A 287,815-nucleotide genomic window follows, 5' to 3' on the forward strand; every position below is an offset into this window, starting at 1 on the left:
ACAGAACTCTCAGGGGAGCATCCGGAAGGCAGGTGGGTGGGGTCCTGTTGCAGTCTGGGAACAGGGAGAAGGAGATTGTGAAGTTAGTTTTAGAGACACATGGTTGGTTGAAGTGTTACCTAAGTGGTACACTCTGTGACTAAACGTAGTGCTTTTGTCTTGAAGTAAAACAATAATCAATTGGCTCACACTCAAAAAGCAGTCTTTTGATAAATTGCTTAATTTTTCAGTTTAGAATTTAGAACATCTTCAACAAGACACAGAAAGTCAAAGTTTCCAGCTGAGTAACATCCTCTCTTGCCTTGACTTGAATCTTGACGTACCTGTTCTTTGCCGACGCGGCCCTGTCTCTCTGGCGTCGGTTCTTGAACCAGTTGCCGACCTGTGTAGGCGTGAGTCCCGTGGCCTGGGCCAGGTGCCGTTTCCTGGACGGGTTTGGGTAGGGGTCCTGGAGGTACCACTCCCTGAGCAGGCTACGAGTTCTCTCCTTGGAGACATAAAGGACACAACAATGGTCAGTTCCCTGCTTCATGTAACCAACAGTGTACCTAATAATCTATATCTTTCACAATCAGATATGACATATGCAGTATATGGGTGTGATATCTTTCATTAGGCTACTCCATTGATATTGTTAAGAGAAGATTTCCTGCAGGAGACCTAAGCCATGCTGAAAATAATCGTATTAAATTGGATTTAAGGGATAATAATTATAATCTACATTATCAACATAAATATGTTATACTGTATATTGGCTCAGGATAAAAGGGCTTAGTACTGGAGAGAGGGTTAGTAGAGGTTTATACTTTGTGGGGCAGCAAGATGATTTGCCTGCAGTATCTGACTCTACCACAAGAGGGGGATGTAACGGGGGAGTTGGGACATTACCTAAACTCCACTGACCTACTGTACGATCTATAGCAAAAGTCAGTGCTCAGCCTTAGACCCTTCACCAAATGGTCTTGCACAGACTTTACCCATTCAATATTGTCAACAACATCCTGGGCCAGAGAGTGACACACGGGGCCTTATGTTGTTTCTGTGGAAATGTGACCTGCTCAAGGCGTGTATCTGCCCAGCCTTAAGTCTAGGACTACTCAGTCGGTCACAATCTTTTTTTTTGTGCTGTGTGTAGCTACTGTATCTTCTAAAATGACCTATTCCTTGCCCTGATGCAAGTGATTTCATATGCATTTGGTAGTGATTTTGTTGGTTGAAGTGCATTTCGAAGCAACCAAAATCCTGCAATGGTTAACAGGAATAGGGATGCCTTATGCATGTGTTTTGTTGTTTTCTAAAGATAACTGATGATGTCTATACTGACATCCAAAAGGTTAAAACACTTTTAAGCCCAACATTTCCCCCTAGACCTAATGATTGTCAGCTTGGTTCCACAGACCTTTGCGTTGGAGTGATGTTGACTGCGACAGTAACCTGGGCGTGATCCAAAACGGAATATCTCTCTGTTTCACTTCAATAGTGAAAGGTTCCGGGTATTCAGTGGAATCGGCTCCTAAGCAAATATCAAAGACACTGGCCATCCAGCACCAAGGAGAGTGGTGCTTATTTTTTTTTACAGTTTGTTTCATGTTGCATTATCGTTGCCCCGTCCTCTGTTATTTGTGTAACCAAGTGTAGCCTAGTAGCTAGGTCTACTGTGTAGCATAACCTACAATGTTTATGTCTGTTCTTTTTCTGAACCACTCCAAAAATAAGTTCCTTTGCAGGAAAATAAAGTTCTTCTATTCTATCCCAGGCTAGGTGATTGCTCACTGCTGTTTAGTTGGTGGAAACTCCAGAGTAAAAGGGAGCTTGGCTTATACCGCCACGGGTGGTCTCTGACACGCAAGGTTTATACTGTAGCAAGCTGACTCCCTCTGTGACTGCATCCCAAATGGCACCCTATTCCCAATGTAGTCACTACTTTTGACCAGGGCCCATGGAGCTTGGGTCAAAAGTAGTGCACTATATAGGGAATAGAGTGCCAGTTGGGACACAAACACATGCACTATAACCTACAGCCCATAGCAGCACAGTCCCCATTCAACATGCTCTTATGGAGCTCTTTAACCACAGGATTACTGCAGGTTGAAGTAGCCTGAAATCTAGACCTGTTTTGTGCTAACACTTCCCCTCCTTGTACTCTGTGTCACATGAGGAATGGATTGTTGTCACAAAAAGATTGTTACCCAGGCTAAGGTTGAAGAGCAGAAGCATCTCTTCTCACCTATGTCATTTACATGATGAGATGTAAAAAAAAAAAAAAAATATGAAAATACTTTAAAAAACAAATATATATCTTGTGTAGCCTATTGAGTCTTGATTTGGCTGACATTGCTTGTTTCTTGGCTTTAACACTTATGTGCTTGTTTTTATGTTTTGTGAATCCACACAAAGACGCTAATGCATATTGCCAGTGGTTCAGCAGAGAGACTGTAGATAATCACGTATTGGTCTGTCCCTCAGTAAAGGAAGTGACATGTGCAGCCACATTACTACAGACAAGATATGTCCTCTTTGAAACTTTGCCATTGAACTTTGCCATCAAACTCAAAGCAGTGAATGGTAGAAAGTGAAACACCATAACATGACACATTAGAACATCATTTAACAGGATCTCTGTGGGAAACACCATTGCATTCATTTGTTTCTCTATAGAAATAGCCTACAGCCTTTTATGTGAAAATCTTTTACTATGTCTAACCTAACCTTGCAGGAGGGTATTGACCTCCTATTATCTATAGTCTGAGTTAACAGAGATCAGGACTGGAGAAAAAGAGAGAACCCTTGTCAGTGACTCAGTATCATTAGCAACTGAAGCGCTCAGGAACTATTGGGGACTTGATATGCCAAGGTGCCATAATGAGACCATCTGAAGTTATTTCAGATTTTTTGTTTTATTTAATTAACCTTTATTTAACTAGGCAAGTTAGTTAAGAACAAATTCTTATTTACACTGATGGCCAAGGAACAGTGGGTTAACTGCCTTGTTCAGGGCAGAATGACAGATGTTTCAGTATAAGAATTTCAAAATGTTTTACAAATGTACAATTAACAGTGAGTCAGCCCAGTAGGCTATATACATTATAGGTTACAGTCAGATATTAGTTACGGGTTTCGTTCATTTCTAATTTATAGCCAGTTAGTGTATATAGGCATGTATGCATGATGAAGGTGTGTAACTATAGGTATGGTGCGAAAGAATCATACTTACAGCTTGGTGTCTCACCTTAAAGCAGTGCGTCTTCTGCTCGCCGTCCCAGATGGTGCGAGGCAGTGGGAACTTCTTCCGGATACGGTACTTCTCCACCGGTCCCAGGGGACGGCCCCGGAGCCGCTCTGCCTCGCGGTAATGCGCGTCCAGCCACAGATCTTGGAGTTTGGCGTGAGACTCGCGTGTAAAGCGGTGGCTCTGGAGGATCTGGTAAAGCGCCTCGAAGTTTCCTCCGTGGAAGGCGACCAGCGCCCGGGCGCGCATCACTGACTCGTGGCGGTTGAGAGCCTCCCCGGCGGAGCCAGGGACAGCATCAGGCAGGGACCATAAGAACCGCCCCAGGCGCTCGATGTCGCCGGTCTCCTCGAGGTTCTCGCACACCCGAGCCACTTGTTCCGGGGTGAACATAGGCAAAGGGAACATCTTTCCCCTTTTTCGTTCTTCTCAGACTTTGTCAACAAATAAAATAGTCTATATTATCATATATCAAAAAAAAATAATGTTGGTTCAGCTAAATGGACATGGCCAATGGTCATATCATTCCAATTGTCTGGTGCGTGAAGTGTCCTTTTACGCACCACGTCCCAGTGAGCCTCCCAGTGATGCGGAAGTTTAGTTGAATCAAATATAGTTTTCTAGTAAAAATAAATCTGATTGGCAGCGAGTTCCTTATGTAAGTTGTTTCTCCTGTCTTTTCCCGGTATTGGCAAGCTATGCTATATGTGACAACTGTCGCGTCGGAGCCAGGCACTTCCTGGAGTTCTGTCGGTTCTAGTAGGCTAAAGAAAGAACGCCAGGAGTCGACCTGTATTTATAGATAGAAACAATTAGCATCTTTGTAGATGTTTTGAGAGGGATTATGCGCCTCGCAGTCATTAGCCACTTAGCGGGGGGTAATGTGTATAGAGGTGACAGCCTGATCAGATTGTTTGTTTTAGCCGAGGGATACATTGACTGTCAGGATGATTGGGAAGCTAACAACAAGGATATTTAATTGGTCTGATCTGCATGATTGGCCGGCCGGGGGAAATCCAATACAGGCCAAAGGACAGGGAGGAGGATGTGGAGAAGAGAAGAGAGGAGGAAAATGTGTGTAATCAAACGTTTTTTTTTTTACCCATTAGGCCTGGTTGCTATTTCCTAGAAAGTTAATTCACCTAAATAGAATGAAGTGATACATAATCAAAAACTTTTCTATAACCAATCACTCGATAATTGGAATAGTAGAATAGTGACATATTATTGTTGTGTTTATAATAATGTGATAAAATGTTTGGTTTAAAAACATCTATATTTGACTCGTACCTATAGTTTTAGTTGACAGTTTGTCAACAAATGATTATAGGTCTTCGGTAAATTGTGCATATATATTTGAGATAGGCCTAACCCAAACCGAAGTAATTGTATTCGGATATGGTTTTTTGCTTGTTGTTGTTTTTTAATCCTGGTGAATGGATGCACCCTGGCTCATAACATGTATGGGTTATAGATGACAGACCGCTTCACAGCTATAGTGTATGCTCTGATTTGAATGCGGTTTGAATCTGAGCGCCAGAGCTACCGCGCTAAAGCCTTGGCAATCTGTATCTGTATCACCTACGCGGCGGCCGCTTCCATTTGCCCACGGCGAAATCTCCCGAGATGCATGTTTGGCAAAGCTGCTAAACATCCTCTCAACGCTCCCGGCAAAAGTAATCGCCTTTTAATTAAAGTGGACACTCATACAGTAGACCTATCCTCCTCCACCCCGGTCCGTCCCCGGGTCAGGATAGTTTTTTTTAAACGTCTCTGGAGGCAGGGTGATGGACGGCAGTGTTACTCGGGGACACTGTATTATATGATCCTGCTTCATGGGTTCAATCCCTTTCTGATTTTATTAATCCGTCTTTAGGGGACACATTTTTTATTAATCCGGTTTAGAATAAGCATCTGTCCACGATTGCGGTACAACAAGCACACATAACAAACTATATTATATGAGTATAGGCTATAGGGAATTGATATATGCTCTGGGTCTTTAGGCACATTGCATATTATTTTTTAATTATTCATAATTGTATTTATTAGGCTACTGTTTTGTTTAGGGGAATAACGTTAATACGTTTGTGTATGGTGGTGGAGGTGGGTTGGGGTCAGTTCAGGAAAATCCTATTTGACAATAAACGTTTTTTTAAATTCTGGAATTGGAATTTCATTTAGTCTCCAGAATTGATGGAATTGAAATGGAATTGACAGTAACCCTGGACAGTTTACATCCATAGTCTCTAGACTACAGAACCACATCAATGCCGTGCCAATCCAGCAGACCATGCTTATGAATTTTGTGTGCATATAGGTTTTAAAATAGAAGTTGTGGTCATGCAAAGAAAGGGTCATGGTTTAGAAACAGGTCAAGTGGTTTAGTCTTGTCCAACAATCTTTCTACAAAACACAAATATGCGTTTACCAGACAATACAGGCTAAGCTGGAGACCTTCGAGGTCATGATTGATTATATAATTTAGACAACAGACAATTAATTCTGACTTTATGTAGAATTTAACTGTAATAGCTGAATAAATACTTTATTTTATTGGGAGATTTTCTTTCTTTAGTTTTCTTATTTTGTTTTATAACCTTAACCTCTGAAAATTACTAGCATAATTTAATTGACTACAGACACACTACATGTCCAAAAGCAGGTGGACACCTCCTCGTCTAACATCTCATTCCAAAATCATGGGCATTAATATGGAGGTGGTCCCCCTTTTGCTGCTATAACAGCCTCCATTCTTCTGGGAAGGCTTTCCAGTAGATTTTGGAACATTGCTGCAGGGACTTGCTTCCATGCAGCCACAAGAGCATAAGTGAGGTCGGCCACTGATGTTGGGCAATTAGGCCTGGCTTGCCTGGCTTGTGTTCCAATTCATCACAAAGGTGTTAGATGAGGTTGAGGTCAGGGCTTTGTGCAAGCAAGTCAAGTTCTTCCACATTGATCTTGACAAACCATTTCTGTGTGGACTTCACTTTGTGCATGGTGGCATTGCCCTGCTGAAACAGGAAAGGCCCTTCCCCAAACTGTTGCCACAAAGTTGGAAGCACAGAATCATCTAGAATGTTATTGTATGCTGTAGCATTAATATGTACCTTCACTGGAACTAAGGAGCAAGCCTGAACTATGAAAAATAGCCCCAGACCATTATTTCTCCTCCACCAAACTTTAAATTTGGCACTATGCAGTCGGGCAGGTTGCGTTCTCCTGGCATTCACCAAACCCAGATTCGTCCATCGGACTGCCAAATGGTAAAGCATGATTCATCACTCCAGAAATGCGTTTCCACTGCTCCAGAGTCCAATGGCGGCAAGCTTTACACCACCCCAGCCGACGCTTGGCATTGCCCATGGTGATCTTAGGCTTGTGTGCTGCTTCTCGAGCATGGAAACCCGTTTCATGAAGCTCCCAACGAACAGTCATTGTTCTGACGTTGCTTCCAGAGGCAGTTTAGAACTCGGTAGTGAGTGTTGCAACTGAGGACAGACTATTTTTAGCACTACGCACTTTAGCACCGCTTCAGCACTCACGGGTCCCGTTCTATGGGCTTGTGTGGCCTACCACTTCGCGGCTGAGCCGTTGTTGCATCCTTTGATGGTGTCACGTTGAAAGTCACTGAGCTCTTCAGTAAGGCCATTCTACTGCCAATGTTTGTCTATGGAGATTGCATGGGCGTGTACTCTATTTTAATCACCTGTCAGCAACGGGTGTGGCTGAAATAGCCGAATCCACTAAGTTGAAGGGCCGTCCACATACTTTTGGTCATGTGGTGTAAGATGTAATGTTCTAATCCTGATGTAAATGACCAAATACACTCAAAACCAAGACATATATAAACAAAGCTAGATTTAATTTGTAATAATGTCGGCGAGGGTCTGGAAGCAAGTTCAGGGAGTGAGTGTTTTAATAAATAAATGATAAACTATCAAAATAGAGAAAGTCGCACACTCCATGTATAATCTCCCAGCAATTTAATGGGTTTTTACCAACGTTTCGGCATCACTGTGCCTTCCTCAGGGATAAATCAATTAAACCTGGTACAAAACAAGAAACACGAACTACACACACAGACAAGAAACAGAAACATTGACGCCTGGGGAAGGAACCAAGGGGAGTGACAGATATAGGGAAGATAATCAAGGAGGTGATGGAGTCCAGGTTAGTGTCATGAGGCGCAGGTGTGCGAGACGATGGTGACAGGTGTGCGGGATAATCAGCAGTCTGATGACCAAGAGGCCGGGGAGGGAGTATACCTGACAATATTATTATTGATTTCAACAACTGTATACCTTCTGTGCAGAATACATGTTCAAGGGATACATTTCTTTGTCACAAAAAGGCAAATGGAAACTAAAGTAGCTTGTGAAAGTAACAATATAAGCCTAGGCAAGATCATTTTAAACAAAATTCTGCCAAGTTTACGAGGCCCCCGATGATGTGATGCTCTTGGTAATGGCCTGAGTTGCCTAATGGTGAGTCCGCCAGTGTGTACAGGAACATTGATATTTGAAATGTTTATACATTATATCCTTGTAAAAATATTCATTTTAACTTCAATATTATAATTATTTTTTAAATGACTCTACTAACACAATTGTAATGCTCGTCATGGGTGGAAGAAGAGGAGGACCAATGCGCAGCGTGGTAAGTGTTCATATTCTTTAATGAAACAACTGAACACTGGAAAAAAAAAAGACAAACGAACAGTCCTGTACGGTGAAGAAAAACACAGAACAGAAAATAATCACCCACAACTCAAGGGTAAAAACAAGGCTGCCTAAGTATGGTTCTCAATCAGGGACAACGATAAACAGCTGCCTCTGATTGAGAACCATACCAGGCCAAACACAGAAATACCAAATCATAGAAAAAAGAACAGACTGCCCACCCAACTCACACCCTGACCATACTAAAACAAAGACATCACAAAGGAACTAAGGTCAGAACGTGACAACAATGTATAAAAAACTGTGACAAAATTCTTATTTTTCAAATGGAAGTAAATCCAAACAGTCCATAGCTCAAGACAAAGGTATAGATTCCCTGTACAAACAGTGGGCAGAGGATGATAGCCCATCTAGATTATCAGGGCAGTGGGGTGCAATGTGTGTGTGCCTATGTGTGTGTGTGTCTGTCGGGAGGGAGGGAGGGATTGTACTGTGTGTGTGCAAGTGTCTGTTCACACAGCCAGTATAGAGGAGCACAGAAGGGGGGAGAAATTAGATGAGCTGGGGGAAGATCATACCTTATAGTTAATCTGACGCTGTTAGGTCTTAGACACTTCTCGCGTTTGAATGCACACTTGTACACACACTTGCGTAAACATACTCACACACACACACACCCCTCTACCCCCTTCCAAATCCCACCAATCTGTTAACACTTTGAGAGCAGACTGAGTGAGATTACCAATCTTCTTAATCATAGATGGAGATGGGATGAGGAGATTATGATGGTGTGTGCCAGTCAGTATCAGTGTGTGAGGGGTGTTTAAACTGTATTGATTTATTGAATACCGCACATCCTTATAGAGGCATCGTTTTGATATGATACAACACGATAGCGTGTCAATAAAGCCTGCTAAAGTTTATATTCCTGGCTGTGTTGTCAAAATTGCGCTCTTGCAAGCTTTGCAAGGAAAGTTTACAAGCTGAACCAAACACATAGTGTTTAACACATGCCCACTGAAGAGTGGTCATCAACCTTGTAGCAACATTTCCCATCTATTTGTCCTGATCATTTTTTTGTTACCAGAGTTATATAGTTACATACTTTTGTGTTCTAATTCATTCTGTGACCATATGCACATATCTAGCCCTCATTCCCCTCTTCCCCTCCCCTCCCTGCATCTCTTCCCCTTTCTGGACAAAACAAGGCCTGCATCCCAAATGGCTCCCTATTCCCTATAGTGCCTATGGGCCCGGGTCAAAAGTAGTGCACCACAGGAAATATTGGGATCCATTTGGGACGCAGGCCAGGACATGATGGTGGAGGTGGAACCCCACTTGGCATAATTAATTCGACTTAAACAAGAAGTCGCCTGCTTAAAAATGAGCTGTTGATTTTGCCAACACGCAAGGCAGGGGGTGGGGTCTGGGGCCCTGTGTGGCGGGGTATTACCCATCCAACCGTGCTGTATAAATCCACAACTCAACGCAATTAACAAGCAACTGGGAGGAGAACTAATTAGTGTTATCGTTATCACCGGCCCCAACCCCTATTCCTCCTAAAGAAAGGAGGTCAAACACACACGCAACGAGCTCAGGAAAACACACCGAAACAAATGAATTAAGCACACATGCACTCGCATAACACACACTGACACACACACACACTAATTCCATCCCAGCAAGTGAAGTAGGGGCTAATTACAAACTTGTTTGCAACTCAATACCAGTATCCTCTCAGACAGGTCGAGTGTCCCCCACCCCCTCCCCACATAGGAGGGTCTCCCAGGCAGCACCATATGCCCAGGGGTCATTCACCAAACAAACAATATATTCACTTCCCCTTCCGCTGTTGTGAGGTGCTATAGGAGGAGAAAGAGCAAAGTCTCTTGCCTCAATTGGCCCAGGGTGAGCACGGAGGATTGAGATAGCAGTCACTGTGGAGGCAAATATTTGTGGTGGATTGAAAGACAAGGAGTGAATCCCCGTCTAAATTTTTAGCACAGTTAGAAAGACCCCCACAAAGCTCTTATTTTAACCAGCATCTACCACGTCTTATTAACAACATAACTGTTTTTGTTGTTTGCATTATACTCAATCTCAGTTGACTGTTTTTAAGCGAGGTACAGTATATGACAGGATTATACAGTGCCTTCACGATCCCTTGACTTTTCCCACATTTTGTTAAGTTTACAGCCTTATTCTAAAATTGATTAAATTGTTGTTTTTTTCATCTATCTACACACAATGCCCCATAATGACAAAGGAAAAACAGTTATTTTAGAAATGTTTGTTAATTTATTACAAATCAAATGGAAATATCACATTTACATAAGTATTCAGATCCTTTACTCAGTACTTTGTTGAAGCACCTTTGGCAGCGATTAAAGCCTTGAGTCTTCGTTGAGTAAATACACCTGTATTTGGGGAGTTTCTCCCATTCTTCTCTGCAGATCCTCTCCACCTCTGTCAGGTTGGATGGGGAGTGTTGTGCACAGCTATTTTCAGGTCTCTTCAGAGATGTTCAGGCTCTGGCTGGGCTACTCAATGACATTCAGAGACTTGGGGTATTGTTTGTAGACTGATGAGAAAAAACAAACAATTTAATCAATTTTAGAATAAGGCTGTAACGTAACAAAATGTGGAAAAAGTCAAGGGGTCTGAATACTTTCCGAATGCACTATACATGGGATATCATCACCCAGAATAACATGCTGTACCCCCTCATTCTCTGGATGGCACATCAGCCTATCAATTGATGCTGAATTATTCATGATTTGTAGAAGGTTGTTCTCTAGGTTCAAGTCTCCATTCTCATGACCTTTGTATTGAAAGAGTCTGGCACTCTAATACGATGGGGTGACTTATGTTCTAAATTCAATTGTGTTATCTGTGTGTGTGTGTCCAACCTGTGTGCTTGTGTACTCTGTGTCTCTGTCTCTCGACGTGTATGTCTCTCTGCCTGTGTCCAACCCCAGGGCTATCTGATAGCGAACCACCTCCCCAAGGAGGACCTGTTTGACGTCTCTCTCTACTGCCAGCACTACTGTCTCCTCCCCCTGGATGGTTTTTTTTTCAGGTTCAGTTAACAAACGGCCCGTCCTCCTAACATAGTCCCAGACGGCACTCCACCACAGAATGTGGTCTTGGATGGGGATGCCTGCTCTAGTATTTCTATAGCTCCACCTAAGGAAGGTATCACTGTTGCTGTGTGTGAAGATGAGCTTACACAAGGAGATCTCCTTTTGATGACTTATAAGCCAACCAACCAACAATGTTGTCTAATTTATGCTCTCTGCACTAGAAAATAGACTTGAGGATGGATGGGTGGATCACTCTCAGGGTTTGTTTGCTGGGCTGGTCGTTGGCCCTTGTGCTTATGATTACTGTGATTCGTGACGAGCAGCAATGGCTGCTAGTGGTCATGGTGGTGATGTAAGGGGTTAGAACAATAGGAGGGCCAATGTCTGTCTGTCTGTCTGTGCCTGGCTGGCTGGCTGGCTGGCTTCACTGCCATGACATCATAGCCTAGAGAACTCAGAGAAGAGAACATAGAATCTTAGAATTCTTTGGAATCTTAGAAGCTCTCTGTGTCAAAGAAAGAACACTGTCCAATTCTGGATTCTGTCTGTAACTCAATAGGCACCTCTGTCAAATGTTGGTTTGTGGTCAAAATGTTATGACTCAAATTGCTATTGAGTTATATTTTATTTCTACCAATTGTAGTCAAATTGAATATCATACTCACAGAAATTGTGCTTAACATTTTAATTGACATTGTCTTTCAAGTCTCTTTACTTCCATGCCTGTGAACTCACAGAGAACTATCTGCATACCAGTTTGGCCATCATGTCTTAGGTGACTTAATAGAAGAAAAATAATTGAATTCTCACACCACGCAGCCTCGCTGCGATTCCTTGATATAACAGGTGTTATTGGAGTTGTTTAGGAATGCTAAAGGGCTTAAAAGGTAGGACTTATTCTCACCTAATACTTTAATACTCATTAATTCCTGATTCAGTGACTTACCTCTATTGAGCCCCCCCTCCCCCCCTCCCTGTCCCACCCTGCCCCACCTGCCTGCCCCAGCCCAGCCACTCTGCAGCTCCGCCAAATTACCCCCCGGGAGGGACAGGTGGATAAAGTGAGGGCTGGGGGAGGGATGAAGGGATGGAGGGTAGAGGATGGTTATTTAAGAGTGCTTAAAGGCTCAGTAAAGTTTGTTTGTTGTGTGCTAATTTTGTCTGCCTTCATGTCACCTAGATGTACTGATAGGAGTGCACTACATACACACTGACCTGAGCTTATAAATACTCTTTAGAGCACTGGATAGACTTTAATGATTGATTCATGGATAGTTGCCCATAGCGAGACACACATTCTGAGACATTGTTTGCAGCATGGTTATTATTAATTTATTGCAAGAAATGGAGAATAAGTGGAAATAAGCCACGGCAAAAATCAAAAACAACTCCTTCTAAAACTATCTCCTCTGCTTTTTCCTATGAGAAAATACATGTTGTATATCACTGTATGTACTGTACTGTGTACTGTACCAGAACTATGGATAAGCTCCTCTCCTCTGAGATTTAATGCAGATCCTGGGAGCCAAACTATGAGGGCCCAGGGAATGTGCAGCCAGTCTACAAACACAGTACAATAGGCCAATTGCATCATGCCATCCTTCATCTGTTACTAAATTATGGCGATAGAGGAGCTTGCATTAGCTCATTGATCGAGGAGACAGATTTAACTTAGCTCTATGTGGCTAGTGTCAGTGTCTGGTCAGTGGGTTCCCGACTCCAAGGTTCTGGTTCCTTGTTGTGTGTGTGTGTGTGTGTGTGTGTGTGTGTGTGTGTGTGTGTGTGTGTGTGTGTGTGTGTGTGTGTGTGTGTGTGTGTGTGTGTGTGTGTGTGTGTGTGTGTGTGTGTGTGCGCGCAACTCTGTGTGTTTGTGTATGTGTGTGACAGTGTGTGCGCGACTGTGTCAGAGGGGGATGCCCTGTCCAGCCTGCCCCCGTCCGTTTGTTCTCTCCTGGTGAATTCCGGCAACAGTGGGTAGGAGGAGTATACAAGCTGGGCACTGGGGAGGATAAAAGAGGACGGTGGGAGAAGGAGGAGGAGGCTATAAGCAAGGCGCTGGTGAGGCTCAGTGAGAGGGATTACCTAGATCCATTAGGCCTGATTTTTCTTCCCCCCCGGGCGGTGTCACGTCCTATTAGAACTGCAACCGCTAGCTGAGTACCACGGTGGTGGAGGGCGAAGGGAGACGTATTTAGCGGGATACGTTTAAAGAGCAGGTAGCCAGGGCGTCCAAGAACACTCGACTTAACTGGCCATGAGTGAACTGGATGCGTGCATCGGTGGGAGCTTGTTCCGTAAGCAGACAGGTCGCCTGCTCCTAAAGCTGGCATTGATGACTGATAAGCTCACACTCGTTTAAGTGAAACGGATGTTTCAGCTCACTTCTGTCCAGGCTGCTCTGCCTGGTGTTAAGTGTTACCAGAGGTGACCTGTTCCTGTTCCTCTCACCCCTGAGACACAAACATGTCTCACCTTTTCACTGAAATGCATTTTGGTTTCTACTTTTCACATTGCTTTGCATCTTTTTTTATTGAAGAGTTGCTTGTAGAGTTCACATAAAATGTTTTATTTTATAAGTATTTCATTTCATAAGTAGTTAAGTTGTAACATGTTGATCGTCATGACCTGACCTCATAGTGGAATCCAGGTGAACTCATCAGACATGTAACACTCAACAACTAGTTCTTGTTGGACACTATAGGGCAGTCATACTCAATAGGCAAACTTGGTCCCGGATCCAAATCAAGAACGGGGTCAATATGGACCGTGGGTCCTGACTTTAAACAGGTTTTCAGACTCAGTCTGACTGTGAACTTTCTGCTGTTGGGAGTTGTAATAGTGCATTGGCAGTTTTCCTATTTTTATCACATTCACTTACAGCTATTTATTTATAACCGGTCAAATAATATAAATCAAATAATATAATTCAAATAATATAATTCAAAAATGTCCAGTTGATCAACTTGCCCATGTTAGCTAAGTAGGTAAGCTAGGCTAACCCCATGGCAAAATGTGTAGATTTGCAGGAAATTTGCTTTACAGCTGCGAACTGTTATCTCCGCCAACAAGAGGCGTGTGAACAGTTTGGGGTCGCATGGGTAGCGAGGGGTTTCTTACTACGCGGATAAATTCAAATATCTATCTTTGCCACCTAGGAAATTTGTGTGACCGGACCTTCTCAAATATTATTTGAATACCGTGTACCGAAATCTTTTGGAAATGTTCAATGTGTTTCCATCACATTTTCAACTCTACTGATAGTTTTGTCACAGAAACTGTCACGTTAAATAGCAACATGTTGTTACTCTGGTCTTGGCATGTACTCTCTAGCCAACAGCTGGCAGATACAGTGCGGGTAGATGAAAAAAATTATGTTGAACTTCACAGGATGGTGAAAGTGCATGGTATGAGCTTGAGGCTCCTTTCCAATAAATTTCGCCGGTCTGATTATTTTTCTTCGGTACATGAAGTAACAGAAGTTATCATCAAGCACTGATTTCTATCTGCAACATATCCTTTTGGTGGAGACCCACCACTGGTGGGAAAATTCGCAAATGTTTACGTATGCAATACAAATCTGAAGCTAATTGGATGTAAACCTAACTTGTACTGAATAATTTGTTACAGAGTAATATAATTCAAGTAAACCCAACATACAGAGACGCGTTTGAAGTCAATTCGATACAACTTTATCTCCTCGGGGGCAATCAATTAAGAAAGGCATTGATTTCCAGTCAAGTGCTTTCCAATGGTCAATCAACAGGGGATGCCGTCATTAGCGCACAATAAGGTCCTAATGCTGAACATTTTCAATGACTGTCTGTTTAACATGCTGTGGCAATAGACAAAAGGTAATTCAGCTCTTAATACTTTGTCTGTGGGTGCGCCCCAAATGGCATCCTATTTCCTATATAGTGCACCATACAAAAGGGAATTGGTGCCATTTGGGACGCACCCGGGCTCTCCAGTCCTCCGAAGTTTTGGGGTCACTGCTACCTCACTGCAATTCTCATCCATGAAGTGACCCGCAAAAAAAGCCCCCCTCAAAAAGCCCCACTAGGCCGAAGGCTCCAGCATGTCTGGTCTTCCCTCGGTACACATACACCCCTCCTCTGCCTCCTCTTCTTCTTGTACACAGCCAATCTAGTGGTAGGCCTCCTGCTAGCTCCACACAGAGGCCAGCCCTAATTGCTCTTGTCGTAAAGCTCCCTGACCCTAATAAGCTGCAGCTCCCCAAAGCTGTCGAGATAAACCCCACTTTACCTCACCAAACCTGCTTAATGCCACTCCTTATCCGTACAACCCCCCCTCCCCCCTCCGTTCCCCCCTCTGCCTTCTGCCACTCAAACACCATCGACGGGACAGTGACGTACTGAGGAAGAGTGAAAAATAGGAGCAGAGGGAAAGCGCAAGAGAAAAATAAACAACGTAGTCCGAGTTATTGGTCTGGTGAGATGAAGAGAGGCACATAAAAACAAGAACGCCCTACGATCAGAATGTTGACAAAGAAAATCTGCTAATATGGTTGAAGGTAGAGTTGTTGGAGTGAGAGAGCAGGGACGAGATGTGTATCTGCTTAGATAGATCACTGGTGTGATAAGTTAAAGTGTTCGGATGATGAACCAAGTGCCCAGCAGCAGTGATTACGTGTTAGTCCCTTCCGTGTCTCACCACCAAGTTCAATAAATGAGATTACAGGGCTTTGTGGAGTTCACTTCAAAACAGGTTGTGTTAATTACTAAAAAAGATAGGATGTTAGGTCGAATCACCTTTTAACCCAGGCGTCAGCTTCTATTGGTTTAGTTAGTGACATCTTTTTAACCCAGAGACATGTTGTGTCCTCACAAGTTGTGAGCAACATCACACTACATACAGTGGGGAGAACAAGTATTTGATACACTGCCGATTTGGCAGGTTTTCCTACTTACAAAGCATGTAGAGGTCTGTAATTTTTATCATCGGTACACTTCAACTGTGAGAGACGGAATCTAAAACAAAAATCCAGAAAATCACATTGTATGATTTTTAAGTAATTAATTTGCATTTTATTGCATGACAAGTATTTGATCACCTACCAACCAGTAAGAATTCCGGCTCTCACGGACCTGTTCGTTTTTCTTTAAGAAGCCCTCCTGTTCTCCACTCATTACCTGTATTAACTGCACCTGTTTGAACTTGTTACCTGTATAAAAGACACCTGTCCTGTTCTCCCCACTGTATATGGTTTCCTCTAAAAGAAAGATAAAAGTTAATTTGTCAATTCAAAAATGTAAAATTGCCCATTGTTTTATTTGTGGATTTTTCCCTTCCTGAATTGACAACTGAATTCATTGAAAACTGAGAGAAATTGAGATCATGAATAAAAAAAACTGCCCTATTTAATTAGTTTTTTTTCAACTTGTTAATTACATTTCTTAAATTGACAACTAAATTCACCCCGAACCTGATATGCAACCCCTATCACCAAAATATTAGTGAAATGTAGAGAGAAATCTGTTGATTTCCTTCCCAATCATCATAGAAGTAAATTGGTTAGCATGAAAATCTACTAGATTGACGTACTCAGGAACTTGATTTAGACTCAACAGAATAAGAACTGCGATCCAACACAAGTCGTATTACCATAGGTAACCTTACTCCACTGCCTCCTACTTGGTTGAGTCGCTACTACACACAATTATACGTGCCAAAAGCATTTCATAGTAACGCCAACTGAAATTATCAAAACATTTTACTTTAAAAAAATGGTAATAACATAGGACAGTCAATTAATTTCCCCCCAAAAATACAACATGTAATGAAAAGTAATTTCAGAAACAAGTTGTAGTTTTTGTTGTATTTTAATAGGATATTTTAATATTTGAAAAATATCATAATGAATATGTAAACTTCCAACAACAAATATTTTTTTTCACTCCCAAATAACTAAAGAATATTATTTATTAGTGGTTGGAGAACAGAGTTCTGGCTATTCTGTGCTACATTTAGTCCTTCACAGGGCTAACAAGTCAGTGACCACTGCTATGCAAAATAGTAATACTGTACCATATATTCACAATGCAAAATAACCAGGATGAATACTATGGATACATCGTAAATGGCACCCCATTGTTCCGCAAGTAGTCTATAGGGAATAGGGTGCCATTTGGGACGTGACCTAGGGGATCATACTCTGTCGACATCCCTACTAAAGAGAACAACATACAGTTGAAGTCAGACGTTTACATACACTTAGGTTGGAGTCATTAAAACTCGTTTTTCAACCACTCCACAAATTTCTTGTTAACAAACTATGGTTTTGGCAAGTCGGTTAGGACATCTACTTTGTGCATGACACAAGTAATTTGTCCAACAATTTTTTACAGACAGATTATTTAACTTATAATTCACTGTATCACAATTCCAGTGTGTCAGAAGTTTACATACACTAAGTTGACTGTGCCTTTAAACAGCGTGGAAATTTTCAGAAAATGATATCATGGCTTTAGAGGCTTCTGATAGGCTAATTGACATAATTTGAGTCAATTGGAGGTGTACCTGTGGATGTATTTCAAGGCCTACCTTCAAACTCAGTGCCTCTTTTCTTGACATCATTGGAAAATCAAAAGAAATCAGCCAAGACCTCAGAAAAAAATTGTTCATTCTTGGGAGCAATTTCCAAATGCCTGAAGGTACCACAATCATCTGTACAAACAATAGTACGCAAGTATAAACACCATGGGACCACGCAGCCGTCATACCACTCAGGAAGGAGATGTGTTCTGTCTCCTAGAGATGAACGTACTTTGGTGCAAAAAGTGCAAATCAATCCCAGAACAACAGCAAAGGACCTTGTGAAGATGCTGGAGGAAACAGGTACAAAAGTATCTATATCCACAGTAAAAACGAGTCCTATATCGACATAACCTGAAAGGCCGCTCAGCAAGGAAGAAGCCACTGCTCCAAAACCGCCATAAAAAAGCCAGACGACGGTTTGCAACTGCACATGGAGATAGAGATCGTACTTTTTGGAGAAATGTTCTCTGGTCTGATGAAACAAAAATAGAACTGTTTGGCCATAATGACCATCGTTATGTTTGGAGGAAAAAGGGGGACGCTTGCAAGCCGAAGAACACCATCCTAACCGTGAAGCATCATGTTGTGGGGGTGCTTTGCTGCAGGAGGGACTGGTGCACTTCACAAAATAGATGGCTTCATTGACGGAGGGAAATTATGTGGATATATTGAAGCAACATCTCAAGATTAGTTAGGAAGTTAAAGCTTGGTCGCAAATGGGTCTTCCAAATGGAAAATGACACCAAGCATACTTCCAAAGTTGTGGCAAAATGGCTTAAGGACAACAAAGTTAAGGTATTGGAGTGGCCATCACAAAGCCTTGACCTCAATCCCATAGAACATTTGTGGGCAGAACTGAAAAAGCGTGTGCGAGCAAGGAGCCCTACAAACCTGACTCAGTTACACCAGCACGGTCAGGAGGAATGGGCCAGAATTCACCCAACTTATTGTGGGAAGCTTGTAGAAGGCAACCCGAAACGTTTGAACCAAGTTAAACAATTTAAAGGCAATGCTACCAAATACTAATTGAGTGTATGCAAACTTCTGACCCACAGGGAATGTGATGAATGAAATACAAGCTGAAATAAATAATTCACTCTACTATTAATCTGACATTTCATATTATCAAAATAAAGTGGTGATCCTAACTGACTTAAAACTGAATTTTTACTAGGATTAAATGTCAGGAATTGTGAAAAACTGAGATTAAATGTATTTGGCTAAGGTGTATGTAAACATCCGACTTCAACTGTATTTGTTCATAATATTAACTATTTGTACTTCAAACAAATGCAAACCATACAACTCCAATCCTTTAATAAATAAGTAACCATTTACATTAAATAGACATTTAATTTCTCTAAACGTTCAACAGTGTTTTGTTATACCTGCAGGTAAACACAACTAACCCTTTCCAGTTAACACACTGGTATCACAGCAGTGTTAGACTCAAAACACCTGTCACTCTTTCCCACTACATACATCTCTCTATGGGAGTGTCAACCAAACCCAGCTTCTATAGAACAATGAGTCTATTTACAAAAACAATTGTGGTCTTCAGCAGGCACTACAAATGACAGGCCCACCCTCACTGTCAATGCATAGGTAATGCTGATTATGATGATGATGATGTGAAAACCTTACAGTCAAGTGTCTACTATTGCCATCTAGTGGTTGACCGACTTGGACAAATGAGCAGAAATTCAGGGACCAGTGATCATTTCATGTTTATGTTGTAGTGCAGTTGGTAATTTGTTGATTTCTTGCTGGACAGAGGTATTGTGAACTCATAGGAATGCTGAACTCCAAATCAACACCTAGCCTGTACTTAGGGAGATGTGATCCAACGCTGATTCACACTATAGGGCCAAACCGTACTGTTCTGGCTTGGATATTTTCCTCTCACATGGTCCTACCCCGCAACAAAGATGAATGCGTAACCAGGCCAAACCCTAGTTTAACCCTATAGTGTCAATCAGTCACCAGTGTTCTCAACTTGTCTCCTCAGCAGCGTTGAGGGGAGGAGGGGTACTTGGTCTTCAGGCCCTCCTTGAAGCTGCGGAACAGGAGGCGGCTCCTTCGTTTCTCCTCATCCTTCCTGCTGTGGAACTCGCCATGAACTTTGAACCCTTTGTGCACCACGAAGGCAGAGTTGAGGACAGAGAATCCGTAGCCCGTCACGTGGAGCTTACAGGCCTGGGAGGGAAGAGGAGGAGTTAAGGGGGACAAACATGAAATGGTGAAAACTTTTAATTGAATGACGTGTCAGGACAAAGTATTTATTTATATTCGATTTGTATAATGTATGTTTTACTGCTGTGCAATAATCTCTGCAGTGTCCTTTGTCTGTTGATAATGTAATGTAGTCCTAATGGTTTTCAACCATACACACACACACCTGTCGCGTCCACTCCGCACTGTGAGTAACTGGCTACTTTTATCCGTACAATACATACCTGGCTGATGCGGTTAAAGCCGTACTGCCTGAAGCCGTCGTACAGGGGCACAGTGCGGAGCCCAATGTAGAAGGGCTCCCAGGGGTCCACCCAGGAAAACGTATAGGTCACGTCCAGGGGCCCCAAGCCTTGGCTATGTCTGTTCACCCACTTGGAGTAGTTGGTGGGTGCCTGGCACTGTGGGTACGGCATCTCATAGAAGGGCTGCACCTCTCCCACCTGGTACAGCTGTGCCAGCTCCGACTTGGTGGCAGGCATCTTGTGTACATGGCGGATCTCAAAGGTATGCAGGACGATGACCTCGGCTGTGGCAAACGTGGCATCTTGCCCATGTGGGAAAATGGCCACAGAGAGAGGGTTCTGCCAACGTTCCACCAAAGAGTCCAGGGGATGCAAGTTGTTGATGGATGTGTGCGTTGCTAAGGCCAATTGGTGCGAGCTTGCATCCGCTCCATTCTTCTGATTGGTGGAGAAATCGCTGTTGATCAAGTTATTGTACACACGGTATTTCCCGCAGGCATCAAATATAGCCCCCGTGGACAGAGAGTACATGAGACACTCTTTCCGTGAGTTTTTCTCAGAGTGGCCATTTTTCTTGCCAGAGCTCCGGAAAAGCTCAGAGTATCGGTAGCGCTGCTGCTTACCGTGCAGTTTCGATAGAAAGGAGAGGTAAAATCAGTTGCAAGACTGCTACCATTACCAGAGCAACACTTTAAACACGGAACATTCCTTATAGCAATGTATTCCCGGGCACTGCATGTACACCACATACAGCAAAATCCTTTAGCAATATGCCCCAGGTAGGTATAAAATTGACCACTGCTAGGTGGCTAAGTAGTTACACGGAGCTCATTTCGGAATGTATTTATGGGGGGCTCTCCTCGACTGTCTCATGCCGTTGACATCACGCAGTGCTGCCGTAGGATTAGATAAGATTTTCAGTAGTGAAATCATTGCACGGGCCTCCTTCATATTTGATGATATGCACTTTTGTCAATCTCATAGCATTAAAAAACACATTTGGAGAATGGTGGGTTTCCACTAGATAGCACATCCACAAAGTTGGCTATATCGTAAAAATTAATGAAAACAAAAACGTGCTTTTTGGCCATAATTTATTTTGATGTTAAAGGTAGACATAAGGTAAGCAGTGTGGTTATGGTTCAGTTTAAAATCAGATTTTAAGCAGATACATTGTATAAATAGACGGGGTTTATGACTTTGTGGCTGTGGTAACTAGTGACGACCTTGTGGCGCACGTCTACGCTTTTCTACCACAAACCCTAGTATAGAAGGGCACGTAGCTAGCTACTGCCCTTCTGGACCATTTATTGTGTTCGTAGCAAACAACTGTATGTTCAAATATGCTATTTGGTTTGCTTGCACTTTCATGAAAATGCTCTCTCGAATAACATAACCCAAATAAATTCATGACAGTAGTTATGGGGTGTGATTAGTTATGTGGTGTGACTCAGAGGACGAGGTGGCCGAGTGGTTAAGGCGATGGACTGCTAATCCATTGTGCTCTGCACGCGTGGGTTCGAATCCCATCCTCGTCGACAAATCTTTGTTTATGTATATTATACTGCTGTGCAAGAATCTCTGCAGTGTCTGTTGATAATGTAATGTAGTCCTAACTGTTTTCAACCATACACACACACACCTGTCGCGTCCCCTCCGTACTGTGAGTAACTAGCTACTTTTATCCATACAATACATACCTGGCTGATGCGGTTAAAGCCATACTCCCTGAAGCCGTGGTACAGGGCCACGGTGCGGGGCCCAATGTAGAAGGGCTCCCAGGGGTCCACCCAGGATAATGTTAGGTCACGTCCAGGGGCCCCAAGCCTTGGCTATGTCTGTTCACCCACTAGGAGTAGTTTTTCTACCACAAACCCTAGTATAGAAGGGCACGTAGCTAGCTAGTTCGACATAACATGGACCATTTATTGTGTTCGTAGCGAACAACTGCATGTTCAAACATGCTATGCTAGCACATTGAAATAACATAACCCCCGTAAGTTTAAGATAAAAAGGGGTTTTGGCTTATGATGTGACTCAGAGGACGAGGTGGCCGAGTGGTTAAGGCGATGGACTGCTAATCCATTGTGCTCTGCACGCGTGGGTTCGAATCCCATCCTCGTCGACAAAACTTTTCCTATCTCAGGAATAGAAGTGGTCTCCGGTAGCTAGTTAGAGGGAACAGTATCTGGCCAAATATCCTCCTCCGTGTGTGTGGAAAATGATATTGGTCAAAACTGAAACCCTGCCTAATAACCACATCAAATGGACACCTTCTTGCTCGAATACAAAGTCACAAGAAACAAAAACGTTCAAACCATATTTATTGTCCAGTCGTGCCCCACACGATACACTATCGTGTGCTGTTTTTTGGGTACTCTATAGCTTACTGCTCCAGAGGATGGCATGCCATAGCACTGCCGTTTATGACAGCCGGTAGGAAGGTCCTTTGTTGAGACCAGTGCATCGGAACTTTGCCTGCCACCATCCAGGTAGATTTCATGTTTTCTTCACCCATGAAATGGTCCCCACAGTATACTGACAGGCCAGCTCATAAATGCCCAAGCAAACCATATGGACTGAATAATATATTACTTATGTATTATTTAAATTATTTGTATTCCTAACATGAAAAAAATACATATTCACAAAACTACACAGTGAAAGTTAATATAGGCTAGGACAGTGTACTTCAGATCCTTTGGGGGCACTTAAGACTAGTACTGTATCAGACTGGAAGTCTGTCCCAAATGGCACCGTATCCTCTCAAAATTAGTGCACTATGTAGGAAATAGGGTGCCATTTGGGACTTGTATTTATGTTATCCATCTAAAACCAATGCTCAGAGCAAGGTTTCTTTCCAAAACAGATCAAAATGATGTGGTGAACAGTGCTTTCCCAATCAGATTAGCATTCCTTTTGCATGTGTTGTTCTATGGCATGCCAGAGACAAACCTCTCTAAGACAAAACACCAACAATATCATAATGTACATTGAAATATGACAGTATTAATAAACATCAAATAAATGTGACAGACAATATATGGTCATCAAGAAGGCATGTTGTTTAATACAACTATCATCCCGTAAGATTTTGATGAAACACTGCCTCGAGTAAAAGGCGAAAGGCTTGTTCATGTCTGAAGAGAAAATAAACCAGAGTAAGTAAATTGTTGGCTAAAGTTTTGTTTAACTATAGGTGAAAAAGATTCAATAACACATGGCTTCATTTATTTCAATTGAATGGTCTTGAGAATCTGGCCCTTGTAACATTGGTTTATAACCTTCATGCAAGACATACGTAAAACTCGGGCCCTTGAAATGCCTTTCAGGGTCTGTGCTGACTCGATGCTTGATGGCATTCTGCACAATTTCCTATTTTACTAAAGCCTTTTCACAAAGCTACGAAACTAGAACGCCGGCACCGCCTTTAGACGCGCTCCCTTCGCCCCCATTGGAGGACGCTGCAGATTTGCCCTGGCCTTCCTCCCCTTCTCCCACCAATCGGATGTTGTATTTTTCCCGGTACTCTGTGAGCTCCCGGCCTTTCGACTGCATCTGTGTGTTGAGGGATTCTACAATCTTTGAGATCTGTAAGGAAATGAGAGAGGGGAAAGCAGATAGTTAATCATAATGTCTGACCAGTAGTGATTTAGTTGTTGCAGTACTATCCTATACAACCTACAGCCTTGGTACCATAGCCTCGCACCATAACGAATATCAGTATTTTGCAGTAGATTACCTGCTGGGTGTCGACGAACGGTAACGATTCAACATGTAGAAGAATCTTTAAGAAATGAAAAGAAAATGACTCCCGATATTCTGGTCAGAGGCGATAGGACGTTCACTTGCTGTATAAGTACACTCGGCAATTAGTTGCTCAAGTCTGTTTCCTCTATTAAAAAACTTCCAAGCGAGTTTACCTCACCAGTCGGACTACAGCCAATGGCCACCACATTGCGTACATATTCATGGCATCTTACCATCAATCACAATTATTTTGGAATTCCCATTTTACACCAGCACTTCAAAGTGTTTTACAGTAACCTGAATTATACCCAAAAGAGCAAGCCAGAATAAAAATGTTACCTGTTCTTTATTGCTTTCCAGAGCTGGTAAGACTTCCTTAACTGTCCTCTCCACGAGCACCCCACCCACCAGCCGGAAGCACTTCCTTGTTGGGTCTACGTCTTTTAGGGTCTCAATGACTAGGCTGAGAAAAGAGGGAATTTGTAAAAGGAAAGTAACAAGGGTGAATCTTATCCTCTTTCTCAATACACATGGGAAGAGAAGATAAGGTTCCTCCCCTCATACCTTCTCCTCCAATGTATGTTGCGAGGGAGATGAGAAGAGAGGACAAGTGTTTTAGTACTATATCTCTTGACACAATGATGAAAATAATCATGGCCTCTAAACCTTCAAGCTGCATACTGGACCCTATTCCAACTAAACTACTGAAAGAGCTGCTTCCTGTGCTTGGCCCTCCTATGTTGAACATAATAAACGGCTCTCTATCCACTGGATGTGTACCAAACTCACTAAAAGTGGCAGTAATAAAGCCTCTCTTGAAAAAGCCAAACCTTGACCCAGAAAATATAAAAAAACTATCGGCCTATATCGAATCTTCCATTCCTCTCAAATTTTAGAGAAGGCTGTTGCGCAGCAACTCACTGCCTTCCTGAAGACAAACAATGTATACGAAATGCTTCAGTCTGGTTTTAGACCCCATCATAGCACTGAGACGGCACTTGTGAAGGTGGTAAATGACATTTTAATGGCATCGGACCGAGGCTCTGCATCTGTCCTCGTGCTCCTAGACCTTAGTGCTGCTTTTGATACCATCGATCACCACATTCTTTTGGAGAGATTGGAAACCCAAATTGGTCTACACGGACATGTTCTGGCCTGGTTTAGATCTTATCTGTCGGAAAGATATCAGTTTGTCTCTGTGAATGGTTTGTCCTCTGACAAATCAACTGTAAATTTCGGTGTTCCTCAAGGTTCCGTTTTAGGACCACTATTGTTTTCACTATATATTTTACCTCTTGGGGATGTTATTCGAAAACATAATGTAAACTTTCACTGCTATGCGGATGACACACAGCTGTACATTTCAATGAAACATGGTGAAGCCCCAAAATTGCCCTCGCTAGAAGCATGTGTTTCAGACATAAGGAAGTGGATGGCTGCAAACTTTCTACTATTAAACTCGGACAAAACAGAGATGCTTGTTCTAGGTCCCAAGAAACAAAGAGATCTTCTGTTGAATCTGACAATTAATCTTAATGGTTGTACAGTCGTCTCAAATAAAACTGTGAAGGACCTCGGCGTTACTCTGGACCCTGATCTCTCTTTTGAAGAACATATCAAGACCATTTCGAGGACAGCTTTTTTCCATCTACGTAACATTGCAAAAATCAGAAACTTTCTGTCCAAAAATGATGCAGAAAAATTAATCCATGCTTTTGTCACTTCTAGGTTAGACTACTGCAATGCTCTATTTTCCGGCTACCCGGATAAAGCACTAAATAAACTTCAGTTAGTGCTAAATACGGCTGCTAGAATCCTGACTAGAACCAAAAAATTTGATCATATTACTCCAGTGCTAGCCTCTCTACACTGGCTTCCTGTCAAAGCAAGGGCTGATTTCAAGGTTTTACTGCTAACCTACAAAGCATTACATGGGCTTGCTCCTACCTATCTCTCTGATTTGGTCCTGCCGTACATACCTATACGTACGCTACGGTCACAAGACGCAGGCCTCCTAATTGTCCCTAGAATTTCTAAGCAAACAGCTGGAGGCAGGGCTTTCTCCTATAGAGCTCCATTTTTATGGAACGGTCTGCCTACCCATGTCAGAGACGCAAACTCGGTCTCAACCTTTAAGTCTTTACTGAAGACTCATCTCTTCAGTGGGTCATATGATTGAGTGTAGTCTGGCCCAGGAGTGGGAAGGTGAACGGAAAGGCTCTGGAGCAACGAACCGCCCTTGCTGTCTCTGCCTGGCCGGTTCCCCTCTTTCCACTGGGATTCTCTGCCTCTAACCCTATTACAGGGGCTGAGTCACTGGCTTGCTGGGGCTCTCTCATGCCGTCCCTGGAGGGGGTGCGTCACCTGAGTGGGTTGATTCACTGTTGTGGTCATCCTGTCTGGGTTGGCGCCCCCCCCCCCCCCCCCCCCCCCCCCCTTGGGTTGTGCCGTGGCGGAGATCTTTGTGGGCTATACTCAGCCTTGTCTCAGGATGGTAAGTTGGTGGTTGAAGATATCCCTCTAGTGGTGTGGGGGCTGTGCTTTGGCAAAGTGGGTGGGGTTATATCCTTCCTGTTTGGCCCTGTCCGGGGGTGTCCTCGGATGGGGCCACAGTGTCTCCTGACCCCTCCTGTCTCAGCCTCCAGTATTTATGCTGCAGTAGTTTATGTGTCGGGGGGCTGGGGTCAGTTTGTTATATCTGGAGTACTTCTCCTGTCCTATTCGGTGTCCTGTGTGAATCTAAGTGTGCGTTCTCTAATTCTCTCCTTCTCTCTTTCTTTCTCTCTCTCGGAGGACCTGAGCCCTAGGACCATGCCCCAGGACTACCTGACATGATGACTCCTTGCTGTCCCCAGTCCACCTGGCCATGCTGCTGTTCCAGTTTCAACTGACCTGAGCCCTAGGACCATGCCCCAGGACTACCTGACATGATGACTCCTTGCTGTCCCCAGTCTACCTGGCCATGCTGCTGCTCCAGTTTCAACTTCCACCTGACTGTGCTGCTGCTCTAGTTTCAACTGTTCTGCCTTATTATTATTCGACCATGCTGGTCATTTATGAACATTGAACATCTTGACCATGTTCTGTTATAATCTCCACCCGGCACAGCCAGAAGAGGACTGGCCACCCCACATAGCCTGGTTCCTCTCTAGGTTTCTTCCTAGGTATTGGCCTTTCTAGGGAGTTTTTCCTAGCCACCGTGCTTCTCCACCTGCATTGCTTGCTGTTTGGGGTTTTAGGCTGGGTTTCTGTACAGCACTTTGAGATATCAGCTGATGTACGAAGGGCTATATAAATAAATTTGATTTGATTTGATTTGATTTGACTCCAGGGAAGACTTGAGATTCACCCCAAGTCTCAGAATCTCATCTCTAACACCTTAGACTGAACAATGATTATTCCTCTTTTTGGTTAAGTCCACTAAGGTGAACAGTGAGTGAATTGGTAGTGGTAATAGTAAAATGTCTGAAGTAAGCATAGCCACGGGAAGTAGGGATATGCTGCAGCAACCCCGGAAAAATCTGAATAAAGTATATTTTATTTTTGAAATAAGATTCTTGCACAGAAGTAGCGCACTGGGCCTTCACTAAACTCAGCAAAAAAAGAAACATCCCTTTTTGAGGACCCTGTCTTTCAAAGAAAATTCATAAAAATCCAAATAAATTCACAGATCTTCATTGTAAATGGTTTAAACACTGTTTCCAATGCTTGTTCAATGAACCACAAACAATTGATGAACATACACCTGTGGAACGGTCGCTAAGACACTAACAGTTTACAGACGGTAGGCAATTAAGGTCACAGTTATGAAAACACAGGACACTAATGAGGCCTTTCTACTGACTCTGAAAAAAAAGAAAGAAAGATGCCCAAGGTCCCTGCTCATCTGCGTGAACGTGTCTTAGGCATGCTGCAAGGAGGTAAGAGGACTGCAGATGTGGCCAGGGCAATAAATTGTGATGTCCATACTGTGAGACGCCTAAGACAGCGCTACAGGTAGACAGGACGGACAGCTGATCGTTCTCACAGTGTCAGACCACGTGTAACAACACCTGCACAGGATCGGTACATCACACCTGCGGGACAAGTACAGGATGGCAACAACAACTGCCCGAGTTACACCAGGAATGCACAATCCCTCCATCAGTGCCCAAACTGTCCACAATAGGCTGAGAGACTGGACTGAGGCCTTGTAGGCCTGTTGTAAGGCAGGTCCTCACCAGATATCACCGGCAACAACGTCGCCTATTGGCACAAACACACCGTCGCTGGACCAGACAGGACTGGCAAAAAGTGCTCTTCACTGACGAGTTGCGGTTTTGTCTCACCAGGGGTGATGGTCGGATTCACGTTTATCGTTGAAGGAATGAGTGTTACCCCGAGGCCTGTACTCTTTAGCGGGATCGAGGGTGGAGGGTCCATCATGGTCTGTGGCGGTGTGTCACAGCATCATCAGACTGAGCTTGTTGTCGTTGCAGGCAATCTCAACGCTGTGCGTTACAGGGAAGACATCCTCCCTCATGTGGTACCCTTCCTGCAGGCTCATCGTGACATGACCTTCCAGCATGACAATGTCACCAGCCATAGTGCTATCTCTGTGAGATATTTCCTGCAAGACAGTAATGTCAATGTTCTGCCATGGCTAGCGAAGAGCCCGGATCTCAATCCCATTGAGCACGTCTGGGACCTGTTGGATCGGAGGGTGAGGGCTAGGGCCATTCCCCCCCAGAAATATCAAGGGAACTTGCAGGTGCCTTGGTGGAAGAGTGGGGTAACATCTCACAGCAAGAACTGGCAAAGCTGGTGCAGTCCATGAGGAGGAGATGCACAGCAGTACTTAATGCAGCTGGTGGCCACACCAGAAACTGACTGTTACTTTTGATTTTGACCCCCCCTTTGTTCAGGGACACATTATTCAATTTCTGTTAGTCACATGTCAGTGGAACTTGTTCAGTTTATGTCTCAGTTGTTGAATCTGGTTATGTTCATACAAATATTTACACATGTTAAGTTTACTGAAAATAAACCCAAGTTGAGAGTGGGAGAACATTTCTTTTTTTGCTGAGTTTAGCATTAGCGGACCGATATAGACCTCTGTAGCAGGAAACACTGTCGGAGGAAACACTGTACACCTGGCGACAGTGTCAGCATGCATGCGCCCGGCCCGCCACAGGAGTCACTAGAGTGCGATGGGACAAGGACATCCCTGCCGGCCAAACCCTCCCCTAACCCGGACGACGTTGGGCCAATTGTGCGCTGCCCCATGGGCCTCCCGTTCACGGTCAGCTGCGACAGAGCCTGGACTCGAACCAGAGTCCAGATTTAACAAAACCCTGTCCACAAACATTTGGGCAAAGACAAAACATCCACATCAAATAACAAGGAAAACAACCACTTTTTGTGCGTATGACATTTACCATCCTTACAAACCACTTAAGTGTAAATGTACATTACTGTATTGTACATAGGCTGGTCATCTAGGAAGAAAAACAATGCACAATACAGTAATTGAGCACATTGCTACAGAGGTCTACAGTGGTTTGTGATGCTGTGGCTCAGTTGGTAGAGCATGGATCTCCGTGGCGGAGATCTTTGTGGGCTATACTCAGCCTTGTCTCAGGATGGTAAGTTGGTGGTTGAAGATATCCCTCTAGTGGCGTGGGGACTGTGCTTTGGCAAAGTGGGTGGGGTTATATCCTTCCTGTTTGGCCCTGTCCGGGGGTGTCCTCGGATGGGGCCACAGTGTCTCCTGTCCCCTCCTGTCTCAGCCTCCAGTATTTATGCTGCAGTAGTTTATGTGTCGGGGGGCTAGGGTCAGTTTGTTATATCTGGAGTACTTCTCCTGTCCTATTCAGTGTCCTGTGTGAATTTAAGTGTGCTCTCTCTAATTCTCTCTTTCTCTCTTTCGGAGGACCTGAACCCTAGGACCATGCCTCAGGATTACCTGACATGATGACTCCTTGCTGTCCCCAGTCCACCTGACCGTGCTGCTGCTCCAGTTTCAACTGTTCTGCCTTATTATTATTGGACCATGCTGGTCATTTATGAACATTTGAATATCTTGGCCATGTTCTGTTATAATCTCCACCCGGCACAGCCAGAAGAGGACTGGCCACCCCACATAGCCTGGTTCCTCTCTAGGTTTTGGCCTTTCTAGGGAGTTTTTCCTAGCCACCGTGCTTCTACACCTGCATTGCTTGATGTTTGGGGTTTTAGGCTGGGTTTCTGTATGTATGAAAACAAGTATGAAAACGTATGCACGTATGTAAGGTGCTCTGGATAAGAGCATCTACTAAAATGGAAATTGAATGAATACACCATTTCAGTTCACATAGAAATAAGTTGTATTTGCAAAGTATTTCACAAAACTAGAAAACATATCAAGAAAGTTTTTTTATATTCCACAAGTATTATCAGATTAACTGTTTTGTAAATACTCAAATAAGTTACATATTTTTTTCTTTTTTAAACACTAAAGTAGTGCACTGGGACTTTACTAGTCCTGTATTAGGGACCGATATAGATGTCTTAAGCGCGGGAATTTTTGTTTGTTCGTACCCCCCAACTACTTCCCGTGCCTATGGAAGTAAGAGGAAGAACTAAAACTGAGTATCTACTGAAGCAGGTCACACTAACTAGAGCTAGTTACCTATGCTCATTGATCTCCATCTCCAACTCTGCAGCCTTGGAGGCCATGCTGCGCTGCTCCGTGCGCATCCTCTGGAATGCAGCCACGACCTGTCAGACACATCGAATACATAAAATCAAACATTCACTCATAATAATAAGAAGAAGAAAATGCCATTAAGCAGACAATTTAGTCAAATGACTTAAATTTTATTTGGTGACCTACGGTTAAGAGCATTGGGGCTAGTAACCGAAAGGTCGCTGGTTTGAATCTGAGCCGACTAGGTGAAAAATCTGTCCATCTGCCCTTCAGCAAGGCACTTAACATTAATTGCTCTGGATAACAGCATCTGCTAAATGACAAAATAAACAAATGGAAGGCAACCAGTTTAGTCAGTGTAAAAACCCTCTTACAGTAGTGCACGCATACATTTTTGTAGGGGGGGGTCCTAGTTGGAATCGAACCCACAACCCTAGCCTTGCAAGCACCATGCTCTACCAGCCACAATACACACAGATTTCTCAACTTACATTAGATTGAACAAATTTTCAAAGAGCCTCGTTATATAGGCCTACCTGGACTATGAAATATCATTAGACCATGTGTTGGGTCGTTATGAGTAAATGCAATAGCTAGTAGTTTTTGTAATTTAAAAAAAACTGACTGCATTAGTTACTAATGCTGTTTTGTGTCTGACACTGCAGGACTCCAGACTGCAACCATTTAGTCGCATTAAGTGACCCTTGTACTTAGCTGTGCGAATAAAACATTTAACTGAGGGCCTCCCGGGTGGCGCCCGTACGGGAGTTGTAGCGATGAGACAAGATAGTAGCTACTACAACAATTGAATACCACGAAATTGGGGAGAAAAAGGGGTCAACATTTTTTTTTAAAACACTCACTCAAAACGACCCATTGTTTAGGAGGCTAAAACCATGACTTGGGTCAAACTGTAAAAGTACATTATACTCATGACTCCTGTAATGAAAGTGTCTGCCTGCCCAGGTGCCTGTATCACTGGGGCCCTGCTGCGGTGTAGAGCGAGCCACTTAAAGTGTTCTGATTGTATGACATTTTTAAATGTGCGGGGGAAAACAAAGCTATCCTGTTGTCACAGTTAAAAGAGAGAAGGTTCTCAGCTTTCTGTAGGTCTTATTTCTCAACTCTAAATTTGTTGGTCAATAGTAACTATTTTACCATTTGAATTTCATATGCCTTTGATATACAGAGCACACGAAAAGCGCTCTGTATATCTGTATCGGTCGACCGATTAATTAGGGCCGATTACAATCGGAAATCGGTATTTTTGGGGTGCCGATTTCCGATGATTTTTTAAATAAAAAAAACGTTATACCTTTTATTTAACTAGACAAGTCAGTTAAGAACACATTCTTATTTTCAATGACTGCCTAGGAACCGTGGGTTAACTGCCTTGTTCAGGGGCAGAACGACAGATTTTCACCTTGTCAGCTCAGGGGTTCCAATCTGGCAACCGCACAGTTAACTAGTCCAACGCTCTAACCATTGCACCCCACGAGTAGCCTGTCTGTTACCCGAATGCAGTAGAAGCCAAGGTCAATTGCTAGCTAGCATTAAACTTATCTTATAAAAAACAATCATAATCACTAGTTATAACTACTAATCCAGTTTAGCAGGCAATATTAACCAGGTGAACGTGTGTCATTTCTCTTGCGTTCATTGCACGCAGAGTCAGGGTATATGCAAGTTTGGGCTGCCTGGCTCATTGCGAAGTAATTTGCCAGAATTTTACATAATTATGACATAGATTGAAGGTTGTGCAATGTAACAAGAATATTTAGACTTAGGGATGCCACCCGTTAGATAAGGAACCGTTCGGTATTTTATTTCACTGAAATAATAAACATTTTGTTATCGAAATGATAGTTTCCGGATTCGATCATATTAATGACCAAAGGCTCGTATTTCTGTGTGTTATGTTATAATTAAGTCTGATTTGATAGAGCAGTCTGACTGAGCAGCAGCAGGCCCGTAATCATTCATTCAAACAGCACTTATGTGCGTTTTGCCAGCAGCTCTTCGCAAGCACAGCGCTGTTTATGACTTCAAGCCTATCAGCCTAATGGCTGGTGTAACCAATGTGAAATGGCTAGCTAGTTAGCTGGGTGTGCGCTAATACTGTTTCAAACTTCACTCGCTTTCAGATTTGGAGTAGTTATTCCCCTTGCGCTGCAATACTATACACTGGCAATACTATAGTGCAATACTATAGTGCCTATAAGAATATCCAATAGTCAAAGGTATATGAAATACAAATGGTAGAGAGAGAAATAGTTCTATAAATACTAAATTAACTACAACCTAAAACCTCTTGCCTTGGAATATTGAAGTCTCATGTTAAAAGGAACCACCAACTTTCATATGTTCTCATGTTCTGAGCAAGGAACTTAAACGTTAGCTTTTTTACATGGCACATATTACTTTCTTCTCCAACACTTTGTTTTTGCATTATTTAAACCAAATTGAACATGTTTCATTATTTATTTGAGGCAAAATTGATTTTATTGATGTTTTATATTAAATTAAAATAAGTGTTAATTCAGTATTGTTGTAATTGTCATTATTACAAATAAATAAAATATATATATATTTTTTTAAATTATTATTTTATTTTTAAATCGGCCGATTAAATCGGTATCAGCTTTTTTGGTCCTCCAATAATCGACATCGGCGTTGAAAAATCATAATCCGTCGACCTCTATTTTGGACATCACAATTTACAGTTAGATTAATACATGGCTACTAGCAGTGTGTTTTATATTGAGAGTTAGTGCTCTACACTGCCTTCAGAAAGTATTCATACCCCTTGACTTAACCCACATTGTTGTTAGCCTGAATTCAAAATGGATTACATTTTTATTTATTTTAAATCACCCATCTTACACACAATACTCCATAATGACAAAGTGAAAACGTGTTTTTATAAATGTTAACTCATTTCTGGAAAATGAAATGCAGAAATCTCATTTACATGACAGTATTCATACATGTTAGCATCACCTTTGGCAGTGATTACAGCTGTGAGTCTTGCTGGGTCTCTAAGAGCCTTGCACACGTGGATTGTACAATATTGGCAATATACACTGCTCGAAAAAATAAAGGGAACACTTAAACAACACAATGTAACTCCAAGTCAATCACACTTCTGTGAAATCAAACTGTCCACTTAGGAAGCAACACTGATTGACAATCAATTTCACATGCTGTTGTGCAAATGCACTAGACAACAGGTGGAAATTATAGGCAATTAGCAAGACACTCCCAATAAAGGAGTGGTTCTGCAGGTGGTGACCACAGACCACTTCTCAGTTCCTATGCTTCCTGGCTGATGTTTTGGTCACTTTTGAATGCTGGCGGTGCTTTCACTCTAGTGGTAGCATGAGACGGAGTCTATAACCCACACAAGTGGTTCAGGTAGTGCAGCCATCCAGGATGGCACATCAATCCGAGCTGTGGCAATAAGGTTTGCTGTTCCTTGGAGAACGTTCTGCTGCCTGCAACATCCTCCGGCATGACCGGTTTGGTGGTGGGTCAGTCATGGTGTGGGGTGGCATTTCTTTGGGGGGCCGCACAGCCCTCCATGTGCTCGCCAGAGGTAGCCTGACTGCCATTAGGTACCGAGATGAGATCCTCAGACCCCTTGTGAGACCATATGCTGGTGCGGTTGGCCCTGGGTTCCTCCTAATGCAAGACAATGCTAGACCTCATGTGGCTGGAGTGTGTCAGCAGTTCCTGCAAGAGGAAGGCATTGATGCTATGGACTGGCCCGCCTGTTCCCCAGACCTGAATCCAATTGAGCACATCTGGGACATCATGTCTCGCTCCATCCACCACAGCCACATTGCACCATAGACTGTCCAGGAGTTGGCAGATGCTTTAGTCCAGGTCTGGGAGGAGATCCCTCAGGAGGCCATCCGCCACCTCATTAGGAGCATGCCCAGGCGTTGAAGGGAGGTCATACAGGCACGTGGAGGCCACACACACTACTGAGCCTCATTTTGACTTGTTTTAAGGACATTACATCAAAGTTGGATCAGCCTGTAGTGTGGTTTTCCACTTTAATTTTGAGTGTGACTCCAAATCCAGACCTCCATGGGTTAATACATTTGATTTCCATTGATCATTTTTGTGTGATTTTCTTGTCAGCACATTCAACTATGTAAAGAAAAAAGTATTTAATAAGAATATTTCATTCATTCAGATCTAGGATGTGTTATTTTAGTGTTCCCTTTATTTTTTTGAGCAGTGTATATTTTTATTTAATTCTTCAAGCTCTGTCAAGTTGGTTGTTGATCACTGCGAGACAGCCATTTTAAATTCTTGCCATAGATTTTCAAGTCAAAACTGTAATGGTTCTCGAACTTTCAATGTCATCTTGGTAAGCAACTCCAGTGTAGATTTGGCCTTATGTTTTAGGTTATTGTCCTGCTGAAAGGTGAATTTGTCTCCCAGTGTCTGGTGGAAAGCAGACTGAACCAGGTTTTCCTCTGATTTTACATGTGCTTTCATTAGCTAAAACCTCCCTGCTATTTGTGGTTGAATCTGTGTTTGAAATTCACTGACCTTACAGATAATTGTATGTGTGGGGTACAGAGATTAGGTAGTCACAATATTATTGCACAGGAAGTCCATGCAATTTAAGCACATTTTTACTCCTGAATTATTTAGGCTTGCAAAAACAAAAAGGGATTGAACATTTAGACTCAAGACATTTCAGATTCATTTTTTGTTAATTCATAAAAATGTAGAGAAACTTAATTCTAAAGGAGGCCTCCTGAGGTCAATTTAATTTCTGTTTATTTATAATAGATTTGCATACATTTCTACAAACCTGTTTTTGCTTTGTCATTATGGGGTATTGTGTGTAGATTTTTTAAATCCATTTTAGAATAAAGCTGTAACGTAAAAAAGATCATGGAATTCATTATGCTAGTTGCTAGGGGCATCACAACTGACATTTGGAATAGCAATGTCAGCCCCATGAGTATGCCGAGTCTGACAGCACAGTGGGTCGAAGAGGATTTCGTACTGAGGAAAGCCGGATTGCATGCTCAAGAATGTGCTGGTTCTCATACCGCTGCTGCCAACTCAATGACAATTGGGAACATGTTTGAAACCTGGAAACATGAACACACTCCTAGCTCCATTCGAACAACTGACTGGAGAAATGAGCTCAACTGCGTCTGCAGAAGACGTGATACCCTCGGTCATGGCTTTGGAATGCCTGCCACAGACAGACCGAGCTGAAACTTCACTGCTTGACCTGTACGATGAAATCCTGGTTGAGAATGAAACGACTGAGCAAACGAAACAGCACAGCAAGTAAGTGAAAGAAATAGGTTTTGATGATGTTTTACTGGTAATTGGGACATATGTAAATGCCAACAAAATAACTTTTTGGTCAGTGTGGTGTGTGTAACCTTTATTAAACTAGGCAAGTCAGTTAATAAATTATTATTTACAATGACGGCCTATCCCGGCAATGCTGGGCCAATTGTGTGCCGCCCAATGGGACTCCCAATCATGGCCGGATTTGATGCAGCCTGGATTCGAACCAGGGACTGTAGTAATGCCTCTTGCACTGAGATGCAGTGCCTTACACCGCTGCGTCCGTGTGTGTGTTTGCTATACTGTACTAGAATGCTTAAAAGGCAGCTAAAATGTAAAAATCTCGCTAGTGGTTTTTTTTTTGCAAGGAAAATAATCGGATATTGTATCGGCCAAATCTGTAGTATCGGTGCACCCGTATACACTATTTACACACAAAAGTATGTGGACACCCCTTCAAATTAGTGTATTCGGTTGTTTCAGTCACACCCGTTGCGGACAGGTGTATAAAATCGAGCACACAGCCATCAAATCTCCATAGACAAACAATGGCAGTAGAATGGCCTTACTGAGGAGCTCAGTGACTTTGAACGTAGCACCGTCATAGGAAGCCACCTTTCCAACAAGTCAGTGATTCATATCTGCCCTGCTAGAGCTGCCCGGGTCAACTGTAAGTGCTGTTACTGTGAAGTGGAAACTAGGAGCAACAACAGAGGTCCATACAGAAAGCAAGGTCCATATAGAAATAGTTTGTTGAGATCAGCGTGGAAGAACTTGACTAGCCTACACGGAGACCTGACCTCAACCTTTGGGATGAATTGGAACTTCGACTGCGAGCCAGGCCTGATCAGTGCGACCTCACTAATGATTTGAAAAAAAAAAAAAAAAAAAATCCCGGCTGTCAAAATTAGCAAAATATAGTCCTCTATCCATCGTTGTTGGAATTTTCCATTCTCCCGACTGTCTAGTGATCATTAGTGAGGTGGACAGTCAAGAAACTCTGAATATAGGTCCATTATAATTTCAGGCCTTGCAGGTTGGATCCCTCCCACGGGCTGTATGTTTGATACCCCTGCGGTAAAGTTTACCCCATTGTATTTGGTACGTGACAAATATAAATGTGTTTGATGTAGTGGGCACAACATTTAGTAATCGCAATCCTCAGACAATATTGAAATCATTGGCTGGTGCCACCAACTAAAAGAATGTGGCACCTGGGGCAAATGTTAGTCTGGAGCCATACACTGGTAGACAAGGTAGAGGGACGCACTAACAGTGACAGGCAGAAATAGCATCTTATCTGCTCGAAGAGCACAACCATTCCCTTTTTCAGACATTCCCCCTGAAGTTCGTATGGCTAAGCTAAATCCAGAGAAACCTAGTCAGACTGACAGATTGCAGTTAGCTAACATTATTATTAACCCAATGTCAAAAGATATTGTTGTGAATCAATACGACCTATAACGTCACCATATTTTCTTCTAAATTATAACCTCAGTTGAGGAACACGCGAGTAGGAAGCAGACCATGGTGAGGGAGCGAGTTAACGTTCGCTAACGTTACTGTTAGCGTTAACTAGTTGGATGCGTGACTAACAAATCAGGGTTTGTATCTCAGTCCACAACGATTAAAAAGCATTTGCTAAGAAATCATGAATATTCTGATACGGAGTGACGATACCTGCTCGGCCGACGGCCCTGACTGTTTCCCCCCGGTACTGTTGCTGGGTTTGCTAACCGTGCTGCTACTGTTGGCTGCCATCTTGGAAAGGTGCCGCTGCTAGTGGGCTGAGGGCCCAAACTCGTCACTAGTTACCACAGCCACAAATGGATAACCCCGCCTATTTCTAAAATGTCTCTTCTTAAATCAGATTTTAAATCTAACCCTAACCTTCACCACACTGTTAACCTTATACCAAATCCTAACCTTAAATTAGGACAAAAAAGAGAATTTTGTTTTCATACATTTTTACGATAAATCCTATTGCAACTTTGTGGCTGTAATAGCTAGTGACATCCAAGTTTACCATATTGAGCTGTCTAATGTGATTGCCTGTTAGGAATGAGGAAAAGATAGCGGAAGCAGGCGCTTCTTCTTCAATGGGGTTTAACGGTGGTTGGCATCCAGTAAATGTTGCATTACTGCCACATACTTGACTGGAGTATAACTCCCTTATACTTCGCTTTAAAAAAAAAGTTTTACAAAAAAAGAAAATTCAACAAATACCCTACCATCTTACACTACACTCACAAAAAAATATAATAAATACCATACTCCACTATTTAAATGAATTTAGTTATACTTCAGGCCAACAGCCTGAATTAATGGGACACCGCCACTTAACACACCCTGTAACTCTTCTGATGTCAAGTCTCGCACACCCAAATACCTCTCTGAAGCTGCCACCACAACCTCGATTTTCTGCGACTTGCGTTCTATCCCTGCTGTACAGTTGATAACCATTACTAAAAATTATCAAATCCAATCTTACTGAAACATATATCACTTGTTGGTTTATCCCTCTGTATTGGTACAGATCTACTACTCACACCACTTCTCTCAGGATCCCTCCCCCTTGATCCATTTCCTCTACTTTCTTCACTGCCTCAGCATATGACAACTTCTGCACTACTCTAACCCTGGAAACCTCAACCTGCCTCTCTCGCACGGGACATTTCTGATCCCCAGCCCCATGGTCATCCCTACAATTAACACATACCCCTACTTTCCCCAATGCTACACATTCCTTTGTCTCATGCCTTTTGTTGGTCAATTCCGTCAACAGATGATCAATTCTATATAATTATCAAACGTATATATATTGGTAGTAGAAAGGAAACACAGACTCTTTGTTTAAGTATTACAATTCTCCTTTAGTAATACAAGTGTAGGCAGAAGTTGGTACAGAGTACAGTATACGATAGCTCTCCCAAGGTTCTGCAAAGTGTCTAAGACATCCTGTAACTTACATAGCCTCCCCAGTTCCCCTTGCGTGACTTTCCCTGGCAACTACATTATAATAAATCTAACCTCCCCTGACAGCAGCATCTTATCAGCAATTAAAATCTCAGAAGTGGGTTTGACCGAAACTTGACCTTTCATCACAAGTATAGGGTCATAACAAGGTGAACTGTTTTCATCAGGCCTGAGGCAGCCTTGTGTTCTCAGAAAACCAGTCGTATTTTCAGAACCTCAGACAGCCACGGTGGGGCCCAGATAGGAGGAGTATGAGCGTAGGCGGTTTCAGCCTTCTGATAGTGTCTGAAGGGCACAACACTCAAAACAGGTGTAAACACACACACACATATGTCTCCTAATTTATTAACCTTTTAGAAGGTATGAGGCCTTTGTTTAACCCCTTCACCTTCTGCACACTTCTCACACTTAGGAACCTCCCTCCTACACACTGCTGCCACATGCCCATAAGCTTGGTACCTGTAACAACGTAATGTAGTCGGCATAAAAGCTCATACAGGATAACTTAAATATCCTAACATCACTTTGTTGGGCAAAGACAACATCAAAACTCAAAAGAATAAACAAGGACTCTTCTGTTCCTCCACTCACACCAACCTGTCTACGTCGCACCAAACAACTTTCACATAGTAATCACTCCTTTCAATGGTGCCCTTTTCTTGAGAGCAAAACAATCTTTTGCCCCCATTCGTTTAACACGGAGAGCCTGCTCCCTCTGACCATCAGAAACACATACAATTATCACAAGACCACTTTAGGTTCCCCTCACCAATTCCACAGCACCCAACTCTATTTTCACCCACCCTGAAACCTCAAATGGATCAGCCAAAAGGCAAGGGTCCACTTTTTCAAAAACCTTCACTCCTACTGTCACAGACTCATCTTTATCCTGACCGTCAGTGCAAGCCTCGGGTGCCGAGAACTTCACCCCACCTACCACCTCCGATACTTCGCCCTCATTCACTTCCATTCCTCCTCCTGTTTTCAACTCTCTCTGCTTACACTTTCTACCATTCTTCTTTAACAAACCATCTCCTTTTCCCCACCATTTATAACTGACTCAAGCTCACTCTCTTCCTCCTGCTCTCTCTTAGACCTCCTCTGCCTCTCTTTTTTCCCTCCATTCCTCCTCCGTATTCCAAGTATAACTCTCCTTATGATAATGCTGCACTTCTCCTGACATGCATCTTGTTCTTGTCTTGTCAAGGGACGCCATTTAACCGACTGTCACAATCTCCGGTCCATCAGCGCGAACTATTGTAAAAAGCTACATTGATGAGAATGTCCCTTCCTTTATTTGAGTTTCCCTTCTTACCCAATGCAGTGTGATCATTGTAACGCTTTTGGACATGTTTCAAGTACTTGCAGAAGGGAGAATCCGAGATGTTCAAGTTGTGGAAAAGATCATATCATGTGTTTTAATAGTGGTGAAAATGTGACATGTTGCAATTGTGGTGGGAACCATAAAGCCCCATCTTTGGAATGCTCAACAAGGGTGAAAGACAATGAGGTGGCCAAAGTCAGGGCTGTCCAGAGCATTTCATGTGCAGCGGCTGTAAGGCTTGAGGGTTCGAATGGTGCTCCTGAAGTCCATGGATGTGGATAGGCCTTCACTGAAGGCTGCAGGGGTTGCCGTTCATCAGCAGGACCCAGATACAGTGAATTCCGAAAGTATTTAGACCCCTTGCCCTTTTCCACATTTTGTTACCTTACAGCCTAATTCTAAAATGGATCAAATAAAGACATTTTCCTCATCCATTTACACACAATTCAAAGCAAAATCCCGGGTTTTAGATATTTCTGGGATCATTTATATAAAAAAATTAATTAAAAAAAGAATATTATTATTTAAGTAATCCCTTTGATATGAGACTTGAAATGTAGCCTTTTTCCATTGATCATCCTTCAGATGTTTCTACATCTTGATTGAAGTCCACCTGTTGTAAATTCAATTGACTGGACATGATTTGGAATGGCACACACCTGTCTGTATACAGTGGCTTGCAAAAGTATTCACCCCCCCTTGGCATTTTTCTTATTTTGTTGCCTTACAACCTGGAATTAAAATGGATTTTTGGGGGGTTGTCATTTGATTTACACAACATGCCTACCACTTTGAAGATGCAAAATATTTTTCATTTTGAACCAGACAAGAAATAAAACAAAAGAAATGAAAACTTGAGCATGCATAACTAAGGCACTGAGGTCCCACAGTTGACAGTGCATGTCAGAGCAAAAACCAAGCCATGAGGACGAAGGAATTGTCCGCAGAGCTCCGAGACAGGATTGTGCCGATGCACAGATCTGGGGAAGGGTACCAAAAAATGTCTGCAGCATTGAAGGTCCCCAAGGACACAGTGGCCTCCATCATTCTTAAATGGAAAAAGTTTGGAACCACCAGGACTCCACCAAATGGGGGAGAAAGGCCTTGGTCAGGGAGGTGACCAAGAACCCAATGGTCACTCTGACAGAGCTCCAGAGTTCCTCTGTGGAGATGGGAGAAACTTCCAGAAGGACAACCATCTCTGCACTACTCCACCAATCAGGCCTTTATGGTAGAGTGGCCAGACGGAAGCCACTCCTCATTAAAAGGCAAATGACATCCCACTTGGAGTTTTCCAAAAGGCATCTAAAGGACTCTCAGACCATGAGAAACAAGATTCTCTGGTCTGATGAAACCAAGATTGAACTATTTGGACTGAATGCCAAGCATCACATCTGGAGGAAACCAGGCACCTCTCATCACCTGCCAATAACATCCTTACGGTGAACCATGGTGGTGGGAGCATCATGCTATGGGGATGTTTTTCAGAGGCAGGGACTGGGAGACTAGTCAGGATTGAGGGAAAGATGAACAGAGCAAAATACATAGAAATCCTTGCTGAAAATCTGTTCCAAAGGGCTCAGGACCTCAGACTGGGGCAAAGGTTCACCTTCCAACAGAACAATGACCCTAAGAACACATCCAAGACAACGCAGGAATGGCTTCGGGACAAGTCTCTGAATGTCCTTTAGTGGCCCAGCCAGAGCCCAGACTTTAACTCGATCAAACTTCTCTGTAGAGACTTGAAAATAGCTGTGCAGTGACGCTGCCAATCCAACCTGACAGAGCTTGAGAGGATCTGCAGAGAAGAACTCCCCAAATACAAGTGTGCCAAGCTTGTAGCCTCATACCTAAGAAGACTGGAGGCTCTACTTGCTGCCAAAGGTGCTTCAACAAAGTACTGAGTAAAGGACCTGAATAGTTATGTAAAGTGATATTTCAGTTTTTATTTGTAATACATTTGCAAAAATGTTTGCAAACCTGCTTTTGCTTTGTCATTATGTGATATTGTGTGTTGATTTATGAGGAAAACAAACCATTTTATCAATTTTAGATAAGGCTGTAATGTAACAAAATGTGGAAAAAGTCAAGGGGTCTGAATACTTTCCAAATGCAATGTAACCAAATTCATGTAGCCACCCAGATGAAAGGCACACGGACACCCACACTTCAGGTTGACTTGGTTTTTTATCTGCAATAAAAGTTATCAAACAGTGACGGCAGGCGTTGACAGGACCGTCACAGCCACACATTCACTTCTATCAGAATATCTCTCTCGGACTGAAGAGCAGGCAGACCAACTTTCCAAATAGGGGAGAAGCGCTCAAAAACCCACTAGCTGTTCTTTCAAGGAAAATAATATAAAAAAGGTAAGTCTGAAGACTTTTCGTATTGTCAGCCTTACTACAATGGCAGTAAATTGTTTTATGAATTCAATAACACATAATGATAGGTGACTTTATTGATATCACACCCTATTCTGAAGTGAATGGTATTCTTCGATATTGCATTGCTCGCAGCTTGAGTGAGGTTGATGGAAGCTACATTTTCCCTTTGCACAGAAACACACCACTAACTGGGTTTCCATACAATTGGATTTTCATGCTGAATATTCAACAATCCGCATAAAAACAAAATTCACATTTTCCCAACAGACATGATTCCATCAAATGTAATTGTTGTGGATAAAAGTCGGTGCAAAATTAAGGCCGTTTTTTTTTTCTACAATTTTAAAAACATTACAATACATTCACAGATTTCCCCAACACGCTGTGTGCCCTCAGGCCCCGACACTACGCCTCCCACATATCTACAGGACAAAATCCATGTGTACGTGTGTGTAGTGCATATATTATCGTGTGTGTATGCATGTGTCTGTGGCTGTTTGTGTTGCTTTAAAGTGCCCGCTGTTCCATAAGGTGTATTTTTATCTGTTTTTTAAATCAAATTTTACTGCTTGCATCAGTTACTTGATGTGGAATAGAGTTCCATGTTGTCATGGCTCTAGTACTGTGCACCTCCCATAGTTGGTTCTGGATTTGGAGACTGTGAAGAGACCTCATGTTGCATGTCTTGTGGGGTATGCATGGACTGCATTCAACATGTCAATACCTCTCATAAATACAAGTAGTGATGAAGTCAATCTCTCCACTTTGAGCCAGGAGAGATTGACATGTATATTATTAATATTAGCTCTCTGTGTACATCCAAGAGCCAGCCGTGCTGCCTTGTTCTAAGCCAATTGCAATTTGCCTAAGTCCCAATAAAGAACACCCTCTGTGTTCTGTTAGACAGGTAACTCTTTATCCACAATATAGCAGGGGGTGTAAAGACATAACACATACGTTTTTTCCAACAGAAGACTATGATTGATAATGTCAAAAGCCGCACTGAAGTCTAACAAAACAGCCCCCACAATCTTTTTATCAACAATTTCTCTCAGGCAATCATCAGTCAAATCAAATCAAATCAAATTTATTTATATAGCCCTTCGTACATCAGCTGATATCTCAAAGTGCTGTACAGAAACCCAGCCTAAAACCCCAAACAGCAAGCAATGCAGGTGTAGAAGCACGGTGGCTAGGAAAAACTCCCTAGAAAGGCCAATACCTAGGAAGAAACCTAGAGAGGAACCAGGCTATGTGGGGTGGCCAGTCCTCTTCTGGCTGTGCCGGGTGGAGATTATAACAGAACATGGCCAAGATGTTCAAATGTTCATAAATGACCAGCATGGTCGAATAATAATAAGGCAGAACAGTTGAAACTAGAGCAGCAGCACAGTCAGGTGGAAGTTGAAACTGGAGCAGCAGCATGGCCAGGTGGACTGGGGACAGCAAGGAGTCATCATGTCAGGTAGTCCTGGGGCATGGTCCTAGGGCTCAGGTCCTCCGAGAGAGAGAAAGAAAGAGAGAAGGAGAGAATTAGAGAACGCACACTTAGATTCACACAGGACACCGAATAGGACAGGAGAAGTACTCCAGATATAACAAACTGACCCCAGCCCCCCGACACATAAACTACTGCAGCATAAATACTGGAGGCTGAGACAGGAGGGGTCAGGAGACACTGTGGCCCCATCCGAGGACACCCCCGGACAGGGGGTCCTGGAAGGATAGTCAGGAAGGACAGTCATCAGTTGTGTAAGCGCTGTGCTTGTTGAATGTCCTTCCCTGAATGTTTGTTGTCAATTTGTTTACTGTAAAATAGCATTGTATCTGGTCAAACACCATTTTTTCCAAAAAACTAACTATGGGTTGGTAACAGGCTCATTGATCAGCTATTTGAGCCAGTAAAGGGGGCTTTACTAGTCTTAGGTAGCGAATGACATTTGCTTCACTCCAAGCCTGGGGGCACACACTTTCTAGTAGGCTTAAATTGAAAATATGGCAAATAGGAGTGGCAATATCTTCCGCTATTATCTTCAGTCATTTTCCCTCCAAGTTGTCAGACCCCGGTGGCTTGTCATTGTTGATAGACAACAATACTTTTTTTCACCTCTTCCACAATCAGTTTATGGAAATCAAAATTACAATGCTTGTCTTTCATAATTCGGTCAGATATACTTGGATGTGTAGTGTTAGTGTTTGTTGCTGGCATGTCATGCCTAAATTTGCTAATCTTGCCATTGAAAAAAAAGAAATAAGTAGTTGGCAATATCAGTTGGTTGTGTGATGAATGATCAATCTTATTTCAATGAATGATGGTGTCAGGTTGTGCGCTACTGGTAAGAAGTTAGGTGCAGTCATGACAGGTGGAGCTGAGTTTGCCTTATTTTTCCTAGAATTTCATTAAAGGTGCTCCAAAGCTTTTTACTATCATTCTCTATGTCATTTATCTTCGTTTCATAGTGTAGTTTCTTCTTCTTTTTATTCAGTTCAGTCAAATGATTTCTCAATTTGCAATATGTTGGCCAATCGGTTATGCAGCCAGACTTATTTGCCATTGCTTTTGCCTCATCCCTCTCAACCATACAATTTTTCAATTCCTCATCTATCCACAGGGATTTAATCATTTTTACAGTCATTTTCTTAATAGGTGAATGCTTAGTAACTGGAATAAGCCATTTCATAAATGTGTCAAATGGCAGCGTTTGCTCCTAATTACACAACACGGACCAACAAATATTCTTCACATCAACAACATAGGAATCACTAGAAAACGTATTGTATGACCTCTTATAAACTATATTGGGCCCAGCTTTGGTTTGGTTATATGGCTAATATATTGTGATCACTACATCCGATGGATCTGGATACTGCTTTCAAGCAAATTTCTGCAGCATTAGTAAAGATGTGATCAATACATGTTGATGATTTCATTTCTGTGCTGTTTGTAACTACCCTGGTAGGTAGACTGACCAGGTTGCAGGCACTGCTTACAGTTTGAAGCTTTTTCTTGAGTGGGCAGCTTGATCAAAGCCAGTCAATATTTAAATCACCCAGAAAATATACCTCTCTGTTGATATCACATACATTATCAAGCATTTCACATAAACTCAGCAAAAAAAGAGACGTCCTCTCACTGTCAACTGCGTTTATTTTCAGCAAACTTAACATTGTATGAACATAACAAGATTCAACAATTGTGACAAACTGAACAAGTTCCACAGACATGTGACTAACAGAAATGGAATAATGTGTCCCTGAACAAAGGGGGGTCAAAATCAAAAGTAAGTCAGTATCTGGTGCAGCCACCAGCTGCATTAAGTACTGCAGTGCATCTCCTCCTCATGGACTGCACCAGATTTGCCAGTTCTTGCTGTGAGATGTTACCCAATCTTCCACCAAGGTACCTGCAAGTTCCCGGACATTTCTGGGGAGGGAATGGCCCTAACCCTCACCCTCCGATCCAACAGGTCCTAGACGTGCTCAATGGGCTTGAGATGCGGGCTCTTCGCTGGCCATGGCGGAAAACTGACATTCCTGCCTTGTAGAACGAGCAGTATGGCTGGCATTGTCATGCTGGAGGGTCATGTCAGGATGAGCCTGCAGTAAGGGTACCACATGAGGGAGTATGTCTTCCCTTTATTGCACAGCGTTGAGATTGCCTGCAATGACAACAAGCTCAGTCCGATGATGCTGTGACACCGCCACAGACCCTCCACCTCCAAATCGATCCCGCTCCAAAGTACAGGCCTCAGTGTAATGCTGATTCCTTCTACGATAAACGCGAATCCGACCATCACCCCTGGTGAGACAAAACTGCAACTCATCAGTGAAGAGCACTTTTGCCAGTCCTGTCTGGTCCAGCGATGGTGGGTTTGTGCCCATAAGCGACGTTGTTGCCGGTGATGTCTGGTGAGGACCTGCCTTAGAACAGGCCTACAAGCCCCCAGTCCAGCCTCTCTCAGCCTATTGCAGACAGTCTGAGCACTGATGGAGGGATTGTGCGTTACTGGTGTAACTCGGGCAGTTGTTGTTACCATCCTGTACCTGCCCCGCAGGTGTGCTGTTTGTGTGTACCTATCCTGTGCAGGTGTTGTTACACGTGGTCTGCCACTGCGAGGGCGATCAGCTGTCCGTCCTGTCTCCCTGTAGCGCTGTCTTAGGCATCTCACAGCACGGTCATTGCAATTTATTGCCCTGGCCCACATCTGCAGTCCTCATGCCTCCTTGCAGCATGCCTAACACGGAACCCAAACAGGCTGCGCGCGTGCCCCATCGTGCGCTATCGTGCATACATTTATTTTGCCCCCCCCACCAAATGCGATCACGACACGCAGGTTAAAATATCAAAACAAACTCTGAAACAATGACATTAATTTGGGGACAGGTCGAAAAGCATTAAACATGTATGGCAATTTAGCTAGTTAGCTTGCACCTGCTAGCTAACGTTAATTTGTCCTATTTAGCTAGCTTGCTGTTGCTAGCTAATTTGTCCTGGGATATAAATATTGAGTTGAGAGGCAGGACTTGCAGCGTGATCTGTGTCAGAAATAGGAATGAGTTCTATTTTAGCCCTTGGCTTCGCAGACGCTCCCTGGCGCGCGCGAGCAGTGTGGGTGGAATAATTGAATAACACGGATTTCTACATTTATTTTGCGACGCTTGGGCACATGACTTGTCAGGTCTGGTCAGCTTGTGAGACATGTTCACGCAGATGAGCAGGGACCTTGGGTATCTTTCTTTTGGTGTTTTTCAGAGTCAGTAGAAAGGCCTCTTTAGTGTCCTAAGTTTTCATAACTGTGACCTTAATTGCCTACCGCATGGGAAACAGTGTTTAAACCTTTTACACTGAAGATCTGTGAAGTTATTTAGATTTTTACGAATTATCTTTGAAAGACAGGGTCCTGAAAAAGGGATGTTTATTTTTTTTGCTGAGTTCATGTTGTACAGATATTGACTGTTAGCACTTGATGGTTGATAGCAGCTTCCCACTAGAAGGGGTTTTAGGTGAGACAGATTAACCTTTTTCCATATTACTTCAACAGTATTTAACATGAGATCCTCTATAATGACATAGGGCAAATAAACATAAAAAATATAAGTTAAATGGGTTTCCATCGCCTTTTCAACTCTACTAATAGTTCTCTTACAAACATTTTTTTTGCATTCTTTATGAGCCCACACTGGTATTGGCACGTGCGCTCTAGCCAACAGTTTGCAGATACAGTGTGGGTATAGCCAACATGATGAGATTATTATGGAAAAATTAGCGGCAGCCAAGCATCGATGATCATGTCACCAGAATAAGACTCTCGATATATATTGGAAAGGAGCATCAGCTCATCACCTTGCACTTTCCCCCCCTGTGAAGTTCATCATAATGTATTCCATCCGTAGCCAAATAAACTGCATGGTTTTGACGACTCATAGTGGGAGGAACACACAACACGCGCAGCATGTCATCGCGTATCTCCAAGTTTACTTTGACATGATATTATATCAATACTTGCGCACAAAGCGTTTCCACCTACATTTCTGCAATAATTAATTTTACCGACACAAAACGATCCCACCTTGTATAGCGTTTTGTCGACATTTCGAATGTTAACCTACACATGTTCTGTTCCCATCTGGCCTGTCATGACATGTTTTATCCAACACGTAGGCAACTTAATGCGTATTATAAGGTTGGATGTAAACCTGGTGGTAGCTTGGTTTCCATCCGATTGGCACATATTTTCATGCGAATATTCTAGAGAAAATATGCGCATTTTCCCACCATTAGTATGTTTCCACCAAATTGATTTATTGCCGATGAAATGCAGTGCCTGTTAACATAGTGCACACGAAATGTTTTCAACTTTTTCGTTTAGATTCTCATGTAGTCTCCTGAATGAAAATCTGAAGTTCAATGTGTTTCCATCGCATTTTCAACTCTATGGATAGTTTTGTCAAAAAAAACTGTTGCATTAAATAGCAAATGTGCCTACTCTGGTTTTGTCTCCAGCGTTCTAACCAACAGCTTGCAGATACAATGCGGGCAGGCTGTGCGCCTTGTCCAGTCTACATAATGAGATTATTATGGATAAAAGCGAGAATATTTGTATTTGTCAAACGGCAGTCAAGCATCGATCATCATGTCACCAGTATAAGACGCTCTATATATTGGAAAGCTGCATCAAGCTCATCACCATGCACTTTCACCACCCTGTGAATTTCATAATTTATTTAATCTGTAGGCTAGCCTAATAAACTATATGGTTTCCCGAGTTGTAGTGGGAGGACGACACAACATATCATCGCGTGACTCCAAATTTACTTCGATACGATGGTTATTATATCAATTTTTGCGCATAAAGGCGTTTCCATCACCATTTCCCGCATAATACATTTAACCGACACAAAAGATCCCACCGTGTCGAACAAAATAATTATTTATAAAATTACACCGAAACTTCCTGTTTCCATTACAGCGGTGTGATTATTAAAAAATATGTATTATATGACTTTACTCGCATACAAAACTGTATGGAAACTTGGTTACTGGTAGGGAAAATATATTTTCTTTATTCAGATTTTAGAATATTCGCATGAAAATCTGTAAATTGGATGGAAAAATCAATTGGATGGAAAGCTAGCTACTGAGCCACTTTGAATGTGTTTCAGATTTCCTTCTCACTCTTCAAATAAAATAAAATGTATTTTCTAACCATAATCCAGTGTTAGCCATGATGATGATCCTGGAGGGACAAGAACATTCATGGATAACTACAGTGCCAAAACCTAATGCATTAGTTTTTTTTCTAGAGTCAACAAGTAGTCACCAACAAGTAGTCCATGGAAAAATATACTTTATTAATCCCCGAGGGGGTGTTTAATTTGTACTTGTATGTTCAGCAAACTCTTATTATGGATGAGGACATGGATAAAAGATAATCGTTTAATAATATTATATAATAGTATTATATATGGCAAAAAATGCACTCTTATTATTGCCAATCCAATTTCAAGGAGGCTAATTTTGTCTACTTCTAATTTAGAATGTTTTATTGCACGTTATTAAAATAAAAATATGTTCTATCCTGGCTCCTTGCCCCCATTTCGCGCTCCTTACGACTGCGATGGGGTGGGAGATCAAGAAACCGGAAGTAAACGTCATTGACACAGGAATGGGACAGAAAAAAAACATCATGGGGAGAATGTCAAATATATTTTTGTAAAAACGCAACGTTTCTACTCAAGAAAAGGATGATTCGTTTTGTCCGGGGTGGAATAGCGGCATCGAAAAGGTATGTGATGTTGCTGGTGCACAACGTTTGATGGTAAAAGTTAATAGTTTACCCACCAAGGCCACCATCGTATCTATGTAAAAAAAAAAAATATCTGAACACAGGTGCTCATCTCGTCATGCTTGCTGGACGGTAGGTGATAATTTTCACCAGTATGTTGCACATATTCCGCGCGTGGTGCATTTGTAGTGGATCCTGGTCAGTTATGCGTACAACAATAACATCGCTTTGTGAAATTCATCACGTCAAATGGTGTAGTAGTTGCATCAAAATCGAATCAGGCCAACTAACGGTAACTGACATTTTAAAAAGGAGCACTCGAGCCCCTGTCAGTCGTAGTTGGCTAACTAGCTACTAGCTTATTAGCTACATTCTAGTCGCCATATTACACTACAAAACACGTATCCTTTATCCACCGTACTTATTTGTGGTTGTAACTAGCTGGCTGCATTTTGTATGTGTTAAATGTAGGATGGTGTCAGCTGTAACGTTCGTTGTATCATCCAGAAACCCCTAGCTAGCTAGCTAGCAACAATGTCATGGCACCATGATACATCAGAAAGGCGCGTGACAGGCAGTGGAAATGTTCCTTTTCATGTTTGTTTAGTGGCCTTTCACCTTACACAGTAAAAGGGGAGATGCATATAGTTTGTATTGCATGCAGATTTTATGGCATAGATGTATATGAACATATTGCATAGTGTGATATGTATTTTCTCTTCAATACATGCACCCATTACATAGTCCTATGTATCACGTGACTATTACCGTATCATAACCATCTGAGTGGCTTGTGTGAGCTGTGATTTATACATCAAATATGTTGTTAGGGTGAATGGGGTACATTGGGGTTTATATGAGCAACAGGAAAGGACCACAGGTCTTACAATTGCTTTTGGTTGAAAAGTAGCTTCTTCTTTTTTAGGGTAACTCAGTGAGTGGTCTAGTTTATGCTCAAAATTAATTTTCTCTGTGCAGCTACATATCAAATCACATTGGCTACTGTTGGACTATCCAACCATTTCACCCATGTATCTCTAGACTCACTTATTTGGGATGTTCATTGGAGGGTGGTAGCCTACATTTAGTGATGTATGTAGAGCGACATACGGTCAGTGCATTCAACTCATTTAGGTTAAGGGCAATTCCACGATAATGGAGTTACGCTAGATTCAGATTTTTCACTTTAAAATGTATGCCAACCAAAAACCATTGATTTCAAAGTTTAACAAACCGTACAACTCTATTCACTACTTTGAACAATTTATACAGAACATTTCACAAAAACACATTTACTGGAAGAACTGTGCAGATTATGGTAACAGAAGTTTGGTAACAGATTTACAGGAAAATCTCCCTTTTTTTTTAACGCAACCACATTTTCCAAAAACTCTTAAATATCTAATCAAAGATGTCTACAGAAAGAATGGGATGTCAGCTATGGCATGGCACCTTAAGTGAAAATGTAATCTCTTTTGGTTATTGAACTACAATAAGTGCAGTGGATTTACACCTGGTAACAGACTTACAGTAACAGAATTTCATCATGGGTCCTTGATCAGTCACTACACAGAAATTCATAATTATGGATAGAAATATAATTCTCTTCATGGTGATGTATCCTGAATAGGTAAACAAAGTTAGAAATATGCAATATGCCCCTTTTGCATATTTGGGTATTATTCTAATGAGCTCCGCCCCCCAAACAAGACCAAATTTGGTTGTTCTGGACTGGATCAAATCTGAACCAATCATAGACGTCTATGTTTCACAAGTTTGGACATCACAGTACAGCACAGTAGAGTTCAGTATAGTAGAGTAAAATGCAATACATTATACTGTACTCTCCTCTAGTGTGTTCTACTGTACTAAAATGTACTCTACTTTTCTGTACTGTACTCTACTGTACTGTACTATGCTTGTCAAACTTGTGAAACACAGACGTCTATGATTGATTCAGATTTGGTCCGGTCACCAATCTTGGACGTCTGTGGTTGGGCCAAATCAACAAGAGAGAGAGAGAGGCAGAGAGGCAGAGAGAGGCAAAGAGAGAGAGAGAGGCAAAGAGAGAGAGAGAGGCAAAGAGAGAGAGAGAGGCAAAGAGAGAGAGAGAGGCAAAGAGAGAGAGAGAGGCAAAGAGAGAGAGAGAGGCAAAAGAGAGAGAGAGAGAGGCAGAGAGAGAGAGGCAAAAAGAGAGAGAGAGAGAGAGAGAGAGGCAAAGAGAGAGAGAGAGAGAGGCAAAGAGAGAGAGAGAGGCAAAGAGAGAGAGAGGCAGAGAGAGAGTGAGGAAGGAAAAGAGGTAGAGAGATGGAGGGGGAGGGAGAGAGCAAGCGAGAGAGGCAAGCAGAGAGCGAGGCAGGCAGGCAGAGAGCGAGCCAGGCAGGCAGAGAGCAAGGCAGGCAGGCAGAGAGCGAGTGAGGCAGGCAGAGAGCGAGCGAGGCAGGCAGGCAGGCAGGCAGAGAGCGAGCCAGGCAGGCAGGCAGAGAGCGAGCGAGAGAGGCAGGCAGAGCAAGAGAGGCAGGCAGAGAGAGAGGGGGAGTGAGGCAGGCAGAGAGAGAGGGGGAGGCAGATGGAGATGCAGAGAGCAGGAGGAGAGGGAGGGAGGCAGAGAGAGTGAGAGAGGCAGAGGGAGGCAGAGGGAGGCAGAGAGAGAGGGAGGCTGGGGGAGGCAGAGAGAGAGGCAGAAGGAGGCAGAAAGAAAGAGGGATGGAGGCAGAGAGCGAGAGAGGCAGGCAGAGAGCGAGAGAGGCAGGCAGAGAGCGAGAAGAGGCAGGCAGAGAGCGAGAAGAGGGAGGCAGAGAGAGAGGAGGAGGAGGGAGGCAGAGAGGGAGGAGGCAGAGAGAGAGAGAGAGGGAGGGAGGCAGAGAGAGGGAGGGAGGCAGAGAGAGAGAGGGAGGAGGAGTGAGGCAGGCAGAGAGAGAGGGGAGGCAGATGGAGATGCAGAGAGGAGGAGAGGGAGGGAGGCAGAGAGAGTGGGAGGCTGGGGGAGGCAGAGAGAGAGAGAGAGGGGGGGAGGCAGAGAGAGAGGCAGAAGGAGGAGAAGGAGGCAGAAAGAAAGAGGGATGGAGGCAGAGAGAGAGAGAGATGGAGGGAGAGGCAGGCAGAGAGCGAGAGAGGCAGGCAGAGAGCGAGAGAGGCAGGCAGAGAGCGAGAGAGGCAGGCAGAGAGCGAGAGAGGCAGGCAGAGAGCGAGAAGAGGGAGGCAGAGAGGGAGGGAGGGAGGCAGGCAGAGAGAGAGGGAGTGCGGCAGAGAGAGAGAGAGAGGGAGTGCGGCAGAGAGAGAGAGGGAGTGCGGCAGAGAGAGAGAGGGAGGAGGAGTGAGGCAGGCAGAGAGAGAGGGGAGGCAGATGGAGATGCAGAGAGGCGGAGAGGGAGGGAGGCAGAGAGAGAGAGAGGGGGAGGCAGAGAGAGAGGCAGAAGGAGGAGAAGGAGGCAGAAAGAAAGAGGGATGGAGGCAGAAAGAGGGATGGAGGCAGAGAGAGAGGAACAGAAAGAGGCAGAGAGATGGAGGGGGAGGCAGAGAGCGAGAGAGGCAGGCAGAGAGCGAGAGAGGCAGGCAGAGAGCGAGAGGGAGGGAGGCAGAGAGAGCGAGAGAGAGGGAGGGAGGGAGGCAGAGAGAGGGAGGGAGGGAGGGAGGGAGGAGAGAGGAGGAGAGAGGCAGAGAGAGAGGGAGGCCGGGGGAGGCAGAGAGAGAGGGGGAGGCAGAGAGGGAGGCAGGAGGAGGAGGAGAAGGAGGGAGGGAGAGGAATGGAGACAGAAAGAGGGATGGAGGCAGAGAGAGAGAGAGAGAGGGAGGAAAAGAGAGAGATGGAGGGGGAGGCAGAGAGCGAGAGAGGCAGGCAGAGAGCGAGAGAGAGGGAGGCAGACAGAGGGGGCGGGAGGCAGGCAGAGAGAGGGGGAGGCAGAGAGGGGAGAGGGAGGGAGGTAGAGGGAGGGAGGCAGAGAGAGAGAGGGAGGGAGGCAGAGAGAGAGAGGGAGGGAGGCAGAGAGAGAGAGATGGATGGAGGCAGAGGTAGAGCGGCAGAGAGAGAGAGAGGTAGGGGGAGAGGGGCAGAGAGGGAAAGGGAGAGAGAAAGAGGGGCAGAGAGAGCGAGAGAGAGGTTGTCCAGACTGTTTTCATACTTTCGCTTTGACCACCATGTGACAGAAAGAAACTGGTATGATCTGAATATAACACGCCATTAGAAGGTGACCCAACTTTGTGACTCAATTGCAGTAATTACTTTTGGTGAAAGAATTACAAGTTTTAATCACTTAATAATTCATAAACAACAATCTTTGTCAGTAAATACACTAACTAATTGGTAGGTCTACCTTTACCTGATACTTCTGTGAATTTTCATTTTCCTCCCTCATGAGGGAGAGAATATCAGGCCTCAGGCTAAGACCCAGAGGCAGACACAGGAGGCAGATAGTACGAGTCAGAGTTTATTATTGTTCAAGGGGCAGGCAAAATGTAAGTCAAGGCAGGCCAAGAGTCGCAATCCAAATCAGTCAGGCAGGTACAGGACGGCGGGCAGGATCAGGACAGGCAGAATGGTCAGAACTGGTTAGACTTAAGAAAAACTAGAGCACAGGGAACACGCTGGTAGGACAAGACAAACTGCCAACAGACAAATAGAAAACGCAGGTATAAATACACATGAGATAATGCAGACAAATGGTAGGCACCTGGTGGGGGGTGGAGACTAGCACAAGACCGGTGAATCAGATCAGAGTGTGACCGAGAAATTAGGAAATTACAAGGCACATGGCAATGTTTCTTAAACTTACAGAAGGCAAATAATTCCTCAAACTAAATATAAGTGGAAGACCCATTAAAAATAAGTGTTGGTATACCTTTTAAGACTTTTTTTCTGGTAGAGGTTCTCTAAAGACTTCGTTCCCATCTGTTTGACCAGAAATCAAAGCCATTACTTATGCCTAATTTTTAAGATGAGAAAATGGTTGAAAAATATATATATATGCATTATTTTCCCTAAAATATATACTCTTAAATATATACTCTTTATTCATATTATTTTAGGGACAATATTAATGTCCATATTCTGTGTTCCATCTGTGACAGTGCTGACCTCTTATTCAAGAATCTTAATTTTTTCCCCTTCTTACTTCTACAATGTCACAACACAAGTTCCTGGCACTGGTCTGGTATATTTCTCAAGACTTGGCTGACATTTTTTTTTTTTGCTTGGTCAGCTCTCAAAGTAAGCTTTTCTTACTCCTAAAATGTGCAGCATTAATGCAAGCTTAGAGAGCTTGAAAACAGTTTTTGTTTGAGGTTTTCACTACTTTCAGTTGAACGTTATTGCATTACTACACCCTAGTAAATTGATTATGATAGTAGGTAGGATTGGGGATCGATGTAGTTGAGGTGTATAAGTGGTGGAGGTAATGTATAAAGCAACTGTAATTGAAAAAAAGAGTGGTTTTGGAGGTGTGTCAACCTGTAGTGTTGGCAGTGGTGAGGCTGCCTTACAGGAGGTGTGATCATATCACTGAGCGGCGGGCAAAACGCTGAGTCATATCCCAGCAACAGTTTCCCCTGGCAACATCTAGGTCTTTGACTACTGAAAGAAGAGGCCCACTCCCAGGACGATACCAGTATTGTGATACTCGTAAGTACCGTGACAAGGAAACAAAACACGAAGCCGATTTAACTTCTTTAGGAAAACAGCCTTAATGTTGGAAACAAACATCAATATGTTGTCATCCAGAGTCACATTTGTTTATTTCCCAAGTGAAAGCACACAATATTTTTGACATACAGCAGGTTTTAAAGGACCGCAGAGTTTGACCTGCCTCGTGTTTTCATTTTTGTCATGGGAAAAACATTGCGATACTGATATCGTCCCGGCTCTAATAAGTTGTGTAACTGTCACTGCCAGGCCCGGCTCGTTTTGGCACCTCAGATAACGCTTTCCCATCATTCAAACACATCTATTCTCATCCATATTCTCAAATGTCAGGGTAAAAAATGATAGGGATCATGTATCCTTCATAGGAGCTGTTTTCTAAAGTAATATTCCTCTCAAATTCAGCCTGTTTGTATCGTTCCTCATCGAAACCGTAGCCTTGCTTTGCAGTAAGCAACTTCATGTATCGGATATCTGTTGCATGTGAGCTTATTTAAGATGGATCATTTCACACCCTTTCGGTCGGTTCTGAGACTAAATGAACCCACTTTCTCCTCGTCTGTGCTGAAGCCTGATGGTTGTGTAGTTTTACCAAAACGTTCACAGCTTCACCTCAACCTTGTGGAGAAGAAGTGAGAGAACAGAGGAACAGAGTAGACACTTCTCCAGACTGGGTGGGAACAGACAGTTCAGACTCCTGCAGTGTTATTCTGTAAATGTCAAAGATCTTTCCTTCAAATAGCTTACCATTTCTTTGTACCACAATTCAGGGAATACAACATTCACATTTTTTGTTAAATTTTCACTCTGAATGACCTAGGTCATCTTAAGTTTTTGTCTTCTTGAGAGTTGAATCTCCTGCTGAGCGTGTTCACAGCTTGGTGGGCACTGGGCCTAGCAAGCTCATGACCACAGTAACTGGTGCCAAGATGGAGGTTGAAAAAGGCTCACACTTGTTAACCAAGAACAAGAGCGCTCTTGGACTTGTTGGCATTCCTCCTAAAAACAATCAGAATAGAATTTCCTGCTTCAATTGAATACAGCTCAAAGGGATTTCCTGATTCAAGGTGAGAGGGGAAGTTGTTAGGCTAGTGGTCCAGTCTGTTGGTCTATGTCACGAAGAGTTAGTTACTGTATGTAAAGCTATGAGACCAGGCTTGTGAAATGTAGGCTCTCTAGTCTCTGGTGCGTTTTCTCCTCCATAGACACCTAGGGATGTGCTGTTTATGAGAAAATTATGAGTGTCTGTCTCACATTGTAGTCATTACAGAGTTTATATATTTGTATTTAACCTTTATTTAACTAGGGAAGTTAATTCTTATTTACAATGACTGCCTACCCCGGCAAAACCCTAAACCGGACGGCGTTGGGTCAATTGTGTGCCGCCCTATGGGACTCCCAATCACGGCCGGTTGTGATACAGCCTGGAATCGAACCGGGGTCTGTAGTGACGCCTCTAGCACTGAGAGGCAGTGCCTTAGATCTCTGTGCCATTCGGGAGCCCTGCAAGATTCCTATACTTGAATGGAACATAAGCTGTAGTGACATCAGTGACACTATCATCTCCTTTTGCTTTTGAACGTTGATGAGTGTAAATGAAACGGGAGGAAGCCTAGAAGGATTTTGACTCTATTTCCTCCTGTCATTATGAGCTCGTGACTTGTGGGACTTCCATTTCTCTGTCGAGAGAGGATACTTATACTACACTATCCATGGACTCTGGGAGAATTCATAATCTCCCCATAAGAGTCAGTGATACCACTGCCAGACAGTCAAATAAGTTTTCAGAGCAGTAAATTCAATCGAGGATACGGCCTACAGTCAGTTACTCTAAAGTAAAGGAGTATATCAAACAATATCCCTGTATAATGGGTTTAGGCTCTCTGGCTGTAAGTTGGTGACTCATATATAGATGAAATCATTTGCTTCCTGCCATTTGATTTAGTACTGTTCACTTTAGGATTAATTTAGTTCTCATCGCTCTGGGTCTGAATAGTATGATGATGATGATACACGGTTATATTAAGTTACTCTACGTGACTCAGACATATCATTAGCTCAACCTGCTTCCATTTCATCTCATAGGCCTACCTTTTTTTTTATCACGTAGAAAAAGATCACCTCTTGCTAGGTAAAGCCAGAAACCATTGTTAGAAGAATCATTAACCCACTTATTCACAGTCACATTGGCTAGCTAGTAGCTAGCAGGGAGTTTTCTGCCATTGAAATCCTCGGATGGGCCACCTAAGCGTTTGCCTACAGTTGAAGTCGGAAGTTTACATACACTTAGGTTGGAGTCATTAAAACTAATTTTTCAACCACTCCACAAATATTCCCAACAATTGTTTACAGACAGATTATTTCACTTATAACTCACTGTATCACAATTCCAGTGGATCAGACGTTTACATACACTAAGTTAACTGTGCCTTTAAACAGCTTGGAAAATTCCAGAAAATGATGTCATTGCTTTAGAAGCTTCTAATTGACATCATTTGTGTCAATTGGAGGTGTACCTGTGGATGTATTTCAAGGCCTACCTTCAAACTCAGTGCCTCTTTGCTTGACATCATGGGAAAATCAAAAGAAATCAGCCAAGACCTCAGAAAACAATCTGTAGACCTCCACAAGTCTGGTTCATCCTTGGGAGCAATTTCCAAATGCCTGAAGGTACTACGTTCATCTGTCCAAACAATAGTACGCAAGTATAAACACCATGGGACCACGCAGCCATTATACCGCTCAGGAAGGAGACGCGTTCTGTCTCCTAGAGATTAATGTACTTTGGTGCAAAAAGTGCAAATCAATCTCAGAACAACAGCAAAGAACCTTGTGAAGATGCTGGAGGAAACGGGTACAAAAGTATCAATATCCACAGTAAAATGAGTCCTATATCGACATAACCTGAAAGGCCACTCAGCAAGGAAGAAGCCACTGCTCCAAAACCGCCATGAAAAAGCCAGACTACAGTTTGCAACTGCACATGGGGACAGAGATCGTACTTTTTGGAGAAATGTCCTCTGGTCTGATGAAACAAAAATAGAACTGTTTGGCCATAATGACCATCGTTATGTTTGGAGGAAAAAGGGGGAGGCTTGCAAGCCGAAGAATACCATCCCAACCGTGAAGCACGGGGGTGGCAGCATCATGTTGTGGGGGTGCTTTGCTGCAGGAGGGACTGGTGCACTTCACAAGACAGATGGCTTCATGAGGGAGGAAAATTATGTGGATATATTGAAGCAACATCTCAAGACATCAGTCAGGAAGTTAAAGCTTGGTCGCAAATGGGTCTTCCAAATGGACAATGACCCCAAGCATACTTTCAAAGTTGTTGCAAAATGGCTTAAGGACAACGAAGGTAATCCTATAGAAAGTTTGTGGGCAGAACTGAAAAAGCGTGTGCGAGTAAGGAGGCCTACAAACATGACTCGGTTACACCAGCGCTGTCAGGAGGAATGGGCCAAAATTCACCCAACTTATTGTGGGAAGCTTGTAGAAGGCTACCTGAAACGTTTGACCCAAGTTAAACAATTTAATGGCAATGCTACCAAATAATAATTCAGTGTATGTAAACTTCTGACCCACTGGGAATGTGAAATAAATCTTTCTCTCTATTATTAATCTGACATTTCACATTCTTAAAATAAAGTGGTGATCTTAACTGACCAAAAACAGGGCATTTTTACTAGGATTAAATGTCAGGAATTGTGAAAAACTGAGTGTAAATATATTGGCTAAGGTGTATGTAAACTTCGAAATACATTTTCTGGATGTAGAAATGCTTTTAGTGTTAACTTAAACTATTAAAACCAAATATAAACTATGTAGAAAAGATAATGGACCTATATATTTTCAAATAATATAATCTTTGAGAATTCTCAATCACCAAAATTAAAGCTGTCAAGGAGAATTGAATTCCAAAAGCAATGAATTTAGCAGTATATATTTTGTTATTATGTTTGAGCAAAATAACACAGCATTAGCAATGGAAAAATGCATAGAATTGCAAGAGATTGGCATTAAAACAGCTAAATGTTTACTCAGCTGCGTATGTGTAGAATTACAGGAATTTTACTTTAAAATTGCAAGAAAATATCTCTGGTCCATGGAGAAATTTGTAGAATTGCAGGAAATTGGCTTAAAAATGCTAAAATGTGTCTACACCACCAAAATGGGGGCCTCTAAATTTCAGCTGCTCCCCCCCGCCACGCCCACTACCTAAGCCCCCTTTTGATCCAGAGGAAACCCTGAGCTAGCCCATCTTTTATGATCTAGCAAAGGTTTTGGTGTATCCTCCTTCCTCTATGGTTCTGGACTAGGTTTTGTTTGCCCCTGGTTCCACTAGGGGGGAAATAGTGAGGTTAGTGTGCTCTACTATTTTGTTCTACATCAGCATCACTCTGTTCATCCTAATCCCCAAACTAAAAATAGACATTAACACTACTGGCTGGTTCTTCCCACACATAAATGGTTTGTATTTATGTAATTCCTCAAAACGGATGCAGTAAAAATGTCCCATATTCCTGATGGACTGGAAAGGTAAACCAAAATGATTTCCAATAGGAATCAAAATCTCCTCCTGAGTGGGCACCAAACAGTCCAATTCCAAATTCAGACAGAGGTGTTGTGCAGGGTACAGGCTTATGATTCCAATCTAGCACACACTCTCAGACAACCAGACAGACAGAGGTAATGATATACATTTTTCACAGTATGGGCCTGAGGATGTTCACCACCAGGGTTCTCCATCATCACAGTCCTCCATGCTGACAGAAGCAACACAGCTGATGAGTTTACTGCTACTTCTCTGTCACCTCCGTCTTCCTCTTTAGTGAAGTCTCTGGGTCTGACATCTCACACTCATCATGTGTCCTAATGACCCTCCTCCTTCCTTCCCTATCCCTTCTTCCGCCCTTCTTTCCATCCTCCATCACCAACCAGAAACGACACTGCCGCAAGGCTGGTAACGAGGTTCGAGAATCAGAACGGATCTGAAACGGAAACCTTACCCACACTTAATTCCGCCTTCTGGTTACAGCCAGGCTGAGCTGTGGACTTTCCTGTCTGCCTGAGTGTACAGTGCCTTGCGAAAGTATTTGGCCCCCTTGAATTTTGCGACCTTTTGCCACATTTCAGGCTTCAAACATAAAGATATAAAACTGTATTTTTTTGTGAAGAATCAACAACAAGTGGGACACAATCATGAAGTGGAACGACATTTATTGGATATTTCAAACTTTTTTAACAAATCAAAAACTGAAAAATTGGGCGTGCAAAATTATTCAGCCCCCTTAAGTTAATACTTTGTAGCGCCACCTTTTGCTGCGATTACAGCTGTAAGTCGCTTGGGGTATGTCTCTATCAGTTTTGCACATCGAGAGACTGAAATGTTTTCCCATTCCTCCTTGCAAAACAGCTCGAGCTCAGTGAGGTTGGATGGAGAGCATTTGTGAACAGCAGTTTTCAGTTCTTTCCACAGATTCTCGATTGGATTCAGGTCTGGACTTTGACTTGGCCATTCTAACACCTGGATATGTTTATTTTTGAACCATTCCATTGGAGATTTTGCTTTATGTTTTGGATCATTGTCTTGTTGGAAGACAAATCTCCGTCCCAGTCTCAGGTCTTTTGCAGACTCCATCAGGTTTTCTTCCAGAATGGTCCTGTATTTGGCTCCATCCATCTTCCCATCAATTTGAACCATCTTCCCTGTCCCTGCTGAAGAAAAGCAGGCCCAAACCATGATCCTGCCACCACCATGTTTGACAGTGGGGATGGTGTGTTCAGGGTAATGAGCTGTGTTGCTTTTACGCCAAACATAACGTTTTGCATTGTTGCCAAAAAGTTCAATTTTGGTTTCATCTGACCAGAGCACCTTCTTCCACATGTTTGGTGTGTCTCCCAGGTGGCTTGTGGAAAACTTTAAACAACACTTTTTATGGATATCTTTAAGAAATGGCTTTCTTCTTGCCACTCTTCCATAAAGGTCAGATTTGTGCAATATACGACTGATTGTTGTCCTATGGGCAGAGTCTCCCACCTCAGCTGTAGATCTCTGCAGTTCATCCAGAGTGATCATGGGCCTCTTGGCTGCATCTCTGATCAGTCTTCTCCTTGTATGAGCTGAAAGTTTAGAGGGACGGCCAGGTCTTGGTAGATTTGCAGTGGTCTGATACTCCTTCCATTTCAATATTATCGCTTGCACAGTGCTCCTTGGGATGTTTAAAGCTTGGGAAATCTTTTTGTATCCAAATCCGGCTTTAAACTTCTTCACAACAGTATCTCGGACCTGCCTGGTGTGTTCCTTGTTCTTCATGATGCTCTCTGCGCTTTTAACGGACCTCTGAGACTATCACAGTGCAGGTGCATTTATACGGAGACTTGATTACACACAGGTGGATTGTATTTATCATCATTAGTCATTTAGGTCAACATTGGATCATTCAGAGATCCTCACTGAACTTCTGGAGAGAGTTTGCTGCACTGAAAGTAAAGGGGCTGAATAATTTTGCACGCCCAATTTTTCAGTTTTTGATTTGTTAAAAAAGTTTGAAATATCCAATAAATGTCGTTCCACTTCATGATTGTGTCCCACTTGTTGTTGATTCTTCACAAAAAAATACAGTTTTATATCTTTATGTTTGAAGCCTGAAATGTGGCAAAAGGTCGCAAAATTCAAGGGGGCCGAATACTTTCGCAAGGCACTGTATGTGCCTGTGTGTGATTTCCAGCAGCTCAAGTTCAACAGGGGCTACCACAGAAACGGCTACAACAGCATCTCCAGTGACCAGCCCTGTGATCTGAGAGTGTGTTTGTGTTCCCACGCAGGGCACTGCCTGCGTAGCACGTAGCTAAATGGAGTCGGAGCAGCTCTTCAACAGGAAGGGCTACTACAGGAACAGCTACAACAGCATTGCCAGTGCCAGCAGCGACGAGGAGCTACTGGATGGCGCCGGAGTCGTCATGGACTTCCACACCTCTGAGGACGACAACCTTCTGGACGGAGATGCCACCTCCCCAGGTAGGCCTACTGCTAATTGCTGCCGACTACGCCACCAGACACCCACTATCACCCCCCATAGTGCCGGGCTGTTGACCCCAGGGGAGAGAGGCTCTGGCTGGGCTATTTTGGTCAGAGGAAGAGGGTCTGGTCCAGGCCAGAAGCTGTGGGTCTATCCATGGATGGATATTGTGAGCTGTGTTATTGTGAGCTTCCTATCATGGCCGCCTTGCCAAATTTGCTGCATTGCTGATCAACCCACTCAATGCTGCCTCACCCACTTGGCCCCCTTGCTACCCTGTGATTTGCAGTTTTAGCCCTACTGTTGATGCTCTCTGCTGCTTCTGCCCCTGACACGTACCCATCAACCCTCCATCTATCCATGACACCCCATCCCAAACCACACCCTCCATCAGATGTCACCTGCCTGCCACCTCTTGACTTTAGTTCCGCTACCATTCATACCCTTTCACTTCCATCCATAACCGTGATTGGTTGGGTTCCCCTCCCGGCTGGCTGCCGCCATCTTGTTTTTGTGTTTGTTTTGTGCTTGCAGCCTCATTCATACTAGCCCGGTCCCAGATCAACCAGCATGTTTTTGTATGACAACAGCCATAGGAGCTGGCAAATACAGCACAAAGAAACAGATCTGGGACCAGACTATGTCCATTCCTGTAACCTTGTTTTATTTTCTTATTTTCCCTGCCATCGCCATCCATGTACCATATTCACTTCTCCATTCATGGTGCTTCAGTTCCTGTTTAGTTTGTGGTCATGACTCGTGGCTTTACTTCTTGCAGGTTTTGTGGTTGTGCTACTTTTGGCCTTTGCTGCTTTTCTAGGTGTGGCTTGTACCATGCGGCTTTGTGATTGGACACTTGAACTGCACACGTTGTGCTTTGTGGGTGTGGATTTGACTATTTACTGCTTTTTTTTAGTTGTGTATTGTAATATGCAGCTTTGTGATTGAACCCGTGCTTTGTAGGTGTGTTGCTGATGATATTCCACTCATCACTATGATGTAGACATAAAGGCATCCTTTCACATTGTTCCTGTGCCAACCGATGCTCCCTGTCTTTCAGTCCTGTACCAATCACCTGTTCCTTTCACACCCCCTCCTGCTTCCCTGGCCCAGTGTACTCTGCTCTGTAATAGCAGGTGTCCCGTGTCTACTACTGCCACATCCTGCTTGTTTCCTGTTGCTGCCTGCTGGCCTGACGCTTGTGCTGCTGATTCATGTCTTGTAACCATAGTTACGCTGGCTTCTGCAGGCTCCTCTAGCTTGGCCTTCTTGTGGCTGTTCAAAAGAACCAGCTCCCTCATAGCTGATATGTTGTTTAATATGGCTAGTCATTGTTGGCTGTAGCGACTGTGAATAGTAATTAGGGAAGCTTGTCGTATCTGAAGGTCTTTTTGAAATGCTACTTAATCGAAACCTACTTAATACATGTATTTGTGTGTGTGGCAGAAACTCGCTCATGCTGAGGAAGAACTTCGTGCTTAACTATTTGACACTTTTAACTGAGTTTGAACTTATGTATGCGTGTTTGTATGTGTGTTGGTTTGAGAGCAGATTTACAAACGGATTGCCAGTACTGAAGTACATTTGTCATACCATGGATGTAAGCAGAGCCCAAGGAAAGCCAAATAAAGAGAGTATTTTGTCTGAGTCTGATGGGACATAATAATATTCTAAAGTAGAGTTGTTCTTTTTCATTACCAGAGTTTACTTTAAGTTGTGCTTAAGGGTGCCAAGGGAGTTCTTGACATTTTTACTCTCTGCTGCACAATCCTTTCCTTATCATCCTCGTCTCTGGAGTGTTGTATACAAGCACAGAGCTCCTCGTGTGTGTGCGCCCTTGTGAATGCAGTACTATGAGTTTCTGAGTACAGGGCAAATTGTCTTCTGTTAGGCTCATCTACTTTAAGGATTTTTTTCATTGGCAAGATTAGCAAATTTAGGCATGACATGCCAGCAACAAACGCTGACACTACACAGCCAAGTATAACTGATCAAATTATGAAAGACAAGCTTTGTAATTTTGGTTTCCATAAAGTGAGTGTGGAGGAGGTGAACAAATTATTGTTGTCTATTAACAATGACAAGCCACTGTGGTCTGACAACTTGGATGGAAAATTACTGACGATAATAGCTGACGATATTGCCACTCCTATTTGCCATATCTTTAGTCTAAGCCTACTAGAAAGTGTGTGCCCCCAGGCTTGGAGGGAAGCAAAAGTAATTCCGCTACCCAAGAATAGTAAAGCCCCCTTTTACTGGCTCAAATAGCCGACCAATCAGCTTGTTACCAACACTTAGTAAACTTCTGGAAAAAATGGTGTTTGACCAGATACAATGCTATTTTACTGTAAACAAATTAACAGATTTTCAGCACGCTTATGGAAGGACATTTAAACCTCTTTGGGATAGGCGGGACGCAAATGTCTCAACTGGCCAATTGCCAGGGAAAATGCAGAGCGCCAGATTCAAATAAAATACTATAAGATTCAAACTTTCATTAAATCACACATGTAAGATACTCAATTAAAACTACACTTATTGTGAATCCAGCCAACGTGTCAGATTTTAAAAATGCTTTTAATGAGTTTTAATGACTCCAACAATAGTGTACGTAAACTTCCGACTGTGGCTGTTGAATGCGGAAACGGCTGGTAAGGAGAGTGAATCTAAATATTGTGTCATGTAGGCCTAGTGTAAAAGGCTCATAATGTTCTCATGCTGCATTGATTCAGCCTTAGGGCAGTTTTAGAGTACATTAGTTCTTGGCAGGATTCCTCACACCAAGCAATATGTATCTAGGAATGTTAAGGTTGAAATTCTTCACCATGCTCTGTGCTCTTACCTATCATAACTTTACTTTGGAATATGCTGTGTCGTGTAAGTGCTGTGTGCCCTACACTTAAGGAGACCAGACAGAGGCAGAGCAAACCCGACATATTAATAATTAATGACCCAGTGAAGGCTGGCTGTATAGTAGCGCTCCAGTGAGGGTGACCAGGCTTTGTTCAGTAGGACACACAGAGAAGCGGGCCATTGTGTGGTGTGTGTGTGTGTGTGTGTGTGTGCGTTTTGGTCGGTATTGGGTTACACACAAGGTCACTCTCAGTAATCTCTGTTCAATCAGTGGCCTCTAAGGTTGGGCGGTAACCAAATTTTCATATCGTCATACTGTCCTTCTCTCATCCCGGGATATACGGTATTACTGGTATTACTGTTTTTTTGCGCAAAAAATACAAAAAAAGCACATTAGGTGTCTATTACCAAAATGCTAACAAAATAAGCACAAGTACTAGCGGATTTTTATAGAAGCTGCTAGCTAAATATGCTAACGAGCATAAACGAAAATAAACTAATTGCAAAGACATGAAAACCCGTCACAAGTTATACATAGAGTGCCCTCAAAGTTTTCACACACCTTGACTTTTTCCACTTTTTGTTGTGTTACAGCCTTAATTTAAAATGTATTAAGTTTAGATTATTTGTCACAGGCCTACACACAATACCCCATAATGTGTAATTATGTTTTTAGAAATGTTTAATAATGAATTAAAATGAAAAGCTGAAATGTCTTGAGTCAAGTATTCAATCCCTTTGCCTAAATAAGTTCAGGAGTAAAAATGTGCTTAACAAGTCACATAATTATCAGGTATCAAGGTAAGACCCAGATGCAGACCGTGTCGAAGTAACAATGTTTATTACAGCAATGGGACAGGACGGCAGGCAGGCTCAGGCAAAGGTTGGTAATCCAGAGGAGGGGGGACAAAGGTACAGGACGGCAGGCAGGCAGAGTGGTCAGGCGGATGGGTACAGGGTCAGGACAGGCAAGGGTCAAAAACCAGGAGGATGAGATAAGAGAGACTGGTGAAAAGCAGGAGCTGACACAAAAACGCTGGTTGGCATGACAAGACGTACTGGCAACAGACAAACCGAGAACACAGGTATAAATACACATGGGATAATGGGGAAAATGGGCGACACCTGGAGGGGGGTGGAGACGATCACAAAGACAGGTGAAACAGATCAGGGTGTGACAATAATAAGTTGCATGGACTCACTGTGTGCAATAATAGTGTTTTAACATGATTTTTGAACAACTACCTCATCTCTGTACCCCACACATACAACTGTCTGTAAGGTCCCTCAGTTGAGCAGTAAATTTGAAACACAGAGTCAACCACAAAGACCAAGGAGGTTTTCAAATGCCTCGCAAAGAAGGGCACCTATTGGTAGATGGGTAAAAAAATAGACATTAAATATCCTTTTGAGCATGGTGAAGTTATTAATTACACTTGGGATGGTATATCAATACACCCAGTCACTACAAAGATACAGGCGTCCTTCCTAAATCAGTTGCCGGAAAGGAAGTAAACTGCTTAGGGATTTCACCATAAGGCCAATAGTGACTTTAAAACAGTTGCAGAGTTTAATGGCTGTGATAGGAGAAAATGAGGATGGATCAACAACATTATAGTTACTCCACAACACTAACCTAATTGACATATAGAAAAGAAGGAAGCCTGTACAGAATAAAATATTCTAAAACATGCATCCTGTTTACAATTAGGCACTAAAGCAAAACTGCAAAAATGTGGCAAAGAAATGAACTTTGTCCTGAATACAAACAATTATGTTTGGGGCAAATCCAACACGTCACTGCATCATGTTATGGGCATGCTTATCATCAAGAACTGTGGAGTTTGTTTATGATATAAACATAAATTGAAAGGAGCAAATCAGCTGGTTCAGTCTCCTTTCCAATGAACACTGGGAGACAAATTCACCTTTCAGCAGGACAATAACCTCAAACACAAGGCCAAATATACTCAGGAGTTGCTTATCAAGATGACATTGAATGCTCCTGAGTGGCCAGTGGCCTAGTTACAGTTTTTATTTAAATAGGCTTGAAAATCTATGGCAAGTCTTGAAAATGGCTGTCAAAAAATTATGAATCACCAACTTCACAGCTTGAAGAATTAAAAACATTATAATGTGCAAATATATGACAATCCAGGTGTGCAAAGCTATTATAGCAGGGGTGTCAAACTCATTCCATGGAGAGCCTAGTGTCTTCACGTTTTTGGTTTTTCCTTTCAATTAAGCCTTAGACAACACGGTGTGGGGAGTTCTTTACCACACTGAACAAAATATAAACGCAACATGCAACAATTTCAAAGTTTTTTGTGATTTACAGTTCATTTAAGGAAATCAGTCAATTGAAATAAATAAATTAGGCCCTAATCTATGGATTTCACATGACTGGGAATAAAGATATGCATCTGTTGGTCACAGATACCTTTAAAACAAAGGGTAGGGGCGTGGATCAGAAAATCAGTCAGCATATGGTTTGACGATCATTTGCCTCATGTAGCGGGACACAGTTCCTTCGCATAGAGTTGTTCAGGCTGTTGATTGTGGCCTGTGGAATGTTGTCCCACTCCTCTTCAATGGCTGTTTCGAAGTTGCTGGATATTTGCGGGAACTGGAACGCACTGTCGTACACGTCAATCCAGAGCATCCCAAACAAACTCAATTGGTGACATGTCTGGTGAGTATGCAGGCCATTGAAGAACTAGGACATTTTGATCTTCCAGGAATTGTGTAAAGATTCTTGCGACATGGGGACTTGCATTATCATGCTGAAACATGAGGTGATGGCAGTGGATGAATGGCACGACAATGGGCCTCACGATCTCGTCACGGTACACTTCTTCAGCATGCCAGTGGCCATCAAAGGTTCACATTTGCCTACTGAAAACTGTTACGACTCCAAACTGCAGTCAGGTCAAGACCCTGGTGAGGATGACGAGCACGCAGATAAGCTTCCCTAAGACGGTTTCTGACAGATTGTGCAGAAATTATTTGGTTGTTCAAACCCACAGTATAATCAGCTGACTGGGTGACTGGTCTCAGACGATCCAGCGGGTGAAGAAGCCAGATATTGAGGTCCTGTGCTGGTGTGGTTACACATGGTCTGCGGTTGTACGGCCAGTTGGACGTACTGCCAAATTCTCAAAGAAAAACGTTGGAGGTGGCTTATGATAGAGAAATGAACATTCAAATTCTCTGATAACAGCTCTGGTGAACATTCCTGCAGTCAGCATGCCAATGGCACGCTCCCTCAACTTGAGACGCCTGTGACATTGTGTTGTGTGACAAAACTGTACACTTTAGAGTGGCCTCAGCACAAGGTGCACCTGTGTAAAGACAATGCTGTTTAATCAACTTCTTGATATGCCACACCTGTCAGGTAGATGGATTGTCTTGGCAAAAGAGAAAGGCTCACTAACAGAGATGTAAACAAATTTGTGCACAACATTTTCGAGAAATAAGCTTTTTGCGAGTATGGAACATTTCTGGGATCTTTTATTTCAGCTAATTTCAGCTAATGATACATGGAACACTTTACATGTTGCGTTTATATTTTATGTTCAGTATAATTAGTGACCTTAATTCATCAATCAAGTAGAAGGGAGGAGTGATAACCCACAGACACTTTGAGACCTGTGTATGAGAGACTTAACCAGAAAGACTCACAACTGTAATTGCTGCCAAAGGTGATTCTAACATGTATTTACTCAGGTGTGTGAATACTTACACTGTATGTAAATTAGATATTTCTGTATTTCATTTTTAATAAATTAGCAAACAATTCTAAAAACATGTTTTCACTTTGTCATTATGGGGTATTTTGTGTAGATGGGTGAAAGAAAAACATAATCTATTGAATCCATTTTGGAATTCAGGCTGTAACACAACACAATGTGGAATAAATGAAGGGGTAACAGGGCTGCTCCTTGCATTTCTGCTGCTATAGGCAAGCCCAAAAAGCGGCAGCCACAGTGAAACTAGAATAGTCCCAGTAAGCAAAAGGATGTTTAAAAGATGTCTAAAATACTTATTTTTCAGACGTTGATGTTAGGTTAAATTTAGGTTCTGATTGAATGGTGAAAATATCTATTTTCCGGAAGTTTAAAATACATTTTTCAGGACGTTGAAATCAGATTCATTTTCGGTAATGAATGACAGTTGAAAATACTTATTTTCCAGACGTTGAAATTGTATTTTCCGAACTTCGAAATCAGGTTTAATTTTTGGTTCTGAATGAACAGTTGAAAATACGTAATTTATAGATGACTATGTTTGGCTGGTCTAGATCTGACCAAATCTGAACCAAACATAGACGTACGTCTATGATAGGTTCAGATTTAGACCATGTCCGTGGGCCAGATTTGGTTCGTCCAAACGGCGTCAGCGTCGGTCCTGCTTCTTGAAGTATATCCTATAGTGTTGCCTGAAATTGTGTTTTATGAATGCCCAACTGTGGTAAGCCTACCATTTGTAAAACACCAAATAAAGACGTCGGCTCATGCTTACTTGGGTGTAGCCTACCATGTCAACCAGCAATGGAATTGTATGAATGCCCATCCGTATGGTAGGCCCATCATTTTTAAAACAGGCGGTTGCATTGGCTTTGTGACGAATCAGTTGAGCTATTTAAGCCCAGAATTTCAGCTACCCAATTTTTTAGGAGTTATTATGAGCCTATTTGCATTGTTTTTACTTTACACAGCAGGAAATGCAGAACTATTTGTTTGTTTGTTGCTATGATCAGATTGATATCACTGATCATTAAAATGGGGTGAAACTCCTGGACAACAGTTGTGTGAGTCCATTCCACATTGTCCATTTTACTTTGACGTGACCTGTTTTTAGGATATGTTGTTTGCTAACGTGACAGTGCATTTTTGTTGTTGTTGATTGGGCACCATTTAGTTAGGCTATTTGATCGGAGAAACCTGCATGATGTAAAAAGTGTCTGCCAATACATTGTCATACATTTTATCTCCAGCCTGTAGGCTACAGTAAAGGCAACATGCTATTTTTACTATATCCTGTATCTGCTACATGATTTATGTTAGATATTTTTTGGGACGGAATGTTGATGGATCGCTGCAGCGGTGCGTCTCCAACAGCACACTGGAGAGGAGCGCTGGGAATGGACAAGAAAAATATTTTGCGCCCCTGCCTTTGACCAAGTGGTCACAGGGCGGCATCAGCGCTCACCCTAAAAAGCCCATATGCCACTTTTTGAGTGTCACTGTTTTGGGGCAGAATTATGTTAGGTTTTATATGTTGTTGGAGGTATGTCTTGGTCAGTTTAGTGTAGAAAATGCCGCCCTTGTCAATTTCCCGTCATAGGCGGCCGCCTAACGGCCTGTGTACACTAACAGGCTGTACATTTAATCGTGCGTCTTCGGGCGCCCAGAGTGGCTCCCTTGTGGTGCTGGCAGCATATAGCAGCAGTTCGGTTGTGCATCAAGAATTCAGCATTTTGTATTTTGTATAGGTCTGGTTATTAAATGGTTTAATCCATTCTACATTTCATTTATTTATTCACAGATAAATAGTAATATGCTCTAAACCGCTCTGGTGACAAACTTTGCTGCCCTGTTTCCAATCGTCAACATGGCTGGGAGAACCTATTGAAGTAAGTAAATACATTTTGAAAATGTAAAAATAATGATGTATTCTTAGCTAACTAGCTACAGTGGAGGCTAACTCAGATGAGCTGCTAACGTAGCTAGCTAGCTAGCTATCAACTTTACATACTGTACAGCTAGTTAGCTAAGTTAATTAAATATCACCAGCTACCTAACTTCATATTAGCTAGCTATTGTGATGTATTTATCATTGTAAAAAAAAATATGCATTTGTAGGAAGCTAGCTAAGGATAGCAGCTCCAACTGAATAGGTCAGGTACTTTGGTGTAGTTCCAGTCTCTAGAAAGGAGTGAGGACAGAGATGATAGTAGCACCATAATATTCAGTGCTGTCTAATTGGAGTATAAGGAAGTCTGGTTTTTGTGATGTTTTCTGTCCTCAGCTACAGAGAGCTGTGAACACCTGTTGTATGCAGATGAAGAGCGGTGGTTCTCAGTCTAGGTCCTGGGGACTCAAAAGGTGTGCACATTTTTGTTTTTTCTTTAGCACTACACAGCTGATTCAAATGATCTACTCATCAAGCTTCAAACAGTATTTATGTATTCATTTTTGATGCCATCCTTGATATGAACCTTCTGTTGTCACATTCTACACATGCATCTATCTATATTCTATGTTTTCATGATTTATTATAAGAGATATTATACTTTCAGTAATCCACAATGACCTGATGATGTAAAAGTCTAATAATGACATTATCTTCCATATTCCTACAGATACCTTGCAACTGGAGATTCCTCCTAAACAATTCCCTACAGTTACCGTGTAGGGCACCGCACGATTGGGTGTCCAGGGCCACCTGGGAATGCCTCGTGGGGAAATTCAGGCATGTGTGAAGGCTACCTGTGTCCTGCATAACTTCATGAGGATGGACGTGAGGACCAGGAGGGGACCTGCAGCTTGCCGCCGTGTGCCAGAGGAGAGGTCTGCTGCTCTGCAGGATGTTGCAAGGATGGGGGCCAACAATGCAGCACTGGAGGCAATCCGTGTGGGAAGGCCTTTACCTCCTACTTCCCTGGCAACACCATATACCACACTATGCATAACCAAAGGCTCTTTTAAGAGCCACCCACCTTGCAATAAGAGTATTCTTCCATTTACTTAGGTATGTCAACTGCAGTTATTCAATTTCCAGTTTCTCTCCCTTTGATTTATACTTCTTAAGTGAGGGTGCTGTTTAGGTCAAATTATATATATAAAAAAATGTTTACCTTCTTTAACGGTGCTGTTCAGGTAAGGGTGATGTCTGTACATAAACAAAGAGTCACCCATATTGAATTTTTTTTAAACAATAAGACACCCTACAACCCACACCTACATTGTTGTGTATCAAGTTTATAGGCTCAGGTGTATAACTGGCTCCTTCCAGCTTCAAAGAATAGGCAAGAGGACCAACCATGGAGAATAGTAAGGCACGCCACTATTTATATTTAAGTAAGTACTTTATATCGTTTGTCCTCGTGTGTCTGTGCATGTTTTTCAGTATAAAGTACTCTGCAGCCACACACACAGATTCCAGTTGAACACTCTCTTTTAACTACCTTGTTTTCTCAATAACAACCCCTTCTCCCTAAATCCTCTAGGTTAGATCACCTGTATCGGTGAACCCCTCCCGCTTCCGAACTGCCTGACACATAGAGGGCACAGCATGATCAGAGGTGAGAGGTCACTTGGTCGGGTCAACAGGCAGTGTTATTAAAGAGACGCTTTGCATTGAAATACAGATGGAGATGTAGTAGTCCCAGAGTTAATGATCCAAGGTCAGTTTTGCATTTCACCTGATTATTATGATGACTGACAGTGTTGGAATTGGAAAAAAACACAAGGCTTAATCATGCTATCTCTCTCCATCTGTCTCTCTTCTGCAGGTATGTTTTGGTGTGAGAGAGGATGCCAACCCCGCCACCTCACCGACTCTAAAATAACCCTCTGGCCAACTGGGGGCCCAATAATGGTTAGGAGACATTGTTAGAGACACTGTTATGTAATTGTGATGACCTGAGAGAATGTGTAGTTTAGTAGCACTGTAATTCATTAATCATATGCTGTCTTCCCTGCTCCTCCGGTCTTATCTCTTTCCCTTTCTGTTTATTACACTTTCTCTCACGCCTTTCTCCCCACCTCATCTTTCTTCCTCTGTTTTTAGAATGCCCACCAGATGTGCATTGAAGTACAGATTGAACTTATATTTATAATATTACGTATTATAACTTGGATAATGAACTTCTTCAATAAAGCTTTTCACATTCTCTACTGGTTGAAATTAAATCTCTCATTTGATGAAATACTACACCTATCCTGTGTCCTCATATCAGTGCAGATGAAGGAAATTAGATATTGATATGAACCTCAGAGTATTTGCATGATGCATAGGAAGTGTAGTGTACTGTACTGTTTTTTAAATTCTGGTTCTCTATATATGAATTACAACCCCCCCCCCCCCCAAAAAAAGACTGGAATTGGATATGACTGAATAAAGAATGTCTCACAGACATTCATACCTGAATCGCACCTTTTATTTGCAAAGTTGGTGTACACGATCAATGAATATATATTCAATGTACAGGATATGTGGTGAACTCATGCTTGGTAATAACTACACTAGCGTTCAAAAGTTTGGGGTCACTTAGAAATGTCCTTGTTTTCCATGAAAACGTACATGAAATGAGTTGCAAAATGAATAGGAAATACAGTGTAGTCAAGATGTTGACAAGGTTATAAAGTTTTAAAAAAAATTGACATAATTGTGTCCTTCAAACTTTGCTTTCATCAAAGAATCCTCGGTGAAGCTGCTCCCACAACAGCTCAATAGGGTTGAGATCCGGTGACTGTGCTGGCCACTCCATTATAGACAGAATACCAGCTGACTGCTTCTTCCCTAAATATTTCTTGCATAGTTTTGAGCTGTGCTTTGGATCATTGTCCTGTTGTAAGAGGAAATTGGCTCCAATTAAGCACCTTCCATAGGGTATGTCATGGCGTTGCAAAATAGTGATTCCCATCCTTCTTCAAGATCCCTTTTACCCTGTACAAATCTCCCACTTTACCACCACCAAAGCACCCCCAAACTATCACATTGCCTCCACCATGCTTGACAGATGGCATCAAGCACTCCCCCAGCATCTTTTCATTTATTCTGCGCCTCCCGAATGTTCTTCTTTGGGATCCGAACACCTCAAACTTAGATTTGTCTGTCCATAACACTTTTTCCAATCTTCCTCTGTCCAGTGTCTGTGTTCATTTGCCCATCTTAATAAAAAAAAAAATGTATTGCCCAGTCCGAGGTCTGCCGTTTTGTTTGCAACTCTGCCTAGAATGCCAGCATCTCGGAGTCGCCTCTTCACTGTTGACGTTGAGACTGGCATTTTGAAGGTACTCTTTAAAGGAAGCTGGCAGTTGAGGACTTGTGAGGCGTCTGTTTCTCAAACTAGACACTCTAATGTACTTATCCTCTTGCTCAGTTGTACACCGGGGCCTCCCACTCTTTCTATTTTGGTTAGAGACAGTTTGCGGTGTTCTGTGAAGGGAGTAGTACACAGCGTTGTATGAGATCTTCAGTTTCTTGGCAATTTCTTGCATGGAATAGCCTTCATTTCTCAGAACAAGAATAGACTGACAAGTTTCAGAAGAAAGTTATTTGTTTCTGGACATTTTGAGCCTGTAATCAAACCCACAAATGCTGACACTCCAGATACTCAACTAGTCTAAAGGCCAGTTTTAGTGCTTCTTTAATCAGGACACCAATTTTCAGCTGTGCTAACATAATTGCAAAAGGGTTTTCTAATGATCAATTAGCCTTTTAAACTGATAAACTTGGACGAGCTAACACAACGTGCCATTGGAACACAGGAGTGATGGTTACTGAAAATGGGCCTCTGTAACGCCTATGTAGATATTCCATTAAAAATCTGCCGTTTCCAGCTACAATAGTCATTTACAACATTAACAATGTCTACACTGTATTTCTGATCAATTTGATGTTATTTTAATGGACTATTTTTTTTGCTTTTCTTTCAAAAACAAGGACATTTCTAAGTGACCCCAAACTTTTGAACAGTAGTGTATGGACTGGCATCCTTGGCATAATTAGGTTATATTATATTCTACTCAACCCAAAGGCTTTATTGATGCCATTCAGACTGTCTTAAAGTCGATATAACCGGCTATGATAACTGAGGTTCATAGCTAGGTTCATACACTACGGCCCCACTCTGTGAGCTTGTGTGGCCTACCACTTTGTTGCTGAGCCGTAGTTTCTCCTAGACATTTCCACTTCACAATAACAGCACTTACATTGACCGGGGCAGCTCTAGCAGGGCAGAAATTTGACTAAATAACTGGAAAAGGTGGCATCCTACGACGGTGCCACATTGAAAGTCACTGAGCTTTTCAGTAAGGTCATTCTACTGCCAGTATTTGTCTATGGAGATTGTATGGCTCTGTGCTCGATTTTATACACCTGTCAGCAATAGGTGTGGCTGAAATAGCAGAATCCACTAATTTGAAGGGGTGTCCACGTACTTTTGTATATAAAGAGTATTTACAAACAAATACGTGACTAGCTCAACTGTTCTGGGGAACTACTGTAAGCTTCATAATATAAAATAATATGATAGGTGAAATGAAGAATGCAATCTTTTTTTCTCCTAACGTATTGCACGAGTTCATTGCATGCATTTATTTAAAAAGTAGCTACAAATATACTTAAATGTTTTGAAAAACTTTAAAAGAAATAGTTTCAATGGTATTGGCGGTTTTGAAAAACCATCCCGTTGTCAGGGATCAAGGTAAGGCTCAAGTGCATACTGTTTGAAGTAACAATGTTTATTGTAACAACAGGGGCAAGCAAACGACAGGTCTAAATCATCAAATCAAATCAAATCAAATTTTATTTGTCACATACACATGGTAAGCAGATGTTAATGCGAGTGTAGCGAAATGCTTGTGCTTCTAGTTCCGACAATGCCGTAATAACCAACAAGTAATCTAACTAACAATTCCACAACTACTGTCTTATACACAGTGTAAGGGGATAAAGAATATGTACATAAGGATATATGAATGAGTGATGGTACAGAGCAGCATAGGCAAGATACAGTAGATGATATCGAGTACAGTATATACATATGAGATGAGTATGTAAACAAAGTGGCATAGTTAAAGTGGCTAGTGATACATGTATTACATAAGGATGCAGTCGATGATATAGAGTACAGTATATACGTATGCATATGAGATGAATAATGTAGGGTAAGTAACATTATATAAGGTAGCATTGTTTAAAGTGGCTAGTGATATATTTACATCATTTCCCATCAATTCCCATTATTAAAGTGGCTGGAGTTGAGTCAGTGTCATTGTCAGTGTGTTGGCAGCAGCCACTCAATGTTAGTGGTGGCTATTTAACAGTCTGATGGCCTTGAGATAGAAGCTGTTTTTCAGTCTCTCGGTCCCAGCTTTGATGCACCTGTACTGACCTCGCCTTCTGGATGATAGCGGGGTGAACAGGCAGTGGCTCGGGTGGTTGATGTCCTTGATGATCTTTATGGCCTTCCTGTAACATCGGGTGGTGTAGGTGTCCTGGAGGGCAGGTAGTTTGCCCCCAGTGATGCGTTGTGCAGACCTCACTACCCTCTGGAGAGCCTTACGGTTGATGGCGGAGCAGTTGCCGTACCAGGCGGTGATACAGCCCGCCAGGATGCTCTCGATTGTGCATCTGTAGAAGTTTGTGAGTGCTTTTGGTGACAAGCCGAATTTCTTCAGCCTCCTGAGGTTGAAGAGGCGCTGCTGCGCCTTCTTCACGATGCTGTCTGTGTGAGTGGACCAATTCAGTTTGTCTGTGATGTGTATGCCGAGGAACTTAAAACTTGCTACCCTCTCCACTACTGTTCCATCGATGTGGATAGGGGGGTGTTCCCTCTGCTGTTTCCTGAAGTCCACAATCATCTCCTTAGTTTTGTTGACGTTGAGTGTGAGGTTATTTTCCTGACACCACACTCCGAGGGCCCTCACCTCCTCCCTGTAGGCCGTCTCGTCGTTGTTGATAATCAAGCCTACCACTGTTGTGTCATCCGCAAACTTGATGATTGAGTTGGAGGCGTGCGTGGCCACGCAGTCGTGGGTGAACAGGGAGTACAGGAGAGGGCTCAGAACGCACCCTTGTGGGGCCCCAGTGTTGAGGATCAGCGGGGAGGAGATGTTGTTGCCTACCCTCATCACCTGGGGGCGGCCCGTCAGGAAGTCCAGTACCCGGTTGCACAGGGCGGGGTCGAGACCCAGGGTCTCTAGCTTGATGACGAGCTTGGAGGGTACTATGGTGTTGAATGCCGAGCTGTAGTCGATGAACAGCATTCTCACATAGGTATTCCTCTTGTCCAGATGGGTTAGGGCAGTGTGCAGTGTGGTTGAGATTGCATCGTCTGTGGACCTATTTGGGCGGTAAGCAAATTGGAGTGGGTCTAGGGTGTCAGGTAGGGTGGAGGTGATATGGTCCTTGACTAGTCTCTCAAAGCACTTCATGATGACGGATGTGAGTGCTACGGGGCGGTAGTCGTTTAGCTCAGTTACCTTAGCTTTCTTGGGAACAGGAACAATGGTGGCCCTCTTGAAGCATGTGGGAACAGCAGACTGGTATAGGGATTGATGCAATATTTCCGTAAACACACCGGCCAGCTGGTCTGCGCATGCTCTGAGGGCGCGGCTGGGAATGCCGTCTGGGCCTGCAGCCTTGCGAGGGTTAACACGTTTAAATGTCTTACTCACCTCGGCTGCAGTGAAGGAGAGACCGCATGTTTCCGTTGCAGGCCGTGTCAGTGGCACTGTATTGTCCTCAAAGCGGGCAAAAAAGTTATTTAGTCTGCCTGGGAGCAAGACATCCTGGTCCGTGACTGGGCTGGATTTCTTCCTGTAGTCCGTGATTGACTGTAGACCCTGCCACATGCCTCTTGTGTCTGAGCCGTTGAATTGAGATTCTACTTTGTCTCTGTACTGACGCTTAGCTTGTTTGATAGCCTTGCGGAGGGAATAGCTGCACTGTTTGTATTCGGTCATGTTACCAGACACCTTGCCCTGATTAAAAGCAGTGGTTCGCGCTTTCAGTTCCACACGAATGCTGCCATCAATCCACGGTTTCTGGTTAGGGAATGTTTTAATCGTTGCTATGGGAACGACATCTTCAACGCACGTTCTAATGAACTCGCACACCGAATCAGCGTATTCGTCAATATTGTTATCTGATACATGTCCCAGTCCACGTGATGGAAGCAGTCTTGGAGTGTGGAGTCAGCTTGGTCGGACCAGCGTTGGACAGACCTCAGCGTGGGAGCCTCTTGTTTTAGTTTCTGTCTGTAGGCAGGGATCAACAAAATGGAGTCGTGGTCAGCTTTTCCGAAAGGGGGGCGGGGCAGGGCCTTATATGCGTCGCGGAAGTTAGAGTAACAATGATCCAAGGTCTTTCCACCCCTGGTTGCGCAATCGATATGCTGATAAAATTTAGGGAGTCTTGTTTTCAGATTAGCCTTGTTAAAATCCCCAGCTACAATGAATGCAGCCTCCGGATAAATCGTTTCCAGTTTGCAGAGAGTTAAATAAAGGTCTAGGCAGGCAGGGGTCGATAGTCCAGAGGTGGAGCAGGCAGGGTCAGGGGTGCCGGTAATGAGGGCCGGGTCCAAGATGTCTTTAGCGGGAACTCAGCACCTCTCCTCTGGGCCATAACCCTCCCAGTCAACCAGGTACTGGAAACCCCTGCCCCGTGGTCGAACCCTCAGGAGGCGTCTCACCGTGTGCGCTGGCTGGCCATGGATGGCACGGGTGGAGGGATGGGCCTAGAAACAGCAGAGAAGGGTCAGTCAGACATGGTTTTGACTCTAGACACAGAATAAGTAGGAAAAATACGAAGGGTACGGGGCAACAGAGGACGGCAAAGGAGCCTAATGATCTTGGAATGGGGGTGAAGGTCTCTGCTTCCCGGTGTGTAGCCACGGCACAATAGCAGCGTGCCAGAGCCTCAGGCTTGACCTTCTTGGATACCGGTCGGTACTGCGGAAGCGAAGTGGCACGGGCCTTACTGAACCCCTCCCAGTGGTCCTGGTACTCTGCGGAGCTGGCGGAGGGGTCCGGGGCAATTTCCAAGCCCCCAGGAAGACGCCCCGGTGCAGGCAGAGCTGACTTCAGGCAATGAGTGTTGCAGTACGGGCTCCAGCCCACGATGGCACCAGTAGCCCAGTCAATGGAGGGATTATGTCGCTGGAGCCAAGAGAATACCAATACCACAGGAAGCTGCAGAGATTCAACCAGCAGGAATTGGATCGTCTCACTGTGGTTCCCCGACACTCGTAGGTTGACGGTGGTGGTCTGGTGGGTGACCCAGCCTATAGAGCGCCCGTCCAGCGCTCTAACACCCATGGGAATGGAGAGGGGTTGAGTGGGGATGCCCAGCTCGGACACCAGGTTAACGTCCATGAGACTCACTTCGGCCCCCGAGTCGATAAGTACCTGGAGAGACTTGGACTGGTCACCCCACAGCAGGGTGGCATGGAGAGGGGGGCGAGTAGGGGAACAATTATCTTTAAGACCCACCAGTGTACTCACTCCAACGAATGAGCTAGGTCTCTTGAAGATACTGTAGACACAAAATAACTGGCAGTACCGCAATACAGACAATTCTGAGTCTCAAGTCTGCGTACGTGTTCTTCCCGAGCTGCATCGGCTCGGGAAGAGGTGAATCGGCAGTCTCCTGAGGCTCTTGGAGGGACTCGGGTAAGCTTGAATCGTCTCGGGGACATGGACACCGGGGATTTACGGACTTCATCAGCTGCAAGGTGGGATCCCTGAGTGAGCGATTGGGACCGAAATCGTACCTCTTCTCCCTCCCACGTTCCCGTAGCCGACCATCGATCCGGATGGTTAAAGGGTTGAGAGAGTCAAGATCTGTCGGTAGTTCTCGGGCTGCCAGTTCATCCTTTAACTCTTACAATAATCCATGCAGGAATGTGTCAAACAGTGCTTCCGGGTTCCAGGTATCCTCCGCTGCTAGCGTGCGGAACTCCACTGCATAGTCTGCCACACTGAAAGTGTCCTGCCGAAGCTGGAGTAACTTCCGGGCAGCCTCTCCCGGACACCGGAGCCTCAAACTTCCCAGCTCCGCCACGAATACCTCCAGACTGAGGCAGACGGTGGATTGTTGCTCCCACACTGCCGTGGCCCAGGCGAGTGCCCTCCCAGACATCAGCTTAATAATGTACGCTATCTTCGAGCGGTCCGAGGGGAATGAAGAAGGCTGCAGCTCGAAAATGAGGGAGCTGGGAGAGAAAGGCCCGGCAGGTTCTGGAATCTCCATCGTAGTGCTCCGGGGGAGGTAAAGGGGGTTCCCGGGAAACCAGGGTGATGGTGCTGCTACCAGCTGGGTTACAGAGGGGCCGGGAGGTTACCGTCGTGGTAGGCTGCCTAGTAGGCAACCCCCGGAATTGCTCCCGCAATGCCTTGCATCAGACCGCGAAGCAAATCCTTGTGCCTACCAATGGTGGCTCCTTGGGAGGAGATGGCATTATGGAGCTGGTCCAAGTCTGCTGGGTCAGTCGTGGCCAGTTCGTGCTATCAGGTATCAAGGCAAGACCCAAGTGTAGACTGTGTGAAGTAACAATGTTTATTGTAACAACAGGGGCAGGCAAACGACAGGTCAAGGCAGGCAGGGGTCGATAATCCAGAGTAGGAGCAAAGGTACAGGACGGCAGGCAGGCTCTGGGTCAGGGAAGGCAGAGTGGTCAGGTGGGCGGGTACAGGGTTAGGACAGGCAAGAAAAGAGAGGCTGGGAAAAGACAGGAGCTGACAGGACCAACGCTGGTAAACTTGACAAACAAGACGAACCGGTACAGACAGACAGAAAACACTTGCAATAGCCCATTCCGCTGTGATTCATATACATACGCCTACATGTTAATTAGGAACTGGGCGAAGACATGCCCAGTTGAGTGAAGGGACAAATTCCCATGAACCAGTTTGGCAGCTTGGTGTCCAATAAATACCTGTATCTGTCAGTGTCCCTCCCGTAGGATTGTCTTTACACTACAGTACACAGTGTTTGCATGTTAGCCTGACTGTCTGTCTGCCTGTCCGTTAGTCTGCTTGGTGCTATTTATATGCACTGTGCTTTGCGGCTGGTGGTGGTGTATTATGTCAGGCAGCTGTGGGAATGTTCTGTAGTGGCACAGAATGGAACTGCCTGAACCAGGCTTAGAATAGAGGATTGGGACATATTGGAAATTGGAATTAAAAACTGTGGAATTAAAGCATCACTGGTTCTAGTTCTAGATTTCTAGAACCCTGGTGCTATGTTAATTGGGTACTCTGTTGAACAGTCTGCTGGATTTACTTCCAAGCTCCAGATGGGTGACATCATCACCTGTGCCATCGTCGCCTAGCAACAGGAGCAGTGCTGAAAGCCAGGTAGGGGCTTCGTTAGTTGGTTTGATGGTGCCAACACCAAAGGATACTTCGGGATTTTGGCAATGAGGCCCTTTATCATCTTCCCCAGAGTCAGATGAACTCATTGATACCATTTGTATGTATGCAGTATGAAGGAAGTTGGAGGTAGTTTTGTGAACCAATGCTAGTTAGCATTAGCGCAATGACTGGAAGTATGGGTATCTGCTAGCATGCTACCACAATGGCTTGAAGACTATGGGTATCTGATACCCGTATAATTCCAGTCATTGCAGCAGATACCCATAGAATTCCAGTCATTGCAGCAGATACTCATAATTTTCCAGTCATTGTGCTAATGCTAGTTAGCATCTTCCTTCAAACTGCACGCAGAGACAAAAATGCTATCCATGAGTTCATCTGACTCTAGTGAAGTAGATGAAGGGCCTCATTGCCAAGATCCCGAAGTATCCCTTTAATAATAACAAGTGATAGTGTGAATACACATTTCATGTGCAGAGCTCTAGTGACCAAATTGATACAGTTGTTGCATTATTGAAGTGTGACAGTTTCACACAAGTGTACGCCAGTGGCGGTCAGTGTCGTTTATGATGAGGGAGGACGATTTTTTTTCATGAGCATGGCCTTATTTCTATTACAGCATTCACCCAGTTCAATGTAACATTTATGGTTTAGGCTACTACATGATACTTGAATTTTCCCTATACCCATCATGAGGTTGCTTCAAATCAAATCAAATTTGATTTGTCACATGCGCCGAATACAAAAGGTGAAATGTCCTCACCTTACAGTGAAATGCTTACTTACAAGCCCTTAACCAACAATGCAGTTCAAGAAATAGAGTTAAGAAAATATTTACTAAATACATTTGTGAAAATGAATAAATAAAATCATGAAGTATCAAGAAAATTAGATAACAATAACGAAGTTGGAAGTTTACATACACTTAGGGTGGAGTCATTAAAACTCGTTTTTCAACCACTCCACAAATTTCTTGTTAACAAACTATAGTTTTGGCAAGTCGGTTAGGACATCTACTTTGTGCATGACACAAGTAATTTTTCCAACAATTGTTTACAGACAGATTATTTCACTTGTAATTCACTGTATCACAATTCCAGTGGGTCAGAAGTTTACATACACTAAGTTGACTGTTTCTTTAAACAGCTTGGAAACTTGAAAATTATGTCATGGCTTTAGAAGCTTCTGATGGGCTAATTAACATAATTTGAGTCAATTAGAGGTGTACCTGTGGATGTATTTCAAGGCCTACCTTCAAACTCAGTGCCTCTTTGCTTGACATCATGGGACAATCAAAAGAAATCAGCCACGACCTCAGAAAAAAATGGTTCACCCTTGGGAGCAATTTCCAAACACCTGAAGGTACCACAATCATCTGTACAAACAATAGTACGCAAGTATAAACACCATGGGACGACGTAGCCGTCATACCGCTCAGGAAGGAGACGCGTTCTGTCTCCTAGAGATGATCGTACTTTGGTGTGAAAAGTGCAAATCAATCCCAGAACAACAGCAAAGGACCTTGTGAAGATGCTGGAGGAAACAGGTACAAAAGTATCTATATCCACAGTAAAAACGAGTCCTATATCGACATAACCTGAAAGGCCGCTCAGCAAGGAGAAGCCACTGCTCCAAAACCGCCATGAAAAAGCCAGACTACGGTTTGCAACTGCACATGGGGACAGAGATCGTACTTTTTGGAGAAATGTCCTCTGGTCTGATGAAACAGAAATAGAACTGTTTGGCCATAATGACCATCGTTATGTTTGGAAGAAAAAGGGGGAGGCTTGCAAGCCGAAGAACTCCATCCTATCCGTGAAGCACGTGGTGGCAGCATCATGTTGTGGGGGTGCTTTGCTGCAGGAGGGACTCGTGCACTTCACAAAATAGATGGCTTCATGAGGAAGGAAAATTATGTGGACATAGTTAAAGCTTGGTCGCAAATGGGTCTTCCAAATGAACCATGACCCCAAGCATTCTTCCAAAGTTGTGGCAAAATGGCTTAAGGACAGCAAAGTCTAGGTATTGGAGTGACCATCACAAAGCCTTGACCTCAATCCCATGGAACATTTGTGGGCAGAAATGAAAAAGCGTGTGCGAGCAAGGAGGCCTACAAACCTGACTCAGTTACACCAGCACTGTCAGGAGGAATGGGCCAAAATTCACCCAACTTATTGTTGGAAGCTTGTGGAAGGCTACCCAAAATGTTTGGCCCAAGTTAAATAATTTAAAGGCAATGCTACCAAATACTAATTGAGTGTATGTAAACTTCTGACCCCCAGGGATTGTGATGAATGAAATTCAAGCTGAAATAAATCATTCAACTATTAATCTGACATTTCACATTTTTAAAATAACGTGGTGATCATAGCTGACCTAAGACAGGGAATTTTTACTAGGATTAAATGTCGGGAATTGTGAAAAACTGAGTTGAAATGTATTTGGCTAAGGTGTATGTAAACTTCTGACTTCAACTGTAGGTATTCATTTTGTCCAGGTGGGTAAGGTCAGTGTGGATTGCGTTTGAGATTGCGTCATCTGTGGATCCTTTGGAGCGGTATGTGAATTGGAGTGGGTCTAGGGTTTCTGGCATGATGGTGTTGATGTTAGCCATGACCAGCCTTTCAAAGCACTTCATGGCTACCGGCGTAAGGGTGGTAATAATTTAGGCAGGTTACCTTTGCTTTCTTGGGCACAGGGACTATGGTGGTCTGAAACATGTAGGTATTACAGACTCGGTCAGGGAGAGGTTGAAAATGTCAGTGAAGACACTTGCCAGTTGGTCCGCGCATGCTTTGAGCACACGTCCTGGTAATCCGTCTTGCCCTGTGGCTTTGTGAATATTGACCTGTCTGGTAGGCTTGCGTCACTGGGCAGCTCGCAGCTGGGTTTCCCTTTGTAGTCCGTAATATTTGTCAAGCCCTGCCACATCCGACGGGCATCAGAGCTGGTGTAGTAGGATTCTGCATCGGTTTGTGGTGTAAAATTGATGGCTATGAATAATTTAGATGAGAACTCTCTTGGGAGATAGCGTGATCTACAGCTTATCATGAGGTATTCTACCTCAGGCGAGCAATACCTCGAGACATCTTTGATATTAGACATTGCGCATCAGCAGTTATTGACAAATAGACACACACCCCCGCCCCTCGTCTTACCAGACGTAGCTGCCCTTTCCTGCCGATGCACCGAGAAGCCAGCCAGATCTATATTATCTGTGTCGTCATTCAGCCACGTCTCGGTGAAACATAAGATATTGCAGTTTTAATGTCCCATTGGTAGGATAGTCTTAATAAACCTAGCCTATGAATGAAAGTTTAGGTCAAAAGAAAAATTTGAGATGACAGACAGTGACACATGGACAAACAGTGACACATTCAATACTGCCTTGCACATTCTTGCCTGCATCTAACTTATCTAGAGAATAATCATTAGTCAAACAGTTGGAAATGAGAGTTTCTATTGGACAAATTCAGGTATTTTTAACCCCGTTTCGTTTGGTTCTGTTTAAGAAAAGTTTTTCAACAGAGTCGGCGGATTGAATACACCCCTGATCAACATAAACACAGTTCACTTTCATAGCAGCCACGTTGTATTCCTTCTTTCGTCTATGCACTCTTCTCTTCTCACCTTTTCCCTTTGTTTGTGGATTTCAATGAACAACACATCAGCTGTATGTGACAAGGCGAGAAAAACGTCCCAAACCATGTCATAACCGCTACACACAGCCTACATCGTTGTCCCCATATTAGCTAAAGTAACTTCCTAGTCAACATAGCTAATAGAACTAATGCGTTAGTTAACCCGCTACAATCATGCAGTAACATTACAGTGTATAGTCAGTTACACCGGCAGTTACACCAGTGGGACCCGGGGCAGTAAATTAATAAAAACCTAAATCTTACCTAGACTTGGAAGAGTTACAGTGTTGTGTTGGATAGTCATAGCCAGCTAGCTAACATAGCATCACTCTGTTTGAGTAACTAAACTAGCCAGCTGCATTTAGCTAGTTATGTAAGTAAGTGAAAGTGAAAAAAATGACAATCTCTCTCTCTCTTGCTTCTCCTTCATTTTTGAAAAACTGTGTTTAACAATTGTCCTTCTCTTTTTGAGTCAACTACTCATCACATTTTATGCACTGCAGTGCTAGCTAGCTGTAGCTTATGCATCCAGTATTAGATTCATTCTCTGATCCTTTGATTGGGTGGACAACATGTTGCAAGAGCTCTGATAGTTTGGAGGGCATCCTCTGGAAGTTGCCATAATTAATTGGCATAATTACTGTGCAAGTCTACGGAACGGGGTGAGAACCAAGAGCCTCCTAGGTTTTGTATGTAAATCAATGTACCAAGAGGAGGACGGAAGCTAGCTGTCCTCCGGCTACACCATGGTGTTACCCTCCAGAGTGCTGTTGCGACTACTGTAGACCTTCATTGCAAAACAGTGTGTTTTAATAAATTATTTGGTGACGTGAATATATTTAGTATAGATTTATCTAAAAAGGACAATTTTTTCAATGTTTTACCATTTGTATTTTTATGAGGAGCTTCCACTGGTGTACTGCTACATGATACATAGCTATGAACCCTCAGATGAAATCTCACAAATGGTTTCATATCCTGTCTGGGAGAGAGAAAGAGGGAGAAAGTGTTTGTGGAAAGAGAAAGAAGAGAGAGTCAGTCTCAGTACTGGTTTCACTGACATGTTTATGGTGGTTGCTAATGCCATGTTCTGGCTTTTTCTCTCTCCCGTGCTGTGGCTTTTGCTTTCACAACATTTGATTTGAGTAGTACTTCAGTGTGGTGTATGTCTGTACAAACGCTGTTCTTTTTCTATGCGAGATTGGGTTTTCCTCAACTCATTTGTTGATGATTGTGCACTAACACCTATATTAATTAGTTATGCATGGTAAGCAGCAAATTAATAGAGTCATTGACTGTATAGCGTTCAATACAGATCAATATTGGCGTAGCACTACAGTACTGATATGCTACTGTATACCACAGCCTTTTATTCTTCGTTCATGAATACATATTAGGCCGAGTACTAATATTATGCATCAGACCGACCGGCACACCTTTCAACAGGCTCTGCCAGCCTGGCCTGATCACTCTGCATTCTTACGCATTATCGCTCCTCTGCCCCCCCCCCTCCCCAATCGTCTCCCCTAGCAACCAACCAACCAGGCTTGCAATTCGTCATGCGATGACATCACCGGCTCCTTAGCAGTCAGCTGCTGCAGTGGAGAGGGAGGGGTAGAGAGCGAGAAAGAGAGGGAATTAGGGAGGGAGGAGAAAGACGAAGGGGGGGAGAAAAGACAGAGGGAGCTCAGCTTGTCTCACACACACACACACAGCAAGTCTCTCCGAGGCTGTTCGAAACACGGAGGCTGCTCCCGGATAAGCAGTTAGCCTAGCGACGAGGAGCTAACACTTGGTGAGACAGCTAAATTAGTTTAGCGACCGACTGTCAGTCAACCATGGATGATATCTCAACCGAGGCCGACCCCTATCTACCCTACGACGGGGGAGGGGATACCATCGCACTGCAGGAGCTGCCTAAAAGAGGTACGCCATGATCCCCCTCCCCTTCCTTTGAATGGAGTTTGGAGGTTCGGTCTGTTCGGTCTGGCTACAGTTACAGTCATGGCGCTGGATAATCTAATGCTGTAGCGCCCTACTGTTGTTATAATAGACTAAAATGGTGTGGAGTTGATGACTTAGGTCAGACGGGAGGACTGTCATGGTGAACGTGTTATCTAGCTAGCTGCCATTCTGCGACCATTCACCTGCTCGTCGATGATTAACCTTGACACCCACAATCAATGTGTCTGTCTCTCTCTGTGTGTGTGTCATATCTGCGTGGTTAATTAGCAGGGTGTGTATTCTCCGGGTTTAGCTGAGCTCGTAGAATCAATAAATGGCCGAGGAGGAGCAATGTGTACTGCCTCCATCTTTATTCTCTTAGAATAAGCTGTTTGATGTGTGTGTGTGTGTGTGTGTGTGTGCGTAGGAACACCTCTACAACAGCGTGGTGCTGATCCATTTAACGTGCAACAGTGTTTCTGTGACAGGGAGGAGGACCTGTTGGGTTGATCTGTGTTGTTCTCTGCCAGATCTCACCAGTCAGTACACCTCCTTCTGCACACGCACGCACGCACACACACTAACATCTATAAAAGCATCTGCTATATCCTTCTCATTGCCTTTACAAAACCTATACATTTTCAACGGGATTCAATTATTTATTCAGTGTTATGTGGCTATATCCTGGGTCCTTCTTTCACAGTTAGCTAATATGTTGTGTAATCGTCCCTAAGGCCTAAGCTATTCATGGCCCCACACTGAATAATATGCTTTCCTTTAACATAACCTACCACGTCACATGGTTGACTGATTTGATTCAGCTCAAAAGACAAGAAAACGACCAAACATCAGTCCTATTCCATCCACTTTCAGTTTGCAGTTGAGCTCCTTCGTGTGTGTACATTTCCCTCTCTTTCTTATCTTTATTTTTTTTATTCCGAATGGAGGTTGGAAGTTTGGTTATGTCTGTCCTTCTGGCTACAGTTACAGTCATGGCACTGGATAACCCGAATGCTGTAGCTCCCTGCTGTTGTTATAATAGACTAAAATGGTGTGGAGCTTATGACTGAGGTCAGACGGGAGGACTGTCATGGTGAACATGTGTTCGTGGACGACAATGTTATCTAGCTGGCTGCCATTCTGCGACCATTCACCTGCTCGTCGATGATTAACCTTGGCACCCACTATCAGTGTGTCTGTGTGTGTGTGTGTGTGTGTGTGTCTTATCTGCGTGGTGAATTAGCAGGGTGTGTATTCTCTGGGTTTAGCTGAGCTCGTAGAATCAATAAATGGCAGAGGAGGAGCAATTTGTGCCACTGCCTCCATCTTTATTCTCTTAGAATAAGCTGTTAAGTGTGTGTGTGTGTAGGAACACCACTATAACAGCTTCCAGATGTTACTCAGCGTGGTGCTGATCCATTTAACATGCAACAGTGTTTCGGTGACAGGGAGGAGGACCTGTTGGACAGATCGGTAGTGATGTCTCACCTAGTCCATACATCTCATTCTGCACAGTCACACATACATATGAACACACAAACTATAACATCTATAAAGCATCTGCTATCCTCATTACCTGTACAAAACCTATACATTTTCAACAGGATTCAGTGTTATGTGGCTATATCCTGGGTCCTTCTTTCACATTTAGCTAATATGTTGTGTAATCGTCCCTAAGGCCTAAGCTATTCATGGCCCAGCACTGAATAATATGCTTTCCTTTAACATAACCTACCACGTCACATGGTTGACTGATTTGATTCAGCTAAAAAGACAAGAAAACATTCTAACATCAGTCCTATTCCATCCACTTTCAGTTTACGTTTGAGTTTCTTAGGGTGTGTATATTAGTTAGGGTACGTCCCTGTCTGTAAATCTGAGATAATGGTGTGTGCGCGCGTATTCCTCTTGTTCATTAGATTCCCATGTTAAATGACCAGACACAAAAGACACTGCCAAAGGATCCCCTCTCTCTCTCCTCTCGTGCTTGCTCGCTCTCTCTGCTCTCTTCTTGCTCTCTCTGCTCTCCGCTCTCTCTGCTCTCCTCTCTCGCTCTCTCTGCTCTCCTCTCGCTCTCTTTGCTCTTCTCTCGTTCTCTGCTCTCCTCTCGTTCTCTGCTCTCCTCTCGCTCTCCCTCTCCTCTCGCTCACTCGCTCGCCCTCTCCTCTCGCTCGCTCGCCCTCTCTTCTCGCTCTCTCTCGCCCTCTCCTCTCTTGCTCTCTCTCCTCTCGCTCGCTCTCTTCTGTTGTATTGTGTAATCTGTGGCCAATACATTTAATTAAATAAAAATATGGTTATAAAAAGAAAAAGAATGGCTAATAAATATAAATACACTATGTATTACAGTCAGTTATATACAATGTAAATACTTCAGGAATTAATGGTCATGGGATGGCAATCCTATACATATCTGGCAGTAATATTTACGGTTTCTCCCTCACCCAGAATAATTCCCAGCTTTATGTTATTTTTAAATGCACAGAATTTGGGAATTGATTGAGATATTGTCTTGAAAAAAATATTCTCTTATTTGGGAGTATTTCTCACAGTAGAGGAAAATTGCATCTCTGTCTCCACTTCCTCTGCCGTGCAGTGACCACACAGACGCTCCTCTTTGAGTAGCCATCTCTTTTTGTCTCTCCCTGTTTCTATAGCCAATTGGTGGTCGCTGAGCCTGTATTTGTTCAGGATGTGTCTCTGTTTTGTATCCCTGACAGAATAGAGAGATTCTGCCAATTTCTATTCTCTGTTGAGGGTCAAATAGCAATTTAGTTTATTCAGAGTTTTAATTTTTATATGAGGTTTTAATTTCTGTAACAATTTAATTGATGTCCCTGTGTGTTTTGGATAATAAGGTTGTTTAGTGTTTTTAACAGCTGACGGGAATCTTTTCAGGGTTCAGCTCTTGGATTTCCAGTGCTTTGAATTGTAAGAATGTTTTGGCATAATTTCAAATGATGTCAAAAAGTTTGTCCTTTTCTTTATATTTACAATTAAAGGGAATCGTCCGAGTTCCGCTCTGCATGCATTATTTGGTACTTTCTTTTGGATATTTAGGATAATTCTACGGAATTCTGTATATAGATTTTCTATTGTGTTTTTCTCCCAATGCTTATAATCGTAATTATAGGTTGAAACCCAAACCTCGCTTCCATCTTGTGGTAAAATTACACTAATATTTTGCACGATATTTGGATGGGAATATTTCCTTTTTATGGAGTAGTGCATTCACTGCCAGACCAAATCCACCAGAGACACATTTTTGTATTGTCCCAGGTAGTTGTACCACTGGCCATGTTCAACCATGGTATTTCCTCATTTGAAGGAGTGTCGACTGCTCTGATTCTTGGCATTTTTTCCCCCTTTATCTCTCTTCTCTCGCTCTCTCTCTACTCTCTTGCTATTCTCGCTCTGCACTCTCTATTTGCTCTCTCACTTTTCTCTCTCTCCCTCTCAACCTGCCTTTCGGCCACATGATATTCCCTTAGCAGCACCGGTGCAGGCCAGGGTTAGTGTTGGCTTACTGGTCTCCAGCCCCAGTCAGTCCTGTTGCTAAGCTCAAGCGCCTTGATCTGATTTGCAGGACTGTAGTGCTGGAGTAGCCTGATACTGCATTAATGCACAGGAAGCTCCTGTGTGTACTAAGCCCTTGCACTGAATGGTCACACTTTATCGGCATGTAGTACCTGAACACACAAGGTGTGTGCGCATGTGTGTGTCGTGAACTCGTTGATCCATGTTGTGGTTGAATCAGTCCCTGCAGGCTTCTGTTTCCACAGTGTCATCATTCAGCTGGATGCTGTGTGTCAGCCTACTGTGTGACAATCTACAGTAAAACCTTCCAAACCATCCAGTCCTCCACATAATGAAGCAATTGATATACATTATGTGTCTCTGTGTCTATAATCTTACCATCAAGAGGAGCAACCTGTTATTACGGTCCCAAAGACCAATTCACTGTCCGCCTCTATCTAATTCAGACCTCACCCACACTACGCACCTACCTGGCTACCCCAGTACCAGCTCTACGCACTGTGGTTCGAAACCCCACCTCCACATAGAGTCCAGTCATCATTTCTGACTCATCATCAAATAAAATTTTATTAGTCACATGTGCCAAATACAACCTTAGAGTGAAATGCTTACTTACGAGCCCCTAACCGACAGTGCAGTTTCAACAAATACGGATAAGAATAAGAGAAAAGTAACAAGTAATTAAAGAGGAGCAGTAAAAAATGAATAGTCTGGCTAGCCATTTGACTAGATCTTCAGGAGTTTTATGGCTTGGGGGTAGAAACTGTTTAGAAGTCTCTTGGACATAGACTTGGTGCTCCGGTACCGCTTGCCGTGTGGTAGCAGAGAGAAGTCTATGACTAGGGTGGCTGGAGTCTTTGATCATTTTCAGGGCCTTCCTCTGACACCGCCTGGTATAGAGGTCCTGGATGGCAGGAAGCTTGGCCCCAGTGATGTACTTACTGGGCCGTTCGCACTAGAGGTCGACCAATTAATCGGAATGACCGATTAATTAGGGCAGATTTCAAAGGGCAGATTTCAAGTTTTCATAACAATCGGAAATCTGTATTGTTTTTACACCTTTATTTAACCTTTTATTTAACTAGGCAAGTCAGTTAAGAACACATTCTTATTTTCAATGACGGCCTAGGAACGGTGGGTTAACTGCCTTGTTCAGGGGCAGAACGACAGATTTTTACCTGGAACGGTGGGTTAACTGCCTTGTTCAGGGGCAGAACGACAGATTTTTACCTTGTCAGGGGATTCAATCTTGCAACCTTACAGTTAACTAGTCCAACGATCTAACCACCTGCTTTACGTTGCACTCCACGAGGAGCCTGCCTGTTACGCGAATGCAGTAAGAAGCCAAGGTAAGTTGCTAGCTAGCAATAAACTTATCTTATAAAAAACAATCAATCAATCATAGTCACTAGTTAACTACACATGGTTGATGATATTACTAGTTTATCTAGCGTGTCCTGCGTTGCATATAATCGATGCGGTGCGTATTCGCGAAAAAAGACTGTCGTTGCTCCAATGTGTACCTAACCATAAACATCAATGCCTTTCTTAAAATCAATACACAAGTATATATTTTTAAACCTGCATATTTAGTTAATATTGCCCGCTAACATTACTCTTTGCGAACTGTGTGAAGACTATTTCTTCCTAACAAAGACAGCCAACTTGATGATTTAACATTTGCGAAAAAAGCTCAATCGTTGCACGACTGTACCTAACCATAAACATGAATGCCTTTCTTAAAATCAATACACAAAAGTATATATTTTTTAAACCTGCATATTTAGCTAAAAGAAATCCAGGTTAGCAGGTGAAATTGTGTCACTTATCTTGCGTTCATTGCACGCAGAGTCAGTGTATATGCAACAGTTTGGGCCGCCTAATTTGCCAGAACTTTACTTAGTTATGACATAACATTGAAGGTTGTGCAACGTAACAGGAATATTTAGACATATGGATGCCACCCGTTAGATAAAATACGGAATGGTTCCGTATTTCACTGAAAGAATAAACGTCTTGTTTTTGAGATGATAGTTTCCGTATTCGACCATCTTAATGACCTAAGGCTGGTATTTCTGTGTGTTATTATGTTATAACTAAGTCTATGATTTGATAGAGCAGTCTGACTGAGCGATGGTAGGCACCAGCAGGCTCATAAACATTCATTCAAACAGCACTTTCGTGCGTTTGACAGCAGCTCTTCGCAATGCTTCAAGCATTGAACTATTTATGACTTCAAGCCTATCAACTCCCGAGATTAGGCTGGTGTAACCGATGTGAAGTGGCTAGCTAGTTAGCGGGGTGCGCGCTAATAGCGTTTCAAATGTCACCTGCTCTGAGACTTGAAGTGGTTGTTCCCCTTGCTCCGCATGGGTAACGCTGCTTCGAGGGTGGCTGTTGTCGATGTGTTGCTGGTTTGAGCCCAGGTAGGGGCGAGGAGAGGGACGGAAGCTATACTGTTACACTGGCAATACTAAGTGCCTATAAGAACATTGAATAGTCAAAGGTATATGTAATACAAATCATATAGAGAGAAATAGTCCTATAATAACTACAACCTAAAACTTCTTACCTGGGAATATTGAAGACTCATGTGAAAAGGAACCACCAGCTCTCATATGTTCTCATGTTCTGAGCAAGGAACTTAAACGTAAAAAAGCTAACATGGCACATATTGAACTTTTTACTTTCTTCTCCAACACTGTTTTTGCATTATTTAAACCAAATTGAACATGTTTCATTATTTATTTGAGGCTAAATGTATTTTATTAATGTATTATATTAAGTTAAAACAAGTGTTCATTCAGTATTGTTGTAATTGTCATTATTACAAATAAATGTAAAAAAATAAAATAAAATCGTCAGGTTAAACGGTATCGGCTTTTTATGGTCCTCCGATTATCGGTATCGGCGTTAAGATCATAATCGGTCAACCAGTAGTTCGCACTACCCCTTGAAGAACCTTGCGGTCGGAGACCAAGCAGTTGCCATACCAGGCAGTGATGCAACCAGTCAGGATGCTCTCGATGGTGCAGCTGTAGAACCTTTTTGAGGATCTGAGGATCCATGCCAAATCTTTTCTCCTGAGGGGGAATAGGTTTTGTCGTGCCCGCTTCACGACTGTCATGGTGTGCTTGGACCATTTTAGTTTGCTGGTGATGTGGACACCAAGGAACTTGAAGTTCTCAACCTGCTCCACTGCAGCCCCGTCGATAAGAATGTGGGCGTGCTCGGTCCTCTCCTCCTCCTTCCCCGGTTCTCCCTCCTCTGCCGCCTCCTCTCCCCCTGCCAGCACAGACTGTGGGTCACTCACAAATCAGGTTGGTTGGAAGGTTACAATATCAAACTGGCTTACTGCTTCTGGCTGGGTGAGACTGTGGATGTGTCCCAAATCCCTATTCCCTACAACAGTGCACCCTATTCCCTACAACATTGCACTACTTTTGACCAGAGCCCTGTCAAAAATAGTGCAGTAATATAGGGAAGTAGGGTGCCATTTGGGATACAACCACAGTCTCACCCAACCAGAAGCGAAAAAAGCACAACTGGCAGTCAGCCAGTTCGATGTTGTCACCTTCCAACCAACCTGATTTGTGAGTTGCGTTTGGGGCTGTGTTTTTAGCTGACTCTACAAGAACAAATGATTTCCCATTGGTCTTCCTCAGGAAGGGAAACACTGCCTTGCCTGGTTCACCAATTACTTTGCAGACAGAGTTCAGTGCGTCAAATCGGAGGGCATGCTGTCTGGTCCTCTGGCCGTCTCTATGGGGGTGCCACAGGGTTCAATTCTCGGGCCGACTCTTTTCTCTGTGTATATCAATGATGTTGCTCTTGCTGCGGGCGATTCCCTGATCCACCTCTACGCAGACGACACCATTCTATATACCTTCGGCCCGTCTTTGGACACTGTGCTATCTAACCTCCAAACAAGCTTCAATGCCATACAACACTCCTTCCGTGGCCTCCAACTGCTCTTAAACGCTAGTAAAACCAAATGCATGCTTTTCAACCGGTCGCTGCCTGCACCCGCATGCCCGACTAGCATCACCACCCTGGATGGTTCCGACCTAGAATATGTGGACGTCTATAAGTACCTAGGTGTCTGGCTAGACTGCAAACTCTCCTTCCAGACTCATCAAACATCTCCAATCGAAAATCAAATCAAGAGTCGGCTTTCTATTCCGCAACAAAGCCTCCTTCACTCACGCCGCCAAGCTTACCCTAGTAAAACTGACTATCCTACCGATCCTCGACTTCGGCGATGTCATCTACAAAATGGCTTCCAACACTCTACTCAGCAAACTGGATGCAGTCTATCACAGTGCCATCCGTTTCGTCACTAAAGCACCTTATACCACCCACCACTGCGACTTGTATGCTCTAGTCGGCTGGCCCTCGCTACATATTCGTCGCCAGACCCACTGGCTCCAGGTCATCTACAAGTCCATGCTAGGTAAAGCTCCGCCTTATCTCAGCTCACTGGTCACGATGGCAACACCCATCCGTAGCACGCGCTCCAGCAGGTGTATCTCACTGATCATCCCTAAAGCCAACACCTCATTTGGCCGCCTTTCGTTCCAGTACTCTGCTGCCTGTGACTGGAACGAATTGCAAAAATCGCTGAAGTTGGAGACTTTTATCTCCCTCACCAACTTCAAACATCAGCTATCTGAGCGGCTAACCGATCGCTGCAGCTGTACATAGTCTATTGGTAAATAGCCCACCCTTTCTCACCTACCTCATCCCCATACTGTTTTTATTTATTTACTTTTCTGCTCTTTTGCACACCAATATCTCTACCTGTACATGACCATCTGATCATTCATCACTCCAGTGTTAATCTGCAAAATTGTAATTATTTGCCTACCTCCTCATGCCTCATGCCTTTTGCACACATTGTATATATATATGGTTTCTACTGTGTTATTGACTTGTTAATTGTTTACTCCATGTGTAACTCTTTGTTGTCTGCTCACACTGCTATGCTTTATCTTGGCCAGGTCGCAGTTGCAAATGAGAACTTGTTCTCAACTAGCCTACCTGGTTAAATAAAGGTGAAATAAACTGCCAGATGAAAGCCATTCACCTACTGTAGTTATCCCTGCTCAATGGGAGCCTGCCTAGACTTACTTCTCTCCTACACGTATAGGTCCACATCAAAGGACTTGATATAGCCCAATGCTTTCATATTTCAAAGGCTTGGCTCGGGCCTTTTGAAACAAGGCTTTAAAGCATGGAACTCACCGAGAATCTCATCGCTGATAGTCTGCCGATATGTACTTATCACAGCGGGGAGGCCGTTCCTTCTCTTGCTAGAACAAAAGCGGTACCCGCTGCGTGACAACCCGGTAGTGACGAACCTACCGATTTGTACTTGTGGAATTGCAATGCTTATCAGTGGCCAACATCTTGACTATGAGCCAATCAGCGAGCAGGAACCAACACATTTTTGTTGTTAAAAAGAGGGCATTTTCTCTCTACAAGTCAGTCACACTTCATATGCAGTGTAATCTATGCAACGTTAGCTAGATACTTGCACAGACGCAATGCACACAACAGTAAAAACTTCCTCCAAGCTAGCTAACAACTAATTAAATCACAATGAATTAGCTAGTGTCCATGAAACAGCTGCCTATATTAGCTACTGAGTTAGTGCAGTGACCAAGATAGCCATGTTGTGCTAGCTAGGTAATGTGCTAACATTAGCTAAATTGCTAAACATTTGGCTATGGGCTGGCACAGGCAGTATGGGATTAAGGAGAATTAATTAAATAGTTTCTTCTAGACTTGAGCGGTATCCAGGTTTTCATATTGTCATATCGTACTTTTTCCTCATACCGGGATTGACGGTATTACCGGTATAGCACACAAGTTGGCTTTAAATATGAAGAGAAAAGCCCATTGGGCCTCTATTACCAGAATGCTAACAAACTAATAGTGAAATCACATAGACGCTGTTAACTAAATGCTAACGAGCGAAAACAAAACTCATTTCAAGACAGGCAAATCCAGCTCATAAAGTTAAACAAGCATAGCTAGTAGTTACCGAATGTCATTTTCTGTGAGTGCAAATGAACAAAGTTGTTAAGCATGTTTTTCTGAAGGAAGAGCACGAATCGATTCTGGGGGAAAAAAAGTAAACTGACTTGCCTAGTTAAATTTTTAAAAAGATTGGAGAAGAATGGAGGAGGGGAAAAAACACTAGTAGGAAGCACAGGGAAAAAAAATGGCAGCGGTACAGAACTCATCCAGAGCTATTTGACTTCGGGCAGAAAGCCATTATAAGATACACTACATGACCAAAAGTATGTGGACACCTGCTCGTCGAACATCTCATTCCAAAATCATGAGCATTAATAGGGAGTTGATCCCCCTTTGCTTCGATAACAGCCTCCACTCTTCTGGGATGATGTGGGAACATTGCTGTGGAGACTAGCTTCCATTCAGCCACGAGAGCATTAGTGAGGTCGGTCACTGATGTTGGGCGATTAGGCCCGGCTCGCAGTCGCCGTTCCGATTCATCCCAATGGTGTTTGATGGGGTTGAGGTCAGGGCTCTGTGCAGGCCAGTCAAGTTCTTCCACACCGATCTCGATAAACCATTTCTGTATGGACCTCGCTTTGTGCACGGGCGCATTGTCATGCTGAAACAGGAAAGGGCCTTCCCCAAACTGTTGCCACAAAGTTGGAAGCACAGAATAGTCTAGAATGTCATTGTATGCTGTAGCGTTAAGATTTCCCTTCACTTGAACTAAGGGGCCAAGCCCGAACCATGAATCACAGTCCCAGACCATTATTCCTCCTCCACCAAACTTTACAGTTGGACCTATGCATTCGGGCAGGTAGTGTTTTCCTGGCATCTGTCAACCCCAGATTCGTCCATCGGACTGCCAGATGGTGAAGCATGATTAATCACTCCAGAGAACGCGTTTCCACTGCTACAGAGTCCAATGGTGGCAAGCTTTACACCACTCCAGTCAACGCTTGGCATTGCGCATGGTGATCTTAGGCTTCTGTGGGGTTGCTCGGCCATGGAAACCCGTTTTAATGAATCTCCCGACTAACAGTTCTTGTGCTGACGTTGCTTCCAGAGGCAGTTTTGAACTCGGTAGTGAGTGATGCAAAGGTGCATCCTATGACGGTTCTACGTTGAAAGTGAGTATGGCCATTCTACTGCCAATGTCTATGGAGATCGCATTGCTCTGTGCTTGATTTTATACACCTGTCAGCAAGGGTGTGGCTGAAATGGTCAAATCCACTCATTTGAAGGCTTGTCCACATACTTTTGCCTATATATAGTGTGTCTGATGGTAACCATTTAGTAATGAATTTCATGAAGTGTAACTTCACCTCGTGCGTGTTGCACAACAGAGACTTGTCGATTAGATATAGATCGCTATGGACTCATCAGCTCGCTTTGTCCCTTTGTGCTATTTGCAAACAAACACTTGACTGGCTCAACTGTTCTGGGGAACTACGGTAAGCTTAATATTTGAAAATAATGTGACAGGTGAAATGAAGAACGCAATCTGCTTTATCTCCTAAGGTATTGCACAAGTTGACTGCAGGTAATAACTCAAAGTAGCTACAAATATTCAAATGTATTGAAAAACTTAAAATAAATATTTTAATAATTCCGCTTAGGTCTACTTTCTTCATCTTGCTAGATAGTTATCTAGCTGTGGCCATCTGGTTAGTATCGACAAGGGCTTTCACAAAATAACAACATTAGCACAGATCGCTTGGAATCTAGACCATAAGAATTATGCACTGAGATGCATTGCCAAACAACGCTACTGCCACCGTCTGGTTTGGAGTATTTTAACAAGGCTGAGTGGCTGATGACTTCCAAGGTCTTTTCTGTGTGAACACGAGAGACTGCCGACACTCTATTCAGAGGTACTAAGTACTGTCGGCAGGCAAACATTTGACAATCCTACCGGTGTCTGAGTTTTAACCGGTACGGAGGTGTCTAAGATTCCAATAAAAATTGGTTAGGCTTATGTCTATATGTACAGTTGAAGTCAGAAGTTTACATACACATTAGCCAAATACATTTAAACTCAGTTTTTCACAATTCCTGACATTTAATCATAGTAAAATTCCCTGTCTTAGGTCAGTTAGGATCACCACTTTTTATTTTAAGAATGTGAAATGTCAGAATAATAGTAGAGTGATTTATTTCAGCTTTTATTTCTTTCATCACATTCCCAGTTGGTCAGAAGTTTATTATACACTCAATTAGTATTTGGTAGCATTGCCTTTAAATGATTTAACTTGGGTCAAACGTTTCAGGTAGCCTTCCACAAGCTTCCCACAATAAGTTGGGGGAATTTTGGCTCATTCTTCCTGACAGAGCTGGTGTAACTGAGTCAGGTTTGTAGGCCTCCTTGCTCGCACACGCTTCTTCAGTTCTGCCCACAAATGTTCTATAGAATTGAGGTCAGGGCTTTGTGATGGCCACTCCAATACCTTGACTTTGTTGTCGTCAAGCCATTTTGCCACAACTTTGGAAGTATGCTTGGGGTCATTGTCCATTTGGAAGATCCATTTGCGACCAAGCTTAAACTTCCTGACTGATGTCTTGAGACGTTGCTTCAATATATCCACATAATTTTCCTTCATCATGAAGCCATCTATTTTGTGAAGTGCACCAGTCCCTCCTGCAGCAAAGCACCCCCCACAACATGATGCTGCCACCCCCGTGCTTCACGGTTGGGATGGTGTTCTTCGGCTTGCAAGCCACCCCCTTTTTCCTACAAACATAACGAACAGTTCTATTTTTGTTTCATCAGACCAGAGGACATTTCTCCAAAAAGTACGATCTTTGTCCCCATGTGCAGTTGCAAACCGTAGTCTGGCTTTTTCATGGCGGTTTTTGAGCAGTGGCTTCTTCCTTGCTGAGCGGCCTTTCAAGTTATGTCGATTTAGGACTCGTTTTACTGTAGATATAGATACTTTTGCACCTGTTTGCTCCAGCATCTTCACAAGGTTCTTTGCTGCTGTTCTGGGATTGATTTGCACTTTTCGCACCAAAGTGCGTTCATCTCTAGGAGACAGAACGCGTCTCCTATGGTCCCATGATGCTTATACTTGCGTACTATTGTTTGTACAGAAGAACATGGTACCTTCAGGCGTTTGGAAATTGCTCCCAAGTATGAACCAGATTTGTGGAGGTCTAACCATTTTTTTTCTGAGGTCTTGGCTGATTTCTTTTGATTTTCCCATGATGTCAAGCAAAGAGGCACTGAGTTTGAAGGTAGGCCTTGAAATACATCCACAGTTACACCTCCAATTGACTCAAATGATGTCAATTAGTCTATCAGAAACTTCTAAAGCCATGACATCATTTTCTGGAATTTCCAAGCTGTTTAAAGGCACAGTCAACTTAGTGTATGTAAACTTCTAACCCACTGGAATTGTGATACAGTGAAATAATCTGCCTGTAAACATTTGTTTGAAAAATGACTTGTGTCATGCACAAAGTAGATGTCCTAACCGACTTGCCAAAACTATAGTTTGTTTACAAGAAATTTGTGGAGTAAACTTCCGACTTCAATGGTATGTTACCTGCTAGACTATTAGTTCACTTACTTGTTTGCTCATCCCTGTGTCCTCCCTTCCCCCTAGAGCCACATCAGATGAGACTAATCATACCCCAGTGTTTGAGCTTTGATCACGTTCCCACTTCACACAGATCACACCAGGTAAAATCAGTCCCAGGTTTCTGGTATTTCATGTTAGCTTAGCAGTTAGCACCTTGTCTCCTAGCATTTGTAATGATATCCTTAGTTGGCGTAGCATTTAGCACCAACTGGCTCTCCTAGGTATTGTTATAGGCTAACCCTAGGCTTCATTAAAAACAGCTTAATTGCATCCTGTCATTCTGCCAACTGTGCCAAGCCACACACGGTTAGCCCCTGGATAACATGGTCATAACATGGTTGTGTGAAACAGTCCTTGTGGGTAGATGCCATCCTCACTAACAGACCCCAGCACGATATCACACATTGCTGGCAAGTTCAGCAAATACACACAAGCGGTGTGTCCCTGACCACATGCCAAATGGAGAACGGTTATGAGGGTCACCAAACCATGGATCATCATCATAACTGAACTAGCTTAGCCTCTACCTTCTGCTGATTTTTCTTCTTCTTATCTCTAAATATGGTTATGTATTTACCTGCCTTGGGGCGGCATGTAGCCTAGTGGTTAGAGCGTTGGACCAGTAAAGGTTGTTAGATCGAATCCCCGAGTCGTTCTGCCCCTGAACAAGGCAGTTGTTCTTGCTGCGGGCGATTCCCTGATCCACCTCTACGCAGACGACACCATTCTATATACTTTCGGCCCGTCTTTGGACACTGCGCTATCTAACCTCCAAACAAGCTTCAATGCCATACAACACTCCTTCCGTGGCCTCCAACTGCTCTTAAACGCTAGTAAAACCAAATGCATGCTTTTCAACCGGTCGCTGCCTGCACCCGCATGCCCGACTAGCATCACCACCCTGGATGGTTCCGACCTAGAATATGTGGACGTCTATAAGTACCTAGGTGTCTGGCTAGACTGCAAACTCTCCTTCCAGACTCATCAAACATCTCCAATCGAAAATCAAATCAAGAGTCGGCTTTCTATTCCGCAACAAAGGCTCCTTCACTCACGCCGCCAAGCTTACCCTAGTAAAACTGACTATCCTACCGATCCTCGACTTCGGCGATGTCATCTACAAAATGGCTTCCAACACTCTACTCAGCAAACTGGATGCAGTCTATCACAGTGCCATCCGTTTCGTCACTAAAGCACCTTATACCACCCACCACTGCGACTTGTATGCTCTAGTCGGCTGGCCCTCGCTACATATTCGTCGCCAGACCCACTGGCTCCAGGTCATCTACAAGTCCATGCTAGGTAAAGCTCCGCCTTATCTCAGCTCACTGGTCACGATGGCAACACCCATCCGTAGCACGCGCTCCAGCAGGTGTATCTCACTGATCATCCCTAAAGCCAACACCTCATTTGGCCGCCTTTCGTTCCAGTACTCTGCTGCCTGTGACTGGAACGAATTGCAAAAATCGCTGAAGTTGGAGACTTTTATCTCCCTCACCAACTTCAAACATCAGCTATCTGAGCAGCTAACCGATCGCTGCAGCTGTACATAGTCTATTGGTAAATAGCCCACCCTTTTCACCTACCTCATCCCCATACTGTTTTTATTTATTTACTTTTCTGCTCTTTTGCACACCAATATCTCTACCTGTACATGACCATCTGATCATTCATCACTCCAGTGTTAATCTGCAAAATTGTAATTATTTGCCTACCTCCTCATGCCTTTTGCACACATTGTATATAGACCCCCCCTTTGTTTTCTACTGTGTTATTGACTTGTTAATTGTTTACTCCATGTGTAACTCTGTGTTGTCTGTTCACACTGCTATGCTTTATCTTGGCCAGGTCGCAGTTGCAAATGAGAACTTGTTCTCAACTAGCCTACCTGGTTAAATAAAGGTGAAATAAAATAAAAATAAAATAAAAAGTTAACCCACCACTCCTAGGCCGTCATTGTAAATAAGAATGTGTTCTTAACTGACTTGCCTAGTTAAATAAAACATTTAATATTTTAGTTTTGTCATCTATGTACTCGTACTTTCTATTGGACAATGGACTTTCTACTACACTATAAGCCAGTGATGGGCAACTTTGGTGGTGGTGGGGGCCACAAAAAATCTGAACTCATCATGATTGGCTGATGTGGCTTTCTGGTCACATCCATAGTCAGAGCCGTCCCTAGGTTTTTTAGTGTCCCTGAGTGAAATTTTGTTGCCCCCCCCACCATAACATTTTAGGGGCCTACCTCTTGACAGGGGAGAGAAAACATTGACAGTTTAGATTTCATTTCCTGCCATTTTAAACATTTTGATATGGGGCATAGAGAAAATGTTGCCGTTTTTAAAGCGGAGAGAAGATTATTCAATTTTATAACTAATTTCATGCAATTCTAACTCATTTTGCCATGGGGTGGAGAGAGACATTTCCAGTTTTCCAGCTAATTTCCTGTAATTCTATACATTTTGCCATAGGGTGGAGAGAAATGTTTGCATTTCTCTTTCTCAGGCAAAATATCGCCCTGGAAAAATACACAATACACTGTACTGTGTATCTGAGCAGAATAGAAGAATTTGCACGACAAAGAATGGCTCTAATTTCATGCATGCCCCCAAATGATTTACCACATACTTGAGACAAAAGCATTCTTTTTAACTTTTTTTTTGGACACAATAGTGACTTTGTTTTTTCTTGGATGAATTCCCACACCCTTGTACAGTTGTCAGAGTTTCATTACATGAGATTTCCCTCTTTTTTCCCCCCTTTTTTTCGGCAGAGTTGTGTGGAAAGATTACATGAATGTAGACCTGTCTCTGTGTAATTCCTGTCACTCTGAGAATACTGTGAAGCAATGTTCGATAAAGCACGTACTTTTTAAAGACCCCTTCTTCTTGACGACTGTGTGCTGTTTTTCAGTGCTACGTCGCCGACTATGTAGTTTAACGGTGTCATTGTTTATTTCCCTCACATCACATCCACAGCAGAGATGACCTTTTTCAAAATGGCGGTTGGCTGCCCATTTGAGTTAGTGCTGTAGCGGATGAATGGAGATGGAGCAGGGGTGGCCTAAGGGCTCTTCTCAATCTCTGCTTCTGTCTGTCTGTGACGTGTGCGTGAGTCAGCCAGCAGTAGAAGCTATTTAACTGTCCCTTTTAGATGCTGTGCAGGCGCTGCTTCTAACCAGCACAGCCTGACCTGACTGGATTTCGGACATCCGGCATTAGCAATGATCATCGGGCAATGATCGTTCTTGATTATCGTTACGATCTGGATGAATTCATGAAATGTGATTACATTTTTGAATTTTTTTGTTTTTATACATACAACCATTTTTTCAGTCAGTTGAAACATAGTTTGCCAATTTTTGTATTCGAATGCAATATTGCTACGTGTTCTGTGCTTTTGTAAAGATCAACTGATCACGCTTAAAGGGTGACCAAAGTTGTGTGGTCCAATCCCTTATTTTGGTGAACTGGAAATCTGTTAAACATTTACTGAAAGAGCACAGTTGGCGGCAGGCTATACTGTGTTATACTCTAGGTGTGGCGTAGTCTACTTTATGCACAGTGTCTGACGTCTATCCGCGTAGGACCTACATCCTGTAATGCCTGCATCCAAGACACACAAAAATGGCAGACTGGTGCACAACAGTCACCTGTTGTAATCCTTGGCCAGCGCTCACGTCACAGTCACACCACTACTGTGCCTCTGTTTCCCCTGTCACAGTTTTACTACGACACAACCTGTAGTGTGCACAGGACCATGTGACCGTAGGAAGACCCGCGTGTCCTTGCGCCTATTTTTATGGGGAACCGTTATCTGAGATTGTTAAACGAGTTTCGAGGAAGAGAACCTCACAGACTTGGAAGTAAACATTCTCCTTCACAGTTTAAACCCGAACGGCCCTTTTTGGAAGGACATCTTTTAGAACCTGAATGAACTACTGTTTTGAGTCTAACCTCCATGACCAGTGAGTGATTAGTTGAAAGGAACTCAAGAGACCTAGATAAGCCTTGGTTTCTACCTTCTGTGTTCAATCTGCCATCAAGTCTGCAACTGCACCTCTATTTGGCTCCAGAGTGCCTGAGGGTGAGGGAGTAACTGATTAGGATATCTGATTATAACAGAAGGTGTGTGTGTGTACAGCAGTTAGTCTCTCTCCACCATGTCTGGCTCTGGTTTTGAGATGCAGCAGCCAACAGATGGATGGACGGGGTTTCCACCCAATGTTCATTCTCATTAGTTTTCGTAAGCCAGCGGCGTGTGCCGTGCTTCGCAGTGTCTTCCTAATGGGTCCGATAATGGAGCAGATATTTAGTGCTTCCGAGCTGACGCACACAGTGTTAAAACATTTTTTTAGATGGAGCTGGGGTTTGGCGTAATTTGATTTAAGGGATGACTATCATGTGAGAAGAAAGGAGAAAAGACGACAACACCACACACTGTTCAGTCTTCTGCTGGTAGGTTTCGATGTACGGTAGCAGCGTTTTGACTGCGGTTGGTCTTCGTTCAGAGGGCGGGGGGAATCATCTCCCTTGTATGATGTGACTGCATTAGTCAAAGATTGGGAGGTTTTCTCTGACGCTGTTACTCTGACGCTCTCTTTTTTTTTTCACCTGGGTTTCTCAGTGCAAATTGACCAGGAAGATTGTTACATCGCTGTCTGACCCAGATGGCTTCTTCGTAGCAGCATTTGACCCATCCAGACTCCTAGCAATCTGTCAGCGAGCTAGTACTCCACCGTTTGCCAGTCTTTCACAGGAACTTTCTCACTGACTTGCGCTCGCTCTCTCTCCTGTAGGATCTAACTACGTCATGTCTAACGGGGGCGGGGTGATGAGTAGCACCACCCACCTGCTGGACTTCCTGGAGGAGCCCATCCCGGGGGTCGGCACCTATGATGACTTCCACACCATCGACTGGGTCCGGGAGAAGTGCAAGGACCGGGAACGCCACCGCAAGGTGAGGACAACATTTACATTTAAGGAACTAGGCTGCTTTAAGAAAAGAAAGGCTGCAGAACCTGTGGCTCTGATGCAATGCATTTTATAGATGGATAACATTTGAGTCATTTAGCATAATGGTGTATTCAACTAAGGTAGGTTAAACAATCACAAGGGTGTCCCCCAGGGCTCTGTGCTGGGCCCCTTAAATGGTGCCCTAGCCTAGACAGAAGTGTTCCCTACTTTCTCTGTGGTGGCTCTGTGTGCATGGCTTGTAAACACCACAAGGAAACCATTTCGTCTTTTGCTATATCTGAGTGGTTCCTAGAAATGTCATAACCTCACTCATTTGAATTTTCTGATGTTTTGACATTTTTTATTGTTAGATTTCTTTTTATACCTGCCAAATGGGAACAGTAATAGTTGCTGTCAATATGACACACTGCAGTAGCAGCACAAGTTTATGGGTAGTTACGCCACTCATTATGAGTGGTAATAAATTATCAATATTTTGTTAATAGTTACTCTAAAAAGGGGGAGAACTGTGTGTGTGTGTGTGTGTGTTTCTAACCCTGCTCTCTCTCTCTGTGTGTGTGTGTGTGTGTGTGTGTGTGTGTGTGTGTGTGTGTGCTCGCAGATCAATGCTAAGAAGAAGGAATCAGCTTGGGAGTTTACCAAGAGCCTGTATGATGCCTGGTCTGGGTGGCTGGTGGTGACACTGACAGGGCTGGCCTCAGGTAACACGCAGTCACCTGAGCTCACCTGTACTAATAGCCAGTTACGGGTAATTACAGTAAATGTCGGCTCATCATCGACAACATGTATGTTTTTCGTCTTGCTTTTGATGAAAGTCAGCGTGGCACAGGCTTAAACTATCGTTTCCTTCTTCTCTTCCCTGTCCTCTTCTTCATACTCTCTTCCTCCCCTTCATCCTCTCTTCTTCCTCCTTGTCCAATCAGGTGCTCTGGCTGGTCTAATCGACATCGCTGCTGATTGGCTGAACGACATCAAGGAGGGGGTGTGTCTGAATGCCATGTGGTTCAACCACGAGCAGTGCTGCTGGGGCTCCAACGAGACCACGTTCGCTGAGCGGGACAAGTGTCCTCAGTGGAAGAGCTGGGCGGGGCTCATCCTGGGCCAGGAAGAGGTGAGAAGGATTTCATTGACGTAGGTGTTACAGGTTTCAAATAGCTGTTATAAGCACCTTATGTGCTGTAATATAGCAACTTATCGGTGTTATAAGCTAGCGGTTACCAGTGTAGAGAGGTGACAAGTCAGGCAGAGGTGAGAGAGGTATAAAGTGTCTTCACCACTGTTTAGACTGACTCCATGTTGTTATAGATGACACCAGGAGTTGATTTGGTCGTTCTATATGTATTCTCCTGATGCAGACACATTTATGAATCTAATCTCAGAACAAATGTCCGTATACCCTGTGTCAGTGTATTGACAGTTAATAATATGCTCTTTCTCCTCCTCCTCCTCTGTCCCAGGGCCCTGGTTCCTACATCATGAACTACTTCATGTACATCTACTGGGCTTTGTCCTTCGCCTTCCTGGCTGTGTTACTGGTCAAGGTGTTCGCCCCTTACGCCTGTGGCTCCGGTATACCTGAGGTGAAGTCGTACACACGCACACGTACACATGGATGCACACACACACACACGCACACTATATATACAGTATATATTGTGATTCAGGAAGAGCGAGAGATGAGGATTAGCCACGGGGAGCAGTTGGAAATGTTTTGTTCGTCTTGTAAATTCTTAGTCTGAAGCCGTTTGGACATTTACCTTTTTTGTTTATTTTGTTGAATTTAAAGGGATAGTTTCTTCAACTTACAGATATTTCCCTTAGACATTTAATAGAAAGGAAACTCCAGCACACCAGTGAGCTTAATGCGTCCTTAACGTTTTCAATAGACTCTGCGAACACCTCCCCTCCTCTCCCTTCTCTCTCCCAGAGAACAAAGGACATTTACATTGGCCATGTCTCAAGTACCTCTCCTTCCTCCCAAAGTGTGCACTTGTTCACTTCCCTTCACTGATTTGTAAGGAAATTACCGGTAGAAGAAATATGGTGGAAACTCCCACTAGCCCATGCCTCCACCAATCCAATGCTTTTAGGTTTGTGGGAAGTAGTGAACGAGGGCACACTTCAGGAGGAGGGAGATATTAATGGGAAACGCATATCTTATTTCTTTCCTCCCCCCACGTCTCTGTCTCCCCAGATAAAGACCATTCTGAGTGGGTTCATCATCCGGGGTTACCTGGGGAAGTGGACCCTGCTGATCAAAACTGTGACCCTGGTGCTGGCTGTAGCGTCTGGGCTGAGCCTGGGGAAGGAGGGACCCTTGGTCCACGTGGCCTGCTGCTGCGGAAACATTTTCTCGTACCTCTTCCCCAAGTACAGCAAGAACGAGGCCAAGAAGCGAGAGGTGCGTGCGATTATGTGATCTACGGTTCTGTTAGGCGCGGTCAGATACAGTACCGTGCAACTTTTATTGTCCAAGTACGTCAAAGAACGAGCCTAAGGAGAGAGCGGATATGGTTTGTGTTTGTATCTGTTGTATTACATGAACGTGTGGAGTTTTGTCTTCAGACCTTTTCTGTGTCACCACATAGTAGGATATACGACTGTGTTTTAGGTCAATTCCTGTCGGTGTTTCCGCTGACTCGGCCTGTGTTTCTTTTGTTTTTGTCTTCTCTCCGCAGGTCCTATCTGCAGCGTCAGCGGCCGGGGTGTCCGTGGCTTTCGGTGCTCCCATAGGAGGAGTACTCTTCAGCTTGGAGGAGGTATGTTTTATACTGAATGTGTGTGCATGTGACTGACTGTGTGTCTGTACATTGAATCACACGCCATAATTTCCTTGCTCCCCCCCCCAGGTGAGCTACTACTTCCCTCTGAAGACCCTGTGGCGCTCCTTCTTCGCTGCATTGGTGGCAGCCTTCGTCCTCCGCTCCATCAACCCGTTTGGCAACAGCCGTCTGGTCCTATTCTACGTGGAGTACCACACCCCCTGGTACCTGTTTGAGCTTATCCCCTTCATCCTGCTGGGGGTGTTTGGAGGCCTCTGGGGGGCCTTCTTCATCAAGGCCAACATCGCCTGGTGCCGAAGGAGGAAGTCCACCCGCTTCGGGAAGTACCCCATCCTGGAGGTGATCTTCGTGGCGGCCATTACCGCGGTCGTGGCGTTCCCCAACCCGTACACGCGGCAGAACACCAGCGAGCTGATTAAAGAGTTGTTTACCGACTGCGGACCCTTGGAATCGTCCCAGCTGTGCCAGTACAGGAGTCAGATGAACGGGAGCAAGGCATTTGTGGACGCGTCTCCCAACAAGCCGGCTGGACCCGGGGTGTACGCAGCCATTTGGCAGCTGTGCCTGGCGCTCATCTTCAAGATCATCATGACCATCTTCACCTTCGGACTTAAGGTGAGGAACGGCAGGGGGGGGCAGGTGGAGTGCTGTCTAGTTAATGTGGTTGTATTGGGGAAATGATCAGATCGTGGCCTAATGCAGATCTTCGATTGTAGTCAACACTTCCAAGTAATGCTGATCAGGTTTGGGGTTGAAAGGCATTGAGCAAAATTGGAATTGGGATTTTAGTTCAGGATGTTTTTTCAGCAGGAAATGTTCAGAAATAGTTGGAGTGGTTCTTTGAGTTGTGGTTAATATCCCCAGGTTCCTGCTGGCCTGTTCATCCCCAGTATGGCCATCGGGGCGATTGCCGGGCGTATCGTTGGCATCGCCGTGGAGCAGCTGGCGTACTACCACCACGACTGGTTAGTGTTCAGGGAGTGGTGCGAGGTAGGCACAGACTGCATCACCCCGGGACTCTATGCCATGGTGGGGGCCGCCGCATGTCTGGGTGAGTGTAAAAAATCTACGTTTATCGGTCGCATACAAAAATCTGCAGATTTTACTGCAGGTGCAGCGAAATCCTTATGTTTATAGCTCCAACAGTGTAGTAATATCTAGCAACACAATAAAAATACGCACATAATCCAAAAAGTATAAAACAAGTAAAGAATGCGCAATATCTTGGGCTGTGATGATCATGGAATTTTGGATGATGGTTATTGGCCAGCCAAATGACTGCAGTCTCCGTAATACCGTTCAAATAGCATTTTATTTTTGTGTGTTGTTTATAGGGCCCTATGAAATCCCCCCCTTTTTTTTTTTATCGCACAAAATACGTTTTGTTATCTTGGTTTCTTGGTTTTATTTTTCAAGGTTTGTGATTTTATTTTTATTCAGGTTTTGACTTTTTTTTTTTTACAATAACAACACAATTGTATGTTCTAAGTCCACAACACTGCTATGTTAAGTCCCCCCATAATGTAAGCGTTTTTTTGGCCGGTTCCGACTGCCATTTTGGTGTATAAAGCGCTCTGTGAACGCCTTAGGGTCCTGTGCCATATAATGCCAGAAATCTGTCTGCTCTCCGCTACCACTTTCTCAGCGAGCTGACTTGGAAGTGTCAGGTTTCACACCTACATTTGCGTAGGGATTAACGTGTCACATTTTCTGGCCTATCCAGACAAAGAATTGATTTACTCTTCCCCTGAGCGAGTCATCCCAGCCTGTGAGACGGCATATGAACGAACGGTGACAGTCTTAGCGGATCCAGCCTGTGTAGTTGAATCTTGCTGTGATCCTCAAACGGATTTAGAGCTCTCAACGTGAATAAATACTGCATTTCATAGAATTGAAACTATACCACTTTCTCTTGGTCATAGACAGACAAAATCACTTCGTCCTTAAAGCTGATGAGTATGAACACATTTGAATGGTGTCTCTGCGCCACTCAGTGGACGTTTAGAAGGAAATTCTCTGTCGGCAGTTATATGAAATAGTGCCAATATTGTACTGTTATTAAGTATGATCATATTTATTTTATTACTATGTATTTGAGCTTCTGTCTTCAAAAGTGAGTACTCTTCAGCAATTTATTACTATTTTTACCAGAAGGGTGAGTTCAAGACCTTTCGAGAACTATCCAACTTTACCAGTTTATGGCCATCTCCATGAAAAATAATTAAGTTTGGGTATGTCTATTTAGGGTAAACTTTTGATTCCCACCTATCATTCAACTGTTCAGGAGAACCCCTTTGAGGTCTGGGAATTTTTTTTTGGGAGGGTGTAGTTCCCCTTTAATTCAACTGCATAGCAAGAGAGCGTTGGGGCAAGCTGTGTTTCTGTCAGCTTTGTGTACTGCACGTGTGATTGCAGAGTTTGGAAAATAAATGCGCACCTGATTGGTACCCGTCATCATGTCAGGTAGGCCTACTTTGCAGTCAACATTTAATTGTTAATGTTTTTCTGAAAATAACTTTCGAAATTACTGTTTCAGCATGCTTCCCCATCGCAGATTTTATAGGGCGCAATATACTGTATCTTACCTTAAGTGTTTACTTCAGGCTGACTACTGGCATCAAACCAACTTAAAGTATCTACAAAATGAGTTTTGGAAGGATACAGCTAATTTTTTTCCTTTAACTGTTCAAGATTCACAAATTATTATTTTGATTCCTGTGATTCCATTTACCGCGATTGAACCGAACCCCAACTGCTACAATGGCGAAGCGAATCATTCAATTTGTGAAAAATAATAATTAAAAAAGAATCGATTCATATTAAAGGAATCAATATTTTTCTTATATTGGGGCATTCGTTATACAGTAAATTAATTGTATTTTATGTCCATGATGGCCTTCATCCATAAACGTTGGTTACATGGTTATACGGTAATTGTGCCAGTCTAGCGTTATCAGAAAGAGCAATGTCAGAGTCCGGAATATAAATATAAATGGTGTGTATAGACAGTATATGAAAAGGTGTGTACAGTAATAGTTATATAGGATGAGCCAAGCTTAGAATACAGTATATATGTATAAAGTGGGTCAAACGGTATGTAAACATTATTAAAGTGACCTGTTTTCAATGCCTTAAATATACATGGGAGCACCAGTCTCTAAGGTGCCTGGCAGAGTACCGGCGGTGGCCGGTTAGTGATGGCTCTTCTGATGGCCTGGAGATAGAAGCTGTTTATCAGTTTCTCGGTCCCGGCTTTGATGCACCTGTGCTGTTTCCGTCTGCGAGATGGTAGCAGGGTGAACAGACCATGGTTTGGATGGCTGAGGTCCTTGATTACACTGAAGGACTTCACTGGCTGTGGGTCTGTCTGTGTTTTTATGGTTCTGTCTGTTGTTCTTACTCTGTGTCAGTTTCCCCTTGTGATACATTGCTATATGGACTGTGTTGGTCGATTTTTCAAATGTAATCTATTTTGCTGTAAGGCTTTGGTCCTCTCCCTCTTCCCTTGTCTCCGGGTTGTTGCTGTAAAAGATGGTGCTCTCACTTCTCAGTCAACTTGCCTGGTGAATAATACGTGAATCATTGTGTTGCGCTCCAGGTGGTGTAACGCGGATGACCGTGTCTCTCGTGGTCATCGTGTTTGAGCTGACGGGCGGCCTGGAGTACATCGTGCCCCTCATGGCCGCCGTCATGACCAGCAAGTGGGTGGGCGACGCCTTCGGGCGCGAGGGCATCTACGAGTCACACATCCGCCTGAACGGGTACCCCTTCCTCGACGCCAAGGAGGAGTTCACACACACCACACTGGCGCGGGAGGTGATTATATCCACACACACACACAGTAATCAAAACAAACAAACTTCACAAAAATGATTCACAAGTAGATACATGATGCTTTTCCATTCCTGTGTGACTTCAGGTGATGCGGCCGCGGCGTAGTGATCCGCCGTTAGCGGTGCTGACGCAGGACGACCTGACAGTGGAGGAACTACAGGGGATCATCAACGAGACCAGCTACAACGGCTTCCCTGTCATTGTCTCCAAGGAATCCCAGAGACTGGTTGGCTTCGCTCTGCGCAGGGACATCACCATCGCTATAGGTGAGGAGAGATTACAGGGTGTGTGGGGAGGGGGATCTGATTCAACCAGACCCTAAGTTAAACTAGTATTTTATTCCCTTTCAAATACTTTAGCTGCACTTAATTTATTGAGCTTGCCTAGCGCCAATGAAACCAATGGAATTGTGCCAAAAGTGTAAACCCTCCCTATCTGGCACTAGAGCTCTGCTACCCGACCCAAGCCCGACAGGCCCCTACATTATGCATCGGGTTAGGCTCGGGGAGGGCCTGTTTTGTTTGTTTTGTTTTTCATCAATAACTAGGGTACGGGCAGGACTTGGTAGCACTAACATTTTGAACCTGAGCCGTTTGTTCAAAGTCATATCTGACTAAGATCATAACATGGTGTCAGAAGTGCTTCAACCTCGTCAAATGTAAGACCGGAGACATTATTTCACAAGAAATAATAATGTTACTTGAGTTTGTCGGGAGTTTAGAGTGACTCAAAGTAGCAGCTAACTGCTCTCTCATGCCTCGTCATTGAGCAGAGCAGCCCAAGCAGAGCCGTTGCTATGGATACTCCCAGAGCACATGCAGAGCGAGCAGCGGGCAGGAAGTGAGTGACAGACTGAGAGGAGCAGCTAATGGATATACTAACAGAGAAAGTTTTATTTTGGGTTTCAGGCAGGGCCGGGCCTTACATTTTACATTTGGCCCAAAATTGGTCCTGGGGAGGGTAGGACCTAAACATCGCATGGGTATGGCTCGGGTACCCCCCGACTTAGAAACAAACCAAATCTCATTTCTCGTTCTCCACCCACCCTCTCCCTCCAAACTGTCAACAGAGAACGCACGGCGGAAGCAGGAGGGTATCCTGCTGACCTCGCGGGTCTACTTCACGCAGCACGCCCCTACGCTGCCCGCCGACAGCCCGCGGCCCCTCAAGCTGCGCTCCATCCTGGACATGAGCCCCTTCACCGTGACCGACCACACGCCCATGGAGATCGTGGTGGACATCTTCCGCAAGCTGGGCCTCCGCCAGTGTCTGGTGACACACAATGGGTGAGATGAGATGAGGGGTAGGGTGGCATGGGAAGGGGTGATGGCTGGGGGGGATCTGAGGGTTGGGAGTTTGTCCAAGCTGGGCCTCCGACAATGTCTGGTGATGCATAAAGAGTGAAACGAGAGGGTGGGGGGTGTGTGTGTGTGAGTGCTGGTGGTGGGGGAGGGGTAATCGCTAGGGTGGCATGGGAAATAGGGCAGGGGAGGGGGGAGAAGAAATTGGGGGGAATGGAAAAGGGATGAGGGAATCACAGCTTCAAAATGGGGGAGGGGGGGGGTGAAAGTCAAGGAGGGAACAGTGGGGGAAAGAGTCTTCCTACGTCCTCCTTACTTCAGCCTCCATGTTGGCAACCTGAACTAACACCTCAACAGGCAACACCGAGTTCCCTCAACACAAACCAGACAACACACTCTCAAGGTCTGTTCCAATATACACACACTACTGGAATTGGACATCATGCATTTGAAGTGATATGCTAGTCTGGATAATGGGACGTACTAGCCATGCATCGCCTCACTGTAGAGCGATGCATGGACACTGGGAGCCGTGGTGTTATAACCTGTTATAACCTGTAGGCTGTAACCTGCATGGCCTCTCAGCTAAATGCTAGCTGCGCTACACTTACCAATATATCTACTGAAATACCACTTAACAAATACCAGACAGGAGACACTCACCAATATACTACCACCATTACTGTAGAACAGGTATCATCAAGAGAGGAAACCTATCTAGCTTTATTCAGTAGCATGACTAAGAAGCTCTTAAGGAATGCAGTGTGTTCATTGAAAAATAGTGAGTGTAAATCATAGATTTGAAAAATTCCCGTTAAACAAGCTCGAGACAGAAAATTGTTGTTATCCAGTTTCCTTTGGAGGGACTCGTGTGTCTTGTTTTAGAAGTTGGTGGCCTTCAATTGTACTGTACAAGCTCACTCGTTGAATATGACTCTGAAGGGACACCTGGTGGTTAAAATAGGAATTACAGGACAGACAGTGTGCATCCAATGATGTATGAACAAAAATATAAACGCACCATGTAAGGTGTTGGTCCCATGTTTCATGAACTGAAATAAAAATCCCTGAAATTTTAGTCGCACAAAAAGCTTATTTCTCTCATATTTTGTGCACAGATTTGTTTATATCCCTGTTAGTGAGGATTTCACCTTTGCCAAGATAATCCATTCCACCTGACAGGTGTGGCATATCAAGAAGCTGATTAAGCAGCATGATCATTACACAGGTGCACCTTGTGCTGGGGACAATAAAAGGCCACTTTAAAATGTGCCGTTTTGCACAACACAATGCTACAGATGTGAGGGAGTGTGCAATTGGCACGCTGACTGCAGGAATGTCCACCAGAGCTGTTTCCAGAGAAGTGTAGAAACCCTCGTTCTGTGCGTTATTACCCGGCAGTCATAGTCTAAGTATATGTTTAAAGATGGATGTTTAGACACAGTCAGGAGAGGCAGAGTGACTGAGATTACAGATGACGGCAGTCCTTTTGTTTTTATACATTTTTATTTTTGTCATAATTGTCTAATTTTCTATTGTTTGATGCCACCTTTGGTCTCAATGAATGTATCATTCAGTAGCTATACATTTAGGCTAAACGTAGAAACATCAGACATACTATATCCAAGGTTATTTATCTACAATACTTGATTCAGTTACTACTCACAAGGTTAGAATCCATTACAAGTGAACAAGGAAGTTATTGAAACCAACACAAAGATTAATCATATGCACGAATAACACTAGTTGGCATCCAGTTGACACATGCTGATATAAAATCACCATCTGTAGGAGTAGTATATTTATTGACCATTCTTTTTAAAGCAACACTATTAGGATTTGTTTGGTACTTTGTTATGATTTGACACTGTTATGTCATTTAAGTTATGTTTATTTATGTTTTTATAAGTTATTTTGTGTTTTGTATGCTTTGTGCTGCTGTCTCTCTCTCTCTCTGTCTTTCTCTGTGTTTGCGCGACGGGCAGTCTCCTGAGTAACAGGTGTGTGTTTGTACAGGATTGTATTGGGCATCATCACTAAGAAGAATATATTAGCGCATCTGGAGGAGCTCAAGGAACACACGGAGCCCCTGGTGACTAGCCCCGCCCCCTGTCCCCTCCCATTCCACTGACCTCTCCCCCTTCCCCATTTCTGCCCACCTACCTAGGCGCGACGCATGAAAGTGTAACTGACAGTTCCCGTTTCCAATAGCAACCCACTCGTCTTACTGTGTCATATTTTCAACTCACTCACAAATGCACTCTTTTTTGTGTGTGTGGGGGGGGGGGGGGGGGGGTGCATCCACTTTCTCCTCACTGGATACCCTATCATTCACAAACACAAGTGTCACTCTGTCACTCTCTGGTCTCCCTATTCATTCACTACTAGTCATTAACAACAGTTAGTAAGATGTATATATTTTTTTAAAGATCTACTCTAAATGAGTGGTGTTGTTATGGGTCCTTTTAATGTTGGACTTTGATGGGAACTGTCATTTGAAGCTTGATGAGTTAGATCCTCGTCACGTACTATTGCTCCACCGCCCATTTCCATCAACGACATGCCACTAGCTATTAGTCCCTTCATCAGTAGTAGGGGCTGCTTCATCTGCTATAAGAAGTTATTATAGAATATAGATAGAAGCATGAATATACTGATTGTATATTGATCTCGTCCCCCCGTCCCTGTCCCAATAACTTGCGTACAGCCATGTAGCCATGCCTATTTTTTGTGTGTGTATCACTCGGCCCATCAAAAACCTTCACACGCAAACATGACATAATTTCACTTTAAAAGCATCCCAAATGGCACCCTATATCCTGTGTAATGCACTTCTCGTTCAAAAGCAGTGCACTATGAAGGGAGTAGGGTGCCATTTTGGACGTAGTACAGTTTGACTCCAATTAATTACTGCTTCTTCCTGTTTTGTTTTCTTTTTTTTTGTCTTTCTTTTTACCTCTCCCTCTCGCTCCCCCCTCCCCCCCAACTGGGTCACCGTCCGTCCGTCTGTCTGGCGGACCAACAGATCGACGACATCTGACCCGACAGCTCGTAGCTCCGCCGGCGTCCCCTTAACCGATTGGCGAGTAACCGGCCGCTACGTGGGAGCGGACCGTTGGTTTTTCTGGGAGGGGGAGATTTAGCATCTAGTGTCTCTGCCGTAGGCCTAGTAGAACCCTCCTCCTGAGAGAGTGAACTCTATGGTGGTGAAGTGATGGTGGTGTGATGGTGGTAGTAGCCGTGTTGTGGTAGCTAATACCTATAGTATAGGTAGCCAGCTAAGACAAGCAACACACATCCAACACCCACCCTGATCCTAAACAGTACCCACCCCTCATTCAACCCCCTCTCACCTGAACTCAACCCCCGTGCCTCACCCGCTGCCTCCCACCTCAACCTCCCTCACTTCAGATCTGGTCCCCTCCACTTCCTACATGTGCCCCGCCTTCAACAGGCCTGTTCTGTAGATCAGGGACCGTATTCATGAAGCGTCAAAGAGTAGGAGTGCTGATCTAGGATCAGTCCTTATAATCATATTCGTTAGGATCTTAAAGGCTAAACTGATCCTAGATTAGCACTCCTACTCTATGACGCTTTGAAAGACAGCCTCTCATCACTCTCTCAGCTCAACGTCTGTCTCTCTCGCTCTCCAGTGTCTGCAGATGTTTCTCACGAAATCTCAGTTCAAGAGCACAAGTGTTTGTAGTTATAACAACAACAAAAAGGCAATTCTATGAATCAGGATGTCCTAATGGACATCTAATTATTATCCGTTTGCACAATGGTTGCAAACGGTAATTGACCCTCTGTGTTTTATATTACATTTCAACCAATTGCCACCTGGCTCTCAGAAAGGAGTAACCTTTTTAAAGGGAGCCGGTAGCAATGAGCCTGAAGACGCTTGACTGGGTGTTCCAGAATGTTTATCCCTGAGGACTGTGAAGGTTTGGTAAGGCAAGGTGTTCAGTCTTGCTCTTCCTAGTGTGTTCAGTTCATTTCCTCCCTCCAGGCTTCTAACGAGAATCACTCACTCACCATTCTCCCTTGGTTACTCACCTTCTCCTCTCCACCTCGTATCCTTCCTTGGCACCAGTGGCACTCGTGTTTTTGTTGGCATGGTTGCAGTGACACTGACTGTCACGGTTGACTGAGTGGTTACTGTATTCCCTGTTACTGTATTCCCTTGGGCTAAAATGCAGATACAGTTTGGAAGAAATGGAGCATTTGCTTCTCTAGACTGTAGAATTCATCATTATTATTTAGTAATTTTTTTATTTTTGATATATAGCAACTTATCATTAAGTGTCAGGCCCCAAAATAATATAAATCCCCAAACGAAGGCCCCAACCGAATTGCCACAATTTTGTCAGTTAACAGAGCCCATTATTTTGGTTAGATAACATGATCTAACCAAATAAATAATATTATCATTCTCTCTCGATTGATTCCACCTTTGTATCCCCGGCCAAAACCACCACTGACCGGCCAACCAACCGCACTAGCCAACAAAAACACGATACAATTCTCTCCCACGCCAACCAGACTGTGCTCCCTGCCAGCTCATCACTGACTAACTCTCTTTTTTTCTCTCTCTCTATCCCTCTCAATCTTTCTCACTCCCCCCGATCTCTCTCACTCGTTCTGTCTCTCACACACACACTCTCTCACACACTCTCTCTCCCCCTGCAGGCGTCTCCTTGGTATTATCACAAAAAAAGATATCCTTCGTCATATGGCCCAGATGGCCAACCAAGACCCCGACAACATAATGTTCAACTAGTCACCGCCTTCCCGGGTCGTCAAGCTGACGAGGAGGAAAGCGAGGAGGAGGTGGTAAACCTACTGGACGGCCGCGGCTCCACCCTATGACGCACAGCCCAACCCCCCCCACCCCTGGGACACACCACCCCAAATCCACCTCAATACTAAACCAGAGCCCTCTAGAGGCCACAGGAAGGAAGAGACAAACAGACTCTAAAAGGACTTTAAAAATGGCTGCTGTGAGGGACGTTTTGGCCCCTAGGTAGCAGCTACTACAGGCTGGGGCATATATACACAAGGAATGCAATATAAACACACACCTCCATTTACATACAGAAACATACATACATACATGAGATCAGACTCACTCATACACAGATGCCACACAAGCATGCCACTAGCCGAATTGCACCTCCTTCAAACACACTCTTCATGCTCCTTCGTCCTTGTCCTGTTTCTATTGGTTCACGCTGGCGGACATTGCTGTGAGCCTGAAGCCTGGCTACCGAGGTAAGAGGTCAGAATGATCCGCTAGGACGCGAGGAGCGACCTTCAGACACCTCGACTGCTGATTGGCTGTCAGCCCTGCCAGGCTCCACCCCCACTGTGCCCCTCCCTCCCCACACCCCGTCCGTCCTCGAAAGCATTGTTTACCTGTGAACTCTCTTTGAGCGAGAGAATGCATGTGTGCGTTTCACCTCCACGTTCCAATCAGGTTGTCATAGTAACCCAAAACTACAAACTCCCCCCCTCCCCCCTAAAGGCATCCTCCTGATATTAGACTGGGCGTTGCTCCAAGGTGTAAGTGTGGGTGAGAGAGAGAGAGAGTGTGTGTGTGTGTGTGTGAGAGAGGAAGGAAGATCAAGGGTACAAGCAGGATGTACTGGAGTAGTTAGTTAATGTCTGAGTGTTGTAGTTCAAGAACAAAATGTCTCTTTCTGATGTATGTGAAAACATTCTGTACAGAAGAGTCCGATACTCATCGGTTACATACCCCCTGTTGAAGTAAAGGGTGAAAAACTCTGTGTGTGTGTGTGTGCGCGTGTGCAATTACCTTCTGATCTGAGCCAGGTAGGCAGTATGCCATAGAGGTGTGTGTGCACGCGCATAAGTATCAGATGAGAAAAGACTTGAATGAGAAGATGAGAAAAGTCCGTTTCTCCGACAGTGATGGTGGGCAGTGTGTATATCAAAATAAATAGGAACACTAACTCAAGGTGAAGTTCTGTTACTGGAGGAGAAAAAAAAAAATCATTTTTTCTTTTCAAACTATTACTAATGCAACTACTTTTAGAGTATTGATATATTACATAATCAAGTAACTTTTTACGGCTTGTAATGAAACAAAGTCAAGACTGGAAAACCACTTTTTTTTTCAAGTGAACAAAAGAAATGGATGATTATGAGGATGTTGATGGTAATACTGCACAGTAACCATGTCTTAGATATTTTACGTTGCTTTAATTAAGCTGCCTCATGGTGTGAGAAATGTGTCTTGTATTTTCCACTGGAGCTGAATCTTTTCTTCCTCCTCTGCCTCGTCGTCAAGTACAACATGAAATCTTCTTCGTATTTGTAGATTTAAAGGACTGAAATAGGAGGTGCATTTCACATGTTTTTTTGGGAGGTGTGCCAGTAACTCCTTTTAAACTTCAATAAAGTCTCTTGTATATTTTGGACTTGGGGATATGTAGAAGCACACAGTACACAAAAGGAAATAGTTTTGAACCCTCCATGTGTCAACCTAGACTCATGAAAAAAATAAGAGGATCGTATATCTGGTTCACCCTTTAATGTGTGGTTCACCACAGGAAGCAGTGACCTTGATGCGTGCGCCAGTCAAAGGAGTTCTCTCTCTCTCTGGCTTTGTTTCAATGACAAGGTGCATAGAGTAGCACCTTAGCTGCTGAGTGAAGGTTATGGGATGTGTCCCAAATGGCACCCTTCCTCTATATAGTGCACTTTTTAGGGAAAAGGGTGCCATTTGAGGCACACATTAAAGCGTGTGGAGGCAGGTGGTGACTTCATGTTTCTCCCTATTACATTGATATTCATTGGGCACCAAACATAATAAAACAAACAGGGAGGGACTTGTCCAATAAGAAACGGATATTTTCCGTTGCCAAATGTTTTTCAAACGTTTTCCATTGCATGCCCTAATGAAGGGTTTCCTGGGTCCACATTGAGTTGTTTTGCCCTAGCACTACACAGCTGTCTCAAATAACCAACTCATCAAGCTTTGATTATTTTGAATCACCTGTGTAGAGCGAGGGCAAAAACTAAATGTGCACCCAGGGTGGGCCTCCGGACCAAGTTTGGGAAACACTGCCCTGATGGATTCAACCCTGCTGTTGGTTGACGAGCGCATCATCCTTGTTTAACCCATGTGGTGTCACCAAACACTGTTCTTTTCATAACTTCATACTGACTTTTATTTATGGTAGATAGTTGTACATTAATTGTATGATTACATTGATGGTTTGATTGTACATTTAAAACAATGTGTAAAAGTTAATTGTTTTAAATTAAAATGAGAAAATTGCAAAAATGTGTCTGAGTGGGTTCTTCTATTTTAGACATTAACAGGATTCTAATAGTATTGAGGTAAAAGGATGAACACACCAAGTTACTGTCAATCCAACTATTTGTATGGTATTCTACTATACAGCACAACTCATGTGACGCTTTTCTCAGTGAACAAGATGAATTTGGTGGTACAGTACACTAAACTCCACCCATGCAAAGCACAATAACGCTGATAGAATCCCCTCAGATCAGAAGCTGCTCTGTGGCCACGGAGGAGGAGCACTGGTGTAAAGAAAAGACGTGATGTAGAGAAGCGGGAGGGGGAACACTAGTGTAGAGGAATGAGGAGGAGGAACACTGGGTCAAAGAACAGAGGGGAAAGAAATTCTGTGCCACCCAGACTTCCAAAACAAACCAGTCTTTGTAAGCCTCTTTTCCTGTTAAGAGTTGGGAGCGGAAGAAAGACAGCTTCTAATGCCAGTCAGTTTGCTTTCAGTGCTCGCACAAAGTCAGTTTGCTTTCAGTGCTCGCACAAAGTCAGTTTCTCTCACACCGAAGTCTCCTGATACAGTAGAGGGATCTGGCCTGGCTTCCCATTCACATGCAGCTCTGCATGCCTTTGTACCTGTTAAAATCCACTAGGCTATTTCTATGGGAGAGCTGTGTGCAGACTTCAGAAGCTGGCTTCTAGTGTGTGTGTGTGTACACAATCGCTCCCTGTATACGTCACATTACGCATGCTTAGGTTAATGCTTTGCTTCCACTGAACGCTCCTTCCGGCGAAGACGGAAGGTGAGTGAGCTTAAACAAGTGTTCACTTGCGCGCTACTCATCTATAATGACCGCTGTAACTATGGTTACAAAAACAAGATGGCTGCCTTTTCTCATGTACATTGGGAGTGAGTGAGGCTGATAGGAGGAATGCATCAGGTGATGAAGTGTCATGGTCCTTTCAGAGAGGGAGAGAGACCTACAGTAGGAAGGCACAAAGCTTTGTTAATGCACGATTAAAACAAACTGGAGGAAACCATGGTAACACAGCAGATAGATTTTATTTTCACTACAAAAAATAAACAAAAAAAAGCCATCAAGAGCATCATTTTAAAGCAGAGCAACATCGAACCCCCCTCCCTCCCCCGACTATTAAGCAGAAGGAAAGCATTTTTAGTCCGGTTAAAGACTAACCCAAATACATCGCTTTCATTTCACGTGTAGCCTCTGTTATTAAAGCATGTACGGAAGAGGGTTGGGGTTTGAGACCCATTCAAAACTTAAACATTCAAAAAAAGAAAATGTGGGGGGGGGGTATTTCATACTAGGAAACATAATGGGGGACCATAAAGGCAAAATGGTCAAACGTCTAGCATGTAGGAAGTTGTGCATGATCCAAACACCACGGTGGGTCATAATAACAATAATTATAACAATGTCTAATGCAATGTTTCAGAAATGTTTCAATGAACCACTTACTAGAAAGGCTATAGTGGTCATGTGATTATTACTTAAAAGGATCGCAGACCAGAAGGCCTGAAACAACTAGTCTTCAATCATCCACAAATGTTAGTCATGAACTTAACATGATACTGAAATTGCAGGTCCAGGTTGGTTGTAACAGTGGTAGGATAATGTGCAATATTTTGAAGTTGAAAAAAAAAAAAAGCCTTTGTGGTCTGCTTAGTAACAGTGATCGCACGACGTCAGCTTGGAGCTAATTTATGAATTGATCATGAATACTGCAACAAAATTAAAGCATAATCGTCAAGTCACTTTCCTGAAAATCGATTTTCGATAATGCTTGAATCGAATAACAAACAGCTCTTTTTTTCCTCTCTGCTCACTAATACGAAACAAATTAAATGGCCCTATACATTGCTTTATACTTACATATATCAAATATTGATTATCCTCTCCTCTCCCACAATACATTCAACATGTAGATCCATAAGCATGAGGGATGATACGCAATGTCTTATCAAGTAGATTTATTGTAATCCACACTAGGTTATTAGAATACAATCCAGAGACAGACCTACATACGTAGCTAGGTTCGAGTTTTAAGCTAGTTCCGTTGAAAAGTGAAATAAAATGACCTTTTCTTGACATATTCTATGTTTTTGAGGGTGGGGTTAGGAAATGCATAGGACAGGATCACTCATCCCTCCTCGGGAGCGTTTGTTGTTTTTTCTCTCCTGTTTACACATGGCTTTCATAAATCACCTGACCAGGCTGTAGCTTAGTAGTAACCTCTGGCTCCACCTCTGCCTCCAACCCCACCTCCTCTACTGGCTCCTGCTCAGAACCCTGCTCCTCTTGCTGCTGCTCCTCCTCCTCCTCCAGGTGAAGGGGAGCCAACGGCGGAGGAGACAAGGGAGTGGGCGTGGCCTCAGCCAGAGCCGGGGCCTCCATGGGCAGCGGGGGGTGGATGGACACCTGGATGGCGATGTGCTGAGGCTGCTCGTGCAACGACGCGTCGTCGGAATCCGCTGCAGGGGATCCGGAACGCTCCCTCTCCCGGAGGACGGTGAAGACGTCGCCGGGCCCCACCCCGACCAGGGCTCCCTGCACCAGAGCCGCCCGGCATCCCGATGCCCCATCCAGGTGGTGCCCCTCTGGGGCCTGTCGGAGGAACGTGTGCCTCATCTCCTCAACCCCCACCACCTCCAGGATATCCTCCATGAAAGTGCGGCAGTTCATGATGAGGGGGGGCAGCGGGATGCTGCGGGCCAGCTCCTCGATGTAACGGGCAAACTCCATGGTTTTGAACTGGGTCACCTTGGCCAGCTCCAGGGTCTTGGCTGACGTGATGATGGGGATGCGCTTGGCGATCTCAAACGCCTTCTGGAGCTTTAGAGTGGAAGAGAATATGGAATATAAGCGCATTGGACATTTAAATATAGGATGGAAAATATTTCACCATTCAAGAATTATTAAAAACATCACTTGCCCCAGTTACAAACACACACCCCAAAGGCACTATATCTGCGTAAGGTCCTCACAAGTATAGTAAGACAGGACACAAACCTTCTCGGCGCCTTCTGTGCGGAAGAAGTCGTTAATGGCCTTCTCGGTCTTCTTCAGGTGGCTGCTCATCATGCAGAGGCGCGTGATGTTGAGGATCATGATGATGGTGAAGGTGACGAGGCACACGACCACGTAGTAGGCCCCCAGGTCCCCGTTGTGCAGGACCACCCGCATGGTCACCGTGCAATTGGCGCTGCCGTGCACGTTGGACGCCATGCACGTGTACTTGCCCCGGTCGGCGAACCTGATGTCGGTGATGTTGAGGATGCCATCGTCTGTCAGCAGCCACTTGCCACCTGAGAACGAGAGAGAGCGCGTCGCTGAAACCAACTTTTCCATATCATGCCAGCCTCATATTTCCTACTCAGGGCCAGTAGTCCAGTCAGGTAGTAAATGGACAACTCCTGACACGAGTTATCGTAATAATCTACAGGTCATGAACAATGGTAAAGGATAGACCTAACCATAAAATATTATGGAACATTGCAAAAAAAATAAACGTTTCACCATAGAAACAGGGGCCATTTCCCTTTAAGAACTGTTTGTGGTTTCCAGGTTGCAGAGACAGCAGTAGCCAGGCTAAGGGGAAGGTATCCGCTACAGTTTGTCATGACTGTCACGGGTAAGAGCTTTTTATAGCTAGAAGCCCAGGCCATCCTTTCTGCGAAGGCCTTGCATTTTACACTGCATATACAGTGGGGCAAAAAAGTATTTAGTCAGCCACCAATTGTGCAGGTTCTCCCACTTAAAAAGATGAGGCCTGTCATTTTCATCATAGGTACACCTCAACTATGACAGACAAAATTAGAAGAAAAAAAATCCAGAAAATCACATTGTAGGATTAAAAATATATATATATTTGCAAATTATGGTGGAAAATAAGTATTTACACTTGCACAATTGGTGGCTGACTAAATACTTTTTTGCCCCACTGTATAGACTGGATTGGTAATTCCCGTTTATGTCAACCCCCCCCCCCCCCCCCGTTCTGATCATTCAATTTCTATTCTTCCACTGTAGGCCTAGTTCTGATCATTATATTTCTATTCTTCCACTGTAGGCCTAGTTCTGATCATTCAATTTCTATTCTTCCACTGTAGGCCTAGTTCTGATCATTATATTTCTATTCTTCCACTGTAGGCCTAGTTCTGATCATTATATTTCTATTCTTCCACTGTAGGCCTAGTTCTGATCATTATATTTCTATTCTTCCACTGTAGGCCTAGTTCTGATCATTATATTTCTATTCTTCCACTGTAGGCATAGTTCTGATCATTATATTTCTATTCTTCCACTGTAGGCCTAGTTCTGGGGCCAGAAACCACTTTATAGCTCCCTCACCTTACCTCTGGAATCAGGCTAGACCTTGGCGGATTTAGGTATGGGCGACATGGGGTGCCCGCACAATGTTGTTGTTGTAAGGGTGACATTTGCGCGATCGGTTTTCTATCGCTCATTTGCACGTTACATCAATGATATCATGTCACCTTGTGGGTCAGTTAACCTTATCGGAGTGGGCAGCCCTGATTCTAGTTTGTGAGCTAGGCAGGCTACTGCCTGAGAAGGTCTCCCTCTCAGAAGTATGCGATGGGGCGGAGGTAGGTTGACCTCAGGTCTCCCCACTGGAAACCCGAGGTAGGGGGAGCGGGGGAATCAAATAGTGCACCTCTAACTTTGTACAGTACTAATGCAATTAGTAAAAATCTGTCACACTACGAAATGCTACCAAATAAACCACAATTCATTCATGACACTGTGGCTATATAGTTTCACAGACATATTGTTGCATTCTTTTTCTGGTTTGTGCAAAATCATTAAGAATAATATAAAACCAGTCTGCACACCACCAAGGTGAATTGGTTTAGTCTTGACTCTTGGTTGACAGTGTTGGGGGATGGGTAATGTATTGATGCTCGAGTGCCAAATCAACACAAATGGATAAGAAAAGGTCTAAGCCATCAGGTGCCCAGTTTAGGAAAAAGAGGAAAGAGAAACACGAAAAAGATAAGGTATGCAGCTATGTCATCTCTTTAGGAGTATAATATTAAGCATGTAATGAAATAGCCTGTTGCTTGCTATGCTATTACACCTAGGGCGACAATATTCCATTTTCTGCCCAACTAGCTTACATAACATTGGATATCATTTCACAGTTTCATCATGATAATGTGTGTAGCCTGCTGCAAAACGACTACAACTTAACTAGCACATTATTGATTTGGTTAACGTTCATTGAGGTGACATAAAGGTTATCCGTGATTGTATTGACTAGGTCCTGAGCTCAGTTAGCCCACAGCATTGGAAATGTCCCTAACTTAAAATCATATCTAATTTTATTTGTCACATACACATGGTGAGCAGATGTTAATGCGAGTGTAGCGAAATGCTTGTGCTTCTAGTTCCGACAATGCAGTAATAACCAACGAGTAATCTAACAATTCCACAACTACTACCTTATACACACAAGTGTAAAGGGATAAAGAATATGTACATAAAGATATATTTTATTTTATTTATTTATTTTTTATTTATTTATTTTACCTTTATTTAACCAGCTAGGCAAGTTGAGAACAAGTTCTCATTTACAATTGCGACCTGGCCAAGATAAAGCAAAGCAGTTCGACAGATAAAACGACACAGAGTTACACATGGAGTAAAAACAAACATACAGTCAATAATGCAGTATAAACAAGTCTATATACAATGTGAGCAAATGAGGTGAGAAGGGAGGTAAAGGCAAAAAAGGCCAAGATGGCAAAGTAAATACAATATAGCAAGTAAAATACTGGAATGGTAGTTTTGCAATGGAAGAATGTGCAAAGTAGAAATAAAAAAATAATGGGGTGCAAAGGAGCAAAATAAATAAATAAATTACAATTAAATACAGTTGGGAAAGAGGTAGTTGTTTGGGCAAAATTATAGGTGGGCTATGTACAGGTGCAGTAATCTGTGAGCTGCTCTGACAGTTGGTGCTTAAAGCTAGTGAGGGAGATAAGTGTTTCCAGTTTCAGAGATTTTTGTAGTTCGTTCCAGTCATTGGCAGCAGAGAACTGGAAGGAGAGGCGGCCAAAGAAAGAATTGGTTTTGGGGGTGACTAGAGAGATATACCTGCTGGAGCGTGTGCTACAGGTGGGAGATGCTATGGTGACCAGCGAGCTGAGATAAGGGGGGACTTTACCTAGCAGGGTCTTGTAGATGACATGGAGCCAGTGGGTTTGGCGACGAGTATGAAGCGAGGGCCAGCCAACGAGAGCGTACAGGTCGCAATGGTGGGTAGTATATGGGGCTTTGGTGATAAAACGGATTGCACTGTGATAGACTGCATCCAATTTGTTGAGTAGGGTATTGGAGGCTATTTTGTAAATGACATCGCCAAAGTCGAGGATTGGTAGGATGGTCAGTTTTACAAGGGTATGTTTGGCAGCATGAGTGAAGGATGCTTTGTTGCGAAATAGGAAGCCAATTCTAGATTTAACTTTGGATTGGAGATGTTTGATATGGGTCTGGAAGGAGAGTTTACAATCTAACCAGACACCTAAGTATTTGTAGTTGTCCACGTATTCTAAGTCAGAGCCGTCCAGAGTAGTGATGTTGGACAGGCGGGTAGGTGCAGGCAGCGATCGGTTGAAGAGCATGCATTTAGTTTTACTTGCATTCAAGAGCAATTGGAGGCCACGGAAGGAGAGTTGTATGGCATTGAAGCTTGCCTGGAGGGTTGTTAACACAGTGTCCAGAGAAGGGCCGGAAGTATACAGAATGGTGTCGTCTGCGTAGAGGTGGATCAGGGACTCACCAGCAGCAAGAGCGACCTCATTGATGTATACAGAGAAGAGAGTCGGTCCAAGAATTGAACCCTGTGGCACCCCCATAGAGACTGCCAGAGGTCCGGACAGCAGACCCTCCGATTTGACACACTGAACTCTATCAGAGAAGTAGTTGGTGAACCAGGCGAGGCAATCATTTGAGAAACCAAGGCTGTCGAGTCTGCCGATGAGGATATGGTGATTGACAGAGTCGAAAGCCTTGGCCAGATCAATGAATACGGCTGCACAGTAATGTTTCTTATCGATGGCGGTTAAGATATCGTTTAGGACCTTGAGCGTGGCTGAGGTGCACCCATGACCAGCTCTGAAACCAGATTGCATAGCAGAGAAGGTATGGTGAGATTCGAAATGGTCGGTAATCTGTTTGTTGACTTGGCTTTCGAAGACCTTAGAAAGGCACGGTAGGATAGATATAGGTCTGTAGCAGTTTGGGTCAAGAGTGTCCCCCCCTATGAATGAGTGATGGTACAGAACGGCATAGGCAAGATGCAGTAGAAGATATCGAGTACAGTATATACATATGAGAATTGTAGTGTATGTAAACATAAAAGTGGCATAGTTTAAAGTGGCTATTGATACATGTATTACATAAAGATGGCAAGATGCAGTAGATGGTATACAGTACATTATATACATATACGAGATTAGTAATGTAGGGTATGTAAACATTATATTAAGTGGCATTGTTTAAAGTGGCTAGTGATACACTTTTTACATCAATTTCCATTATTAAAGTGAGCTGGAGTTGGGTCAGTATGTTGGCAGCAGCCACTCAATGTTAGTGGTGGCTGTTTAACAGTCTGATGGCTTTGAGATAGAAGCTGTTTTTCAGTCTCTCGGTCCCTGCTTTGATGCACCTGTACTGACCTCGCCTTCTGGATGATAGCGGGGTGAACAGGCAGTGGCTCGGGTGGTTGTTGTCCTTGATGATCTTTATGGCCTTCCTGTGACATTGGGTGGTGTAGGTGTCCTGGAGGGCAGGTAGTTTGCCCCCGGTGATGCGTTGTGCAGACCTCACTACCTTCTGGAAAGCCTTACGGTTGTGGGCGGAGCAGTTGCCGTTCCAGGCGGTGATACAGCCCGACAGGATGCTCTCGATTGTGCATCTGTAGAAGTTTGTGAGTGCTTTTGGTGACAAGCCGAATTTCTTCAGCCTCCTGAGGTTGAAGAGGCGCTGCTGCGCCTTCTTCACAATGCTGTCTGTGTCGGTGGACCAATTCAGTGTGTCCGTGACGTGTACGCCGAGGAACTTAAAACTTACGACCCTCTCCACTGCGGTCCCGTCGATGTGGATAGGGGGGTGCTCCCTCTGCTGTTTCCTGAAGCCCACGATCATCTCCTTTGTTTTGTTGACATGAGTGGGAGGTTATTTTCCTGACACCACACTCCGAGTGCCCTCACCTCCTCCCTGTAGGCAGTCTTGTTGTTGTTGGTAATCAAGCCTACCACTGTAGTGTCGTCCGCAAACTTGATGATTGAGTTGGAGGCGTGCATGGCCACGCAGTCGTGGGTGAACAGGGAGTACAGGAGAGGGCTCAGAACGCACCCTTGTGGGGCCCCAGTGTTGAGGATCAGCGGGGTGGAGATGTTGTTACCTACCCTCACCACCTGGGGGGCGGCCCGTCAGGAAGTCCAGTACCCAGTTGCACAGGGTGGGGTCGAGACCCAGGGTCTCGAGCTTGATGACGAGTTTGGAGGGTACTATGGTCTTAAATGCGGAGCTGTAGTCGATGAACAGCATTCTCACATAGGTATTCCTCTTGTCGAGATGCGTTAGGGCAGTGTGCAGTGTGATTGCGATTGCGTCGTCTGTGGACCTATTGGGGCGGTAAGCAAATTGTAGTGGGTCTAGGGTGTCAGGTAGGGTGGAGGTGATATGGTCCTTGACTAGTCTCTCAAAGCACTTCATGATGACGGAAGTGAGTGCTACGGGCGGTAGTCGTTTAGCTCAGTTACCTTAGCTTTCTTGGGAACAGGAACAATGGCCCTCTTGAAGCATGTGGGAACAGCAGACTGGGATAAGGATTGATTGAATATGTCCGTAAACACACCAGCCAGCTGGTCTGCGCATGTTCTGAGGACGCGGCTGGGGATGCCGTCTGGGCCTGCAGCCTTGCTAGGGTTAACATGTTTAAATGTCCACAGGTGGGGGTTGTGCTTATAGCCCAACACCGTGCAGGACATTTGGCATTTGCCAGAGAACACCAAGATTGGCAAATTCACCACTGGCACCCTGTGCTCTTCACAGATGAAAGCAGGTTCACACTGAGCACATGTGACAGACGTGACAGAGTCTGGAGACGCCGTGGAGAACATTCTGCTGCCTGCAACATCCTCCAGCATGACCGGTTTGGCGGTGGGTCAGTCATGGTGTGGGGTGGCATTTCTTTGGGGGGGGCCGCACAGCCCTCCATGTGCTCGACAGAGGTAGCCTGACTGCCATTAGGTACCGAGATGAGATCCTCAGACCCCTTGTGAGACCATATGCTGGTGCGGTTGGCCCTGGGTTGCTCCTAATGCAAGACAATGCTAGACCTCATATGGCTGGAGTGTGTCAGCAGTTCCTGCAAGAGGAAGGCATTGATGCTATGGACTGGCCCACCCGTTCCCCAGACCTGAATCCAATTGAGCACATCTGGGACATCATGTCTCACTCCATCCACCAACGCCACGTTGCACCACAGACTGTCCAGGAGTTGGCGGATGCTTTAGTCCAGGTCTGGGAGAAGATCCCTCAGGAGACCATCCGCCAGCTCATCAGGAGCATGCCCAGGCATGGTAGGGAGGTCATACACGCACGTGGAGGCCACACACACTACTGAGCCTAATTTTGACTTGTTTTAAGGACATTACATCAAAGTTGGATCAGCCTGTAGTGTGGTTTTCCAATTTAATTTTGAGTGTGACTCCAAATCCAGACCTCCATGGGTTGATACATTTGATTTCAATTGATAATGTGTGTGTGATTTTGTTGTCAGCACATTCAACTATGTAAGTAAAAAAGTATTTCATAAGAATATTTCATTCATTCAGATCTAGGATGTGTTATTTTAGTGTTCCCTTTATTTTTTTGAGCAGTGTATTTAGTCTTTTGGGGTGTCTTATGCCTAGAATTAGCCATGGCGATTGTATTGTTCATTTGGTTCAGATTCTGAAAGTTTGATAAATTGTGCATATTGACAAGCCATACAAGCTACAACCGCCACTGAGGCTACTAATGGACTAACTGCATGCCTTGTTGTTTTTGGCACAGAGCTCAATTCATTCAATATTTCAAGCAATCTAGGCCTATAAAATACTTGCTCAATCAATTAACTGTAACAAACTGCAATTCATTAATCCATTGTGGTTTTCATTTTGAGTCATAATATGATTCCTATTGAATCAATATTATTTCTTCCTGCAGGACTGTCCTTGAGGCCGCAATCAAGGAACCAGCTATTTTGCACTTGAAATCCATATTTTATCCTGGAACCCCCTGCAGTGGACCAGTGTTTATGACCTTCCTCTAATTACTGATATTATTTTCTTGATGAGTTCGAGCTGAACGAATAGGCGGGCAGAGAGGTGCCACTAACTTGTTTATTCCATGGCTGGGTCCCAAATGGCAGTGCACTACATCTGATCAGGGCCCAAAGGGGCTCTGGTCAAAAGTAGTGGGTCCTGATCAAAATTAGTGCACTAAATAGGGAGCCATTTGGGACACAGCCCATTTGTTCAATATTTAAATAGAGGGTGGGGCTGAGGGACAATGGAATCCGTCTGGAAAAATACCACGTGGTGCTTGTTGGTTAACAACAGGGAAACAAACAAGTAGTCATGTAAATGTGGAACCACAAGCAAGTAGCCAGCCAGACATTAAATCATGTTACAACATCTGTTGACTATTGAAATTGGTCCTTCTTTGTCTACTACTACATTGATGTGTGAACTTCTCACTAAACTAATCTTGGTATATCTAATGTATTAAGAAGCTCTGTTATATCGGGGCAAAATAAATGTCATCCAGGCTATATTTCACCATGGGTCTACATTGGCCACTATTCTCCTATCATCACATGAAGTGTCATCTACCATTACAACAACTACGTAGGCATGTTATTAGACTGTGGCTGGATGGATGATTTCATGTTCCTCCATATTTTTGAAAGCTCATCCTGAGTGGGTTGCTGACACACACACACACACACACACTCTAGAGCCTGAATAGTGTTGGGCTTGAGACAGAGAATGCAGTGCACACACGCACACTTAATCCATCAATCCTCCAGCCGGTCTGTTGTGTCTCTAGAAAACCTGAATGGCTACAGGAAATGTATTCAGACACCGGACATACATTTCAATGAGAAGGACTTCTAAATTTATACCCCCGTGTAAAGTGTTCCCAGGCTCACTTCGACGCGTGTGGAATCAAGAGGTAACAAACAGTGGCAAAAGCCGTGAAAGCAAAGGAAAGTCATGTTCAACAGGGAAGAAGCGACTCCTATTCATGGGTTGCACATTGCGTCACAATATTGTTTCGAACAAAGTATCAAGTATCTACAGACAGCCTAAGTAGTGGCCGTGACCACCAATCTGCATCCATATAGGCTAGAGTAGATAGACTACAACTGAATGAGAGAACCAGGACAACAACATCATATTAAAAGCCATTACCGTGTAATGTATCAGGTATCTACAGTTAAGCAGTGGCCGTGACTCGAACTCCAACGTTTTGGAAAAAAAGCCAACTGGCCAGCTTGTTTGATTTGTTGTCATATAATAATCACGACATTGATGAATGATTGTTATCCCCCCCATCTGCAGGGTTGGCATTGCATTGTCACTACAATAATCCCCTTCATCGTCATAATAGTCTGTCTTAATGTCACTAGTAAAATGTTACCTTCCTATCGCCCCCTCTTTCTGTCCCTCTCTCTCCCTGTCCCACCCTCTCTCTGTTGTCCACAGTTGGACTTAAAATAGCCTTTAGCCTGACAGTTCAAGTTGGTTTGAGAAAAATGTCTGTAGAACAGCTGCTGATTGTGAGGCCAGAGCAACATCAGGGCATTCTTTATAATTATACAAACTTGACTTACTTGTCTCGGTGTCTAGCAGGTCTCCGTGCGAGTTGAACCACTGTACACTCGGGTCAGGGTCTCCAGTGACGTTGCAATCAATCAGTGCGCAGTTGCCCTCACGGGCGATAATCTGGTTGACTTTCGAGAACACGAGGGGGACAAATCCACCATCTGCCACCGTACCGTTTTCCGTGCTGTTTCTATCTGAAACCGCCGATAAGGCCGCGGTGGCGTGGAGGCTAATAACGGTCAGTAGAAAGAAGCCAAAAGCGTAGCTGCTTGCCCGATGCATTTTTTTGTCTTCCTGACGGTCGCCTTCACCAGATAAGAGTTTGTCATGCCACTCGCATCTTTATGCTCAATATACTGACAATCTCCTGGTGGTGGTAATTAATGGCTATTTGGTATTCTGCTCCAAATCTTGAACCATTCCACTGAAAAGAGAAAAGACAAAGCAACCATGAACATTGTGAACAGTCCGTTTGTTTATTCAACATTTTGGTTCAGCAGAGAGATCACCTATTAAGACCAGTGACCCAATGTCTTTGACATTTCTGGTTTATAATTAACCCCCTCGACCAAATAGTCGATGACTGACAACAACAAAAAACACCAACTACCAAGCTAACAATGTGACATTGACATTGTTGATACAGCAGACTATACTAGTGCTGCTGGAACAGTGCATTTTGTTACAACATAACTAGAGCTGCAATGTAACTTAACAGACATGACATGCCTGTATTTTTATTAGGCCCTAGCTACGTTAGTAGTATTGTTGTCTAAAATCAGTTACGAGTTTGATAACAATATTACTTAGTATACATCAATAGAAGTATTGATAAGTACCACTGCTAGTTAGTTGACAATTTACATGCAACATAGTAGCTAACCTAGTTAGCTAACAAGTCTAGCTATTTGGGATGTTTTTACACACTAGCAGCTAACGTAACTGGAGGCAAAATCGCGGGGTTTAGCTATAAAACTAACGCTAACGGGTTGTAAAACTAGCTAGCTTATCTGATATAATTTATAGACGATACTATATAAACGGTGAAGTAACTCACATAATATAGTTAGCTCCATGTAAGGTTGGCTAACAGAGAGAGAAAAAACTAAGATTAGTCCACTAATGTAAGCAATCATAGCTCGCTAGTTCACTCGCAATAACCTTATCTTGCCGAATAACGTTTTCCAATAACATCTGATAGCATACTTACAATTTCATTTAGCTTACAGGCGTTAAATCGTAAAGAAGGAGAGATCACCGTGTGTCTTTCGGCCTTTGCTGCATTCCGCTATGTCTTCGACGTCCTCATCGCTCTTCTGTTCTCTCTTGCTCAGCTGGCCGCGTGACACAACATTCGGGTCGCTGCAGCATTCGGTTTCCCTAGAATCCCTACCCGAGTCAAATTACCAACAGGCAGCAAGAAAAAACTAGGTCAGTCATTGGCCACGCAACAATTTTATGTGATCGTATTAAAATGGATCCACATGCCCAAAGAAACATGATTGGATTAACTAGAATAGTACAGTACAGTATCCTACGTGAATGGTAATCATGACTGTGTCATCAGTGGAATTAGATGTAGATAGAAATGTAGGCCATATTTCATCCACCCCCCCAAAAAAGAATATATATATATATTTGCAATTAATGAAAACATCACTTATTGTTCCCAAAAACTATTTTACATGAATGAAGTCCATTCATGCACTGGGCTGTATAGACTACTTTTAGGACGTTCTGCTTTGTCTGCCCTTTCTATTGAGTCTTAGACTACAGTTCTTCAAGCCCTTAACAGAGGCCAGTGTCTCACTCTGTCTCAGATCCAGGCCGTTTGCCATCATCAACCACTGCATTGTTCGATCTGACAGACAGAACTACAGCACTTAAGACTCATGAAGAGCCCCAAATGCCAGGGCACTTAATTTTGTGGTTCTATTGAATCCTTTGACTTCACTTTGTATATAAAAATGACCGATGAGATGAGTATTAATCAGAAAAGAACTAGTTTACAAACATTAAATCAAGACAATTAGTAACTACTCCACTCGCTCTCCACACTCTCCACTCCCTCCCCACACCAACAAACAGACAGACAAACAGCCATACTGTTGTGGTCTGCATAAAGTTCAGGAGAAGAGAGAAAAAAAACTGTTTTGCTTAACCCAAGTTTGTCAATTTTGCCTTCCGGAGTGGATTATTGACCGACATTGTCACTGCTTTAAAAGCACAAATCAAACTCTGAAATGGACACAGGCTATTAAAAGACTCAATCCATTGATCCATTCATCAATAATACTAGCTATCTCACATTGGCAAGTGTTGATATTGAGGAAAGTGTGTCATTGACCCAATAGATATCCGGAACACAACACAGCAGAGTTTCAAGGAACTGGAAGTTCAGTTCGAAGCAGGAGTGAGAAAGGGGGTTTAAAACTGTACACAAACACTCCTCCTAAGCACCGTACACACAGTGGCCTTATGTGTCTGGCCTCCACAGCTCTTAAAGCCGCTACATACTGGAGCAGTGAAAACGTTCTAAGTCACGTGAAGTCACAATTTTAAAAGGAATCCCAACAAACAACAGTCCTAACCGTTGTAACGCCCTGGTGGTAGAAAATGGTAACACGCGAGCACACACACACACTGTAAGAAAATCTTTTAATTTACTTTCCCTCACCAAAATCATGACAATATAACAGTGCATGGATCAGCATGGATCAATCAACTGTTACATTTTCTCTAATCTTTACAAATGTATACTGAACAAAAATATAAATGCAACATGTAAAGTGTTGGTCCCATGTTTCATGAGCTGAAATAAAAGATCCCAGAAATGTTCCATTCGCACAAAAAGCTTATTTTTCTCAAATTTTGTGCACAAATGTGTTTATATCCCCGTTAGTGAGCATTTGTCTTTTATCAAGATAATCCATCTACCTGACAGGTGTTGCATATCAAGAAGCTGATTAAACAGCATGATCATTACACAGGTGCACCTTAAAATGTGCAGTTTTGTGACCCAACACAATTCTACAGATGTTTCAAGTTTTGAGGGAGCGTGCAATTGGCATGCTGACTGCGGAAATGTCAACCAGAGCTGTTGCTAGAGAATTGAATGTTAATTTCTCTGCCATAAGCCGCCTTCAACGACTTTTTAGAGAATTTGGCAGTGCGTTCAATCGGCCTCACAACCGCAGACCACGTGTATGGCGTTGTGTGGGTGAGCGGTTTGTTGATGTCAACGTTGTGAACAGAGTGCCCCATGGTGGCGGTGGGGTTATGGTATGGGCAGGCATAAGCTACGGACAATGAACACAATTGCATTTTATCGATGGCAATTTGAATGCACAGATATATCGTAACAAGATCCTGAGGCCCATTTTCATGCCATTCATCCGCCGCCATCACCTCATGTTTCATGATAATTCACAGCCCCATGACGCAAGGATCTGTACACAATTCCTAGAAGCTGAAAATGTCCCTGTTCTTCCATGGACTGCATACTAACCAGACATGTCACCCACCCATTGAGCATGTTTGGGATGCCCTGGATCGATATGTACGACAGTGTGTTTCAGTTCCCGCCAGCATCCAGAAACTTTGCACAGCCATTGAAGAGGAGTGGGACAATTCCCAGTCATGTGAAATCCATAGATTAGGGCCTAATGAATTTATTTAAATTGACTGATTTCCTTATATGAATTGTAACTCACAAATCTTTGAATTTGTTGCATGTTGCATTTGTATTTTTGTTCAGCGTACATACTGTCTAAAATTTCAGTTAAAAACTATGAACGTTTTGGTGTTCAGAAATGCTCGGCTCAAGTAATGCTGATTTAGTTGTAGAGTTGTAAATAGTGTGACACAGTGTTAGCTACCAAGCTAGACCAAGGACTGCAAAACGGTGATTACATTCACAGTCATCTCCAAGGCAACATGCGTACCTTGTCTGAGGTAAATTTGTATCTTTGTGATTGCAGGTGATTCATGTTTGTGGCATTGATTGCTGACTTCAGGAATCAGAGGGAACATGCCCCGATCCACATCAACGGGACTGCAGTAGAGTCAGCTGGTTTTAAGTTCCTCAGCGTCCACATCACTGTGGACTTGACGTGGACCAACACCACCACCACTCCTGTCAAGAGGAAGCAACAGCGTCGCCCTTCCTAAGGCGGCTGAAGAAATTCTGCATGAGACCTGGGTCCTCTCCAAATACTATCGCTGCATCACTGAGAGCGCATCACGGCCTGGTACGGGAATTGCTCTTTCCACAACCACAAGGCCCTCCAGCAGGCGGTGAAGACGGCCCAGTACATCACTGGCACTGTGCTCCCACCCATCCAGGGCATCTACTCAAAGCGGTGCCGGAGGAAGGCCCACAGCAGACGGTATCGGAGCACACACACACAGATACCAAAGTCTTATGATTGGTAAATACTATAGACTATAAATTGTGCATTCCTGTATTAAACTTATGCTAAAACGTTTCTTCTGTTCTACAGAGCCATTAATGTTCATATTCTTTATATTTTATTATTTCTTATGGTTGTTGCATTGTCGAGAAGGACCCTGCAAATAAGCATTTCGTCGGGCGGTGTATCCCGTACATGAGACTAATAAAAGCTAGTGATTTTGTAAAAAAAAAGATCTCTGCCAATGAAAATAGTTTGTCGTCCATTTGGTATCTGATGTGCTCCTCACAAAGATTCCTTGATGAGTGCAGAGAGCCTCTTGAAAGCCTGTGGAGAAAGAAAGAGAAGGTACATTTATTACTCATTTATTGCCTTCAAGTGTGTTTGTGTGTGTGTGTGTGTGTGTGTGTGGCTGCATTTGCATGTGTGTGTGTTTCTTTACCTCGTCGATCTGTTCCGGTGTGGAGAGGGAGAAGGCCGCTCTGACATAAGGACACGGGTCTGAGCTGTTGATCATGAATACACCTCCAGGGACAAGCAGCACCTACAGTAGGACAACAGAAACATTTTAACCAACCAGCACCTACAGTAGGACAACAGAAACATTTTAACCAACCAGCACCTACAACTAAATATGGACACAAAGACAAAAGGGGACCAAACTGTACTGCAGCGGTTGGTGGCTGTAGACCCTATGAGCTTCTGTCATAGTTCTCTCTCTCTCTCTCTCTCACACACACACACACACACACACACACACACACACCTTGAAGCTCTGAATTATGTATCATAAAACTGCTGCTTGTACAGTAGATTCTGTGTGCTGATATTAAATTAGCTATTACTTTTACCATTTCCCAGACCCACTATGTACATAACCAGCCTTCTATAATCTACTGCAATTGGCTTCAATTGTTTGGTGCAGTGTGAAGAAAATACCCAAATGTTAGATTTGAAAAAGCCCCGATTGTGTTTCCTGTTCTTTCCACATAGAAGCAGACCAATCAGCGTGGATTTGGAGTGTTCTTATGTGGGCGGGGGAAACCGTGGGATTTTAAATCCATTTGCCTTCTTGGATAATGGCAGCTTCACATACTATCCAGCATCCTATTTCTGACAAGCACTAGCCCGGGCCCTTAGTGAAAATGTCTTGCTGCTCATCCTGCATGCATGAGTAGGACATTAACGCCAGACAACAAAACAGTACGGTTACCTGTAGCCGAATTGTTGTTAAAGGAGAAGTTCACTTAATTTGATCCAAATCTCTATTTTCATTGTAAATGGCATGGTATAGAAGTGCCAATAAACACTTTTTTGGTGGATCTCACTCGCTTTCGAGAAACTTACCCCACCAGTAATATACTTCCTTATGCTTGTTCTGCAGTTGTAGGGGCACAGAAAAACCTGAGCAAAAGCTCCAAAACCACACCGACGCTCTCAGTATGCAGATCTTTCGCTGTTGTACACCAGAAACTGTGTCGCGCTGAACTTCATCCGCAACATTGTATTCCACGTTGTGCGACTCGAGTGATACTTCTCGATGTAGCCCACAATACTTTTCCGTGTGCTCTACATGGAGATGCAGCACTGCTGGATAGAGGAAACGCCTCAAATGGAATATAACATCGCGAATAAAGTTCGGAATGACACAATTTCACGTGTACAACATCTAAAAGACGTGCATCACTATACTGAGAGCATCGCCGTTTCGAAAAGGAAGTATTTGAGTGTTTTTGGAGCCTTTGTTCATGTTTTTCCTGTGCCCCTACAACTGCAGATAACACATAAGAAAGTATATTGCTGGTGTGGTAAGTTTCTCTAAAACAAGTGAGATCACAAAAAAAGTGTCTGGGCCCTTCTATAACATACCATTGACATCGAAAATAGAGGTTTGGTTCAAATAAAGTTAACTTCTTTGAAGTATCGAAAATATAGAGATATTATAAATGACAGGAACCTCCCAGAGATTCAGGACTTCAATGTAAGTGAACTATTTTAAAAACACCAAACATAATCTCATTCAGTCAAACAGGTTGTATTAGTTTAGTCAGTGTATGTGTGAGCTGTGGTGGAGCCCAGAGATCAGGTGGGCCTGTAGGGTAGAGTTTAGACTGTGTGTGTTTGTGTAACTACCTCCTTCTCCATAGCCTTCTCCATGATCAGCTTCTGGGTGTCTGCGACGCCCTTCACCTTGATCCACAGGAACATGCCTGCAGCTGGGGCGTGCCACTCTGCCACATCTACGCGCACACACACACACACACACACACACACTTCCTCTGATGTTTTGTGATTTTAACAAGGCACTAGCACTGTGTGAGGTGCTGGCTTCATGAGTGTTTTTTTAATGTTAGGCTTCAACGGACACAACCATGCGAATGTGAGTGAAACACAAACCTTTGAGACACTTGTCTGCAGAGGAGAGCATGGCATCTCTCTGTGTTCTGTAAAACTCAATCACTCTGAAAGAGATAAGTTTTTTTTATTGCACAACAACACATAACACAAACAACTCATATCTCTAGCTATATTGACACCATATATGCGTGTTGTTTATACAGCTGCCAGTGGTACGACCTTTGACCTACCCATCTACGTGGTTGAGGAAGCCTTCTTGACCCCAGCCATGCAGCAGCTGGGACACCATGAGCTGGAGAGGGAGAGATTGAGAGAAGGAGAGAAGGAGAAATGGAGAGAAGGTGGAGTAGTCAACACTGCATCTGTTGCATGTTCCAGCGCATTGTGTTGCCAATGGAAGTTGACGCTTTCTGAATTACATATTGTCTAGAACATTCCATATGTTATATATACCTAATCCTAACTTCCTTCCGTATGCGTGGAAATAACCCACAGATGTTACGATAACATGGTATTCGTCAACAAAGAGCAGGCAGCGAATGGGCGTGACTGTCTCGTTCTGCCACCTCAAGAGAAGTGATTTAGTGTTGCATTAAAAGGAAAAATCCAGCATCATGTTGATATGGCCGGTGACACTTTCCTTCTTGAAAGTCCAATTACCGTGAAAACTTGCCCGCTGACATGCAAAAAAATTATGTTGGGACTGCATCAACCATGGACTAATGAAAAAAATACCAAAATATTGTTTTTGAGTGGATTTTTTCATTAACCTCTGTGATGACACGGATTAAACCACTAACGCTTTCTGTCTACTCTCATCTCTATGGGAGAACACAGACAATTATGCCACTAATCTATACTGAGAATGGTACAGTACATTCACAGAATTAAATAGAACACAATATAGTAATATCTCTCTCGATGGCTGCATTTGTCTTGTTGTTGCTATGGTAACTACTCACATTAAAAATGCTGCCAACTGTCTCTTCCGGCAAAATAACATAAAAAAAAATATATAATAATAATCAAGGTCGTATTCACAAGCAACCAAATGGGAAGAAGGCAGGCCAAAACATTGGAGGGACTACCTGAAATGTTAACTACCTTGGAATCTTTTTTCGCTTTCTGTTGGAGAACGTGTTGCTACTTCGTGCACTACTGAAAACGCAGTTTCATGTTTTGCTGTGATTACAGTCACAGGAAAGAAGCCTCATATGGGATTTAAACAATGACTATAGAGACTAGAGGCAAAGTAGAAAATACAACCAAACATCACATACCATTCATTTTAAAGGGGATGGTACGGCAGTTTACTAAGACATGCATGCTATATTACTTATTTACATGTGTTTCAAAGCGAATGGTGGGGTAGTTTACTACTAGGTCTACGTTTTAAAGGGGAAGGTGATGCAATTTTGAAGGGGGTGATGGGGTTAGAAGGAGAGGTTCATTCACCTGTGTGAAGGTGCTGGTATGCATTGTAGAAGCCTGGATGTGTAGTACCACTCTGTCCACCAGCGGCTTGGGCCCAGTCACAAAGCCTATCCTCAGCCTGCAAAGATAGACACAGAGGGTCATACCTGCAGAGACACACACACACACGGGAAAGGCAGACAGGCCGTTTCACTGGTGAAGGAACATCACAACAACAACAACGAGCAGTGTGTCCTCTGTCTTTCTAGGCACAGCAGTGCTGCATCCTGTGTGTGTGTGGACCAGAGGTCCCCACAAGAATAACAAACAAACAAACATTTGACTAACTGGGGACTTTTTGTTACTCCCCACAAGGGCAAATGCTATTTCTAGGGGGTTTAGAGTTAAGGTTAGAATTACATTAGGGTTTAGAGTTAGGAGCTAGAATTAGTTTCAGGGTTAAGGTTAGGTTTTTGGGTGAAGGTTAGGGTAAGAGTATGGGTTAGGGGTTTGGGAAAATAGGATTTTGAAAGGGACTGAATTGTGTGTCCCCACAAGGTTGGCTGTACAACACTGTGTGTGTGTGTAATACCTACTGGGAATAGCACAAGGTAATTCAATTGTCCATATGAACTGGAAAAACAAGGACTCAATAACCCACTGAGTACACAGCTTCTGACAGTCTCTTGGTAAACAAGTTCTGACAACCACATAGAGAGAGAGACTACAAAATCACACTAAATTAGCTGGTAATAGTGTAACAACAAACTGAACAGGTCTTTTTTTTAACTATATTTTTTAAAGTCTTTGTATGTTTATTGGATATAGAGGTGAAAGGTAGGTCAGAGACTGCTGAAAGAGTAGTGGGCCGGATTCAAACCCATGCTGGCAGTGGTACATCGTACATGTGCTCCAGAGACAGCGGCTTACTGCTAGACCACCCTAGGCTACTGAATAGGTCTCTCTTGGCAAAGAGATGGTTCTCAATTAGACAAACCTGCATAAATAAAAAAGGTAAATTACTACAGTGACTGTACTTCCTTCTTCCTCCCTGACCTCTGACCTCAAAACCCACATAGTTGCCGTGGCGATCTGATAGTCTGCCTCACCCTGACGACAGGATCTTTGAGAAGGAGTCTGTCCTGATGATTCTCCCGTCAACGTCCATGGAGAGAAACGTGGGAGCCCAAGGCTGCAGAGAGAGAGAGAAAGACGCATGAGCAGCCTGTTCTATTATATACAGTAGGGGTGATGCCAGTGTAATGTGTCCCAATAAAACATACAAAGCCATAACACATTAATCAATTAAACTAGTTTTACCTTGTCAAACTGTAGGAAGTAATAGGGGTCGTCCTCAATAATAAGGAGGTCATACTGCCTGGCAAGCTGTCAAAACGACAACAAAATCTTGATTCATTCTGTGAAGTAGACCTTTAGGGAAATCAATATTTTACAGAGGCCTGAATTGAACTAGCACAATCATTTCAGAAAGAAACCCTCCCTTTCCCTTCGCTCCCATATGCATGAGTCAGTGACCTGACCAGGACCATGTCAAACTCTGGCCCTATTTGAAAAAGACTGTTAAGGAAATCATTAATAAGAACTAGAACAATGGATTCAGATTGGGTCCCTCCCAATTTCCTTCCCGAATGTCAGTTGGCCTGGTCCCAGATCTGTTTGTGCTGTCTTGCTAACTCAGAGACAGCACACAGGACAGCACAAACAAATCTGGGACAAGGCTATAGACACTATGGTTCAGGCTATAGACACTATGTGTCATTGTGGCTGCAATATACACTATGGCTTTGTACTCTGCAGTCTGTATTCTATTCAAATTGGTTGCCTCCCTTTCCTTCCCTTTCCCTTCCTATCCAATAGAACTCAAGAGAATATTGTTCAATAGAAGCATGTCTAACATCAGATATGTACAGTGCGGTATCCCTCAGGGCAGTTGCCTTGGGCCGTTACTCTTCTCTATTTTTACATATGATTTGCCACTTGTCTTACAAGAAGCTAAAATGACTATATATGCTGATAATTGCACATTAAACACATTAGCACCTACAGCCAGTGAGCTCACTCAGTCTCTCAGCAAGGAGTTACAGTCAGTGTCAGAATGGGTTAAAAAAAAACAATCAACTATTCTTAAATACTTAAATACATCTAAAACCAAAAGCATTGTATTTGGTTCAAAGCATTCTCTTAGACCTTAACCTCAACTGGAGTTGTGCATAAAGGGTGTGACCATTAAACAAGTTGAAGAAGCTGAACTCCTAGGAGGAACATTGGATGGTCAGTTATCATGGTCAAGTCACATTGACAAAGTTGTTGTGAAGATGGGGAGAGGCATGTCTGTTATATAAACATGTTATGCGTTTTTGACAAAAAGATCAACTATACTAGTTGTTCAGGCTCTGATCTTGTCCCATCTTGATACCTGTCCAGTAATGTGTTCAGGTGCAGAAAATACATACCTAGCTAAGCTGCAACTGGTTCAAAACCAAGCAGCACACCTTGTCCTTAACTGCACACACAGAACTGGCATCAACAACATGCATCATAGTCTTTCATGGCTGAGGGTTGAGGAGAAATGGACTACTTCTCTTCTAGTCTTTTTAAGAAACATTTGTGTCTGTTGAAAATGCCTAACCACTTGTCTAATCTATTTGCATACACTTCAAACAGACATACATACCCCACCAGCCATACCACTATGTGTTTCTTCACGGTAACCAATAATAAATAAATAAAAGATTTAATATGCCGCTCAGTTATGTGTAGAGCCATGTCCTCATGGAATGCTCTGCCACCACGCAACAACAACAAAAAGCTTTTAAAAAATGATTGTATTAGAATGCCTCTCCTCTTTCTAAAGATCTAATTGAACTGTACATAAGAATATGAAGATGTACTGTATATATGAATAATGTGTACATAGTATTGTTGTCATCTCTTGGTGTCTTTCCAATATATAACTCCTAAGTTTATTTTGAATGTAATATAATTTCAAATGTAATATAATATCTTATGTAGTTCTTGTCTATATCTGTTCTGTACTTTGTCATGTATTTGTACGTTTTATGTGGACCCCAGGAAGAGTAGCTGCTGCATGTGCAGTAGCTAATGGGGATCTGTTTGAATACTTCCTTGAGGTTTCCATGAGGTAAGCACTGATCTAAAATAATTTTGAGAGGTGAAAGCAAGGTTAACAACCTGTTACTTTAACCGATTCAACTAATTCAGATCTGAGACTACTTCAAGGAAAGTAGGAAGGAAGGATGCATTTCTGAACAATTTGAATAGGGCCTATGTGTCTGCAGACTCTACCGTACCTCGTAGACATCCCTCTTCCTCTGGGTGGTCATGGAGGCCCCGGTGGGGTTTCCTCCATTGGGGATTGTGTAGAGGACCCTGGGTACGGTGCTGTGTGGCTTGTGGACATCTGCCGGGTCCCAGCGGGACAGCACCTCCTTCAGCCCACCCGGGATCATACCGTGCTGATCACTGGGCACATTGATCAGGTTACATCCCAATGGCTGGAGCTTGGGACGGCAAACACAGTGCGTGTGTGTGAGAGTAAATGTGAGAGTGAGTTTTTATAACTATTATTATTAACATTATGTTGTTGTTGTTGATATCATTATCCGTCACATTTTGATTTATCAACAGTGGCCCTGCCATTCGTGCTAATAACGCTTGTCTGAGTGAGTGAGTGCGCGACAGAGAGAGAAAGTGATTATGTGTGTGTATCTGTGGTTGTGAGTAGAGGTTCTTACTGCAGCGAGAGTTCCAGAATACGTGGGCGCGTCCAGGAGAACGTTATCTCCGGGATTTACAAGCATTTCAAACACCTGCCAAAAAAACACAGAGAAAAGTAGTAGAGGGGAGGGCAAGAATAGGACAGGCTCATGGGATCGCCGGGGATCATTAGTGGCCGTCACACCTAACTTATCTTCCTTGCACTTTTATCTTCTGCTTTATTAAGGAACCTTTTACTTACTGCGACTGTGATATGCGCTTGTCGGAGAGAGCTATTTTAAGATGAATACACCAACAGTAAGTCCTTCTTGATAAGCGTCTGCTATATGACTAAAATGGAAATGTAATACCTTGCAGAGACCCTCTTGACTGCCTGTAGTAACACACATGTCCATCTTGCCCTTCTCAGCGCTGTAGTTGGCTGTAGGAGGGTTGTGAAGGTTCTTCTGAAGGGCCTTCATCCAAGTCAACAGCTCCGGGATTCTATATGTGGTAGACAGAGGCCTAAATTAAACAACCTACCATTCATAGAGGTTGAATCCTAACTTTAGTTGAACTTTCAAACTGATGTCCATGTGAGACTAAGTGAACATATTGACTTCGGTGGAAATTCAGATTCACCTCATCATGAATAACCTGCAGTTACAAGTCACCTTATCTTAACCCTACATTATCTCACCTTAACCTCATCGTATTTCCTTGGAAAATTGTATTTTTTTAAAGCAAGAAATAGACCTAATCAATAATAATAAAACTTGAATAGCAGCCAGGGTATGTCGTAATAAAATGTTCGGTTTTGTCATCCAGGGAAACGTTAATTCTAGTGTGCATGATTAGGGTGCTTTTTAGGAAGCAGGCTTGGCTTTATCGTCCCGTTCACTCTTATCAGAAGTGATTAAATCAACGCTGTGGAAAGCAAAGCAGCGGTTGAGAGCACACGCACGCACACAGGTTGAGATCTCTACAGACCAATATGAGTCACTATTTACTATTTAGACTGTTGTAAAGGTAGATAAGAAGCTGTTAAGAGATAACCTTCTGCCACCGCCATTAACTAGCATAGGCGTTATGCTGTCCTAACCGTTGCAAGGAACAGCGTTGACCAGTTCAAACGCGTAATAAAACTCGTTTCAAACCATTCATGTCCGCAGGATTCTACAGGCTAAACTCCTGACCGTGCGTAGAGCTAGTCATGTACATTACTCCGTTGGTGTTGGAGCGCTGTCCTTGTTGACTCTTTCCTATTGCGCTCTGAAGAAGCTTCCGCAGACGTTTGAAAGATTTCTGTGGGCTAAGAGATGCTACTTAACAATACACAACGGGTGTGTCCAAGATCGCACCGATTCCCTATAAAAAGTAGTGCACTACACTGAGTGTACAAAACATCTTTCCATGACATAGCTTTCACCTGGTCTGTCTATGATCCCTTACTGATGTCACTTGTTAAATTGACTTCAAATCAGTGCAGATGAAGGGGAGGAGACAGGTTAAAGAAGGATTTGTAAGCCTTGAGCCATGGGTTGTGTATGTACGCCATTCAGAGGATGAGTGGGCAAGACAAAATAGTTAAGTGCCTTTGAACAGTGTATGTGGTAGTAGCTGCCAGGTGCACTGGTTTGAGTGTGTCAAGAACTGCAACGCTGCTGTGTTTCACACGCAACAGTTTCCCGTGTGTATCAAGAATGGTCCACCATCCAAAGGACACCCAGCCACCTTGACACAACTGTGGGAAGCATTGGAGTCAATATGGGCCAGCATCGCTGTGGAACACTTTCAACACCTTGTAGAGTCCATGCCCTGAAGAATTAAGGCTGTTCCGAGGGCAAAGGGGGGATCAACTCAATATTAGGAAGGTGTTCTGTACACTCAGTGCATGTACAGTGCATTTGGAAAGTATTCAGACCCCTTGACCTTTTCCACATTTTGTTATGTTACAGCATTATTTTAAAATTTATTTTAAAAACGGTTTCTTCATTAATCAATAAAACAGGGTTTTAGACATTTTTGCTAATATATAAAAAATATTTTAAAAAGCTACCATATTTACATAAGTATTCAGACCCTCAGATGCATCCTGTTTCCATTGATCATCATTGAGCTGTTTCTACAACTTGATTAGAGTTCACCTGTGGTACATTCAATTGATTGGACATGATTTGGAAAGGTGCACACCAGTCTATATAAGGTCCCACAGTCAGAGAAAAAAACAAGCCATGGGGTCAAAGGAATTATCCATAGAGCTCCAAGACAGGATTGTGTCGAGGCAGAGATCTGGGCCTCCATCATTCTTAAATGGAAGAAGTTTGGCACCACCAAGACTCTTCCTAGAGCTGGCCGGCCGACCAAACAGGGGAGAAGGGCCTAAGTCAGGGAGGTGACCAAAAACCCGATGGTCTCTTTGACAGAGCTCCAGAGTTCCTCTGTGGAGATGGGAGAACCTTCCAGAAGGACAACCATCTCTGCAGCACTCTACCAATCACGCGTTTATAGTAGAGTGGCCAGACAGAAGCCACTCCTCAGTAAAAAGCACATGACAGCCGGTTTGGAGTTTGCCATAAGGCACCTAAAGACTCTCAAACCATGAGAAACAAGATTCTCTGGTCTGATGAAACCAAGATTGAACTCTTTGGCTTGAATGGCAAGCGTCACATCTGAAGGAAACCTGGCACCATCCCTACGGTGAAGAATGGTGGTGGCAGCATCATGCTGTGGGGATGTTTTTCAGCGGCAGGGACTGTGAGACTAGTAAAGATCGAGGGAAAGATGAACGGAGCAAAGTACAGAGAAATCCTTGATGAAATCTTGCTCCAGGGTGCTCAGGACCTCAGCCTGGGGCGAAGGTTCACCTTCCAACAGAACAAAGACTAAGCACACAGCTAAGACAAGGAAGGAGTGGCTTCGGGACAAGTTATTTTTAGTACATTTGCAAAAATGTCAAAACTGTTTTTGCTTTGTCGTTATGGGGTATTGTTTGTAGATTGATGAAGGGGAAAAACGATTTAATCCATTTTAGAATAAGGCTGTAATGTAACAAAATGTGGAAAAGGTCAAGGGGTCTTGAACTTTCCAGAACGCACTGTATATACAAAATAGGGTGCCATTTTGGACAGACCCAATGTCTTCTCGGTCACTGACTCACCCGCTGGAGGCAGAGTACTGCAGAGCCCTCTTCATCATGGTCTCGTCGAAGGTGATCATATCCCCGTTCTTCACCTGGATGGAGCAGGAATGGAAGGGGAAGGTGTTGGGGTTGGGAGCCCCTGCGGCCAAGGAGATCATGGATGGGGGTGACCTTTGCTGGATTTCAGCTTTGGGATGGAGGGGAGGGGGGGGGGGGGGGGGGGGGGGGGGGGCAAGACAGATAGTTTTTATTTTATTTTTTTATTTTACCTTTATTTAACCAGGTAGGCAAGTTGAGAACAAGTTCTCATTTACAATTGCGACCTGGCCAAGATAAAGCAAAGTAGTTCGACAGATACAACGACACAGAGTTACACATGGAGTAAAACAGACATACAGTCAATAATACAGTATAAACAAGTCTATATACAATGTGAGCAAATGAGGTGGGAAGGGAGGTAAAGGCAAAAAGGCCATGGTGGCAAAGTAAATACAATATAGCAAGTAAAACACTGGAATGGTAGTTTTGCAATGGAAGAATGTGCAAAATAGAAATAAAAATAATGGGGTGCAAATGAGCAAAATAAATAAATAAATAAAATTAAATACAGTTGGGAAAGAGGTAGTTGTTTGGGCTAAATTATAGGTGGGCTATGTACAGGTGCAGTAATCTGTGAGCTGCTCTGACAGTTGGTGCTTAAAGCTAGGGAGGGAGATAAGTGTTTCCAGTTTCAGATATTTTTGTAGTTCGTTCCAGTCATTGGCAGCAGAGAACTGGAAGGAGAGGCGGCCAAAGAAAGATTAAGATTAAGATTAAGGTTACAAAGGTACCAATGAAATAAAAAATATCTGAAAACTGACAAAGAAAAAAAATACTCAAGAGAAATTCTACATGGCAAAACACAGGATATAGAAACACGGAATAGAGCTCTACAACCATGACGACTTACTTAACATTCGGATAGGTGAGGGCTTCCGAGCTGCACTGACAGCTGTCAAAAACCGAGCGTAGTTCATGGCTCCTGTAAAATCACCTTCAAACAATCAGCACTGACAGAGCAAGCTTGCCTGTGGTGTGTCAACCGCACCTCCTGGGGAATATAGATATACAATGTGACAGTGCATATGATGATGACACATGGATTCACTTGTGTTCACTTGCCTACTAAATACTAATGCAATGTTGATTGTTGGGTCAAGTTACAAAACATGGAAATAATGTCAATTTACTTGTTTTATCATGATATAATGATGGGATGCATTCATTACAAAATGGTAAGTTTGAGTGTAATATCGTTGGCACTTACTATGCAGCCCCAAGGTCCACCAGAGGACGCTATTATTCTATACGTCGTTTGATTTAAAGACGTCGGGAATAATGGCACCCTCTGCCAAACCTTTGGGCTAGCTACTATGTTGTTTTGCTTCTGCCGTATGGCAGCACTGAAGTGGATTATCGTGCACTAAAGGCGGAACAAATATAGGAACAAGTAGCAACATATGCACGGAGTTAGACTGAAATACATTGCACAAAAATCTTAACACAGGAATAAACTTCAGAAGATCAACATCTGAGTAATATTTACAACCACGTTTGTTTCATAACTGACCTTGCGTATCTTGTGTTTAATCGTACAGTGGCCGCCGCTGGATAATGTATTTTTCCACTAGCAATAGTCCACACAAGTAACCGGTGTGTGGACTACATTACCCAGGTGTCAAAATAGTATATAATTTTGAGATTACTGTACCATAATTGTGTAAATTAACTATCTACATAATTATAAACATGCATAATTGTCCCCAATAATAAAATCGTAACAAACGATTTTAGACAATTTAGGAATGAATCGAATCAGTGGAACAGTCGAGAAGCCGAGTTTAGACAGTACTTTCATGGCAGCAGCGTATCCGAATCCACATTCATAATCGTATTCGAAGCAGCAATGAAACGTCTACGTTGCTGCTAGCGTAACTACCTAGCTAGCTGTTAGTTTTGATTTAATTGTCTTGTGTATTTTCAAATGACTGTGCATTACTGTCATGTTTATACAAACAACGGGGAAATGCGCTGAGGGAAAGCAGCTTCATCCTTACCTTGATTCGTGAGCAACTAGCGTTAATTTATCTGAAAGGCAGCCAGCTAACTAGTTAATTATTACAGCTAACGCTAGCCAGCTAAGTTAGCTAACTTTAGTCAGTTGTATTTTGTCAAGCGACAACACATGTTGGACTTGCAAATGCTTCGTCAAAGTAGACTTTACTTACTTATCACGCTATCAAAGCGCATGACAACTCTCGAGTAGGTTTGGTCGTCCCGTGATGGCATTGAGTAGCTTGATAGTTACAGTAAACATTTTGTTTACCTAGCGAACAGTTGCTGACGACTATACCGTAGATCGAGCAAGGCCATCTTGCTAGGATGTAGACTAGCAGGACCCGTTTTCTGGTTTTAATTGATATATACAGTCGTTTCAATGGGGAAAAGGAAAGACATGATCCACTCAAGGATTATTTTAGGTGAGTTGTTTGTTTACTGTTGATGTTATGCGCCCATGTCTCAAGCATGGTTTTGAATTGGAACATTTCACACCATCATATTGACTACCAGACATATAACATATTATGAAGTGTCCAGAAGCCACTAACGTTAGCCATTCTTCTGAAACATACATGGCAACATAATGATAATAATAATACATGCCATTTAGCAGACACTTTTATCCAAAGCGCCTAACAGTCAGCCATGCATGCAGGTTGGGACGGCAGGTAGCCTAGTTAGAGCGTTGGGACAGTAACTGAAAGGTTGCTGGATCGAATCCCCGAGCTGACAAGGTAAAAATCTGTCGTTCTGCACTTAAACAAGGCCACTGTACTCCGGTAGGCCGTGATTCTAAATAAGAAATAAGGAGACTAGACATCTACCAGAATTTGTTCTTCACTCACTTGCCTAGTAAAATAAATAAATTGATGATCCCAGTGGGAACCAAGCGCCATACTCTACCAACTGAGCCCATAACAACACTATACACTACCAAATAGGCCTGAGTTTGTTTATATATCTTGTCTACATCTCTATTTGTTGTCTGTTACTACAGGTGATGGGGGCCATGTGGGCTTACAAAGCCTGCATAGGAGGAAACACAAAAAACACAAGAAGACGCATCACCGCGACAACGGGCACAGCTCCTACTCCGAGGCCCTAGAGTCAGACTCCGGGATTGTGTTCAAGCCCCCCACACAGCTCAGACTCAAGATCAAACTGGGAGGCCAAACACTTGGGACAAAAAGGTGAGACCTCGTTGCCATTTTAATAGTCTCGCTTGACAGACTTTTTTTTTTTTGCACAACAATTTAAGTCAATAAGTCATTGTTTTAGTTAATGTATGATATAATATTTGGCCTTGAAGTGACATCCGAATTGCCCACTTTGTGCAAATCCGCATGAATGCATTGTCTTTTCCTTTGATATGACATACAAATTATTTTCAGCCTACGTTTTATTTCAGGGCTGGGTTTTATTTGAATGATACCACCCATTAGCATGGCATTGTTTATTAATCAGAAACAGCTGCAAAGCCTTGTCTCTTTAGCCATGGAGCAAACAACCATAGGGGGTGTACATTAGTTTTTTTTCACCACCACTTTTTACATCTTAGCAGAAAAGTAACATAATCCATTGGATAATTAGTCCATTTTTCTTTTTTTGTTAGTCTGGATTTAAAAACCGATACCTGACAATTTTATAAATGGTATAATTGCGTTATATGATAGCATTTTGCAAACCCGCTCCCCCCGTTGCCGCAAGTTGAATGACTTTGACCACTAAAGTGTATCTTCGTCACACGCTCCACTGCTTTGATTGGTGTAACGTTAGCTAGAAACCACAAGTGTCCATCCAGATCATGAAAAGGCACCAGCGAAAGAAATTCAAGGGACTTATAGTTACTTGTCATTTGCGGCATGCATGAGCAAAGTCATTGTAGCCTATCATTTCACTTCCCTGTGAGAACCATGAGCACAGGCTGACTTGGTGTGCTGTACCGCATCCAAAGCCTGCCAGCAGCCTACCAAAAGTTGCACCGTGTCCATTACAATGTAAAAAATAATAATAATAATTGTTGATATTCAATCTTTCAATAGTTATCCATATTACCAGAGTTTCATCTTGCTCTAACATTTATTTTTAATTTTTAATTTGACCCTTATTTTTTATCAGGCAAGTTGACTGAGAACACATTCTCATTTGCAGCAACAACCTGGGGAATAGTTACATGGAAGAAGCGGGGGGATGAATGAGCCAATTGGAAGCTGGGGATGATTATGTGGCCATGATGGTACGAGGGCCAGATTGGGAATTTATCCAGGATACCGGGGTTAACACCTCTACTCTTACGATAAGTGCCACGAGATCTTTAGTGACCACAGAGAATTAGGACACCTGTTTAACGTACCAACCCGAAAGATGGCACCCTACACAGGGCAATATCCTCAATTTTTCTATGGGAGTTTCGCGGCTGCAATAAAGGGAAGATGCCAACATTTTGGAGATAACAATAGAGATTGGCAGCATCTAATGGGGATCCATAATAAATACAAATAGGCCAGTGGTTTCCATCTATGGTGAAGTTTTCCCTAAATCCAGCTGGCTAATCTTTTGAATACAGTGGAGTTAAAACCAAATTTAAACAGCAACAACATTAGCTAGCTAGATTAGGTTAGCAAGATAGCTAGCTACACTGACAGTTGTCAGTGTCCTAATTGTTGATGTTTATCAACTCCACATGGAAATTCCCAATTCGTGACTATGTACAGTACCGTCATTCTTCGGGAGGTGAAACCTAAACGTGCATTTCTTCTATATGACAGGAAATTACGTCAAAATAGTGGCAGCAACTTCATCTGGGGGGGTCGCTTTAAACGTATGGTTTGTTGTTCTCTCTCTCCTTCTTTTCTCATGAACCAGTGTGCCAACGTTCACTGTGGTCCCTGGTGTAGCCCATTCCCAGTGTCCTCTGATGATCGTGGACGACGATGACGACTCTGATGATGATAAACCTTCTGAGGGTGTTCCACTTGAGCAATATCGGGCCTGGCTTGGTGAGTGCAAAGGTCTGTCTCTTACACTCATCATATCCACTCATGTTCAATATAAAAGTAATGATGTGCTTAATGTGATTTATTTACTATATATACACTCCATATACAGTGCATTCGGAAAGTAGTCGGACCCCTTAACTTTCTCCACATTTTATGTTACAGCCTTATTCTAAAATGGATTAAATTGTTTTTTTACCCACTCAATCTACACACAATACCCCATAATGACAAAGTTAAAAACATGTTTTTAGAAATGTTTGCAAATTCATCAAAAATAAAACTGAAATGACATTTACGTAAGTATTCAGACCCTTAACTCAGAACTTTGAAGCAGCTTTGGCAGTGATTACAGCCTCGAGTCTTCTTGGGTATAACGCTACAAGCTTGGCACACCTATATTTGAGGAGTTTCTCCCATTCTTCTTTGCAGATCCTCTCATGCTCTGTCAGGTTGGATGGGGAGCTTCGCTGCACAGCTATTTTCAGGTCTCTCCAGAGATGTTCAATCGGGTTCAAGTCCGGGCTCTGGCTGGGCCACTCAAGGACATTCAGAGACTTGTCCTGAAGCCACTCGTGCGTTGTCTTGGCTGTGTGCTTAGGGTTGTTGTCCTGTTGGAAGGTGAACCTTCGCCCCAGTCTGAGGTCCTGAGTGCTCTGGGGCAGGTTTTTTATCAAGAATCTCTCTGTACTTTGCTCCGTTCAGCTTTTCCTCGATCCTGACTAGTCTCCCAGTCCCTGCCGCTGAAAAACATCCCCACAGCATGATGCTGCCACCACCATGCTTCACCGTAGAGATGGTGCCAGGTTTCCTCCAGATGTGATGTTTGGCATTCAGGCCAAAGAGTTCAATCTTGGTTTCATCAGACCAGAGAATCTTGTTTCTCATGGTCTGAGAGTCTTTAGTTGCCTTTTGGCAAACTCCAAGTGGGCTGTCATGTTCCTTTTACTAAGGAGTTGCTTCTGTCTGGCCACTCTACCTTAAAGGCCTGCTTAGTGGAGTGCTGCAGAGACGGTTGTCCTTCTGGAAGGTTCTCCCATATCCACAGAGGTACTGTGGAGCTCTGTCAGAGTGACAATTGGGTTCTTGGTCACCTCCCTGACCAAGGCCCTTCTCCCCCGATTGCTCAGTTTGGACGGGCGGCCAGCTCTAGGAAGTCTTGGTGGCTCCAAATTTTTTACATTTCACAATGACTGAGACCACTGTGAAACTTTCAACTCTAGAAATTGTTTAATACCCTTCCCCAAGTATATGCCTAGTTTGAGAAATAGAAGCCTCACAAGTCCTCAACTGGGAGCTTCATTAAATAGTACCCAGTATCAACGTCAACAGTGAAGAGGCGACTCCGGGATGCTGGCCTTCTAGGCAGAGTTGCAAAGAAAAAGCAATATCTCAGACTGGCCAATAAAAATAAAAGATTAAGATGGGCAAAAGAACACAGACACTGGACAGAGGAACTCTGCCTAGAAGACCAGCATCCCGGAGTCGCCTCTTCGCTGTTGGCGTTGAGACTGGTGTTTTGTGGGTACTATTTAATGAAGCTACCAGTTGAGGACTTGTGAGGCGTCTTTCTCAAACTAGACACTCTTAATATACCTGTCCTCTTGCTCAGTTGTGCACCGGGGCCTCCCACTCCTCCTTCTACTCTGGTTAGAGCCAGTTTGCTCTGTTCTGTGAATGGATTAGTACACAGCGTTGTACAAAATCTTACATTTCTTGGCAGTTTCTCGCATGGAATAGCCTTCATTTCTCAGAACAAGAATAGACTGACTAGTTTCAGAAGAAAGTTCTTTGTTTCTGGCCATTTTGAGCCTGCAATCGAACCCACAAATGCTGATGTTCCATATACTCAACTAGTCTAAAGAAGGCCAGTTTTATTGCTTTTTTAATTAGAACAACAGTCTTCAGCTGTGCTAACATAAGGGGTTTCTAATGATCAATTAGCCTTTTAAACTGATAAACTTGGGTTAGCTAACACAATGTGCCATTGGAACACAGGAGTGATGGTTGCTGATAAAAAATCTACCATTTCCAGCTACAATAGTAATTTACAACATTAACAATGTCTATACTGTATTTCTGATCAATTTTATGTTATTTTAATGGACAAAAAAAATGTGCTTTTCTTAGTGACACCAAACTTTTGAACGGTAGTGTATGTATTCACACCCCTTTGCTATGACACTCCAATTTGAGCTCAGGTGCATCCAATTTCATTTGATCTGTATTTATTTGCAATACATTTCTAAAAATAAAACATGTTTTCACTTTGTCATCATGGGGTATTGTGTGTAGATGGGTGGGAAACAAATCAATTTTGAATTTAGGCTATATCGCAACAAAATGTGGAATAATACTTTCTGAAGGCACTGAATAAATAAGTTCACTGCACAAGGCAAATGTTTAATGTAATTTCAGTGAGCCTGTTTCTGTCTTTGCCAAACATCAAGTGTTTGAATGAAATGGCGTGCACTACTTTTGACCCTGGTAATGCACTATATACAAAATAGGGTGCCATTTTGGATCATAGCCATGTCTTTTTAATATCATAACCATGCACTTGTTTTCTTTCTGTTCCCTGCCTCTAGATGAGGACAGTAACCTGGACCCGTCTCCTCTGCCAGACATGGACTCAGACTCCCTGGGTAAGCCGCTGGACGAGGAGGAGAAGTGGCTGGACGCCCTAGAGAAAGGAGAGCTGGACGACAACGGAGAGTTGAAGAAGGAGATCGATGAGTCCCTGCTCACAGCCAGACAGGTAATGTAACAAGAGAGCAGGCCCCAGACCAGTCTGTCATATCAAAGTAGGGATGACTTTCACTTGACCACGTGGCTTGATTCAGGGAATTTTGCCAGGCCAGGTCACAATATGATCTGAGAAACGGCTATAAGGTAAAGGAAAATTCCAGCCAAAAACCTTCTTTTGGTATTTGTTTCATTAGTCCATTGTTGATATAGTCCCTAAATGTTTTGCATGTCAGCAATCACGTTAAGATATTTCTGTATTTTGAAAGTTATGTATCTTAACTTGATTGCTGACATGCAAAACATTTAGGGACTATATCAACAATGGACTAATGAAACAAATACCCAAAGTTTTCGTGTGGCGTTTTCCTTTAAAAACTTTAAAGATGAAAAGATTACAGAAAACCTTGAAATATTTATGTAAAGCTTTAGGTCTACATCCTACTGACCCTGAATGGTTGTGTGTGTGCGTCTGCCTTACAGAAAGCCCTCCTGCACAAGCAGCAGAACCAGCCTCTCCTGGAGCTGCCCATGGGCTACAAGGAGAAAGAGATGACCACCGAGATGATGCAGAAGAGAGAGGAGAGTGCCCGCAAGAGGCGCCTGCAGGCGGCCAAGAAGGCAGAGGAGGACAAGAACCAGACCATCGAGAGGCTCACCAAGACCTCCAAGGCCAAGATCAAGAGTATGAGGGAGCGTAAGTCCAAGCAGGCCCAGTGTCCCATGGTCCGCTACTGTGACTCAGCCCAGGGAATGGGGATTTCGTTCCCAACAGGGGTGCTTGCCCCGACCCCTGCTTCCCTGTGCCCCCCTCCCCTGGCACCGGTAGGCTGCGGGATAAACGGGTGCAATAATCTGAAGAGGTACTCATGCTCCAAGACTGGGATCCCTCTCTGTAGTCTGGACTGCTACAAGAAGAATCTGGTCCTTGTTGTGGAGAGTGCTGCTTGAATTGGACCGTTTTCAAATGTTTTGGCTTGCTGGCAGTTTAGACTCTTGGGCTAAATGGACAATGCGTAATTTTTTTGTATTTTGAGAGATTATGAAAAGGCATTTTATTTTATTTTTCTCTTTGTGTGATGTATACTATCAAAAGAGTTCAAACCAATGCATCAGTCAGTCAATTTAGTCCTGATACTAGGATGACATAAGGTAGGCTACAGCCACACCAGGCCCTATCAGACAGCAAGTATTTATTTCTAGATCCTTAGTTTGTGGAAGTCCACATAATGTAGATTGAATAAGAATTTATGAAGGCAAGCTTATTTTTGTAACAGCAGTACTGAAATAACAGAGCGCTGTTTGCCTGATGATCATGAAGGACTTTCATTTGTATAAATATATGAATGGTTTCGTATTAATTTTGGCAAGCAGAAGCCGTAACATGTTTGATCAATTGAGAAAATGACCCAGAGGACACCAAAATATGTTTTTCTTTTAATTGTCACAAATGTGCATTTGTATCACAAATTATTACATTTCCATACAAAATACCGTACATCTTAAATAAAATATCATAACACTTATCTTGCTCCAAAACAGCAACATGAATAGAACTCTACCTAAGGCTGTGTTGCCATGCCAATGGGGAAAGGATAGCAGGCAAGAACAGTCATTATTTGGTCAGTGCTGTTTGGGATCCTTGGGACGTTCCGAACCTTAACCCTTACCGTTTTACATTTCACCCGCAATGGTGTGACGTAAGAGTTGGTATGTCCCAAGAATGCTGTTTAGACTTTTCCCATATTATTTGGTCTGGCACACTTTAGCTAACAGGGATGTCAGAACCACAGAACTAGAATGAGACTTGCTATGGCCAGAACAGCAGAACAATGCTTTCCCTGCAAACTCACATCTACCCTTTCAAAAAATAAAATCCAGCATGTTTTCGGAGGTATTATTACTCAGTTTTTAGTTAGTCTATTCATTACATAGGGGGCCATTTTGGACACAACATAGCATCTGATAAACCCAGGGTATATTTTTATTTTTTAATTAACTAGGCAAGTCAGTTAAGAACAAATTCTTATTTACAATGACAGCCTACCAGGGGAACAGTGGGTTAACTGCCTTGTTCAGGGGCAGAATGACAGATGTTTACCATGTCAGCTCGGGGATTCAATCCAGCAACCTTTCGGTTACTGGCCCAATGCACTAACCACTAGGCTACCTGCCGCCCCCAAAACCTGTTTAGTAGGCAAGCGTAGTGGGATGTTACAGATAGAAATGTCATGAATAGAGCTGACGCGCTTCCTTTTAACTCATGTTTGTTCCACAAAACATATTTCTATCTGGATGCAGTCCTGCTGTTCCACTGGAGCTGATCCAAGGCTAACAGAGAACAACCTTGGTCTGTGAGGTTTCCTGTTACCTGCCGTCAGGTGATCAAGGCACGAGGGAGTCTTAGATCCCAGAATATCTCCGACCGACTGCAAGCAGGCGTTGACGTCAACTGGGAAACCTTTAAGACCAGGGTTGTGTTCATTAGGGAAAACCGTAGCAAAATATTTTGTGATAGAAAATGTGAACAAGCATTTTTTTATTGGAGTTTATGTACTCCCCCGTCTGTCTGTTTTCTTCCGTTTTGTGCCTAATGAACAGGGTTGTGCTCTGGGGTTGTCTGTCTGCCGATAAGTAGTAGTGTTACCAGAGTTCATAAGAGACTGTTGGCAGACGGCTCGTCACAAGGCCAGGCCGAAAGACAGGCGGAAGGCCATCTCCACGGGAACCTCTGCCACGGAGTCATGGAAACACACGTAGAATTCCTGAGGGACGGGTTCGAGAAGCATCCGGCTGGAACACAGAGGGAAATGGCAGTGTGTTTCAAGCTGGAGTATAGGCAGGACGTATAAAAAAACGAAATCAAAACAAAAAGCACTAGATGCAGCAGCACCTTGATAAATGGACATCTCTATGCCCAGTATATCTATGTCTGAAATTCACTGTAAGCCAGGGCCCAACTGTTACATGTTGGTCTGCTATTCTCAGCCTCTCACTCAAACTTTACCACCCAGACAGACCTCTCTCTCACTGAGGGCACACACACACACACCTCTGAAACGCAGAAGCATGTCCAAAAGCAACAGTCGAGACATCCCAAAGTGCCATCAGTCATTACTACAAGTCAACCCCCCCCCCCCCAAAGAAAACACAATATAGAATTCATAACACTGACCCTATATAGCAACAGAGGCAAGATAAATATAATTCTTAGGACACTCAATCATGTACAGTGGCGCTCACACTATGTAAGGCAAGCACAGACATAGTTGACTTGGTTATGTCTCAAACGGCACCCTACTCTCCATAGTACATTGACCAGAGCACTAAATAGTGCACTATATAGAGAATAGTGTGCCATTTGAGATTCACACTGAAACACGGTGTCCTCTGACGTACCCTAATCCCCAAATAAGCACACTACTTTTATCCAGAGTTCTAAATAGTGCACTACAAAAGGAACAGTGTAGCATTTAGTATTTTGTTCTGTCACGTACCCTATAACCCAGTAGGTCATGGTGGGGGCCGGCTTCCTCTGGTCGGTCCAGTTCTCAGGTTTACACTGGAACAGAACTCCGTGTTCCTTCACTGGGCCCAGCCCATGGGTCCCCTGGGGTCTGTCTGTACCTGGCCTGCCCTACTCACACAAAGAGAGGTCTAAGAGATTAAACAGAAACACACGCCACCTTTTTTTTATTACAACACAGACATTCTTACACACAGGGATATAGTGTGTTTGCAGTAGCGACCCATCACATGTTGGTCCCATGTTTGATGGGCTGAAATAAAATTAATAAAGCCGCAGACAAACATAGTATCTTTCTTCAAGTAAGGCAGCTCCAAAATGTAGGTGTTTCAGCCTAGCTCTGTGTTTTCTGTGGTGGAGGGGTAGCCAGCAAAAATACAGAGTGTAGGCGTTGGTAATCTTACCTAATTGCGCCGAGATTTGCTCAGCATTCTGTCGCTCATTGGGACATTATGTCACTGCAGAATCTACGGGAGAGCTAGGCAGTTCAAGCCCCCTCGGGTGCTGCCATAGATATATATTAGAAGTGCCCATTCAAGAAGGCTCAAGGTCATTTGGCCACAGATAAAAATGACGTCAAATTGCGTTATATCTACCATAGCTTTGATTGGGCTGATCATGTCAACATCACACTTTCAAAACCTTTGCTAGAAAGGTAGACAAGCAGCCATCAGCATGAATCACATCGACAATCTACTGGAAAATCCTTGTCAAATGAAGAGAATGTATAGATCTATAGAATTTGGTCTCTCTCCAACTTAGCCTACTGTTCTGACTTAGTGGTGTACATGTAGTCTTGAGCCTGTTTTAGAGAATTGTCATTATCGAATATTGTAAGAGCTTTCATTGTCTGCTTATATGCCCCCGTTATTATCCTACGGTTCTGACTTGGTGTACAGGGAGAATACTGAACGAACGGCCCATGTTCTGAATTCTGTAGCTGTACATTTCACACGTACTGAACAAATAGTTATATCGACTATGTCCATCTTAGCTCGCTCATTAATCCTGAAGAGTCTATTGACACACCCATGTGTAAGTAACATAAGTAAGTAACATAATTCAAAAATCTCCATCAAAATCTGTCAGTTTAAGCAGGAGATGTCATTTTTTGTGTGTGGGCTGCGTCTCTATCCACCGCATCCACGTATGCAAATCATTTTTTACTATCTATTTTTACATTTATGAATGTTATTCAAGGCATTTCTATGGGCTATAGTAGTAAATGCCAAATGTCATTTATCAAATAATTTAAAAAGATTTTGGGGGGGATACCTAAAGGGGTCCTAAAATTCAAAATCCAATAGCTAAATGATACATTATTTAAAAAAAATAAACATCCTCTCCACTGTCAATGGTGTTAATCTTCAGCAAACATAACATGTGTAAATATTTGTATGAACATAGGATTCAGCAACTGAGACATAAACTGAACAAGTTCCATAGACATGTGACTAACAGAAATGGAATAATCTGTCCCCGAACAAAGGGGGGGGGATCCAAATCAAATGTAAGAGTCAGTATTTGGAGTAGCCACCAGCTGCATTAAGTCATGCAGTACATCTCCTCCTCATGGACGGCACCAGATTTGCCAGTTCTTGCTGTGAGATGTTACCCCACTCTTCCACCAAGGCACCTGCAAGTTCCCAGACTTTTCTGGGGGGGGGGGGGGGGGGGGGGAATGGCTCTAGCCCTCACCCTCTGATCCAACAGGTCCCAGACGTGCTCAATGGGATTGAAATCCGGGCTCTTCGCTAGCCATGGCAGAACACTGACATTCCTGTCTTGCAGGAAATCACGCACAGAATGAGCACTATGGCTGGTGGCATTGTCATGCTGGAAGGTCATGTCACGATGAGCCTGCAGGAAGTGTACCACATGAGGGAGGAGGATGTCTTCCCTGTAACGCACAGCGTTGAGATTGCCTGCAATGACAACAAGCTCAGTCTGGTGATGCTGTGACACACCGCCCACAGACCATGATGGACCCTCCACCTCCAAATCGATCCCGCTCCAGAGAACAGGCCTCGGTGTAACACTCATTCCTTCAAGCGAATCCGACATCACCCCTGGTGAGACAAAACCGCGACTCGTCAGTGAAGAGCAATTTTTTTCCTGTCTGGTCGAGAGACGGTGGGTTTGTGCCCATAGGCGACATTGTTGCCGGTGATGTCTGGTGAGGACCTGCCTTACAACAGGCGTTCAAGCCCTCAGTCCAGCCTCTCTCAGCCTATTGCGGACAGTCTGAGCACTGATGGAGGGATTGTGCGTTCCTGGTGTAACTTTTGATGTTTTTCAGAGTCAGTAGAAAGGCCTCTTTAGTGTCCTAAGTTTTCATAACTGTGACCTTAATTGCCTACCGTCTGTAAGCTGTTAGTGTCTTAACGACAGTTCCACAGGTGCATGTTCATTAACTGTTATTTGGATTTTTGAAAGACAGGATCCTGAAAAAGAGACGTTTCTTTTTTTGCTGAGTTTATTACCATCTTAAAACAATTCCATATATTAGCTTAGTACCCCCCCCCCCCCCCCCCCCCCCCCCCTCCTCCAACGGCTTAAACTTTTATAGGTTAATGTCTTAATTGAAATTACGGCTTCCCTCTTATCTGCTCATCGCTCCCTTATGCCATAGTTTGTACATCTCCATTGCTATATTGCTTATATAGGTCTATTCCATTTGTATCTTATTCGTCATTGTAGGAAATGTTGGAATGATTTCATTGTTTTGCTTACTTTGTGTATTGTAACTAGCTCATGTACTTTTCATCACGTGGGAGGATACACTATATAATGTTGTTGGGTCTGTAACCATGTTTGCCAGTGACAGTCTCTTCTCATTCAAATATTGGTTTTCAATAAAAAAGTTCAGTAATAGACCGATGTAAATCCAGTTGATATTGAGAGGGTTGTCTTGTTTGTGCATTGCGCCGCCTGTGCGTCTGGATATTGTCTATAAAGTGGATCCTCGTGATTGTATTTTCCTTCCCTTTAAGACCACATAGGCCTAATAAAATACTTCAAATGGTAAGCTAACCGTCTCTCTCTCTCTCGCTTGCTCGCTCGCTCCATCTCTGTTTGTGTAGTGACTTAAAGAGTAAAGTTAAATTCAGCAAGATGTTGAGGCCTTATCTGAACAAACATTCATCTGAACTTCTGTCGCTGTCCATTTTGAAAGTGCTGAATGAATAGGCCTACCTCGTCGCAGCTCGTTCGCTTGCACGTGCTTATACTTACAGCTAAGTGTTCATAACATAAGAATAAACATGATGAATTTACTGAACATGAATGTAATAATGTTGGTGTATGGTTCAAAAGTCTAAACTCATGTCGACATTCGTTATTATTGAAGGAGAATGTGGTTCTTATTGAGTTACACGAATACACAAGGAGTCAGTAGAAACCATATTTATTTAAGCAAGTCAGCTATATCAGCTAGGGTTTTTAAAAAGGCAGTAAACGAGGCTGAATGAACAGTTTCGCTGACAGACGAGTCTCCGCTCGTTTCAGCCATGGTGCTGAAAGGAAAGCTCTGCTGTTGGGACAGCTTTATGTAGGCCTTAACAGTTTGCGGGCACCGTTTGTCACCGTTATAGTGCAATTAACGTATTGTTTAGTGTTGTGTAGTGGCTTTGCTGGCATGCAAAAAAAAAAAAAACTGGGTAGGTTTGCCCCACCAAGATGCACATGCTAAAATCGCCACGGTGTGTGTGAGAGAGAGTCTGTCTGTGTGTGTGTTCCGTTCTGTATCTTACCCTGGGCGGCAGACTCCGCTGGAAGGCAGCCCGTATGGAGAGGCAGCAGTGGTGGAAGTTGCGAATGAGCTGAGGGTGGATGGAGCCGCTGAGCTGGGCCAGTTCCCTGTGTGTAGGAGCGATGAAGATACCCTGCACCTTCTCCATCAGCACATAGTGGAACAGAGTGTTCTCTGCCCCAGACGTCAACCTGGCCAACACAGAACAGAGAGAGATTGGAATGGAACGGGATGGCATGGAACAGAATAGAAGAGAATGGGGTGGAATAGAATGAGATGGAATAAAATGAGAATAGTGTGATATGGAATAGAATAGGATGGAATGAAAGGATAGGACCACAGCAGAGAGGAGATTTAGGGCATTATTACAACGGGGAAGGATAAACTAACTTCTAACACTGCTGGCCTGTTTCACTCACTTCATAGTGTTGTACTTCTCCCCTGTCTCTCTCTCAGTCAGACTCTTCATCAGGGTGCCCAGGTAGAACGGGTTAATCCTGGGAATCTAAGGGGGGGGGGGGCAACATTGGTATTTGACAAAACCCAGTGTATCACTAAATATCGTGCTCTCCTAGCAGTGTGTGTGTGCCCTTTTATGTCTGTCTGTAATTTAATAAAGTGTGCCGTGGAACATAACTTTTTATAGATACAGTGCCTTGCGAAAGTATTCGGCCCCCTTGAACTTTGCGACCTTTTGCCACATTTCAGGCTTCAAACATAAAGATATAAAACTGTATTTTTTTGTGAAGAATCAACAACAAGTGGGACACAATCATGAAGTGGAACGACATTATATTGGATATTTCAAACCTTTTTAACAAATCAAAAACTGAAAAATTGGGCGAAAATTATTCAGCCCCTTTACTTTCAGTGCAGCAAACTCTCTCCAGAAGTTCAGTGAGGATCTCTGAATGATCCAATGTTGACCTAAATGACTAATGATGATAAATACAATCCACCTGTGTGTAATCAAGTCTCTGTATAAATGCACCTGCACTGTGATAGTCTCAGAGGTCCATTAAAAGCGCAGAGAGCATCATGAAGAACAAGGAACACACCAGGCAGGTCCGAGATACTGTTGTGAAGAAGTTTAAAGCCGGATTTGGATACAAAAAGATTTCCCAAGCTTTAAACATCCCAAGGAGCACTGTGCAAGCGATAATATTGAAATGGAAGGAGTATCAGACCACTGCAAATCTACCAAGACCTGGCCGTCCCTCTAAACTTTCAGCTCATACAAGGAGAAGACTGATCAGAGATGCAGCCAAGAGGCCCATGATCACTCTGGATGAGCTGCAGAGATCTACAGCTGAGGTGGGAGACTCTGTCCATAGGACAACAATCAGTCGTATATTGCACAAATCTGGCCTTTATGGAAGAGTGGCAAGAAGAAAGCCATTTCTTAAAGATATCCATAAAAAGTGTCGTTTAAAGTTTGCCACAAGCCACCTGGGAGACACACCAAACATGTGGAAGAAGGTGCTCTGGTCAGATGAAACCAAAATTGAACTTTTTGGCAACAATGCAAAACGTTATGTTTGGCGTAAAAGCAACACAGCTCATCAACTTGAACACACCATCCCCACTGTCAAACATGGTGGTGGCAGCATCATGGTTTGGGCCTGCTTTTCTTCAGCAGAGACAGGGAAGATGGTTAAAATTGATGGGAAGATGGATGGAGCCAAATACAGGACCATTCTGGAAGAAAACCTGATGGAGTCTGCAAAAGACCTGAGACTGGGACGGAGATTTGTCTTCCAACAAGACAATGATCCAAAACATAAAGCAAAATCTACAATGGAATGGTTCAAAAATAAACATATCCAGGTGTTAGAATGGCCAAGTCAAAGTCCAGACCTGAATCCAATCGAGAATCTGTGGAAAGAACTGAAAACTGCTGTTCACAAATGCTCTCCATCCAACCTCACTGAGCTTGAGCTGAATTTTTTTTCAGTCTCTCGATGTGCAAAACTGATAGAGACATACCCCAAGCGACTTACAGCTGTAATAGCAGCAAAAGGTGGCGCTACAAAGTATTAACTTAAGGAGGCTGAATAATTTTGGACGCCCAATTTTTCATTTTGATTTGTTAAAAAAGTTTGAAATATCCAATAAATGTCGTTCCACTTCATGATTGTGTCCCACTTGTTGTTGATTCTTCACAAAAAAATACAGTTTTATATCTTTATGTTTGAAGCCTGAAATGTGGCATAAGGTCGCAAAGTTCAATGGGGCTGTGACGCCTTGGTCTTAGTATTTTGTGTTTTCTTTAATTATTTGTTCAGGCCAGGGTGTGACATGGGGTTATTGTATTGTCTTATTGGGGTTTTTGTAGGCATTGGGATTGTGGCTGATTAGGGGTGTGTCTAGTAAAGGCTTGGCTGCCTGAGGCGGTTCTCAATCAGAGTCAGGTGATTCTCGTTGTCTCGGATTGGGAACTGTATTTAGGTAGCCTGAGTTACACTTTGTATTTCGTGGGTGATTGTTCCTGTCTCTGTGTAGTTTCACCAGATAGGCTGTAATTAGGTTTCACGTTCCGTTTGTTGTTTTGTATTTTTGTATAGTTATTTCATGTGTCACTTTTCCATTAAAGTCATGAGTAACCACCACGCTGCATTTCGGTCCTCTCTTTCTACAAACGAAGAACGTCGTTACAGGGGCCGAATACTTTCGCAAGGCACTGTATAAGGATGAGAGACGCAATGGGGGAAGGAAGGTTAAGACCCTACCTTGAAAATGCTCCCACTGCCTCGACTCCCATCAGATCCTCCAGAACCCAGTGAGTCTCTCTGGCCGACCAGCTTCCGGGCCGAGTCCGGGGTGGAGTGCGGACTGAGTCCGGTCGGCCTTCCTACAACCCCATCCGACTGTCCCTCGCTCCCGCTGTCGGACTGACTCCTCTTGGAGCTAGGTCTCCGAGCGCCTCGTCCAAACAGGCTCCGGCCCACCACCTTTCCTCCTCCCTGGTCCGAGGAGGGCGGCTTCACGCCACTGGCCAGCTTGCTGAGGACAGGAGACGAGGCAGCCAGGGTGTCTAACCTGAGAACCACAATGGAAACCTTTTGTGTCATCCTCAATTTTATCTATGCACTTATTTATACACACTTATTTTACTTCTACACGTTGAATTTTTTGTTTTTAAAATGGTCAAACTAAAAACAACCTGTCACGGACGAACGAGGGGAGGAACCAGTCAGCACAGGAGAGGCAGGGGGCAGGCAGGGCGGCCAGGCGTTCCTCCATCCCTAAGTCCAGCTCCTCCAGCTGTAGGAGGGTAGCCTTGACCTGGTCCACGTACACACAGTCGGGCCCTGGGGCCCCCGTGGCAGGGGCCGCACAGCCACTCGCCTCCAGGAGCACACACTGCATGAAGTGCCTCTGGGGGAGAGGGAGCAGTAGAAAGAGAGAAGGAGAGAGAGAGAGAGAGAATGTATGGGAAAACAGATGTCTGTGTGTAGTTGGTATCCTGGAACACAAAACTAGAGTCAAATGTTGGATGTCTGTCTGAGGGACAGCTAGAGGGGAAAGAGAAAGAGGAGAGAAATAAAGGTAGAGAAAAAGAGCAAGAAATGACACAAAAACAAAAAGGTGACACTCATTAGAGTAACTGACGGAACATAGAATCCTGCATTTTCAATGAAGACCCTATATGTCATTTTATATGTACAGTACCAGTCAAACATTTGGACACACCTACTCATTCAAGGGTGTTTCGTTATTTGTACTCTTTTCTACATTGTGGAACGTGCAAACCTGTCATCAAGGCAAAGGGTGGCTACTTTGACGAAGCACAAATAGAAAATATATTTAGCTTTTGTTTTAACACTTTTTGTGGTTATTACTACATGATTCCATATGTGTCACTTCATCGTTTCGATGTCTTCGCTATTACTCTACAATATCGAAAAGTATTCCAAATAAAAAGACAAACCCTGGAATGAGTAAGTGGGTCCAAAAGTTTGACTGGTACTGTATGTATCTATGGTCTTACCAGTCCCACTATGAGTAGGAAGTAGCGTCCCTGGGCCTGGCAGTAGCCAGGCATGGTACAGTGGTTGCTAATGGTCTTGGTCTGGTGGATCTGTGAGCGGTGGCGAGGGAACACCTCCCTCCAGACAACCAGCTGGCCCACGCGCTGCTCTGAGGCCAGGGGGAGGAGACAATAGTGCTGGCAGTAGAGAGAGACGTCAAGCAGGTCCTCCTTGGGGAGGTGGTTCGCTATCAGATAGCCCTGGGGTTGGACACAGGCAGAGAGACATACACGTCGAGAGACAAGAGACTCAGAGTATACACACACACACAGGTTGGACACACACACACGGATAACACAATTGAATTGAGATTTTTTACTAACACAATTCGCCCCATCGTATTAGAGTGCCAGACTCTTTCTATACAAAGGTCATGAGAATGGAGACTTGAACCTAGAGAACAACCTTCTACAAATCATGAATAATTCAGCATCAATTGATAGGCTGATGTGCCATCCAGAGAATGAGGGGGTACAGAATGTTATTCTGGGTGATGATATCCCATGTATAGTGCATTCGGAAAGTATTCAGACCCCTTAATTTCTTCCACATTTTGTCGCGTTACAGCCTTATTCTAAGATGGATCAAATATTTTTCCCTCCTCATCAATATACACACAATAACCCTTAACAACAGAGCAAAAACAGTTTTTTACCGAATTTATACAAAATGAAAAACTGAAATATCACATTTACATAAGTATTCAGACCATTTACTCAGTACTCTGTTGAAGAACCTGGCAGCGATTACAGCCTCAAGTAATATTGGGTATGACGCAACAATCTTGGCACACCTGTATTTGGGGAGTTTCTCCCATTCTTCTCTGCAGATCCTCACAAGTTCTGTCAGGTTGGATGGGGAGCGTCGCTGCACAGCTATTTTCAGGTCTCTCCAGAGATGTTTTCGATCGGGTTCAAGTCTGGGCTCTGGCCACTCAAGAACATTCAGAGACTTGTCCCGAAGCCACTCCTGCATTGCCTTGGCTGTGTGCTTTGGGTCATTGTCCTGTTGGAAGGTGAACCTTCGCCCCAGTCTGAGGTCCTGAGCACTCTGGAATGGGTTTTCTTCAAGGATCTCTCTGTACTTTGCTCCATTCATCTTTCCCTCCTCGATCCTGACTAGTCTCCCATTCCTTGCCGCTGAAAAACACCCCCACAGCATGATGCTGCCACCACCATGCTTCACTGTAGGGATGGTGCCAGGTTTCCTCCAGACGTGATGCTTGGCATTCAGGCCAAAGAGTTCAATCTTGGTTTCATCAGACCAGAGAATCTTGTTTCTCATGGTCTGAGAGTCTTTAGGTTGTGCCAAGCGGGCTGTCATGTGCCTTTTATAGGAGGAGTGGCTTCCGTCTGCCCACTCTACCATAAAGACCTGATTGGTGGAGTGCTGCAGAGATGGTTGTCCTTCTGGAAGGTTCTCCCATCTCCACAAAGGAACTCTGGAGCTCTGTCAGAGTGGCCATCGGGTTCTTGGTCACCTCCCTGACCAAGGCCCTTCTTCCCCAATTGACTCAGTTTGGCCGGGCGGCCAGCTCTAGGAAGAGTCTTGGTGGTTCCAAACTTCTTCCATTTAAGAATGATGGAGGCCACTGTGTTCTTGGGGATCTTCAACCCTGCTGACATTTTTTTGGTACCCTTCCCCAGATCTGTGCCTTGACACAATCCTGTCTTGGAGCTCTACGGACAATTCTTTCAACCTCATGTCCTGGCTTTTCTCTGACACGCACTGTCAACTGTGGGACCTTATATAGACAGGTCTGTGCCTTTCCAAATCATGTCCAATCAATTGAATTTACCACAGGTGGACTCAAGTTGGAGAAACAGCTCAAGGATGGTCAATGTAAACAGGATGCACCTGAGCTCAATTCCGAGTCTCATAGCAAAGGGTCTGAATACTGATGTAAACAAGGTATTTCGGTTTTTTATTTTCAACAAATGTCATTTGGGTTATTATGGGTTATTTAGAATAAGGCTGTAATGTAACAAAATGTGGAAAAAGTCAAGGGGCCTGAAAACTTTCAGAATGCACTGTAAATAATAATATGTAACTGGCTCCTTCTTCCTATCCATCCAAGGGTGTCTGTCTTTCCCTTCTGTGAAGTTTCAAGTTTCACTGTGGGCCCAGGTGTGTGTGTGTGTGTGGAAAGGAGAGCGCCCCAGCAGATAGTTGTCAGGTGAGTGTGTATGTGTATGTGTGTATGTGTGTGTGTGTGTGTGTGTGTGTGTGTGTGTGTGTGTGTGTGTGTGTGTGTGTGTGTGTGTGTGACACGACACTCAACCTTGTAGAACAGACAGGAACCCAGTGTCACGTAGAGACGCCTCATGCCATAGAAGTCCTCTGACTGCCAGAGAGAGAGAGAGAAGAAAAAAAATAATTAACAGTTTTAGAAGGTCAGACATGAATGATTAAGTAGTGGATCTACTTCCTGCCGGTCTATCCCCCCTCCCTCTCTACACCACCCCTCCCTCCCAGCCCTACTTCATTTAATCAGCTAGAAGATGCAGGTATAAAGAAGACCTAATCCTCCATTACATGAAATATACACAGGCCAGTCCAGAAATACTCACTACTAGACCCTACACAGGGGAGGAGACAGCTGGTGGCTCCGTTTTAATGGGAATGGGGATGAGCATGACACCTTGTCTACTTCCCAAATGGCACCCTATTCCCTACAACAGTGCACTGCTTTGACTAAAGACCTATGTCATGATTTGACTTACCATTTCTCCGAAATCTGACGATTCAAAGTCTGAGAGAACAGTGTCCACCTCCATCTGTGGACAGACAGATAATCAGAGACCATAGAAGTAGAATTCAGATGCCACATGACGTATTTCTGCATTCACAAAGGCTGCAGTCAGATATGCTCTGGAGCGAGACATGGAAAAATTGCCTGACTAGTCGGCAGGAGCACGTCATTTTTACCACCAGACAGCAGAGGGCAGCAAAGACAATACATAAATCCAACAGGGTGGGTGGGGGGGAAGCCCATTAAATATACTTTAGCAAGAGCAAATTGCTTAAACGTATCACTGACTTGACAGCCTAAAACATCCTGTGCCCTAAAACATTTCAGAAGACGTAACAAGCGAGGCGCAAACAGCAAATGGTGAAGACATCAATGAAGAAGAAGACATCTTAAAAGTGGCCCATCACAACCGTGGCCCAAAGTGGTGGCCCATCCCCAGACCTTTATCTCAGGGGGCAGAGGGAGCCACCGGACCGCTGGCAGTCCGTACAGGAAGAGAGTCCCCGATAGGTCAGTGGGCGTGGCCCCAGAGCTGTCACTCAACCTGGAAGGCTGGATGAGCTGTTGGAAGAACAGGCAGAAGAAATGGTCCAGCCTGGGGGTGTGGTCCGCCTGGCAGAATGCACTGTGGGGGAGCGGAAAGAGCAATGGTAACAAGACGGAGGGGGAGGAGGGGGAGAAAGGGAGGGATGGAGAGAGGGATGGTGTGGTGGAGGGAGAGATGAGATGAAGGGGTGGAGGAGAGAGGGAGGGAGGAAGCAAGGGGAGAGAGGGGGACAGAAGGAGGTAGAGAAAGAAGTGGTTAGTTCAAAGAAGCCAACAACCTGTTCAGGTTTGATGTAACAGTATAAATGACCTTGCTTCAAATGAGAAGCCAGAAAGACTGGGACCGCTTGAACCAGGAAATCAAACTGGTGTCCAAAATGGCACCATATTCCCTATACAGTGCACTACTTTTGGTCAAATTCAGGATGCATCCCTGCTGTCAGCACAACAGACCTGTCCAGAGAGCCGTGCATCACCTTGAGAGTCCTCACTGCGCCTCCCACTACCGTCTGCAGATACAACAGAGGAACCCTGGGGAAGAATACGAGGGGGTAAAACACAGTCACATCCACGAGAAGTAGGCCAGAAAAACACTCCGAACCTCAGCTACTTACTGACCATTTTATTGATCAAATATTCTGGAAGGGGTACAGCATTTAGTTGACATATGGGATTGGCTGAGACAGCGTATTGAATATGGGGAAGCATGCATTGGATGACTTTGCCGTGTCGGTACCTCTCAGCAGGCAGGGCGATCACCAGCAGGTTGTTGCTCTCCTTCCAGTAGCCCACATGGACCAGCTGTTTATTGAGCAGAAGAGAGGAGCTGAGGAGAGGGGGAGAAGGGAGAGGGGTAGAAGGCAGAGAAAAAAGGAGGGAGTGGGAGGAGGAAAAGGTGCAGGGGAAAAGACCGAGGAGAAATACAATCACGGCATGAATGAATGGAATTTCTACATTTCAGACTTTGGTAGATCTCAGAGCCGCTTGAAGTGGGTCTGACTGGTGGTAGGTAGATCAGTCAGGAGTGGGTGGGGATTTTCCTACACTACCTGACTATCTGCCCCCCGGTGACATTCTCCAGCATGTCAGACAGAGTGAGAAAGATCCCCCGGACTCCTTTCAGCTGACTGGATGCCTCAGACACTGGGTACTGGTACAGGATCTCCTGCTGATGGGACATGGAGGTACACACACACACACAGACACACACACACACACACAGTCCGTTAGAGAAGGATCTTTGTCATTAGTATTCTCCACACCATGCTGTCTGCTATGAAGGGTGTGGAGCGGACCACTTCAGAGAGAGCCGGGAGGGAGTAGGGCCTCATAGCCATGGAAACAAGGACAAAAGCTCTGATAATTCTTACAATGCCAGACATTCCCCTCTGGGTCACCAACACACTAGCCTCGTGGAGAACCAGGTTTCCCTAAACAGAAAGCCTGGGGAAGTCCATGGCACAAAATCAGCAAAAAAAAAGGGGGGCGGCACACAGTGAAAAACAAGTTACATGTCAAACCAGTCAAATGCCTTGCTTGGGTGGAGGTGCTCACGACATTATTATTGTTGTAGGTGCAACAGTGAGTGAGGATGGCTGCGAAATCGCCGATTAAAAATCCTGTTAAAGTATGCTGATGTATGCCGTGTTTGTGGTGAACCGTACGCCTGGAACCGGAACAAACGTCATCTTTCGCAAGGTAAATTGTCTTTATTGCGACCGGACTACACACAGGCTTTAGAAGAGATAACGGGGCCTGTCACACATTGCCTTTCCTGTGTCATTTGTTGTGTGACAGCCAAAGTGTACCAATGCGGTCACAATTCACGGCGATCTATGAGACACGCCCCCATTCTCATCGATGGGGCTGCAGTGGAGCGGGTTGAGAGCTTCAAGGTCCCTAGCGTTCACGTCACCAACAAACTATCATGGTCCAAGCACACCAAGACAGTCGTAAAGAGGGCACGACAAAGCCTTATCCCCCTCAGGAGAGTGTAAAGATTTGGCATGGGTCCTCAGATCCTCAAAAGGTTCTACAGCTGCAAAATCGAGAGCATCCAGACGGGTTGCATCACCGCCTGGTATGGCAACTGCTCAGACTCCGACCGCAAGGCACTACAGAGGGTAGTGCGAACGGCCTAGTACATCACTGGGGCCAAGCTTCCTGCCATCCAGGACCTCTATACCAGGCGGTGTCAGAGGTAGGCCCTAAAAATGTTCAAAGACTCCAGCCACCCTAGTCATAGACTGTTCTCTCTGCTACCGCACGGCAAGTGGTACCGGAGCGCCAAGCCTTGGTCCAAGAGGATTCTAAACAGCTTCTACCCATCTAATCAAATGGCTACCCAGACTATTAGCATCCCCCACCTCTTTTACGCTGCTGCTACTCTCTGTTATGATCTATGCATAGTCACTTTAATATCTCTACCTTCATGTACATATTCCCTCGACTAACCGGTGCCCCACACATCGACTCTGTACCGGTACCCTCTGTATATAGCCTCGCTATTGTTATGCTACTGCTGCTCTTTAATTATTTGTTACTTTTATTCCATAAAACTACATTGTTGGTTAAAGGCTTGTAAGTAAGCATTTCACTGTAAGGTTGTTGTATTCGGCGCATGTGACGAATACAATTTGATTCGATTTGTATTTGGGGAGTTCCTGCCATTTTTCTCTGCAGATCCTCTCAAGCTCTGTCAGGTTGGATGGGGAGCGTCGCTGCAGTTATTTTCTTAAAACCTGTTTTTGCTTTGTCATTATGGGGTATTGTGTTAAGATTAATAAGGAAAAACATTTATTTAATTCATTTTAGTATATGGTTGTAATGTAACAAGATGTGGGGAAAAATCAAGGGGTCTGAATACATATCAAATTATAAATTCACAAATAATCTCCATAATCCTAAAACTAAATAGGACAATAGCAAAAATCCCCCTGCCTGCACACATTTAAAGGTTTGGTATCGCATTTTAGGCTTGAAAGAGACATATCTTTAAATAATTTTAATCACAGCAAATTTGTTGCCGAGGTTGTAAGAATATCAGATAGCATTCTGTTTTGAAAAATAAATAAATAAATATATATATATTTTTATTTATTTATTTTATTATTAATATCAAGTCAATACATAAAGCACATGAGGGAACACAAGCATACATAGATTACAAACAATAGACTATCGAGCTAGGGGCGGGGCTGGGGGCGGGGCTAGGGGGTACAATATCACATTACAATTACACAAGGACCTAAGGGACATGCGTATACTTACAATTCTAGAGCATTTAACCGTCTTAAAATACAGTTCAATTTCTTTTTGTAGGGTACGAAAATGTGGTTTTCTGTTTGTAAATTTACATTTGTGTATATGAAATTTGGCCAAAAGAATAATGAAATTAATTACATAAAAATGATTCCGCTTATTTCTATTGTATGTAAAGAATCCAAACAGTACATCTCTCCACAATAGTGTAAAATCTTCATAAATGTGTTCAATTATAAACCTACTGATGACTTGCCACAGTTTTCTTACATGCATACAATGCCAAAAAAAGATGCACAACTGTTTCTGGGTGGTCATTACAAAAGGAGCAATTTGAGTTGATGTTTTCCTTAAACTTCTTCATATAGTGGTTGGCAGGATAATATTTATGAATCATTTTAAAGGAAACTTCCTTAATTTTGTTAACAAGTAGGTATGTGTGTGGCAACATCCAAACTTTTTTCCAACAGATATTATCAATAAATCCATTCCAATAAGGCATGACATAAGGTATAGATACAACATCCTGCTGAAACAAGGATCGTATCGCTCTGTTGTTGAATGGACCAAAAGAGAAACAAATCGTTCCTACTGATGAGTCAACAGGGTCAACAGAAGGTAGGCTCTGAGGGTCAGCTCTTGACATGTTCCTGAATAACATAGCAACACCTGAGGGAATGGCATCTAAAACAATTGCAAAATCTTTAGGTGTTACAGGGATCTTGTAAAGTGATAAGAATTCTTTATAACTGAGTAAAAGACCCTCTAAATAAATATATTTTAGATAGGGTGTGGACTCTATGCCATGACATTCACACATCTCGTAATGCTCCCAGTGTACCAAGTAAACCACGTTGACTGAGGTATGACGGTACAGTGTAGTCATGGTATTAGTGTAGTTCCACTGTCATTGTAAGATTCAGGGCTCACTTGCAAAAAGAGACCTTGGTCTCAATGGGACTCCCTGCTAAAAGAAAGGGCAAACCCAAAAAATATTTGGGCGTCATTTCGGATACACCGCGAGACAGAGCGGAAAAGGACAACAGAGAAAAAAACAAGCCATGAGGTCGAGGGAATTGTCCTTAGAGCTCCGAGACAGCATTGTATTGAGGCACAGATGTGGGGAAGGGTACCAAAATATTTCTGCAGGGTTGAAGATCCCGAAGAACACAGTGGCCTCCATCATACTTAAATGGAAGAAGTTTGGAACCATCAAGACTCTTCCTAGAACTGGCTGCCCGGTCAAACTGATCGGGGGAGAAGGGCCTTGGTCAGGGAGGTGACTAAGAACCCGATAGTCACTCTGACAGAGCTGTAGAGTTCCAGATGGGAGAACCTTCCAGAAGGACAACCATCTCTGAAGCACTCCACCAATCAGGTCTTTATGGTAGAGGCCAGACGGAAGCCACTCCCCAGTAAAAGGCACATAACAGCTGCTTGGAGTTCGCCAAAAGGCACCTAAAGGACTCTCAGACCATGACCAACAAAATTCTCTGGTCTGATGAAACCAAGATTGAACTCTTTTGCCTGAATGCCAAGCATCACGTCTGGAGGAAACCTGGCACCATCCCTACGGTAGGGATTGGGACACTAGTCAGGATTGAGGGAAAGATGAACGGAGAAAAGTACAGAGAGAGCCTTGATGAAAACCTTCTCCAGAGAGCCCAGGACCTCAGACCAGGGCGAAGGTTCCCCTTCCAACAGGACAACAACCATAAGCACACAGCCAAAACAACACAGGAGGGGTTTCGGGACAATTCTCTGAATGTCCTTGAGTGGCCCAGCCAGAGCCCGGACTTGAACCCAGTCGAACATCTTTGGAGAGACCTGAAAATAGCTGTGTAGCAACGCTCCCCATCCAACCTGACAGAACTTGAGAGGATCTGCAGAGAAGAATGGGAGAAACTCCCCAAATATAGGTGTGCCAAGCTTGTAGCGTCATACCCAAGAAGACTCGATGCTGTAATCGCTGCCAAAGGTGCTTATATAAATGTAATATTAGTTGTTTATTTTTTATACATTTGCAAACAATTGTAAAAACCTGTTTTTGCTTTGTCAATATGGGGTTTTGTGTGTAGAAAAACAATTGAATCAATTTTAGAATAAGGCTGTAACGTAACCAAATGTGGAAAAAGTCAAGGGGCCTGAATACTTTCCAAATGCACTGCACACACACACACACACACACACACACACACACAAACACACACACACACACGAGAGAGAGAGGAACTGACCTTGTTCTTCTACTTCTGTTTCTCCACTGTGTGTGTGTGTGTGTGTGTGTGTGTGTGTGTGTGTGTGTGTGTGTGTGTGTGTGTGTGTGTGTGTGTGTGTGTGTGTGTGTGTGTGTGTGTGTGTGTGTGTGTGTGTGTGTGTGTGTGTGTTTTGGATGCTGTTGGATCTGGAAGCCTACCAGAGAGGTAGTTCTGTTCTCTAAAGCTTCTGCTTTTGTCAGAAATAGGGGCATTTTCTGACTGTTCAAATACTCACATGATTTATATTTTTGTACTCGAGTACTCAATGAAAAAATAATAACACATTTAACACTGGAAAACAATATGTGTGCATTTGTCTATATGCCAACTGCACGCAACAATGCTCAATTTACCAAAACTATTACAGATATCAAATCCTAACTGCTATATAGCCCCATATACAGTATTTTCAGTCAATAAAAAAGCAAGTGCAGTTTTAAGACTAATTTATTGAAACCGTAATATCAACTGGTTATATTATATCGTGGAACACAATCTTCAAAAAGGCAGTAACCTCAGCAGTGGCCCTTGTTTGTGAAAGCCTATGAGGAGGCTGTGCTTGTGGAAGCCTATGGCTGTGCAATGGCATAGAACAGAATTTTTTTCCAAATGAAAAAAGAAGTGATGCGCATCTCGCGTCTGGAACAGTTATCCTCAAAGAGGGATCATTTGAAACGGGGCTCAATTTGGCCATTTTAAAGAATAGAAATCGGAGCTACAAACCAAAATATGTCTTCTTTTCTCTATACAGATATTCGATTTAGGTTATTCTGCCGGTTGTTTGGAATTTTCTAAATGAATTAACACCGCATGGTGATGAATTACGGCCACGGCATCTGTTTGGTGCTTAATGATTCTGATGAAAATACTCCGTCTTTATCAAACTTGGATATTTTCAATGGAACCGGACTATGCTTTGTGGGGTTATAGCCTAGGATAAAATGGCACAAAAGTTCGCAAAGTAGCCTAAGCAGAAAATAGACGGGGCGAAATTATTCAAAAACTGCAGCTCGTTGTTGGAACACATATTTTCCTTACTTCAATCAACCAGTCAAATTTTGAATTTGTTATAAAACTGTTATCATTTGGCAGTGAATGTAGCTAGTGTATTTCCCATCAGTTAGATACGTAATTATAGGCATTTCTGTAGGCCTAACGGGAGCTTGTGTGCGCTCTCGGCACAAGTGTGTGGAGGGAACGGTCGGAACGCAATTGAGTGAATGATACACGCGAGGAGGAAAGGGAATTTAAGGAGAAGAACTGTGTGATGCTTGGCTTGATTTCTTTCTTCTTTTTTTTTACAAATGGAACACTAGAGTCAAAGCAAAATAATGTTGTCTTCCAAGCCACATTTTTTACTTGCCTGTTCGTGCAGCCACAAAGCACATTCCACCAAATAGTTTGACAGTATTATTATTTTCATTTTTTAAAGTGATCTCTGGTTAAAGATCGAGCTTTGATGTCCGTTTGAGTGTTCTAGTACTCACGCCCATCCCTGGTCAGAAAACACAGAGTGTATACCACCAAAATAGGTTGGTTGTTCTACGTCAACAACGATGCTTTAACCACACCAGGAGACCCCTTTGAGGTCTGGGGGAGAAAGAAAAAAAAAAATCGAAGAAATTTTGATTTTGGGGTTTAGTTACCCTTAATTCAAGTGCGCTCCAGCCAGAGATCATTGTTCATTTAGTGATGTTTCTGTAGCGCTTATGTGATTTCAGAGTTTGCAAAACAAATGCCCACTGGGTTGATGCAAATAGTCATATCATTCTGGCAGGTAGGCATAGGCTACTTTGTAGTTAACATGTGATTGAAGACGCATATCTGATGATGCTAATGGCTACACAAAGTGTAGACATGTGAATTCCTGTGCCTTTAACTTGATTTCTTACTAAGTTCAATAAAAAAATGTATATCGTCAAATTCCGTTTTCATGTCTGGATTCCGGGGCCTTTACCATAGACTTGCGCTGTGAATGTAAAAAAAGATCAAGGTAGAGGTTACTTTTAACCAGACCTTGGATCAGATGACCCTACCCCCAGTCCTACACTTTTATCTATGGCCTCTGGTCTTTAGTAGTGCACTACCTAGGGTATAGGGTGCATTTCGGACAAAGTCCAACTGAACTAACCTCTTCTAGTGGGGAGTCTGAGTCCAGTTTGAGTGACAGGTACATGACAATGTGAGGGATGTGTCCTATAGACATCTGGAGCTCCACCGTGTCCTCGCCCCACAGCAGACGCACCAGCTGGCTAACCGAAGGAGAGGGCCTGAGCCTGGGAGCAGAGGACATGTCCACACCTCCCTCCCCTGGTCCTCCTGGACTGGCTGTCTCCAGGGTCAGCTTCACCTGGGAGGGAGGGGAGGGGAAAGAGAAAGCAGGAGAGAGAAACTAAGACCTAAAGACATCATCATCGGTATCTTTTCACCACATTCTAAAAACAGCCAGTCTGAGTTTTCCCTTTTCAAACACTGTAAAAACAAGGCGGTAGGCTGTGGGTTTGTACGACTCTGGAGAATCACAGTCGGACAGAATCGGCAGGGGGAACTACACTGTGATCATAATAAGGCCCTAAACGATATTTAATCCAGTCCATTAGGTCATTTATTTGGCCTAGCGCTACAGGAAAGCAGGAAGGGTTCACGAAGACAAAGCTCAGGAAAAGAGGAAGTAGATGTGATTCGTTCAGGAAAAGAGGAAGTAGATGTGATTCGTTCAGGAAAAGAGGAAGTAGATGTGATTCCTTCAGGAAAAGAGGAAGTAGATGTGATTCCTTCAGGAAAAGAGGAAGTAGATGTGACTCGTTCAGGAAAAGAGGAAGCAGAGTAGGGAGACAGGTAGCCTAGTGGTTAGAGTGTTGGACTAGTAACCGAAAGATTGCAAGATCGAACCCCCAAACTGACACGGTACAAATCTGTCATTCTGCCCCTGAACAAGGCAGTTAACCCACTGTTCCTAGGCTGCCATTGAAAATAAGAATTTGTTCTTAACTGACTTGCCTAGTTACATAAAGGTCTAATAATAATAAATAGAAGAATGGTGATTGATGGAGAGAGAAATGGATTATATTCCTGATCACTGAAAGAGAAGCAGCATGGATGTGTGTGAGAATCAGAAACAGATCCTGCTGCATGGCCCAGAAGAGTGCAACTCTGTCATCCTCAGAGCTTTTTGCATGACACACCACCATTCACACAAAGCTAAGCAAGCACACTAAGGACAGGCCCCCACATGGAAACACGTAACAGTATGGTGGAGAGATGCATGCTACCATTTACAGATGGCTTATGTCTGTGCACTCTTGTATTTCAAAAGGCAATTATATTAGTCCTTAGCAGGCCACTTTAGTCCTTAGCAGGCCGCTTTAGTCCTTAGCAGGCCTCTTTAGTCCTTAGCAGGCCTCTTTAGTCCTTAGCAGGCCTCTTTAGTCCTTAGCAGGCCTCTTTAGTCCTTAGCAGGCCTCTTTAGTCCTTAGCAGGCCTCTTTAGTGCTGACAGGTTACTGCCCAAATGCATACATGTGCACACTAATAGAATACTGTAGCCTACACACGCAGACTTAAACAAACTGGAATACAAATGTGAAAAAGAACTGTGTACACGCGCACACACACACACACAGTGCTGGCTCTGGGCAGTAACCTGTCAGCACTAAAGAGGCCTGCTAAGGACTTCTGGTTGACGTTAATTGAGACGAATCAGAACCAGGTGTGTGTGTGTGTGTGTGTGTGTGTGTGTGTGTGTGTGTGTGTGTGTGTGTGTGTGTGCGTGCTACATGCGCAGGACTGTGACACTGAAACTCTCTACCTCCCCAAGAAGTGTTCACACTCCTAATGGAGTTAAAAGGACTGGAGTCAGAAATGTGGTAGAATGTTCATGCTTACACCAGTCCGATGCTTTCAAAACCTTGAAGGGTTCGTGAGCAAGTCCTTTACAAAGACTAAGCATTTATTCATTGTATTTTCACTCCCTGTGTTTTGAATTCATCCATCACTCTAGGGCGAGGGCCAGAACATCTCCAGACACTGTCACCAGAAACCCACAAACCGTTGAGCAGCGCCAGGGAAGGCGCCAGGCTTGGGCCGGACGCCATCTTGGCTCTGCAGGGAACAGTAGCCTGTTATTAGGAGAAGGGCCTAACGGTGATGAGTGAGTCCTTCTGACACTATTCTGCACACACACACACAAATGTCAAATGTCATAGAACAAATTCCTTTTACAATGAATAGAATAGTACAATAGACATTGCCAGACAGGCTGAAGGGCTGCGGCACTACGTTCTCTCATGATAAATAATGGGGATGTGGTTAGGTTGGAGGGTGCTCTCGGTAGATTCCTGCCTGCTGATGTCAGTGATCCAGATAGACAGAGAGAGAGACAAAGGGGCATAGGGAGAGAAATAGAGTGAGAAACAGGGAAAGAGAGAGAGAGCGAGAGAGTGGGGAAAAGAGGGAAAGAGAGAGATACAGATAGACAAAGAGAGACAAAGGGACATATAGAGAGAGAGAGAGAGAAAAAAGAGATTGAGAAAAGAGAGAGAGAGAGAGCGTTAGAGAGAGAAACAGCTAGAGACAATTGACATATATATATATATAGAAAGAGAGAGAGAAAGGGGAGACAGAACGAAAAAGGGGAGAGCGAGAGAGAGAGTTGGGAAAGAGAGAGGGGCGGGGAAAGAGAGAGCGCGCGAGAGAAAGTACTACTGATGATACTATACTATGAGGTCAGGCAGAGGGCATGGTGGTCCAACCTCAATACAAACTGCTGCTCCGCCCATATAATTGCTACTGTCTACCACGCTTTACCTGGGAGGGCCATTCACACACATGACCACATACATACAGCCAGCCAGACGCTCACGTGCGCGCACACACACACACACACACACACACACACCACCGAAGTTTCCGCTGACTATGTCAGTAGAGCTCCGTCCTACGAGAGGCCTTGTTGTTTTTTCACATCTCTCTCTCCTCCTCTCTTCTCTTCCTCTCTACAGTGTAATTTACTATCTGGCTTTCCACGTATTCTAATCAGCTGTGCTTTCAGTGGCCGCAGCATAATGGTCGTTTTCCTGTGTTTTCTCAAACAACTCCTGCCGCAGTCTGGCCTCTCTCCTCTCTCTCCTCTCTCTCTCTCTCTCTCTCTCTCTCTCTCTCTGTCGGCAAACGCCATCACTCCCGCCGACACTGTAATTTACAAATTCCTCCTTCTTGAGGCCCTGTTTTGACCGTGTGAGGAGACGGATTTGGAAAAAGCTTGAGCGGTTTTCTGAATGGCGATCAAGGCGTCACTTCCCCGACTTGGACAGTTTTCCTCATGTAGATAGGTGGTGATTGTTTCCTACTATATACGTTTTGACAGCCGAGTGAAGCCAGATGGCAATGGAAAAATATTTCTATATTCGGCATTCTACTTCACCATACATTCAACAATGGATTTACATAAACTTAAATACCACTTTCTGGATGCAGGGAGAAAATTAAACGTGAAGAAACATCATCTTCCCAAGACTTAGTTAGAAGAGCAATCCTGAACAGACACTTATTGAGATTAGCTGTTTTTTTTTTTGGGGGGGTGGGGGGGGTTGGCTGGGTTTTGTTAATTGATTCATTGTCCAAAGCAAGATAAGCAGCTGGTATTCTGACTTGAGATCCACACACTTATCTTGACATCTTATGCACGCCACACATCTCACATTGACGTCAACGAATGATTCACGTGGAAGTTCGAGTTGCACCCTTTAAAAAAAAAAATTTCTACTGAATCGGGACACCTCAGGGCATTCTAGCCTCGTGAATCTGTCCAGAGCCAAAACATCCATGTGGTTTCTAATAACACATTCCAGTGACCTCCAAGACCTCTCTTTGAACATGTGGGACAGTGGAGAGCTCTTGACTAACAGTCTCGGTCTGCTTTTGCGCGTGTGTTCGTGTGTGTGTGTGTGTCTCTGCCTTGCGTGTTAGTGTGTGTGCTTTTCATGTGTGTGTCTGCCATGTGTGTGTCTGCCATGAGTGTGTAGACCCCAGATTGTAACACTTCTAAGCAGAGCAGACGTGTTGGTTCGGGGGGGGGGGGGGATTCTTAAATTGAGTTCTTTCATTGGCTGCCGTTTCTGTTTCAGAGGCTGTGTCCGAAACGCCGCAGCATGCATCGTTAAGAATGTGACTGGGGCTCATAATACAACAACAACAACAACAACAACAACGAAGTTCTGTCGGCGGTCTTTCGCATACTTTCATATTTGCAGCGTTTCAACGTTGTAATACACTTAACTTCATAAACACACCACAAAGCGGAACATAATTCTATCTAACTACTGTTCCTTTAATATGGCAGTAAGGAGTTGTGTGGGTGGGCTTGGAACACACACATACACCTACTAGAACTGGGCGATAGGGACAGAAATCCATATCGATAAATGGACTAAATTAATAGGATAACGATATACAGAACGATACATTTATGACATTTGTAGTCCCATGTGGCTCGGTTGGTAGAGCATGGCACGTGCAACGCTGGGGTTATGGGTTCGATTCCCATGGGGAACCAGTACAAATATGTATGCACTCACTACTGTAAGTCAATCTGGACTAAAATGTAAACCATGTTTTTTTTTTAAATTATGTATTACCCTTTAAACTATTTAACTAGTTTGAATGTTGTAGCTATAAATGGACCCTTCGCTAAAACTCGCCCCAGAATTTTTGCCAACCAATCACAGCGCTGCAATGGATAGCAACTGTGGTCTAGTTCAGACACCTCGGTCGAGCACACGTTTCAAACACATGAAAGCCAATGACGGCAGTGGGGAAACCTCACAGTTTTATTTTATAAATGTATTGTTTAAATTGTTAAATAATTGATCAGTGCGCCAGTGGTACTTAATACTGTGATTCCTGAAATGCATGTTGATGGGAGTATTTTTCAAATCTGAAATTATACTTTTGTTACATTGTTTGCTAGCTCAGCTGGTTAGCTAGAGCTCAGTCTCATTGACCACCTAATGTAGCTAGCCATGTTATTAATAAATTCCATCTGTTGTCGACATCAGGATACAATTTGAGAGCACTAGTTAGCTTCAAAAGTGGTTATTAGCTTTGACTGCATGCTGACAAATTCAGAATCCTTCGGTAACAACACTACAAACATAATTTTACCAGGTTCCCGTGAAGCAATTGTAATGACAGTCCACCTCAACAGACCCAAGAGTTTCCTGTTTAGCAAGAGGTAGTCTGTGATTCATTTCACTGTGCATTAAAAACACAGTTTGAGATCATTGTGAGGGGATTTTGCCAGTGGGGAGGAGGAATTGGTCTTCCTGGGAATATATTGTCTGAGGTTGCAACAGTAACCAAGGGGGGCGGGGCTTAGTGAAGGTTCAATTGTCCCATTAACAGTCACCCATATTCTTTTTGGTTTATTGGCCATTAACACACACACACACACACACACACACACACACACACACACACACACACACACACACACACACACACACACACACACACACACACACACACACACACACACACACACTCACCTGGGTAGGACCAGGAATGCAGGACAGAACCCTCTCAATGTTCTCTGTGGTAACATCCACATCGTCTACTGCGACCAGGTTGTCACCTGGGACGAAGAAGAAAGTCTCACTCCCAGCGTCACGTTACATATAGACAACTTAGACTAAAAGGGGAATAGTGACATTCCTGTAAAAGTACGTTGCGCCACATTGTGTAACCTGTTCAGAAATAGTATAGTTTTGTTGAGGAGCACAGTGTTTGGCATGACAAGGAGGGGCAACTGGCAAAGAGTGGAACGTATACAAAACACACCGGTATCCAGTCAAGAGACACAGTCCACTTGTTGTTTCTTTTTGTAAAACAACGAGTTTCACCTGCCTCTCTGCAGACTCGTGCCCTTTCCAATCAACCCTAACACAGATTCCACCTTAGTTATTTCAGTTAGTTAACTAGTCTAATTGCTTTAGCATGGACTGGTAGGCTACATGAAAGTCATGGCTTTAAACACTAACTCATGTGGATAGTCTTTTGTATTCAGCAGTTTTGTTTTTTGCATTCCTTGGGCTGCCCAGAACAACAGTGCCCGGCCTCTACAAACTTCAAAACTATTTACTGTAAAACACAACGTTATAAGTCTAACTTTATTTAATATAAATGGCGTCAATAAATTAATTTATTGCATTCTATACCATTTGTATACGACTGATCCCGGTGGCTGTGTCTGGAATGGCAAAAGTAGTGCATTACATAAAGAGAAAAAGGTGCCATTTGGGACGTACCCAGAGTGATGGTTTTGTACACTCACCTATCAGTATCTGTGCACACTTGACGGCCGGGCTGTTGGGCACCAGGCCGTGGACAGTGATCCTCTCCTCCCTCCTCCCTGCGTGGTCTCCCTGGCCCCAGGACGGGCGATGCACCACCCCCAGAAGGGCCTCCAGTAGACCCCCTCTCTCCGGGGGAGGAGGGGAGCAGCTCCCCAGGCGTTTGGGGTTCAGGTAGAGAAAAACTTCCTTCAGCTGCTGGACCATCACCCCCACCCTCTGCCCCGCCTGGTTTTTCAAGATGGATACTGGACGAGATGACGAGTCTTCGCCTCCTCCGTCGGGCCCTCTGCTCTGGGATGGTCGCCGCTTCCTCCTAAGGATCCTGGCCAGTCTTTTTAGCTTGGGCTCTCCTTTGGTTGGAGCACCATCAGGAAGCTTCCTGGACTCGTCGCTGATGATCTCCGCTTCCTTCTCGCTGAAGCGGACGTGATTGGTGGAGAGGCCGTGATTGGCGGCTGCCTGAGCCAATGCCGCCGCTTCCTCTCCCTCGCTCAGTTCCAGGTAGAAGAGCTCACCGTTCTTCTGGACGTCGTCCAGCCATTCTGGCTCTAGGTCGCTGGGAGTGAACCGACAGAGCACGGAGTGAGTGAAACTGTGTGAGCAGAGCCAAAAGGGGTGGATTGTCTGTCCAGGAACTCCTTCAGACAAGGAGTATCAGGTTATTTGAGCACGAACAAGAAACACAACTCTGGCTTGCGGATTAAAAGTATGTCCTAATTATGCTGAACAAAAATATAAATGCAACATGTAAAGTGTTGTTCCCATGTTTCGTGAGCTGAAATAAAAGATCTCAGAAATGCTCCATATGCACAAAAAGCTTATTTCGCTCAAATGTTGTCCATAAATTTGTTTACATACCTGTTAATGAGCATTTCTCCGTTGCCAAGATAATCCATCCACCTGACAGGTGTGGCATATCAAAAAGCTGATTAAACAGCATGATCATTACACAGGTGCACCTTGTTCGGGGGACAATAAAAGGCCACTAAAATGTGCAGTTTTTTCACACAACACAATGCCACAGATGTCTCAAGTTGAGGGAGCATGCAATTAGCATGCTGACTGCAGGAATGACCACCAGAGCTGTTACCAGATAATTTAATGTTAATGTCTACCATAAGCCGCCTCCAACAATGTTTTAGAGAATTGGGCAGTACATCCAACCGGCCTCACAACCACAGACCACGTGTAACCATGCCAGCCCTGGAACACCACATCTGGCATCTTCACCTGCGGGATCATCTAAGACCAGTTACGAGGACAGCTGGTGAAACTGTGGGTTTGCACAACCGAAGAATTTCTGCACAAACTATCAGAAAGCGTCTCAGGGAAGCGCATCTGCATGCTCGTCATTCTCACCAGGGTCTTGATCTGAGTGCGGTACGGCATCATAACCAACTTCAGGTGGACAAATGCGCACCTTAGACGGCTATTGGGGAGGCATAAGCTACCGACAGAGAACACAATTGCATTTCATCGACGGCAATTTGAATGCACAGATACCGTGACGAGATCCTGAGGCCCATTGTCGTGCCATTCATCCGCCACAATCACCTCATGTTTCAGTATGATAATGCATGGCCCCATGTCGCAAGGATCTTCACACAATTCCTGGAAGCTGAAAATGTCCCAGTTCTCCCAAGGCCTGCATGCTCACCAGATATGCCTCATGCAGCGTGTTTGGAATATTCTGGATCGACGTGTACGACAGCGTGTTCCAGTTCACGCCAATATCAAGCAACATAGCCATTGAGTGGGACAACATTCCACAGGCCACAATCAACAGCCTGATCAACTCTATGCAAAGGAGATGTGTAATGCTGCATGAAGCAAATGGTGGTAACACCAGATACTGACTGGTTTTCTGATCCACGCCCCTACTTTTTTTTTAAAGGTATCTGTGACCAACAGATGCATATCTGTATTCCCAGTCATGTGAAATACATAGATTAGGGCCTCATGAATTTATAGCAATTGACTGATTTCCTTATATGAACTGTAACTCCGTAAAACATTTGAAATTGTTGCGCGTCACGTTTATATTTTTGTTCAGTGTCATTTAGAGCATATTAGCCGTCATCAGAATATGACAGATTAGTCTTTCTCATTTCCCCACTTCAATCCCCGTGTAAAAAAAAATGAGTCTTGCATGATAGATGCTATTCAAAATGGGTTAGTAACACAATTATACTACTGTACAACTACTGAACCTCTGTTAAACAGCCAAAAAGGTATGATAGTCCATCTTCTGCATTCTGTTCTGGATCAGCATTTAACCACAGTCAAGGGAGAGTGGTGACTGAAAAGCACATTTTTTAAGAGGACAACGATCATGTACATTGTATAAAGGTTTATAACATATAATGTTCTTATAATTTGATAATACTGGAAAACCGCTCCATTTGCATGGCGTTTTATTACCCCTATCAGCTTCTCTCGTACTCATCCTCAGGACATTTCTGTTCCAATTCATCATGTGGCATTTGGGGGAAGAAAGAAAACAACAGGACTGGAGAAAGACTGGATATTGTTTGTTTTTTAGTCAAGCAGAAGAAGAAAGAGGGAAACCCACACCCACACTATAACCCCCACCCCAAAAGAGAAAATGCCCCCAACTCTGAGAAAAACTGAAAAACTGAAAAAATTCAACCAGGCATTTTTTTCAGCCGGTCAGTCTCCCTCTAAATTAAGCTGTGTCGCCTCTGTGGTAGGCTCTTGGAAACCACATCCATAAATTCACGAAGGATGGTGAATAGCATATCATTATTTATGAAGGTTAAGTTTCCAAATTGGAAACAGAAATTTCCCAAACTCTGAAAGTAAAAAAAAAGAGTTGATTCAATAGGCCAAGAACAGTGCTACAGTGACTGTTCCTTTTGCTTCAACCATCTTTTCCCTTTCAATACCCTCTGCATCCCAAATGGAACCCGTATCCCCATTTATGAACCGGGTGGTTCGAGCCCTGAATGCTGATTGGCTGACAGCCATGGTATATCAGACCGTATACCACGGGTATGACAAAACATGTATCTTTACTGCTGTAATTATGTTGGTAACCAGTTCATAATAGCAATAAGGCACCTGGGGGGGGGGGGGGGGGGGGGTATAATTAAGGTTTAGGGTAGCCTCGTGGTTAGAGCGTTGGGCCAGTAACCAAAATGTTGCTGGATTAAATCCCACAGTTGACAAGGTAAAAAATAATCTGTCGTTCTGCCCCTGAACGAGGCAGTTAACTGGCTGTTCCAGGTAGGCCTTCATTGTAAATAACAAATGGTTCTTCTTAACTGACTTCCCTAGTTAAATAAAGGTTACACATCAGAATGAATGCATGAATGAGCCTTTATAGCTTAATGAGAGTATATTAAAAAGTGTTTGGATGTTATTAAACAGATGGGATACAGCAAACCCAAAATCATGCATTAACCAAGACTACTCTTCCCCTGTGTGTGGACGGTGGTTAATGCATGATTTTGGCGGAAAGTTCGAGATGCATGCAGATGCGCGCGAGTTCCCGAGACAGCAGGGCGACGGACATGGAGACTGTGCATGGCAAAATGAGCGATAATGAATCAACAGACAGTCAGTCCGAGTACTCCGAGTAAGAAAAACATGTATATTATTGCTTGTTGCTTTAGAAGAGACAGAAAGAAAAAACATTGGGCTGTGCCCAATACCATGTTAGCTAGCTAGTCATCTTCCATCAGCTGCCAGTTCCACCTCAACTTCATAACTTGACAACCGAGGCAGATCACTGGAAGCGACTAGGTTGCACACTCACTGTAAAGTGGTGTAGTGGTTGCCGAGTGCCTGTTGATTCACTATCGCTCATTTTGCAATGCACATTCTCCCTGTCGTCACCCTGCTGTCTCGGGGGCTCGCGCGCATCTGCATGCATCTCGAGCGTTCCGCCAGACTTTTTAGTAGCCATTATTCAATGTATTAAATGTGTTCGACAACAAGCTACAAGTTACTCTAAACTTCCAAGTAAATCAGTTCGAGATAGTTGAATGAGCATTGGCAGTCTTTCGCCATGTTGTCTGCATACGTGAACTACAACTTTGCCACGTGACAAAAATTGTCTCGGTGTGGTTGGCTGATCTTCACGTTGCCATGACAACGTGGACGCTTTCCTTTTGCTGGATAGAAAAAAGACGAGGGGCACAGAATCACCCATGCCCCACCTAGACACAAATGTACGTGCAATAAAAAGAGGTTGACTGAATGCATGTTTCAATGCAACAACTTTGTTAGTAACAAAAAAATGCACTACCTCTTATTGACTAAGCCTAAACTAAGCAAACAACATAACATTTGTAGGATAAACTCTGCTTAATGTGATACAAATGTATCTCATATTTGCAGAGTATCTAATGAAATCACAAAGGTTGCAAAATCTAAATAGCTTGTTAAATTGTACACTATCTCCCTATGAATAAGATGGGCATGGGTTGAGCACTTCTGTTTCCCCCGCCCCCTCCCCCTCCCCACGAACTGCACGAGGCCTTTAAATCCTCTATGGCATTCACAGTGCTTTAAACAAAGCAACAATAGTCAATGCGAGAAGAAACACAAAAAAAACGTCTCAATAGTTTACCAAAACGTCTACATAACATTTTCATATAAACTCCCCTCATCGTTGCCATAGCATGCATAAATATACTGACCTGTATAGAAGCACACTGCGTATGGAATCAAAGTCTTCTAAATTCTTAGAAAATGGTGTGGACGTTTCTCCATCTGTAGCAATGTTAAACATGATTTATATTTCATATTTTCACGGACAGGATGAGTTTAACATAGATTAGCAAGGCTTTCAAACTACACTTTTCCATTCCAGACAAAAGTTCAGATGGTTTAAAATGAATAGTGCCGTTTAGGACCGGTTGTCTGCCAGCAGTCTTCTTCTACATATTTAAATACATTTTAAAATGTTTAAATCCCCAGTCGTGGTCCGGTATTGAAGGAAGAATCCGTGCACTAGTCAGAATGAATAACCTGGTCTAATGCTGCTGTCGATCCAAAAAAACAGAATAAACTTTCCTCACGTCAATCACTGACACAAGGGCACGCAGTTCCTCCCCGATGCTTTTGAAGACGAGAAGAAAGCGGCCCTGAATACTTCTCCAGACTCCAGTATGTTCAGCAAGCTCAGTAGCACATGCACGAGTTGAGCCGCTTCTTGTCGAGCGGGTGTACTTGGCAGGTGGCGTAAAACGCCGCCTCTTTTGCTCAATAGATGCAACTATGAATTCACTACTAGGCTATACAAGCCTTTGTTGTAGCACTTCATATCTATTTTGTTAATATGTATTTGTTTGTATGGTACAATTGTAACAATTACGAAAAACACGTATTACACTCTTCCTGAATAATGTCGAATTTATGTACAGAAAAATGTATACTTCTGTTGTTTATTTTATTTGTCGCTTGTGCAGTATGTCAAAGGTGGGGTGCGGTCACAATTATTAAACAAATTATCAAGATTGAGATCTACGTTACCAATTTATATTAATGAATAACGTTCACAAGTACATAATGCTGGTACCACTCTGGCTATACTCCCTTCCTCCAAATCCCCAGGGGAAACAAGGAACGGTCATCAAAAGCAGAGATCAAAAGAGTAAACTCTTCAATCTCTACCCTCTTCGCGCTCAAAAAGGAGTACTAAAATCTTATCATCGTGGATAGCGAGACAAAACACTTTAGAAACACATTTCTCAAGTCAAAAACTATAGAAATGATCCATGAAAGTATAGTTCTGCTCTTCATTGCAGCTATGCTCCAGTTCTTGTACCAGGAGCATACTATTTTCAGTCATGGTGACAACACCAAATCTAAGTTGTACAGACAGAAGAAAACGCCGACAAAACGTTTTTGTTATTCTTGTTCCGAAAAAACATAACAATTACTCACTAAATGAAAGATACAAGTCAGATATTAAATACCCACAATGCTATCTGGTGTCACAGTCAACGCATCATACAGTTCATTGGCTGAGTAATGTTGACAGTGAGAGTAGTCAACGTGGTAGCTCCTTGTGGGCGTGAAGCCAACTGTGGCTCGGATGAAAATCTAGCATCAGAGTTGAATGACTTTGTGTTCGGGATTAGTCATAGTGGCTGTATACTGACATTCAAAACATTACAAATAATATCCTTATCAAGAGTACTTTGTTTTAAAGAGATGGGAAGAAATTATTTTGAAGTTTGTTAACAAGCAAGCGCTCAAACAAGTGTATGTATATTAAATGTGTCTGGCGAGAAATAGGAGATTTTCAGAGTACTCTGTCAAAATTGTCCGACTGCCACAAAACGACCATCTAGCAAGTCAAATGTGCTCAACGTTGAATGTTTTAAAAAGGTATCATTCATTTTGCATACGATTTAAAACTTTCTAACCAGTCAAAATCATTTTTCATTAAATTTGATGATATTTGAATGAAACTAGATCAAGTAGTATGACCAAAGTATGAACAATGACTGTTGCTTCTACACTTCTAAAGTGTGATCAAAAAATTACTGAGCCCTCCCCCTTGTCAAGCACATGGATTCAGGAGGTGGGATCATCAATTCCATGACAAAGGTCCTTTTCCCCAGATTACTCAATTTGGCTGGGCAGCCAGCTCTAGGAAGAGTCTTGGTAGGTCCTAACTACTTCCATTTAAGAATGATGGAGACCACTGTGTCCTTGGGGACCTTCAAAGCTGCAGACATTTTTTTGTGATCTAAAAAAGATATATTTCAAGGAAAACATTTTTATATAATTTGTTAAATGTTTAGCGAACATAATATAATGTAAAATTATGCCTTACGGTTTCTGTAAAATAATAAACGTGGCATCAGAAGATAACATACCATCCAATGAGGTGTTGAGGGAAAGACATTACCTATAGATTGGACATAATCGTAGAGATAACAGGAAATACACTATAGCTCAAAGTGGCTACATCGGAATGATGGCTTGCACAGGAAAAACTGTACATTTCTAACATTTAATTAAATCAAATCAAATGTGCCACATACGCCGAATACAACAGGTGTAGGTAGACCTTCCCGTGAAATGCTTACTTAGACCTTAACCAACAATGCAGTTCAAGAAATAGAGTTAAGAAAATATTTACTAAATAAACTAAAGTAAAAAATGAAAGGGAACACAAAATAGCCCATTTGATTAATTGTTCAGACGTCTTATAGCTTGGGGGTAGAAGCTGTTAAGGAGCCTTTTGGACCTAGACTTGGCGCTCCAGTACCACTTGAGTGCTGTAAGCAGAGAAAACAGTCTATGACTTGGGTGACTGGAGTCTGCCAATTTTTTGGGCCTTCCTCTGACACCTAGTATATAGCGCCTTACGTCGGATCCCGAGTAGTTGCCATACCAGGCGGTGAGGTGATGCAACCGGTCAGGATGCTCTCGATGGTGCAGCTGTAGAACTTTTTGAGGATCTAGGAACCCATGCCAAATCTTTTCAGTCTCCTGAGGGGGAAAAGGCGTTGTCGTGCCCTCTTCACGACTGTCTTGGTGTGCTTGGACCATGATAGTCTGTTGGTGATGTGGACACCAAGGAACTTGAATCTCTCGACCCTCTCCACTACAGCCCAGTCGATGTGAGTGGAGGCGTGTTCGGTGATGAGCATTGTGGGCACTATGGTGTTGAACGCTGAGCTGTAGTCATTGAACAGCATTCTCACACGTTCAATGAACAGCATTTACGGTTGAGATTTAATGATGTTAGTAAGGAATCGATATCATGTCAGTCAGAAGTTCAATGGTAGGCGACAGCCACATGGTGGTACTGTTGCGTTGCCTAGGCACCCCCCATACCTCTTGCCTACAGCTATAGTTATGGAATTGTTTGTGTGACAGGGTCCGCGTCTCGCCCGCGGCCAGAAGCTTCCACGATTACCGCCCTCTTCTGGTTTATGTCATTTCATCAGCCCCTTTCAAAGAATATACATTACTTTCCACTGTTCGATTGTCATGTTCTGGTGTCCTTTAATGCATTTAAATCAAATACTTTGCCAGTAGTCATTTTTGATGAAATTGCCAAATCTACTGGCAAACTATTCAATTTAGACTCTGTCCCAGCACCCCCCTGTATATATTGTTATTTTTTTACTGCTCCTCTTTAATTACTTGTTACTTTTATCTCTTATTCTTATCCATATTTTTTTTAAACTGCACTGTCGGTTAGGGGCTCGTAAGTAAGCATTTCACTGTTAGGTCTACACCTGTTCTATTCGATGCATGTGACTAATACAATTTGATTTGATTAGGAAGGGCAGTTGATGTCACTGCACTTAACGAGAATGCCACCCAAATCTTCCACAAGGTGGAAGCAGATTGTCCATTTGTATTTACCTGCTGGACAGACATAGTATCTCAGACAGCTGGAGGGTGCATCCCAAATGGCACCCTATTCCCTATAGAGTGCACTACATTTGACCAAAGCAACTTTATAGGGAATAGAGTGCCAATTGAGATGCAGAGAGAAATAACCTCTAAATCCCAGAGGTTTGTTTGAGTTATGTTCTACTGCAATCTTACATGCTTGAGGTATAGAAGTTAAGTTTCCCCGGACCACGGCTACAGGATCAGATGATCATTTCCCTACCCTTAACCATCAAGAGGTGGGAGATATATCTGACCCTGTATCAGTGGTTATCATGCAGATCCTACTCCTGCAAAAAGGTGGTTGGACCCATCTACTCATTAGGGTTTATGTGTAAAGATGATAATGTTGTGTAAAATTGCATTTTAAAAAAAATAAATAAATCAATACATAGAGTGATGGATGAAAGTAGTTTCATGTTTGTTTTATATCCCAGTAAATCTTATTTGGTTTACGTGTTGTAAACCTTGTCAATCACACACACCTCAATGTCAACGCTAATATATAAGAGGGACAGAGACTTGATGAAATCTTAGGAAAAAACACAATAAAACAAGTTTATTGATTCACGTAATTATTTGGGGGCTTTATTTTATACAACATACCAGAAAGTATTGATACCCCTTGACTTATTCCACATTTCTTTACAGCCTGAATTCAAAATGGATGAAATATTTTTTTTCTCCTCACACAAAATCCCCATAATGACAAAGTTAAAAACGAAATTAAGAAATATCTAATTTACATAAGTATTCACACCCCTGAGTCAATACTTTGTAGAAGCACCTTTTTGGCAGCAATTACAGCTTTGAGTCATCTAGGGTATGTCTGCATCAGCTTTGCATATATCTTCATCAAATTTAAATTCAGGCTGTAACACAACATGTGAAATACGTCAAGAGTTATGAATACATTTTGAAGGCGCTAGATTGCACATTAACTAATCATTGTGTAGTGTAGGGGCTCCCGAGTGGCGCAGCAGTCTAAGGCACTGCATCTCAGTGCTAGAGGCGTCACTACAGACCCTGGTTTGATTCCAGGCTGTATCACTGCCATAGGGCAGTGCACAATTGGTATCAGAGTGTCGTCCGGGTTAGGGTTTTGCCGGGGCAGGCTGTCATTGTAAATAAGAATTTGTTCTTAACTGACTTGCCTAGTTAAATAAAAAATAAATAAAGTAGTCTTGCCAAAGTGAGGTTGCAGGAACGGACTCCATCCCGTCGCTATTCTTACTTTTCTTCGGCATTAATCAAACCTGTATAGCCTGAAAAGAATGATAAGATAAACATTTACTTGTACAGAGTGGCTACGACCTGTGTTTGCCCTTTTTCCGTGCAATAAACAATCTTATGCTCTGTGGCATGTGTTACTTTATGCAGCTGCTTCTCCCACTCCTCAGCAGCTGTTGCTCCCACTCCTCAGCAGCTGCTTCTCCCACTCCTCAGCAGCTGCTTCTCCCACTCCTCAGCAGCTGCTTCTCCCACTCCTCAGCAGCTGCTTCTCCCACTCCTCAGCAGCTGCTTCTCCCACTCCTCACTTATCTCTGCTTTGAACGTTCCAAAAACATTAAGACATGATCAACATGTACAAACCACGTAGTCTAGGGTTAATCTAAGGATATTGAAGTCAACAAGTAGTAATAACAAGTAGTAATAACTGGGTAATAATAATATTACTGGTTGGAACAGTAGTAGTAACCAGAAAATGCCCTATTTATACAGTACCAGTCAAAAGTTTAGCAAGTTCTCTCATTACACCCCGCTTTTCCGCAAAGTCCACTGGCTTCCAGTTGAAGCTCACATCCACAACGAGAACATGGTTGTAAGTGGTGCGTAACTGGCAGCAGGGAAGTCAGGCGCAGGAGAGCAGAAATGGGTAACAGCCGGAGCACTTTAATGATGCCAACACAAACGGAACCCAGAACAGCAAAATACAGGTTGAAACAACTCGTCGCCAACCAGTCAGAAATGCACAAAACACTTACAACAAACAATTCCACACACAGACATGGGGGGGAACAGACGGTTATATACACATCAAATAAATGAGGGAATGTAAACCAGACGTGTGGGAAAACAAGACAAAATAAATAGAAAATGAAAGGTGGATCGGCGATGGCTAGAAAACCGGTGACGCCGAATGCTGCCCGAACAAGGAGAGGAACCGACTTTGGCAGAAGTCGTGACAATGGTGCTTACCTACAGAACAGAAAGAGGAACTGCCCCTCCCTACCTTCAGGCTATGATCAAACCCTACTCCCTCCATTCTGCCACCTCAAGTCTCTTGGCCCTCCCCACCCCTACAGAGGGCAGCTCCCGTTCATCCCAGTCCAAGCTCTTCTCTGTCTTGGCACCCCAATGGTGGAACCAGCTTCCCCCTGAAGCTAGGACAGCAGAGTCCCTTCTCATCTTCTGAAAACATCTGAAACTCTCCCTCTTCAAATAGTATCTTAAATAATCCCCCCCCCCCAAAAAAAATTATAATAAAAAAAGTTTGAATTTGCCGCTTGAATGCTGAGTGAGCGTTTGTCATGCGGCAAGCGTATCCTATCCGGACGAGGGCCAACCCTGTGGAACGAGACATCTGTAAAAACATCCGCTGCGCTGATGGCATGGTGGCCCAGAATGAGTGTGATTGCTATGAGGATTTGTCATAACAACAGCAGATCTACAAACGGTTTGAGATCCAAACGGTTTGGCCTACGAACTAATATGACCACTCTATAGAATGCGGAAACAACCCCAACAAGTGTCAAGGGACTCGCCTAAAGGTAACCCATAGAAATGAACTGACGTATGGAGGTAGTTTTGTGCCAACAAAAATAAGGGGTTACATATGTGAGGGGTTAAAATATTTCCTGAGCTTTCTTATATCTCCTAGACAGACACTTCAAAACCTTGTTCCTTATTCATTTTTGGACATTTATGAATGTGTTATTCAATGCATTTCTATGGGCTATAGTATTAAAGGTCAAATGTAATATTTTATCAAATAATTTTTTAAATATTTTTGGGGGATACCTAAAGGGGTCCAAATAGCTAAATGATCCATGGTATGACTTTCTTAAAACAATTCCACATGTCAAGCTTAGAATGCGATTCAGCAGTTGTTATATTGAGTTGAAGTGTTGCAGCAAAAAAACGGAAAAACAAGACAAAACATTGATAGCGCTTGTTTGATTGGACCAAATAGGTGAATATGTTATGAAAAGATTAACAAAAGTTTGGACACACCATTCAAGGGTTTTACTTTTCACTATTTTCCACATTGTAGAATAATATTAATAGTGAAGACATCAACACTATGAAATAACACACATGAAATCATGTAGAAACCAAAAAAGTGTTAAATTAAAATATATTTATATGAGATTCTTCAAAGTAGCCACCCTTTGCCTTGATGACAGCTTTGCACACTCTTGGCTTTCTCTCAACCAGATTCATGAAGTGTTCACCTGGAATGCATTTCAATTAACAGGTGTGCCTTGTTAATGAGTTTGAGCCAATCAGTTGTGTTGTGACAAGGTAGGGGTGGTATACAGAAGATAGCCCTTTTTGGTAAAAGACCAAGTCCATATTATGGCAAGAACAGCTTAAATAAGCAAAGAGAAACGACAGTCCATCATTACTTTAAGACAAAGATCAGTCAATCCAGAAAATGTCAATAATTGGAAAGTTTCTTCCAAGTGCAGTAGCAAAAACGAATAAGCGCAATGATGGAACTGTCTCATGAGGACTGCCACAGGAATGGAAGACCCAAAGTTACCTCTGCTGCAGAGGATAAGTTCATTAGAGTTACCAGCCCCAGAAATTGCAGCACAAATAAATGTGTCACAGAGTTCAAGTAACAGACACATCTCAACATCAACTATACAGAGGAGACTGCGTGAATCAGGCCTTCATGGCCAAATTGCTGCAATGAAACCACTACTAAAGGACACCAATAAGAAGAAGAGACTTGCTTGAGTCAAGAAACATGAGTAATAGACATTAGACCGGTGGAAATCTGTCCTTGGTGTGATGAGTCCAAATTTGAAATGTTTGGTTCCAACCACCGTGGTTTTGTGAGATGCAGAGAAGGTGAACGGATGATCTCCACATGTGTGGTTCCCACCGTGAAGCATTGAGGAGGAGGAGGTGGATGGTGTGGTGGTGCTTTGCTGGTGATTATTTGGAATTCAAGGCACACTTAACCAGCATGGCTACCACAGCATTCTGCAGCGATACGCCATCCCATCTGGTTTGCACATTTGATTTTCAACAGGACAATGACCCAAAACACACCTCCAGGTTGTGTAAGGGCTATTTGATCAAGAAGGAGACTGATGGAGTGCTGCATCAGATGACCTGGCCTCTATGGATGTTGTAGAGCATGAACCTGAAGAAGCGGGTCACTATTTTGATGTTTACAAAGAACTACAGGATGTTGTCCAGGGTCACGCCAAGGTTCTTTGCACTCTGGGAGGGTGACACTTTGGAGTTGTCAACTGTGATGGAGAGGTCTTTGAGAGGGCAGGCCTTCCCCGGGAGGAAGGGAAGTTCCGTCTTGTCGAGGTTGAGCTTGATGTGGTGGGCCGACATCCAAGTTGAGATATCTGCCAGGCATGCAGAGATGCGTGTCGTCACCGGGTAAGGAGAAAGTAGTTGAGCATCATACGCATAGCAATGATAGGAGAGACCATGTGAGGATATGACAGCGCCGGGTGACTTGGTTTACAGAGAGAAGAGGAGAGGGTCTAGAACCGAGCCCTGGGGGACACCAGTAGCGAGAGTAAGTGGTGCAGAAACAGATTCTCTCCATGTCACCTGGTAGGATGCAATCCAAGAGTGTGCATAACCTGAGATGCCCAGCCCTGAGTGGGTGGAGAGGCGGATCTGATGGTTCATGGTGTCAAAGGCAGAGGACAGATCTAGGAGGATGACTTCATAGGAGAGAGTCAGCTTTGGCAGTGCAGAGAGCCTCCGTGACACAGAGAAGAGCAGTCTCGGTTGAGTGACCCGTCTTGAAGCCTGACTGGTTAAGGGTCAAGAAGATTGTTCTGAGAGAGATAACAAGAGAGTTGATCAGAGACAGCACGCTCAAGTGTTTTGGAAAGAAAAGAAAGGAGGGATACCGGTCTATAGTTTTTCAGATGAGTCGAGTGTTGGTTTCTTGAGGAGGGGAGCAACTCGGGCCATTTTGAAGTCAGAGGGGACGCAGCCAGTGGTCAGGAATGAGTTGATGAGGGAAGTGAGGAATGGGAGAAGGTCTCCAAAGATGGTCTGGGGAAGGGAGGAGGGGATGGGGTTGAGCAGGCACGTTGTTGGGTGGCCTAGTCTCATGATTTCATCTGGAGAGAGAGGGGAGAAAGGGGTCAAGGCGTAGGGTAGTTCTGTGTGAGTGAGACCAGTGGACTCAATAGGCTGAGTGAATGATTAGCGGATGTCGCCAACCTTTTTTTCAAAGTGGTTGACAAAGTCATCAGCAGAGGAGGAGGGAGGAGGGAGGGGGTGGATGATTAAGGAGGGAGGGGAACGTGGGGGAAAAAACGATGCTCGGCTGCTTTCTCTTCTAACAACATGACAGACAGAATTAAATCACTTGTGATTATTGCATTGTTTGCTCTATAACCCATTCTTTCATACGCCACCGTGATATACAATAAGGCCATGAATACAAAACAAAAACAAGTCACACAGTGGCAGAATAAATTCAACTCCACTTACCTTTGTTTCATCACAAAACCGGAGAGGACATCTGTCCAGTGAAGTTCACAAAGCAAATATTGCATGTAACAAAGATAATCTGCAGCATGGTCAAGCAAGTTCATGTTTGACAGTTTACTAAACAACTATTAGAACTGATTTAGAACCACAGAGTTACAGCAAATCTGCACAAAGACAATGAGCACTGCCTCTGCTATTCCAGCACCTTTTTATCTTAAACATTTAAACATAATCAAATCAACGAGGCTATATATGCTTTGTTTAATACACTGAAAACAAAAAGATACCCCCCCCAAAAAACGATTTGGTCCAATCAAAGGTTGCCTAAATATCACATACTGGGACAGAGGGGCACTGTTCCCCTCGCTCGGCTGCTTTCTCGGGTTAGATTCAGACGCTTTCGATTTGAAGGGAAGATCATAAAATCACAGAGAGGAAAGATAAATAATGTATCATTTTTATTGGTCTGGCTTCCCTTGGCAACGATAAATGCACACCACTGATAATATAGCCAGGTATGTTCATTATCTAGCTACATCAAATGGAGACACCAGACAAAGTATTTTTTAGGCTTAATGTTAAAACAAATGAAAATGAAAATAACCTCATAAAAGATTATATTCTCTACTGTCACCTCATATTCATCACTTGATCTCAAATCCAAAATGCCGGAGTATAAATTCCTCATTAAAATGGTAGCCTCACTGCCCAAACACATACTGTACTGTGTGGTGAGGAGTCGATGTTGTCGGCTTCATTTCTTGCCTGAGATGTTTTCATTTTGTGACAGGACGTTTTCTTTTTATGCTTGATCATTTCATTTGTTATCAGCATAATTTGTTTTTTTCGCCTCTCCTGAACTCTTTCCAAGGCAGATTTTACCGCCTGTGTTGAAATTGTGAGTGGGTGGGGTCTTCCCAAATTGGCTTTGAATGGATGATTTGGATTGGATTTTAAAAAACGCAGGCTTCCTTCTTTTCACTTTTTCATAAAGCCCAGTAATGTGGGGTGAATGGAACGTTGTTGACCCTCTGTATATGTTTTATATTGTGGTGCCAGCATCATGTTATGTGCATCCTAACGGTAGCTACAGCTTAAGCCCCTCTTACCTCAAGAGTAAGTAACATAACAGACCATGATGGTGGCTAGTTTCATAAACCATCATGTGTAATTTAAACTTAGCCATTCATGCACATGCTGTCTCCGGTCTCTCTCCATGTCTTGTGTTCAGACCAGACGCTACACATTTTGTTGTCCTCTCTCGGTCTCTCGCTCGCTTCCTCTCTGATAGTCTTGACCATCTCAGAGCGGTGCCAAGGCCTGCGACTCTCCTCTCCTCTCCTTTAGAGCGAGTTACTAATATTGACAACTTGAGGTTGTTATGCAGTTGCTTCTCGCCTAAGTAACATTCACAAGTTGTGTTTTTCTCCCTCCTAGTCTTGAACATCTGTGCTGTTACTTCTCCTTTCAATGGTTTGAGATGAGTTTTTCACAACTTTGCATGAAAAATAAATGTCTTTCATAACTCTTCAACAAGCTGAAAGCTTGAAAATTCCTTTTTAGTTAAGAAATTAATAGGAATACAGCACCAGTGTCCAACTCGACTCGGAGGACACGTTTAGACTTAGATGGGCAACTTGGGACACATTAGGAATGAAAATATAATTTCCACCTCCAGAAATTAGTCCAATAACATATTGGTAAAATTATTTGTTTAAATAATTGTTTACATATTTTTAACAGATATTATCAGGTATGCTATTAGCAATGAGCATTATTACCTTTAGCCCAACTAATGCAGCATAGTATATTATATGGATAAATAAATGGGCTGAAGCATGGGGTTGCCTATCTGTAATTACCCTATTAGACTTATCGATAACACTTTACTTGACACAGAGTCATAACCATGTCATAACATGGTCGTAACACTGTCATGACCCATATATTTACAACCTGTCGTGACATATATTGTGCTATTTTATGGCTGGTTATGACACCTACATAAGATTGAGTTCAAACAAGTTTTTTTCCTTTCCAAGAAGTTTCCTTTCATGTGAAAGTTTGTTTCTTAAACCCTTTGTTGTTGTAATGAATTCTTTACAGTCATGTTTTCACCCCATCATATTTTAAACAACTTATAGTAAATACACATTAAGCATTATGACCATCATAATCATATTAGCCAGATGGGCATGTACTGTACGTGATAGGCCTTTATATCAGTCATCAGTCAAAAAGAGGGTGTCTTGTCCTGCTCCTGAAATCTGCTCCTGCATTCATCCCAGTCAGAAGCAACAGAACATTGGGTTAGGTGCATGTCTAACATGAATGTGTGCACAATTACAATGATAATTTAATATGGTCAATTAAAAATATATAAATATATGTCACAACAGGTCTAAATATGTCATGACAGTGTTATAACCTGTTATAAAATGGTCATGACAAGTTATGGCAGCTGTTATGACATATACAAGAGTATGTGGACACCTCTTCAAATGAGTGGATTTGGCTATTTCAGCCACACCCGCTGCTGACAGGTATATGAAAATCAAGCACACAGCCATGCAATCTCCAGAGACAAACATTGGCAGTAGAATGGCCTTACTGAAGAGCTCAGGTACTTTCAACGTGGCACCGTCATAGGATGCCAACTTTCCAACAAGTCAGTTTGTCAAATTTCTGCCCTGCTAGACCCAGTCAACTGTAAGTTCTGTTATTGTGAGTTGGAAATGGCTAGGAGCAACGGCTCAGCCACAAAGTGGTAGGCCACACAAGCTCACAGAACGGGACTGACAAGTGCTGAAACGCGTAAAAATCGTCTGTCCTCAGTTGCAACACTCACTACTACTAAGTTCCAAACTGCTTCTGGAAGCAACATCAGCAGAAGAACTGTACGTTGGGCGCTTCATGAAATGGGTTTCCATGGCCGAGCAGCCACACACAAGCCTAAGATCACCATGCGCAATGCCAAGTGTTGGCTGGGGTGGTGTAAAGCTTGCCGCCATTGGACTCTGGAGCAGTGGAAACGCATTTCTGGAGTGATGAATCATGCTTTACCATCTGGCAGTCCGACTGACAAATCTGAGTTTGGCGGATGCCATGAGAACCTGCCCCAATACACAATGCTAAATGTAAAGTTTGGTGGAGGAGGAATAATGGTCTGGGGCTGTTTTTCATGGTTCGGGCTAGGCCCCTTAGTTCCAGTGAAGGGAAATCTTAACGCTACAGCATATTATGACATACTAGATACGATTCTGTGCTTCCAACTTTGTGACAACAGTTTGGGGAAGGCCCTTTCGTGTATCAGCATGACAATGCCCCTGTGCGCAAGGCGAGGTCCATACAGAAATGACTTTGGAAGAACTTGACTGGCCTGCACAGAGCCCTGACCTCAACTCCATCGAACACCTTTGGGATGAATTGGAAAGCCGAGTGCGAGCCAGGACTAATCAACCAACATCAGTGCCCCACCTCACTAATGCTCTTGTGGCTGAATGGAAGCAAGTCCCTGCAGCAACATTCCAACATAAAAAATAAAAAAAATATATATATATATATATACTTCACCTTTATTTAACCAGGTAGGCCAGTTAGGCCAACACATAAACAAACGTACAGTCAATAACACAATAGAAAAATCTATGTACAGTGTGTGCAAATGTAGAAGAGTAGGGAAGTAAGGCAATAAATAGGACTTAAGAGGTGAAATAATTACAATTTAGCATTAACACTGGAGTGATAGATGTGCAGAAGATAATGTGCAAGTAGAGATACTGGGGTGCAAAAGAGCAAGAGGGTAAGTAATAATATGGGGTTGAGGTAGTTGGGTGTGCTATTTACAGATTGGCTGTGTACAGGTGCAGTGATCGGTAAGCTGCTCTGACAGCTGATGCTTAAAGTTAGAGAGGGAGCTATAAGTCTCCAGCTTCAGTGATTTTTGCAATTTGTTCCAGTCATTGGCAGCAGAAAACTGGAAGGAGAGGCTGCCAAAGGAAGTGTTGGCTTTGGGGATGACGAGTGCAGACCAGTGAAATATACTTGCTGGAGCGTGTGCTATGGGTGGGTGTTGCTATGGTGACCAGTGAGCTTAGAAGGCGGGGCTTTACCTAGCAAAGACTTACAGATAACCTGGAGCCAGTGGGTTTGGCGACAAATATGTAGTGAGGGCCAGCCAACAAGAGCATGCAGGTCGCAGTGGTGGGTAGTATATGGGACTTCTGGTGACAAAACGGATGGCACTGTGATAGACTGCATCCATTTTGCTGAGTAGAGTGATGGAGGCTATTTTGTAATTGACATCGCCAAAGTCAAGGATCGGTAGGATAGTCAGTTTTATGAGGGCATGTTTGCTAGCATAAGTGAAGGAGGCTTTGTTGCGAAATAGGAAGCCGATTCTAGATTTAATTTTGGATTGGAGATGCTTAATGTGAGTCTGGAAGGAGGGTTTAGTCTAACCAGACACCTAGGTATTTGTAGTTGTCCACATATTCTAAGTCAGAACCGTCCAGAGTAGTGATGCTAGTCGGGCGGCAGGGTGCGGGCAGCAATCGGTTGAAGAGCCTGCACTTAGTTTTACTAGCATTTAAAAGTAGTTGGAGGCCACGGAAGGAGAGTTGTGTGGCGTTGAAGCTCGTTTGGAGGTTTGTTAGCAGTGTCCAAAGAAGAGAACAGAACAAACAGAACATTGTTTTTTGAGGATAGCCTGCTGAAGTTGTTCGAGATATGTTCAGTTTGCAACGGAACATGCAACATAGAGAATACCAGCAAGGGGACCCTCAGCATCACGCAGACATGCCTTTGCTGTGAGCATTCCTATAAAAGGTGATGATTCATTCAAAACACCCATACATATATGTGCCTGAAGATGCTAAACTTGTTTATGTTCATTAATGGTCAATTACCATGAGACCGGCAGTCTTTTGCGTGACAATATCCGGCTAACATTTCATGAACGCCACATCCCTAATCTGAAGTGAAATAGAAAGGTGAATGCAGCGATCTGGTTGGTTCCACCACGCTAATCATTATAACCATTGATCATGTAATTAGTGCTCTGTGTGTGTGTTTGACCGACCAGTATCTTTGATGAGGGGCCAGAAGTTGATCTACGCTGCCATGCCCATAAATGGGGCACTGGCAAAGACCTTACCTCCAGCCTCACCTCTTGCCTGCTCACCAAAGGTCATCGATGCGGAGACCAGAATTAAGTTAAGTCTGACCTGTTCAAACTTCAACATAGTATATGTTTGTCAGATATCACCTATCCTAACTGCCATTGGTAATAAATCAGTGACCGTATGCGTTCACAGATTCATCTATGGATCCAGCACACGGAGGCTTGTAATATGATGTGATGGAGTCATGACCGACAGACAGGCTGGATACTGATGTCTCTGAATGGAGAGAGACCTGGCTCTCAACACATCCACAATTTGGGACTGAAGGTGATAACTAATAATATATTACAACAGAAATGTCCAGTATTTGCAACACCCTTTTCATTCCATGTGTCACTGATGAACTCTGCCTCAACCGTGTCTGTTTCTAAAGACGGAGAGGGATGTAGATGCATTTGCCAGTCGCTCCTTGATGGGCACAAAGCTCAAGACGCGACCTTCCCTTTCCTCTGGTATGTATTTAGCACACATGATAACACATCACTCCTGACAGACAAAAGCAAAAACTCTTACATAAAGGTAGCAGCCTCTACATGAGCAATCTGACATGCTGCATAGCAGAGGTTCACAAACTTTTTTTACTCAGGCCCCCCTTCAAGCATCGGGGAACACACCTTCAAAAACTCAGTGCCTCTTTGCTTGATATCATGGGAAAAATCAGAAGATGTCAGCCAAGACCTCAGAAACAAAATTGGAGACCTCCACAAGTCTGGTTCATCCTTGGGAGCAATTTCCAAACGCCTGAAGGTACCACGTTCATCTGTACAAACAATAGTACACGAGCATAAACACCATGGGACAACGCAACCGTCGTACCGCTCAGGAAGGAGACGCGTACTGTGCAAATAAATCCCAGAACAACAGCAAAGGACCTTGTGAAGATGCTGGAGGAAACAGGTACAAAATAATCTAAATTCACAGTAAAACGAGTCCTATATTGACATAACCTGAAAGGCCGCTCAGCATGGATGAAGCCACTAATCCAAAACAGCCAAAAAAAAGCCAGACTACGGTTTGCAACTGCACATGGGGACAAAGATCGTACTTTTTGGAGAAATGTCCTCTGGTTTGATGAAACAACAATAGAGCTGTTTGGCCATAATGACCATCATAATGTTCGGAGGAAAAAGGGGGATGCTCGCAAGCTGAAGAACACCATCCCAACCGTGAAGCACGGGGGTGGCAGCATCATGTTGTGGGGGTGCTTTGTTACAGGAGGGACTGGCGCACCTTACAAAATATAAGGCATCATGAGGAAGGAAAATTATGTGGATATATTGAAGCAACATCTCAAGACATCAGTCAGGAAGTTAATGCTTGGTCGCAAATGGGTCTTCCAAATGGACAATGACCCCAAGCATACTTCCAAAGTTGTGGCAAAATGGCTTAAGGACAACAAAGTCAAGGTATTCGAGTGACCATCACAAAGCCCTGACCTCAATCCTATAGAATATTTGTGGGCAGAACTGAAAAAGTGTGTGCGAGCAAGAAGGCCTACAAACCTGATTTAGTTACACCAGCTCTGTCAGAAGGAATGGCCAAAATTCACCCAACTTATTGTGGGAAGCTTGTGGAAGGCTACCTGAAACGTTTGACCCAAGTTTAAATTGTTTAAGGCAATGCTACCAAATACTAATTGAGTGTATGTAAACTTCTGACCTACTAGGAATGTGATGAAAGAAATAAAAGCTGAAATAAACAATTCTCTCTACTATTATTCTGACATTTCACATTCTTAAAATAAAGTGGTGATCCTAACTGACCTAAGACATGGAATTTTTACTAGGATTAAATGTCAGAAATGGTGAATAACTGAGTTTAATGTATTTGGCTAAGGTGTATGTAAACTTCCAACTTCAACTGTACAACTCCCTACTACATCGCACAGTTCAGGCTGGATCTGATTTACCTTTAGAGAAACTGTGCTATGTGTGTATTGAGCTCACAGAAAGAAAGAAACTCAGCAAAAAATAAACATCACTGTCAACTGTATTTATTTTCAGCAAACTTAACATGTGTAAATATTTGTATCAACATAACAAGATCCAACAACTGAGACAAACTGAACAAGTTCCCAGACATTTCTGGGGGGAATGGCCCTAGCCCTCACCCTCCGATCCAACAGGTCCCAGACGTGCTCAATGGGATTGAGATCCGGGCTCTTCGCTGGCCATGGCAGAACACTGAAATTCCTGTCTTGCAGGAAATCACTCACAGAACGAGCAGAATGGCTGGTGGCATTGTCATGCTGGAGGGTCATGTCAGGATGAGCCTGCAGGAAGTGTACCACATGAGGGAGGAGGATGTCTTCCCTGTAACGCACAGCGTTGAGATTGCCTGCAATGACAACGAGCTCAGTCCGATGATGCTGTGATACACCGCCCCAGACCATGACGGACCCTCCACATCCAAATCGATCCTGTTCCAGACTACAGGCCTCGGTGTAACTCATTCCTTCGACAATAAACACGAATCCGACCATCACCCCTGGTGAGACAAAACCGCGACTGGATTTGTGCCCATAGACTACGTTGTTGCCGGGATGTCTGGTGAGGACCTGCCTTACAACAGGCCTACAAGCCCTCAGTCCAGCCACTCTCAGCCTATTGCGGACAGTCTGAGCACTGATGGAGGGATTGTGCATTTAGGATGTAACTCGGGCAGTTGTTGTTGCCATCCTGTACCTGTTCCGCAGGTGTGATGTTCGGATGTACCGATCCTGTGCAGGTGTTGTTACACGTGGTCTGCTACTGTGAGGATGATCAGCTGTCCTTCCTGCCTCCCTGTAGCACCGTCTTAGGCGTCTCACAGTACAGACATTGCAATTTATTGCCCTGGCCACATCTGCAGTTCTCATGCCTCCTTGCAGCATGCCTAAGGCAGATGAGCAGGGACCTTGAGCATCTTTCTTTTGGTGTTTTTCAGTCAGTAGAAAGGGCTCTTTAGTGTCCTAAGTTTTCATAACTGTGATCTTAATTGCCTACCGTCTGTAAGCTGTTAAGTGTGGTGTTAGAGGGCCAGTAGGAGGCACTCTTTCCTCTGGTCTAAAAAAGTGACACTGCCCTGTGTAGGGTGCCGTCTTTCGGATGGGACGTTAAACGGGTGTCCTGACTCTCTGAGGTCATTAACGATCCCATGGCACTTATCGTAAGAGTAGGGGTGTTAACCCCGGTGTCCTGGCTAAATTCCCAATCTGGCCCTCAAACCATCACGGTCACCTAATAATCCCTAGTTTACAATTGGCTCATTCATCCCCCTCCTCTCCCCTGTAACTATTCCCCAGGTCGTTGCTGCAAATGAGAACGTGTTCTCAGTCAATTTACCTGGTAAAATAACAGAAAAATAAAATAAAGTGTCTTAACGACCGTTCCACAGGTGCATGTTCATTAATTGTTTATGGTTCATTGAACAAGCATGTTTCCGGAAACCGTGTTTAAACCCTTTACAATGAAGATCTGTGAAGTTATTTTGAATTTTACTAATTGTCTTTGAAAGACAGGGTCCTGAAAAAGGGACGTTTCTTTTTTTTGCTGAGTTTATATCCTAAATGGAATTCAAAATCATTTAACCGATGTCGGTCAATTAGTTGTTTAAAACAGAAAAATCACCAGTATTTTGGTTAATCGCTGAGCACTACTCTATGGTAGTGACAAGAGGAAAACTGATGCACTACCCAATTTCGAAATTGCACCTTGTGCATTCTACCACTACAACTTTCAAGAGTAAATTGAAAGCCAGACTGAGTTCCTTAAAAAAAATAAGAACAAATTATTCCGACCCCACAGTTTGGATCCACTGCTATATTGCATGGAAACTTGACTATTTTTCAGTCTGATCAACTGTAGGGTACCAACAACAGCAGCTGCATAGTCCAGCCTACTATGCGCCGTGTCCCTCCGACCAGGGTAAATTATTTATATTTAAACTTGGGCTGACTAGGCTACATAAACTTTTTCAACCCCAAATTATTAACTGGAATGAATAAACCCAATATCTGACATAGACTGTGAGTACATTTTTAATTCGGCACAAGTTGCATAGGGCGAGAGTGGACTACACGATGCAAACAAGCAGAAAGCAAGCTCAGCCCTGTGAGTTTTATTGACCAATCATGTTGCTTCTGTGTCTGTTTATAGAATCCCTAGTCCTTCTTTTAAACATAATTCATATGAAGAAGTACAGGGTTGCTGCAGTTTGACAGAGTTTTCATCCTCCCCAAGGCAAGGGGTTTTTCCAGGAGTTAAAAAAATAATAATTTGACCACCTGATTAGAAAAACTCTGGTCCCATCATAGCCCATTTTAAATATTTTTACAACAAATTAATCATGTCATACCTTATAAGGTCCGGAGTTTTTCCTGGTTACTAGATCAGGAAAAACTACAGGTCCAGGAATTTTCTTTCCGCCACATCTCTCTAGGACCTGTGGTGCCACTTCTGGTCCTAATTCATTCAAATAAATCAAGAAATCTGTAATAAATGTTGACGTTTTTGCCCATCTTAGTCAAATTTGACATCTGACTAAGATGTTTGATGCAGTATTTCTCAAGTGAAATAATGTGCATGAAAACAAGTATTCTCTCTTTGAATAACAACAGACACGTCATTGAATAATCCTGTCCATAGTTCCAACTCCTACTTGCAGTAGTACTATTGACCAATCACAGACGAAGGGCGTAGACTTTGGCTACCGAACATCGACTTACCTCAAGAAAAAACATTTGCGAACACTTGTAAATAAACCTTCTGAACCCCAAAATGACTGGGAAGCATGGAACAGGCTGTAATGGCCAAATTCTGTTTGCCTTTTTTGTTAAACACATAAATAAATATTGAAATTAAAACAGCCATGTGTATAAGCACAATGGTTTCATGTGAGTGGCCCTGAGAATGTTTACAGAGGCAAAGATAATAAACACATATGCCAGTGAAAAAGCCATATTACAACCAATAATTAACAAAAATATAAACGCAACATGAAACAATTTTTACGACTTTACTGAGTTACAGTTCATATAATATGATTATATAATATAAATAATATAATTAAATCAATTCCTTAGGCCCTAATCTTTTCACATGGTACTGGGCTGGGGCACAGCCATGGGTGGGCATAGCTCACCCACTTGGGAGACTGGCACACCCACTGGGGAGCAAGGCCCAGCCAATAATAATTTGTTTTTCCCCATAAAAGGGCTTTATTACAGACAGAAATACTCCTCAGCACCCCCCATCCCCTCATGAGCTTAAATAAAAGATCCCAGAAATTTTCCATACGAACAAAAACGTTATTTCTCTCAAATGATGTGCACAAATTTGTTTACATCCCTAATAGTAGGCATTTCTCCTTTTCCAAGATAATCCATTCACCAACAAGAGCATGCAGGTCGCAGTGGTGGGTAGTATATGGGACTTCTGGTGACAAAACGGATGGCACTGTGATAGACTGCATCCATTTTGCTGAGTAGAGTGATGGAGGCTATTTTGTAATTGACATCGCCAAAGTCAAGGATCGGTAGGATAGTCAGTTTTATGAGGGCATGTTTGCTAGCATAAGTGAAGGAGGCTTTGTTGCGAAATAGGAAGCCGATTCTAGATTTAATTTTGGATTGGAGATGCTTAATGTGAGTCTGGAAGGAGGGTTTAGTCTAACCAGACACCTAGGTATTTGTAGTTGTCCACATATTCTAAGTCAGAACCGTCCAGAGTAGTGATGCTAGTCGGGCGGCAGGGTGCGGGCAGCAATCGGTTGAAGAGCCTGCACTTAGTTTTACTAGCATTTAAAAGTAGTTGGAGGCCACGGAAGGAGAGTTGTGTGGCGTTGAAGCTCGTTTGGAGGTTTGTTAGCAGTGTCCAAAGAAGAGAACAGAACAAACAGAACATTGTTTTTTGAGGATAGCCTGCTGAAGTTGTTCGAGAGATGTTCAGTTTGCAACGGAACATGCAACATAGAGAATACCAGCAAGGGGACCCTCAGCATCACGCAGACATGCCTTTGCTGTGAGCATTCCTATAAAAGGTGATGATTCATTCAAAACACCCATACATATATGTGCCTGAAGATGCTAAACTTGTTTATGTTCATTAATGGTCAATTACCATGAGACCGGCAGTCTTTTGCGTGACAATATCCGGCTAACATTTCATGAACGCCACATCCCTAATCTGAAGTGAAATAGAAAGGTGAATGCAGCGATCTGGTTGGTTCCACCACGCTAATCATTATAACCATTGATCATGTAATTAGTGCTCTGTGTGTGTGTTTGACCGACCAGTATCTTTGATGAGGGGCCAGAAGTTGATCTACGCTGCCATGCCCATAAATGGGGCACTGGCAAAGACCTTACCTCCAGCCTCACCTCTTGCCTGCTCACCAAAGGTCATCGATGCGGAGACCAGAATTAAGTTAAGTCTGACCTGTTCAAACTTCAACATAGTATATGTTTGTCAGATATCACCTATCCTAACTGCCATTGGTAATAAATCAGTGACCGTATGCGTTCACAGATTCATCTATGGATCCAGCACACGGAGGCTTGTAATATGATGTGATGGAGTCATGACCGACAGACAGGCTGGATACTGATGTCTCTGAATGGAGAGAGACCTGGCTCTCAACACATCCACAATTTGGGACTGAAGGTGATAACTAATAATATATTACAACAGAAATGTCCAGTATTTGCAACACCCTTTTCATTCCATGTGTCACTGATGAACTCTGCCTCAACCGTGTCTGTTTCTAAAGACGGAGAGGGATGTAGATGCATTTGCCAGTCGCTCCTTGATGGGCACAAAGCTCAAGACGCGACCTTCCCTTTCCTCTGGTATGTATTTAGCACACATGATAACACATCACTCCTGACAGACAAAAGCAAAAACTCTTACATAAAGGTAGCAGCCTCTACATGAGCAATCTGACATGCTGCATAGCAGAGGTTCACAAACTTTTTTTACTCAGGCCCCCCTTCAAGCATCGGGGAACACACCTTCAAAAACTCAGTGCCTCTTTGCTTGATATCATGGGAAAAATCAGAAGATATCAGCCAAGACCTCAGAAACAAAATTGGAGACCTCCACAAGTCTGGTTCATCCTTGGGAGCAATTTCCAAACGCCTGAAGGTACCACGTTCATCTGTACAAACAATAGTACACGAGCATAAACACCATGGGACAACGCAACCGTCGTACCGCTCAGGAAGGAGACGCGTACTGTGCAAATAAATCCCAGAACAACAGCAAAGGACCTTGTGAAGATGCTGGAGGAAACAGGTACAAAATAATCTAAATTCACAGTAAAACGAGTCCTATATTGACATAACCTGAAAGGCCGCTCAGCATGGATGAAGCCACTAATCCAAAACAGCCAAAAAAAAGCCAGACTACGGTTTGCAACTGCACATGGGGACAAAGATCGTACTTTTTGGAGAAATGTCCTCTGGTTTGATGAAACAACAATAGAGCTGTTTGGCCATAATGACCATCATAATGTTCGGAGGAAAAAGGGGGATGCTCGCAAGCTGAAGAACACCATCCCAACCGTGAAGCACGGGGGTGGCAGCATCATGTTGTGGGGGTGCTTTGTTACAGGAGGGACTGGCGCACCTTACAAAATATAAGGCATCATGAGGAAGGAAAATTATGTGGATATATTGAAGCAACATCTCAAGACATCAGTCAGGAAGTTAATGCTTGGTCGCAAATGGGTCTTCCAAATGGACAATGACCCCAAGCATACTTCCAAAGTTGTGGCAAAATGGCTTAAGGACAACAAAGTCAAGGTATTCGAGTGACCATCACAAAGCCCTGACCTCAATCCTATAGAATATTTGTGGGCAGAACTGAAAAAGTGTGTGCGAGCAAGAAGGCCTACAAACCTGATTTAGTTACACCAGCTCTGTCAGAAGGAATGGCCAAAATTCACCCAACTTATTGTGGGAAGCTTGTGGAAGGCTACCTGAAACGTTTGACCCAAGTTTAAATTGTTTAAGGCAATGCTACCAAATACTAATTGAGTGTATGTAAACTTCTGACCTACTAGGAATGTGATGAAAGAAATAAAAGCTGAAATAAACAATTCTCTCTACTATTATTCTGACATTTCACATTCTTAAAATAAAGTGGTGATCCTAACTGACCTAAGACATGGAATTTTTACTAGGATTAAATGTCAGAAATTGTGAATAACTGAGTTTAATGTATTTGGCTAAGGTGTATGTAAACTTCCAACTTCAACTGTACAACTCCCTACTACATCGCACAGTTCAGGCTGGATCTGATTTACCTTTAGAGAAACTGTGCTATGTGTGTATTGAGCTCACAGAAAGAAAGAAACTCAGCAAAAAATAAACATCACTGTCAACTGTATTTATTTTCAGCAAACTTAACATGTGTAAATATTTGTATCAACATAACAAGATCCAACAACTGAGACAAACTGAACAAGTTCCCAGACATTTCTGGGGGGAATGGCCCTAGCCCTCACCCTCCGATCCAACAGGTCCCAGACGTGCTCAATGGGATTGAGATCCGGGCTCTTCGCTGGCCATGGCAGAACACTGAAATTCCTGTCTTGCAGGAAATCACTCACAGAACGAGCAGAATGGCTGGTGGCATTGTCATGCTGGAGGGTCATGTCAGGATGAGCCTGCAGGAAGGGTACCACATGAGGGAGGAGGATGTCTTCCCTGTAACGCACAGCGTTGAGATTGCCTGCAATGACAACGAGCTCAGTCCGATGATGCTGTGACACACCGCCCCAGACCATGACGGACCCTCCACATCCAAATCGATCCTGTTCCAGACTACAGGCCTCGGTGTAACTCATTCCTTCGACAATAAACACGAATCCGACCATCACCCCTGGTGAGACAAAACCGCGACTGGATTTGTGCCCATAGACTACGTTGTTGCCGGGATGTCTGGTGAGGACCTGCCTTACAACAGGCCTACAAGCCCTCAGTCCAGCCACTCTCAGCCTATTGCGGACAGTCTGAGCACTGATGGAGGGATTGTGCATTTAGGATGTAACTCGGGCAGTTGTTGTTGCCATCCTGTACCTGTTCCGCAGGTGTGATGTTCGGATGTACCGATCCTGTGCAGGTGTTGTTACACGTGGTCTGCTACTGTGAGGATGATCAGCTGTCCTTCCTGCCTCCCTGTAGCACCGTCTTAGGCGTCTCACAGTACAGACATTGCAATTTATTGCCCTGGCCACATCTGCAGTTCTCATGCCTCCTTGCAGCATGCCTAAGGCAGATGAGCAGGGACCTTGAGCATCTTTCTTTTGGTGTTTTTCAGTCAGTAGAAAGGGCTCTTTAGTGTCCTAAGTTTTCATAACTGTGATCTTAATTGCCTACCGTCTGTAAGCTGTTAAGTGTGGTGTTAGAGGGCCAGTAGGAGGCACTCTTTCCTCTGGTCTAAAAAAGTGACACTGCCCTGTGTAGGGTGCCGTCTTTCGGATGGGACGTTAAACGGGTGTCCTGACTCTCTGAGGTCATTAACGATCCCATGGCACTTATCGTAAGAGTAGGGGTGTTAACCCCGGTGTCCTGGCTAAATTCCCAATCTGGCCCTCAAACCATCACGGTCACCTAATAACCCCTAGTTTACAATTGGCTCATTCATCCCCCTCCTCTCCCCTGTAACTATTCCCCAGGTCGTTGCTGCAAATGAGAACGTGTTCTCAGTCAATTTACCTGGTAAAATAACGGAAAAATAAAATAAAGTGTCTTAACGACCGTTCCACAGGTGCATGTTCATTAATTGTTTATGGTTCATTGAACAAGCATGTTTCCGGAAACCGTGTTTAAACCCTTTACAATGAAGATCTGTGAAGTTATTTTGAATTTTACTAATTGTCTTTGAAAGACAGGGTCCTGAAAAAGGGACGTTTCTTTTTTTTGCTGAGTTTATATCCTAAATGGAATTCAAAATCATTTAACCGATGTCGGTCAATTAGTTGTTTAAAACAGAAAAATCACCAGTATTTTGGTTAATCGCTGAGCACTACTCTATGGTAGTGACAAGAGGAAAACTGATGCACTACCCAATTTCGAAATTGCACCTTGTGCATTCTACCACTACAACTTTCAAGAGTAAATTGAAAGCCAGACTGAGTTCCTTAAAAAAAAATTTAAAAAATTATGCCGACCCCACAGTTTGGATCCACTGCTATATTGCATGGAAACTTGACTATTTTTCAGTCTGATCAACTGTAGGGTACCAACAACAGCAGCTGCATAGTCCAGCCTACTATGCGCCGTGTCCCTCCGACCAGGGTAAATTATTTATATTTAAACTTGGGCTGACTAGGCTACATAAACTTTTTCAACCCCAAATTATTAACTGGAATGAATAAACCCAATATCTGACATAGACTGTGAGTACATTTTTAATTCGGCACAAGTTGCATAGGGCGAGAGTGGACTACACGATGCAAACAAGCAGAAAGCAAGCTCAGCCCTGTGAGTTTTATTGACCAATCATGTTGCTTCTGTGTCTGTTTATAGAATCCCTAGTCCTTCTTTTAAACATAATTCATATGAAGAAGTACAGGGTTGCTGCAGTTTGACAGAGTTTTCATCCTCCCCAAGGCAAGGAGTTTTTCCAGGAGTTAAAAAAATAATAATTTGACCACCTGATTAGAAAAACTCTGGTCCCATCATAGCCCATTTTAAATATTTTTACAACAAATTAATCATGTCATACCTTATAAGGTCCGGAGTTTTTCCTGGTTACTAGATCAGGAAAAACTACAGGTCCAGGAATTTTCTTTCCGCCACATCTCTCTAGGACCTGTGGTGCCACTTCTGGTCCTAATTCATTCAAATAAATCAAGAAATCTGTAATAAATGTTGACGTTTTTGCCCATCTTAGTCAAATTTGACATCTGACTAAGATGTTTGATGCAGTATTTCTCAAGTGAAATAATGTGCATGAAAACAAGTATTCTCTCTTTGAATAACAACAGACACGTCATTGAATAATCCTGTCCATAGTTCCAACTCCTACTTGCAGTAGTACTATTGACCAATCACAGACGAAGGGCGTAGACTTTGGCTACCGAACATCGACTTACCTCAAGAAAAAACATTTGCGAACACTTGTAAATAAACCTTCTGAACCCCAAAATGACTGGGAAGCATGGAACAGGCTGTAATGGCCAAATTCTGTTTGCCTTTTTTGTTAAACACATAAATAAATATTGAAATTAAAACAGCCATGTGTATAAGCACAATGGTTTCATGTGAGTGGCCCTGAGAATGTTTACAGAGGCAAAGATAATAAACACATATGCCAGTGAAAAAGCCATATTACAACCAATAATTAACAAAAATATAAACGCAACATGAAACAATTTTTACGACTTTACTGAGTTACAGTTCATATAATATGATTATATAATATAAATAATATAATTAAATCAATTCCTTAGGCCCTAATCTTTTCACATGGTACTGGGCTGGGGCACAGCCATGGGTGGGCATAGCTCACCCACTTGGGAGACTGGCACACCCACTGGGGAGCAAGGCCCAGCCAATAATAATTTGTTTTTCCCCATAAAAGGGCTTTATTACAGACAGAAATACTCCTCAGCACCCCCCATCCCCTCATGAGCTTAAATAAAAGATCCCAGAAATTTTCCATACGAACAAAAACGTTATTTCTCTCAAATGATGTGCACAAATTTGTTTACATCCCTAATAGTAGGCATTTCTCCTTTTCCAAGATAATCCATTCACCTGACAGGTGGGGTATATCAAGAAGCTGATTAAACAGTATAATCATTACACAGGTGCACCTTGTGCGAGGACAAAAAAAGGACACTCTAAAATATGCAGTTGTCACACAACACAATGTGTCAAGTTTTGAGTGAGCGTGCAATTGCCATGGTGACTGCAGGAATGTTCACCAGAGCTGTTGCCAGAGAATGTAATGTTCATTTCTATAACATAAGCCACCTCCAATGTTGTTTTAGAGAATTAGGCAGTACATCCAACTGGCCTTACAACCGCAGACCATGTGTAACCACACCAGCCCAGGACTTCCACATCAATCTGATTGGCTGGGCCTGACTCCCAAGTTTTTTTACCATTATTTTACCAGCAACAACCTGGGGAATAGTTACAGGGGGAGAGGAGGGGGATGAATGAGCCATTTGTAAGCAGCAGATGATTAGGCGACCATGATGTTATGAGGGACATCTTGGGAATTTAACCAGGACACCAGGGTTAAAACCCTTACTCTTACAATAAGTGCCATGGGATCTTTAGTGACCTCAGAGAGTCAGGACACCATTTTAATGTCCCATCCAAAAGACAGCACCCTACACAGGGCAGTGTTATTGCCCTGGGGCATTGGGCTATTTTTTGGACCAGAGGCAAGAGTGCCTCCTACTGGCCCTCCAACACCACTTCCAGCATCTGGTCTCCCATCCAGGGACTGACCAGGACCAACCCTGCTTAGCTTCAGAAGCAAGCCAGCAGTGGGATGCAGGGTGGTATGCTGCTGGCAGTGAGTGAGCCTATACCCTCCCAGGCCCACACCTGGCTGCACCCCTGCCTAGTCATGTGAAATCCATAAATTAGGGCCTAATTAATTAATTTCCTTATATGAACTGTAACTCCGTAAAATCATTGAAATTGTTGCATGTTGCGTTTATATTTTTGTTCAGTGTAGTAATTTGAAATAAGGTTGACTCACAACTTTTGCTTGGAGGGATGATTGCAGAACAGAACTACAGAGGACAAAGAAATGACTTAATCTATAGATTCATCCTTTCTGTGACTGCCTCTCGACGACGAAGCGAGCAAGTTTCTTCACCCAGAGTGAGAGTTCAGGCAGATCTTCTCTCCACTCACCAGACCAGCACTGGAAAACAAAACACAGTCACTGTGGCTGTACAGACAGCTCCAAGACACATCCACTGTTTATACAGACACTTCAAGACACATCCATTGTTACAGACAGGGGTATGTCAGCTCATCATTACTCTCCAGATTATATTACAGATGCTTTGTCAGGCTCATTTGCATCAAATGTCAGACTTTTTGGAAATGAGGTGGATCCATTTCTTTGGAAGTTGGAGTCATATTTTGGGATGTTCACACTGTTTTCACTCTAAAAACAGACAGGAGATTGGGGTCATTGAGTTTGATACATGTGCCGAGTAACTTCATGGGAAATGTGTTCCACGCTTCTGTCTGGAGGAATTGCAAACAAATGAAGCCCCTACTCCCTATGAACGTGGGTAGACCTGAGGGGATTGGATAGGTGAAAGTAATATGGCAACATTTCACCTGGCCAATCAGAGGTCCAGATGGATATACCACCATATTGTTTACACCCATCCAGTCCTCTCAGATCTCCAAAATTGCCTAGAGGGGCTAGCAGCCAGTCTCAAATCAATACCTAACCCTCACCCTTGGCCCTAACCCTTGGATTCTGCAGATCTGTCAGATCTAAGCAATATGGTGGAAGCTCCGCCACTGCACTACTTATACCTACCCAGGCCAAGAGGGAGGCGTAGGGATCTTACAAGAGTTGCCTCGTTAATCCGCTGTCTCTCTCACAAGAACTAGATTCACTTTCTATAATCTCACTCCCTTTCTCTGCTCTGATAGACATATCTCCAGCGTTGCACGGTGTAATTGATTTCCTTATAGAATCATAGGGTTCTAGAGGAGCTGCAGCACCCTGGATACATTTAACTCAATGTGGGGGGGGGGGGGGGGGGGGGGGGGTGAGAGTTAGACTACTGCTGTCTGTTCGGAAATAAATGTAATAATTCAGAATAGTGTAACAAACCTGTAAGGCCACCGAAACTCGCACATTGTTTGTTGACTAGCGTAAACAGTTTAGGACACTGATCTCCCATGGAATTATCAAGTTAATAGTTTATATGGAGGAACAGACAGTGCACCCCAGCAATGACCAGCCCGCAAGCAACGCCTTCCCAAAAACTCTTCCTCAGCATGCCTCCCGCATCCTCACATTCAGCAACTCATTTGCATAACATTGTGTGATAGGCTGAGAGACTTTTAAACGTGTAAAACATTATACCATGAGAAAGCCTATAATTTTGCCCCAGAGGTTCAATATCTTATTTTATTATTACGTAGCTGTAGAGTGTATCCCAAAAACAAGGCATAGCTTACAGTTGGGAATACACTGCAAATACAGTGGGGAGAACAAGTATTTGATACACTGCCGATTTTGCAGGTTTCCCAACTTACAAAGCATGTAGAGGTCTGTAATTTTTATCATAGGTACACTTCAACTGTGAGAGACGGAATCTAAAACAAAAATCCAGAAAATCACATTGTATGATTTTTAAGTAATTAATTTGCATTTTATTGTATGACATAAGTATTTGATCACCTACCAACCAGTAAGAATTCCAGCTCTCACAGACCTGTTAGTTTTTCTTTAAGAAGCCCTCCTGTTCTCCACTCATTACCTGTATTAACTGCACCTGTTTGAACTCGTTACCTGTAGAAAAGACACTTGTCCACACACTCAATCAAACAGACTCCAACCTCTCCACAATGGCCAAGGCCAGAGAGCTGTGTAAGGACATCAGGGTTAAATTGTAGACCTGCACAAGGCTGGGATGGGCTACAGGACAATAGGCAAGCAGCTTGGTGAGAAGGCAACAACTGTTGGCTCAGTTATTAGAAAATGGAAGACGTTCAAGATGATGGTCAATTACCCTCAGTCTGGGGCTCCATGCAAGATCTCACCTTGTGGGGCATCAATGATTTATTTATTTATTATTTATTTACCTTTATTTAACCAGGTAGGCAAGTTGAGAACAAGTTCTCATTTACAATTGCGACCTGGCCAAGATAAAGCAAAGCAGTTCGACAGATAAAACGACACAGAGTTACACATGAAGTAAAAACAAACATACAGTCAATAATGCAGTATAAACAAGTCTATATACAATGTGAGCAAATGAGGTGAGAAGGGAGGTAAAGGCAAAAAAAGGCCATGATGGCAAAGTAAATACAATATAGCAAGTAAAATACTGGAATGGTAGTTTTGCAATGGAAGAATGTGCAAAGTAGAAATAAAAATAATGGGGTGCAAAGGAGCAAAATAAATAAATAAATTACAATTAAATACAGTTGGGAAAGAGGTAGTTGTTTGGGCTAAATTATAGGTGGGCTATGTACAGGTGCAGTAATCTGTGAGCTGCTCTGACAGTTGGTGCTTAAAGCTAGTGAGGGAGATAAGTGTTTCCAGTTTCAGAGATTTTTGTAGTTCGTTCCAGTCATTGGCAGCAGAGAACTGGAAGGAGAGGCGGCCAAAGAAAGAATTGGTTTTGGGGGTGACTAGAGAGATATACCTGCTGGAGCGTGTGCTACAGGTGGGAGATGCTATGGTGACCAGCGAGCTGAGATAAGGGGGGACTTTACCTAGCAGGGTCTTGTAGATGACATGGAGCCAGTGGGTTTGGCGACGAGTATGAAGCGAGGGCCAGCCAACGAGAGCGTACAGGTCGCAATGGTGGGTAGTATATGGGGCTTTGGTGATAAAACGGATTGCACTGTGATAGACTGCATCCAATTTGTTGAGTAGGGTATTGGAGGCTATTTTGTAAATGACATCGCCAAAGTCGAGGATTGGTAGGATGGTCAGTTTTACAAGGGTATGTTTGGCAGCATGAGTGAAGGATGCTTTGTTGCGAAATAGGAAGCCAATTCTAGATTTAACTTTGGATTGGAGATGTTTGATATGGGTCTGGAAGGAGAGTTTACAGTCTAACCAGACACCTAAGTATTTGTAGTTGTCCACGTATTCTAAGTCAGAGCCGTCCAGAGTAGTGATGTTGGACAGGCGGGTAGGTGCAGGTAGCGATCGGTTGAAGAGCATGCATTTAGTTTTACTTGTATTTAAGAGCAATTGGAGGCCACGGAAGGAGAGTTGTATGGCATTGAAGCTTGCCTGGAGGGTTGTTAACACAGTGTCCAAAGAAGGGCCGGAAGTATACAGAATGGTGTCGTCTGCGTAGAGGTGGATCAGGGACTCACCAGCAGCAAGAGCGACCTCATTGATGTATACAGAGAAGAGAGTCGGTCCAAGAATTGAACCCTGTGGCACCCCCATAGAGACTGCCAGAGGTCCGGACAGCAGACCCTCCGATTTGACACACTGAACTCTATCAGAGAAGTAGTTGGTGAACCAGGCGAGGCAATCATTTGAGAAACCAAGGCTGTCGAGTCTGCCGATGAGGATATGGTGATTGACAGAGTCGAAAGCCTTGGCCAGATCAATGAATACGGCTGCACAGTAATGTTTCTTATCGATGGCGGTTAAGATATCGTTTAGGACCTTGAGCGTGGCTGAGGTGCAACCATGACCAGCTCTGAAACCGGATTGCATAGCAGAGAAGGTATGGTGAGATTCTAAATGGTCGGTAATCTGTTTGTTGACTTGGCTTTCGAAGACCTTAGAAAGGCACGGTAGGATAGATATAGGTCTGTAGCAGTTTGGGTCAAGAGTGTCCCCCCCTTTGAAGAGGGGGATGACCGCAGCTGCTTTCCAATCTTTGGGAATCTCAGACGACACGAAAGAGAGGTTGAACAGGCTAGTAATAGGGGTGGCAACAATTTCGGCAGATAATTTTAGAAAGAAAGGGTCCAGATTGTCTAGCCCGGCTGATTTGTAGGGGTCCAGATTTTGCAGCTCTTTCAGAACATCAGCTGAATGGATTTGGGAGAAGGAGAAATGGGGAAGGCTTGGGCGAGTTGCTGTTGGGGGTGCAGTGCTGTTGTCCGGGGTAGGAGTAGCCAGGTGGAAAGCATGGCCAGCCGTAGAAAAATGCTTATTGAAATTCTCAATTATGGTGGATTTATCAGTGGTGACAGTGTTTCCTATCTTCAGTGCAGTGGGCAGCTGGGAGGAGGTGTTCTTATTCTCCATGGACTTTACAGTGTCCCAGAACTTTTTTGAGTTAGTGTTGCAGGAAGCAAATTTCTGCTTGAAAAAGCTAGCCTTGGCTTTTCTAACTGCCTGTGTATAATGATTTCTAGCTTCCCTGAACAGCTGCATATCACGGGGGCTGTTCGATGCTAATGCAGAACGCCATAGGATGTTTTTGTGTTGGTTAAGGGCAGTCAGGTCTGGGGAGAACCAAGGGCTATATCTGTTCCTGGTTCTAAATTTCTTAAATGGGGCATGTTTATTTAAGATGGTTAGGAAGGCATTTAAAAAAAATATCCAGGCATCCTCTACTGACGGGATGAGATCAATATCCTTCCAGGATACCCCGGCCAGGTCGATTAGAAAGGCCTGCTCGCAGAAGTGTTTCAGGGAGCGTTTTACAGTGATGAGTGGAGGTCGTTTGACCGCTGACCCATTACGGATGCAGGCAATGAGGCAGTGATCGCTGAGATCTTGGTTGAAGACAGCAGAGGTGTATTTAGAGGGGAAGTTGGTTAGGATGATATCTATGAGGGTGCCCGTGTTTAAGGTTTTGGGGAGGTACCTGGTAGGTTCATTGATTGAGGGCATCAAGTTTAGATTGTAGGATGGCTGGGGTGTTAAGCATGTTCCAGTTTAGGTCGCCTAGCAGCACGAACTCTGAAGATAGATGGGGGGCAATCAGTTCACATATGGTGTCCAGAGCACAGCTGGGGGCAGAGGGTGGTCTATAGCAGGCGGCAACGGTGAGAGACTTGTTTTTAGAGAGGTGGATTTTTAAAAGTAGAAGTTCAAATTGTTTGGGTACAGACCTGGATAGTAGGACAGAACTCTGCAGGCTATCTTTGCAGTAGATTGCAACACCGCCCCCTTTGGCAGTTCTATCTTGTCTGAAAATGTTGTAGTTTGGAATTAAAATGTCTGAGTTTTTGGTGGTCTTCCTAAGCCAGGATTCAGACACAGCTAGAACATCCGGGTTGGCAGAGTGTGCTAAAGCAGTGAATAGAACAAACTTAGGGAGGAGGCTTCTAATGTTAACATGCATGAAACCAAGGCTATTACGGTTACAGAAGTCGTCAAAAGAGAGCGCCTGGGGAATAGGAGTGGAGCTAGGCACTGCAGGGCCTGGATTCACCTCTACATCGCCAGAGGAACATAGGAGGAGTAGAATAAGGGTACGGCTAAAAGCTATGAGAATTGGTCGTCTAGAACGTCTGGAACATAGAGTAAAAGGAGGTTTCTGGGGGCGATAAAATAGCATCAAGGTATAATGTACAGACAAATGTATGGTAGGATGTGAATACAGTGGAGGTAAACCTAGGTATTGAGTGATGAAGAGAGAGATATTGTCTCTAGAAACATCGTTGAAACTAGGAGATGTCATTGCATGTGTGGGTGGTGGAACTAATAGGTTGGATAAGGTATAGTGAGCAGGACTAGAGGCTCTACAGTGAAATAAGCCAATAAACACTAACCAGAACAGAAATGGACAAGACATATTGACATTAAGGAGAGGCATGCTTAGTCGAGTGATCAAAAGGGTCCGGTGAGTGGAGAGGTTGGTTGGTGATTTAGACAGCTAGCCAGGGCATCGGTAGCAAGCTAGCATAGGATGGAGGTCTGTTGTTAGCCACCTCCTGCGCTCCGTCAGTAGATTAGTGGGGTTCCGTGTGGTAGAGGGGATCAATCCAAATCACACAACAACAAAAATAAAAACAATAGATATAGTTATAGAGGCCCAAGAAGAAAACATAATAATAATAATAAAAAAATAAAAATAAATGTCCGATTGTCTATTCAGATAGCAGCCGGTAAGACAGCTAACGGTTAGCAGGCCGCAGATGGGCGTTCAGGTAACGTCGCGACGGAGGAGCCAGCCGAATAATTCCTTCGGGTAGATAACGTCGGCAGTCCAGTTGTGAAGGCCCGGTGGGGCTCCGCGAAGGCAGCAAAACGGGTCCGGATAGGCGACTGCAGCCCAGGTGCGATTGATGGAACTCAGGAGTGATTGACGGAGCTTGCTAGCTCCGGAACAATTGATGTTTGCTCCGGAATCGACGAAGGCCGATAGTCACACGGATAGCAGCTAGCTAGCTGTGAGATCCGGGCATGAATGTCCAGAGAGCAGTCGAAATCCAGGGACATGGAGAGAAAAATTGGTCCGGTATGCTCCGCTCCGAGCCGCGCTGCGCCGTACAGAACTGGCGATAGACTTTCGAGCCAAAGGATAGCCGATGACCACCATTAGCTGAACACCAACGACTTGCCAGTAAAGGAGCCAACTAGCTTCTGAACTAGCTTCTGGATTAGCTACTGGCTAGTTTCAGGCCAGCCTCCTGGAGTTTCTGGCTAGCTTCTTGGAGGATTACAGATCTGAGGTAAATAATACTTTTTTATAAATATACATTGGTGAGGCGGGTTGCAGGAGAGTGTTTTGAAGATGAGTTGATGGAAAATAAAAATAAAATGTATGTGAAAAAGTTGTAAATATATATATATATATACAGGACACGACAAGACGAGGACAAAAGACGTCTGAACTGCTATGCCACCTTGGAGATGATGTGAATGATCATGAGGAAGGTGAGGGATCAGCCCAGAACTACACGGCAGGACCTGGTCAATGACCTGAAGAGCTGGGACCACAGTCTCAAAGAAAACCATTAGTAACACACTACGCCGTCATGGATTAAAATCCTGCAGCGCACGCAAGATCCCCCTGCTCAAGCCAGCGCATGTCCAGGCCCGTCTGAAGTTTGCCAATGACCATCTGGGTGATCCACTCACCGTGTTTGGAGGAAGAAGAAGGATGAGTACAACTCCAAGAACACCATCCCAACTGTGAAGCATGGAGGTGGAAACATCATTCTTTGGGGATGCTTTTCTGCAAAGTGGACAGGACGACTGCACCGTATTGAGGGGAGGATGGATGGGGCGATGTATCGCGAGATCTTGGCCAACAACCTCCTTCCCTCAGTAAGAGCATTGAAGATGGGTCATGGCTGGGTCTTCCAGCATGACAACGACCCGAAACACACAGCCAGGGCAACTAAGGAGTGGCTCCGTAAGAAGCATCTCAAGGTCCTGGAGTGGCCTAGCCAGTCTCCAGACCTGAACCCAATAGAAAATCTTTGGAGGGAGCTGAAAGTCAGTATTGCCCAGCGACAGCCCCGAAACCTGAAGCATATGGAGAAGGTCTGTATGGAGGAGTGGGCCAAAATCCCTGCTGCAGTGTGTGCAATCCTGGTCAAGAACTACAGGAAATGTATGATCTCTGTAATTGCAAACAAAGTTTTCTGTACCAAATATTAAGTTCTGCTTTTCTGTGTGTGTCAAATACTTATGTCATGCAATAAAATGCTAATTAATTACTTAATCATACAATGTGATTTTCTGGACTTTTGTTTTAGATTCCGTCTCTCACAGTTGAAGTGTACCCATGATAAAAATGACAGACCTCTACATGCTTTGTAAGTAGGAAAACCTGCTAAATCGGCAGTGTATCAAATACTTCTCCCCACTGTATGTCAATGAACAAACAGCAGGCAGACAAAAACAGCCCTTTAACAATATTTCAAATACAATCTCGGGAAAACACAGGTTGAAAAGCAATTGGCTCTTGTTGAAATAGAGAATATTCTAAATCGGGCTGCTGAAAGCTACCAAAATATTTCATCAAGTTCCAAATATTGTTTTAAAAAGTCAAATCGGAGAGAAAAAGAGCCTTTGAGCTGTGCATCGTTGGGTGAGTCAGTGAAACTGGATATCACTTTTAAAACTATAATTTACTCCTCATATTGTACAATGTGTGTCTCCACACACCTAGGTCTAGGCTATTGATGGATTCAAGACAATGTCGGTTTATCTATCTCAGATCCTCAATTTGTCAGTTTCAAAGATGCCTGTCATTCCGATAATTTGCGTGGTACTATGGTGCTTTCAGGACAACTGGGAACTCTGGGGAAATCATTACGTCAGAACGTTTGAGCCTTAAAAAGAGGCTTGAGTTCAGGACTTGGAATACCGAGTTGGATGACTGTTCAAAATGAATTTGCCCAGTCGGTTTTAGTTTTTTTTTTCCGGAGTTCCCAATTGTCTTCAATGCACTGGTAAGAAGTAGGAGATTTCCGAATTCCGAGTTCCCAGTTGTTATGAACGCAGCATTAAAGATTATGCCAAGGTCTTCAGTCATTCAATCAGGGCGGCAGGGTAGCCTAGTGGTTAGGGTGTTGGACTAGTAACCGAAAGGTTGACAAGGTACAAATCTGAGCTGACAAGGTACAAATCTGTCGTTCTGCCCCTGAACAGGCAGTTAACCCACTGTTCCTAGGCCGTCATTGAAAATAAGAATTTGTTCTTAACTGACTTGCCTAGTAAAATTAAAAAAGTATATATATATATTTTTTTATGTTAAAGGATGTAGATTTGCATAAAATGCATTTATAAAAATACAAATATTTTCCCGGACCCTAGGCCACATTTTCCCCATGTGTGCAATTTCTGTAATGCCTCTACTCTACTGCTCTATGCAAATGTGATGATATGCATGCAATGTTTTATTATAAAGGTCATTTTATTTTTCTCATCCGGTACCTCCGGGCTCCCCAGGTTACCCCCCCTTTGTGCTCACTTTTTGTTCTGGCACCTCCCGATACACAAATGAAGCACTGCTTTCCAGGCTTTATAAGATCTGGCATGTGTCCCCAATGTTGTCAGGCAGAAATTTGACCGTGGAGTCACTCACATGACCTCTGTGGTATTGCAGTGTGGCCCTCTGGGAAGGATCTCGATGCTCTGTCTGGACTCCAGCTGATTACACAGGCATTGTCTGTTGTAATCCCTCCCGATTGGGTGCATACCAAGAACAATTCATCAATCTTTTAGTTCATACAATCCAAAGAGATTTTGTTAAAATATGTTTTCATTATTTTGTTTTGTGTATTGGATAGAGACAGAGTCCAGTATTGCAACACAAAAGTGTTTGCTCTCTACAGTTCCACATTCACTCACACACACACACACACACACACACTTGGAGAGACATCTAAGGAGCTGGCCCAATAAAAGTTAACTTTAAGGTCCAGTGTTTACTGATGATATTCAGTTGTAAACTGTCAAATGTTCTGTACTTTTGTACTTTTCTTAAAAAACAGCTGTAGACTAACAGTGAAATGGTTACTTACAGGCCTTTTCCAACAATCCAGAGTTAAAGATAAAACAAAACAGAAATAGTGACACGAGGAATAAATGCACAGTGAATAATGAGTTGATGTGCAGGGGTACGAGGTAATTGAGGTAGCTATATGTACATATTGGTAGGTATAAAGTGACTAAGCAAAGGGATAGATAATTGACAGTAGCCCACAGTGAGTGAATGTGTGTGGCGTCAGTACACGTGTGCGCGTGTTGTGTGGGCATATGTTGTGTGTGTTGGGGTGTCAGTATGAGTGGGTGGGTAGAGTCCAGTGTGTGAATAGAGTCAGTGAGAGGGAGTTAGTGCAGAAATGGGTCAATACAGGTAGTACGGGAAGCCATTTCATTAGCTATTTAGCAAGTCTTGTTCAGCAGTCTTATGGCTTGGGGGTAGAACCAGTGGAGGTTGGTGACTTGAAAAATTGAGGATCATGGGAGACCCACGGTATAGGCGAGTAACGCACGGAGACGACGAAGTGTGTTTCGAAAATCGTCAAAAAGACTTAATTATTTTAACCTAAAGCATTTAGTAAAGACATTTATAGTACCATGTTATGGGGAATGGGAATGAGAGGGCTACTTACACTGTGTTGGAAAGGGATCGCAGCAGTGAATGACTGAGGGTATGAGGCATGAGTCGAGCTGTTCAGAGGCTTGAGTTCAGTGCAGGGCAGGATTTGACTGGGAAGACAAAAAACAATAACACACTACGCAGTTAGACAAAAGAGCTAAGAATGAGTTAGTCCAAGCAAGGAGTAAAATCATTCATGTGTAACAATGGGATTGTGTATGTGATTGACTCGACATACAGGAATGAGAGAAAATGTAGAGGTGTACTCACAGTGCTTGGAGGGGAAGCATTCAATGTGCCAGTGGAAGAGTGGGCACATGAGACATGGCTTCAGTTCATGTCAGGAGAAAGTTGACAAAGGAAGTGGAGTTGAGTAGTCATCACCTCTTAATCAGGGAAGAGGGGACTTAGCCGTAAATATAAATAGACGATACATTCCATTACAGCTGCGCCATCGTAGGTTTGGACAACGAGTTTGTCTATAACTTAAACTCAGACATCTCAAAATGCATAAAGTCAAACAAGGACTGCGCATCTCGCCCACTTGACACATCAAAGTATCTCAAGAAACGTCCCTGAATAAAGCCCTGATCATCCACATACCTGACGATAACTGACAACTGCAAGCAGACTGGTGGCACCATAGGTCCCAGAGCGGTGGGGCAATTTTTACACCCTGGGGCTTGGAATTTTATCTTATATGTTAACCTAACTAGGAAAACTCTGGACCCTATAAGGTATGACAGTGATTAATCAGTCGTAAAAAGGTTTTATATGGGCTATGATGGGACCAGATTTTCCTAATCAGGTCACATGATTTTTTTTTTACTCCTGAAAAAATATCCTGGCCCTGGGGGGCCCTGAAAACCCTGTCAAACTGCATCTACCTTATACTTGTTCCTATAAATTATATTTAAACAAAATTTGGAGGGGGATTTCCTCTACCCAGACACATAGACAACAACTGATAGACAATAGAACTCACAGGGCTGAGCTAGCTTTTATGCATTTTTACATCATGCAGGCCTATGCAGCTGTAGGCCTTACAAAACATTTACTCACATCTGTCGCCACTATTATGTTGATTCATTAATTTTATGGATTAAAAAAGTATATGCAGCCTAGCCAGCCCAATTTTTAATATAAACTCAATTTGAGCACATTCACGGTTTTTCCTGACACACAAACGGACTATAAATACATAACGTTACCAATGAGTTGACCCTGACCAGATGGACAGTGCGCATAGGCTGTATGCAGCTAGCCTACAGTTGATGAGACTGAAAAATAATCTTGTTTTCATCCCATACAGCATGTCAGATTTCTAGTGTTTAGGTGTAGTTTAGGCTGCTGCAACATTTATACCATGCGTTTTTGAGTGTCTGTTCGGAGTGAGTATGTGTTATCATCTTTGCTAAATAAATACCAGAGGAAAGTGGAAAGCCTACTTGAGCACACGCGAAAGAATGCGCAGCGTCAATCTCTTTAATCTTTTAATGGATGATGTGCTGGAATCATTCGGAATTGTTTTCGACATCCCCAAAAAAGAGTCGAAAGCTCGATAAGTTCAGCAAGTAAAGCATCGTAACGTGCAATTACCTCTGCAAGCTCCTTGTAGTTGCCCATGCACAAAAACGCAGGCAAGGCGTGCAATACAGACGGCTTGATGAAAGGCTCCCTGTTAACAATCTATTCTTTTGATCAGCTGGTATTTTAACTCGCCCCTTTTACCCCAGAGAATGAAAGGGGTTCTTCGACAAAAAGTCCACAACATTTTCAGCAGCGTTGTCTATTAAACTATTCTGGCGCAGAAAACGGCACACTTGCTCTGGTACAGTTGCTAGCTAGCCATTTAAATTGACAATTTATTTAAATTTGCCTTGCTTTTACTGGACACCAAAATTAAGTTCTAAAACCCAGAAAACGATTTATAATATACCTCCTCAGTATCCTGTAATTTGAAAAAAACTCATTTGAATTGAATACAATCCCAAAAATGCTTCAGGATCACTTTTCACTCTTAAAACAATGTCACCAAGTTTCTCAACACATAGAAACCCCATAACGCTCAGTGGCACAATCCCAATACAACTCAATAGGTTCGTTCTCGGATGCTAATTCTATGATTGGATGGACAATATGTCAGTTCTTCCTGCTAAAGCTTTGTTACCATGTACACTACTGTTTGGGCTCACTTAGAAATGCCCGTGTTTTTGAAAGAAAAACCATTTTTTTGTTCATTAAAATAACATCAAATTGATCAGAAATACAGTGTAGACATTGTTAATGTTGTAAATGCCTATTGTAGCTGGAAACAGCAGATTTTTATGGAAAATCTACATAGGCGTACAGAGGCCCATTATCAGCAGCCATCACTCCTGTGTTCCAATGGCACGTTGTGTTAGCTAATCCAAGTTTATCATTTTAAAAGGATAATTGATCATTAGAAAACCCTTTTGCAATTATGTTAGTACAGCTGAAAACTATTGTTCTCATTAAATAAGCAATAAAACTGTCCTCCTCTAGACTGGTTGAGTATCTGGAGCATCAGCATTTGTGGGTTTGATTACATGCTCAAAATGGCCAAAAACAAAGCACTTTCTTCTGAAACTTGTCAGTCTATTCTTGTTCTGAGATATGAAGGCTATTCCATGTGAGAACTTGCCAAGAAACTGAACAGAACAGTGCAAACTGTCTCTAACCAGAATAGAAAGTGGAGTGGGAGGCCCCGGTGCACAACTGAGCAAGAGGACAAGTACATTAGAGTGTCTAGTTTGAGAAACAGATGCCTCACAAGTCCTCAACTGTCAGCTTCATTAAATAGTACCCGCAAAACACCAGTCTCAACATCAACAGTGAAGAGACGAGTTCCTCTGTTCAGTGTCTGTTGTTCTTTTGCTCATCTTAATATTTTATTTTTATTGGCTGGTCTGAGATATAGCTTTTTCTTTGCAATTCTGCTTAGATGGCATGTCTGTCTTCAAATAAATCCAGAGTGAGTGCAAGAGACAGTGAGAGTGAGAGACAGCAAGAGAGCGAGAGTGAGACACAGTGAGAGAGCGTGAGAAAGTGATTTTGGGTTGACATGAAACAGCCTGCATTGAATTCCAAGCTCAAGCAGACAGATGGGCAGCTCTTCTTCTATTTGCTAAGCCACTTGATTAGCAAAAAGACCGCCACACGCTCATCCTGCAACAGAATCATCCTTAGAGACCATTAGAGACCTACAGTAAAGCTGTCGTCCACGGGGTTGCATGTAAACGTATATCACCATGAACACCGCAAGCATAACCATCATTCTGCTCACCCTTCTGTCCATCTTCTCAACAACTGAAGGTAAATAATCATTGATTCTTCACTTAATATTGTATACTTAATTATGTATTTTATTATTTTACTGCATTTATAAGCTGGGTACTTTCATTTGAAGTTTTAGCAACTAATCAACATTCCAGTAGTCTTGGCGACTCTTTACATGACAGTGTTCTTATTACTGGGTTATTATCCATGTTTATACAAATGAATAACTAATGTAACTACTACTCATTGTTATACTGTGTTTACAGCAGCAACCCTTACCCTAACTCTAGCCCTAACTTTAGTGTTTTTCTTGCATGTGTATATATCTATGGTTACGGCATAGATATATACACATGCAAGAAAAACACTGAAAAGAGATTTAAGACAAAGCCATTGTGCTTTCCACCCTACCTCTCTATAGGGATAAAGCAACCACGGGTTCTACGCTGCCTTTGCCCCAAAGTGCAGACTGGTCTTATTCCGTTCAGGGATTTAAAGAGTGTGTGGCACCTCTCTCCTCGCCCACACTGTTCAAAGACTGAAGTCATGTGAGTGTATCCCTCCCTCTAAGGATAAATCAACATAACTGAGCATTTATAATCAGTAACCGGTATGATTATTAATACATTTTGACAATGATCTTCTCCTCAGAATAAGTACAAATGTTGTTGTCCCTCAAAATGATAAATCGACACCTTGATAGTTTATCATCAGGTTAATTGTTTTGACAGTGATCTTCAGACTAAGTGTTAAAAACATGAAAAGTAACTTATGATTTAAATCAAGTTCAAGAATTTGCTCAAAGGGTACTGGTGCACATTTTGAAGTGAATTAAAGGGATATTTTGTCATTCCTGACCTTGAAAGTAGTCTATGGATCATCTATGAACTATGCCTTTAATTATTTTCAGTGTCACACTCAAAAGGGGAGGTCAACTCTGCCTGGACCCAAAGAAACGTTCGGTGAAGATTCTGGTGGAGAGATCAACCAAAAGGTAATAACAATCTTTAACTGAATAATATAGTCCATGGCAGTGCATTGCTGCCATTGCCTTGTATTAGTGAAATCATAGCCTGGTCATACCCAAATCTAACTGCCAGTAGTGCAGGACCTGAAGCAAGGATATGCATTTTCTTGATACCATTTGAATGGAAACACTTTGAAGTTTGTGGAAATGCGAAATGAATGTAGGAGAAAGTAGCACATTAGATTAAAAAGGTAAAAAATACATAACGTTACCAATGAGTTGACCCTGACCAGATGGACAGTGCGCATAGGCTGTATGCAGCTAGCCTACAGTTGATGAGACTGAAAAATAATCTTGTTTACATGGTTAAAAAGATAACAAAGAAAAACATGTTTTTTTTGTACCATCATCAATTTAGATGTTGGCCACTAGATTGCAGCAGTGTATGTGCAAAGTTTTAGACTGATCCAATGAACCATTGTATATCTGTTCAAAATGTTGTATCAAGACTGCCCAAATGTGCCTAATTGGTTTATTAATACATTTTCAAGTTCATAATTGTGCACTCCCCTCAAACAATAGCATGGTATTCTTTCACTGTAATAGCTACTGTAAATTGGACAGTGCAGTTAGATTAGAGACACCAATCCCGTAGAGATAAAATAAAAAAAAAGCTATGTCCTTAGCTAGTTTGACTTGTTTGTCTTCTATTTTGCAGAATGCAGGAAAGCAAACGTTCTAAAGAGGTTGGAAGCGTCACTCCTGCCCTGTTACACTTGTCAACCAGATGATGGGAATGATTCAACTGGACTGCCTTCGAAGTGACCAATTCTGAAGCACCCACTAGAATACTATGAATCCGATTGGGATATTGCACTGGGAAATAATTATCTTGAGTGGAAGGGTAGATGTGGCATTGTGTGCCCATTTTCTCTATCCACGCACGACTTCATTGCCGTCTCATATATCACACCCAAATATATAATCTTATATGAATTATATGTCCATTCATTGTTTTGGTATGTTTATTACATATCATATGTTTTACTACTTATATGTTCATTATATCTTCACCTGTGAAAAACACAGGTAGGGTCAGAAGGAGGAGTCCTTAAGAAGAGAGCTGCATATAGGTAACTGAAAATAGTCCTTTATAACAGGACTTAAAGACAGTGTCTGTCTATTGATGCTTTCATTTTCTAACTTGTCCAAGCAAGCAAATAAAACAACATATTCATATCTGCTGACTGTCTCTGTATAACGTTCCACTTTCAGTCAAGCCTTTGGTTTCCAGACAAAAATAAGCTCTATAGCAAAGACAATGGCAGAGATGTTGGCAAACTAATGTCGTTCCCTATGTCCCACAATTCCCTATATAGCGCACTACTTTTGACCAGAGCCCTATGGGCCCTTGTCAAACATAGTGCTCTATATAGAGAACAGGGTTCCATTTGGAATGCAGGCAGTGTGTTTTGATGCCTTGACCTGTGATGACAATGTCTCACACAGTGCCTGCAGAAGCTGCAGCATGTGACTTACTGTTGAAGGTTATTACTGAAGACAATGAGGACAAGTCATTGCATCTTCTTTTGTATCCTGGCCAAAACCCTCATTTACCAATACACAGAGGTCTTGGTATGGTGCCAATACTTTAAGAAAAAGACTCATTGTGAGAACATGGAAATAGAATGAGCCCGGATTATTTGCATTAGTTTTGTGGGAAGCACATGCAGAGAACAACATTTGGAGCCAGTTTCTTAGACACAGATACATCAAGCCTAGTCCTGGACTAAAAGACTTTTTAAATTGAGATTCTCCATTAATTTGAGCATGCTTTTTTGCCCCGAACTATGTTTAGACTGAATCTGTGTCTGGGAAACCAGCCCTGTCTGACAAATGACAGCAGTTTTAAGACGAATAGGTTCAACTTTTGTTCATATATTTTTTTCTCAGAGTATTTCTGAGTTTAATGTCTTAGTAGAATACATACAGTGGGGAGAACAACAACCTCCTTAATCAAATAATTGATTAAATAAAAAATAGGATATGTTGCAATGAAGGTCTACAGTAACTTCAACAGCACTGTCTGGGGTAGCACCTTGGTGCAGCCGGAGGACAGCAAGCTTCCGTCCTACTCTGGCAACATTGACTTCAATACAATACCTAGGAGGCTCGTAGGTCTCACCCCTTCCATAGATATACATGGTAAGTATGACCACTTCCGGAGGACGTGCTCCAACCAATCAAAGCTTTTGCAGGAAGAAATACCATGTTGTCCGTCCATTCATCAAATTAAGATCAGAGAATTAACCTATTGATTTGTATTGGGAATGTGCCACAGAGCGTAATGGGGATTCTATCTGTTGAGAAGCTTGGTGACATCATTGGATAGGGATTAAGAGTGAAAATGGATAGTTCAGCATTTTTGGATATTATCAAATTCAAATGAGTTTTTTCAAATGACACGAGTCTGAGGAGGAATATTATAAATTGTTTTCTTACTTTAAGAACTTTGCATTCTCTGGGGTACATGGAAAAAGTGTGAATTAAAAGCGAGGGTGGACCACTGCCTGAGATCAGTTTCATGAAGAAGAATGAAAAGCGAGGGTGTTCAATACCACCTGATCAAAAGTATAGATTGTTAAAACCTCTTACACGGAACCCAAACAGTCTGCACGCGTTCACCATCGTGCGCTATCGTGCATAAATTTATGTTGATCACGTTTGGTGTAGACCAAACGCGATCACGACACGTAGGTTAAAATATCACAACAAACTAAACCAATGACATTAATTTGGGGACAGGTCGAAAAGCATTAAACATGTATGGCAATTTATATAGTTAGCTTGCACTTGCTAGCTAATTTGTCCTGGGATATAAACATTGAGTTGTTATTTTACCTGAAATGCGCAAGGTACTCTACCCCGCCAATTAATCCACACATAAAACTGTCAACAGAATCATTTCTAGTCATCTCTCTTACTTCCAGGCTTTTTCATCTTTGAACTTATATGGTGATTGGCATCTATACTTTCATAGTATTACCATGACAACCGGCAAAACATTTAATCTTTCAATCACCCAAGTGGGTATAACCAATGAGGAGATTCTATAAACCAATGAGGAGGCAGGACTTGCAGCACAATCTGCGTCAGAAATAGGAATGACTTCTATTTGAGCCCTTTGCAACGCTGACGCTCGTTGGCGCGCGCGAGCAGTGTGGGTGCAATAATTGAATAACATGGATTTCTACATTTATTTTGCAACGCTCGCGCACGCGACGTGTCCGGTCTGGTCAGCATGTTAGGGATCGTGGACTGCTAGCGGTCCACCTGAGACAACATCCGATGTAATTGCAGAGCACCAAATTCAAAAAAAGAAAATCGAAGTATTAAACATTCATGAACATACAAGTGTCTTACATCATTCGTCATTCGCGTCGTCAGATTTCAAAAAGGCTTCACGGCGAAAGCATACCATGCGATTATCTGGAGGATAGCGCCCCACATCAAAATACTTTTTCAACCATCACCGGCTTCACAAAAATCACAAATAGTGATAAAATCACTTACCTTTTGAAGATCTTCCTCTGTTTGCAATCCCAAGGCTCCCAGCTACACAACGAATGTTTGTTTTGTTCGATAAAGTCCTTCTTTATATCCAAAAAAGTCCGTTTAGTTGGCATCATTGATTTCAGCAATCCACTCCTTCAACATGCATACAAAGGAATCCAAAAAGCTACCGGTAAACTTCGTCCAAACAAGTCAAACAATGTTTCTAATCAATCCTCAGGTACCCTAATATGTAAATAAATGATAATATTTCAGATGGAAAGAACGGTGTTCAATAGAAAAGGAAACTAATGAAGAGTGTGCCCTCGTTTACACGCTCCAAAAGTCTACCTGTCCTGATGAGAACACCTTGGATAAACTACAACTACTTGTTCAAGAAACAAGCCTGAAACCCTTTCTAAAGACTGTTGACATCTAGTGGAACTGCAACCTGGGTCCAATTTATTTGTGTATCCCATAGGCTAGCATTGAAAAGGCCTGTGACCTCAAAAGAAAACATTTTTCCTTGGGTTTTCGCCTGCCATATCAGTTCTGTTATACTCACAGACATTATTTAATCAGTTTTAGAAACTTCAGAGTGTTTTCTATCCAAGTATATGCATATATTAGCTCCTGGGCCTGAGTAACAGGCAGTTTACTTTGGGAACGTCAGTCATCCGGAAATTCAGGATACTGCCCCCCTAGCCTTAAGAAGGAAGCCTTTCATCAAGCCGCCTGTATTGCTCGTCTTGCCTGCGTTTTGGGCATGCAATAATTTGCATTTAGAGGATACGACGAGATATAAAGTTCCGCCGACAAGGGCAACTATAAGGAGCTTGCAGAGGTAATTGCACGTTACGATGCTTTACTTGCTGAACTTATCGAACTTTCAACTCTTTTTTGGGATGTTGAAAACAATTCCGAATGATTCCAGCACATCATCCATTAAAAGATTAAAGAGATTGACGCTGCGCATTCTTTCGCGTGTGCTCAAGTAGGCTTTCCACTTTCCTCTGGTATTTATTTAGCAAAGATGATAACACATACTCACTCCGAACAGACACTCAAAAACGCATGGTATAAATGTTGCAGCAGCCTAAACTACACCTAAACACTAGAAATCTGACATGCTGTATGGGATGAAAACAAGATTATTTTTCAGTCTCATCAACTGTAGGCTAGCTGCATACAGCCTATGCGCACTGTCCATCTGGTCAGGGTCAACTAATTGGTAACGTTATGTATTTATAGACCGTTTGTGTGTCAGGAAAAAACATGAATGTGATCAAATTCAGTTTATATTCAAAATTGGGCTGGCTAGGCTGCATATACATTTTTTATCCATAATGATTAACTGGAATTAATGAATCAACATAATAGTGACGACAAATGTGAGTAAATGTTTTGTAAGGCCTACAGCTGCATAGGCCTGCATGATGTAAACATGCATAAAGCTAGCTCAGCCCTGTGAGTTCTATTGTCTATGTGAGGGTGTTGGTGAATGGAGAAAGGTAGAGTCAGGCGCAGGACACCGAGATGAGTATAGTCCGACAGTTTACTCAAAAATGAAGAAGAATATTCCAACACGGAAAACACAAATATCCAAAGCACAAGAACACGAACCCACATGACAAACAATGAAGCGCAAAACAGAGAGGGAAGCCAGATGGTTAAATAAGGAACATAATTATTGTAATAGAAAATCAGGTGTGTATAATGAAGACAAAACCAAACGAAAATGAAACATGGATCGGTAGCGACTAGAAAGCCGGTGACGTCGACCACCGAATGCTGCCCGAACAAGGAGAGGGACCAACTTCGGCGGAAGTCATGACAGAACCCCCCACCCCCCTTGACACGCGGCTCCAGCAGCACGCCGACACCGGCTTTGGGGACGACGAGGAGCAGGGCGATCCAGATGGAGGCGGTGAAATTCCTGCAGTAATGATGGATCTAGGATGTCCTCCACCGGCACCCAACATCTCTCCTCTGGACCGTACCCCTCCCACTCCACGAGGTACTGAAGGCCTCTCGCCCGACGCCTTGAGTCCATAATGGCTTGCACAGTATACGCCGGGGCCCCCTCGATGTCCAGAGGGGGCGGGGGAACCTCCCGCACCTCAGCCTGCTGGAGCGGACCAGCCACCACCGGCCTGAGGAGAGACACATGGAACGAGGGGTTAATACGGTGGGAAGTTGTAATCTATAACAAACCGCGGACCCAGTTTCCAGCAGGGCAGGCGAAGGGGCAGGTTTCGGGTCGAGAGCCAGACCCGGTCATGCACCGGGCCTCACTGCGGTGGCGGTCGGCACTCGCCTTCTGCCGCCTGATGGCCCGTTGTAGACGCACATGAGCAGCGTCCCATGTCGCCTCCGAGTGCCGAAACCATTCATCCACCGCAGGAGCCTCGATCTGGCTCTGATGCCACGATACCAGGACCGGCTGATAACCTATCACACACTGGAAAGGGGATAGGTTAGTGGACGAGTGGCTAAGGGAGTTTTTGACCATCTCCGCCCAGGGGATGAAAACCGACCACTCCCCCGGCCGGTCCTGGCAATAGGACCGCAGAAACCTACCCACATCCTGGTTGGCTCTCTCCACCTGCCCGTTACTCGGGGTGAAAACCTGATGTGAGGCTGACCGAGATCCCAGGCGTTCCATAAACGCCCTCCATACTTTAGACGTGAATTGGGGACCCCGATCAGAAACTATATCATCAGGTACCCCGTAGTGCCGGAATATATGGGTGAACAGGGCCTCCGCAGTCTGTAGAACCGTAGGGAGACCGGGCAAAGGAAGAAGACGGCAGGACTTAGAAAACCGATCCACAACGACCAGGATCGTGGTATTACCCCTCGACGGGGGTCAAAATCCACCGATAGGTGTGACCACGGTTGTTGTGGAACAGGAAGAGGCTGTAATTTCCCTCTGGGCAGGTGTCTAGGTGCCTTGCACTGTGCCCACACCGAGCAGGAGGAAACATAAACCCTCACGTCCTTAGCTAAAGTGGGCCACCAGTACTTCCCAGCAAGACAGCGCACTGTCCGACCGATGCCAGGATGACCTGAGGAGGGTGACGTATGGGCCCTACAGATCAAACGATCGCGGACATCAAACGGAACGTACAGACTCCCAACTGGACACTGTGGGGGAGTGGATGTCCGCTCGATGTCCGTGTCCACCTCCCATACCACGGTGCCACCAGGCAAGAAGCTGGAATTATGGGAGTGGGATCCGCGGACCTCTCCTCCGTGTCATACATCCGGGACGGTGCGCCTGCCTTAACGTTCTGGGAACCTGGTCTGTAGGATAGAGTGAAAACAAAGCTGATGAGAAACATGGCCCACCTCGCCTAGCGAGGATTCGGTCTCCTAGCTGCCCGAATGTACTCCAGATTACAGTGGTCAGTCCAAATGAGAAATGGGTGTCTAGCCCCCTCAAGCCAAGCAGGTTAAGGGTGGTGTCCCTGCAGGCTAGCTCCCTACGACCGTCCTTGTGTAAACTACACCTGTAGTGGTCGATCAGGGCCCGCTCATTCCATCCCACGCAGTTCTAAAGTCCAGAGCGTACTCTTGAGTGCTCCTCATCCCCTCCGCTCTCCTGGTTGGTAGGTGATCAAATACTTATGTCATGCAATAAAATGCTAATTAATTACTTAAAAATCATACAATGTGATTTTTTGGATTTTTGTTTTAGATTCCGTCTTTCGCAGTTGAAGTGTACCTATGATAAAAATTACAGACCTCTACATGCTTTGTAAGTAGGAAAACCTGCAAAATCGGCAGTGTATCAAATACTTGTTCTCCCCACTGTATAAGGAAAAACTCCAGGCCCCAGGGGATAAAAATTGCCCCACTGTTCTGGGACCTATGGTGCCACCAGTCTGCTTGCAGTTGTCAGTTATGTATGTGGATGATCTGGGCTTTATTCAGGGACGTTTCTTGAGATACTTTGATGTGTCAAGTGGGCGAGATGCGCAGTCTTTGTTTGACTTCATGCATTTTGAGATTAAGTTTGAGTTTAAGTTATAGACAAACTCGTTGTCCAAACCTACGATGGCGCAGCTATAATGGAATGTACTGTATCTCCAATTTGTATTTACAGCTACATTTTTGTCTTCCCGGCCAAATCCTGTCCTGCACTGGTCAAGGCTCTGAACATCTCAACTCATGCCTCATACCCTCATTCAATCACTGCTGTGATCCCTTTCCAACACAGTGTAAGTAGCCCTCTCATTCCCATTCATTCCCATTCACAAAACATTAAGAACATCCGCTCTTTTCATTAAATAGACTGACCAGGCAAATCCAGGTGAAAGCTGTGATCCGTTATTGATGTCCACTTAAATCCACTTCAGTGAGTGTAGGTGAAGGGGAGGAGACTGGTTAATGAAGGATTTTTAAGCATTTAGACATTTGAGTATGTGCCATTCAGAGGGTGAATGGGCAACAAAAGATTCAAGTGCTTTTGAACACGCGTAAGTGTAAGTGCCAGGCGCACCGGTTTGTGTCAAGAACTGCAAAGCTGTCAGATTTTTCCACACACAAGTTTCCCGCGTGTATCAAGAACAGTCAACCACCCAAAGGTCACCCAGCCAACTTGACACAACTGTGAGGAGCATTGGAGTCAACATGTGCCAATATTTCCGTGGAACACTTTCCACACCTTGTGGAGTCCATGCCCTGACAAATTGAGGCTGTTCAGGGGGGTTCCTAATGTTTGGTATACTCACTGTAATACTGTTGCCCTCACTGTTGTATTGTCAGAGGTGAGGATTTGTGTTGTTTAAATGGTAGGTTTTCCCAAATCCTGCAAGTATTTCCTGAACAATTGGGGTCTGTTGTCCGTCACCAAACTGTTAGAAGATGGCATAGCATATACACACCCCTTCATATTTATTTGGACAGTAAAGCTACATATTTTCATTTGGCTCTATACTCCAGAATTTTGGATTTGAGATCAAATCACATTTTATTATGTCACATGCGCCGAATACAACAGTTGTAGACTTTACAGTGAAATGTTTACTTACTGGAGCGTTCCCAAAAATGCAGAGTTGAAAAGTAAGACAAATATTTGCTAACTAAAAAAAGGACATAGTAACACAAAAACAATAATGATGCTATATACAAGGAGTACTGGTACTGAGTCCATGCTTCAAATGTTTCATATGAGGCAACAGTACAGAAGGTCACTTTTTATTTAAGGGCATTTCATATCTGTTTTACCGTTTAGAAATGTATCTTCCCTCATTTGAAGGTGTGATAAGTACTGTATTTGGAGAAATTCACTTAGTGTATTTAGGTTTTTGGGGGCGGCAGGTAGCCTAGTGGTTAGAGCATTGGGCCAGTAAACAAAATGTTGCTGGATCGAATCCCCGAGCTGACAAGGTAAAAATCTGTCATTCTGCCCCTGAACAAGGCAGTTCCCCGGTAGGCAGTCATTGTAAATTCAAATTTGTTCTTAACTTACTTGCCTTGTAAATTAAAAAAAAAAAATCTTAAAAGTTTAATATTTGCTCCCATATTCCTAGCACAAAATAACTACATCAAGCTTGTTTTTTTAAACATTTAAATTTTATTTCACCTTTATTTAAACAGGTAGGCTAGTTGAGAACAAGTTCTCACTGACAACTGCGACCTGGCCAAGATAAAACAAAGCAGTTCGACGCATACAACAACACAGAGTTGCACATGGAATAAACAAACATACAGTCGATAATACAGTAGAAAAAGTCTACATACAGTGTGTGCAATTGAGGTAGGATAAGGGAGGTAAGGCAATAAAATAAATACAGTATGAGGATGAGGTAGTTGGACGGGCTATTTACAGATGGGCTATGTACAGGTGCAGTGATCTATGAGCTGCTCTGACAGCTGGTGCTTAAAGCTAGTGAGGGAGATATGAGTCTCCAGCTTCAGTGATTTTTGCAGTTCGTTCCAGTCATTGGCAGCAGAGAACTTTAAGGAAAGGCGGCCAAAGGAAGAATTGGCTTTGGGGGTGACCAGTGAGATATACCTGCTGGAGCGTGTGCTATGGGTGGGCGCTGCTATGGTGACCAGTGAGCTGAGATAAGGCAGGGCTTTACCTAGCAGAGACTTGTAGATGACCTGGAGCCAGTGGGTTTGGCAACGAGTACGAAGCGAGGGCCAGCCAACGAGAGCGTACAGGTCGCAGTGGTGGATAGTATATGGGGCTTTGGTGACAAAACGGATGGCACTGTGATAGACTGCATCCAATTTGTTGAGTAGAGTGTTGGAGGCTATTTTGTAAATGACATCGCCGAAGTTGAGGATCGCTAGGATGGTCAGTTTTACAAGGGCAAGTTTGGCAGCATGAGTGAACAATGTTTTGTTGCAAAATAGGAAGCTGATTCTAGATTTAATTTTGGATTGGAGGTGCTTAATGTGAGTCTGGAAGGAGAGTTTACAGTCTAACCAGACACCTAGGTATTTGTAGTTGTCCACATATTCTAAGTCAGAACCGTCCAGAGTAGTGATGCTGGACGGGCGGGCTGGTGCGGGCCGCGATCGGTTGAAGAGCATGCAATTAGTTTTACTTGCATTTAAGAGCAATTGGAGGACACGGAAGGAGAGTTGTATGGTATTGAAACTCGTCTGGAGGTTAGTTAACACAGTGTCCAAAGAGGAGCCAGAGGTATACAGAAGGATTTCATCTGCGTAGAGGTGGATCAGAAAATCACCAGCAGCAAGAGCGACATGATTGATGTGTACAGAGAAGAGTTGGCCCGAGAATTGAACCCTGTGTCACCCCCATAGAGACTGCCAGAGGTCCGGACAATATGCCCACCTATTTGACACACTGAACTCTATCAGAGAAGTAGTTGGTGAACCAGGCAAGGCAATCATTTGATAAACCAAGGCTGTTGAGTCTGCAGATAAGAATGTGGTGATTGACAGTCGAAAGCCTTGGCCAGGTCGATGAATACGACTGCACAGTAATGTCTCTTTTCGATGGCGGTTATGATATCGTTTAGGACCTTGAGCGTGGCTGAGGTGCACCCATGACCACCTCTGAAACCAGATTGCATAGCGGAGAAGGTACGGTGGGATTCGAAATGGTCGGTAATGGTCGGTTTGCTAACTTGGCTTTCGAAGACCTTAGAAAGGCAGGGTATGATAGATATAGGTCTGTAGCAGTTTGGGTCTAGAATGTCTCCCTCTTTGAAGAGGAGACTCAACAAACATGGATACATTTGCAGTTTGTTTTGGTTGTGTTTCAGATTATGTTGTATGAATGAAAATGAATGGTAAATAATGTTTTGTGTCATTTTGGAGTCCCTTATCTCAAGTAAGAATATAATATGTTTCTGAACACTCCTACATTAATGTGGATGCTAGTGTTCAACATAGCCTTGTGGCATCACCGTCCATTTCCATTTTTTCCCAAGAAACATAAACGAGAACCAGTCCTGTGACTCTTCAGCCACAGGGATGCTATAGAAAGCATTACTGAAAAACTAGCATGTACAGCATTGTTTACTATTCTATGGTCTTGCACAAAACGATAATCACCAGATGGTTTCCTAATAGGTCAATTGATGTGTTACAAGGTGAATTCGGGCAGGGAACCATTGCGCCTCTTTCAACTAACGCGCTATGAATGGGAATGATACCCCTTTCGGCTCCTTTGCTAAGAGGGTACTGAGCTTTGTAAGGTCTGTGGGTGCTTTTCGGAATTACCACAACCTTTCATGCGTCCAATATTGGTCTTTGATTTAGCCCACAGTTCTTCAGGTATATATTTTAGCCAATCAATGTGTGAATTATCTTGTAATACCACAGGCATGGTTTCAACGGGTATTGGTTATTATTTTGGTGTTGTTTCATTTTCCTTCAACTGTCTTTCCACATGGGTGTTATTTGGCTTCACATAAGACAGTGGTTTTGTTTCCCATGCAATAAAATGTGTAGTTACAGCTGTCTTCAGATCTTGTCTCAGGCCTGTCACCAGAGCATGGCACAATAGGCTGCTGCATGAGTCTTGGTCAAGTGTCAGGCCTTAGTGTTGGAGGAAGACCCTGTTTGGTGGAATGGATTTTCTGCCCATGTGCATTTGGGGAAAGCAGCATTTACAGCTGTAAAAACTGCATCCAGCTTTTCACCACGATCAGCAACTGGTACATTGGTCCCAAATATATTTATAGTCCTTCCATTTAAATTTCAAGCAGCAGCGGAGTATTTCTTCAATTTCTCTTGTGGTGGGGTTGTACATGGAGATTTCTTTTACATCTTCCTCAAACCTCACAGCATCCTTTGCTGGGTCAATGACATCGCCCACTATTCCTCAACATCCACGGTTTCTCCATTTCCAACATCGCACCTACATTATGGTTGGGTTAGCGAATTATTGGAAACATTCCCTCAAGCTTCTTTTTATCCTTCTCATCTCTTCCTTCGTTGGTGTCCTCGCTGCTGCTCCTTTTATCTTCATCTTGGCTACTTCCCTGACGTCATTCTTCCTGCTTGCACTCCTGAATTTGCTTATTGTTTCTCTACTGCCTTCTTTTCACTTACATTTCTCCAGTTCATTTCTTAGCTCTTCTAGCTCCTCTCCTTCACTCTCCCTCTCGTTTGCTCTGGCCCTTTTTTTTGCTGGTAGCTTTCTATCTTTAGCTCCAGCACCTTTTGCAGCTCCTCCAACAGCTCCTTATGCCACAGCTCCTCCACCTGGCACAGTCCCAGCCCCAACTGTGTTCTGAGTGGGTGGGAGGCCACCATCTCCGTCTGCTGGTGGAGGATTTGGCAGTGGTGGATACAAGGGGGGGCCTCATGATATCCTCTTACAGATTTATCTGTTGCCTTTTCTGCTTCTCTCACATTCTGAAATCGTCCCACTTCACTTGAACTTTGTGTTTTCTTTCAAGTTGGCCTCTCGCAGATACCAGTCTGTCTTTCTGTACCCTGTGTCCCATCAACAGGGAAATGTCCATTCTGTTCAGCCTTCTGTTTGGTTCAGTACCCCCCCTAACAGTTTTTTTTGCCATTACACTAAAGCGAAGAAATTGTACTTCAAAATATTTTAAAATAACTTTCCTTAGGCATAGATTCAATTGTGATCACAATAACAGTGCATTTTGCGACTCAGAAATTGAAACAACAGACCATTTGTTTTTCCTTTGTGCTTACATTACTACATTTTGGAGTGACATGTATGACTGGTTAGAATCAAAAATCTTTCCAATAACCCAGTTCACTAAAGATAATTTAACTTTCGGTATAATAATGGAAGATAAGAACATAGAAATTCTATTGTATGTTCTATTTATTTTGAGTACATTTTATATTCATAAAAGTAAAATGCATAAAAACACAGCTTTTGCTTATTGCTTTTCAGAAAGAATTGTTGAATTACTTTTTTTATTGAAATGTATGCGTGGAAAAAAGTTGGCAAAAGGAATCCTGAAATTGATGAATGAATTAGAGTTATTAGAAGACCCCATTGCTTATTTGTAGCCTATATTTATTTTCGTATGATTTATTTTGGTTTGTTTATTTAGTTATGTTGTACCTCCTGTGCGCTCCGTTTCCCACTTGAATGTATGTTATGGTGTTTTAATGGGGAACAGGTGAGAGTAGTGCGTTTATTCCCTTGTTTACGTTTGCTTTTCTGCTCATATAAAACAATGGCTTGACTTACGTTAGATACGTTTCGAAACGTTTGGGAAAGTTGGGTATGGTGTGGCTATTATTAAGCTTTGGCTACCGAAGGCCTATGATATGAAGGCAGTGTGCCCCAGTGCTCGGACAGGTGAACTTGTGGTGAGGAAGTCTGCTTCAGGCCTACCAGAGTTACTCCTATGATCTGACAATTATAATGCTTGTCTTTGTACAATATTCTGATAGAAAATTAACAAATTAAACTCCTCCTGTAGTTTATACCTGTATAGCAGATGCAGTAGCCATCTGACATAATGAAATGCATGTCTGTGTCATGGCATGTCGCCGGCATATCTCTATATCTCTCTCTCTGTGGTTAGGACTATGCTTCTCTTCCTTTTATATAGGCTATACAGTACCAGTCAAAAGTTTGGACACACCTACTCCTTCCAGGGTTTTTCATTATTTGAACTATTTTCTACATTGTAGAATAATAGTGAAGACATCACAACTATGAAATAACACATATGGGATCATGTAGTAACCAAAAAAAGTATTAAACAAATCAAAATATATTTGATATGCCTTGATGACAGCTTTGCACACTCTTGGCATTCTCTCAACCAGCTTCATGAGGTAGTCACCTGGAATGCATTTCAATTAACAGGTGTGTCTTGTTAAAAGTTAATATGTGGAATTTATTTCCTTCTTAATGAGTTTGAGCCATATCAGTTGTGTTGTGTCAAGGTACAGAAGATAAAGTATACAGAAGATAGCCCTATTTGGTAAAAGGCCAAGTCCATATTATGGCAAGAACAACTCAAATAAGCAAAAACAAATGACAGTCCATCATTACTTTAAGACACGAAGGTCAGTCAATCTGGAAAATTTCCTGAACTTTGAAAGTTTTAAGTGCAGTAGCAAAAACCATCAAGTGCTATGTTGAAACTGGCTCTCATGAGGACCGGCCACAGGAAAGAAAGACCCAGAGTTACCTCTGCTGCAGGGGATAAGTTCATTAGAGTTACCAGCCTCAGAAATTGCGTTCAAGTAACAAACACATCTCAACATCAACTGTTCAGAGGAGACTGTGAATCAGGCCTTCATGGTCGTATTGCTGCAAAGAAACCACTACTAAAGGATACCAATAAGAAGAAGAGACTTGCTTTGCCCAAGAAACACGAGCAATGGACATTAGACCGGTGGAAATCTGTAATTTGATCTGATGAGTCCAAATTTGAGACTTTTAGTTCCAACCACCGTGGCTTTGTGAGACGCAGAGTAGGTGAAAGGATGATCTCTGCATGTGTTGTTCCCACTGTGAAGCATGGAGGAGGTGTGATGGTGTGGGGATGCTTTGCTGGTGACACTGTCAATTTGTTATTTAGAATTCAAGCCACACTTAACCAGTATGGTTACCACAGCATTCTGCAGCGATACGCCATCTCATCTGGTTTGCGCTTAGTGGGACTATAATTTGTTTTTCAATAGGACAATAATCCAAAACACACCTCCAGGCTGGTTAAGGGCTATTTGACCAAGAAGGAGAGTGATGGAGTGCTGCATCAAATGACCTGGCCTCCACAATCACCCAACCTGATCCCAATTGAGATGGTTTGGGATGAGTTGGACCACAGAGTGAAGATAAAGCAGCCAACAAGTGCTCAGCATATGTGGGAACTCCTTCAAGACTGCTGGAAAAGCATTCCTCATGAAGCTGGTTGAAAGAATACCAAGAGTGTGCAATGCTGTCATCAATGCAAAGGGTGGCTACTTTGAAGAATCTAAAATATATTTTGATTCGTTTAACACTTTTTTGTTTACTACATGTGTATATGTACATGTGCACATATGTGTTATTTCATAGTTTTGATGTCTTCAATATTATTCTACAATGTAGAAAATTATCAAAATCAAGAGAAACCCTTGAATGAGTTGGTGTGTCCAAACTTTTGACCGGTACTGTATACAGTGCATTCGGAAAGTATTCAGACCCATTGACTTTTTCCACATTTTGTTACATTACAGCAGTATTGTAAAATATATATTTTTTCATTTCACACCCAATACCACTGAATGACACATTTTTGTTGAATTTTTTGCAAATGTATTAAAAATAGTAAACTGAAATACGTTATTTAAATGAGTATTCCGACCCTTTGATATGAGACACGGAATTGAGCTCAGGTGCATCCTGTTTCCATTGATCATCTTTGAGATGTTTCTACAACTTGATTGGAGTCCACCTGTAGTACATTCAATTGATTGGACATGATTTTGAAAGGCACACACCTGTCTATATAAAAGGTCCCACAGCAATTTGGGGAGATGGGCCTTGGTCAGGAAGGGGACCAAGATCCCGATGGTGACTGACAGAGCTCCACAGTTCCTCTGTGGAGATGGGAGAACTCTCCAGAAGGACAACCATCTCTGCAGCACTCTACCAATCAGGCTTGTATGGTAGAGTGGCCAGACGGAAGACACTCCTCAGTAAAAGGAACCTTGACAGCTCACTTGGAGTTTGCCAAAAGGCACCTAAAGGACTCTCAGACCATGAGAAACAAGATTCTCTGGTCTAATGAAACCAAGATTGAACTCTTTGGCCTGAATTCCAAGCGTCACGTCTGGAGGAAAACTGGCACCATCCCTAGCATGGAAGTGGCAGCATCAGAGCCCGGACTTGAACCCAATCGAACATCTCTGGAGAAACCTGAAAATAGCTGTACAGCGACACTCCTCATTCAACCTAACAGAGCTTGAGCGGATCTGCAAAGAAGAATGGGAGAAACTTGCTAAATACAGGTGTGCCAAACTTGTAACGTCATATCCAAGAAGACTCGAGGCTGTAATCGCTGCCATAGGTGTTTCAACAAAGTACTGAGTAAAGGGTGTGAATACTTATGTAAATGTGATATTTCCATCTTTAATCGTTTTTGCAAAATGTTCTGAACCAGTTTTTGCTATGTCATTATGGGGTATTGTGATGTCATTATGGGGTATTGTGATGTCATTATGGGGTATTGTGATGTCATTATGGGGTATTGTGATGTCATTATGGGGTATTGTATGTAGATTGAGGGGGAAAACAATTTAATCCATTTTAGAATAAGGCTGTTATGTAACAAAATGTGGAAAAATTCAGCGGGTCTGAATACTGAGTATTTTGTTTTAATGACAAATAAAATCAATCAATCAATCCAAACTGTGCAGCGGCCAATTGTGAGTTGAAAAGAGACATCTGTTACCAAACACAAACATTTAATGACATTCAGAGATTGTCAATCCAAGCCTTCGATACTGGGTAAGCCTACAAGGTAGCGAGAAATGTATTTTCTGTTTGTCAAGATTGACATAGTCTATTTATTGTGGTGTTGAAAATGCAAACCATGATATGGAGGTGCCCCTAGTCTGTATTATCTTTTTCATTGGTTGTGTGGTGCATTGTCACAGAAACCTGATGGTGGAAAATTTGTTTACATATTGTCCCCAGCCCAAGGTGCACCTGTGTAATGATCATGCTGTTTAATCAGCTTCTTGGTATGCCACACCTGTCAGGAGGATGGGTTATCTTGGCAAAGGAAAAATGCTCACTAACAGGGATGTAAACAAATTGGTGCACAGAATTGGAGAGAACAAAAATGTAAATGCAACATGTAAAGTGTTAGTCATGTTTTATGATCTGAAATAAAAGAACCCAGAAATGTTCCATATGCGCAAAAAACGTTCTCTCCAATTTTGTGCACCAATTTGTTTACATCCCTGTTAGTGAGCATTTCTCCTTTTCCAAGATAATCCATCCACTTGACAGGTGTAGCATATCAAGAAGCGGATTAAACAGCATGACCATTACACAGGTGCACCTTGTGCTGGGGACAAAAGGCCATTCGAAAATGCCACAGAATTTTTGATGAAGCGTGCAATTGGCATGCTGACTGCAGGAATGTCCACCAGAGCTGTTGCCAGAGAATTAAATGTTAATTTCTCTACCATAAGCCGCCTCCAATGTCATTTTAGAGAATTTGGCAGTACGTTCAACCGACACAACACAGACCACGTGTATGGCATCGTGTGGGCGGGCGGTTTGCTGATATCAATAGTGAACAGAGTGCCCCATGGTAGCCGTGGGGTTAGGGTATGGGCAGGCATAAGCTACGGACAACGAACATAAATGCATTTTATTGATGGCAATTTGAATGCACAGAGATACTGTGACGAGATCCTGAGGGCCATTGTCATGCCATTCATCCGCCGCCATCACCTCATAGTTCAGCATGATAATGCACAGCCCCATGTTGCAAGGATCTGTACAAAATTCCTGGAAGCTGAAAATGTCTCAGTTCTTCCATGGACTGCATACTCCCCAGACAAGTCACCCATTGAGAAAGTTTGGGGTGCTCTGGATCGACATGTACGACAGTGTTCCAGTTCTCGCCAATATTCAGTAATTTCGCACAGCCATTGAAGAGCAGCGTGACAACATTCCACAAGCCACAATCAACAGCCTGATCAACTCTATGCGAAGATGATGTGTTGCGCTGCATTAGGCAAATGGTGTTCAGACCAGATGCTGACTGGTTTTGTGGTCCATGACCCTACTTTTTAAAACGTATCTGTGAACAACTGCTGCATATCTGTATTCCCAGTCATGTGAAATCCAAGAATTTGTGGCCAAATTTACTTCTTTAAATTGACAGATTTGTATTTTTTACTGTAACTCAGTAAAATCTTTGAAATTGTTGCATGTTGCGTTTATATTTTTGTTCAATGTAATTATAAATATGGCATCAAAATGTTGAAAATCTGATTTCCCCCTAGCTGATCATTTTCTGCAGCCTGCTCTGATCGTAGTGTAATGAAACAGGCAGACAGAGTGAGTGAGCTTGTCCTGTGGTGTTAGGTGAATCCCCAACCTTCATGCCCATAGCCCTGAGTGGCATCAATTGTGCCACCAAAGCATGCTGAAGTGGCTACAGTTGTTAGTTTTGGTCATAAACATTATTTTGAGTAAATTCTATGAGGGGGGGAGCATGTTACATTTTTCTGACACTGCAAAGGGAGAGTCATGTGAGGGGGGGGTTCATAATGTTTTTAGGACAGCTTGAGTTGGGGATCAGCCCCTCCCCTCCAGTTAATTTAAATCGGTCCCTAAATTATTCAAATGTAAATCTGTGTGTGTGCGCAGAGATACACACTTGTTCCTCTCAGATGGTCCTGGTGAAATCTGGTCCTTATTCCAGTAACCTGATGACATATATTGGCCTATTTGGGAATTGAACAAGTGTACTGTACATATTCCGAACTGCTTATGGAGGGAGCCAAGGACTAGAGAGAAATACGAGACAATCAGGCAGACTGAAGGAAAACTTTACCAAACAGAACACAGAGCCAGGTAGAACATTGAGATGAGGGAAGTAACACTGAATCAAAGTAGAATAATGTAGAGACTGACAAAAGGCTAAATTCAGACTAGGTTAACTTATTTTTATTTTACCAGTTTGCTGTAATAATAGATTTTTTTAAATGCATACCTGAATGGATAGAGGCAAATATGCAATACTTTACTGATAAATAACAAGTAATTCAGTGTCACACAGCAGAACAGCCTATGGTATAAAAATATGACAAAATATAAAATAAAATGACCCACGTTTCCTGTAATAATTGATAACATTATTTTGCATACGTAAATGGATAAATATGTAATGAGTTATTGATCACTAAGAAATAATTCAATGTCACATAGCAGAATATGGTAGGAAAATACATAATACAACAAAATATCAAATGAAAGTGACAAAACGATCAAATAAAGTGTATATGCTCACAATATTATTCAGTGTAAAGGTTCATATTCAAAACCCAACACTGTTCATCCTCAACTATAACACTGGTGTCAAGCTTCAACTAGTTTTTTTCTGAACAGCTTGTTGTGTGCAGCTAGTACATCTTTCTGAAAAATGTACTTATTATTTGTCAAATGCTTCACCCCTCTGAACGCATCTCTAGAGTAAACCCTCTCATGTAGCCCCACTGCTTAGTCATTTTCCGGTAAACTGCACTGATAACGCCAACCGTATAACTGAGGTACTGTAGCCTAGCAGCCTACTGGTTAAAGTGCATGGTGTCCTATTCTTGGTGGGTTTGGAATATGAAGGGCACTGTCCGGACTTGTTGTGCATGCTCTCCTCACTGAATAGACTGTATCCCGGTGGTTATCAATATTGTGATATTTCTAATTAAGGCTGCTATCCTACTTTTTAAATGCATGAAAACATTTGGCCACAACATTCTAACCGGCGACACCGTCTCTAATCCTGCCTCAGCTCGCAAATCTCACAGCTAATACCCGCGGAGAAAATTATTCATTTTTTGGCTCTGGGGAAGAGGCGTTCGATTCGGTCGCTCAGCCTCCTTCATTACACACAAACAAGTTCTGGTCGGGGTGATGGCTCTTCACCAAAAAATTGTCTGTTTCTCTCACGAACTGGTAGAATTGAACTTGGGCGCGAGGTCCTTCCGCACAATCATGTCCAGCAGGGCTCGTTTCTGGTAGGACTTAGCTTTGTTGTTCACCTCACTCTATGCGGGGTGATAAGAGACTTTATAAAGCCTCGGAAACCGTACCACGGTGTGGCTGCCTTTACGCGGAACCCAAACCGGCTTCGCGCGTGCGCCATCGTGCATAAATGTATTTTGTCCCCCCACACCAAACGCGATCACAACACGCAGGTTAAAATATCAAAACAAACTCTGAACCAATTACATTAATTTGGGGACAGGTCGAAAAGCATTAAACATTTATGGCAATTTAGCTAGTTAGCTTGCACTTGCTAGCTAATTTGTCCTATTTAGCTAGCTTGCTGTTGCTAGCTAATTTGTCCTGGGATAAAAAACATTGAGTTGTTATTTTACCTGAAATGCACAAGTTGCTCATATCCGCCAATTAATCCACACATAAAATGGTCAACTGAATCGTTTCTAGTCATCTCTCTTCCTTCCAGGCCTTTTCTTCTCTTGACTTTATATTGTGATTGGCAACTTTCATAAATTAGGTGCATTACTGCCACTGATCTCGGTTGTCTTTCAGTCACCCAGGTGAGTATAACCAATGAGTAGATGGCACGTGGGTACCTGCTTCTATAAACCAAGGAGGAGATGGGAGAGGCAGGACTTGCAGCTCGATCTGCGTCAGAAATAGAACTGATTTCTATTTTAGCCCTTGGCAACACAGACGCTCGCATGGAGCAGTGTGGGTGCAATAATTTAATAACATATTTCTACATTTATTTTGCAACGCTCGCGCATGGTGTAGTCAGCCTGTTACTAATGTCTGCGTTGAGTGTTAATTAAAGTCATAATGTGCATAGTTTACATTAATTAAATCTCAACCATAAATGTTAGAAACATACAATTTTTCCTGTGCAAGCAGACATTCCGACGTACCCACATTTAACTATAATGTAGCCCACGCGTGTGTATTTCCTGTTATCGCTAAGGGCCTAGAAAACATGATGTCCAATCTATAGTTAATCTGTCTTTCCCTCAACACCTCATGGTATGTTATTTTATCTCGCTGTATACAGATCTAAACATTGTTAGCCAATCACATACTGTGTTGTTACCAGTTCCCAGTTGCCAAAATCAGACAACCAATAATTGTTGGGTCCACTGCTTTCAGTCGAATAGAGGTGCTATTCGGGCTCCTTAGGATGTTTTTTATTTATTTTTTATTTCACCTTTATTTAACCAGGTAGGCTAGTTGAGAACAAGTTCTCATTTGCAACTGCGACCTGGCCAAGATAAAGCATAGCAGTGTGAACAGACAACAAAGAGTTACACATGGAGTAAACAATTAACAAGTCAATGACACAGTAGAAAAAAAAGGGGGAGTCTATATACATTGTGTGCAAAAGGCATGAGGAGGTAGGCGAATAATTACAATTTTGCAGATTAATAACACTGGAGTGATAAATGATCAGATGGTCATGTACAGGTAGAGATATTGGTGTGCAAAAGAGCAGAAAAGTAAATAAATAAAAACAGTATGGGGATGAGGTAGGTAAAAATGGGTGGGCTATTTACCGATAGACTATGTACAGCTGCAGCGATTGGTTAACTGCTCAGATAGCAGATGTTTGAAGTTGGTGAGGGAGATAAAAGTCTCCAACTTCAGCGATTTTTGCAATTCGTTCCAGTCACAGGCAGCAGAGAACTGGAACGAAAGGCGGCCAAATGAGGTGTTGGCTTTAGGGATGATCAGTGAGATACACCTGCTGGAGCGCGTGCTACGGATGTCCCTTAGGATGTCCCTTCAGTCGAATAGAGCAGTTCATAGACTTTCCCATGGGGTCTGTGCAATTCGGGATCCTTGGGATGTTCCTACCTCTAACAAGTATAAATGTAAAATGGTTAGGTTTAGTGTTAGTTTAGGGTAAGGAAGTCCCAAGGAATCCGGATAGCAGTGACCATTCATAGAGTGAGAGACTGGCACGATATTTGAGACCTCCACAGCGACACACATTCTTTTGTTTGATTTTTATTTACAGCCAGCAGAAGCGATTTTCGAGTGTCTGTCATAGATAGTTTCCTTAGAGACGATGAAAATAATTACCAAGATGTCCTTGATCCAACTGAGGAGTAAGTAGGCTATATTTAAGTTGTGATTATCGTTAGGAAATATTTAGGCCTACTGTGTTTATAAGTCCAATTTGATTTATTTGAAAGAATGATGTTTTTGTTGATAACGTATTGTCGAAAGCACGTAGGCAATATTATTTACTGTGTCGATAGGGGAGTAGGCTAGTGTACATTTGTCTTGTAAAAGACACAAACACATAATCTAATCAAAGATAGTGTTGCTCCTATTGAAATGTAATGTGTTTTTAGTGTGTATTCTGTTGCATAAAAAATTTCACTTTTGCCTATTAGATCAATTTCAGTGTGCGCATGTCTGATTTGACTTAATCCATGTTCAGAAGAGGCCATTCCATGTCTTTATTGCTTTGTATGAGAAGGCAGTTTGGTAGAAGGTGGTAGACCGTTTGAGGTCGCTACAATCACCCCTGGAGGAGGTTCTTGGGACACTGCTATTTAAGTCTGAGCAGAGGTTGACGAAAACATTCAAAGGTGGTGATGCTATATTGCGTTTTATTTTGAAAACCAGGCAGATGTTGGAGTAGAGAATGAAATAGTGTAAACTGAACAGGTTGAACTTGTTGAGTACACTCTTAGAAAAAGCGGTTCCAAATGCTTATACGGCAGTCCCCATAGAAGAACCGCTTTTGGTTTGAGTAGCAACCCTTTTAGTTTCCATGTAGAACCATCTGTGGAATGGAACACAAAAGGGTTCTACCTAGGCACCAACGGGGTTCTACCTGGAAACAAAAAGGGTTCTCTTATGGGGACAGCGGGAGAATCCTTTTAGGGTCTAGATGGCACCTTTTTTCCTGAGCGTAGGCCTATATTACCGTGGTCTTCTATTAAAAAAAAATTATGCAACAGGCCCTGTGCTTCTCCTGGAGGATCACCAACTCAGTATGACTAAAATGAGCAGTTCTAATTTGCACCGTTATGCAATTATTACGAGACTGGATACAAGTAGCTAATTCTGGCAACATATGTTCAAGCATTCATTTATTGAGGCAAGCAGATCAGAGATGTCAAGGTGGTACACAAGAGTATGCTACAGTATGTGTATAGTGTACATAACCACTACCAATAGACATTTTTAAATAAGCATTTAGTCAACCAAATAATCACTCTGTAAAACACGGAATGCAGTTACTCTATTGAACTAGTAGGATGAAAGAATTTACACTCAGACAATTAGTGTACATGAAATACATTATACATTATGGAATAACAGAGTATATGACTATCACCAATAGGTTAAAACAACGTGGTAACACGTGTCTTCAGTTCAGAATAGTCTCCAAGTGAAAATGTGTGTCTAACACACATGAGCTTGGTAGCAAGTTCTCAAAGTATGACCAAATTCACTGTCCTTTTAACCAAATTCAAGCAGAAATTCACACCGAACCCGAAATCAACATTTATTTGCACTTTGCTAGTTATTACAAAAGACAGGAAAACACAGCCAGATTCAAATCTAATCAACTCAATGTAAATGATAGGAGCGAATCCTTCTGTTGGTCCCTCTTTGAACTATCAGCTGCCTGACAAACAAAATAACACTCCGTGTAACAACAAATCCATAGCACTTACAGTACGATAAAATATACAGTTAAATTGCCTGTGGCTATAGATACTTTTGTACCTGTTTCCTCCAGCATCTTCACAAGGTCCTTTGCTGTTGTTCTGGGATTGATTTGCACTTTTCGCACCAAAGTACTTTCATCTCCAGGAGACAGAACATGTCTCCTTCCTGAGTGGTATGTATGCCAGTTGCGTGGTGTTTATACTTGCATACTATTGTTTGTACAGATGAACGTGGTACCTTCAGGCGTTTGGACATTTCTCCCGAAGATGAACCAGACTTGTGGAGGACTACAATTTGTTTTCTGAGGTCTTGGCTGATTTCTTCTGATTTTCCCATGATGTCAAGCAAAGAGGCACTGAGTTTGAAGGCAGGCCTTGAAATACATCTACAGGTACACCTCAAATGATGTCAATTAGCCTATCAGAAGCTTCTAAAGTCATGACATAATTTTCTGTAATTTTCCAAGCTGTTTAAAGGCACAGTCAACTTAGTGTATGTACATTTCTGCCCCACTGGAATTGTGATACAGTGAATTATAAGTGAAATAATCTGTGTGTAAACAAATGTTGGAAAAAATACTTGTCGTGCACAAAGTAGATTTTCTAAACGACTTACCAAAACTATAGTTTGTTAACAAGAAATTTGTGGAGTGGTTGAAAAGCGAGTTTTAATGACTCCAACCTAAGTGTATGTAAACTTCCGACTTCAATTGCATACAAATTCATATCTCTTTACGAACTCTTGAACAATCCAAACATGACAATTTAATTCACACACCTCTCCTGGCGCAGTGACCCCCGAACTTCCATGGGAACGCCAGCAAGTCAGGCGTATTATCACCTTCTCATCCTTCCACTACAGTGGTCATTTATGGAAAACAATTGAAAAATCATGCCAAATAGTGTCCCCCTGCAAGAACGGTTTTGGGGTTTCCAGGACTGCCGAAACAGTGAAAAAGAACACTGTCCGAAGATGCTTTTCTTTTTCAGGCCCCAGAGCCTGTAGGATGGGCGTTGGCAGTTTGTTAATTATTTGGCCTGATATAAAGCCAGGGCAGTGGGTGGCGACATGCGCTTGTGACATTTGTTTGCAGACCGCCATAGTATCAAAGAAGAAGACCTCGTATGTAGTCTAACAAACGTTAGAAGAAGAAGATGGCGAGTGTTTATTTTTCTTTACCATATATTTGTCTTTATATAACAACATATTGTTAAATAGGGATAAATAATTTAAGATGTTTTGGGATTTAAATTGATAGCTAACGTTACTTTTTTACTTACATCAGCCTAGCTAACGTTAGCCAGACAGTTTTGTTTAACTAACGTTAGCTAGCTAATTGTTTTTGTTGCTTTCAGTTTGTATGTAACGTTAGCTTGCACTTCAATCGCATCCCTCGAGGAGGTCTTATTTCATCTTTCCAACCAGGCGAAGTACTATGGCACCGCTGATCTCGACAAGAGGCGCAACATTCGTAGAGGGCAGAAATGCACTATTCAGGGTAGAGGCCGATTAATTAGGGCCGATTTCAAGTTTTCATAACAATCGGAAATAGTCCGATTTGCCAATTTTTATTTATTTTCTTTCTCCCCACCTTTATTTAATCTTTATTTAACTCGGCAAGTCAGTTAAGAACATATTCTTATTTTCAATGATGGCCTAGGAACGGTGGGTTAACTGCCTCATTCAGGGGCAGAAAGACAGATTTTCACCCTGTCAGCTCGGGGGACACAATCTTGCAACCTTACAGTTAACTAGACCAATGCAATAACGACCTGCCTCTCTCTCGTTGCACTCCACAAGGAGACTGCCTGTTACGCAAATGCAGTAAGCCAAGGTAAGTTGCTAGCTAGCATTAAACTTATCTTATAAAAAAACAATCAATCATAATCACTAGTTAACTACACATGGTTGATGATATTACTAGATATTATCTAGCGTGTCCTGTGTTGCATATAATCTGACTGAGCATACAAGCATACAAGTATCTAAGTATCTGACTGAGCGGTGGTATGCAGAAGCAGGCGCGTAAACATTCATTCAAACAGCACTTTCGTGCTTTTTGCCAACAGCTCTTAGTTGTGTGTCAAGCATTGCGCTGTTTATGACTTCAAACCTATCAACTCCCAAGATGAGGCTGGTGTGACCGAACTGAAATGGCTGGCTAGTTAGCCCGTGCTAATAGCGTTTCAAACTTCACTCGCTCTGAGCCCTGGGGTGGTTGTTCCCCTTGCTCTGCATGGGTAACGCTTCGATGTGGTGGCTGTTGTCGTGTTGCTGGTTCGAGCCCAGGGAGGAGCGAGGAGAGAGACGGAAGCTATATACTGTTACACTGGCTATACTAAAGTGCCTATAAGAACATCCAATAGTCAAAGGTTAATGAAATACAAATGGTATAGAGGGAAATAGTCCTATAATAACTACAACCTAAAACTTCTTACCTGGGAATATTGAAGACTCATGTTAAAAGGAACCACCAGCTTTCATATGTTCTCATGTTTTGAGCAAGGAACTGAAACGTTAGCTTTCTTACATAGCACATATTGCACTTTTACGTTCTTCTCCAACACTTTGTTTTTGCATTATTTAAACCAAATTGAACATGTTTCATTATCTACTTGAGGCTAAATAGATTTTATTGATGTATTATATTAAGTTAAAATAAGTGTTAATTCAGTATTGTTGTAATTGTCATTATTACAAATACATTTTTCATTTATTTTTAAATCTGCCGATTAATCGGTATCGGCTTCTTTTGGCCCTCCATTAATCGGTATAGGTATCTGCGTTGAAAAATCATAATGGTCGACCTCTAATTCAGGGTAACATTAAGCAGTTCGCTTCTATTACATAACTGGAAGGATTTAGCTATGAACAGCCATTTTCCATCTAGGTAGTTGATCATCCAGAAGTTGCTAGTTATACATTTAGTTATATGTTATATGACTGTCATATTGAGGTGTCTAGTTATAAGTTAACTCTGATCAATCAAATGGATAGGTCTAAGCAATTGTGGTCATTCCAACTGCCCTTAACTTGGTGTCTTTGCTCGACAGACACACAGACAAAGAGAGAGTAGGGAGAAATAAAGGGTGAGAATGAAAGAGAGGTGGGAAAAGAGTGAAAGACGGAGAGAAAGTCAGTTGTGCAAAATGACTTAGACTTGAGTACTACAACAACTCTTGTCTTCAAACTTGTTAGGCAATCACATGTACCTACGGGGGAAGGATGGCCAGCCACACAGATGGGTGATTTTCACTGAGGAGAAGGAACCCAATGCTGACCGAGATGCATGTTGGCCATTTCTGAGTGAAGCGCATGATTGCCAAAATCAACATACACTTTTTTGCATGGGATTGTCAAGGATGTGGACAGCTGGGCATGTGTAATAACAGTTTGTTCATCGATCACATTCTATTATATCTCAAATTTGTTATGATTTCAATACCCATGAAGGTCTGTAAAGGAAGAGAATGTACTTAACTCTACACTCCCTTCTGTAACCCATTTAAAAAGGCTGCTTGGAACCCAAAATGTATTTTCTTGTGTATGATACCCATCAAGGACCAGACTGGCGAGGCCACCTCCAAGGCGATGATGTCTTCTACACCCATGGTTCTCCTGAGGTCATCTTGCGTGACCGAGGTTGTGTACTCTGGAACAAGGTACGGGGGTCATAGGTTATATTCTTTTTTTACAATTCGATTTTGTTTTTCCCATGGTACATAACCAGACATTTCAATATATTCCATTGTCAGTAGATATCCCTTTCCTACCCCCTCCTCCAGGTTTGGATGAACGGACCAACCACACCCTCGAGTGCCATGGGAAAGGCCTTGACGGGTTCCTAGGAATGGTGGCAGAACAACCTGAAGGTAATTATCTTTGCACCCAACGTTAGCGTCCAGGCCTCCAGAGTACTCAACCTTTTTCCGACTGTACGGACGGGATCCACAGCTGTTTACTGAGGTAAACAATGCATTTGCATATAAAAGTATTGCCTATGCTGTAGTATAAAAAAAATGTGTGATTGACTTAGTGTTTTTCTATTGCTTTTTGTATAACGTACTTTTGAGATCACTGATACTCCACCTGATGTGGTGGAAGTTCTCTGAATCTCTGAATGATCCAATGTTGACCTAAATGACTAATGATGATAAATACAATCCACCTGTGTGTAATCAAGTCTCCGTGTAAATGCACCTGCACAGTGATAGTCTCAGAGGTTCGTTAAAAGCGCAGAGAGCATCATGAAGAACAAGGAACACACCAGGCAGGTCCGAGATACTGTTGTGAAGAAGTTTAAAGCCGGATTTGGATACAAAAAGATTTCCCAAGCTTTAAACATCCCAAGGAGCACTGTGCAAGCGATAGTATTGAAATGGAAGGAGTATCAGACCACTGCAAATCTACCAAGACCTGGCCGTCCCTCTAAACTTTCAGCTCATACAAGGAGAAGACTGATCAGAGATGCAGCCAAGAGGCCCATGATCACTCTGGATGAACTGCAGAGATCTACAGCTGAGGTGGGAGACTCTGTCCATAGGACAACAATCAGTCGTATATTGCACAAATCTGGCCTTTATGGAAGAGTGGCAAGAAGAAAGCCATTTCTTAAAGATATCCATAAAACTGTTGTTTAAAGTTTGCCACAAGCCACCTGGGAGACACACCAAACATGTGGAAGAAGGTGCTCTGGTCAGATGAAACCAAAAAAGCTCATCACCCTGAACACCCTATCCCCACTGTCAAACATGGTGGTGGCAGCATCATGGTTTGGGCCTGCTTTTCTTCAGCAGGGACAGGGAAGATGGTTAAAATTGATGGGAAGATGGATGGAGCCAAATACAGGACCATTCTGGAAGAAAACCTGATGGAGTCTGCAAAAGACCTGAGACTGGGACGGAGATTTGTCTTCCAACAAGACAATGATCCAAAACATAAAGCAAAATCTACAATGGAATGGTTCAAAAATAAACATATCCAGGTGTTAGAATGGCCAAGTCAAAGTCCAGACCTGAATCCAATCGAGAATCTGTGGAAAGAACTGAAAACTGCTGTTCACAAATGCTCTCCATCCAACCTCACTGAGCTCGAGCTGTTTTGCAAGGAGGAATGGGAAAAAAATTCAGTCTCTCGATGTGCAAAACTGATAGAGACATACACCAAGCGACTTACAGCTGTAATCGCAGCAAAAGGTGGCGCTACAAAGTATTAACTTAAAGGGGGCTGAATAATTTTGCACGCCCAATTTTTCAGTTTTTGATTTGTTAAAAAAGTTTGAAATATCCAATAAATGTCGTTCCACTTCATGATTGTGTCCCACTTGTTGTTGATTCTTCACAAAAAAATACAGTTTTATATCTTTATGTTTGAAGCCTGAAATGTGGCAAAAGGCCGCAAAGTTCAAGGGGGCCGAATACTTTCGCAAGGCACTGTAAGAGATGCATTTGTAATAATATGAAATGTAATTGCATTTATTTCTATTATCAGTCAAGGCGTGACTGAACATGGACAAGGCATATGAGAAAAAGGAGAGCCACCGGAGGAGAATCAAGGGGACCAAGTGCTTCGACATCCGGGCAAATGACTTGGCTTGGAAGAAGGACGAAAGGAAGGCGAGACCCGGGAAAGCTTGGTGCTCTTTCCCTCCTAGCTGGGCTCACCATCCGTTAAGGTGAATATTGCATTTCAGGTGATAACTATTTCCAATTGCCTACTCGTGGTGGGTGGCATCACCATGCTGTCAGCAGTATCAACACTGGCCCAGTGGTTTCTCCAAATAGTAAATCTCAAGGTTAACCACTGGGTCACGCTAAGTAACCACCACTTCCACGTACGTACCATTAAGGTGTAGGACCCCAGTGGTCATGACACCACCCTGGAGTTTCTCACAACTCATCTCTCTATCTTTTCCAGGGACAATCCCTTACCAACCCCACTGACATCAAAAATGAGCCAGGTATCCTTTCTTTTCTGTCTGCCGTTAACATTATTGCATGTCTAATCAAACATATAGTCAACCACAAGGGGGTACTAATGAGCTATATATATTTTTTTAATCATAATAGAGGACTAATGTTTTTTCAGTGTAGATAAGGCAATGCCTGTTTTAAAATGAAAACATGCCAGCCAGACAAGCCAGTGTATGAATCAAATGTATTTACATATGAATAGGGTGGAAATTAGCTGACTTTGTGATCTGTAAGGTAAGTAACAATGTGGTAATTGGTAACAAATATGAAGTGGGGAAAAGTCAGGATCCTAGTCATGGCTTTTGTTTGTCAAACCCTGATTAAATATATATATATATTTTAAAAAATTTTATTTAACCTTTTATTTAAATGTCTATCAAATCTGTAAGCAATTGTGGCCTAAATCAATGACAAACAGCTGAAATGTTCAGGATCTGTGATCAAAACAGGCTGGGGTGTTTTTGGTTCCGTTTAGTCTAATGATATGCAGTAAGAATGCAACTGCACTGAATTGAATAGTCTGATTCAATGGGATTCTCCTGAATAATACATGTTTTTTTATCTGTTAAGCTGTTTTGTCTATGTTGATTTTCAAGAGCTTCTGTATCATGTTTTCTATTTGTATGGCAAACAGGATAGCTGTTTTGACATTGTTTTATTAGGTCATCGAGCTTGTTGCTAGTGATGTAGTCCTCAATGGTACGTTTGATATTTTCCCCTCTTGTGAACAGCACCATGGTGTGGTCCCAAACTGCTTTAGTAAAAAGTCTTCCTGTTATTTTCCAAAGATTAGACTTCCTGCAACCTACTTTAATAACTATACTGAACAAAAATATAAATGCAACAAGTGTTGCCCCCATGTTTCATGAGCTGAAATGTAAGATCCCATGTGATGTTCCATAGCACAAAATAAACATGTTCTTCTCCAATTTTGTGCACAAATCTGTTTACATCCTTGTTAGTGAGCATTGCTCCGTTGCCAAGGTAATCCATCCACCTGACAGATGTGGCATAACAAGAAGCTGATTATACAGCATGATCGTTACACAGGTGCACCTTGTGCTGGAGACAATAATAGACCACTCTGAAATGTGCAGTTTTGTAACACAACACAATGCCACAGAAGTTTTGAGGGAAGGGTGGGCCTGGGAGGTGGGTGGGCCTATTACCTCCCAGACCCACCCATGACTGCGCCCCTGCACAATCATGTAAAACCCATTGATTATGGCATCATTTTTAAAATTTAAATTGACTGATTTCCTTATGAACTGTGACTCAGTAAAATTGTTGCATGTTGTGTTTATATTTTTGTTCAGTATAGAAGGATGACCGGAGGTCCAGGGATAAATAAGCTTTGCTCTTTTATATGATTGTCACTATTTAAATGTCTAAAGGAGCCTGGTGTGCGAAGCAATGTGATGTGCCAACTACGATCTATCCTCACATATGTCTTTTAAAATGATGTCCACCGTGTAAGCTTAGTTCATCCTAGGATGATGTTTCCAACTGAATTCTTTCCATAACCTCCAATCAGAACAAGTTTTGTGTCTTTTATGATGACATCTGACAGAGAAATAGCATCATTAACAGACAGAATACAGAATACAAAGATCCCTTAGTTGTATGAATAAAGCTCTGCAACAGAATCAGTAGATACTCCCCCTCATCTGTGGTTAAGATGCCTTCAAGCGAAGGAATTCTTTCACTCAATGGAGGCTGCTGAGGGAAGGACGGCTCATAATAAAGGCTGGAATGGAGTAAATGGAATGGCATTAACCCTTTAAGGTGAATGCTCTAACTGTATCCCATGCTGATTAAGAGTTTCTGATAAATTACTCAAATATAAATATCTCCAGGATTTATTGCGGAATGCAGATAATGATCTCTTTACAATTAACATTGACACATACTGGCCCTATGTACACTCAAGTTTTACAACTGATGTAGCACATATTTGACACAAATGTTATGATAAAGTAGAACAGATATTTTGGAGTAGTTTGTCTGCACAGAAATGTCTGCATTTATTTTTTTTCTCATTTTTTTTTTCTATAGCTCATTTTCCAACTGGGTTCAGGGGACCATTGTTTGGGAATTGTGTAAATCACAGAAATAGAATGTAATTATTTATGTTGGATGTGCATAGATTTTAGAGAAATCCATCTTTCTTGCTGAATGTTGGACTTATATGGCAGAGGTTTTCCTTATGAGCCTTTCTCCTGGGATTCTTATTGCGCTTATTTATATCATTCAAAACTATATTTTCTTTCACAAAATTGCGTCAAACTATTGCTAAGTAAATTAAAATCGACAAAACAACACAGACTTCAAAGTGGAGTTTTTCTATCATCTCAATGTGTTCACAAAGAAGCAGAACAACACACTCACCTTGTCACACGGAAGCCATCTTCTCCAAATCACAGACGAGGAACTCTGTTTTCAGCATTGTGATGAAGTATCCCACTCTCTAATCTCTAATCTACATTTGTGTCTTGTCGCAGCAACTTCAGGTTATGATTTAATGACTTTAAAAAAAGGAACAGAAGGACACACACACGGTTATAGGCACACACGCACAAAGTACACACACACACACACACACACACGTCTCCCCAATCACATGACTTTATATCAACCCCTACACTTTGTGGTTTCTATCATCATGAACACCAAAGGTGCATGTAAAGCATTTTCACTCTCACTTCGCCTCTGATCATAAATCTATGCGCTGTGATAAATTACTTTGTTGTTTTCATTTGTAGACAATTGTTTTATTAAGTAGAAGTAGTGTACTATTAATTTTCTTTAATTTGATATAATTGTTTTCTTGAACAGAGTGCACTCTGCATGTACAGTGCATTCGGAAAGTATTCAGACCCCTTGACCTTTTCCACATTTTGTTACATTGCAGCCGTATTCTAAAATTGATTAAATAATTGTTTCCCTCATCAATCTACACACCATACCACATAATGACAAAACAGAAATACCTTATTTACATAAGTATTCAGACCCTTTGCTATGAGACTCGACATTGAGCTCAGGTGCATCCTGTTTCCATGAGATGTTTCTACAACTTGATTGGAGTCCACCTGTGGTAAATTCAATTGATTGGACATGATTTGTAAAGGTACACACCTATCTATATAAGGTCCAACAGTTGACAGTGCATGTCAGAGCAAAACCCAAGCCATGAGGTCGAAGGAATTGTCCATAGAGCTCAGAGACAGGATTATGTCGAGGCACAGATCTACCCAAATATTTCTGCAGCATTGAAGGTCCCCAAGAACACAGTGGCCTCCATCATTCTAAAATGGAAGAAGTTTGGAACCACCAAGACTCTTCCTAGAGCTGTCCGCCCGGCCAAACTGAGTAATCGGGGGAGAAGGGCCTTGGTCAGGGAGGTGACCAAGACCTGATGGTCACTCTGACAGAGCTCCAGAATTCCTCTGTGGAGATGGGAAAACTCTCCAGAAGGACAACCATCTCTGCTGTACTCCACCAATCAGGCCTTTATGGTAGTGGCCAGACGGAAGCCACTCCTCAGCCTGCTTGGAGTTTGCCAAAAGGCACCAAAAGGACTCTCAGACCATGAGAAACAAGATTCTCTGAATGCCTGAATGACGAGCGTCACGTCTGGAGGAAACCTGGCACCATCCCTACGGTGAAGCATGGTGGTGGCAGCATCACGCTGTGGGGATGTTTTTCAGCGGCAGGGACTGGGAGACTAGTCAGGATTGAGGGGAAGCTGAACGGAGCAAAGTACTGAGGGATCTTTGATGAAAACCTGCTCCTGGGCGCTCAGGACCTCAGACTGGGGCAAAGGTTCACCTTCCAACAGGACAACAACCCTAAGCACACAGCCAAGACAGCCAATACAAAAATTATCTTATTTTTCCATTTCATGACATAAGCCCATTTTCTGGACATATCCACTGAATTTAGTCTTCAGAAATAACACCAGGGTTTGATTTGACAGCTTGGATCCCGTGTGGATTTTAGTTTCCATACAAGTCTGTCCTTGAGTGACATGCGTTTTTCTGGATTTTTTTGTTGTTATTCTGTCTCTCACTGTTCAAATAAACCTACCATTAAAATTATAGACGGATCATTTCTTTGTCAGTGGGCAAACATACAAAATCAGCAGGGGATCAAATACTTTTTTCCCTCACTGTACACTTAGGTTGGAGTCATTAAAACTCACTTTTCAACCACTACACAAATTTCTTGTTAACAAATTATAGTTTTGGCAAGTCGGTAGGACATCTACTTTGTGCATGGCACAAGTAATTTTTCCAACAATGGTTTACAGACAGATTATTTCACTTAGAATTCACTGTATCATAATTCCATTGGGTCAGAAGTTTACATACACTAAGTTGACTGTGCCTTTAAACAGCTTGGAAAATTCCAGAAAATGATGTCATGGCTTTAGAAGCTTCTGATAGGCCAATTGACATCATTTGAGTCAATTGGAGGTGTACCTGTGGATGTATTTCAATGCCTACCTTCAAACTCAGTGCCTCTTTGCTTGACATCATGGGAAATTCCAAAGAAGTCAGCCAAGACCTCAGAAAAAAATTGTAGACCTGCACAAGTCTGGTTCATCCTTGGGAGCAATTTCCAAATGCCTGAAGATACCACGTTCATCTGTACAAACAATAGCACGCAAGTATAAACACCATGGAACCATGAACTGTTTGGCCATAATGACCATTGTTATGTTTGGAGGAAAAAGGGGGAGGCTTGCAAGCCGAAGAACACCATCCCAACCGTGAAGCACGGGGGTGGAAGCATCATGTTGTGGGGGTGCTTTGCTTCAGGAGGGATTGGTGTACTTCACAAAATAGATGTCATCGTGAGGAAGGAAAATTATGTGGATATATTGAAGCAACATCTCAAGACATCAGTCAGGAAGTTAAAGCTTGGTCTCAAATGTGTCTTCCAAATGGACAATGACCCAAAGCATACTTCCATAGTTGTGGAAAAATGGCTTAAGGACAACAAAGTCAAGGTATTGGAGTGGCCATCACAAAGCCCTGACCTCAATCCCATATAACATTTCTGGGCAGAACTGAAAAAGAGTGTGGGAGCAAGGAGGTCTACAAACCTGACTCAGTTACACCAGCTCTGTCAGGAGGAATGGGCCAAAATTCACCCAACTTATTGTGGGAAGCTTGTGGAAGGCTACCCGAAACATTTGACCGAAGTAAAACAATTTAAAGGCAATGCTACCAAATACTAATTGAGTGTATGTAAACTTCTGACCTACTGGGAATGTGATGAAAGAAGTAAAAGCTGAAATAAATAATTCTCTCTACTATTATTCTGACACTTCAGATTCTTAAAGTAAAGTGGGGATCCTAACTGATTTAAGACAGGGAATTTTTACTCGGATTTAAATGTCAGGAATTGTGAAAAACTGAGTTTAAATGTATTTGGCTAAGGTGTATGTAGACTTCCGACTTCAACTGTATGATTCAGAGACAGTTGTATGAGGCTGTGCTGCTTGTGTTAGTAAGTAACTACACTTTCAATTTGAGCCTCTTAGTTTCATCATGCTCTATGTTCTACATCTAAAATAAATACTCTTGTATTTCTGGCTCATTTTCAAATTATGGTTTTATAGATTTAAGTCTGGCAAAATAGAGATTGTAGTATGATATCAGGTATTATCATGCTGGCCTTTGCTGGACACGGATTTGAACTGTTGAACAGAGTTGGTCTCAGCGTGTAAAAGAGGATACTGTTCTTAAATAGTTTTGGTAAAATAATAGCTTGAAACATTTCATGTTTACACAGGCAGCTCAGTTCTGATCTTTTGACACTTATTTGCTATATCTGATACATATCTGATCTTTTCCCAATGTGTAAACAGAAAGAAAACACATGGAATCTGGTCTTTTGAGTTCTGATTCATACCACATACGTGTTTGTACATGTAGTATATATTTTTGGCACATGACCTGCCACCACCAAGACTACCACACCAAATTTGGATAGGAACAGTGAAAGAAAATGAGCATTGCATCTGCGTGCTATTTCAGAGAATACGTCAGTGTGAATGCGCTAATCTGATATGGGTGTCAGAACAGTACAGGGGGAAAAAATTGTACATGAAGTAAAAACCTTAGGATGAAAGAAAGAAACCCCTAGACTTGTGTGGAGTTGAACGAAGCACAGACGTGCTTATGTCACTTACTCACTCATCCCTGTCGCGCATAGGGCAAGGTCCACAACTTCAGCCTTCGAACTGGGTGCTCGAAGAACTCTAATTTTGACAGCATGCATGTAGGCCGATAGGATACGTTCAATATTTGATTTCAAAAGATCTTATCTGGACATTTCAAAACCAAAGTATATTGCCATAAAAACACAATAATTGATAACATGCAATCATATTCATGTTCATCTTTTTAATTTGGGTTACTTAAGTATTTATCTTGCATAGAAGTCAAAACAGAAAAGAAAAGGAAACAGGGATATTTAACTTTTCATCAATTTCAATAAATGTTGCATCTTGTGGTTAGAAAATGTTGCATCTCTTGTGAAGATAGATTGAACCATGTATTAGGCCTAACATTCAAGCCCAATCTCTAATCTGTTGGTAGCTGGGCTGTATTAGCTATGATGTAGTTGTGTTTTCCTTGTATAGAAATGAAAACAAATACATTGAACTACACCAAATGTTGCATAGTTAAAAAAAATATTGCCTCTTTTGTGAAATTACATGATCCATCCAAGAAGAAGAAGAAGAAGAAGAAGAAATGAATATCTTAATTGTTGCTTGCTGGGCTCTAACTGAGCTGTAAATAGGTTGTCTAGCTGTGCTATAGATGTCTTGTATAGCTGTGCCATCTCCCTTGTGCTGCTCAGGGCTTGACGGTCAGCTGGGCCTGACCGTACACCTGCCTGAGTGCAGCACAGTCCAGACTGGCCATCAGCTTGGTGGGTCCCTCCCTTCGCGGGGTAAAACTCTCTGTCCAATTCAGGGACGAGCCAGCCAGGATCAGACTGGAATACACACATATACACACATGAGTATATACACACACACACACACACACACACACACACACACACACACACACACACACACACACACACACACACACACACACACACACACACACACACACACACACACACACACACACACACACATACATACATACATGTATCACTCTGCTCACCTGTAATGTTTATACTTGGGTGGCATGACTCCTGGCCCCTCCACGCGAATATACACATCCTCCAGGTTGAACTTGAACGGGTTGGTGAACTCCACAGTCACAAACATCTCCTCACTTACCTTAGCCAGACCAGACACCTACAGAGAGGGGATGAGAGTTGGTCCTGATCCTGTCTGTGAAGACCCAGCAAGGATCGATAAACTGAGCATATTTGGAAAATACTTTGCATTCTATACCAGGGATGTCAAACTCATTTTGCAGAATTCAGTCTTTATTTGGTCTTCAACGCGGTCCGGAGGGCTGCACTGAAACTTGGTTATATTTCCTTGCAGTCCAAAATTAGCCCAAAATAGTCCGCTATTGTCACGCCCTGGTCTTAGTATTTTGTGTTTTTCTTATTTATTTGGTCAGGCCAGGGTGTGACATGGGTTTATTTTGTGTTGTGTTTATGTATAGGGGTTTTTCGTAGGTATTGGGATTGTGGCTGAGTAGGGGTGTCTAGCATAGTCTATGGCTGCCTGAGGCTGTTCTCAATCAGAGTCAGGTGATTCTCGTTGTCTCTGATTGGGAACCATATTTAGGTAGCCTGGGTTTCACTGTGTGTTTGTGGGTGATTGTTCCTGTCTCAGTGTGTTTGTATTCACCAGATAGGCTGTATAGGTTTTCACGTTCCGTTTCTTGTTTTTGTATTTTGTCGTGTTTATTCATTTCATTAAACATGTATCGAACTAACCACGCTGCATTTTGGTCCGACTCTCCTTCGACGGAAGAAAGCCGTTACAGCTATGAATTTTTCAGTGCTCCCTGACTGTCTAGCTTTCATTTAGCTGATTATTAGCAACGCTGAACACAGTCAAGATATTATATGAATGCAGGTCCATTATAATTTCTACAATTTCGATTTGGTTTTTGTCATTTTAAAGAATATTGAGTTCGCCCCCCCCAACACCCACCCCAAAACATAACAAATGTGCCGGATTGGACCCCTTGCGGGGGGGGGGGGGGGGGCGTATGTTTGACACCCCTGCTCTATAGAGTACAAATTGATTTGTTTCAGGCTGTGTGCATATTACCACTCCTAAAAACATGACCTCTGACCTGGACAGAGAGTTTGGGGTTGTGAAGAGTGACGACCCTCATGGCGGTGACAATCTGACCCGTCTCCTTGACCTTCCCAGTGGCAATGAAGTGGAGGTTGGCCTGCTCCACCAGCTTTCTCATGTAGTCCTGGGAACGCACCTGGATCACCTTCTTCTCAGCTGTGGACACACAGAGATGACTTTCTTAGGATATGCTTTGTCTCCTTGAGTTTGACTTTCATTTGCATGTATTTTGTCGGGTCTTGCTTTAGAAATGTTGGAGAGCAACTGGCTTGCCACTAGTAACTAGAATATTGATCTTACAAGAACCCAGTAACCAACACACACCACCCCACCTGCCCACCTTTCATGGGATCCAATGTCACTTTAGGGGTCTTGAAGAGGAACTCAGAGCTGGTGACTCCTGTGTAATACACCACGTTGCCACTGACATACATCTCCCCGGTGCGAGCCTGGCCACTCTTGTTGTTGAACTCCAGCTTCAGCTCGAAGTCATCGCCCACCCTCACCTCGATCAGGGGCATGTTCAGCTCCACGTCAGCCTCTGGAAGGGTGACCTTCTCACGCTGACAACCGTACTCCTCTGCCTTCTCCAGAACAGTGCGCTCCTCGGGGCTACCTGTGGATGTAGGAGACCACAGACGACAGGGAAAGATTATATGGTTTGTTTCAGAAGTAGTCCCCATTCAGAATCTGGGTTTTTCGAGTGGTCGTACCTTGTTCACACAGAGACAAAACCCTTCTTTTAACATTTAAATCAAATCAAATGTTATTTGTCACATGCCCCGAATACAACAGATTAAATTCACATGTAAATTTGAGTTATAGATCTGTCATTCTCACTGAAAGAAAGTCCAAGAAATGTTAGATTTGTTCTGAGCCCTATTTATCTGCTACTCGTGCTTAAGTTTCATCTTTGTGTCGTTTACTTTCAGTTCTGTACACCAGCTTCAAACAGCTGAAAATGCCGCTGTTTAGATGGTACAATGACTCTCTGCATGATACTTGCTTGTTTTGTCACGTACACTGAAATTAGGCGAAACTATTAGAATTTTAGCCAGCAGGAAATGTTGGAGTGATTTCTGCATAGGTCATTTTTAATCTGTGTCTGGGAAAGTGTCCCTTTAGGCTTTTTGCTCTGCGACGCTCCCTCCTCCCTCCTCTCTTACCTTCGGGGAACTTGTACTGGTCAGTGATGTCACGCCGGGTGTCCTGGCCGGGAGCTTTGGTCACCACCATCCTACCAACATGGCTGCTGTTGACTTTGACCGGCTCCAGGGTTCCGTCTCGGGGGTTCCGCGAGTAGAACACCACATCACTGTTCACCTATAGGGTAAAAAATGGGACACATTCATCATGTAAAATTCCAGTAACTATCTATTGATATGTTTAGTCATATATAAGTCATATATACTAGTAATACCAAAACACATGTGCTGGTACCGTATGTTCACGACTACAATTGAGCTCACTGATTCAAACTGATGCAAACAAAAATTGACTGTCTTGGAAAGTGACCAATAAGGGGTTGTAACATTTTGTATACCGTCCTGTGCAGTTGGTGTTTTGCGCCACTAGGATGGCTCATTGTTGTCGTATTTACCTCAGCAAACACGAAAGGTGCGTCGAACGGGAAGCAGATCTGGCCATGTTTGATGGCCTGGACAGACGCAGGGCCACACCTGTACATCCCTGGATACAATGAAAGACACATTAGGACTTAGTAATATCCCAAATAATGATATAATATAGTAACTACACAGCATGTACATTTCATAACATGGTTATGTAAAAAATTATAACATAGTCAGTTAAATTGTGTGTTTGTGTGTGTGTTTGTGTGTGTGTTTCTGTGTGTGTGTGTGTGTTTGTTTCGGCGTGTGTGTGTGTTTCTGTGTCTGTGTGCGTGTTGCTGCGTATGTGTGCGCGTGTGCGTGCGTGCGTGCGTACATGCTTGTGTGTATGAACACCTCACCATCACTGGTCTCTTGGGGCGTAGCATCCACAGCCTGCCAGCCCCCAAACCCTTGAGGAAGGTCTGGCCTGCTCATGTAGCACTCGTTCCAGCAATGGTAGTTCCTACGGCAACACATCCATTCCATTATTTGACATTACCATAAATCATTCTAAATGCAGTCTCTCCACTCATGAATTGTATTTTTAAATGCTCAAATCAAATCAAATCAGAAAGTGATTTGTCTGTCACTGGAACAATTGTACCAGATAGAGTCCTTGGTGCGTTGCTTGTCAATTCTGCCGTTCTCATCCAGGATGATGTCAGTTTTCAGGTTGCCGTCGTTGTCGTGGGAAGAGAAGAAGTTGGTGACAACCCTGGCGGGGATCCCCAGACAGCGCAAGACTGCCGAGGGGGAAGGAAAGAAACTGTATCATCAGCAACAACAACAAAATGTTCAGACTTTTTGGGGGGATTCTGCACATCAAATAGTAGGAAATTAATTTGAGTGATTAATTATGAAATCCTCCCAAATATTTCACTCATTATCATTGTAAAAATCCAAAAACTTTGCCTAAATGATTTTTGGGAGATCCTAGTTAAACATTTCTGGAATCATTAAAGATTTCAGAAATGTGTCAATTTCAAAAATTGAATTTTCTGAAAGTTTGGGGAATATTGTAGCCTTATGCAGGTCTCACAGGTGTTAAAGACGGCAGCGTAGACCCAGCACTGGGCATAGCAGACAGGCATCTTGCTGCTGGAGTAGTTGAGGAGGATCTCAGTACTTCCAGTCCAGGAGGTGGGTGCCACTCCGTAGGTGTAGTCACCACTCCAGCTCCCCACCAGCACCCCGTCGTCGTCACGAGAGTTCAGCTGGGAGAGAGAGGCAAACATACGGTTGGCTGCATCCAAAATGGCACCCTATTTCCTTTACAGTGCACTTCTTTTGAAAAGAGCCTTATGGGCCCTGGTCAAAAGTAGTGCATTATATAGGGAATACACTGGTCAAAAGTAATGCATTATATAGGGAATACCCGGGACAAAAGTAGTGCATTATATAGGAAATACCTTGGTTAAAAGTAATGCATTATATAGGGAATACCCTGGTCAAAAGTAATGCATTATATAGGGAATACCCGGGACAAAAGTAGTGCATTATATAGGAAATACCTTGGTTAAAAGTAATGCATTATATATGGAATACCTTGGTCAAAGGTAATGCATTATATGTGAAATAGAGTGCCATTTTGGATGCAAACAGCCTGTTACAAGCTTATGAGTTGTAAGTACAAATCTCTCTTCTGTACAAATGAAGAAGAGGGCACGACAAAACCTATTCCCCCTTAGGAGACTGAAAAGATTTGGCATGGGTCCTCAGATCCTCAAATGGTTCTACAGCTGCACCATCGAGAGCATGGTTGCATCACTGCCTGGTTTGGCAACTGCTCTGCCTCCGACCGCAAGGCACTACAGAGGGTAGTGTGAACAGCCCTGTACATCACTGGGGCCAAGCTTCCTGCCATCCAGGACCTCTATACCAGGCAGTGTCAGAGAAAGGCCCTAAAAATGGTCAAAGACTCCAGCCACCCTAGTCATAGACTGTTCTCTCTGTTACCACACGGCAAGCGGTACCAGAGCGCCAGACTACTTGCAATGCCCCTCCCCCCACCCCCTCTCTTCCTCTTTTACACCGCTGCTACTCTCTGTTGTTATCATCTATGCATAGTCACTTTAGTAACTCTACCTACATGTGCATATTACCCCGCACATTGACTCTATACCAGTACCCCGCATATATAGTCTCGCTATTGATATTTTACTGCTGCTCTTTAATTACTCGTGACTTTTTCTTATCGTTATCCACATTTGTTTTAACTGCATTGTTGGTTAGGGGCTCGGAAGTAAGCATTTCACTGTAAGGTCTGCACTTGTTGTATCTGACACATGTGACTAATACAATGTGATTTGATTTGAAACGTGTCTTCTGGCAAGGAGTCTTTTCTCAAGCCGCCATGGAGTCCCCCCCCCCCCTATAAATCTACTGTATGAAACGGTTGCACTGTAAGAACGTTGCGATCTTAACGGGTTCTCTGTATGGACCGGTGGTAACCCCGTAACCCTCACCATGGCTGAGGCCTTCCGGGCTACTTTGATGGGGTCCCCCCTGTTGGTGATGGGCATGGCAGCTTTATCCATGATGAACAGACACGCATCCAGCACCCCGTAGTCAAACTGCAACAAGCAAAGTTCAGTTAAGTGTGCACTGAACTTCTTTGATGATCACAGAGAGAATCAGACGGTGTCTTAAAGCCAAAACAAAAAGGTGACAGACAGGTCATGTGTATGGACCTAGAAACAACCGTCTTGCTATTTGACGTATAATGACTTGCATGCACAGTAGTTCTAAATGAATTCTGCATGGTGCAGATAGCGTATCACCACACCAAAAACCAATCATTGCGTAGCTAGTAGTGTTGCACTGGGTCTCTCTGTACCTGGCCAAAGTTCCAGGGCCTCTCGGACACGTCGTCAAACGCCCCGTGGTAGATGACCCCCACCTCGTTGAGAACACACTCCTCCCTCTCATTGCCGTCATCCAGGAACACAGAATCAGCTGGTGGAAGGAAGCCAGAACAATAGAATGGAATCTATTATCGGAATGTAGATGAATAGACGAATGAGATTAATAGAGCTAAATCAATCAATCAATCAGCACAAACAACTGTTGTGGGAACAGGCTAGTGTGATTGCTGTCATCAGTGAGTGTCACAGACCTGCCGCCCAGGGGTTGAACAGGATATAGACGTCTCGACTCTCGTCCTGCCTTGTCCTGCGGATTCCGTATGGCGTCACCACCGCCACGTACGTGCGCCACTTTCCCACAATGCAGTCGGGCGCTGGGGTGATCCCCACCGTGACCACGTTGTCTGCGCTGTCCACCACCCGGCCGGCCCACGGGCTCTGGCGATCACTGGCCACAGACACAGGGATGTAGGTGCCCTTACTAAACTGGGGACTGCCCCCTGGTGGATAGGAGGAACAGGGGAATGACATGTCAGGGCAGGGGTATACCTAGCTCTGGTCTTTGGCTCCGGGGTGCAGTTTCTTCTAGGTACAGATCTAGGATCAACTTCCCATCCCCCAAACCTAACCTTTACCATTAGTGGAGAAAATGTAAAACAGACCAAAGATCAGGGTCTAGGGGCAACTTCACCCTACACCAAGCCTTACTAACACCCTGGACTAGAGCTATGGTAGACCTATGGTAGACCTAACCACTGATACAGGGAAGAAAGATAAATACCTGCACATATTCTTCCTTAGTTTTATTATGTTTCAAGTGGCGGTTATAATTAAGTGCGGGGAACATTCAATGAAAAAAGATACAATGAATGTTCCCGCACTTAATGTAACCGTCACTTGAAACATAATGAAACTATATTTTTTCATTCCTTTACCTTTGGTACCCTGCATCTGGATGCAAGTTTCTAGATGTACGTACAGTAAACTACTTCTTAACCACTGATACAGAGTTAGACCTTTTTTTTTAGCTTAGGAAACTTTTTTTAGGTGTTTCATTTTTATCTCACCGATGACGAACTCCACAGCGAACTGGTCGTCGGAGGGCTTGTAGGGACGGTCGAAGGTCACCTTCAGCTGGAACTCCTGTCCCCTGCGAACGATGAGGTTGTCAGTGGCATACAGGTGGGTGGTGTGCTGCCGCTTATTGACCTCGTCTGGCTTCCGCAGCATGTTCACGTCCCAGATGTCCAAGAACTCTGATAGGATAGTAGGAAGAGAACGAGGAAGAGAGAGATGAGGAGAGAGGAATATAAAAGGGAAGAAAGAGAGATGCAGACTTGTCATCGTAACTTGGGCCCTGATATTTTTCCATGTGACCTTGAGCAGTTATTTCAATACACCTCTGTTTCAGCAAAAAAAGCTGAGGGATGGGCCTGGAGAAATGTACCGTCTCTCAAATTCATAGACAGAGCTATGGATGCAGAGGTAGGTCCTAAAAATGGTCAAAGGCTCCAGCCACCCAAGTCACAGACTGTTATCTCTGCTACCGCACGGCAAGCCGTACCGGGGCGACAAGTCTGGGACCAAAAGGCTTCTGAACAGCTTCTACCCCCAAGCCAATAGACTCCTGAACATCTAGTCAAATGGCCAACCAGACTGTTTGCATTGACCCCCCCCCCCTCCCTCACCCCCTCTCACGCCCTCTTTACACCACTGCTACTCTCTCGATTCTATCTTCAACATAACGTAACGTATGGAATCCTGCAAGTTCAAATGTATGAAGAGTGGTAGAGACATTCTGAAGGCCGATTACGTTGCGTGTTCAACTTTGGGAACCTTCTCATCTTAGGGTAGACAGACAGCTTTGTCTGTAGACTGTGGTGACGTATAGTAAAAATTATGAACTGTAGTCGAAGATCAACAACGTGGTTGTTGTTGGTTGTTCTTTTTGGGAAACTCGCTACAAGATATTATTTAGATGGCTATGACTGTCACACCCTGATCTGTTTCACCTGTTTTGTGCTTGTATTCACCCCCCTCCAGGTGTCGCTCATCTGCCCCATTATCCCCTGTGTATTTATACCTGTGTTCTCTGTTTGTCTGTTTCCAGTTTGTCTTGTCTCGTCACACCTACCAGCATTTTTCCCGTATTCCTGTTTTCGCTCTAGTCCCTGTTTTCTATTTTCCCCGGTTTTTACCATTATACCTGCCCTGACCCTGAGCCTTCCTGCCGTTCTGTGCCTTTCGGACTCTGCTCTGGATTACTGACCTCTGCCTGCCCTTGACTTGTCATTTGCCTGCCCCCTGATTTTGTAATAAACTTTTTTTTACTTTGAACTTTACTTTGAATTACCTATCACGAGGGGACAAGCTGAAGTCGCTTCCAGTCTGTTAGAGGTTCTATATTCCAGTCAGTCCATTCTTATTCAGAACCCTGCCTTGTGTTTCTAGGCCTGCCTTGTGTTTCTAGGCCTGCCTTGTGTTTCTAGGCCTGCCTTGTGTTCTAGCGAGATAATGCTGAGGAAAGGAGAACAGTGATGAGGCTGGTAGACCCAGGATGTGTCTGACGGCGTGCGTTAAGATAACTCTGAACGGAATGCCATTCATTTGTCAGCCAGCCTCCTAAATCTACAGGAAACGTGTCGTTGTAGGGTCTCTTATCGTTTGTGACCAAGGCACATACTGACTCACAAACCAACACTCTGACATACAAACACACTTCTGTCTCTCTCTGTCGCACACCACACACACACTCAAACACACACACACACACACACACACACACACACACACACACACACACGTGCACCCCCCCCCCACACACACACACACACACACACACACACACACACACACACACACACACACACACACACACACACACACACACAGGCTCCTTCTCCTCCTCACCCTGGAGTGGAGGGGGTCCTCGGGGCATCAGGCCGAAGGGCTCGAACTCGGGCACCTCCTCCCCATCTGCATTGGAGGTGGCGATGGGGGCGGCACTGCGTCCGCGGTGTGACACCTGGGGTTGTGGCTTGGCGGCGGGCTCTGAGTCAGACATGGTACCAGCGCTGAAACGTCACCTTACGGGCCTGGGACACAGACAAATGGACGAACAGAGAGAGACAGAGACAGAGAGTCAAACAGACAAGCAGACAATTCCTAGGTATGGTATCATATCACATGACGACTCCATTCATATTCAGCTAGCCCTTGGGGAGGACACTCCCAGTTGTGCTGCAGATGCTAAGAGATGAACTGTTCCCACAAACCACCTGTTTCACATTGAGGTAGGGCAGCAATAGCGAACTTGAGTACTGACCTGGATGAGGTGCACGTAAACTTTAACACAAACCACATGTCAAAACAATTATATATATTACATTTGACATTTTCGTCATTTAGCTGACGCTCGTATCTAGAGCGACTTACAATTAGTGCATTCATCTTAAGTTGGCTAGGTGAGACAACACACATCACAATCGTATCAAGTACATTTTCCCTCAACAAAGTACTCATCAGCGAAGTCCGTGCTAGTAGGCCTTTGGGAACCACTTCTATGTGTGTATTAGTGTGCATTATTGTAGTGACTAGGTCAGAAAACATAGGTTTGAAATGCTCAGTGGTTTCACCGAATAGAGCCTGTGCTTATTTTTTCTTTCATTGTTTATTTCCGTGCTGTGTAAAGAGGAGCCTACTGAGGGTGTGATTCCAGAAAAGCAGTTGGCAAGGTCAGACATTTTGGGGTGTTTGGTTGTTTGTTTTGGCATGTTGTGTTATTCTCCGTCCCTTGTGGTCAGTGTGTCACCCGACTGTGCCGTTAATCTTAAAATTAGAGAGAGAAAATGGGTGGTAAATGACAAGGGAAACTTTAGTGTCAGTGTGTGGGGGACACAACCATGTCATCAGATTCCTTTGCTTAGAATCAATGTGTATTTATTTGTTGTTGTAATATTTATAATTTTCACAACGAGTAGTGTACCAGTAAAATTATGCCAGTATCTGTGGTAAAACTAACAAATTACCTTGCACATTTACAATTAGTTAGGTAATAATATACATTAACAAACTATAAGTAAGTCCAAACTTAGCGGTCCATAAAATGACAAGCTATTAGACCCCATCATATAGTACAAGCAGTGGTGCAACATTACTAATAGTGGGTTGAATGTAAATAATAATCTCAAGACATACCGTAAGTCAATAAAGCAGCACTGAAAAAGAATTACCTCAACCAACCGTCCCCTGGGGGTCTCTTCTTTTAAAGCCTATTTTATTTGAGGTTAGGAGAGGGGGGGGGTTTAATGGAAATGATTATGTAAGTATGGTAATGCTGTTTTAGTAATTAAATACACAATGGTAGTTTTAATGAAAATGTAAGTATGGCACAATATACATCATGCAGCTTTGTGGCACAAACAACTATTTAAGAATTTAGTTATGTAATGGGCGTGTGCTGTGCTGTGCTGGTCGAGGAGAAGGGTTGGGGTGTGGGATGGTCTCCTGCCAGTGTTGGAAAGGTGAGTCATGGACCTGCACAGTGAAAGCACTGTTTCACCTTGGCACACACACACACACACACCAGGCACACACACACACACACACACACAAACATGTGTGCACGCACACTCACATCGTGCCGTCACCCCCTTCAGCTGAACATTAGCTGGTCAATGCTGATTGTGGAGAAACAACATCACCACAGGTTTTTATCGATGTTTTCTGGGACAGTGCTGTGCCTTTTTGTGGTGGAAATGCTGCAAGTTATTACTATTTTTAGCTATTAGTCAATGGATGATGCCATATAATACTGTTTGTATAGGGTAACATGTTCATAGGGCAAAATAAATGATTGTGCAAAGTGCAAAAAATACCGCAAACCTTATTATAATATATAGAAATCCTCCCTGTATGATGCAATTTGCATCATATGAAGCAAAACACAGCATCGTACGATGCAAAATGCATCACACAGGGACGATTTCTGTATTTTGAAAGTTATATATCTTGAAATCTCGATTGCTGATGAGCAAAATATTTTGGGACTATGTCAACAATGTACTAATGAAACAAATACCAAAAGATAGTTTTTGGGTGGAGTTTTCCTTTAATTCGATTTTTTTCTTGAACAATGTGTGTTACAAAGAGGTGACTATTTAAATAGCGTTTCGTAAACGGAGCAATATGTAAATTGTGTTCTCTTTATGACGCACATTGTTGAAGAGTGTGCTCTAATTTCGTCATGCTACCAGATTATATTTAGGTTTTTAATATTTTTTTGCACTTTGCACAGTGCTCCTGCGCTACGGAAATGTCCCCCATATACACAGTTTTATGTAGTGTGTACTTAGACACGGAAGCATTGTGCAAAGAACAAATGTGACTCCTGAAAGGTAAAAATGATCCATAGTTTAACATCATCTTACAACAACTTGTGGTTGTAAAGGAAAAGAGAAAACACAGAAGCAAATACCCCTGATTCTGAACCATTCAAACCAGCACTCAGTTCTCACTCTGGTACTGTAATATTAGCTTCCATTTAGGACTCTCATTAGCCCACAGCCCCCCCTCCACCCCACCCCATAATAAACTCTGCTTTTACCAGCATTTGGACGTTTCCTAGAGGGAAAAAAGGTGTACTATTATACAGCAAAACGACAAAGAGTACTGCAACTGAATTTAGAGTACTGCAACTGAATTTAGAGTACTGCAAATGATGCATTCTATGAGGCATCGCATTACTTTTTATCAAAGCATTGTCAAATACATGCAGTATCAAAAAAAATAGATTGGAGACAGTAAACATTGCTTGACCAGTGACCACTGAAGAGTAAACTCACCTCTGTAGAAGTTGAAGAAGCTGCAGTTGTCTGATAGAGTCGATCCTCAGGGGCTGAGTGTCTGTCTCTCTCACACACAAAGACAGGCTGCTGCTGGGGTCCCTCTGAATCCATTTATATACAGGAAAGGGAAGGGCCCTCTCCATGGCAGAGATAGGCCGTGTGTATATGTGTGTGTGTGTGTGTGTGTGTGTGCGTGTGTGTGTGTGTGTGTGTGTGTGTGTGCTCATGTGTGTGTGTATTTGCAAGCGAGTCAGCCCCAGGGAGAGTGGTTGCTGGGATGGGCTTGTGAGTGTGTGTGTGTCAAATCAAATCAAATTGTATTGGCCACATACACATGGTTAGCAGATGTTATTGCGAGTGTAGCGAAATGCTTGTGCAAAGTTTCCTAAGGACTAGAAGCGAGGTGTGTGTGTGTGTGTGTGTGTGTGTGTGTGTGTGTGTGTGTGTGTGTGTGTGTGTGTGTGTGTGTGTGTGTGTGTGTGTGTGTGTGTGTGTGTGTGTGTGTGTGTGTGTGTGTGAGTGTGTGTGTGTGTGTGTGTGTGTGTGTGTGTGTGTGTGTGTGTGTGTGTGTGTGTGTGTGTGAGAACCAGTCTCAGCATTAGTTGTAGGAGGGGTTGAGGTTGGAAAGGACAGGATTAGGCCCTCGGGTGGCGGTTTGGCCAACTTGAGAAAAGGGTGGGGAATTGTCATCTCTGTTTGCCAGACAGTGAAAGACAGGCCAGCACTGGGGACCAGCCATGCTGAGTCACAATCTGTGTGAATGTCTCTCTAAAGATTTGTTTTGATACTACTAGAGATCAAATTGAACAACGTAAACCGAACACACGTTTACACTGTAGCCTCCGAATACACAATTGCTACATTATCTTGTCAGTGGTAATGGGTGACAGTGTTCTTCAGGAAATAGACAACAGACAGTCTTTAAGATAAATACAGTTTTATCACACATTCGCACTAGTTGATTTTGTTTATGAGTGACAAATCAAAGAGTTCAATTTTGGCTGCTCAAAACTACAGTATGAACTACTATTACTAAACATGTTATGCTTATTGTGTTGTGCAGTATGTGTGTTATAAACTAGCATGATGACATTGGTATGTAAACATACAATACAATATAGCAGGCTTATATGTTATGTGTCAAATCTATGTATATTATAATAAATAAATAAATAAAAAACCAAAAACAACAGTCTGGTTGTCTTAGCCCCACTAGTGACGCCAGTGGCAAATATGAATCATAGCAGTGAGCTAAGCTAACGATGGTGTGCTGCTGTGCTGTCTGGAACTGAGCTAGGAGAACAAACTGTACCCTATCGTGACAGCCAGGACCACAACAGAACCAAGGTGCGAAGAAAAGTCTGTGAAACCCAATGTAAATGGTTATAGTGTGGACACTATACACAATTACTTTTGAATGTGTATGTATATTTACCTGCAGTATAGTAGTATCACTATTCATATATGCATTGCCGTTGTCATTGGCATTGACCAGAGTTACCACAGACATGTTAGCTGCAACCTATGAAAGCCAGGACCACAACTGAACCAAGGTGTAAAAAAAAGAAGTCTGTGAAGCCCAACAGATGTGCGAGAAAGCAGACCAAGCAGTGGCGTCATGCCTATTGGAACAGAGACATTTCAATAGGCAGAGAATGGGGATCCTGCATGTGCATGCCTCTTCAATTTAATCAATTTTTAAGAAAATTGTCTGTAAGATAGTTTCTCAATTTCAGTATTGCGCATCCACCTCAAGTTGATGATGTTGTCAAGAAAAAAACATGATGACAAAATCCATTTTATGCTTGTTTTAATAAAGTAATTTACATGACCATGAAAGTTTTATAAACTCTTGATAACAATAAATGAAGATATTGACAATTTACAAAGGCATTTTCCATAAAGAAGAATTTAAACATCAGATCACAATAGGTCTTATTTACAGAATGTTTTAGGTCGTCAGGATTATTACTTGTCCCCATAATTGACGGTAAACCATTGATGCAATAAAACAGTTGAAACAAGGACATTGACCCAACAGGACAATGACCCAAAACAAACCTCCAGGCTGTGTGAGGGCTATTTAACCAAGAAGGAGAATGATGGAGTGCTGCATCAGATGACCTAGTCTCTACAATCATCCGACCTCAACCCAATTGAGATGGTTTGGGATGAGTTGGACCGCAGAGTAAAGGAAAAGCAGCAAACAAGTGCTCAGCATATGTCGGAATTCTTTCAAGACTGTTGGAAAAGCATTCCAGGTGACTACCTCATGAAGCTGGTTGAGAGAATGCCAAGAATGTGCAAAGCTGTCATCAAGGCGAAGGTTGATTTTGATTTGTTTAACAGTTTTTTGATTACTACATGATTCCATATATGCTATTTCATAGTTTTGATGGCTTCCTTATTATTCTACAATGTGGAAAATAGTAAAAAATAAAGAAAAACCCTGGACTGAGTAGGTGTGTCCATACTTTGACTGGTACTGTACATTTATAGATATACCAGTCCAATATATAAATGCCTTTGCCTGCTTCACATACTATCTACAGTGCCTTCAGAAAGTATTCATAGCCCTTGACTTTTTCCACATTTTGTTTTTGAATTTAAAATTATATTTAGATTTCGTGTCACTGATCTACGCAAAATACCCCATAATGTCAAAGCAAAATGATGTTTTTAGATATTTTTACAACGGAATAAAAAATGAAAAGCTGAAATGTCTTGAGTAAATAACTTCAGGAGTATAAATATGGATACCAAGTCAGAGAATAAGTTGCACGGACTAACTATGTGTGCAAAATGGTGTTTAACATGGTTTTTGAATCACTACCCCATCTCTGTACCCCACACAAACAATTATCTGTAAGGTTCCTCAGTTGAGCAGTGAATTTCAGGCATATATTCAACCACAAAGACCAGGGAGGTTTTCCAATGCCTCGCAAAGAAGGGCACCCATTGGTAGATGGGTCAAATTGAAAAAAGCAGACATTGAATATCGCCTTGAGCATGGTGAAGTTATTACAGTTTTTCTCAGTCGCTTTGGTGCATTTCTTAGATCAAAAGTGCAATTCTTGATCCTACTTGTACAAATTCCAAATCATCTAGTCAACTTGTGCACATCATTAAAGCAATTTCTTATTCCTTTGAACAAATTGCAATTGATAATGTACAAGTGTCAGCTTTTTTCCACATTATCAATTGCTCATGTCATGTTGATCAAAATATAGTAGATGGTTCTCTGTTGAATAGTCTTACCCCTCAAAACATCTAGGCATTAGTTCCTTGCATAAGCCTTTACATGCAAAACTGTTGAACTATTTGTCATAAACTGTCAAGCATAGTTTTACACATTTCTATTAGACCTTTTGTACAAAAACGTGAATTGATGAATCGTGCAGGTGAAATTGACCCTCACTCATGAAGGAATGTAAAGTGTTAGTTCAACCAACAATCAACCAGTTGTCTAAATTGCTCAAAGGTGCATCTCATGAAGAATCAATTGGCAAGCATATATAGACAGACCACAACACAGAGTTGCATGGACCAGGAAACGAACAGGGTCAACAGCCAAGAGGAGGAAGAAGAGGAGCAAGGATGCGTGGTGGAAGGCAAAACAGAGGAAGAGGCAGAAGAGGACATAGGCGCATATCTGATGACATAAGGGCCACTATTGTAGACCATGTTGTGATTCATGGCCTTACAATGGTTGAGGCTGGTCGAAGGGTGCAGCCGAATATTGGGAGATCAACCGTGTCCTCAATAGTTCAAATGTTTCGAAGAGAGAACAGGTATGTCCACCAATGTACAGTGCACTGTTACTGTATGTAAGCAGTATACTGTATACTTCCTACAATGCTTCATATTACAGTAGTCCACTTGTATTTCACAGCATACAGAAATATACTCTATACAGATACATACTGCACCTTACATGCACCCACCTGTACGTTTTACAGTAAAATGTGTGTTCGCATAGTTTTTGTCTATGTGAAAGTGTGCGATGCATCACTGCATTTTTCCCCACATAGGACTGCAAGATTACCTCAAACCGGTGGCAGAGGAGGCCTTTTCACAACTCAACAGGAGGAGGCGATTTGCACCAATGACATGAGACTCAGGGAAATACAAAGGACCATTATAGAAGACAATGATGTCTTTGAAAACATCCATACGGTTAGCATCTCAACCATCGACAGGGTGCTGCATAGAAACCAGATGAGTATGAAACAGCTGTACCGTGTACCATTCCAAAGGAATGAGGACAGAGTTAAGGAGCTACGGTACCAGTATGTACAGGTAAAACATATATCTATGTAACTACTTTACAGCAACATTTTATAGTGATACATAGTATAGTAGCATAAACTGCACACATTTCCATTGCTGTGGAAGGAACATGCAATATATGTACATTTTATGTCACTCTTCCTTACCAAAACAAATTCAACTGTGTGTTCTGGAATATAGCGTATAATGGAGTTGGAATCAAGTGAACCCTCTCACAACTTTGTATACATGTATGAGGCTGGCTTCAACCTGACCAAATGCAGAAGGCGGGGTCGGAATATTATCGGTCACAGAGCTACTGTGGATTTGCCAGGCCAACGGGGAGGAAATATCACCATGTGTGCTGCTATTTCGGAGCATGGTGTCCTAACCCATATCCCCCTTATAGGGCCATACAACACCCAGCATCTACTCAACTTTTTAGAGACTCTCTACAGGGCTCTCATCCCTGATGATGAGAGGGGTCTGTTTAGAGAGGATTTGCCAAAGTATGTGGTCATTTGTGATAATTTGAGTTTCCATCGATCAAACATCATAAGGCAATGGTTTGTGACCCACCCGAAGATGCTCTGTCTCGACCCCGCCCTGTGCAACTGGGTACTGGACTTCCTGACGGGCCACCCCCAGGTGGTGAGGGTAGGCAACAACATTTCCACCCCGCTGATCCTCAACACTGGGGCCCCACAAGGGTGCATTCTGAGCCCTCTCCTGTACTCCCTGTTCATCCACGACTGCGTGGCCACACACGCCTCCAACTCAATCATCAAGTTTGCGGACGACACAACAGTGGTAGGCTTGATTACCAACAACGACGAGACGGCCTACAGGGAGGAGGTGAGGGCCCTCGGAGTGTGGTGTCAGGAAAATAACCTCACACTCAACGTCAACAAAACTAAGGAGATGATTGTGGACTTCAGGAAACAGCAGAGGGAACACCCCCCTATCCACATTGATGGAACAGTAGTGGAGAGGGTAGTAAGTTTTAAGTTCCTCGGCATACACATCACAGACAAACTGAATTGGTCCACTCACACAGACAGCATCGTGAAGAAGGCGTAGCAGCGCCTCTTCAACCTCAGGAGGCTGAAGAAATTCGGCTTGTCACCAAAAGCACTCACAAACTTCTACAGATGCACAATCGAGAGCATCCTGTCAGGCTGTATCACCGCCTGGTACGGCAACTGCTCCGCCCACAACCGTAAGGCTCTCCAGAGGGTAGTGAGGTCTGCACAACGCATCACCGGGGGCAAACTACCTGCCCTCCAGGACACCTACACCACCCGATGTCACAGGAAGGCCATAAAGATCATCAAGGACAACAACCACCCGAGCCACTGCCTGTTCACCCCGCTATCATCCAGAAGGTCAGTACAGGTGCATCAAAGCTGGGACCGAGAGACTGAAAAACAGCTTCTATCTCAAGGCCATCAGACTGTTAAACAGCCAACACTAACATTGAGTGGCTGCTGCCAACACACTGACTCAACTCCAGCCACTTTAATAATGGGAATTGATGGGAAATGATGTAAAATATATCACTAGCCACTTTAAACAATGCTACCTAATATAATGTTTACATACCCTACATTATTCATCTCATATGTATATGTATATACTGTACTCTATATCATCTACTGCATCTTTATGTAATACATGTATCACTAGCCACTTTAACTATGCCACTTTGTTTACATACTCATCTCATATGTATATACTGCACTCAATACCATCTACTGTATCTTGCCTATGCCGCTCTGTACCATCACTCACTCATATATCTTTATGTACATATTCTTTATCCCCTTACACTTGTGTCTATAAGGTAGTAGTTTTGGAATTGTTAGCTAGATTACTTGTTGGTTATTACTGCATTGTCGGAACTAGAAGCACAAGCATTTCGCTACACTCGCATTAACATCTGCTAACCATGTGTATGTGACAAATAAAATTTGATTTGATTTGACTTCATTTTCATAGAATTCCTCCCACCTTATTCACCATTCCTTAACCCAATTGAAGAGTTATTTTCAGCATGGAGGTGGAAGATGTACAATCGTCAGCCACACACACAGATGACCCTGCTGGCTGCAATGGATGCAGCATGTGAGGACATCACAGTAGACACCTGCAGAGGATGGATAAGGCATTCCAAAAGATTCTTTCCACGTTGCATTGGAAGGGAAAATATCCAGTGTGATGTGGATGAGAATATGTGGGCCTACAGACAGGAACGTCTGGATGTGTAGAGACAGCACAACAGTGCTGCGGGCAAAATTGTGCCTTAGGGGTGGTTTCCTGTGTTTCTTTCTAATTTAGTTTTTCCTTTGTGCCCCTTGGGTTGTCCAGTCTCTTTCAATCAATAACCCACATACAGTAATATGTAAATAGTACTGTTGAAATTGATATATGCCATAGAAGTGCAGCCGTGCGCGTTTTCAATACAGTAACTGTCATCCAAACTGTAGCCTAAGTTTACATCAGCTAATACTGTCAAAGTACACAGTTACATTGACAACATGCCTAAACATTTTGACGACGTTGTTCGTGAAAGATGACTCAATGACACTGACATGATCATTGGCATGAATATTTACTTTTGAGACATGTACTAAGGATTTTTAGTGACTGACTAGCTTTAGAAACAAATCTATTGTATATTGCAGTTTGTACAAATTGTTCTGAGAAATGCACTTATTATTTTGCACATGTTAGGGATGATGTGAAAAATGCACCAAAGCGACTGAGAAAAACTGTAATTACACTTTGGATGGTGTATCAATAATACACCCAGTCACTACAATGACGAGACAGCCTACAGGGAGGAGGGGAGGGCTCTGGGAGTGTGGTGCCTGGAAAACAACCTGTCACTCAACGTCAACAAAACAAAGGAGATGATCGTGGACTTCAGGAAACAGCAGAGGGTGCACCCCCCTATCTACATTGACGGGACCACAGTGGAGAAGGTGGAATTCTTGGCATACACATCACTGACAATCTGAAATGGACCACCCACACAGACTGTGTGGTGAAGAAGGCGCAACAGAGCCTCAGGAGGCTAAAGAAATCTGGCTTGTCACCTAAAACCCTCACAAACTTTTACAGATGCACAATTGAGAGCATCCTGTCGGGCTGTATCAACTGCATCGCCTGAAACCGTAGTGCTCTCCAGAGGGTGGTGCAGTCTGTCCAACGCATCACCAGGGGCACACTGCCTGCCCTCCAGGACACGTACAGCACCGGAAGTCTGATGGCCTTGAGATAGAAGTTGTTTTTCCCAGCTTTGATGCACCTGTACTGACCTTGACTTCTGAATGATAGCAGGGTAAACAGGCAGTGGCTCGGGTGGTTGATGTCCTTTTTGATCTTTTTGGAGTTCCTGTGACATCGGGTGCTGTAGGTGTCCTGGAGGGCAGGCAGTGTGCCCCTGGTGATGCGTTGCGTAGACCGCATCACTATCTGGAGAGCACTACGGTTGCAGGCGGTGCAGTTGCCGTACCAGGCGGTGATACAGCCTGACAGGATGCTCCTAATTGTGCATCTGTAAAAGTTTGTGAGTTTGTCTTAGGGCCAATTTCTTCAGCCTCCTGAGGTTGAAGAGGTGCTGTTGCACCTTCTTCACCACACTGTCTGTGTGGGTGGACCATTTCAGATTGTCAGTGATGTGTACGCCGATGAACTTGAAGCTTTCCTACTTCTCCACTGCGGTCCCGTCGATGTAGATAGAGGGGTGCACCCTCTGCTGTTTCCTGAAGTCCACGATCAGCTCCTTCGTTTTTGTTGAAGTTGAGGGAGAAGTTATATTCCTGGCACCACTCCGCCAGGGCCCTCACCTACTCCCTGTTGGCTGTCTCGTCATTGTTGGTAATCAGGACTACTACTGTTGTGTCATCTGCAAACTTGACGATTGAGTTGAAGGCGTACTTGGCCAATCAGTCATTGGTGAACAGGGAGTACAGGAGGGAGCTGAGCATGCACCCTTGTGGGGCCCCTGTGTGGAGGATCATCAGCGAAGTGGAGGTGTTGTTTCCTACCTTCACCATCTGGGTGCGGCCCGTCAGGAAGTCCAGGACCCATTTGCACAGGGTGGGGTTCAGACCCAGGGCCCCGAGCTTAAAGATGAGCTTGGAGGGTACTATGGTGTTAAAGGCTGAGCTATAGTCAATGAACAGCATTCTTACGTAGGTATTCCTCATGTCCAGATGGGATAGGAAAGTGTGCAGTGTGCAGTGTGCAGTATGATGGCAATTGTATCGTCTGTGGATCGATTTGGGCGGCAAGCAAATTGAAGTGGGTGTAGAGTGTCAGGTAAGTTAGAGGTGATGTGATCCTTAACTATCCTCTCAAAACACTTCATGATGACAGAAGTGAGTGCTATGGGTCGGTAGTCATTTAGTTCAGTTACCTTTGCTTTCTTGGGTACAGGAACAATACTAGAAGCAAGTGGGAACAGAAAACTGTGATAGGGAGAGATTGAATATGTCTGTAAAACACTCCAGCCAACTGGTCTGTGCATGCTCTGAGGATGCGGCTAGGGATATTGTCTGGGCCGGCTGCCTTGCGACGGTTAAAACGCTTAAATGTCTTACTCACGTTGGCCACAGAGAACGAGAACCCACAGTTCTTGGGAGCGGGCCGTGTCGGTGACACTGTGTTATCCTCAAAGCGGGCGAAGAAGGTGTTTAGCTTGTCCGGGAGCAAGACGTCAGTGTCCGCGACGTGGCTGGTTTTCCAGTTGTAATCCATGATTGTTTGTCGACCCTGCCACATTGTTCATGCGTCTGAGCCGTTGAATTGCGTCTCCACTTTGTCTCTGTACTGATGTTTGCCTGTTTGATTGCCTTACGGAGGAAATAACTACACTGTTTGTATTCAACCATATTCCCAGTCACCTTGCCATGGATAAATGCGGTGGTTTGCGCTTTCAGTTTTGCGCGAATGCTGGCATCTATCCACAGTTTTTGGTTTGGGTAGGTTTTAATAGTCACAGTGGGAACAACATATCCTATGAACTTCCTGATGAACTCAGTCACCGTGTTTGTGTATACGTAAATGTTATTCTTATAGGCTACCCGGAACATATTCCAGTTTGGGAGATCAAAACAACTTGAAGCATGGATTCCGATGGGTCAGACCAGCGTTGAATAGACCTTAGCACGGGTACTTCCTGTTTGAGTTTCTATCTATAGGAAGGGAGGAGCAAAATGGAGTCTTGATCTGATTTGCCGAAGGGGGGGAGGGGGTCCTTGTAGGCATCTTCGAAGGGGGAGTAGCAGTGTGAGTGAGTACTACAGTCAATGTGTTGATAGAACTTCGGTAGTGTTTTCCTCAAATTTGCTTTGTTAAAATCCCTAGCTACAATAAATATGACCTCAGGATATGTGGTTTCCAGTTTGCATAAAGTCCAGTGTAGTTCCTACAAGATCCCAGAAATATTCCAGATGCACAAAAAGCTTATTTCTCTCTAATTTGGAGCACAAATGTGTTTATATCCCTGTTATTGAGCATTTCTCCTTTGTCAAGATAATCCATCCACCTAACAGGTGTGGCATATTAAGAAGCTGATTAAACAGCATGATCATTACACAGGCCACTCCAAAAAGTGCAGTTTTGTCACACAACATAATATAACCAATGTCTTCCAAAGTTTTGAGGAGCGTGCAATTGGCATGCTGACTGCAGAAATGTCCACCAGAGCTCTTGCCAGAGAATTGAATGTTCATTTCTCTACCATAAGCCAC

General features: G+C 43.2%; 10 protein-coding genes and 3 non-coding genes across 31 annotated transcripts in view; 5 read left to right on the plus strand and 8 right to left on the minus strand.

The window, feature by feature from the left end:
* Positions 1 to 3,973, minus strand: part of LOC109896432 (homeobox protein SIX6-like) — a 4,507-nt gene extending 534 nt beyond the window's left edge. The window contains exons 1-3 of the mRNA XM_031832199.1: positions 3,215 to 3,973; positions 324 to 487; positions 1 to 54 (exon numbers count right to left, since the gene is read on the minus strand). The exon at positions 1 to 54 is cut by the window's left edge and continues 534 nt beyond it. Of these exons, the coding sequence (XP_031688059.1) occupies positions 1 to 54; positions 324 to 487; positions 3,215 to 3,637 (641 nt within the window). The 5' untranslated portion in view covers positions 3,638 to 3,973. The remainder of the gene's footprint in view (positions 55 to 323; positions 488 to 3,214) is intronic.
* Positions 3,974 to 18,757: 14,784 nt separating this feature from the next.
* LOC109896433 (beta-1,4-glucuronyltransferase 1-like) lies at positions 18,758 to 21,695 on the minus strand. The gene is made up of 2 exons (XM_020490687.2): positions 20,006 to 21,695; positions 18,758 to 19,745 (listed from the first exon to the last, which is right to left on the minus strand). The coding sequence occupies exons 1-2, from the start codon at positions 20,555 to 20,557 to the stop codon at positions 19,554 to 19,556; spliced, it is 744 nt and encodes a 247-aa protein (XP_020346276.1). The 5' UTR covers positions 20,558 to 21,695; the 3' UTR covers positions 18,758 to 19,553.
* trnas-gcu (transfer RNA serine (anticodon GCU)) lies at positions 21,483 to 21,564 on the plus strand. Its single transcript has one exon. It is a non-coding gene; the product is annotated as a tRNA-Ser (tRNA).
* Positions 21,696 to 22,069: 374 nt separating the features above from the next.
* On the plus strand, positions 22,070 to 22,151 carry trnas-gcu (transfer RNA serine (anticodon GCU)). The gene has a single exon. It is a non-coding gene; the product is annotated as a tRNA-Ser (tRNA).
* Positions 22,152 to 23,068: 917 nt separating this feature from the next.
* Positions 23,069 to 37,645, minus strand: LOC109896939 (prefoldin subunit 2-like). Of its 2 annotated transcripts, XM_020491398.2 has the most exons (5): positions 37,452 to 37,645; positions 30,426 to 30,514; positions 24,116 to 24,239; positions 23,769 to 23,813; positions 23,069 to 23,617 (listed from the first exon to the last, which is right to left on the minus strand). In XM_020491398.2, exons 1-5 carry the CDS (start codon positions 37,530 to 37,532, stop codon positions 23,429 to 23,431), a joined length of 528 nt encoding a protein of 175 aa, XP_020346987.1. In that variant the 5' UTR covers positions 37,533 to 37,645; the 3' UTR covers positions 23,069 to 23,428. The 2 variants fall into 2 exon arrangements, with proteins under 2 accessions (XP_020346987.1, XP_020346988.1); XM_020491399.2 differs by lacking the exon at positions 23,769 to 23,813 and having other exon boundaries at positions 37,452 to 37,595.
* Positions 37,646 to 49,607: 11,962 nt separating this feature from the next.
* Positions 49,608 to 120,293, plus strand: LOC109896940 (H(+)/Cl(-) exchange transporter 3). 11 transcript variants are annotated; one of them, XM_020491405.2, is made up of 16 exons: positions 49,608 to 49,744; positions 62,208 to 62,400; positions 104,889 to 105,049; positions 105,668 to 105,767; positions 105,990 to 106,177; positions 106,524 to 106,646; positions 107,261 to 107,467; positions 107,745 to 107,825; positions 107,916 to 108,464; positions 108,714 to 108,900; positions 111,448 to 111,665; positions 111,769 to 111,949; positions 112,753 to 112,969; positions 115,001 to 115,076; positions 116,010 to 116,066; positions 117,674 to 120,293. In XM_020491405.2, exons 2-15 carry the CDS (start codon positions 62,235 to 62,237, stop codon positions 116,022 to 116,024), a joined length of 2,469 nt encoding a protein of 822 aa, XP_020346994.1. In that variant the 5' UTR covers positions 49,608 to 49,744; positions 62,208 to 62,234; the 3' UTR covers positions 116,025 to 116,066; positions 117,674 to 120,293. The 11 variants fall into 11 exon arrangements, with proteins under 11 accessions (XP_020346994.1, XP_020346989.1, XP_020346993.1 ...); XM_020491400.2 differs by lacking the exon at positions 116,010 to 116,066; XM_031832204.1 differs by lacking the exon at positions 62,208 to 62,400 and having other exon boundaries at positions 49,609 to 49,744.
* A 1,011-nt stretch (positions 120,294 to 121,304) lies between these two features.
* On the minus strand, positions 121,305 to 133,690 carry LOC109896942 (microfibrillar-associated protein 3-like). Of its 2 annotated transcripts, none has more exons than XM_020491408.2 (4): positions 133,397 to 133,690; positions 132,195 to 132,610; positions 123,293 to 123,588; positions 121,305 to 123,115 (listed from the first exon to the last, which is right to left on the minus strand). In XM_020491408.2, exons 2-4 carry the CDS (start codon positions 132,466 to 132,468, stop codon positions 122,465 to 122,467), a joined length of 1,221 nt encoding a protein of 406 aa, XP_020346997.1. In that variant the 5' UTR covers positions 132,469 to 132,610; positions 133,397 to 133,690; the 3' UTR covers positions 121,305 to 122,464. The 2 variants fall into 2 exon arrangements, with proteins under 2 accessions (XP_020346997.1, XP_020346998.1); XM_020491409.2 differs by having other exon boundaries at positions 133,445 to 133,626.
* A 1,137-nt stretch (positions 133,691 to 134,827) lies between these two features.
* Positions 134,828 to 149,664, minus strand: LOC109896943 (kynurenine/alpha-aminoadipate aminotransferase, mitochondrial). 6 transcript variants are annotated; one of them, XM_031832206.1, is made up of 14 exons: positions 149,517 to 149,664; positions 148,199 to 148,339; positions 147,268 to 147,436; positions 144,479 to 144,611; positions 144,146 to 144,220; positions 143,702 to 143,911; positions 141,690 to 141,755; positions 141,479 to 141,561; positions 140,412 to 140,508; positions 139,187 to 139,248; positions 138,996 to 139,060; positions 138,732 to 138,838; positions 137,041 to 137,142; positions 134,828 to 136,925 (listed from the first exon to the last, which is right to left on the minus strand). In XM_031832206.1, exons 2-14 carry the CDS (start codon positions 148,263 to 148,265, stop codon positions 136,884 to 136,886), a joined length of 1,278 nt encoding a protein of 425 aa, XP_031688066.1. In that variant the 5' UTR covers positions 148,266 to 148,339; positions 149,517 to 149,664; the 3' UTR covers positions 134,828 to 136,883. The 6 variants fall into 6 exon arrangements, with proteins under 6 accessions (XP_031688066.1, XP_031688065.1, XP_031688067.1 ...); XM_031832205.1 differs by having other exon boundaries at positions 148,199 to 148,270; positions 149,517 to 149,629; XM_031832207.1 differs by lacking the exon at positions 149,517 to 149,664 and adding an exon at positions 149,346 to 149,484.
* Positions 148,881 to 156,981, plus strand: LOC109896945 (INO80 complex subunit B). Of its 2 annotated transcripts, none has more exons than XM_020491412.2 (5): positions 148,881 to 149,768; positions 150,347 to 150,539; positions 152,215 to 152,348; positions 154,934 to 155,103; positions 155,574 to 156,981. In XM_020491412.2, the coding sequence occupies exons 1-5, from the start codon at positions 149,726 to 149,728 to the stop codon at positions 156,039 to 156,041; spliced, it is 1,008 nt and encodes a 335-aa protein (XP_020347001.1). In that variant the 5' UTR covers positions 148,881 to 149,725; the 3' UTR covers positions 156,042 to 156,981. The 2 variants fall into 2 exon arrangements, with proteins under 2 accessions (XP_020347001.1, XP_020347000.1); XM_020491411.2 differs by having other exon boundaries at positions 149,071 to 149,768; positions 152,215 to 152,360; positions 155,574 to 156,616.
* A 251-nt stretch (positions 156,982 to 157,232) lies between these two features.
* Positions 157,233 to 189,235, minus strand: LOC109896434 (protein inturned-like). The gene is made up of 17 exons (XM_031832200.1): positions 188,230 to 189,235; positions 183,544 to 184,121; positions 182,759 to 182,844; positions 177,347 to 177,565; positions 170,746 to 170,864; positions 170,433 to 170,522; positions 170,150 to 170,227; positions 169,592 to 169,775; positions 169,122 to 169,175; positions 168,680 to 168,742; positions 166,359 to 166,598; positions 165,531 to 165,745; positions 165,097 to 165,406; positions 162,787 to 162,872; positions 162,369 to 162,558; positions 158,588 to 158,727; positions 157,233 to 157,883 (listed from the first exon to the last, which is right to left on the minus strand). Exons 1-17 carry the CDS (start codon positions 188,319 to 188,321, stop codon positions 157,772 to 157,774), a joined length of 2,856 nt encoding a protein of 951 aa, XP_031688060.1. The 5' UTR covers positions 188,322 to 189,235; the 3' UTR covers positions 157,233 to 157,771.
* On the minus strand, positions 189,109 to 189,325 carry LOC116375373 (small nucleolar RNA U3). The gene has a single exon (XR_004211099.1). It is a non-coding gene; the product is annotated as a small nucleolar RNA U3 (small nucleolar RNA).
* Positions 189,326 to 228,567: 39,242 nt separating this feature from the next.
* On the plus strand, positions 228,568 to 231,045 carry LOC109896435 (permeability factor 2-like). The gene is made up of 4 exons (XM_020490689.2): positions 228,568 to 228,870; positions 229,256 to 229,382; positions 229,745 to 229,828; positions 230,520 to 231,045. The coding sequence occupies exons 1-4, from the start codon at positions 228,807 to 228,809 to the stop codon at positions 230,590 to 230,592; spliced, it is 348 nt and encodes a 115-aa protein (XP_020346278.1). The 5' UTR covers positions 228,568 to 228,806; the 3' UTR covers positions 230,593 to 231,045.
* A 34,519-nt stretch (positions 231,046 to 265,564) lies between these two features.
* Positions 265,565 to 277,910, minus strand: LOC109896946 (coagulation factor XIII A chain). Its single transcript, XM_020491413.2, has 15 exons — positions 277,785 to 277,910; positions 274,852 to 275,036; positions 273,009 to 273,197; positions 272,193 to 272,441; positions 271,914 to 272,032; positions 271,543 to 271,650; positions 270,117 to 270,291; positions 269,682 to 269,820; positions 269,437 to 269,540; positions 269,065 to 269,153; positions 268,631 to 268,787; positions 267,805 to 268,080; positions 267,460 to 267,620; positions 266,362 to 266,498; positions 265,565 to 266,182 (listed from the first exon to the last, which is right to left on the minus strand). The coding sequence occupies exons 2-15, from the start codon at positions 275,003 to 275,005 to the stop codon at positions 266,041 to 266,043; spliced, it is 2,199 nt and encodes a 732-aa protein (XP_020347002.2). The 5' UTR covers positions 275,006 to 275,036; positions 277,785 to 277,910; the 3' UTR covers positions 265,565 to 266,040.
* Positions 277,911 to 287,815: the final 9,905 nt, after the last annotated feature.

The sequence above is a fragment of the Oncorhynchus kisutch genome, linkage group LG9 (assembly GCF_002021735.2).
Source record: "Oncorhynchus kisutch isolate 150728-3 linkage group LG9, Okis_V2, whole genome shotgun sequence".
Taxonomy (NCBI): Eukaryota; Metazoa; Chordata; class Actinopteri; order Salmoniformes; family Salmonidae; genus Oncorhynchus; species Oncorhynchus kisutch.

Bases quoted from the DNA above. Each gene is read 5' to 3' on its own strand.
- LOC109896433 (XM_020490687.2), bottom strand. From the start codon at position 20,557: ATGTACTCTCTGTCCACGGGGGCTATATTTGATGCCTGCGGGAAATAC. The intron at 19,746-20,005 runs GTATGTATTGTA...CTTCCCTCCCAG, and splicing joins GCTTTAACCGCATCAGCCAG to GCCTGTAAGCTCCACGTGAC.
- LOC109896939 (XM_020491398.2), bottom strand. From the start codon at position 37,532: ATGGCAGCCAACAGTAGCAGCACGGTTAGCAAACCCAGCAACAGTACC. The intron at 23,814-24,115 runs GTAACATTTTTA...CATTTCTTAAAG, and splicing joins TGGAAAGCAATAAAGAACAG to ATTCTTCTACATGTTGAATC. The intron at 23,618-23,768 runs GTAATCTACTGC...ATTTCCTTACAG, and splicing joins CGTTCGTCGACACCCAGCAG to ATCTCAAAGATTGTAGAATC.
- LOC109896940 (XM_020491400.2), top strand. From the start codon at position 62,235: ATGGAGTCGGAGCAGCTCTTCAACAGGAAGGGCTACTACAGGAACAGC. The intron at 107,826-107,915 runs GTATGTTTTATA...TCCCCCCCCCAG, and splicing joins TACTCTTCAGCTTGGAGGAG to GTGAGCTACTACTTCCCTCT. The intron at 112,970-115,000 runs GTGAGATGAGAT...GTGTTTGTACAG, and splicing joins TGTCTGGTGACACACAATGG to GATTGTATTGGGCATCATCA.
- LOC109896942 (XM_020491408.2), bottom strand. From the start codon at position 132,468: ATGCATCGGGCAAGCAGCTACGCTTTTGGCTTCTTTCTACTGACCGTT. The intron at 123,589-132,194 runs GTAAGTCAAGTT...TCTCGTTCTCAG, and splicing joins CCTGCTAGACACCGAGACAA to GTGGCAAGTGGCTGCTGACA. The intron at 123,116-123,292 runs GTTTGTGTCCTG...TCCACTCTAAAG, and splicing joins GCACAGAAGGCGCCGAGAAG to CTCCAGAAGGCGTTTGAGAT.
- LOC109896943 (XM_031832205.1), bottom strand. From the start codon at position 149,577: ATGCCATCACGGGACGACCAAACCTACTCGAGAGTTGTCATGCGCTTT. The intron at 141,756-143,701 runs GTACGGTAGAGT...TCGTTTTGACAG, and splicing joins GGAAGAGGGATGTCTACGAG to CTTGCCAGGCAGTATGACCT. The intron at 137,143-138,731 runs GTAGTTACACAA...GTCCTACTGTAG, and splicing joins AGAAGGCTATGGAGAAGGAG to GTGCTGCTTGTCCCTGGAGG.
- LOC109896945 (XM_020491411.2), top strand. From the start codon at position 149,726: ATGGGGAAAAGGAAAGACATGATCCACTCAAGGATTATTTTAG. The intron at 150,540-152,214 runs GTGAGACCTCGT...CTCATGAACCAG, and splicing joins CAAACACTTGGGACAAAAAG to TGTGCCAACGTTCACTGTGG. The intron at 152,361-154,933 runs GTCTGTCTCTTA...CCCTGCCTCTAG, and splicing joins CTGGCTTGGTGAGTGCAAAG to ATGAGGACAGTAACCTGGAC.
- LOC109896434 (XM_031832200.1), bottom strand. From the start codon at position 188,321: ATGTTTAACATTGCTACAGATGGAGAAACGTCCACACCATTTTCTAAG. The intron at 169,776-170,149 runs GTCTGTTGTGCT...GCTCCCCCACAG, and splicing joins ATGCACGGCTCTCTGGACAG to TGCATTCTGCCAGGCGGACC. The intron at 165,407-165,530 runs GTTGTTTTTAGT...TGTGGTTCTCAG, and splicing joins CCCTCGTTCGTCCGTGACAG to GTTAGACACCCTGGCTGCCT.
- LOC109896435 (XM_020490689.2), top strand. From the start codon at position 228,807: ATGAACACCGCAAGCATAACCATCATTCTGCTCACCCTTCTGTCCATC. The intron at 228,871-229,255 runs GTAAATAATCAT...ACCTCTCTATAG, and splicing joins CATCTTCTCAACAACTGAAG to GGATAAAGCAACCACGGGTT. The intron at 229,829-230,519 runs GTAATAACAATC...TCTATTTTGCAG, and splicing joins GTGGAGAGATCAACCAAAAG to AATGCAGGAAAGCAAACGTT.
- LOC109896946 (XM_020491413.2), bottom strand. From the start codon at position 275,005: ATGTCTGACTCAGAGCCCGCCGCCAAGCCACAACCCCAGGTGTCACAC. The intron at 271,651-271,913 runs GTACAGAGAGAC...TGCTTGTTGCAG, and splicing joins GGCCCTGGAACTTTGGCCAG to TTTGACTACGGGGTGCTGGA. The intron at 267,621-267,804 runs GTGGGCAGGTGG...GTGTGTCCACAG, and splicing joins GACATTGGATCCCATGAAAG to CTGAGAAGAAGGTGATCCAG.